This window comes from Chlorocebus sabaeus, chromosome 14 (genome assembly GCF_047675955.1).
Source record: "Chlorocebus sabaeus isolate Y175 chromosome 14, mChlSab1.0.hap1, whole genome shotgun sequence".
Taxonomy (NCBI): domain Eukaryota; kingdom Metazoa; phylum Chordata; class Mammalia; order Primates; family Cercopithecidae; genus Chlorocebus; species Chlorocebus sabaeus.
Genome location: NC_132917.1, coordinates 19,204,630 through 19,492,987, shown reverse-complemented (window position 1 = coordinate 19,492,987; position 288,358 = coordinate 19,204,630). Strand labels below are relative to the sequence as shown.

The window sequence follows — 288,358 nt, the reverse complement described above, 5'->3', positions numbered from 1 at the left end:
GTGTTTGTCTCTTCCACATCACTTTATCAGGTTTCAAGGTCTGGAAAGAGCAACACAGTGAGTAAGTTGTCTGGCAGTGCTGTGGGACTTGTGTGACCCAATCCAGATGCCCTCCTCCCGGCTTGAGTCCCCATCCCCACCTGCCCACATTCTGAGTGCTTGAAATCAGTGTGGGTTCCGGCGGCATCGCCTGTGACCTCTTTTGCTTTGCAGGAGGCTTGGGGAGACCACGTCATAGGGGCTGGGGCAGAGAGCTTGTGGCCTCCCCAGCATCCTCTGTCTTAGGTCAGTCTGTCCTCCCTAAGCCCCTTTTTTTCAGGAAGCTCCTGTTAATATGTTCCATTTCTTATATCAAGCAACTGTCCTGCAGTGTTGTTGGTAATTCATGGGAATGGCTGTTATTTTTGGAGGCTGGAACTTACGAAGACTAGCCTAACACCAGCTGCTTTCTTTTTTTTTTTTTTTCTTTTTTTCTTTTTCAGCTTTCCTCATATTATTGTAAAAATTACAGAAAAATATTTGGCTCGTCATGTTCAACAGTATATATGGCTGATTCCCTGTCATTGTGTTAATCCTAGAAAAATAAACGTTTTGGCATCTTGCAGATTTTCCCTGGGTGGAGGGGGATGTGGGCTTCTCTGTGTCTTGAAGGCCGTTAAATGTCTTTCTCCATAGCACTGTGCCTAGGAAGATGCAGGGGGATTAATTGGACTGGGTCAGCATTAAACATTGCAGTGTCTTGGTTATGACTGAGGGTTGGGGTAGTTAGAAGCTGTACACAATCCTTGGGGATCTGCGCACTGGGAAATGATGGCCTTGAAGACCTAGGTTCAAGGCTGGAATGGGGAACTCAGTTGAGGTGGGGAATGCAGCCAGACTTATTTGAACAGGAGGAGAGGAGTCTGGCTGCACTTCTGAAGGTGCAAGGAATGTCAGTGAAAACAAGATCCCCAAGGGGCAGTTCACCTGATACAGGCCATGCTATGGTGATTTTTGCTGAAACTTTGAAGCAGTCTCACATTCTTTCTTTGATCAGGGCTGTGAGATAGGCAGAGCAGGTGTGACCATGTCCATTTTATGGATGAGAAATGGAGGCTCAGGAAGGAAGAATCACTGGCCTAAAGCCACAAAGGGACTTGGAAGTCAAGTAAGGAAGGAAATGAGGCCTCATAATTTTGAGGCCAGCCTTCTTCCCTCCTCACATCCTCTACCATTTATCTGTATGTCTGGCCATTCGTACCCCATTAAGGGAGTGTGTTACCCCATTTTCTCTACTCTTGGAGGCACAAGCAGATAGCTGTGTCTTGGTGAGGTTAATTGTCCCAGCAGGTACTGGTCTCCTTTTAGCATCTGCCTTGCCCACTCATGAACTAGCACCTTCTTTAAATGACAGGTGCCCCTAACTGCCAAAGCCTGGGCCGCCCCCAGCTACCCCTGGACTTGGTGGGAGCTTGGCCCTTTGAAGCCTACAGCCCAGCCTTCTTTCAGCACAGCCCGGAAACATAATTCTTATTTCCTGGCTCCTTGGTCTGTCCCTTTGAAGGCAAAATTGCTGTTTTCCTCCTCGAGGATCATCTGAACCAAAGCTGTATTTCAGTTTATTGACTTGGCTTGAACAGAAAACCACAGGTGGGGAAAACACAACCTTCCCGGCTCAGGGCCCATTCCTTTGGGAAAATGGGGAAGGAAAAACTGGCCTTTTCATGGCCACCATCCTTCTGCCATGAAGGAAGTTATTGCCAGGTCTGAAAACTGACCCAGACTTTCCTTGGAGCCATTTGTGGCTCACAAAATTGCAAGAGTTTCCTTCAATTGCTTGTAATGTTCCCTGGAATTTACAGTCTGGGATGTTCCCCAGGGCACTGTTCTCTTGCAGGATCCCCACATGTGATCCTCACATTGTCCAGGGGAGCAGGGCCAGGGAGAGGCAAGAATGGGCATATCAGGCCTCTCTCCAGTTATCTGTGGGATTGTGCAGGGGTCTTCACTGTGTGTTCTCAGTGTTCTGGGAGTTTTGAACTTGGCTTCTAATTCAATTGGCCATTTCCAAATTATTTTGTTTCTGTGGCAATAGGCAGAGCTCATTCACTGGGTTAGGAGGAGGCTTAATGGCGGGGAGTGATGAATGCTTTGGGAACATCCATTTGTTTTCATCCATCTCTCAGTCATTTACCTCTGAATTCGTTCACTGTGTTCTTTCATTCCTTTTCCTTCCTTTCTTCCTTCCCTCTCTAATCATCCATCTACCCATCCATCCATGCATGCATAAATTCATCTCCTACCCATCCATCCATCCCACCATGCATCCAATCTCCATTTTTAAGAGCCATTTCCAACCAGTTGGCACAGATACACACTAGTTTACAGAATATGTGTACTCAACCATATCTATTACTTAAATCACTTCAAAATATGTAACCTTAATTTTCTTACTCTTTAGGTTACATTTTTCTGGAGCATAAATTTTAACCCAGAAACGAATTGATCAGGTTTTCCTTTGTCATTAGGAAGACCATGTTGAAATGTCATTTTATAAAAAGGCCATTTTGAAATGTTGCTAAGAAAGCCTTACCCACGGTTCTTGGCTGATAATTGTTTATACTTTAGTTTACAAGTATTTCGTTCTTCCTTCTGGATTCTAAGAATGGCTGCAGGGCCTTGTCCTGACTCTCCAGTTTGATGACTATCAGCCCCCAAAACATACTTCAACTTCTTGTCATAATGTTTTACTTCTGGCCCCCAGAACAACATATACCCTTTCATGCCTTCATACCTTTACATATGCTGTGCCCACCACCTGGAATGCCCTCATTCATCTTATTCACATGCTGAGCTCCTTGCCACCCTTCAAACATCATCTTGGATGCCACCTCCTCTGTGAAGCCTTCCTTGGGACCTCCAGGCAGTGTGAGAGTCGCTTTTGTGTTCTTATTGCTCCTGTTACACTGCATTCATTTATCTGTGAGCTTCTTGAGGGTAGGAATTGGGTCTTTGTCTTTTTCTTATCTCTTCCATTAAGAATAAATCTGTACAGACTAAAAGCAAGTCAATTTTAATGGAGACTGGGAAGATAATGGATCTCAATAAAAATTTTATTCTTAAATCCAACAAACATGCTCTTTGCAGAATGTTGCTTTGAGTCTGATGTTACCTGGCAAGTATTCCAAGTGTGAGTGGGCACCTTGTGGATCCTGGGAAGGCTGTGAGGCCAAGGCCTCTCTCTTTACTGAAGGAATTTACTGCCGGGGAACTGAAGCTGTGGCTGACAGAAGTGCCAGTACTTCTGAATTGTAGCCGACAATTTAATGCACAGCAAATGCACTAAGAACAGTATCTAAAATTTCCTGATTTTGATGATGATAAAAGTCAAAGAAAAGCCATCAAAATAGCCTTGGCTTACCCCACACTTCCTTTACTCAAGGCGGCGCCTTTGCACTAAACCACTCTGAATCAGCTGGGGACCTGGCAGGAACAGATGGAAGTAACTGTGGAGAGTTTAATGGGGTGCCTATTTTCAAAGTGTAAGAAGAGCAAGGGCCATTAGAAAGGGATGATGAAGCTCTCGGGGGGCGATGGGTGGCAGGGGTGGAGAGTTGCAGCCGTACCTATACTTGCAGCTGTGTGGCTCAGGAGAGGCTGCCTGAGAGGAGCTGGGCAAGTGGCCTGGTCTTACTCACCTCCTGCCCTCTGCTATAGTGCCAGCGCCTTCCACTGGCCAGACCTAGCTGGAGGACAAAGGGCAAGGGAGCCCATTCATCCAGCCCCAGGTTGGCCTCCAGGCCAGAGAACAGTGGAGGGTGGGTTCAAGGGGTAAACAAAGCATCCAGGATGAGCTCTCTGCACATATGCAGTGCCCACCTGGCCATCTGCCCATCAGCATGCCATCTGCAATGAGCAGACTTACTCCTAAGCACCATCTGTGCCCTACAGGGGCCCTAGGTACAAGGTTTGCTTTTGTGGGTCCATGTAGGGCTTTGAGGATGGGCTCTTATATAGGCTGGTAGAGGTTAGTAACTTCCCAGAAGGACACATTGCTTGACTGGCTGGGCAGTGGCTGTAGGAACTGTTATTTTTTACTCGTTGCCTTTTCCAGGAGATGCAGCCAGGGGGCGTTAGCCTCAGGAATCAGGAGGGGTAGGATGGTAGGAACAGACAGCTTGGCCAAAGAGATGGAGGTCAAGGGATTCTCTTCATAGAAACTCTTTGGCATGCTCAGTAACCTCCAGGCATGTACGAATTGAAGGAGAATGACCTGCTCTCAGCCTGGATATATGGGGGCTGAGAGGAAAGAAGCTGTGTGGTTTAATTAAGGTATAGAAGCTTTGGGGTTAGATAGACCTGAGCTTAAATCTTGGCTCCAATGCTTAACTTTGAACAAGTTGCTTAACCTTTCTGAGCCTCAGTTTCCACAGCTTTAAAACAGAGATGACAATTCTGACTCTGCAGGCCTATGGTAGGGCCTAGAGAAATACATGCACAATGACTACTCAGTGACTGACATGTGGATTTCTATTAAATATTAAACACTCATTCAAGCAAAACTGACTACCTAATCTTATGCCTACCTTGATCCATGATCTCTCTGAAACATCCTTGCTTTTGGCCTCCCCTAGGTGAATGACCTCGGGAGAAACTAAGGCAGCTCAGGAGTTATGTCAATGTTTAGGCCCAAAAATGAACTTGTTTTTAACTTTCCCACAAGGCACACTTACTAGAAAAAGTTGCGGAAAATTCGATGCTTGGTTTACAGTCCCAAGAACATGAAAAAGCTCTTCTGCCAGTTAAAAAAAAAAGATGGATGTTGTTTCTTGGAGAAGGAATGTCGTACAGTGGCTCAGGAGGAGACAGTGAGTCAGACGTGCTGAGAGCCGGGCCAGGCTGTCCCCTCCGTCTGGCCTCTGTGAGTCAGCACTGCCCACGAGACCTGGCAGGCAGAGTGCCCAGAGGGCTGCAGAGCCAGGTGTGGTCCCTGGCGCGTGCAACAGCAGCTGGATGGTCCTATCACCCTCTCCGAGGACATCAGAGAATGTGTTCCTATGTCAGTATTGTCAGCTGTGTCCAACTTGGCCAGTTGCTGATAGGATCACGATCCTCATCTCTTTTTTTCTATATAGGGTCCTATTTCTAGATTAAACTCTCAACTTTCCTGTCCTACTTTAACTACACATTCCTACAGCTGACCCAGAAGTTTTTCTCCCACTTTTTGTCTTTGGGGACCTGTTGGTGGTGGCATTTGGTCTAGCAGAGGTTGAGTGGAAGAGAATGTTCTATTTTGGGGGCTTGAATGGTGAACAGTGAATGTACCTGCAGGAGACCCTTCCAGCTGTCCCAAGGGTTCCAGATTATAGAAAATCAGGATGCAGAAAGCCAGACATTGAAGTGATGAGAGGGAGAATGCCTTGATGGTTGACAAGATGTCTGGGCAGCCTTGACAAGGGAGGGTCTTCCCAAGTAGGCTGTGGGAGGTGGATGCAGCAGGGAGGGCAGGCTATTGGGGATCTGGTTCCAGGCCAGACTTACTGGCTGTGTGGCTTCAATATGGAGGTTGACCTCTCTGACCCTGGTGCTCCTCATCTGCAAAATGGGGTAAATAGTTCTTATCTCGCAAGGTTTTGTAAGGATTACCTGCAATAAAATAGTTTATGTAAAAGTACATTGTGATCTACAAATTTAAAAAATAAATGTTGGATATTACTACCATTAGATAGGAAAGATCAGAGAATAAGTGGCTTGCCGGAGGTCACACGGCTGGTATAGCGAGAGCCAGGACCCAAACAGAAATCTCTCCTTTCCTTTGTTCTGTGTTGTTTCAGTTTTTTTTTCATCTGCGTGGAAGTCACTCGCAGAGTGTTTTAATTAGCTGGTGGCTTGGCTCACGGTGTGGGTCTTTGTGGGTTAACTGGGGGCGTTAGCCTCTCTGGCATGCAGCTTCTAGAAGTGGGCAGGTGTTAGCGTGGCCTTCGAGAGGCCTGCCATGGGCAGGGGGTGCTGTGGCTCTGGGAAGAACTGTACTCCAGAGGTGGATTTCAGCTGTGAGTGCTGACTTGCCCCTTCCCAGTGCCCTGCAGCTGGGATCTGCTGGTGGAGCTGGGATCTGGCGGGGGTGGCCATGTCTGCCTAAAGGCAGGTTTGGAAACTGTTTCATGAAAACTCCCAGCATGGAGTGGTGGCCCTTATGGTGGTGGCAGGCTCAGCCATTTGCATAGCATCAGATGGAAATGTCTGGATGAGCTGTCCGGAACCCTGGGGGCTGGCTGTCCCCTGGAGGCATGGTGCTGTGTGGGCAGAAGGTTCACAGAGTGTGCTCCTGCCTGGTTCCTTGCACTCCCCCGAGTCAGGTGAGAGCACTTATATTTCCATAAGCACTGGAGGTAAACAACCTGGAACAGGGACTGGGGTTGTGGGGAGGAGCAAGCCACCAGGCTTTCTCTAGGGCTGAGTGAGGCAGTGTGCCTTTTTCCCAGGGTAGAGACGAGTTTCTGTCCTCGGTCCACGCACAACCTCCTTTATACCAATGGCTATTCTCTGGTCTTGCCTCCAGGCTTTTGCTCTGCAGGGAGCCCGCCTTTGGGTTGCCCTGTGCACTCCTTCCCTATCCAGGTCCTGTGCAGCGAAGGAGCATGGGCTCTGGAATGAGATGCACTTGGGTTCAAATCCTATCTTTGACATTAACAGACCAGGCTACCAGAGAACTTATCTCGACCTCAATTTCCTTATCAGTAAAATGGAATTCATACTTCCTATCATCTAGGGTTTTAGTAAGGATGAGAGATAATGCATTTATATTGCCCAGTGCCCAGTAGATGCACAATAAACAGTAGCTGTCATCTTTGTCATCCAAGGCCCAACTCCAGTGTTGCCTCCCTATGAACTCGTCTGAGACTGGCTCTACCACCTCCCTTTCTCTGACCTGGATTCCCTGTCCCAGGACTGCAGGACCTCTACCCTTGTCACACCTTATTGTTCCTATTCCTAATTCCTCTCCCTTGTCCCTACCCCGGAACCTTGTTCCCTTCCATCATAGCACCCATTATGCTGTTTTGGACTCTTTAGTTTCTGTACAAGTGCTGGAGTTATTTTATTCATGCCAGTTGGGGAAACTCTGTGGGTCAGGAGGGGCCCAGTCAATGGCTCCCTGCTCTGCTGTAAAAACTGTGTTCTCTATGGAACTGAGCTTCTGACCAGCAGCCAGGTCATTTAGGATCACGGAACCCAGGTGGTCAGAGCAGGGTCACTTCAGAATCTGGCTGATCCTTTTCCTTGGGACCTTCAGAGGAAGAGAGGGGACTGAGTGAGGTCCCCATACCCATTTCAAACAGGACACTTGGTGTGACTGAAGAAAGGTACCCACTAAACCAGAGCTTAGAGCATGTAACAACTCATGGTGGGTTAGCATAGAGCCAGGGCTAGAACCTAGCTCAAATAGTATCAACCCTTAATTTCCCTAGTCCTTTCATTCTCATGACATTCCCTTTCCAGTAAATGTGAGTTGAATGCACAGATGTACAGATGAACAGTTGCATGGATGGAGCTTCCAGGGAGACATAGATTGGGGAGTCAAGTAGGCCTGTGTGCATAGAGACAGAGTGATTCCACCTGGTCATACACGGAAATCCCATATTCTATCCTCACAGTGTTTCAACTCAGTTCCGTGAGCAATCCAGTGGGATGGGGTGGAGCAGGGGTTTGCAGCCAGAGAAGTAAGGTGGTTGGATCCACGTTTCAGAAGCATCCCTTTGGCCAGGCTGGAACAGGCTGGAGCAGCAAGGACGAAGGGACTCTTGAAGGAACATGGAGGAGGGAGGAGCCTGGGTTGTTCCATGCACTTCTGGATGCTGCTGGCCGACCCCCAAGGGTGGGAGCCTTAGTTAGGCCTGCCTGTGCTGCCTTCAGGTGAGATGTTATCAGGGTTGCAGTGAAGGCTGGGTCTTGTTTCCAGAGGCAGGAGCACAGTCAAGGCCAATACTCTGTTACCAACTGGGAGCTTGGCATTGCTGCTCCCATACCACAGTGGTGCCTTCAGCCTTTCCCACTGCCTCTGCTCCTTCCCAGGACTAGAGCTTGGTCTGCAGGACTGCTCCATTCCATGATCAAATGAAATGTCTGATGGTTCTGAAACAGAGCTTAGGCATGGGAGCATCAGACCAAAGGCCTCTATTCTACCCCGATGGGCTGGAAGATCTTGAGTCCAGTTTCCTCACCTGCAAAACTGTTGGAGATCTGGACTCAATCACATAGACATGCATCAAAGCTGGCTATGTGTGAGTCACAGTGGGGGCTATGAAGGTGTAAAGGGTGGTAGCTCTCAAAGAAGTTTTGGTCTGATGGAGCAGATTTAAAGAGAACATAGATTTCTATGGTACAAGGCAGAATTGCATCGCAGAGATGTAGAAATGTAGCATTATGGGTTCTCAGATAGGGGAGATCACACCCTGCTGAGCTAACCAAGGAAGGCTTCCCAGAGCAGATAGCATCAGGAGGTGAACTAATTACAGCAGACAAGGGGGCCTGAAATTCAGGCAGAGTGTCTACCTGAACTGAAGTAGGAATTGAGTGATGTGTGTGTGGCAGGGAGATGAGAACAGGGTATGTAGGTACTTTCAGCTACCTGATACCAAGCTGCCATTTGTAAACTAGCTACAGTTTATTTGAAGCTTACTAGGGACAGGTAATGACTCTACAAGGCATTCATAGCATTGCCTCTGTTTTACAGACAAGGAAACTGAGATTGAATGAGTTTAACTTGTTCAACATCCCATTACTGCTAATCTGCAAAACTTGGATTCTAACCCAAGTCAATTTGATCGAAAGTCTGTCTCCTTAACCGCTTTGCCCAAAGTTCCTTATAACTTTAAATTTTTGCTTCTTTCTTCTTTCTGCATCCAAGGTCCTTTGTGACTTGGTCCTTGCCAACTTTCCAAGATGCGTTCATTTGCTTTGTTACACACACATTCTGTTCCTGTGCAACATCTGTGATTTCCCTTCAGATTTTTGCACATCCCTGGGGCAAAACACATGGACCTGAGGAACAGCAGAAGTCAAAGGGACACATTTGCCCATATTGTACATTGGCTGGACATCCAGCTCCTATGAGATGACTGGGACCTGCACTTCTCTATGGGCACCCCACACCCTTACCCCCCATCTAGGCTGGACAGGCATTCAGAGCCCGTCATGGATGGGTTGGATTGATGGGTTAAAGATGCTATTTCTGACAGTGGTGTTCTGGCCATTTCTATAGTTCTATAGTTCTGACCTGGAGCTGGGAGCACAGTAAGAACTCGGTTGTTGAGTGTTGAGTGAATGAATGAGGGGTAACTCAACTGCCCACCATTGCTCTTTCAGCAGGGTTACTGTACTGGAAACAGGTAAGTCTTCCCTCTGCTGGCTTTCTTTACAGCAAGTTCCATGTGTTTAGTTGGTGTCATATTTCCTAGGACAGCTGGGGACCCCCTGAAATGATATTCTCCTTCAGTAATACAGTTTAATTAATTAATGAATCAACCACCCAATTCATCCAATAGGTAAGTATCAACACCTACCATGTGCCCATCACTCTTTTATCCACTCCATGATGGATACATCCTTGCCCTCATAGGGCTTACATTCCAGTAAAGTTAAGACCCATTTATTATAGATGCTCCTTGGATTCATAAATGTCTGTTGACTGATTTATCCTTATGTAATATGTTAAGCTAGAAAATATTTAAAGTTCTATTGCACTCATAACCTTTGAACCACCTGATTATTGGTCCATTTTAGAGAGAACATTTACCCAAGTACTAAATCATCAAAACTCTGCAGGGACACAGTTTTCTTGTTCAGAAATCCTGGACCCTCCCCTAACATCTGTGATTCATACCGCTTGTTTCATGTACAGCAGAGATTCCTGCTGAAGATTGCAGGATGGTTAAACTTGGTACCAATTGACGTACATGTTAGGGCTTAAACCTCAATACCGCAAGGCCATAGCAGGGAAAATCCATTAGCATATTCATGATTTCTGTGCCTTCTATTTATAGATCTGTTGTCAAAGCTAATGATTTTTCAGCTTTCACAGAACTTCCTCACTTATCAAGAATTTCTGCTGTAAAATAAGAATGTGTGAAATCCAAACATATTCTCTTTATACTTAGACACTCATATCTTCAGAAACCGTAGGTATTTCTGAAGTCTGAAAAAGATTGCTGGGAAACAGAAACCCACATTCACGACTTGCTCATCATTCTTCTCTACATTTCACAATTGTTTGGTCTTTAACCAAGCAGTACAGAGGTGTGACTATGAAATCAGAAATCTGCTTTTCATGTGTGGTTTGGATAAACTTCCTTCTGCTGTAAAGTCATTATATTTTTAATTTAATTGTCCCCCTAGGCAGCTAAGAGGTGGCGAAGGCATCCGGGTTTCACATGGTCTAGTTGGCTTTGTCCTCTGGCAAGTGTGAAGTTGAGGCAGAGGGGCTGCTTTGGACCCTGGCAGCAGTCAAGGGTCTGAATATCAAGGTGCTTTCCGCTTCTTGATGTGAGCTGTGAAATATTTCATGGGGCTTTATATGTAACATTGGGGGCCCTTTTTTAAAAGAACAAAAACATCCTGTCTTCACTCCCTCATTTTACTAGTTTGGGTCTGCCTGTGTTGGATTGCACATGCCCACCCAGGTGCTGGGTGACTTGCTCAAAGTGAGGTCTCAGCTCCCACCCTGGCTGTTGGCTAGAAGCATATCTGGATTTCTTGTTCTTTCTCTGAGTGGGGCTCCAACATTTGCAGCTGACGTGTTTGGAGTAAAAATGTTTACAGGCCCAGAGGAACATTAGCAACATTGCAAATGCTTTTTATTAAGACAAAAAAATGAAGCTGAATTATAATTGTGTGAATAGAAGAGAGTGTGAAAGTCTTTTATCCCTAGGGTCTTGAGGACTCAGATCTTTCTGTTTTGCTTTCTATATATATGACTGGAAGCAGGAGCTTAGTTCCTATTTAGGGAAATTGCTGATGCTAATACAATTTGATGTTTATGAGCATCAGAACCATAAAATAGATACAAAAGAAATTCTTTGGGTGTTTTGCAGAGAATATGGTCCAGAGATGATGAAAAAGACTTCTTGGAGGAAGTTTTTGATGGGTTTGGAAGATGAATAAGAGCTCAGCCATCAGCAAAGGGAGATGGCTTTGATGGCGGAAGAGAATTCCTGGTAAAAGGACTAGGAAGGAAGTCTGATGGGGCTGTAGTACAGGGTATATGCTGGGGGCAAGTGGGTCTCCAGCATATGAAAAAGTGGGTTGAGCTGAGACTATATACTAACGAGTATATATGAAATTTGTAATGGCAATGGAGAGCCTTTGGGCTTTTGTTTGAGAGCCTAGGGTTTTTTGTTTTCTCTGTGTGTGTGTGTGTGTGTGTGATGGAGTCTCACTCTGTCATCCATTCAGGCTGCAGTATAATGGCACAGTGTTGACTCACTGCAACCTCTGCCTCCTGGGTTCAAACGATTCTCCTGACTCTGCCTCCTGAGTACCTAGGATTATAGGCACCCACCACCATGCCTGGCTAATTTTTATATTTGTAGTAGAGACGGGGTTTCACCATGTTGGCCAGGCTGGTCTCGAATTCCTCACCTCATGATCCGCCCACCTCTGCCTTCCAAAGTGCTGGGATTACAGGCATTAGCCATCATGCCTGGCTGCCTAGGTTTTAAAATAACAATTTGTTTGATATCCCTTAGATGCTGTTGCCATCTAAGGTGACTTTGCTATCTGTTGGGACCTAGAGTACAAATTGCACAGGGGGCCTACCAGACTCAACATCAAGGAATCCTTGCTTGGACACCGAGGTTGGGCTCATATGGTCAGCTAGGTCTACCTGCATTGGAGTTTCTACCATGGCAATACCTGACTGGCATCTTTAGTGAGTGACTCTGGGCAATCTCTCAAGAGGATAAGCCAGCCAAACCCAACTGGTGATGTGGGTGGAATGTATTCAGAGTTATTGACAATGACATTGGCATCTTTGTCATTTCTAATGCTGTGTAGTGACAGCATATAACTCAGTGGTGGCCACGGACGCCACCTAGCATAGGGTGTCTGGAGCAGAGCCTTAGCCCTTGTCCTGCATGTTCTTCTCCAGGCTTGCCACATGCTGGAGTGTAACTGTCCACACAGCTGGCCGGAGCCATTCTCAGGCTTTATTACTTTTCTAAATTCCTGCTCTTCTATCATATTTGGGTGAGTATAGGAAATAGAAGAAAAGCTGATAGGACAGACAGATGTGCTGGATATCTGGAGACTGGCAGGAGAACCCCTTAGCTTCAGTTTCCTGAAGGACTTCCAGAACCTGTATAATGTCCCTGAGAGGCCACCTTCACTGCCGACCCTGCTCCTAGTTCCAACACCTTGGTGGGCTGCTTGATGTGGAGCTAAGTCAGTGGCTGCCAGCCCCTTCATTCCCAGGCCTATAAAATCTCTGCAGCCAAGTCATTTGCATTCCCACATCAAGAACAGTCACATTACTGAGCAATAACCCCAAAGTGTAAGGTTTATCTTACGGAGTCCAGGCTCATGTCTGAGCGCCTTAACCTGGGCTTGGGCAACATGAGGAGTAGGTGGAGCCAGGGTCTGGGTATGATGTTCAAAGTGGTGCTAATTCCAACCTGGGTTTTGTTTAGTTTGGTTAGACTCTGAGATGCATTTTGATTAAATTGGAAAGTGTTTGTAGCACTGTTGGTATAGGAAAAGGGCCTGTGTGGGATTTTTTAATGCCCTAACTTACTTATAAACAGCTGTGTGGGGAAAGGTAGTTGTTTTATTCATGAAATAATCAACCCTGGTATAGTAGAAAGATCACTAGAGTGGGAATGCAAACTGCTGGGCTCTTGTTCCACAGCCACTCACTTGCTAAGTGACCTTGTACAAGCCGGTTTTAGATTTCCCGTCTGTAGAGCTAGGTAGTTGGACTGGATGAGATCTGAGGTCATCTCCAATTTTAAGCAACAACACTTGAAATTTCCTCCCAAGATAAACTCAGAAGCAGCAGGAAGGTATTTTTAATGTCCCCTTCCCTACTGGAGTCGGGTTTGGATGTGGTGACCAAACAACCCTGGCGTCAAATACTCTGTCACTCACCAGATCACATATTAGAAAGTGTGTTCCCACTGCCAGTTCCAGAAAACAAACACCAATAATCACACATGCGTAGAGCAATCCAGCCATTTCTTTTGGAGATGGAAGTGAAACTCTCCCAACTTTCTCTCTTGTAAACGAAGGATAGCGGAGAGATAACTCTTTTTAAGAAGCATAATAATTAAATATTAAACTGTATTCTGTAATAACCACTTAAGGGACCAAGACAGGGAACAAAAAGCAAAAGAGAGGGAAATAAAGAGGAGAGAGGCACAGCAAGAGAGTAGAAGGAACTGGATACACCTAGTTCAATTCAACCGACATTTACTGAGGCTAGAGAAGATTCATGTTCTCAGAGCAACATAATAGTTGTTGATACGGTTTGGCTCTGCGTCCCCACCTAAATCTTATCTTGAATTATAATTTCCATGTGTCAAAGAAGGGACCTGTAATCCCCATGTGTCAAGGGAGGAAGGTGACTGGATCATGGGGGTGGGTCCTCCATGCTGTTCTTATGCTAGTGAGTGAGTTCTCATGAGATCTGATGGTTTTATAAGTGTTTGGAAGTTCCTCCTTTGTTCTCTCTCTCCTACCACATTGTGAAGAGGTGACTGCTTCCCCTTTTGCCATGATCATAAGTTTCCTGAGGCCTCCCCAGGCTTGTGGAACTGTGTCAATTAAACCTCTTTCCTTTATAAATTACCTAGTCTCAGGGAAGTTCTTTATAGCAGTGTGAAAATGGACTAATACAAATGTAAATATACTTATTTTTTTCTTGCAACTACAGTTGTCCCTTGGTATACTCAAGGACTGATTCCAGGACCCTGGAGTATACCCAAATCCACATATACTCAAGTCCCTCCATTGGTCTTATGGAACCTCCATATACAAAAACGTTGGCCCTTTGTATATGCAGGTTTCACATCCTGTGAATACTCTTATTTTCAGTCTGTGTTTGGTTGAAGAAAAATCCACATATAAGTGGAACCACACGGTTCAAACCCATGTTGTTAGAGGGTCAACGGTATGGGCTTTCTTTCAGGACATCAGTCCAAGGACTGCAGTTTTCTCTTGGACCAGGGCTACTTTGTTGTTATATCATTCCTGATGGAGTGGGACCACTTTAGGTTCTGTGTGAGGTTGATCAGATTTCTAGCCTGGTCATGGGGGAACTTTGACAAATGCTTGTCACCCCTGGACAAGTAGTCACGGCCAAGGGAGTTGGATGAACACAGAATCCATTGTTGCTGCTTTCCCCCAAGAAGGTTTGGAAAGGGAGATATTTGAAAAATCCTGCTCTGTTCCATGGTGGAGAAACTGGCAGATACTACCTTGGCTAGGGGACCAAGTTCAAATCATGAGAGGTAAGTCATGTTGACAGCATGTAGCCTCACTGGCTATGGAGAGGAAGACACTTCACTTCCGTGGTATTTTTCCTCCAAAACCCATAGCCTCAGTCTAATCATGAGATAAACATCAGACAAGCCCAAATTGAGGGGTACTTTACAAAATACCTGACCAGGGTGTCCCAAAACTGTCAAGGACATAAACAGCAAGGAAAGTCTGAGAAACTGTTACAGACCAGAGGAACCTAAGAAGACACAAGGTTTTTTTTTTGCAAAGTGAACCCTGAGTTGGATCCTGGAACAGAAAAGGGGCATTGGAAAAACTGGTGAAATTTGAAGGAAAAAAAGCTTATTTTAGCCAATCAATGCTAGTTTCTTAGTTTTGATGAATATATTGTGGAAATGTAAGAATATTAACAACAGGGAACATTGGCAAATTCCATGTACTACCTTTGCACTTTTTCTGTAAGTTTAAAATTATTTCAAAATAAAAACATTTATTAAAAACGCAAAGCACCTGCTTTGTGGTGAGTTTGTGTGTCCCCGTGGTGCAGCATCCAGCCCTTTGCATGCCTCTCACTTTTCCACTCCTTACAGAATGAAGAGGACTCTCCTTTCCCTGGAAGTCCCCTTAGCAGGACTCCATTATTGAGGGTACCAAGTCAGTTTGCTCTTGGAAACACATGGCTTCTTTTCTTAGAAAACAGATGTAAAGACGGTGCAGTGGCTCACGCCTGTAATCCTAGGACTTTGGGAGCCTGAGGTGGGCAGATCATGAGGTCAGAAGATCCCCTGATCACGAGGTCAGGAGATTGAGACCATCCCAGCTAACATGCTGAGACCCCATCTCTACTAAAAATACAAAAAATTAACTGGGCTTGGTGGCGGATTCCTGTAATCCCAGTTACTTGGGAGGCTGAGGCGGGAGAATCACTTGAACCCAGGAGGCAGAGGTTGCAGTGAGCCAAGATCACACCACTGCACACTAGCCGGGGAGACAGAACGAGACTCCATCTCGGGGGAAAAAAAACAAAAGGTATAAAGTGTCTCATTAGGAAACTCTCATATACCAACCTCATGATTAAATGGTTTACCAAAGAAACTGGGTTTGGATGGACTGAGTGTCAATGAATCGGCAACAGAAACCTGAATTTGTCCTGGGAATTAATTCTTGGTTGTGGCATTCCAGTAGAACCAAGTGCCTTTCTCTGAGAGGAGAAAAGCAAAGATCGGAGGGGCGGAGGGATAGACTTCCTAAGACAATTGACCATTCCTTACAGAGCACATACTGTGTGCCCAGCCTTCTGGTGCACCTCTGAGGAAGGGCTTAATCTCATAGGGGGTGGAAGCAAAGGACAAGGCATTGTAGCCCTCGAAGAGGCTACAGAGGGCCCGAGTCTGTGGTGGGGAGACTCAGTAGCCCAGGGCAGTGCCTCTGCTGGCTGTCTGCTTGTGTTCCCACAGCAGCTGGGAACACAAACTAAGAAACCCCTCAGGGTTGCTCCTGTCTGAACATGAGAGAGCTCTTCTGCAGCTAAGGTGACCAACTGTTCACTTTCGCTTGGGACCAAGGACTTCCCTGCAGTGGGTGACTTTTGGTGCTGAAACTGGGGACTCCCAGGCAAATTGGAATGATTTGTCACCCTACCTGCTGCTGATTGGGCTTAGGAGGAGCTACAATGAATGGGTCTGTGGTAGCATTGGTTTTTATTGTGACACCCTCTGCAGCTTGTTAATCAATGGAAAAGAAGCTGGAAATCATCATGGTATGGGACTCTGGTTCTTGGCCAAAAGGGAATCCCCATGGCCAATGCCTATAAAGAAACAGATGCTCAGATCCGGCCCTCCTCCACCCAGCAGTGACATTGAAGCAAGAAGAGGTTGATTCCATGGAGCTAAGTGGCCCCTGCTATCAAGGGAGGGTCCCATTTTTTCCCATCAAGACAGTGCTGGGCTCCAGTCACCAGAGGCAGGAACACATTTGTGTTGCCCATTAAAGTGACTTCATGGATCTCAACCCACGAATGACCAAACATCCCTGAATCAACTGCCTGTCAAAGGCTGTAACAGGCATTGGACCAGAGTTGAGGGATGGGGGAAACTCTGCGTGACACCTGGAGGGGGGACGGATGTGGTCTCAAATAGCTCCAACATGGAGGAGAGTGTGGTCTGTACCCTTGGGAAAGTGTGGTGCTGCAGGAGGGGCTGCTCCCTCTGCACAGCTCACCATCTTCTCCCTAACTTGCTATTTTCTTTAGTTCCTGAGGGTTTTCGTTGAACCACTATGCGCCTAGGCACCCAAACCAAATGCTGGGTATTCTCTTTGACTATTTTCTTTGCGCCACTCCCCATTTTCAGAGTGCAGCTCTGGCAGATCAATTCTCCCGCCATAAGACCTCTCTCCCATCTGTTTCTGCTGTCAGCATCCTAGCTCAGAGCCCAGCAGGATGACCCCAAAGCTCTCCCTGACCCCTGCTTCCACCCTCCCTTTCTATCCTCTACCAGATCCATCTTGTCAAGGACCTTCTTTGGCATGTCCCCCTGCATCAATGTCATCTCCTGACATAGGCCAACTTCTGGCCCTCCATGGGCTCCAGTGTGCCTTCCTCACCCACTCTCCTTGCTCCCCATCAGCACTAGGGGTTCTGGGACTGAGCCCTCCATTCCTTGCTGATGCTGCTTGTTTTCCTGCTTCCCACCCTTGCTCATGCTGTTGCCTCCTTCAGAATGACCCGTGCTGTGGAAATCTTCATGATGGTCTTCCTGATTTCCTGGAAAAAGTGCTTTCTCCCTGCTCTGGGCCTTTCCCTCAGCATGGGTGGGCCTGACTTTCAGGCTCTTTCTGTGCCCAGTTATTTGTATACTGACCCACCCACTGAGCAGGCCTCCTTGGGGGAAGGACAGCCCAACTCTAGGCACCAGTATAGACACTGGACACTGTACTTAGGGTCAGTGGGTCACTGAGAGAATCAGATGTGATCAGTCCCCAGTGGTATTTCTTGGAGTCCTTAGGCTTTCTGGGTACAGCCATGTCCAACATGGGCTTTTGAAAATGGCCAGTGACATCTGCGTGGCTTGTGATGTGTCTTGTACCCTGTGTAGGATTAGGCGTTTTCATTTTGAGGCCTGTCAAGGGGAGACCTTGGAGGGCTGGGGCACTGGTCAGTGAGACCTGCAAGAAGGCTCAGGCTCCTATCCTCACCCCCAGCTAACCCTCAGATCCTGTATTTGGGTTAGGAAGGCACAGGTCTGATTACCATCTGGATGGGGTTGGGCTGTGTGTTGGTAGTGACTCAGGAGATACCGGACAAGTGATTGTCTGCTTTGGGGTACCTGTATCCCTAAGTGAAGCCACAAGCATCTTGGCAGAATAATTTTATGATCTGGGAGTATCCTTAATTTTCTTTTAAATTTATTTTTAGAGATAGGGTCTTACTCTGTCACCTAGGCTGGAGTGTAGCGGCAGGATCATAGCTCACCGTGACCTCAAACTCCTGGGCTCAAGTGATCCTCCTGCCTTAGTCTCCAGAGTAGCTAGGACTACAGGTGTGCACCCTCATATCAGCTAATTGTTTTATTCTTATTTTTGTAGAGAGGGGGGTCTTGCTGTGTTGCCCAGGCTGGTCTCAAATTCCTGGGCTCAAGTGATCCACCTGCCTTGGCCTCCCAAAGTGCTGGGATTATAGGCATGAGCCACCATGCCTAGCACCGGGAGTATCATTAAGAAGCAGCAGACCTTTCATTCAGCCAGAAACAAATGAGAAAATCCTAACCATGACAGAAATAAACTCTTATTTCCAAAAGGAGCATTTTTTTCCATCTGTAACTTGTGGAATAATTTTAACCCCATTTACCAGATGAGGAGACTGGGACAGGGAGGCACAAAAGGCCTGGCTCAGGGACTTATAGGTAAGTGAGAGCTCTTGCTTTGTCCCTCCTAGAACATCATTGAGAGATAATCCTAGGTTTAGGCAGTACCCTGATGAGTGACCTTGAGATTGGAAGGCAGATTCTGTTGCAGGAATGGTAGCCTCTTTACACTCAGAGGAGATGTGTGTGTGAAGGAGAAAGAGGAGGAGAAAGGGTGCCTGTGGGGCTGATTTGAGGTTCGAGCAGCATCACGCAGCTGGAAGCCAAGGCAATGCATTTCATCCACAAGGATCATCTGCATCTTCCCTGCTATCTGATGACTCGGGAGCATCCATGCGCATTTACCAAGTACCTGCCCAGTGTCAGGTGTATCAGGGAGTGAATTTGGCTGCATGAAAAAAAAAAAGTGGAATAGTTGGTTTAAACAAATATTTCTCAGTTAAGCAAGAGACTCAGGGGTAGAGGGTGGGGCTGCTGCAGTTGTCATGCAGCGTTCCTGGGTAGTTTTCCTCCTCAGGGTTTCTTCATGGGCGGAAAGTGGCAGCTCCCTGTCCATGTCACCTGCAGGAAGATGCCAAAGGAAATTCGTGGAGGAAGAGGTATTCCTGCGTTAGGGAAGGGAACTTTGTTCACAAAGTGCAAATTGACTCCCACTGTGATCCCAGGGTGCCTATAGCAGTCAGGGAGGCTGGGAAGGTGGTTCTTAGCAGGAGCCCACCATGCAGAGCCATGCTGAGTTGCTGATTCTGCCTCCGCAGTCGCCCTGCACACTTCCTAAGGTGCTCTTGCTCTGGGAAGCTGGGTTTGCCCGGTTGCGACCCACTCTCCTTCCTGGCTTCCAGATCCACGTGGTCCCTGAATCTCTCTCCACACATGGCCCTGACACAACTCACCTCTGCCTTTCGTTCCTGAGACTAATTGCCCATTTCCCCCATCTCTCCTGCTTGTGATTTGGCCCTTTAACCAGATCCCAAGGTTGAGACTTGAGTGCTCCCTTAACGATCCAGGCTTTGCCAGGCTATTGACTTGGGCTTCTTCACTCACCCACACACTTGATCCTGAGAGCTGGGTGTAATTAGGCGTCGGGGCAAAGGAAAAACAAAGACAAACCTGACTCAGGCCTTGCTCTGCAGGTCCCCAGTCAAGGCTGACTTTGCCCTCATCTATGCTTGAGTTCTAGAAGAATCTGGTCAGAGGCATGGGCTTCATCAGGATGGGATGAGATAGCTTCTGCAGTTTGTGCAAAGGACTTAGAGGAGAATCCAGACATTCCTCTTCACTGGGAGTAAACTAGTCACCTGGGGACAAAGAACAGATCATAACAGGAGTCCAGGGAAAGCCAAATATGCCTCAAAGGGGGCTGGAATGACAGTTTCTTCTCCCTGGAGGTCTGAGACAAACTGAAGACCAGCAGTTTTTGCTTATTGAAGAAGAGGAACATGACTCAGTCCTTGGGAGGCACTCCCAGCTCAGAAAGTGCCAACTCATCCGAACCAGGCATGGAAAATGCTCCTGTAAAATGGCCATTTCTCTCCTCTCTACCTGCCGTACTCTTAGCCTTGCATCGAGGCCTGCTCAAATATGTCCTTCTGTGGGAAGCTTATTCTCACCCCACAAGCAGAATCAAACTCTTCCTTTTCTGTGCTTTCTTGGCACTTTTGAAAATAGTATCTTGATTGTAATTTATCTTTTATCATAATTGGGCTTGCTGATATGCCCTCCCACTGGGCTTCTTGAGGTCAAGAGCTACGTCTTTTTCATCTCAGTGTCCCTGGGGCCTGACTTGAGCCTGACGCAGAGGAGGTGCTCAGTGAAAATGTGGCTTTTAACAAAATCTAATGTTACTGCCAGGAGTTGTCTGTTAGCTTTCCTTCATCTACAATCTCCAGGGTTGCATTCCAGCTGCTAGCTACCCTGACCCCCTCTCCACTTGCTCTGGACCTGCCATCACCACAGCCCAAAGCTCTGGGTTGCTAACAGCCTCTGTCCCCCACAGAGCCATTAGTAGGTGTCCTTTGGGGTAGAGGGCCCCGTGCCCAGCTCTGCAGGCCTAACGACACCATTCCTGAACAGCGATGTGGATGTGTTTACCCAGCCTCTGTAACCTGACATGCAGCAGTCCTAATTGTCCTCTGCGTGAACCTGGTGCAGTATTTTAGTGTGTCCTATAGAATAATATTGAGAGAATGAACAAATCAGTGGCAGAACCTTCTGAGATTTGTCTAATTGCAACTCAAATTGTTCCCATATTGGAAATTACATGGCTAAGATGCCTTTTGGGGAACTAAATATTAGGAGCCCAGGAAGGTCAGCCAACAATGAGTTGCCAGACTTTTTTTCTCCATGAACTCTTACCGAGACATTTTCCTGCAATGAGACATGTATAGGTTGACTCAAAACAGATTTCACAATCGCTTTATCCAATTTTGGACGGCTTAATTCGGCAGTTCACGCAACCCTCTTTAATCAGCCTCACCTTCAGGGGTTGCTGTTGTGGTCTCAAGCACTTTGACGGGTAGATGGCACTCAGGTCAGTACCCCTAAATGGGGAGGCTCTGGCCAGTCACTGCCTTGGCTCTGGGAGCCTGGACTGTATTTGGAACTCTTAAGGGCTCTGGGTCATTGTGAAGTCTCCAGTGAGGTAGGAAACCTGGATTCTTGTTCCCAGGCATGCTTTATGCCCTGAGTGGGATGCCCAGGGATGATGAAAGCGAAAGCGTTTTTTTTTTGTGTGTGTGTGTGTGTGTGTGTGTGTAAGATTGTTCGTTTTGACACTGTTAGGAGGGGTATCGAGGTCTCTCAGGATTTTTTATTCTGACATTGAATAACAATAGGTTGGCTATCTGCCTATTTCAGTGTCCTCAGGGAAAAAGTAATTTCCTGTTTTTCCCTTTATGGCATTGGGGGAACCATATGCCTGGACTTAGATTGGGAGGTAAGTCCGATTGCTGGTATCTACCTTGTCACCTCTCAGGGGTTGAGGAAGTTGTAGCCTCTATCAGGAAGATTTTTGTTTGGCACTTTAACTTTGCAAGCCTTTAGTTGTTGCTTGTTCCATGGGTAATCACAGCCATCCTGTGAGAGGGCCCAGGGAAAAACTCTTCCTCTTTTACATATAGTGCAAACTGAGGTCCGGGCAGCTCAAGTGATTTGTCCAAGGTCATTCAGGGAGTTCATGGCAGAGTCAGGTCAGAACCAGCATCCTACTCCCAGTGCATGGGTCTCTTTTGTTTTGTTTCTTTATTAAGGAATCTGCCTCTCATTTGCCTGGATGAAATACTGTTGATAAGTTGGGGCTGTGCTGGTTCTGAAGAGTGAAGCAGCATTGCAGGGGTGAGTGGCGTCATCTGCATATCATCCTCAAACCATCCCCGAGTGTGGCCAGCCCACTCTTGGGTATTTTCCTGGTTATCTTAATGTGGTTGTCAACTCACTCTCCACCTAAGCCCCTCAGGTTCTTGCTCTGTGGAGAGGTAGGGCAACCCCGGCTACAGACCAGGTGTGTTCAGGCCCCAGGTGGGGAAAGAGAAGGCCACGTTTGCCAGGTACTATTCCGGGTGCTTTCCATGGAGAGCTGCAGTCAGTGCGGTCAGATTTTGGGAAAAAGGGAAGCCATCGTTGCCTGGATGGTGGGAGGGATGTGTGTGTGTGTGTGTGTGTGTGTGTGTGTGTGGTAGCATGTGTGTGGCATGTAATGTGTGTATGGTGCTTACAATGTGTGTAGTATGTATATGTAACGTGTGTGGTATGTGACTGTGGGGTGTATTTGTGTATAGTGTGTGTGTCATGTGTATACGTTTTCGTGGTGTTTGTACTGTGTGTATTGCATGTGCTTTGTGTGTTAGGTGTGTGGTGTGTATACTGCATGTATGTGATTTGTGTATAATAGGTATATGGTATGTATTTGTGTGCAGTGTGTACATGGTATACTTGGTATGTTTGTATGCAGTATGGTGTGTGTGTAGTGTGGATATGGTATGTGTGGGGTGTATTTATCTGTTGTGGTTGTGCAGTGTATGCGTGTATAGTGTGTGTGTTGTGTGTGGTATGTGTAGTGTGCATATGGTGTGTGTGTGCGGTATGTGTTTGTAGTTTGCATGTGGGGTGTGTGTGTGGTATGTGTTTGTAGTGTTTGGGGTGTGTGTGTGTGGTGTGTGTAGTGTGGGGTGTGTGTGTGGTGTGTGTAGTGTGGGGGGTGTGTGTGGTATGTGTTTGTAGTGTGTGTATGAGGTGTGTGGGGTATGTATTTGTAGTGTGGGGTGTGTGTGGTGTGTGTAGTGTGCATATGGTGTGTGTGTGGTATGTGCTTGCAGTGTGCATATGGGGTGTGTGTGTGGTGTGTGTTTGTAGTGTGCATATGGGGTGTGTGTGTGGTGTGTATTTGTAGTGTGCATATGGGGTGTGTGTGTGGTGTGTGTTTGTAGTGTGCATATGGGGTGTGTGTGTGGTGTGTGTTTGTAGTGTGCATATGGGGTGCGTGTGTGGTGTGTGTTTGTAGTGTGCATATGTGGTGTGTGTGTGGTGTGTGTTTGTAGTGTGTGTATGGGGTGTGTGTGGGGTATGTGTTTGTAGTGTACATATGGGGTGTGTGTGTGGTGTGTGTTTGTAGTGTGTATATGGGGAGTGTGTGTGGTGTGTGTTTGTAGTGTGTGTATGGGGTGTGTGTGGGGTATGTGTTTGTAGTGTGGGGGGTGTGTGTGATGTGTGTAGTGTGGGGTGTATGTGTGGTATGTGTTTGTAGTGTGGGGTGTGTGTGTGTGGTATGTGTTTGTAGTTCGTAGTGTGTGTATGGAGTGTGTGTGTGTGTGGTATGTGTTTGTAGTGTGTATATGGGGTGTGTGTGTGATATGTGTTTGTAGTGCCCCCATGACTCAAATTATCTCCCACCAGGTCCCTCCCACAACACGTGGGAATTATGGGAGTACAATTCAAGATGAGATTTGGGTGGGGACACAGAGCTGAACCATGTCATTCTGCCCCTGGCCCCACATACCATATGTGTGTGGTATGTGTTTGTAGTGTGCATATGGTGTGTATGTGTGGTATGTGTTTGTAGTGTGGGTTGTGTGTGTGGTATGTGTTTACAGTGTGTGTATGGTGTGTGTCTGGTATGTGTTAGTCTGCAGTGTGCATATGGGGTGTGTGTGTGTGTGTGTGTATGTGTGTGTGTGTTTGAAGGATAGTGATCAGGGAAGGCTTCCTGCAGTGGGGGTGGATTTTGCATGAGCATTCTCAGCAGGCAGGGTAGTAGATGGGGACAAGGGAAGGTGTGGGGGCAGTGGGGGCAGGAAAGGCAAATGGCTGGGGCTGCATCTGGCTGACACTGAGGGGCCTGTTAGGAGTCCATGCCAGGGAGGTGAGCTGCTGTTGTCCTGACCAAGCCCTCTGCAGGTGCCTGGCTGCCCATTGTAGCAGTAGAGCCAGGTCTTTTGGCGAATACTCTTCCTCCAAACACTGCCTTCCAAAGACAGTGATCTGACCCCAAACATCTGCTGCAGCATGGAAATAAGAGAACAGAGGCAAATGGGATTGGCATGAGGCTTGGAGAATCAGAGAAATAGGAACTCGTGGGGGCAGGAAAAGAGGAGGTGATATTTATAGCAATTATAATGGAATGATACTAAAGTTATATATTTCATATATGAGATATACATTGGATATATGTGTGTATATATATGTATATGTTTGTGAATATTCTCACTGATGGGAATTGTGGGTTCAGAAAAAGTTTCAAATGACCCCCAAGAGAAGTCTGCCTGTGACAGTCCCACATGAGCCTCATGCTTTCATGGCATTTGCCAAGCTTCGCAGTGCTGTGTGCTTCCTTGTATTAGTCTGTTTTCTCACTGCTGATAAAGACATACCCGAGCATGGGAAGAAAAAGAGTTTTAATTGGACTTACAGTTCCACATGGCTGGAGAGGCCTCAGAATCACGGCAGGAGGTGAAAGGCACTTCTTACATGGCAGCAGCAAGAGAAAATGAGGCAGATGATAAAACCATCAGATCTTGTGAGACTTATTCATTACCACGAGAACAGTATGGGGGAAACTGCCCCCATGACTCAAATTATCTCCCACCAGATCCCTCCCACAACATGTGGGAATTATGGAAATACAATTCAAGATGAGATTTGGGTGGGGACACAGAGCCGAACCATATTCCACCCCTGGCCCCTCCAAATCTCATGTCCTCACATTTCAAAACCAATCATGCCTTCCCAACAGTCCCCCAAAGTCTTAACTCATTTCAGCATTAACCCAAAAGTCCACAGTCCAAAGTTTCATCTGAGACAAGGCAAGTCCCTTCTGCTTATAAGCCTTTAAAATCAAAAACAAGCTAGTTACTTCCTAGATACAATGAAGGTACAGGTACTGGGTGAATACAGCTGTTTCAGATGGGAGAAATTGGCCAAAACAAAAGGGGCTACAGGGCCCACGCAAGCCCAAAATCCAGCAGGGCAGTCGTATCTCAGAGCTCCAAAATGATCTCCTGTGACTCCATGTCTCACATCCAGGTCACGCTGATGCAATATGTGGTTTCCCATGGTCTTGGGCAGCTTGGCCCCCCTGGTGCAACCTCCCTCCCAGCTTCTTTTATGAGCTGGTGTTGAGTGTCTGTGGCTTTTCTGGGCACGTGGTGCAAGCTGTAGGTGCATCTACCATTCCGGGTTTGGAGGATGGTGGTCCTCTTCTCAGAGTTCCACTAGGTGGTGCCCCAGTAAGGACTCTGTGTGGGGGCTCCAACCTCACATTTCCCCTCTGCACTGACCTAGCAGAGGTACTCCATGAGAGCCCCGCCCCTGCAACAGACTTCTTCCTGACATCCAGGCATTTTCATACAGCCTGTGAAATCTTGGCAGAGGTTCCCTCACCCCAATTCTTTACTTTGGTGCACTGGCAGGCTTGACATCACGTGGAAGCTGCCAAGGCTTGGGGCTTGCACCCTCTGAAGTCATGGCCCGAGCCCCATGTTGGCCCCTTTCAATCATGGCTGGAGCAGCTGTGACACAGGGAACCAAGTCCCTAAGCTGCACACGCAAAGGGACCCTGGGCCTGGCCCAGGAAACCATTTTCTTCTAGGCCTCTTTGCCCATGATGGGAGGGGCTTCCTTGAAGACCTCTGACATACCCCGGAGACAGTTTCCCTATTGTTTCAGGGATTAACATTGGGCTCTTCGTTACTTATGCAAATTTCTGCAGCAGGCTTGAATCTCTCCTCAGAAAATGGGGTTTTCTTTTCTGTTGCATTGTCAGGATACAAATTTTCCAAACTTTGATGCTCTGCTTCCCTTTTAAAATCGAACGCTTTTAACAGCACCCAAGTCATCTCTTGAATGCTTTACCGCTTAGAGATTTCTTCTTCCAGGTACCCTAAATTATCTCTCTCAAGTTCAAAGTTCCACAAATCTCTAGGGCAGGGGCAAAATGCCACCAGTCTCTTTGCTAAAAGAGCATAGGTGACTCTTGTCAACTATGTTAACACTTGTCATCAGTCTCTTTGCTAAAAGAGCATAGGTGACTCTTCCCAACAAGTTCCTCATCTCCATCTGAGAACACCTCAGTCTGGACCTTATTGTTCATATCACTATCAGCATTTTTGTCAGAGCCATTCAACAAGTCTCTAGGAAGTTCCAAACTTTCCCACATTTTCATGTCTTCTTCTGAGCCCTCCAAATTGTTCCAATCTCTGCCTGTTACCCAGTTCCAAAGTTGCTTCCACATTTTCAGGTATCTTTTCAGCAACACCCCACTCTACTGGTACCAATTTACTGTATTAGTCTGTTTATGTCTTCTGATAAAGACATACTAGAGACTGGGAAGAAAAAGAGGTTTAATTGGACTTACAGTTCCACATGGCTAGGGAGGCCGTAGAATCATGGAGGGGGTCAGGGGCAAAAGGCACTTCTTACATGGCAGCAGCAAGAGAAAACGAGGAGGATGCAAAAGCAGAAACCCCTGATACATCCATCAGATCTCGTGAGACTTATTCACTACCATGAGAACAGTATGGGGAAATTGCCCCCCTGATTCAAATTATCTCTCATTGGTTCCCTCCCACAACATGTGGGAATTATGGGAATACAATTCAATATGAGGCTTGGGTGGGGACACAGCCAAACCATGTTATTACCATATCCTGGGAGAGGTACAAGCAGGAAGAGACAGCCCACCACAAAGACACCCCCATCCTGATGGGAAGACTGAATCTGCTAGTACAAAAAGTTTGCAAAGTTTCGCGACTAACTTCCATGACTCTCATTTCTCATGTGATAATCCTCCACTTCTAGATCTTGACATATCCAATGACTTCTGAGGCTCACCCGGTTAATCTCAGAGCCTTGGCCTTTTCCTGTGGCTCTTTAGAATGAGAGAAGAGCTGAGTGCAGTTTGCACTCTCCTTCACATCTTTATCAGTAAATATGCAGGAAGTATCACCATGTCTAGGCACCACGGAGGCCACTGTGCCCCAGGCAGACACAGGCCTTCCCTCTATAAGCCTGAGGTGTGGCAAGGTCAGCAGCCTGGAGGAGTGAGAAGCAGGGTGCGAGAGTGTAGGGTGAGGCCAGAGACCTGAAGAGGACCCCTAACCTAATCCAGGAGGTCATGAAAGGATAGCATGTCACCAGGGAGCCCAGAAAAGGGGCAGAATGTTTTACAGCAATGGGAACAGCAGAGCAAAAGTGCCTGGACAAGAACAGGCATGGTGGGTTCAAGAAACTGAGAGGTTTACACAGCTGGAGCTCTGGGGGCTAGGGAGAGAGTGGTCTATGTGAAGCTGGAGATATAGGCAGAGAATACTTTATCCTATGGGAAACCCTCTGCTCCATTCCAGTCCCCATCAGAAAGTAGAGCCCATGAAGGTAATGCCAGCTGGCAGTGAGCACCAAAGACAAAGACAAAAAGCTACTGCCTAAATGCACAGGTGATCTGTTGGCATGGGCATTGTCTTGGGCTCCCCAGCTACTGGGCCTGAAGTCATGAAGCAGAATCTGTCTACAGGGCCAGCCTGTCATGGAAAGTACCAGATTTATCTCCAACCCTATCTCTTGGCATCTCAAGCACCCTAATGGGAAGAATTTTTTTTTTAAAAATAAGGCCAAAAGCCAGCTTTCAATTTATCAATAGAATCCTTTCAATCTATGGGTACAACCAGCTTATCCATACCCTTTTGCCCACCACCCCCATTTTTTGTTTTCCCCTTAATTATATCTTAAGTTATGTAAGAGTTTCTCCCAAATGCAATTTATGGAGAGTTGATTTTGGAAATGAATTTTATTTGCTCAGATAAGGGTAACCTGGCAAAGAGACATCAAGAATAATCTTAAAATTGGACATTTTGTGACTTGTTTTTTGCCTAGAAAAACTAGCCTGATTCAGCTCCATTTTATGGATGGGTAAAGAGAGTCATGTTGCCTTGAATCCTTTCTGTGCTCACAGAAGTGGACCAGGGGTCGGATGCCCTGTCCTTTGCTGCAGCCTCCTCTAGACTGAAGCTCATCCCATATCTTGTGTTTCTACCTCAGTAGTATTTGACTGTAGCATAGGGAGGAGGGAAGCCCAGGTAAGGGCCCCTGTGAGCAAAGGCATGCAGGCTGGAAGGGATTGGTGTGTCAGGAACAGTCAAGAGGCCAGTTTGCTGGTGTAGAGACACATGTAAGGCAATAGGGAGATAAGGAAGGTGGAGGCCAGATCCCAGAGGGCCTTGAATTGCAGGCTAAGATATTTGAACTTTATCTTCTGGGTGACAAGGAATCATGGAGGCCTTTAAGGAGAGGTTGATAAAAGTGAAAAGGTGTGGGCTGAGGGCAGTGGCGCTGTGCCTTCTTACCTGCAGGCGTCGCTGTGAGGTTGGGTAATTGTGAACTGGGAAAATACCTTGAAAGTTTGAACAGGCCTCATGCCCCAGGGTCCAACTATGTGCCAGCAACTCCTAAATTCTTCCAGTTTCTGAACTTGAAAGTCGCACGACAATTGCCTTCTTAGCCCCTCCACTTGGAAGTCTCACAGGCTCAAACTGAAGAGGCCCCAAAGGAAGAACCTGATATTCTTTCTCAAACCTGCTCCACCTCAGTCTCAGTCTCAATACATGACATCTCTAATTGACCAGATAGTCCACTGGGAAACTGAGGCATCATCCTTCCTGCTTCCCCCTTGGTTGTCCCCATGCCAATTCACCACTAATTCTGTTGATGCTATCTTCAAATATTTTCAAACTTATCCATTTCTTTACTATGGTCTCTACCTTGGCCTGGCTGCCATCATCTCTCTCTTGAACTTCTTTGCAACTTACTGATCTCCTTGGTTCTATTTTAGAGCCCCATCCAACCTACCATCCCCAAGCAGCCAGACTGATGCTTATATGAATAAATTGTCATGTAACTTCTCTGTGTTGACTTCCCTTTGCATAAGGACAAAATGCGCAGCTCTTGCTATGGCCTCCAAGGCCTCATTCCGGTGGTCCAGACTCCCCTTTGACCCCCTCTCTTGCTGCTCTTCTCTTTGCAAATGATGCTTTGTTCCATCTCTCCTTTCAGGGGCAGGATCCTCCTTTTGGCTTCAAGCGCTTTTTGCCTTGAGGCACGCTTTCCCCTACACCGACCCTACTTATCTTCACATCTCAGGATAAGTAGCATTTCTGCAAGGGACTTCCATGACACCCTAAACATCCTGAGCAGTTTTTCTGTTGCTGTCCTCTCCTATAGAGACCTGTTCTTTTCCTTTGAAATCCTCATCACACTTTGTGGTTCTTTTGTGTCTTCTTGTTTAATGCCTGTCTGCCCCACTAGACTGTAAGCTCCCTGAGGGCAGGGAGTACAACTGTATCGTTTGTGTGTGAGTTGGAGCCTGGTTAGTGCCTGACATGTGGGACATATTTACTAAATAGTGAGTGATTGAATGAATGAATGGTGCTCTGCTACCATTCTGTGATCAACATGATCCTTCTCTCATATCCCAAGATTGTGTGGGCAGGGGAAGGAGGAGCTGAAGGTTGAGGATAATGGCTCAGGAGACAGTGATCACAAATAACTTTCCATTGCTCAGCAGGAAGGCACTAGGGCTCTAGCCCACACAGACCCCTAAAGACCGCTTTAGTACCCTGTGATGGAAATGGCATCTAGGTACTCTCACCGAAGTCCCTCTTCACCTGCAGCCCAGATGCTGAATTACCCAAATGATTCAGGGGTCAAGGGCTCACTACAAGTGGCTTATGGAGAAGTGGCTGAGCCTGTATTCACCTGTTTTCAAACAGTGATTCCCACCTTTGTATTAGGAAAGTAAGGCCACAGAAGGCCCATGTAGGCTGTCAAAAGAGTAAGTCCATCAACCGTGGTTTTTCTATTATGACTTGAGATTCTATCAATTTTCTAACCTGTGCATACAGAAAAATTCATATTAATAACAATAATTGGAATTTTACTACCCTTCCTGTCTGTTTATAGGTTCTTGACTCTCTTGCAAAGTTTCCAGTGAATATTTCTGGATTCCCCTGGATGTCTCTTGTGTGCTCCTGAGCATGTCTAGTAGCCACTTTGTGCTTCTGTTTCTTCCAGGAACTGCCTCCCCTCACTGAGTTTCCCTCTCACCATGGGGTCCTGGCATGCCACCCAAACATGGCTTTGGACTCTGTTGTCATCTTATGTGGGCTCCACAGCTTCCTGTGGTCACTCCTGCTACCTGGCTCCTCTCATCAGGAACTATGGTCCTTGCTGGCTGCAGCACTGATGTGCAGGGGCCCTCCTAGCCTGAAACTGAAGGCTGGTCTGTGCCCTTTCCAGTTACCAGCTTGTCTTAAAAAGTTTAAAGACAACAGATATAAATCTATAGGACTAGATGGGGAAGAGATCTGAGGATCAGAGCCAGAGTACATTCAGAATCACTCCTTTGCTAAGATGTGGAAATTTCATATCTGAGTCTCCATTGCTGAGTCTTGCCTTAGGATGAATTCTCTCCCTGAAGGAAATTCGGCTCTTTAGGCAGTTAGAGTTCTGGGAATTCTGCCCTGAACATGTCTGGATTCCCACATAGGCTTCAGCTGGGACCCTTGCTATTCACCATTGCAGTCCAGAAGAAGCTAAGTTCAGGGATCCTGGGCATTGAAGGTAATAGCCATGCTATGCGCTGAGCAATTGGCCTTGACCGCCTGTTGTCTGGGGGAAGACACCATGTAGATGAGGCAAACTTTGGTTCCTCTGTAAATCTCTTTGTACTTGGCTTGCAGTGATGGAATCAACCTGAGGAATTAGGATTCCATGACTCTTGTTTCCCCCTTAGCAAATACATGTTTTGCATTCTTATCATGTCCAGCCATCTTCTGTTCTACCTTTATGATTTCTTACCTGGAAGTATAACATGCAGGAAAATCAAATATTCCTAAGTACAGTTGGAATGTCCCTTGGGAAGCTGCAGGATTCCAAGGAGATGTCATGGATTTTTGTCTTAAGTAGATTACAGCCTGAGAGCCCTCCAAGTTGTCTCTGGAACTTGAGCTATAAACATCTCTGAACAAGACGCATACAGCTTGGCGTCTGTAGGGGAGCACAAGACTGGAGTAATGATTGGCAGATAGCTTTGGGGCTGGTGGGGAGTTTTGGATCTGACCCACTGATCCAACAGGAGCCCTGGGATTCTGTAGCTTGTTGAATGGGCAGGTGGTTTGGCACTGCTATGGTGCTCAGTCATGTCTGAGAGTGGATCACCTGCTGCAGCTGGCACGGTGTCCTCAAGGCTCTTCTACGGGCTGGAGACACCTTTGCTTGGCTCACTTTTGTTGGCAAAGCTGATGCACATGGAATGTTTCCTTCAGAGTTAAAGTCTGTTATCTTGCTAGGAGAGGGCCAAGAGTTTTCTGTGTGTTTCCAGCCCACGAGGGAGAGTTCTTTAAGGCATTACTCCCATGTTGCTGAAATCATGCTGGGCTGTGGCTAGTAATTCAATTCAATACCCCTGGAACTTCCTCCTTGGTGCCAGACACTGTGCCAGACCACAGGGAAACAGAGATGGTGAAGATGTGGTTCCTGCCCTCAAGACCTCCTTGGTCAGAACACAGAGTGGGGTGCAGCCTGGTAGATACTTTCATCTGTTTTTGTTAGGCCAGAAACTCTTTTGAGAGTCTGATGAAAGCAGTGGATCATCTGTAAAAATGTACAAATATACTCCCCGCCACGGTGTTTTACATGCCAGAGCAGGGATCCCTGAAGTCAGAACCCCAGTTTGAAAAGTTCATCCCAGAGGACAGATTGGAGGAGTGGCTGGAAGGACATCTATCTGTGAGTTTTGTTTTGTTCCTGGCAAGGGAGAAGTTGACCCAGAAATACAGTGGCATTGGGATGGAGAGGCTTGAAATAGAATTCACGGAGGGCGAAGGCCAAGGAGACTTCGAGGTTTCAAACCTGGATAACTGGATAGCAAGTTGTGCCACTATAGTGGAAGAAACACAGCCTCTCCTTCCCCATTGAGTGATGGGAAGAGAGGACTGCACCAGGTTGGGGAAGGGATGAGAGCAGGGATCTTGGGAGTCATGGAAGGAGAGACAGGTAAGGGATACTTTTGTTTTGAACCTAGCTGTGCTGGCCTGTGCGGAGATGGCTGTGGCCTCATCAATGTCCTGTGATCTTCAAGCTCAGCCTTGGGGATGTGGTTTTGTCTCTAATGGGCAGCTTTTACTTGGGCATAGCCAAAGTACCTTAACTAGGCTGATGTCAGGAAATTGACCTAACTACAATATCATGCCATGGCCACATTTGCTTGAGTAGAATGTTAAGTTCTGTTCATGGAACTACAGGTTGTTGGGGACACGTCAGAGTCAGCTGCAGAAATTTTTTAACTTCCCATGCCTAGGCCACCTAAGATATGCTGGAGGTGGGGGCCTGGCTTAGGCATTTAAAAAGCTCCCAAGTAGATTCTAATGCATGCTGTTTGTGAACTGCCAATTTGGATCATCCTCTCCTTTTTTAACTGAAGGGATGACATCTTAGGAAGGAAAAGGTCATGACTCACATTCTCTGCAAGTGGCAAGACTTGTCCTAGCATTCCTGAATGTGGAAACAGTGCTTTCCTCAAATCCCAAGTGCTTCTTCCTAGGGACAGGCCATAGTCTCAGGCTCTACCCACTAGACTTAAACATCAGACATTTTTGCAGACAGTCTTCCAAACAGCTTTTAATTCTTTGCTGGAAGGCCTAGGGGATATGCATCTTCCATCCCAGGTGCTTGTGATGGGAAGACAGCACATAGAAGTTTTCCCCGAGCTCCATACTAGAAAACAGGGGCTGAGCTGGCTCTTTTCATGGCCTCTAGAGGACACTTGGGTCCCATCACAGCATGTAGAAGGCAGGTCTTGGCATGCTCAAGGCCCTCAAATTCTTCTCTGAAGACATCACAGAGCCAGTCTGCTCTGCTTTGGATCCAAACAGCCTGAGTTCCCAGAGGGACCACTCTCCAGAGGGACTCTGTCTTTGCTGCTCATGGTTTAGCCTGGCCACAACACTGGGGCTGCCAGTGCCCAGGTGGGCTTCTTTAGGGCCAGGAGAGCAGGGCTGCTGGAGACAGGGCTGTTGGGCCTCAGCAGAGGCTATTTAATACAGGTGACACTTAGAGAGCACAACTCATACTTGGGTGATTCTCCCAGGAGGATTTCTAAGCTGCCCCGGAGCACATGGCTTGGGCCCTTTACCTGGCCCTGAAAGGCAGCCTCCAGCCCACCCCGTTAGCCGGCCCTGAAATGGGAGCTCAGTGGCGGACAATCGGTGACATTTACAGTTGATGTTTGCATCTTCTTTAACTTTCCTCCCCTTTAAGGGATGGGAGAAGTTCATAATGTAATTGCGTAAGTGACATGATCCTACAGAAAAACCCTGAATGAGGCAGCACCTGGCTCCAAGTGCGCATCCTTCAGTGGCAGAAGGGGTGTCTGGATGTGTGAAGGGGAGTGCAACTCTGGAGGAATGGGAGCCTGGAGAGAGGTTTCAGGCAAGATGAATCCCAGAAGCTTTTCTTGCAGGGGCATGGGTACAATAAGTTTGCACTGGGCCACACCTATAGAATTCCTTGCTCTATGTGAATTTGGACAGCAGGGATTAGTATCTGGTTACAGACAACTGTAACAGTAGAAATGCAATGTAGCAGGCTGGGTTGGGAAAACAAAGGCTTTGTGCTTTCAAAACTGAACTCAGAGAAATAACAGACTGAGAATTTAGTCCAATAATTCTATCAGTCCTGATACAATGAAGTGACACAGTCAGGGACATGGACCAGCATGAGACAGAGTAAAATGGGACAAGGTCCTGCATGGATACAGAGGGGATAAAGGAGATCACAGATGGCAGAGGAGCCACAGAATGAATGAGGAGGAGCAGGCCTGGGCAGAGAGAGAGAGAGAGCACCTTCACCCTGCCTGACCTATGACTTTCACTTGTGCCCTAGGGAGGGGGAATTGGTGATTAACCTCCTGGGGATTACAGCATGCTCTTGTAAATTTAACAGTTACAGTTTTGACTAGAGGCCCAAAGCATGTGGTTATTTACAATCCTGTTGAGAGAAGAGTTTGAATGGGACTCACTGCAATGCTGGAATGGACCATGAATGATTTGGTCAGACGAAGCTGAACTGGCCTCCTGCCCTCATATCTCCGTGTACACTGTTGTACTCCACTTCTCACAACACTGTAACTGTGTGTGTGTGTGTGTGTGTGTGTGTATGAGAGAGAGAGAGAGAGAGTTGAAGGGGAAGGAGGCACACCATTCATAGTATTCTAAATGAATGGCCCCTCCTAGAATTGTGTAGTACACAACCTGCACAGCTGCACATAGCAGCTCTGACAGCCAAAAAAATCAAAGTTTTGAAAAATTTGAAGATTAGACTGTTGAGCTTAGCACTGACTTGGCTCTGTGATGTGGAAGAGTTCATTACATATTTTATCTGGGGAATAGAAAAGGAATTTGGGAGGCTCTTGCTGAGAATGCTCCAACTAGTGAGAAAACTTGTCTCTCATCAACAGAGAGATAAAACTCCAGTGAAAGTCAAAAAGACTGTTAACTGTGGTGTCAAGCTAGGGCATAGAAAATATGAGCTCTCTTCCAAAATATAATACAGGAGAAAGCCAGGAGCCTGTTCCAAAATGTCTGCATTTGTATGTTAGTGGATTGCTGAAGGTTTCTGGGAATACTGAAATGTTATTTACAAAGTCCTACTGTTACGATATGTACAGATGTGTGCATGTGTATGGACAAATTCACTTGGCTTCAGAGTGTATATAGTGGACTTTCATTTTATGTGCATTTATGTTACATGCTGACTTTAGAAATTAATCACAACTTAAGATACAACTTCACCATTGCCTTCAGACCTCAACCCAACAAACAGCACTATTGACATGCATCATGGTTATAGTTGGAAGCTTAGAGACAGAGTGGCAGGGACTTTCCAGAAAAGCAGGTGCTCTCTATGCAAGTTCCAATTACTGGTAGGAATGTGAGGGTTATCTTAAAGACAGGATGTTTTAACAACTTTTTATTGAAGTGTAACATACATACAGAAGAGTGAACATCACAAGTGCATGGTGTGATGGATTTTTACAAAGGGAATTCTCCTAACTCCACTCAGGTTAAGAAAAAGAACATTAAAATCCTTAGATTCCTCCCAGTCACTCTCTCCCCAAGTGGAACCAGTATCGCTACCCTTAATATCATAGATCTGTTCGACTGATTTTGAACTTTATGTAAATAAAGTATGGGCTCTTTTGTGCCATCTTTCTTCTGCTTAGCATTCCATTTGTGAGATTCATCCATGTTGTATGATGCGAATAGTAGCTCATTAATTTTATCATTGTTCTATGCATATGTCAGAATTTATTTATTCTACTGTTGATGGCATTTGAGTGGCTTCCAGTTTATAGTTCTCACAGATGGGCAGGAAGTTCCAAATGCCCTGTAACTTTGGATAGTCACTTTCCTTTTGTTCTTTTTTCTTTTTTTGCTATAGATCTTTAGATCAATCTTTCTCAAAGAAACATTTCAGTTCATATATACACAAAATGTTCATATATACACAAAATCATGAATAGTGTACTTTATGGACTCTTTAAGGGTAATTTAGGTCAGTACCACTTTCGGTGTAATTTGCAGACCACTGCTGGTGTGGGAACCGGCTGTTACTTGTCTCCAAGGGGATAAGGACCTTGTATCAGGATGTAAATCAGCTGTCTTTAGTAAATGCAAATGTAAAATGTAAATGTAAATCAATTATACCTAACATTTTAATTTTTCATAGCAAGACTTTCTCAATGAACAAAGCATTATATTGATTTAGCTACTGGCACAAGTTTCTTACATCATTATAAACCAGTAGTAGCAAGCAGTTCATGGGCTGGCTACTTTGAGCAAAATTGAGATAAACTGTTTATTTATTTGTTTTTGAGACAGAGTCTCACTCTGTCTTCCAGGCTGGAGTACAGTGGCGCAATCTCGGCTCACTGCAACCCACAATTGAACCCGGGTTCAATTGATTCTCATGCCTCAACCTCCTAAGTAGCTGGGATTACAGGTGTATGCCATCATGTGCAGCTAAGTTTTGCATTTTTAGTAGAGATGGGGTTTTGCCATGTTGCCCAGGCTGGTCTTGAACTCCTGGCCTCAAGTGGTCTGCCTGCCGTGGCCTCCCAAAGTGCTGGGATTACAGGCATGAGCCACTGTAACCGGTTGAGATAAACTATTTAAACTTTTAAATTTTCACATTATATGATGACTATAGACCCTCCTATCCTCCGCTGCCACCCTCATAAGATGCGTCATTATGTGTTTTACATATTACATGGATTTGCATTTTCCTTTGGGGATTTGTCAAATTCAAAGAGAAACGTAGCTCCTTCAGTTATGCCCAGGAGAGAGATGTACAAGAGCCAAAGATGCCAACAGGCCCATATATTTGTAGTCATGATTTTCCTGGATGACTAGACAAGTAGCCAGCCCCTTGAGAATGTGTCTCGGTCAGGGCAGTGGCTTCTCAGGTGAAGATGATGTCTCTCGACTTTCTCAGGTAATGTGATCCATTTGGGATGTTAATATGGTGATGAACAATGCCAAGCCCACCCTCCAGCTGTTCTGCACTCTGACTATGACTACGTCTTGCAGTGTCCTTTCTTCATATATGTGCTTATTCCATATTTTCCACCTGTAACACCTGGGTCTCTGTGATGTCACCCATCATTCAAGCTCCATTGAAAGCACCACTTCCTTTTCTGAAATAATTGAGAGATAAAATTCACTCAATATAAAATTCATCATTTTCATTTGAGCAATTTTATGGCATTGAGGACATTTATAACTTTGTCCACCTCTTTCTGGTCCCAGAACCTTTCTATCGCTCCAAAGCAAATCCCCTTATTCATTGTTATGGGTTGAATTGCGTTCCCCCAGAATTCGGATGTTGAAGTGTCAACCCCCTGTAAATCAGAAAGTGTCCTTTCTTGGAAATTGGGTCCTTTCAGATGCACTGAGTGAAGAAGATTTCTTTGGGATGGGCCTTAATCTAATATGACTGATGTCTTTATTAAAAGAGGAAATATGGATGCAGAGCCATGCACATAGGGAGAAAAGCATGTGACAATGAAGGCAGAGATTGAGGTGATACAACTGAAGACAGGGACACCAAAGATTGTCAGCAAACCACCAGAAGCTGGGGGAGAGCCATGGGACAGTTTCACCCTCACATCCCTCAGAAGGAACCAATCTTGCCAAGACCTCCATCTCAGACTTCTAGCTCCCAGAATTATAAGCCAATCCATTTCTGCTACTTAAGCTGCCCAGTTTGCAGAATTTTGTTATGGTAACCCTAGGAAAGGAAATGACCATTAAACAGTTTTTTCCCATTTCTTCTGTGATGGTTACTTTTATGTGTCAATTTGGCTAAGCTATGGTACCTAGTCTTTGGTCAAACACCAGTTTAGATGTTGTGAAGGTATTAGTTTAAGATCTGATGAACATTTAAATCAGTAGATTTCGAGTCAAGCAAATGGCCCTTTATAATGTGGGTGTGCACCATCCAATCAATCCAAGTTGAAGACCTTAACAGGAAAAAGACTGATGTACCCTGAGTGATATATTTTGGTTCCTTGTCCCCATCCAAATCTTATTTCAAACTGTAATCCCCATAATCCCTGCATGTCAAGGGAGGGACCTGGTAAGAGGTGATAGGATCATGAGAGTGGTTTCCCCCATGCTGTTCTTTTGATAGTGAGTGAGTTCTCACAAGACATGATGGTTTTGTAAGTGTTTGACAGTTCCTCCTTCTCACTCTCTCTCTTTCCTGCCACCTTGTGAAGAAGGTACTTGCTTTTCCTTTGCCTTCCACCATGATTGTGAGTTTCCTGAGGCCTTTCCAGCTATGTGGAACTGTGAGTCAATAAAACCTTTTTTCTTTATAAATTACCCAGTCTCAGGAAAGTTCTTTATAGCAGTGTGAAAATGGACTAATACATTGTGGAAGAGGAAATTCTGCCTCTGGACTGTCTTCAGATTGCAATATCAACTTTTCACTGAATCTCCAGCCTATCCTGCCCTGCAGATTCAGACTTGGGAGCGTCAACAATCATGTGAGCCAATTTCTTAAAATGACTCTTTCTTCTCCCATATATATATATATATATATGTATAAAATCATTGGATATATATACACACACATACTGTTTCTCTGCAGAATCCAACTAATATTGTACTCAATACCTCCAGCTCCTGGAAACCACCAATCCACTAATCTGTGTTGTGTCCTTAAGGATTTATCTATTCTGGATATTTCACATTAATAGAGTCACACAATATGTGACTTTTCATATCTGGTTTCTTTCACTTACCATAATGTTTTCTAGATTTATCAGCATTATAGCATGCATCAGTACTTCATTTCTTTTTATGGCTGAATAATTCATATATTCCATTGTAGGTTTATGTCATAATTTGTTTATTCATTCCTCCATTGATGGACATTTAGGCTGTTTCCACTTTTTGGCCGTGTGAATATGCTGCCATGAACATGTGTGTATGTGTACTTATTTGAGCCCCTGTTTGTTATTCTTTTGGGTATACACCTAGGAGTGGAATTGCAGTCATATGGCAATTCTATTTAACTTTTTGAGGAACTGTCAAACTGTTTTTTACAGCAGTTAAACTATTTTACATTCTCATCAGCAACATATGAGGGTTCCAATTTATCTATATCCTTGCAAATATGTTATTTTTCATCTTTTGATTATTGCCACCCAGTGGTTGGGAAGTGGTACTTCATCATGATTTTGATTTGCATTTATCTAATGACTAAGATGTTGAACATCTTTTCATGTGTGTTTGGCCATTCGTATATCTTCTTTAGAGGAATGTTTATTCAAGTCCATTGCCCATTTTTATTTGAATTGTTTGTCTTTTTGAGCCTTATCAGGTACGTGATTTGCAAACATATCCTCTTATTCTGTAGGTTTTTCTTTTACTTTCTTGATAATGTTCTTTGTTTGATCCACAACTTTTTTTTTTTTATTTTGACAAGGTCTAATGTATTTATTTTTTCTTTTGTTGCTTATTCTTAGATATCTAAGCATAACTAAGAATCCGTTGCCAAATCAACAGTCACGAAGATTTACCCTTAGGTTTTCTTCAAAGAATTTTGTAGGTTTAGATCTTGTATGTAAGTCATTGATCTATTTTGAGTTAATTTTTGTTCATGGTATAAGGTAGGGTCTAATGAGACTCATTTGCATGTAGATATTCAGTTGTTTCAGAACCATTAGTTGGAGTGAATATTCTTTCCCCATTGAATGATATTGAAACTGTTGTTAAAAATAAAAGTTAGTGATAGAATTATAGGATTATTTCTGGATTCTCTATTCTATAAGTCTATGTGTCTATCCTTATGCCGGTACCACCCTGACTTGATTACTATAGTTTTATAGTAAGTTTTGAAACAGGCAAGAGTCAGTCCTCCAACTTTCTTCTTTTTCAAGATGGTTTTGACTATTTGGAGCCCCTTGAAATTTCATATGAATTTAAGGATTGAATTTCCCATTATGCAAAAAAGGCCATTGGAATTTTGATGGGGATTGTATTGAATATGTAGATTTCTTTGAGTAGTATTGACACTTTAACAATATTACATCTTCTGAACCATGAGCACAGAACGTCTTTCCATTTACTTAGGTCTCCTTTAATTTCAGCAATGCTTTGTAGTTTTCTGTGTAAAAGTCTTTTACCTCCTTTGTCAAGTTTGTTCCTAGGTATTCTATTCTTTTGGATACTATTGTAAATGGAATTATTTCCTTAATTTCCATTTCAGGTTGTTCATTGCTGGTGTACAGAAACACAGTCAATTTTTTGTAGGTTGATTTCATCCCCTGCAACTTTATTGAATTTATATACTAGCTCTAGTAGCTTCTTGTGAAATCTTTGGGATTTTTCTTTACATGAGATCATATAATCTATGGAAAAAGAGAGTTTTACTTCTTTTATTCCAATTTGGATGCCTTTTATTCATTTTTTTTCTTGCCTATTTTCTCTAGGTAGAAATTCCAGTGTGATGTTGACTAGCAGTGCTGAAAGTGGGCATTCTTGTCTCATTTCTAAGACTGAAATTTTTCAGTCTTTCACCACTAAACATAATGTTAACAATGAGTTTTCAGTAAATGATATTTATTATGTTAGAGAAGTTCCCCTCTATTCTTAGCTTTCTGCATTTTTTTTTAAAATAAGAAAAGGGTGTTGGATTTTGTCAAATGCCTTTTGTGCATCAATGGAGGCAACTGTGGTTTTATTCTTCCTTCTAATAATGTGGTACATTACATTTTCTTATTTTCTTATGTTGAGCCATTCCTTGCATTCCTGGGATAAATCCCACTTAGTCATGGTATTTACTCCTTTTTAATGTGCTGCTGCGTTCAATTTACTAGTGTTTTGTTGAATATTTTTGCATCTGTATTCATAAGAGATATTGGTATGTGATTTTCTTTTCATGTGATGTCTATATCTGGCTTTAGTACCAGGGAAATGCTGGCCTCATAGAATTAGTTAGGTAGCATTCCTTCCTCTTCTACTTTTTGGAAGACTTCGAGAAGAATTGGTGTTAATTTCACTTTAAATATTTGGTAAAATTCACCAGTGAGGTTATGTGGCCCAGGGATTTCCTTTGTTGGAAGGTTTTTGGTTACTGATTCAATCTCTCTCTCTCTCTTTTTTGAGATTTGTGTTTCTCTTCTTGATGTCTTGCCAACTTTATTGGTCAAAAGTAGATTGAGAAAGTGATAGTGGCTGGGCTTGGAGGCTTATGCCTGTAATCCCAGCACTTTGGGAGGCCAAGGCGGGTGGCCACCCTTTGCAGGGCAGCAGGTAGGATTGTTGCCCATGGCTCTCACCTCAGCACACGCTGCAGTCAAGGATGCAGTCTGGTGTGGGCTGGACACTCAAAATGGTACCATGCTACTACTGCTTAAGATTTAGGGGTTTGTGGCCGGGCGCGGTGGCTCAAGCCTGTAATCCCAGCACTTTGGGAGGCCGAGACAGGTGGATCACGAGGTCAGGAGATCGAGACCATCCTGGCTAACATGGTGAAACCCTGTCTCTACTAAAAAATACAAAAAACTAGCCGGGCCTGGTGGCGGGCGCCTGTACTCCCAGCTACTCGGGAGGCTGAGGCAGGAGAATGGCGTGAACCCGGGAGGCGGAGCTTGCAGTGAGCTGAGATCCGGCCACTGCACTCCAGCCTGGGCGACAGAGCGAGACTCCGTCTCAAAAAAAAAAAAAAAAAAAAAAAAGATTTAGGGGTTTGTGTGATCCAATGTAAGCTCTCTTTCTGGAGCAATACCTCCATGTGGTTTCCTGGGAGCTCCCTATGTTGCTGTCAGGTTCTGCTAGGGTCAAAGAGCTCTCCCCTGGCTATGGACACCTGGCTGCGGGTTGAGGTGAGTGTCTCTCATTTACCCTTTTCCTACATTCAGGAGTCTCTCCCGGCTCCCAGCTGATCCTGGCCAAGCAGGTTGCCTCACTTTCCTCTCCTTCCTTGCTTTACATGTTTCCTATCACTTCCCTGTTGTATTCCAGTGCCCTCTCTTGGGTGATCTATTCCAAGTGTAAGTATCTACTCACTATTTCGGTTCTTCCTAGTGAAGGAAGTGAGTAAGAGATGCCTCTAATCAACTATCTTAAAAGCCTGCTCAATCTCTTGTTGTAGGTCTGTTCAGATTTTCTGCTTTTTCTTGAGTGAGTTTTGGTAATTTGTGTGTTTCTAGGAATTTGTCCATTTCATCCAGGTTATCTAATTTGTTGGCATACAATTGCTCATAGTATTCTTAAGTCTTTTCTATTGCTCATAGTATTCTTACAATCTTTTCTATTTTGTTAGGGTTGATGATCATGTTCTTACTTTCATTTCTGACTTTATTTGCATCTTCTCTCTTTTTTTTTCATTAGTCTACCTAAAGGTTTGCCAATTTTGTTGATCTTTTCAAAGAACCAGCTTTTGCTTTTATTGATTCTCTCTATTGTTTTTCTATTTATTTCTGCTCTGCTAATCCTTTGGCTAACTATAGATTTGATTTGCTCATCTTCTTCTAGTTCCTTAAGGTGTAAAGTTAGCTTACTCATTTAAGATTTTTTTTATTTTCTAATATAGGTGTTATCAATTTTCTTCTGAGCACTGCCCCATTGTATCCCATGTTTTGATATGTTGTGCTTTTTCCCCGTTCATCTCTATGCCTACTCTAATTTCCATTGTGATTTCTTCTTTGACCCATTGCTTGTTTAAGGATATATTGTTTCCATATTTTGGCTATTGTCATTTGCCACAACATGGATGGTTCTGGAGCACATTATGCTCAGTGAAATAAGCTACACACAGAAAGAAAAATATTCCATGATCCCACTTATATGTGGACCCTAAAAAGTTAAGTATATACATAGAATAAAACAGTGGTTATCAGGGTTGAGCAGGGACTGGTGGGGGAAAGAAATGGGGAGATATAGGTCAAAGGATGTAGGATGAAGAAACTGAAAAATTGAATGTGCAACATGAGGACTATGGTTGATAATAATGTATTGTATTTAGGGTTTTTGCTAAATGAGTAGATTACAGATGCTCTTGCCATAGGGAGGAAAATGGGTGATTATAGGAGATGTGGACATATTAGTATGTTTCACTATAGTATCCATTTTACTATTTATATATACATCTTATAACATCATGTTGTATTATATATGCATAATACAATTCATTTTAAAAGAAGTATATTCTTTAATCTCCACATATTTGTGAACTTTCTAGATTTTCTTCTGTTATTTATTTCTAGATTTATTCCTTTGTGGTAAGAAGAATCATCATTTGTATGATTTCAATATTTTAAAATTTATTGAGACTCATTTTGTGGCCTAACCTGTGGTCTCTCCTTGAGAACGTTCCATGTGCATTTGAGAAGACTGTGCATTCATTTTGCTAATTTTGGGTGGAATGTTCTGTATCAATGGTATATCTACCCAGCATCTTCATTAATCAATAGGATTGACTTCTAATGCCAAAATGGAAACTCTAAGCTGGTCTTTCCTACCTTAGAGTAAGAGCTCACCCTTTCTCACTACCATGCCCATTTGAGGCTCCAGTCTCAGCTTGGATTCCCATTCCTGAGCAACTGTGCTTTGAGAAACAGATCTTAGTGCTCTTACATATTGTTAAAGTTTCCTATTTCTGCATTGATCCTCTGTCTAGGTATTCTATCCATTATTGAAAATAAGGTATTTAAAGTTATCTAACTATTTTTATGGAACTGTTTATTTCGCCTTTCAAATATGGGAGCTCTGATGTTTGGTGCATACATGTTTATAAGTGTTACTTTTTTTGTTGTTTTTGAGACAACTTCAACTGTTGCCCAGGCTGGAGTGCAGTGGTATGATCTTGGCTCACCACAACCTCTGCCTCCCAGGTTCAAGCAATCCTGCCTCAGCCTCCCAAGTAACCGGGACTACAGGTGCATGCCACCATGCCTGGCTTGTTTTTTTTTTTTTTTTTTTTTTTTTTTTTGTATTTTTTAGTAGAGACGGGGTTTTACTATGTTGGCCAGGCTGGACTTGAACTTCTGACCTCACGATCTGACCACCTTGGCCTCCCAAAGTGCTGGAATTACAGGCGTGAGCCACCGCATTTTTTGAATTGACACTTTAATATATAATGTCCTTTTTGGTTTCTTGTTCACAATTGGCCTTATAACTAGATTACCTTCCTGTTACCCTTAGTAGAGTGCCAGTGACTTTAGAGATAGAGCTAATTTTCCCGCTCCACCCCCAGGCTCTCCATTGGACACTGTTCATGGGATGCGTCTAGAAATGTTGGTCAGTTAAATGGACTCTTATGCTTAGTCCTATCCCGTGGATCAGCCCCCACATGGCTTTGAGTTGCTGAGAGAGAGCACAGCTGCCTATTTCTTTGACCAACCACAAAGCAGGTTTCCATTTACTTTGTGTTCATCTTGATATGGATCCAGTTCCCTTGAAATGAAATGGGACTTGGAAAGGAATTCTTTGTTCTTGCTTTGTAGAAAGAGGCAGAATAGAGGAGACAGGTACTTCAGGGGAGTTTTGTGATACTTTTCTTGTCCCAGCTTCTTGTCCTATTCTGTTTCTCTGCAGTCTTTCTTTCCAGGGAAAGTTTGACTCAAAAGATGGTTGGATGTTGGGCTCTGGCTGAACCTGAGGCTCTCAGCTTGGTGTCTTGGTGTCTGTAATTGTAAGTTTGTTTAATGAACAAAAAACATAATGACTTTAATTAGGTTTTAGTGTAAATAATGAACAAGATTACAGAGCAGGCTCTTTTGTCACCCTTATGGAATTTATGGTTGTTTAAAAAGTCAACACTGACTTCTAGCCACTTCTGTCCTCACTTCTTCGTCAACCCAGCATCTTCATTAATCAATAGGGTTGACTTTTGATGACTGAGTGGAAACTCTGAGCTGGACTTTCCCACTTTGGAGTAAGCCCACCCTTCCTCACCCCCATGTCCATCTGGGGCTCCAGTCTTAGCCTAAATGCCCACTCCTGAGGGGCTGTGCTTTGAGAAGACACTGGGCAGGGGTAAGTAGAGGGTCAGCAATGTTGGAGGTGGTGGTCCATTCAATGAAAGACAGGCTGGGGAGTTCAGGCCTTCTACCCAGAGCCCGATTCCATCATGTGCTGAGTATCTACTATATTTCAGGTACTGTGCTAGTCACAAAATCCCCAAAGGCTAGAGGAGCTCATAGCAGGCCAGATCAAACCCGCTTCAGAGAAACTGAGAAGGACAAAAGCCAAAAACAAGAACTCCTATAAGGTCTGGCATATGCCAGCAGCCTAAGGCCTCCCATAGACCAAGACAGAGTCCATAGCCATTTAGGCAAAGGGTGCAAAGTGGGCTTTGTGGGATGAGCTGGGGAGGAGCTGAAGCTGCTCTTTGGGTTATCAAGCCTTCTCTATACCCTAAAGGCTCAGATGCCAGTTTCTATGGTTTGTAAAGTTATCTTTTTTTTTCTAATCTGGTTCTCATCCCCTGTTGTCAGCATTTTATTTGCTAGCCTTGCATCTCCAACTTCAAGGATACTAAGTGAGTACCAGTTTCTCTCCTATTCCAGGGACCAGCCCCCACATGGCTTAGATGCTGGGAAAGAGCACAACTGCCCTATTTCTTTGACCAACCACAAAGCCAGTTTTCATTTACTGCCCTGAGAGAAACTTCCTGAAGACAGGGTCCTCTGTCTCTACCTGAACTTCTTGGGCAGTGAGTCTCCTTTTCCTTGGCCACACCCTCCACTGTCCCTCATGAGAGACCTACCCACTTCTCTGAGCCCCTCCTGATGGTGCCTAGTGCAGCTAGAGCTGGCCCAGCTTTCCCTCCCTTGGTCTCTACCAGGAGGTTGATGAGAGCCTTTCTGCCCATGGAACTGAGGGCCTGGTTTCCAGCTTCCAACACATGCTCTCTTTCCATTGGAGGAGAGGGCGTGTTCTGATAATCTTGTCCTCTCTTCCCCGGTAACTCAAGATTGGCCTCATGAGTAGGGCTCACTAGCCTCAGCTGTCTGGCACAGCCCCATGCTCACTGGAGCTGTGCTTTGGAGGGGCTTGAGTGTGCCTGATGGAGGGGCAGGCAGCACCGTAGTGTGTTCAGAGAGTAGCAGAAGCCTAGGCTGCTCTGGGCCCCACTGTGTGCTGCAGTCTGGTGGTCATAATGATTTCCCAGTTATTTATTGTCATAACATTAATCACTCTGAACTCACTTGGCATTAATGAGGACATAATGTGTACTTGGACAGGAATTTTTATTGTAGTGCAGCATTAACTAACTGGCCTATTATTTAAAGTGTTACCAGACCTGGTATGTACAAATGGTTTACTTTGCAGTCTCCAAGTGTTGAAACTTTGTATGGTTTGTGTCAAGAAAATATGAATATGGAACACAAAGAAGGCAGGGGCTGAAGTAATGTGGGGCTGTCCTCTGGCTGGCAGGGATACAGAGTACACTCAAGAAGGGGGTACCCACTGGTTAGCCTGGGCACCCACCTCTGCCCTGGGCCTCTGCTGGTCTAATTCCTATGTCTGGGCTGGATGCCGGATGTGAGAAGCTTGGGGTGGTATTGAGGGGCTTTCTGAGTTACCACCATAGGGACAAAGAGGAGAAGAATAACAGGATTCAGAACGTAAAAAGGCTGTAGCCTATGCTGAAGATCACGATTTTCCAGATTCTTCCTCCATTCTTGGTCAGTGGCAGCTGTAGCCCTTGGCCTCCTGCACCTGCCCATCTGTAGGTCTCTACTCTTCTCCACCATCAGCCTACTCTGTTGAGGCTTGGCCCTCACTGCCCACCCTTACTGAGCATCAGCTCTTGAGTTGCTCTGAGCTTCCTGGTCTTTTCATATGCTGTTCCTTGTTTGGCCAATGTCTTTTCATCTTTTGAGATTTAACTCAGGCAGCATACACTTTATGAAGTTTCCTAGTTTCCCTCACTCCAAAGGTTTATTTAGATGCCCTTTCTATGTGGACCCCAGTTAAGGGCCACACATGCACACATACTGGGGAAACGACTCAGATGAGTATGAGATAGTCCTTGCCAGTTTAGTGTGGAAGGCCAGTCGGCCACACACATACACATCCACACACACACCCACACACACCCCAATTAGCCAACAGGAATTTAGTGCATAAAATGCTTTAGAGATAAAGTGCTAAACTGTGCAGTCCTTACAGCTAGAGAAGAGTAAACAAATGGACCACTAGGTTAATATTTAGAAAAGGGGAAAATTAGTCTGTACTGGGCTTTGCACAAGAGATAGGAACTACGAGCATCTGTGAGAATGTATTGAGGGGCATATTTGGCTTAGGGAGCAACTGAATGATAGCCCCATCCTGTCCCATTTTATCTTCTTTGATCATCAAAACAACATGAGTAGATATGCAAAGAATATACTCATCCCCATTTTTCAAATGAAAACACAACACAACATGAAACAAAAAAGGAAGCTCAGATAGGTTAACTAACTTAACCATGAGCCCCCAACAGCTGACAATCTGAAGCAGAGTGAGACTTCCTGCCATCATACAGGGATTGTTGGTGAATTGCCAAGTTAAAGTTGAGTTTGCTTTTTTTTTTTTTTTGTTCTGCCACCTAGGCTGGAGTGTGGTGGTGCAATCTCAGCTCACTGCAACCTCCACCTCCTGCGTTCAAGCATTTCTCCTGCCTCAGCCTCCCCAGTAGCTGGGATTACAGGTGCCTGCCATCATGCCTAGCTACTTTTTGTATTTTTAGTAGAGACAGGGTTTCACCATGTTGGCCAGGCTGGTCTTGAACTCCTGATCTCAGGTGATCTGCCCACCCCAGCCTCTCAAAATGTGTGAGCCATCGCGCCTGGCCAAAGTTGATTTTCGAATGCAAGAGTTATGCTTGTAGCTGTTACTCCACATTGTCCTAAGTTGTGTTATGAATGAAAATAACATTGCATTGAGCTCAATGGTTCCATCAGAAGGTGAGAGATAAGAAGGAGTCAAATAACGTTAGTCAAAGTTGTCATTTGTGCCCGTAGATGCTGACTGGTGAAATCCAAGAGGTGCTGAGGAATATAGTGGCATTCGTGTGCAGTAAATAAACAGAGCCTCCTTTAGAAAAAAACAAGTTGCAGGTGACACATTTTTTCCTAAAAAGGCACACGGCAGCCATTCAAATGCCAGCATTAAGGGGGTCAGGGAAAATTCACAGAAGTAGAAGATTGAGTCATTGAATGTACATAGTGTGTGGTATAAAAGAAAACGAGGATTTTAAAGAAGAATTCACATGTAATAAGGTTTTCCATTTGCTGCATTGCATTCTCCAGTTCAAATTAATCCATAGACTAACCATGTATGGATAACCAAGGCCAATTAGAAGTATAGACATGCGATCCGAGAACAACTGTACTGGGAAGAGAAGGAAAGGAAGTACAAATGGGCAGAGCTACAATGGCAAATACATCTTTGACTCAATGAACAACACTCATTGGTGATTTGTACCTACCCCACAGCAGTTGCTGTATACATTTTTGAATGAATAAACATGTAATGAATGTGTCTACAGCTCTGCTCTTGGACTATGACCTATGCTTCCACATTATAACATTATAACACATGGCTTGGCATTTTTCCTTTTGATTTTGACTGGCACTGTACCTAGTGGTCTCTTTATTACTTCTTGCCACCCCTTAAGAGTCAAGGCATAAACCTTGTTCTTACCCCTAACTCAGCTGTGAGGCATTTCTAGAAGCCAGCTAAGCCTGGCAGGTGTAGAGCAGGGTGAGCTGAGGATGTGCCAGCCTGTCTTTGGGCAGATAGCTCTTGGATTGGCAGGAGGTACAGAAGTAGTGTCAGACAGGTCTGTCTCAGTGGAAAAAGGACTTCTGGCAGTAATCAGGTCTCACAGAGAAGCTTCCAGGGGCCTGACAGAAGGCCAGAGCTTCATCAGAATTGTCACTCAGAAAGAGTAGGGCTTTAATCCTTGTGGAGTCTTTTCCGGAAACCAAGCTTAAGGTCTATGTTAGGGTAAGTAATGTTAGTGTTTGCATGGTTATAACAAACAAATCCCCGAATCTCAGTGGCTTAGTATAGCAGAAAGCTTATTTCCCACTCACACAGAGTCCAATATGATGTTCCTGGTGTCTCTCCAGGTGGCATTAGATATGTTCATTTAGGGACATTGACTCCTTCCGTCTGTGGCTTTGCCTTACCCTGGGGCTGTGGATTGCTGTGCCGGGTTTCTGTGTCTGGCTGACAGATGCAGGAAAAGGAGAATGACACATGGAAGGTTTTAATGGACTAGACTTAGAAGTGGAGTGCAGCACTTCTGCCCACAATCCATGGGCCAGCACTCAAACACATGGGCATGCCTCACTGCAGAGGAGGCTGGTGTATGGTCTGTGTGCCCAAGAGGAAAAGAAAATATATTTAGTACATTAGTCTCTGCCATGCCTGCCATGACTGTAAATAGTCATAACTACTATTACAAGTTCCTACTATGTGCCAGGCATTATGCTCTTCTCTGTATACACTTTATTTTTATCCTGATGGATATTTGAAATCATGGGCACACCCAGACCCACAGGATACTGGGCTTAGGTTAGAATGACCTCCCCTTTTGATGGAGTATATGGGGTTTCATACACAGCCTAATGTACTTCTTCTTTTTTTTCTTTTTTTTGAGACAGTGTCTTACTCTGTTGCCAGGGTAGAGTGCCATGGCACCATCTCGGCTCACTGCAACCTCCGCCTCCCAGGTTCAAGCGATGGTCCTGCCTTAGCCTCCTGAGTAGCTGAGACTACAGGCACACGCTGCCACACCCAGCTAATTTTTGTATTTTTAGTAGAGGCGGGGTTTCACCATGTTGGCCAGACTGGTCTTAATCTCCTGACTTCATGATCTGCCCGCCTCAGCCTCCCAAAGTGCTGGGATTACAGGCATGAGCTACTGCTCCCAGCCCTAATCTGCTTCTTATTGGTTAGGGCCTAGGCTTGTCAACCTTAAGTTGGATGGTTTTTAGGGCTTTGAGTGCCTGTAGACTGATAGGAGCTGGATGGAGAATTGGGGGATCAGAGGGTCTAACATCATTGGCCTTGAAACATTGCTGCTGGTTCAGCTTCTCATCAAGCCCTCTCTCCAGGTTTAATGGTTCACCTGAGATGGGGTATGTTTGGGATTTCATCATAAAGAGCCATTGACCAGACTTTGGGTACCAGGTTATCACTGAGTGACACCCTCTGAGGTCTTTTTTTAATTCACTGTCCTTTCTCTGCTCCTCTGTTCCTTTTTTCTCATTGTTTCTCCTAATTTCCTTTTATTTTCCTCCTAATTGACATTGTGGACAAGGTCTGCTGGTAAGTTGAAAGAGTTTATCCAAGCTGACATTCTGTTTATAATTCCTAATTTACATTCCAGTTTTAGCAAAGTCCTTTCGTTTCTTGACCGTGGCCAGTGTGTTCTCTGCATGCTTGGCATTGGGTTGTGCAGAGTGAAGAAAGCAAAGGTTGGGCCTTCAATGGGTGACATGTTGATGAAACCCAGGTCTCAACATGACAGATATGTGGACACCACACAAGAGTTTACTCATTACCTGCAAGTAGCAGCATCCTTTTCATGTTCATGGAAACCACCCAGGAGTTTGAGGCATGCAGGAGTAGGGAGCTGGGGGCTTTTTCCCCAGTTAGCCATGTACATCACTGTTAGGAATAGCCCCTTCTTTATTGCTAATCTTGCCTTTGTTTAAAATGCCTCCAAATTATGATGGGCTGGAGCCCAGAATGCACACAATAGCATTCTTTCCTAGTTCTGTGCAACTTTGGGCAAGTCAGTTTTTCTCTTTTGACTTCAAGTTCACCAACTGTATAGTAAATAAATTGGAAAATATGTTATTTGAAGTTTCTTTCTGCTCTGAAATCCATGAATCTTAATTTTCTTAAATAATTTATGTAGCTCTCTTTTCACACAGGGAGGCAGCTGTGGTAAGATGGAAATGGTGTGTTTTTTAAGCCTCAGTTTTTTCACCCTTAAAATGGGGATAAGATCTATTACTTTGTAGGAATTTGTGAAGATCAAATGAGACAATATATATGAAGTGTTTAACATGGTCCCTGACTTGTGGGGGCTTATTCAAGGCATGTCTGCTGCGCCTTTCACCACAAAGTATGGCCCAGGCTCTCTGGGACAGCCCAGCCAATCCTCTGAATAGACAGAGAAACCACATGTCAGAGATGGTGAATCAGGCACATGAGGCAGTGGCCCAAACTCAGGCACCTGGAGCTGCCCACATTAAACCAAGGGTCTTGGGAAGAGAAGAGGTGTTGTTTTGGGGGCTGGCACCTGGCTTTGCCCTTTGGAGCACAGGAAAAAAAAAAACCAACTTTATTAGGCCACAGAGAGGGCAGGCTCTCCCTGTAGCAACACATGCAAATGTGTTTGTCATTAGGCCGTTCATGCCAATAATCCATATCTTTTCCTCTTTCCTTTGTTGTGTTTTTTTTCTGATGGCCAGAAGCCAGAAAAAACACACTGTCTCATAAGCTTCAATAGCCCATTCTGCCTCCCCAAGCCAGAGTGGGGGCTACTCCCTAGGGTTCTGGCAGTTCCCGAGGCTTTGTGAAATTGAGCTGAGACTTGTGTGCTGGTCTCTTGGCCAGCAGTGTCATCTATTTATCCCTTCACCAAACACATAATGGCCTATGCACACTCCCAAATACCATCACTAGACCCATGCAAGGAGGGCACCCAGAGTGCCGGCTGGGGAGGCCCTCAGATACGGGATGGCCAGGCAGGCCATTGGTTTTCTGAGGACAAGTGAGTGGGATCCCTTCCACTTAGCCTGGCACTGACAGTCCTCCATGAGAGGCCCCATCTTCCTTCTCCTGCTTCTTGCCTGTAGTTCCCCTATCCAAAATATCTGATCCTCTGACCCCAAGCTTGCAGCACCAATCCCCATTCCCATACTGTAGATTCATTGGTACTTCACAAGTACCAACCAGTGCCTTTGCTGGTCATGCCACTAAGAAAGATGTCAATCATCTTCCTTCTTCCTTCTGCACTTCCTCAAGGCTAGTCCTTGTGTCTGAGGCTCAGTTTGGCTGCACCTAAGCATTATTTTCCTGACTGTTCCTGTCCATGGTGACTTTCAGCCCTCTTCTGACCCCTGGTTACATTGCCTGCTCCGTCGCTTCCTCACAAGCCCTCCTGAAAGTGTTATTCATTCCTTCATGTACAAGCAACTGGTTTATTAAAGAATCTCTGCTTGATGAGGTTTACCATCATAATGATTTTAAATTTTTTTCCAATCATCATTTCCAGTGAAACCATCCCAGATCTCCAATTCATACTACATAGTAGCTCCTTTAACAATATCTAGGCCAGATTCCATAACTTTTTAGTTATATTTGGTTCCTAGAATCATCTTATTTGGTGATTTGACTTATTCCTAATAACTAATTAAAAACCCATTTATTCTCCAATTTGATTCACAGCCCTTTTCTGTCCACCCACCAATGTCTAGCTTTGCTCTCTACTCTAGTGGCATCGAAATCAAACGTGCTTTGTGTGTGTGCATGTGTGAGCGTGCATGGTGGCATTTAGTTCTTCAGGTATGGTAGGGTGGAGTGAAGAGACCCTAAAGAGGGCAAGCATCCTCCTTCCCTGGATGAGGTTGTGGCCTTCTTCATTTTTTTGGTCAAAAAAAAATTTATTTTATTTGAATATTATTATGAAAAGGGAAAGAAAGGAAGAGAGAAATAAAGGAAATAAAGAGATAGAGAATAAGATGCAAAAGTTAAATGTCAAAATTAGAAAGTAGAAATATAATGTTCTTTAGACAAAAAATATTTTACCCATAATTTTTACCCCTGGAAATGCCTTGTCAATCTGATAATGCAACATTTGTTGTTCTAGAAAATTGAAGTTTTTTTTTCCACTCGTAGGAAAATTATTTGCAGAACTTTCTTCTTTTTTTAAAAAATTATTATTATACTTTAAGTTCTAGGGTACATGTGCATAACGTGCAGGTTTGTTACATATGTATACTTGTGCCATGTTGGTGTGCTGCACGCATCAACTCGTCAGCACCCATTGACTCGTCATTTACATCAGGTAAAACTCAGGATGCTATCCTTCCCCCCTCCCCCCTACCCATAATAGGCCCCCGTGTGTGATGTTCCCCTTCCGGAGTCCAAGTGATCTCATTGTTCAGTTCCCACCTATGAGTGAGAACATGCGGTATATGGTTTTCTGTTCTTGTGATAGTTTGCTGAGAATGATGGTTTCCAGCTGCATCCATGTCCCTACAAAGGACACAAACTCATCCTTTTTTATGGCTGCATAGTATTCCATGGTGTATATGTGCCACATTTTCTTAATCCAGTCTGTCACTGATGGACATTTGGGTTGATTCCAAGTCTTTGCTATTGTGAATAGTGGGTTGTGGCCTTCTTCTGGGATGACTATAACTGCCCTTCTGGCTCATGAACTACAGTTTCCACGAGGAAGTGTGGTAGCTCCAGTGTGTCCTACTGACAAGGGCTCCTTCCCTTGAGGCCCCACTGGCACTGGAGATTCCTTGGAGATTTGGCCAGCCCTTCTGCCTGTTCCCATGTGGTGGTATCAGGCTGCATCCCCTTGATTGTACGTCTTTCTGTTACCTGCACCGAGCAAGCAGTTCTCAAACTCATCTGCTCTCTATAGCCAACTGGCAAGCATCTTTTGTACCTCTTGGAACCTGAAAAGTCAGGAAGATAGTTCTGGTCCCTCTTTTCTCACATTTTCCCAACACAGCAGTTCTCCCCAGGTTCCTTTCTCCTTGCTTAGGTAACAATGGGGCAGGTCAACAAACCTGATACTAAAGTAGATATCAAACAAGTGAACGAAACACAAGTCTCTTATTCTTGGACATACCACTGTATTAGGTTCTTGGGGCTTCCCTAAGATGGTACCTCAAACTGGGGGCCTTGGAATAACCAAAATTCATTATCTCACAGTTCTGGGGCTCCAATCTGCTCAGAACAGTGTTAAAACAACCATATCCCTAATGATATTAGCTCTCCTTTATAGAGTTCCTACAGGCAAAGCCTTCCATTTCTTATTGATTTGGATTCTTATGACATTTGTGTCAGGGATGATTATGTCTCACATTGTGGCTGTCCCACTGTCACCCTTAGTCTACTTTGTGTGCCTATGGAGCCTGCTTGTGTTCTCCAGATCCTGTATAGATCCACATCCTAGAGGCAGTGAATTGGCTTGATAGGATTGATGGCTTAGCTGAATTGTTCCAGCATCACTGGAGCCAGTATTAAGGAGCAGGTCAGTTTCGAATGATTAAGGAATTATATGTGATTAAAAAAGGTTCCGAAATGAGAAGCTCCCAGATGACACTGTCTGAGAAACAGGAGCCAGTGGCCAGTTTCTATTCATTTTTCAAACTGAGATGAAGACAAGCATTTTACTGGCTTTTAATTTAATACCATTGAGGCCTCCCACATCAATCAAGGCTTCCTCTGTGTATGACCTGGGAGTGCTTCTGATTTGAGAGGCAATTCTGAGAGGTGCTCAGGGATTTGGTCAGACACATGGGGATACAGCCTCAGTTCCTTACTCGAGTGCTAGTTCTGGCTTTACTGTGGTCCCCTAATGTGATGTGTAAGCTCTATGTGTGTGATTGTGTACTACCAGATGAATACACTTATGGGTATGCCCTTTTAGTCTAAACTAAAATTGCCTTTCTTGGATGGTGAAAATAATACCTGATCATAAAAAGGATAATCTTGAGGCTATTTCTTCCCAGCAGAAATTCTCCCCTAAGGCTTCTCACATCTGTCTGCCCCACTGAGCCTGTGTGTGACCCCAGAGTCTGGTTGTTTTGCCTCGTTCGGGTTTCTCCAGGTCCCTGGAATGATTCAGGATCCATACTCTCCGTCAGCTCTGAAACGGGGCCAAGCTCATGCCTTCCTTTCTGCTGTCTTCATTAATACTGGGCTCGTGTCCCGGCATTCCTGAGAAATTGATAGAGACAGAACATCAATTTTAGTTTAGCTCTACAATGGGGAAACTCATGGTGACAGGCTGGGGGATTTTTTTGCCAGGGAAGTCGATGGGCCCTTTCCTGGAGCAGCTCAGTGTTGAGGCTCTCTGGGCTTTTGTGAGGTCATTGAGTGGGACATAAGACAAGAGCAACAAGCCGCTAATCTGCTAATTGCAGCCTGGCTAAGTGATATTACCTTTGTGTTTGGCTTTCCTGGACTTGAAGAATGGCTATGTATGTGCAAGAGAACAAAACCAAGATGCCTTCTCCCAGACTGGGAGGAAGCTGTGGTGTCAGATTTAGAACTCAGCAGACCCAGACTGAGGCTGGCCTGGGCAGCTGTGGTCTGACCTGGAACTCCCATCTGGGGAAGGGCACAGAATGGGGGCAGGAGAAGGTAGCCTGGGCAGTGTGGGTATGGGGTGGGCCCACTGAATGTCTGTTAGATTCCTCTATTGGTTTCCCATGGTGTTTGAGGACATCATGTAGCTGTGGCCTCTTTGGGTCCCCATTGGTCAGGTGATTTTTGAGGGGGTGGCTGCAATGAGCAGGACACACCGGAGTGGGCAGTTCCTGGGTGGAGAAAACATTTGTCTTTTCACTCTGGCAGGGAGAGAGGTGGCAGAGCTTTCCCAAAGGCACCCACTTCTCCTCTTGCGTTCTTCATCTTAGTAAAACAACACCATCTGCCACCTTATTGGTTAAGTCAGAGATCTTGGAGTTGCTTAAGACTCTTTCCCCATTTCCACTCCAGCACCATGGAATGGCAATTCTTTCCTCTTTAATCTCTCTTCAAGCTGTGCCCATTTCTTCCTCCCCTCTGGAACCTCCCTCGTCAAGGCATCTGCTTATGCTGGGCCACAGCGGTAGCCTCCTACCAGTCTCTACTTCTAGTCTTGCCTCTTAATGATTGACTTTCCATCCTTCACACAGAGTCATCTTTCTAAAGTGCAAATCTGGCCATGTCATTCTCCTGCTTAAACCTTTGGAAGGTTCCCCATTGCCTTCTGGAACAAGTTCAAACCTGATCTATGAGATGTGGCCTGGCCCCACCCCCTCACCAGCTGTATCTGTCATCATGCCCTCACCCAGCTTGCCGTGCCCCTCTCAGTCACTGTGAACCTCTTGTAATTCTCGGTGCTACCAGGCTCTGTCTTGCTTCTAGCCATTGTGTGTGCTTTCCTCTGGATTCTCTTTCTCTCTTCTCTTGGCTAACTCTACCCTTTTTTCAGGTGCTAGCTTAGGAATTGCTTCCTCTGGGATATCTTTTCTGACTCCCTCAGTCCAGGCCTGGATTTCTCTATGCTTCCATAGTATTCAATAAATTCCCACAGCAGGTAATGATCATACCAATCATAGTACATAGAAAAGGCCTATTTGTGCAGTGGAAGATTTTTCTTTTCTTTGTAGAGGGTTCAGAATTTCTCTTGAGAAGGAATTGAATTTGTTTAGGAAAACATCTTGATAAGTCACTTGGTTTAGAAGGTGAGACTCTGGGGGCCTGGTTTCCTAGGAGATGAGGAAACAAAAGAGATGACTAAGCTGTTACATATAAGGACCAGGTGGGAATATAGGTGTTAGTGAGAACAGATCAGGGGAGTTGGACATGGAGAGGATGGTTGAGCCCGATGGTGGGCTAGCCAAAGAATTTTCAAGACTAGAATAACTCATGTTTAATTAAAGTCATAGGCATTTTTGAGGCATAAACATCTGTCACCTCCCCAAATCTCTAGTAAAATTTATTCTGCACTTTAAGGACTTGTGTGGGTGTGTGGTATAAATTCAGAAAGTGAGGTGGGTTCATGTCTGGGTTTCTTCCATGTGGAAGTAAATAGCCATAACACATTGCAGAAAGGGGAAATCTAGAAGGGAAAGATGTTGCAGGTGAATACACTAAACCAGGATGGGAGCTCTCCTTGGAATACACAGGAACTTTGCATGTAGGAGCAGAGGCTATTGCATGCTCTGCAAATTGTGGATCAAGGATTTAGACCAACTTTACTTAGATTTATAAGCGAGGAGACTCCACTTGAGACAGGGGTTCCAATTTCTTATCTACTTCCTTACTGAGCTAAACCTAGGAAGGAGGCATGTTTCCTTTATACGAATCCCACAGTAAGCTTAAAAATGGGTGTGTGAGGAACGAAAGAAGAAAAATGATGAAAGGTAGACCTGGCACTGGGAAAGGCTTCCTGCAGCCCTCTTTGCTCCCCCATCTGTCCTTCCAGCATTGTATTTCTGCTATTTTGCAGGGTGGCCCCAGCCTTAGCATCACTCCAGTGGCTCTGAGTGTTTGTAGATCCTGCCACGGCGAGTATGTTCCCTAGTCACCTCGCCTTTGCTCATGCTGTTCCCTTGGCCTGGAATGTCCTTTTCCCCCTTCCCTCTGTGGCTGACTCCCACCACAAGAAGTAGTAGGTCTCATTTGTGACAGCTATTTAAGCTTTCAGAAATATCCTGGACAAAACTGAGGTCTCAGATCATAGGATTCATGGGGGAAGTGAGAGAGAGGAGGCTTACAGATTCCCAGCTTATACCAACCCCTTCTACGTGCAGGGACTGCTGCTTGATCCCCTTCCAAGAACATCTTATCTGAAAAGGTGACTGGGCTTAACAGGGACCAGGACGCTGGCACAGGGAAGGAGCCTATGCACCGGACTGAAGGCCAGATAGAAGAATCAGGGCTCATCAGCGCATCTGTAGGATGCATACTTCTGTGTTTCCAGCTCAGGACTAGATGGCTGGAAACTGCATATTGACTCATTATCTTCAGAGCCGTGAATGAGATGTGGTCCCTGCTCTCAGAGTATTTACTGCCCCTCTGGAAAGCAGGACATGGGGGTGGGAAAAGAGAAGGTGCACAGGATAAGGTGTCATATGAGTTGGACTTCTGGAGCCTGGATAAGGGATGATCTCTTTGATCCCTGTGAATATCATCAGGTCTGCTTAGCTGTGGCACCTGCTGGAGTCAGAGTATGAAGTCCAGGGCTTGCCATGGCAAGCCTTTGAGCCATCTGCTTTCCCTGATGAGCTGTTATTAATAGTTTTGTTTTTGTGTGTGCTGTTCTTGTTTTATTTTTCATAATTATTCATGTTTTGTCCATATTTTATGCCATTATCAAAAAAATAGGATCCTCTCCAACATAATAGATTTAGCGATAACTTAGACATCAAAGGTACAGATAAATTGGTTTTTGCTGTGTGAAATTGACGGGCTTTTCTAAACCCCAAATCAAATAAATGTTTTGTGGTGGTCTTTAATTAATCATGTTTTACCATACTACAGAGATTATTTTTTCCCTATTTAAAAAAAGGTGTCTGTCAGTGGAACAACCTGAACAAACTGGAATGTTCTTGCTAAATTTAATTGCCTGGAAGAAAACCTCATAGTTGATGGACTTTAATCAGATTCTCTTCTCTGTTCCCTGGAAATCTTCCTGCAGTACTGCTCCTAACTCTGGTCCCTGGGGTTTCTCCCCCTCTGAGGTCAGTGTGGGAGTAGTTCTTTGGAAAGCTGGCGGGGGAATAGCAATAGTGAAGAGTATGCGTCTTTTCCTCTCCGAGAAAGGTCACAGGAAAGCCTTTGCTAAGAATAAGTTTTTTTTGGAAGATATTCAGCACACTTTGGAGTGGGCCCTTCAGTGAGGGCTGCACCCTCTGGAGTTTCTGGGGGTGTCAGCAGCAAGAGAAGCAGCCTCAGTCTTGGGGAAAGAAAATGCCACTCCCCCCATCAAGGGATGCCCACCTTCCCTTGGGCCCAGGTGTGTTTATCTCCTTCTGAGGAATAGACCTGGCACTGGGAAAGGCTTCCTACAGCCCCCTTTGCTCCCCCATCTGCCCTTCCAGCACTGTATTTCTGCTATTTCGCAGGGTGGCCCCAGCCTTAGCATCACTCCAGTGGCTCTGAGTGTTTGTAAATCCTGCCACGGCTAGGGTATATATGGTCCCTAGTCACCTTGCCTTTGCTCATGCTGTTCCCTTGGCCTGGAATGTCCTTTTCCCCCCTTCCTTCTGTGGCTGACTCCCACCCTCCCTTGAAGATTCAGCTCAAGTGTCAGCTTTTCTGGGAAATCTTCTTTGGGTCCCAGGTTAGATGTTTCCTTTGAGCTCCTAGCATGCCCTATGCAGACTTTAGTCCTAGCACCAGGTGCATGCTATTGAATGAAGTTTTTGCTTGCTTGTCTTCTTTACTAGACACTGTGACCCTTGAGTATAGGGATATTGTCTGCTTCATTGTGGAATTCCCACCATTCAGCACAATACCCAGCGGGGTGGGTACCCAGGAAATATTGTTGTATATGAGAGGGAAGGAGGGGAGAGAGGGGCATAAAGGAGAGAGGAGGGTAAAAGAGAGAGACTGATTTTAGGATCAGCCTTCAGGAATGGTGCATGATCTCAATGTTGTGCTCTAATTCATGGCTTGCTGACCCTCTCCATGTCACTTGAGTACTGACCCAGGACTCAGCTGCCACAGGTGCCTCAGGCCAAGGGTTAGAGGATCTGTGTCTTGGCGCACTTGTATCCTTCTGCGACTGGTTGAAAGCTCTGCTCTAAATGTCCTTCCCCCTGTGAAAAGGCTCTGCTCTAGCTTGTTAATAGACACACTTTCCCCCAGTGTACCCTGTAATTTTTCATCTCCCTCCTCTTTACTCCTGCCATCCTCCATGCCTGGGATACCTGTCTTTGCCCTTGTCTTCTGTTGAGCTCTTTATCTACTATTTTCTAAGCTCTTGTTCCAGCCCTGTTTCTGGGACTCTTCTACCACCACAGCCTGCTGGCCCACAGGCCTCCTTCTCCTCTGCATCCCGGTGGTCCTGACTCGGACCTTCTACATTGTCACTTAGCATTCACAACTTGCCATTGATCAATGTCCCACTTGGGATCCTGTCGCCCCAAGAGAACAGTAAGTCAACTGCTGACCAAAGACCCAACTGTGTCTCTCTGACTCCTCAGCCTGGTCCCTAGCCAGTGCTTGGTGGGTGTCTGGAATGCTTCCTTCCTTGGACTGGTAGCCCTGGGAGACTGCTCCAGGAAAGGTGGGACCAGAGCTGCACAGAGGACAGGGATGGGGGTACCCAGAAGTGGAGTAGGTTTGCATGGGGTGGTTTCAAGGACCTTCCATCCAATGACATCTCCACCTAGAATGCCACCGTTAGAGACTGCAGTCTGTCACAGAGAGCGTTTTTGACAAGGCAGAAGCAGCCCAGAAGATAAGTTTACACTTTTGCTTTGGGCCTATCTGTGGCCAGGAGAGTGTCAGCGGGCAAGGGACAGGACAGAAGCAGCATGGCAAGGAAAAGATGAGGAGAAGGCCCACTATCCTGACTTCTCCATGTCTGTGTGGGCTGGCCCAGCTGCAGGAGGCTGGTACAGAACATTCAGACAGACCCAGGCCTCCCTCTACTTCTGCCAGTAAAACTGGGATCACCCTTTCCAATCGGGAGAGGCCACTGCAAATGAATTGCTTCTTTGAAATGTCCCCTGGAGCCATCCTTACGGGATCAAGATGCAGAAAATAGTTTAATGAGGACACCAACCTGCAGGTGTACCTGTGCTAATTCTGTAGACAAAGGCACTAACCTGACAGCTCAGGGAGGAAGGAGTCATTAAACCTCTTTTGGGAAACATCCGTCCTGCAGGGCCGACAGAAGCACCTTGCTAACACAGGAGATAGGAGGCAAAGACATTCTTAGGACTCTGGCCCATGAGCCTGGCCTGCTGGCCTGCCCCCCACCGGCAGGCTCAACAATGTCCATGGGGCCCAAGGGCTACTCCTCAGCAAACCAGGGCACCAGGGAACCCTGTGGGTTCTGAGGGGACCCTATAGCATGGAAGGTGGGGAAACGAAAACAGGATAGAAATTCCCACAGGAAGACAGAGACAGTGGACAGAGGGTTCAACATAATAGTGTTTGGAGATTGTTAACTGTGACTCATAGTAAGATATATATTTATAATCATGCTCTATTGCATCCTGTGTGTAATGAATGTACACACACATTCATATAACTGAAACAAAAGTTTCACGAAACGATACCTACCTTTACTATGAGTGATGCACTCTGAATATTATATTCCATTCTTCCATTTAAAAGAAGAATGTTGTGTAAAGCTTGTTGTGTCCTATTACATTGACTTCATAAACCCGCTGATGTGCTTCCCACAGTTCCAAAAAGTGCAGATCAGGTAGAGGCAGGAGTTGGATTGGAGAGCAGGCAAGGCTCAGAGGCCCCGGGGGAGATGGCACAGCCTTGACCTCTGTATTTGTTCAGTGGGAAAACAACTGCGTGCCCCTGGGAAGGTTTGTTGTAAAAGTTCGATGAAGTAATCTGTGTAAAGTACTTAGTACGGGGCTTGACATTGCCAGCATTTCATATCCATTAGAGATGCTGTGCCGCCGATGACAATAATGATGGTGATACTGATTTCCGTCTTCTTGGTTTGTGAATGTACGTTGCTGTCCTCTGTGACACTACCTCCTTGTCTAAAGCCACCACTGCTGGCATGAGGTTGCCAGCCACATGGGTAGCTGTTTGCAAGCTCCTCAGAGAAGTGAGATGCATGTTGAGAAGATGCTGGAGAGGAATCAGAGCTTTGCTTAGCATCTGCAGTTAAGGCTGGGACCTGGATTTATAACATCTGCAATGTGTTTGCAGCGTGAAAGATTCTCTTGCACTTCCTAGACTTGATAAATGATGGAGACAAGGGACAGCAATATAGAGAAGCAGAAAAGATGTCAGCCAAAAATGGCAAAGGAAAAGGTCATAGACTGGGCAGAGGCTGCCTGGAAAATAGTGATAGACCGGGAGTCAGAGCAGGCAGTAGCCACCAAGTTGCTCCACGTTTTGGGCGTCTTTCTTCATGCTTATTCTTGATGGTGAGAAGCTCTGTGTCTCCCTCTCTCTCACCTGTACCTCTCTTCCTGCTCTGACATGGCAGCGGGCAAGAAGACAGGAGGGAGAGGTGTGGTATAGGAATACTTGGCCCTGAGCTGCTGGGGACTGAGGCGGACAGGCCCAGCACCTGGAAAGAGACCTCTCAGGCCTGCCTGGGAGAGGCAGGTCACCTGGCTTAAGGCTGAGCAGCCACATCCATTTTGGACACAGCCTACAAGAAGTCCTCTTTGGAGTCCTCTGACTTGCACCCTCTGGTGTGGATTTGGCACATTGCAAAAACAATGGGCTCCTTGTCCCTTGCACATTGCTTATATGTTTTCGATTCTCTCTCTTCTCTAAAGTGAGCCTGGGATGTTGGTGTCGCAGCAGAGCAATGCCGTGAAGCCTGGAAGAAGGGGGCAGGGCAGGGAGAAGCCTGGGCCTCTGGGTGGGCTGGCCTTTGCAGAGCAGGTTGTTAAGGTGGTCAGCTCCAGGCAGTCATCTTTGCAGGCCTGACCTGGCCCGTTAAACCCCTGGGAGTGAGACCAGAGAGCCCGGAGCTCATTGCTGGTGCAAATGTAGCCTGCAATTCTAAAGGCAAAGGTGGGCCATGGCTGGCCTTCCTAGAATCCTCTGGCTCCCAGTGGTTGGATGCCCCTGCTTTCCTCTGCAATGCCCCATCCCTCAGGGCATTGGCCAGTGGCAGTTACTGCTGGCCTTGGGAGCCCAGGCTGAGGCCAGGCCAGTGCCCACGCAGCTTTGTGCTGCTTCTTCATCTGCGGGCAGACAGCCTGGTGGGTGCTTGTTGGTGCCACGAATAACATTTTGCTAAAGTGGAAGCCCAGAAAATTCTTCTTTTGTTAGGTTTAAGTTTCTCCCTAAGATATCCCTTTTTCCACTCTAAAAATAGCTGCCTAGCACAGTTGCCGTATTTGAGTCACCCCCTCCCTCCTTAAGTACAGTGCTCTGCCTCTGTAGGCTGGGGTCCAGAGCCGGACTCTGCTAGGTCGTTTGCCCCTTCTCCCTCCTCTGTCTCTGTCTCTAAAGACCCCACAGTTAGTTACATGAAACAGTAAATGAACATTTGCTGTTTTGTAGAGCGTCTTCTCTTTGTCTTGCTCTGTATTCTGCTCAGTGCAGGTAGCAGGTGCCATGCCAGGCCCAGGCCTTGTTTTCTGAGGCTCCCAGAGGGACTCGAGGGGCACTGTAGTCCCTGGGAGAGCGAGGTATGCCCTGAGGGAAGGGAGTTCCTCTTGCCTGGGGACTCAGGAAACTTCCTGGAAGAGGCTGACCCGTGGCCATCCTTGGAGGTGGGGGCATTGCTATGGCGTGCTTGGCCCAGCTGGGGTAAAGGCTGGAGGGCGCCAGGTGGGGAATTTGAGCCCTGACCCAAGCTCCCCTAAGTCTTTGCCTTTGTGAGCTGGGGGAGCTTCAGGGCAGGCTCTTCGGCACCACTCAGGTAGGTGAGTGATGAGGATGTGGGCCCGGGGTCAGGCACACGCTCTCAATCCACTCGTGAGTCTGGCTGGGGTTGGGGTGGGGGCACTGTCCACTGGAGGGCACTGCAGCACCACCTTGCGCCACCCTGGCAGCCCCTCTACCTTAAGAACAGAGCTTGTCTGCTTCCTGCAGCAACCTGATGGTCAGCCCAAGAGACAGACAGGCCAGGTTCTGCCTGTCTAGCGATGATCTCCTGTGGGGCTGGGGCCTCCAGCGGGGTGCTCTGACACATGGTCTCTGGCACACTAGGCACGATGTCTCCACATACCCCATGCCTCACCCCTTCATTCACATGGATCTGTACAGACATACATGTTCACCATCACACACAAACATGGGTCCACACATACACATTCCCAACCACACACATCTAGACACTGACTCTCACACCATGTCACTCAGTGACACATACGCGTGCACACACAGACACACATGCTCTCCCGCTGCACTTCTGCGTGCATGCTGTCACGTGACTGGCCCAGCCATGTGCCCCACACATGCAGGCGGCCTGGTGCAGCTGTTTGTGTGGTGGGGCTGATGTCATGTCAAGAAATTTTGTGTTATATTTAAAATGACACCTGTAAAAATAATCTTCAATTTGCAATTTAAATACTGTAATACTCAATTATGTGAACTGACAGGAAGTGCCCCGGTGGCTTTGGAGAACAACACGCTTGTGTGCCGCTACCCTCCAGTGTGCTGGGAGCTGCGAGGTGGGGACAAAGCCCAGCCTCCTTCCTGAGCCGCCTGCAAGGTTGCCGGCGTCCAGGGCTTGGTGGCTTCTACACCCTGAGCGATGCCCAGCACTGCCGGCTCGCTGTCTGCACATCCCTCTGTCCTCTTCCTCTCCCAGCTGCTTCCCGAGAGAGCATCTCCTGGGGGTTTAGGCAGGCAGCTGGAAACACAGTTTCCACCCTGGGAAGAAAGGAGGCTCTGGTGTGACTTTCAGCAGTCTTCTGGCCTTGGGTCGCAGCCTGAACTCTCAGAATAACAGGCCAAAGCCACAATCCCTTGGCCTCACGAGACGATTTTGCCATTTTGCAGCCCCTTTCTCCCTGCCCCATAGTCTTGCATGCGCAGCATAAAGTCTGTGGTTTGCAGTTCCTCAGCTTGGAACCCGCAGCCCCAAGAACCCAGCACCACTTCCCAAACACCACACCTGTGTCTCCTTCCAGCAGCTCAGCCACCCCTGGTCCCCACAGAGCACAAGTGGCAAGTGGCACACTAATGGTGGTGCTAGCCCCTGCATTCACACCACTCCTGAGAGTCCTTCAGCTCAGCCTCACAGCCCCCAGCCACTGGCCATCCCAGAGCTTGCAGGTTGAGTTGCACCCACACGACATCAGCCTGTGGGCATTCTGCAGGCATCCCATGCTGAGCACACCCACACTGAGCACACCCTTCTCTCCCAGACTCACTCTTTCTTCCCTTTGTGAGTGACTGCCCACCACTCCCAGCTGACCATGCCAGAAAACAGCCCTTTGTTTTTGTCTTCCCTAGCTTCTTTGCCCACCCTGGCACCCCAGCCAATTGGTTACTGAGTCTTGTTTCTTCTACCGTTATGTATCTCTCCTATCCGATTCCACCCAGTTCTCTACATTGGTCCCAGTCTAGAAGCATTTGCTTCTCTGCACCAGCCTCCTTGCCTCCAACTCTGTTTCTTTTCCGTGGAGGTAGAAGAGCTGTTCCAGAGCAGCGCTGTTCAGTAGAACTTTCTGGGATGACGGAAATGTTCCACACTTCCACCATCCAGTATGGCAGCTACCAGCCACATGTGGCTGTTAAGCACTTGAGATATGGCTAGTACAACTGTGGAGCTGCATTTCAGTTTTACTGAATTTTAAGTAATTTAAATAGTCACATATGCCTAATGGGTGTCACTTGGGACAGGGTGGCTCTAACTTATGACTCAGACCAGGCCATGCTGCTACCTCCATGCCCTCAGATTTAGAAGAAAGGTTGACCTCTGTAGTCTACCTATGGCCCTACCCCTGACTCTGGTCTCACATCTCCTGGCTTGCTCTTCCCTTTCTGGGAACCGCCAACCTACTGGACTCCCCCAGGTTCCCCGAACTGAGCACTCCTCTTTTGCCCACTGTTGGGATTCTCACTGTTTCCTCTGCCTGGAAACGCTCACTCCCTTCCATGAGACACGTTCCTTCCTGACCCTCAGGACTCAGTGAAGGCCGCCCCGCCCCCATCCTGGGACCCTCCCTGTTTTCCCCAGGGAGCTGGGCCCCACAGTACCTGCTGGAGCTGTTAGCACCATGTGGGACAGTCATCTGTATCTGTAACTCTCCTTTCCTGGACAATGACCTCCTTGTGTTGAGAATTGTGTTCTGCCCTTGGGAGTCCCCCCCACATCTGCCTCAGTATCTTGCACACATTAGGTGCACAGCCAGTGTTTGCTGAATTATTAAATGGAAAGACTGGGTGGCCCAGACACCAGCTGTGGCTTCCTCTGCAGTGTGTGTCCTGGAAAGCGCAGTAGAGATGGATGCAGAGTAGAGAAGTTTTTGGATTCTGTGGTCTGTTTCCTGATGGCCTCAGTTTTCAAGGTAAGGATGTGGTCATGCCCTTTGATTGACAACTCACTACTTGCTCTTCTCTTTCCTCTCCTTTCCCATCCTCATCTTGATGCTGGAGACAGAATCGCACCAGCCTGTGCCCTTGGATGCCATTCCAGGCAGCAATTCCAAAGACAACTCTGGGGCTCCTCAGGTCTCTATGCAGTGCTCCTCCTTCCCCTCTACCTCCACTGCCCCATCTCACCAGCCCTCCCCACCAACATTTCCTCCAAGGCTCAACAAGTAGCCCAAGAGTATTCTAAGGCCCCTGCTGGTCAGTCTGACAATATGCAGATGGGCCCTGGTTGCCTTGATTGGCTGTGGCCTTGCTGACACCTGTAGACAGAGAGGTGGGAATGAAAGACACATTACTCCTGGATGCTGGTGGAGAAGGTGGCGGTTACAGTTGCCAAGCAAGAGTCACCAGGCTGCAGACTCTTTCCAGCTTCTGAGAGTGCAATGTCCCCTGTGATTGGCTGGGATTTCTGAGCTTTTCAGCGTGCATATGGTGAGAATGTTGGCACACCGCAGCCCTGAGGGTCTGGGCTTTGGACTTCAGCAGTGCCACATGTGTGTGCTACCTCTGCCGCTCTCTGGTTGTGTGAAATCAAGCAAAGTCTGTAACCTCACTGAGTCACAGGGCTCTGCTCTGTGGAATGGAGATGGGATCCTCTCTTCCTCCTGCAGTGTCTGTGAATGCCATAACACAAGCCAGAGTGCTGAGCACCGTGCCCGCCCTAGAAGAGGGCTCGGTGTATAGTAGCAGCTCTTTTTTTTTTTTTTTGAGACAGAGTCTCGCTCTGTTGCCCAGGCTAGAGTGCAGTGGCGCGATCTCGGTCCACTGCAAGCTCCGCCTCCTAGGTTCACGCCATTCTCCTGCCTCAGCATCCCGAGTAGCTGGGACCACAGGCTCCCGCCACCACACCCAGCTAATTTTTTGTATTTTTTTAGTAGAGACGGGGTTTCACTGTGTTAGCCAGGATGGTCTCGATCTCCGGACCTCGTGATCTGCCTGTCTCGGCCTCCCAAAGTGCTGGGATTACAGGCTTGAGCCACCATGCCCGGCCTAGTAGCAGCTCTTAATGCTCCCAGGATGCCTAACAAATTCTTTCAGAAAAGTATGTGCCCATCTGTGTGTGGTTTTTGTCTGGCCAACCCAAGAGCTCTACTACTTCCCTTTTCTAAAGGCTGAAGGCAGGAGTGTGTAGAATCTATTTTTCATGGTTAGGAATTACAACAGCTCCTATTTACTGAATGCTGTCTATAAGCTAGATATTCTCCTAAAGGCTGTATAGACATTTTTCTAATCTTTGCTGCAAACTTCAAGAGAGCTCTCAACTTTCTCATTCTACAGATGGGGAAGTTGGCTCAGAGAAATAGTTGTTTTTCCAAATTCACACAGTGTGTGTGAAGCCAGAATTGTAACCCATGCTCCTCTCTTTATAAAATACAAATACCCTAAGAGGCAGTGAGACACGCTCCACATTGGCCAAGGGCAAGGCCTATGGTATCTCAGAGCTTGTTTCCTCCTTATGGGGTGCCACTTCACTCCTGTGAAGTGGGCAGGGTGGGGGTTGTTATTCTTTTTTGACAAATGAGTAATCAAAGCTCAGAAATAAGAGGTTCCTTTTTGTAGGATTTAACATTTTGAAAGTCATGGGGTATTTCCTTGGTCACTGAAAATCAGATTCTGTTCAGGAAAATTAATGGTAGCTAGAGGTCAACCCCCATACTGGCTGTGGGTACCCTGGAGTTCCTTCCCGTCCACCTCCTTGTGCCCTTTCTTTTCATAGCACACTCAGTGGGAGAAATGTTTTTTGGACCTTGCCTTTTGGATTTTTGCATTTTTCCCTTATTCACACCAGACCCGGCATCTCTAGAACTTGGTTTTTCTTGGAAAGGCTGCCTGTGAGAATGGGCTTTTGTTTGGATTTCTCCTCTCCCTGGGGGGGTAGGTGGGGAGCTGGAGGCCAGCAGGTCAAGGGCCCTCCCTCCCCTCTTCCTGTGGCCTCTCTAGCACTGCAGACAAGGCTCAACCCCCAAGGAGAAGAACTTGTGCCTTCCCTGGGAAGAAAGGCAGGGGTCTTTCTTGAGGACTCTGGGCGTGATGCTAGAGTTTGGTTGCTTCTGACCTTGAAGACTAATTCTAGAAGCTTCTTTGTCCAGGATATTTTGGGCAGGTAGTAGTTCTGGGGGGTTCCTTTTGACCCAAATGTTTATGCATTACCACACATCAGAGACCCAGAGTAGCAAGGGAGAAGCCCCCACTGCTTCTGGTATGTGTGTGTGCGTGCGTGCGTGTGTGTGTGCGCATGCGCGTGCACAAAGCCTCAGTCACTAGGATGCTGAAATATCACAGGGTTGCTTTCCCATTCATTCTTCTTGAGAGAGGGGATGCATCTTATTCAGGGCCATGTCCCAGCCCTTAACCCAAGGTTTGGTACAGAGAAGGCATTTATAAATAATAATTGAGTGAATTATTTTATTTTTAATTATTCCTTTATGTTTAATTGAAGTATAATTACATACTATAAAATGCCCAGAACTTGGTGCACATTCAATGAGCTTTACCAAATATATATCCCAATGTAACCAACAGTCCAATTAAGATAGAAAGCATTTTCATTACTTGAGAAAATTCCCCATGTCATTTTCCTCTAATTTCTCTTTCTCTACAGGAAAAAAAAAAAACCCCACTATTTTGAATACCATCTTTATAGATTCATTTTGCCTGGTCTTGAATTTATAAAACAAGTTGGATTAAACAATATGAACTCTTTTTTCTCCTTGATTCCTTTTGCTGAGCATAATATTTTTGGGATTTATCATGTTGTTTTTGTGTATCTGTCATCATTCCTTTTTATTGTTGCCTGCTATATTATTATATGGGTCTTACCCTTGCTTTCTTTATCCATTTTTCCTTTGATGAACTTTTGGGTTATTTCAAATTTGGAGCTTTTATGAATAATGATGCTGGGAGGATTAATATATAAGTCTTTTGTGGACACATGTTTTTATTTCTTTTGGGTAATTGTGTGGGAGTGAAATTTCTGGATCATGAAGTAAGTGTATGTTTTACTTTATAAGAAGTTGCCAAACAACTTTCCAAAGTAGTTGTACCATCTTATACTTCTACCAACCAAATATGGAAGTTCCTTTCCAACATTTGATACTGATAATCCTCTCAATGTGAACCATTCTAGTGGGTGTGTAGTTGTAACTCATTATGGTTCTAATTTGTATTTACCTGATTACTAGTGATGTCAAATCTCTTTTTATGTGTTTGTCGGCCATTGGGATTTCTTCTTTGTAAAGTGTTCATCTAAGCCTTTTTTCATTTTTAGGCTCTTTTAAAAATTGATTTATGGGAATTAAAAATATAATTTGGATTCTAATTCTTAGCTGGATATATGTATTGCAAATATTTTCTTGTGGCTTATTTTTTTCATTTTGACGTGCCTTTTAGTGAGCAGAAGTCCAGTTTATCAATTTTTTTTCTTTTTGAGATGGGGTCTCACTTATGTTGCCCAGGCTGTAGTGCAGTGGCGTGATCAGTGCCATAGTTCATTGCGGCCTCTACCTCCCCAGGCTTAGGTGATCCTCCCACCTCAGCCTCCTGAGTAGCAGGGAGCACAGGTACATACCACAGTGGCTATTATTTTTGGTATTTTTTTTGTAGGGATAGGGTTTCACCATATTCCCCAGGCTGTAGTTTATCAGTTTTTTCTGTGGTGACCACTTTTTTTGCTCTATGTAAGAAATCTTTGCCTACCCTCCAGTCCTAAATATATTATCCTGTATTTTCTTTTTTTTCTTGAGGGTCTTAGCTTTTTCATTTAGGTTTGTAAAAAAAATCATGAGTTATTTTTTGTGTATGGTATGAGGCGTGGGCCAAAGTTCAGTTTTTGATGGGCATATCCTGTAGACAAGCATTTGCTGAGTGCCTTTTCTGCTACAAGAAGCAGGCTGATCCACCTGCATTTTCACGAGGGCAGTCTGAAGCATAGGTGTCCTTGGCAACCTCTGTATAAATTGAAAAACAATTTATCTGCCCTGTGGGAGTGCTTTCCTAGGCAATAATCAATTAAGTAGTTGTTATAATCGGGTTGACTATGGCCCAAAAGGTAACTTTCAGTAATTTAAAGGGGAGCGATAATCTATTTGAGACCAAGGAAGGCTCCTTGGAGGAGGAGGTTTTTGAGATGGGCTTTGAGGAATGGGGAGGGCTTTAGTGCACTAAATGTAGGACATGAACTCAAATAAAATCAGTGGCTCCATGTCTATGTCCCTCGCGAAAGGAAAGGTGCTTAGTGGGGAGAATCACACACACACACACACACACACACACACACACACACGTATGTATCTATATATGTAGATCTGTACACATACACCTATATCTCCAGTCTGTGTCTATATCTCATCTGTATCTAAATCTGTTTCTAAGTCTAACTCTAGTTTATATCTATGTCTTCAGAAATCTCTAGGCTTAGGAGTAACTAACAGACGCACACTTTCATGAAACTTGATGGCATGAGTTAGACAGGGCTGAGCATAGGACAGTTCTTCCAATCTGCATGAGTTAGACAGGGCTGAGCATAGGACAGTTCTTCCAATCTGCATGAGTTAGACAGGGCTGAGCATAGGACAGTTCTTCCAATCTGCTAGCAGAGTTGTTGACACTGTTCTGGTCTAAGCTGCAGACTCATAGATTGGCACTGAGCAGGCCCTCAGTAATCATCCAAGCCAAGCCTATCATTACACAGATGTAGAAACCGGGACCATAGAAGGGAAGGGACTTATCCCATGTTCTATAGTAGGTCATTGGCAGAGCTAGGGACACAACTCACATTCCCTGGTTGTGAGACCTAGGCTCTCACCATTTACAACTTCCCACTCTCTTAGAACCAGGGAGCCTTTCATCCCTCTGCATTTCTGAGTTCCCTTGTTGCTCTTTGATGTTGTTACTATTTGTGAGTCCTCTGTGGATTAGAGAGGTTAACAGGGTATCAGCCTTGCTACTAGATTTGAACTTGTTAAGCCATCTGAGCTTCTTTTCTCCTTCTAATAACTCATGAGCCATTTAAGGACAGAGGCTGTGTTTTAGTGACCATGGCATCCCCACATTTAATGAACTGACAGCTTGAACCATACTCTACATGCTGTTCAAGTTCTGCCTCAACAGGGAAACTCTGAGGCCAACACGTCATTCCCAGGCCAGCTGGTAGCTCTGCCAAACTCATTCTTAGGTTCAGCAACTCCTGCTTTTCTAGCGGCTTTGATGGGTTTTGTGTTTTTCCTGTTTTCTTTTTAAGAACCCATCCAGCCTCCCAAACAGCCCTAAGTCTGTGCTTTGTCACCGACGCAGATGCTGTACAACCTTGTATCAGAATAGCCCCTTTGAGGCTTAAGAACACTGGGGGTTCTTACCTACAGTGTAGATTCCACCAAAAAATAGTAAAGGGAAGCTTGTTGTCCATGTACAGCAGCGACATTTCATGAGCAGGGCAGTTGGTATTCAGGTACCAGTTGACTCTGATGAGATCTATAGAGGGGGGCCCCAGGTTGAGGAGAGACAGGAGACAATGTTTGTTGGCTCAAGTCCTTGGGTCATGGCAAGGCTGGAGTCCTCTGGCTTCTCTTTTTGGTTTCCAGTGAAACATGTCTTCGCTCCCCATGCTGGAGTGTCCCCAGGGAACTCCGAGCAATGATACTATTGCTCCATCATTGGCAGCAACTGCTCCTAATTCTACTGGAACCGGAGCTGTGAGATTCCCCACAACTAGCATGCCCTGGAGGGGAAGGACGCGTCTGATCGTGCTGTTCTTCTTTTTGGAGGCTGAGTGTCCCTTGAAATCGGATTCCCTTTGTTTATTTTCTCATAGCCTTAGTGATGGGTTCCTGCTGACTTAGAGGGAAGCTATGTATCCTGTGGAGGAGGCCATGAGTAGCTGTTTTTTTAATCCAAATTTGGGGAAGCCTCCACAGCCCCTGAGCTCCCCTTGAGGCATGGGCAGAGCTCAGCTCCAGTCTATCACTGAAGGCTGCTTGCCACTGGGGAGGGCTCAGGACAGGAGGGCAAACCCTGAGCTTCGCCAGGCAACCTGAGCCTGGAAGCTGAGAACAGACCTGGGGCCTATACCATGGTTCCATGACTGGCCCTCCGGAAGCCAGTTTACGCTGTTCACATGTCAATGTCCAATTTAATCTTTCTTTGTGTGCCCTGCCTTCTCAGTTCTTATCGTTCAGACCTCATGGACACCTAACCCATGTCACTTCTAGAAAGTTTCTCCTACCTTTTCAGCAATAATACTGTGACCTTACTATTGTCAGTCTTTGATCTCTCCCTACTTTGGCCTCCAGCAGTATCTTCCATTGGTTTTCCCTAGCGGACCTCTTACTTTTCTGGGATGAGTTAGTGTTGTCTCTCTGGTGAGAGTGGAGCCTGGGGACAAGGACCATGCCTTATTCCATCCTGACTCCCACAGGCATTTAGCACCCAAGGGAGCTTAAAGACAATTCAAGGGCCACCATAAAAATTTCTGCTGCCTCCAGGTAGAACTAGTCACCCTCTCCTTTGTATCCCTAGAATTCTCTACACAAATGTCTCTTAGCATCTGCACAAGGAACTCTTGTTTGTTTGCAGGTTTCTCTCCTAATAACTTATGAGCCATTTGAAGATAGGGGCTATGTTTTAGTCACCTTAGTGTCCCCATATTTAATGAACCAACAGCTTGGATTGTACTCCACAGCAAATAAACCACCCTGCTGCTGAAGGTCCATTTTAGTAGGGAATCTTTGAGGCTACTAGATCATTTGTGTTACCAGACAAACTCTACTGGGTGGAATAGTAGGTAGTACAGAGCTTGCTCTCCTGTCTATTAGGGCCTCATTAAGCTCTGCTCACCTTGGGAGGCATAAGGGAGTTTTGCAGGTGGAGCAGAAACAAATGTACCTACTACAAGCTGCCTCATGAGCCTGCCAAGACTTCCATGTTTCACCTCACTGTCTGATTGCCTAGGCAGGAGCACTGAAGCAAGACAAGGATGTGAAGGTGCCCAGCCTGGTATGTGACACATAGTAGGTGCTTAAAGAATGCTGGTTCTCTTTGTCTCCATCTTGATAAGAAATCAAATGAGTGTATATGGCCATTGCCCACCAGGGGTTATGACTTAGAATTGAGGAAAGAATAAAGCATTGTTCAGCTTAATAAATTACTCCAGGCTGGGCACGGTGGCTCATGCCTATAATCCCAGCACTTTGGGAGGTCGATGGGGGTGGATTACCTGAGGTCAGAAGCTCGAGACCAGCCTGGCCAACATGGTGAAACCCCATCTCTACTCAACTAAAAATACAAAAATTAGCCAGGCATGGTGGCACACACCTGTAATCCCAGCTACTCAGGAGGCTGAGGCATGAGAATCGCTTGAAACTGGAAGGCACAGGTTGCAGTGAGATCATGCCATTTCACTCCAGCCTGGGTGACAGAGAAAAAAAAAAAAAAATCCAATAATAGCGTTCTTAGGGTCTGAAATTCAAAAATTTTCTCTCCACTTGTAGTGCTCCACACTGCCTCTTCTGGTTTCTACGGCATCTCACTTGAGCCCCAGACACCCATGCTTTGAGTCTTTGAGTGAGTCTTGCTTCCCTATCTAGGCTGTGAGCTCCTGAGGGCTGAGAGGTCGACTCGTTCTGGGGCCATTGCTTGCTGATGACAAGTGTGGGACCTTACAGGATGGAGATCACTGGAGATAGTCTAATGAGCTATCTGGGATCCCCTAAGCTTCCCTTCCTGAGTTTCCATCACAGCCAGGAACCCCTGATGCAGCCCAGATGAGAGAGTGAGGGGGTGCAGGTGAAGGAAGGCAGAGGTGTGTGGGGATAGAGGTGGCATTCCTGGACTTCCACAGGGCAGTCAGCCTCTCGGGTTAGCCTGAAGAGTGTTCTGCTTGGCGTCCACACACAGCAGAGTAATGGCCTGGAGGACCTCACGCACGTGGCTAATGAGGAGTCGCTTAACTTCTAAAGGCCTGTTGACCTCTGGCCAGCTCCAGGCTGCTCCCCAGATCCCTGAGTTTGTTCTGGGCTTCCCAGAATGTGCTCGCATCAACCTTCCTGCAGCTCACCCGAGTGTTTGAAGTGGAGAGTGAGGTAAGTTGATACTCAGTGTAGCTCTGGGCCTAGTCCAGCCTAGCAGCCCCGTCCTGATTACACAGGCGGGCAGGCTCCCTGCACTGTGTGACCAGCCGCATGGCTGACATGCCGGGCGACCAGAGCCGCTTATGATTCCCAGGAGGGGAGAGCTCAGGTCTAGGGCATGGGCTCTGATGGACGATTGTTATTGCAATGTGTGTGCAGTTGAATGACATCATGCTATAGAGTGCATGAATTTTTTTTGTCAGTCTTTTAACACAAGTTTATGTTTTTCAGACCTTAAAACTGCAGGTCATTTTTTACATTTGCTATTGAGAGCAGATGTGACTGATCCCTATCGGGTTCTACTGAAAAACGGCAGGGTTGCAGAAGGTCAAATGCAGAATGCCTTTCAATCTCCATTATTATTTCCTCCACTCAGTGGCCTCAGCAGGAAGCCCATGCTTGGTAATGGTAGCCTTCTGGAGACTCTCCAGCCTCCTAGCCCCAGCCCCTGACCGTTGGTGATTCCCACAAGGAAAGCCACATGTAGGTTCAGTGGGCTGCCAGGGGAAGAGAGCCTGGGCTAAGAAGCAGGAGACTTGGCACTCCCTGGTCTCGGCTTCCCTATCTGTACAATGGGCATGTGGACTGGGAGGTCTGTAAGAGACTCATGACACTACTCTTGGATTTGGAGATGATCAGATTGGGAACTGTGTCTTTGGCATTGCTAGGTGGCCCCTCCGGTGATTTGGGGAAGTTCTAGGAGATGCCTCTAGTGAATGAAAATGTCCACCCTTTCCCTGTGCTGATACTTGGCAGGTTGAGCCAGAGTGAGAAATAGGTTTGGTATTCCCTGTATGAGCAGTATCTTCTATGTCAGTATCCATCATTGGGGTCTTGTGGTTACTCTTGAGGGCAGCTCTATTTTTACTGGTCACTTTTACAGGAAAATTTTCCAGCTCAGACTTGGGAAAAGATGTGCTCCCTCCAAAATCAGATTCCTTTATTCTTGAAAGATTGGGGGAGAGGAAGGAGTTGTAGGGGGTGGGCCCAGTTTCATATCCACAATTGTGGTGAGCACTGACCTGAGTCTAGGATCCTGATGCAAAGTGGGTGGGAGAGGGCCTGGAGGATGACTCTGGAGGAGACTCAACTCCCAAACAGAAAGACTGCACTTGCTTCTGAGAGCACAACTGGACCTGTTCTGGGCTGTTTTCACAGAGATAGCACTAGATGTTCCCCTCGCTAAGCTGCTACCATGGCAAAGTTACAGGGTATTTGTGACCTTCTGGGGATGGCCTTTTGATTCAGAGAGGACATATACCTCTGAATAGAATCCAGGGGAGTCAACTTTCTGGCCATAAGGGCCTAAGTATTGCCATGGGAATTCAGTCATACATTCACTCATCTGCCCATCAATTGCTTCATCCATGTAAACACATATCTATCCATCCATCCATCTATCCATCCATCCATCTGTTCATCCTTTATGGAGCATCTTCTTGTGTCTTCCTCTCATTAGGATGTAAAGATGGACAAGGCAGTCCCTGCCCTTGAGCTCAGAGCAGGCCCAGTAAAGAATTCAACTGGATATGATGCAGGCTGTAAGGGAGATGGGATAGAGTGAAGCTCCATGCTTACCTCCAGAGGGAAAATTGAATGCCATAGGAATGCAAGGAGAGAAAGAATGGGGAAAGGAGTGGGGTTGAGAAGATTCACTCAGAAGAGGGTGCCAGCAGGAGGCTGCGAGGTTCAAGGACACTATTGACCTTGGGTGTCCTGGGCCTTCCTGCTTCACTTCCAGTGGCATCCACAGTATAACAGCTGGGCCATCATTGTGTCCCACTGAAAGGGGCAGGGTTGAGGTGTGTATATGTGTGCATAGCAGGTGGGAAGGCTTGGGGTCCCAAGGTAGCACTTCAGAATTTGGGCGACTAGAAAAATGGGGTTCACATTAAAGGTAACTCTGTGTTATTTGGTCCACTTACTTTTTTAAAAGTATATTTTCTTTTAAATAAACTTGCTCTTCTTTTTGACTTGGGAACATCTGTTTGCCCACAATACGTGTTCTTGGAAACTTGGTGCATGGTAGCTATTCAGAAAGATTTGCTGACTAGGTGAGGCCAGTTGTGTCATCCAAGGCTGCAGGACTCAGCATGGGAGTCCCATGGGAGTGAGTGGAAGTCCTGGACCTCAACAGAGCTTTGCCAGCAGCAGTAGGAATGGCAGAGTGTTCAGCTTTACTCTGACTCTTTGGTATCCATCTCTAAAAATGGGATGGTTGGAGCTATCTTCCAGCTGAAGCCAGAGATGCATGGCCTCCCTCAAGCTCATGCCAAAGGATATTATTCTTCTTGATGTTTCTATAAACATCTCCACGGCAGTGATTCCATGACTCAGATGCTTCAACTGTAAAATAATCTCTGTCATATCTTTTCTTCCCTCTGCCCTGTGGGGACAGCATGGGGGCAGGATCAACTCATGGGCAGGGAAGCTCTCTGGGAAGTTCTGAGGCCCCGCCCATTGTGCTTAGCCTGGTGAGCAGCATGGAAGTAACAAGGAGTTAAATGGTTTGGCTGAAGGTAGCCTTTTCATTTTCCAGGGGAAGCCTTCTTCAGACACCTCAGGTTGGCTTTACTTTAAACAGGAGAGAGCAGTTTTTAGCATGAGACTCTGAGAAGAGGAAGGCCAAAGTGAGTCCGTCCTCAGGCCTCATGGGAAATTTGGCAAGCAGCATTAATAAAGGCATCTTTTTCTTTTTTTAATGTAAAATGCCAGGTTACAGTTGGCTAAAGTCCTGTAGCATTGGAGCCAGTTAATCTTCTGAGTCCATATTTTTTATTGGCACTGTGGGAGCTGTCTTGGGTTTTTGTTTCCAGCAGTGGGATATCAGGATTTGTATCCTATGGTATATCCAAATAATAATTCTCCTTTTCTTTGATGTTCCTCAGACATCTTGAGACACTTAGGGGTGTACTCTCAGGGAATGTCGGAGGGCTGGGTTGCACAACCCTCATTATGCTATTAAAATAGATCCAGTGAAGGAAGACTATGAATTTCTTGAGCAGAAAACTGCATTGCTCAGTAGAAGCCTGGTTCAGAAGTCACTCCTTGCCCTGACTTCTTGAACCAAGAACTATATTTTATTGCAGTTTGGGCAAGAGTAAGATGCTTTGCTGCTTCTATAATTGTTTCACAGTTGGAAGTTAATGTGGATTGTTTTTCCTGACATTTGGAAAATCATACTTTAAAAAAATATAGTTTCGACTAAAAAACAAACAAACAAACAAACAAAAGCATTGAAAACACTGTCAGTTCATAACCTTGAAAAAAGTTTTAAAAATCTGCTGTTACTTTGGGATGATTGTAACAGTCTCTTTGAAGTGGCATTTCTTCCCCTAGCCTTTGCTCACCAACCCGACACAGCCCAGCCAAGGTGATTTTCCCAAGGGGCTATTTCCATCACGTTGTTCTTCTGGTCACAAGACTTCAGTGGCTCCCTACTGCATCCAGAAGAAAGTACTGTACAATTAGCCAAATTGGTCAGACCCTCCCGATCAGGCCCCCTGAGCCCTTTCAACCCTATCTACCAGGTGGGAAGCCTCCTTCCACCCAGTGGGCTTCACATGGCCACTGTTAGATGCCCAGTGCTTCTCAGTCCCTTGTCTCTGTTTCTGTTCTTCCCATTTCCTGGCACTTCTCCTCCGTCACCCCCGGTCTTCACCCATCGTCATTCAGTTTACCTCCTCCATCCAGAACAAGTCTCAGCTCCCTTAAAAAGCTTTCCCTGATCGTTGCAGCCCTGGGTGCTTCTCCTTTCTCCTTCCCAATTTTACATGCACATTATGGAGAGGCAACCAGTTTATTAGGAAGAGTCACACAGACCTGGGTTTAAAGCTCAGCTGTCATATGCTGTGTGACTTCAGGTAACTTGCTTAACTCCTCTGATTTTCAGTTTCCTCATTCAGACAATGGCGATATATGAATACATACCTACCTTACAAGTTTGATGTGCAGGGTCATGAGATAAATTAGGTGAGAACTCTCAGCCCAACATCTGGCACTTGGCAAGTGCGCTGAGAATGTTAGTTTCTTTCCCAACCTATGACACTTCCTACATTCAAATAGTTATACTTACTGGAGGATTTGCCACAGCTCTGGCCATAGGACTCAAGCTCTTGGAGAGTGGGGACTCATTTCCTATCACTCATAGAGCCTTGCATAGGACGAGATCAAGAGACACTGAGATGAACAATCAGGTGGAAGGGAAGTTGATGGGCTTTAAAAGAAGTGCCCAGGAGACTGTCACATCAGAGCCATGCCCATGAAGGCTAAGCCAGTGGTACTTAGGTGATTCATCAGTAAAGCTGAATTATTGCACCTTTCTTTTCTGGATGGCAGTAAGGGACCTCAGAGTCTCCACAGAACTGAGAGTAGGGAAGAGGTTTGCTCCAAAGCATATTCTATCCCTGGGGGCTCAGGAAACATGTTAATGATGAGCTTAACTGGAAATCCCTTAACCAGCTGATCTAACAGCCTCTCCCCTATGACCTGACAAAACCATCAATGATCACTAGGGAATTTCAAGAGGGTCTTTAGTTATTTTGCAAATGAAGGAGCTCGGAGGAGCATTCTTGGAGATGAGGGAGAATGAACTTGGTGAGGAGGGCCCAGGGCCATTGCAGCACCTGGGGAGGTGGCTGGACTGTGGCACTGGGTGCAGACAGTGGGGAGAAGGGCTGGTGCATGGGCTGGCTCTGTGGAAAAGCTGCAGAAGTGGCAGGCCCATGCTGGTGACATTCTCCTTGTTTGCCACGCCTTGACAATCTGGGTGGCCCCTCGTCAGGGTGACACAATCTACTGTAAGGTCCCGTTCCAATCCGACCTGCTCCCTGAAGCCTTCCCAGAACCTTCACACAGAGGAACCTTGCCCTGTGTTGTCCTCTGAACCTCTGAGCAACAACTGAACATGATGCCTTCTCTTATCTAACACCCTCACCAGAATGCAAGGCCTCAGAAGCAGATGCTCCGTTGAAGGGATTTTCTTCTTTCACCCTCTCACTTAATGGCATTTATGGGGAGTTGACTATATCCCTGGTGCTATCCTAAGTATTTTATATGGATTTCCTCATTTCATCTTCATGAGAAAGGCATGAGGTAGGCAGTATGCTTAGCCCTTCCTAAACCCAAGAAAGCTGAGCTTGAGGGCCTGAGTGATTTGCCTCAGGTCATACAACTTATTTTGTAAAGGAGCTGGGATCTGAGCCCAGTCCAGCTCTGGAGTTTGCATTGCTAAGCATCATGCTACTCTGTCTCCCACCAGGCACAGAGGCAGTCCACAAAAGACAATCATTTTACTGTCATTGTAATGATTTCAATACTGCTGCTGCTGATATGCTGCTAGCTTTGATTACAGTAACTACAACTACTGCTGCAACTAGTACTCCAACAACTATCGTAATTACTACAACTACTGCAACAACCACTACTGCAACTACAACATGAACTACATCATCAACTACTACTACCAAGTACCACTATAACAACAACTGCTAGCACAGCTACAGCTACTACTGCAGCTACTATAACTATTACCACAGTAATTACCACAGCAATGACTACAGCTGCTGATTACTACTGCAACTACAACTATAGCAATGCCTCTACTACTAACACATCTACTACAACTGCTACTACCACTACAATCACTGTAGCTATAACAACAACTACTATAACTATGATGGCAACAACTACTAATACAAAACTACCACAACTACCACAACTATTACTACTACAACAATGCAACAACTACTACTACTACTACAGCTTCTCCCGGGTTGGGCTAGGACTCTTTGTGGGGCAACGATCAGGGCATGAATTCTCCTTTCTTTCTACCAATATAGCACAGTTGCAAGTATGGGCTCTGGAGCCAGATTGCTTCAATTCAGAGCCTGGCTCTGTCAGTTATGAGCTGTGCCACACTGGACAGGCCACTTAATCTTTCTGTACCTCAGTTTCCTCACTTGTAAGTGGTGATGATAATGGTCTGCCTACATCAGAGGATTACAAGGGCTCCTATACATAAAGCACTTAGAACAATGACTGGCACCCAGCAGGAGCTCCATGTGAGAGCCATTTTCACTTTTCTTCCTTCTCCTGAGTCTTAGTTTCTTGTTCTCAGCTGGTTTTCCTGAGTTCTTATTATGGGGAGAAGGCTCAAAAGTGGTTTGTCGATATGCTGGAGGGGCTGGTCTGGGGCCCTGGGAACACAGAGGTGTGAGGATAGGAACTCTTTCAGAAACCACCCCCAAGAGGCAAGCGTGTGCTTCAGGCAGGCAGTCCTGAGCTTTCGCATATTGAAGGACCGAAAGTAATTTCTTGGAGACTCTGAGGTGAGAGTGCTAAACAGATTCTTGGGGACTATCATGGAGGAGCCACTTTTTGAACTGGATGGGGAAGAGTGGTAGCACTGGAAGGAGTTGGAAGATGATGGTGAGAGAAGACAGGGAGGGCAAGGCCTGTGTCTGGGCAGGGGCTGCATCCGAGGAAATACCCAGAGGTGTTTCCTAAAGCACTCAGAGCTGTGTCCCTCCACATGTGGATGGGAGGACAGGCCAGGCACCAATCTGGGCAAAAGGCCCCAGATGTAGGCTGCATGGTGAGGTGTGCAAGGATCGTATTCTTCCTGGTGCCCTGGAGAGATGAACTCACCCTCTCTGAACCCTTACCTCACAGTAGTTTGCTTCTCCTGTGGCATGGCGGGATCAAGGGTTTTGACATCAGACTGATCTGGGTTTAAAACCATAGCTCCTTCCCCGCAGTGGTGTGATCACAGGGTCTTAGGCAAGTGCTGGCTTTTCTCTGATCCTCAGTTTCATCTTTAAAATGAGGACAACACTTGTGCTAGAGGGTTTTCCTGAGGATTAAATCACATGATATTTGTAAAGGGTGTTCAACATAGCAGACAATAAATAGGGGTCTTTTTATCCTCCAACACTGGTTCTCAGGATGTGGTCCCCATGCTGGCAAGATTGGCATCACGTGGGAACTTATTAGACATGCAAATACTTGGGCTCCATCTACCGAATCTACTGATTTAGATTTTACTGAATCTCTAATCTGGGGTGAGGCCCAGCAATCTGTGCCCTCCCTGGCTTTCCGGGTGCTTCTGCTGCAGGCCTAGGCTGAGAAGTGCGGACCTAGTACAGATCAGGATTAAATGCAGGAACACTCGTGAGGCTGCTGAGCACAGAGCCTGGTACACAGTAGGTGCTGAATATCTGATCGCTCCCCTTCATCCCTCCTACCTAGGCAAGGCCAAGCCCGATGGCTTACCCGAAGAGGTTAATGCTACCGCAGACCTCCCGGAGGTGAAAGGGCCTTGTTCTCCCGGAGGATAGACACATTATGACGGCTTCATTTGATTAAAAGGGGATGTTGATCATTAGTTATGACCCAAATTTCTTCTCTCCCCAGCAATCACTCAAAGTGTTCCCAGATGCGCAGGGGGCTGTTGGGTACCTGTGAATACAACATCCCTTTATAATGAGGACGCCCATACTAATAGAGACTTTCAGAGAAGGGTAGCGGGCCTCCCCACCCACTCAGGCCTGCCTTAGGTTTGATGGAGTGAATGACTGAAGGGAAACATATGCATTCCAGATTGGACCCGAAGAACTGAGCTTTCAGCGGTGGCCTGCTTCCAGCGGCTGCCAAGGGGTGGTGGGGGAGCTCAGCAAGAATTTGTTGTTCCTGTGGGGCTAATTATTGACTTTTAGAGGCAAGTAGCCGCCCCAATTTTGGTTAGCACAGTTGTTCGTTACTGCATAATTAATAGGAAGGGGGAGCAAGGCAAAGGGAAGGCCAAATGCAAATGCCAGAATATTTTTGTTTAAGGAACATGGGGCAACAGTGGCCAAAGGTCAAATATTCAGCTCTTTTAGACAGAGTGGGCAGTCACTCAGGCTGGCAGGGCTGGCTGGAAGGGGGAAGGCGGGCATAAAGGTGAAGGAATCAGAGTTCTGGCCTTAGGCAAATTTGAGTGGTTTAAAGGATCACTGCCCCAGTAGCCCCAAGGTGGGTTTAGTTTTAGAAAGAATGAGCTTTGCTCCCAAGCTCAGGCAGCAGATGAGGAATCCTCCATCTGCAGCCGATGGAATGGGTCTCCCGAGACCTCTGATGATGTGATGATGTTTGAAGGAAATTCGCTGATGCTGGGGTATGGACAGAGCTCTACCAGCCCGGGAAATGAGGCAGGGTTCGCTCAGCATTGAATGGAGACCTAAAGGTGGTCAGGGCATGGGCGTGGCTGAGGATTTAAGGCTTGGGTCTGATGAACCTTCTTGTAAGGCTGAAGACAAGAGGCAGGATGCGGGAACCTGAGTTGTCTCTCAAGCCTGTGGTTACGGCAGCTTTTTCTTGCTAGGAACTGATGTGTCCTAAGCCTTTTGTGCTGCCTTAGGTCTAAGCTAAAACAGCTTCAGGTCCCTGAACTATGGGGTGAGGGCCTGAGTGCCTGATAGACCTCAGTGGAGGGAGCCCTTTGGGAAGGGTGGGCAGGTGCAGGAGGCAGGGAGGAGAGTCAACGGGCAGTGCAAGGGAAACGTGAACCTCTGGAGTGGCCTTGATCTGAGTTTCTCTATGCTGTGGGGCTGGGAAAGTTCCAGAATGGGAGTTTGAATATGAAGCCCTGGCTGGAGAGTCAGGAGCCTTGGGTTCTACCCGGTTCTGTCACTCACTGGCTGTGTGCTCTGAAGAAGTCCTGCCCTACTGGGCCCTGCAACTTCATCTGCAGAGCCATGAGAGGAATGAATGTTCTTAAGGACCCTTTTGAAAAATCTGTCTCTTGGCCTATGACACTGCAGTAGAGAAAAATAGAATTGGTATGATGTTTCTCTTCGATTGTCATGCTTTCCTCTCCCTTGTTGTCACAGGTGGGAGATACAGTGGAATGAAAGACACAGGGGAATGCTGTACGTGGAAAGCAAGGCTATGAACCCGTGGACCGTGGCTGCTGGGTTATGGCTTCCTGGGAACAGGACTCTAAAGTGAGGGGGGAAGCATCTTAGAAACAGATGCATTAAACTTTGGGGCAAACCTCTAAACAGGCTTTACTTCACTCATGTAGAGACCCTTCCTCATCTTTCATAATCTGTCCAAATTACAGGTAAATCAAGTTCATCATGGAGGAAGGAGGGCATTGGAGGCAGTGGAGGAAGGAATGACCACGGTGGTTGAAAACAACACACATTTATTATCTTATAGTTCTGGAGGTTGGAAGTGCAAAATGGGGCTAATGGGGCTAAAATAAAGGTGTCGCCAGGCCTGCATTCCTTCTGGAGGTTCTAGGAGGGGATCCATTTCCTTGCCCTTTCCAGCATCTAGAGGTTGGACAGGTTCCTTGGCTCGTGACCCTTTCCTGCATCTTCAAAGTCAGCAATGCCTGGACAAGTCTTTCTCATGTCACATCACTCTGGCACTGACAGTTCTGCTTCCCTCTTCCACATTTAAGGGCCCTTGTGATTACAATTAGGCACACCTAGAAAATCCAGGATGCTGTCTCTATTTTAAGGTCAGTTAGAAACTTTAATCCCATGTGTAATCTTAATTTCTCTTTGCCATATAATGTCACATAGGCACAGGTTCCTGGCATGATGACACGGACACCTTTGGGAAGCCCTTATTCTGCCTACTACAGGTGTGAGTTTACAAAGAGCAGTACGAACCCCAGGTGCCACAAGCCCCAGTGACAGTGGCCTCATTCCCAAAGATTGGCTCCTGGGCAGCCTTTTGAGATACCAGGTTTCAGAGTTGGGGACATTCTTCTCTCCCTGACTCGGGCCAGGTGTCTTTTCCCAGGATGTCCCTTCCCCACAGGAAGGGCTGTCCCTACACTGTTGAACACCCCAGGGTCTTTGTGGGCATTCAGGGATATTAACTCTGGGAAAGCAAACTTCCCTGCGCTGAAGGAGATCTTTCATTCAGCCATTGCTTTTTGGAGGGCTGCGGAATGAGGCTGTCCAAACTGCAGGTGAATCAAGTTCATTCATTCCACAAAGAGAGGCTCTTAGAATAGAATAATTGAATCAGTTAATTCTTTCCCTACTGCACGAAGGCTTAACTCCCTTTAAAATGTCAACAACTCTTAGACAAGGAGCTATGATGTGGTTATCAGGGGCCTTTTCTCAGAAAAATTTATTGTCCGAGAGACGCCATAAAAGATTTCTCAGACTCTGGATCCCTCTTGCCTCCCAAGCCTCTTTTCTAAGAAATTACCTTTCAGGTTTTGTCTACTTTTTCTTTTGTGTGGCTTTTTTTTTTTTTTTTTTTGGAGCTTCATTGTATAACAAGAACTTCGCATAAATTGGAGCGTCAAAAGTTTATACAGTGATTTGTCTTTCTCTTGCCTAATAAAAGCATCAGATATTCCTAAGAGGTTGGTGGTTGCTTTCACTGGATCAACCTGGAGGCCTTGAGCTGCCTGAGTGTGGGAGGAAGGTTGCCCATTAGCTGCTGCTTGGGAGGGGCTTGTTACCCAGCTTCCTGACTAAGGGCTTGGGCTCTAGCTCCTGGTCAGTGGCCAGAGGGACAAGGACAGGGATTGTAGAGTCTCTGGCAACAACGAAAGGCTGAAACACTTTTATGCTGCTTTTAGGTGGTGCTTTTGGGGTGTGAACAAAAATTCTCTGAAAAAGCAATTTGGATGAAAGGGACTTTATTTAAGTGAAGTTTACAAACTGAGGAGAAGCAGCCTACCATCAAAATGAAGGTGTGTTCCACAGAACAAAGAGAAGGCTCAGGTTTTATAGCAAAAGTTCTCACCAGGTTCCCAATCAGGTTCATTTATGCAAATGAAGAATTGACACTCAGTTCTGCTTGGTTGGTGTAGCTGAAATCTGATTGGCCAATACAGCTGAGACCTCATTGGCCAAGGCAGGTGAACTCTGATTGGTTGGTTCAGGTATTTTTTCTTTTTTTTTTTTTTAATTTTTATTTTCAATAGTGAAGCTTGCAAGGTGATTTTTGAAAGTTCGAAAGTGAAACAGAGGTGTGAGATTTCCAGGGACTTGGAGTACACGTGTGACCCCTAGACAGCAAATGACCACTTGGCTCTATTTTAAATTTAGGCCCTATGGGATCCACCTTGAGGGACTGACCCTTTCACCTTCACATTTGTTCCCACGGGAAACTGTTTAGTTTCCCCATAGGCTTCCCGTCTCTGAGAGGAAGCCCATTTGTATACAGCTAGATTAATTTCAGAATTTCTTATAAATAAAAAACAGAGCATACAACATTGTAGTGGGGAAGAATATTTCTTTGTAGGAGAAGAAATGAAATAGTCAGCTTTTGAGAGATGGTAAGGTTCTTGCCCTGATCCTGAGGGACTTTGAATTTTAATCTTCAGGTCAGTTTGCTGGGCTGTGTTGTGTTTATGATGTAGTGTTTGGAGCAAGGATGTCTCGCTGCCCTGAGAACCCCTAGCTTTCTCTTGAGTATTCTAGGGACAAACTGATACAGGAGGGGAACTTCTCTCTAAAGATTCAGTTTTATTCCTACTAAAACTCTAATTGGGCCTATTTTTAACTCAGAAGTTCAGTTCTATTGGCCAGAAGCCCTAATAGAAATATAATGTGAGCCATGTAAGTCATTTAAAATTTTTCTAGTAGCTACATTAAAAAGTAGAAAGAAACCGGTGAAATTAATTTTAGTAATAGATTTTGTTTAACCCAAATATGTCCGAAATTTATGTGGACATGCAATCCATACAAAAATATTAACGAGATATTTTACATTTCTTTTTTGCATTCAGTCTTCAAAATCCAGTGCGTATTTTACACTTAGAGCACATTTCTATTCAGATGCTAAATTTTCATTGGCAATACTTGATCTGTATTTAGAGTTCATAAAATTGAGTGATGAAAAAGCAGATTCGCACACCCAAAGTGTTTCAATCATACTTAAAAGTTTTCCACTAACAGACTCAGCTATTAGTCTTTAATTTTAAATTCATTAAAATGAAATAAAAATCAACATTCATCTTCTCAGTTGTGGTAACCAGGGTGTGAAGGCTCCCTGGCCACATGCGGCTGGTGACCTCTGGATGGAATAAGGTGGATGGAGGGCATCATTCCACAAACCACATGGAGGAAACGCATGACTTGAGTGAGGAGGTCAGGCTATGGGCTGTGGTATCCAGACCTTCCCCGCCTCTGGGTCTGGCTGCGATTCTGAGCTCACGCCTCGCTGCCCGCTACTCCATGCGTGTTTAGGATGCCAGACTTCTGCTCTTGAGGCTTTCATTCTACTTCTCTCAATCATTAATTCACGCATTTAATAAAATCAGTTGAGGGCTTAACTATGAACCAGGTAGATATTGTGGTGAGTTGAGCAGAAGAATCTAGGCCCCTGCCCTTTGAGGAACTTACTTCATTTGAAACATTGGAGGGAGCTAGACAATAGGTAAACGAGCAGGATCATTTCAGATAATGGTGACTGCAATGAAAAGAACAGGGATAATACCTAGAGACAATCCAGTGGGTGAAACTTTTAGAGTAGGGGCAGAGAGGCCTCTCTCAGGATATGCCAGTGGAGCTGAGACCGGGAGACTGTGGGCCAAGTGGAGATTCAGAAGAACAAGCATGCCAGTCAGTGAGGGCTCAGTGCACAGGCCCTAGGGTGTTTGAAATCCAGGAGGCCCATGTGGCAGGAGCTTGGCAGAAGATGTCTGTGCAGGAAGCGATGTCTTTAGCGTCTTTAGCCCTCCGACCATGGGAAGCAGAATGGAGTGGTGCTTACACCCTCTGGCTCCAGATGTGGTTGCCTTTGCTCAAAACCCAGCCGCACCCACTAGCCTTGGGCTATTACTTATCATCTCTGGGCCTCTGTTTTCACATCTGTAAAATGAGGGTAATAACCCTGTCTATAGATTTGTTGTGAAGATTAAACATGTTATTACTTGCAAAACACCTGGCAAATTGGAGGTGCATGGAGATGTTAGTTACCGTTATGGTTCACTCATCAACTATGCCCAGCTCAGCACTGGGCTCTCCTAATTCTGGGATGGAGATGGATACATGAAGGAGAATGAGTGGTGGTCAAGTTTTTGGTTCCTGTGCTGACCACGCATGTTTGCAGCACCCTCTCCCCCATGACAGCTACCCCACAGGAAGTACTGCAGGAGAGGCACTGAGGGAGCGCAGGGCATGCGGGTAGGACACTGCCACCTGAGTTCTCCTGAGTTCCTGACTCAGCGTTCCCGTGCACCAGGTGTGGGGGATAATGGAGCGCCCAGTTGGGCAGGTGGACCAGCTCTGCTCAGCCCCAGCTCATTCAGTTCCTCTCCGTCACTTGTTTGTTGACAGGTTATCATGGCAACAGAGGAGGCACAGAAATGAAACAGAACAATCTGGACTTTGATTTAACATTGATTATAATTCTGCTGTCTGTCTCTCGTGTCTCTCCCAAGTCCTGGCTCTTTTCTTCAGTCTTGGGATATCTTCTTGTCTCTTGCCTCAGAGAATCAGATGACTTAAAAATAAACTCACCCCTGAACTTCAGAAAAACAGTGATTTATTTTTCCCACATAGAATGCATGTTGAGGGAAGACCTGCTCTCCTGGGAATTGGGGAATTAGAGGGCCTTGCAATTCAACAGCCTCTCCTGCAGGGCTGGTGGGGGAGGGCTGTGAAGATCACATATTGTCATCATCACTTTGTTTTTAAAACCCCCACCCAGGCTCTGCAGTGTTCAACATTTCCAGTCAAGCGTTCAGAATGTCTCAGAGATGAGGAAGGAGGCCTAGTGAAGAGCTTTTTCCAGGACTTTAATTACCAGTGCGTGTAACATGTAGAACTTTTATTGGGCACCCAGCCAATCATGGGGCTGGAGAAGGGTAGGCTCACTTCCAGCCTGGAGCTCTCCAGCCCCCATGGCTCAGGTGGGTGTTGGCCCACACAGACTCAAAAACTGATGCTGGTCTGAGGAACAGAAGCAAAGAGACCCCACCTTATGCCAAGATATAACTGGTGTACCCGTTCACCTATTCATTTGTTAAACACATATTTATGGGATGCTGCTGTGGTCTGAATGTTTATGTTGTCCCCAAATTCATATATGGAACTCCACCCCAGCATGATTATTAGGAGGTAGAGCCTTTGATTAGCCCATGGGGGTGGAGCCCTCATGAATGAAATTAGTGCCCTTATAAAACTAGGCTCCCGAGAGACTCCTCACCCCTTCCACCATGCAAGGCCACATTGTGAAGAGGGCTGTCTATGAGGAAGCAGACCCTCACAAGACCTGGGTTCTGCCAATAACTTGCTCATGGGCTTCCCAGCCTTCAAAACAGTGAGAAATAAATGCGTGTTGTTAATAAGTCACTTCCTCTGTGGTATTTGGTGATAGCAGCCTGAACGGACATGCCTACTACTGCTGGGCACTGGTTAGACCCTGAAGAGAGAGTAAGAGACACAGTTTCCTATTCTGCATGGGTTCTGCACTTGAGTTGGGAAAATAAATAGGATAATAATAAACGTGTACAGGTTATTAAATATTGGTATGAGCTATGGTGAAAAATAAAACAAGGTGGTAATGGGGAGTGTTGGGTGCGTGTATGAGGTTTTATTTTATTTTATTTTATTTTTTTTTTTGAGACAGGGTCTTGCTCTGTCATCCAGGCTGGAGTGCAGTGGCATGATCATGGTTTACTGCAGCCAGCCTTGACCTGCTGGGCTCAAGCAATCCTCCTACCTCAGTCTCCCGAGTAGCAGAGAATACAGGCATGCACCACCACACCTAGCTGGCTGGTGGGTAGTTAGCAGTGGTAGTGGTGCATGAGATTTTGGATGTAATTTGAAGGTTGAACTGGTACCATTTGTGGCAGGATTTGATGTGGGGTATAGGAAAGAGAGGAGTCAAGGATGATTCCAGGACTTTTGGCTTTGATATTAGTTAGTCAGGGTTCTCCAGAGAAACAGAACCAATAATATATGTGTGTGTATGTGTACATACATGTAGAGAGAGAGAGAGAGAGAGAGGGAGACAGATTATTTTAAGGAATTGGGTCACAGGATTGGAGAGGCTGCTGACAGGTCCAAAATCTATAGGGTGGCCCATCAGGCTAAAGACCCAGGGAAGAGTCAGTATGTAGTCCAAGGCCATCTGTTGGAGAATTCCCTCTTGCTTGGGGAACTCAGTCTTTTGTTCTATTCAGGCCTTCAACTGATTGGATGAGACCCACACTTATGGAGGCCAATCTGCTTTACTGGAAGTCTACTGATTTAAATATTCATCTCATCCAATAAAAGGAAAAGAAAACTTCCTCATAGGAACATCCAGAGTAATGTTTGATGAAATAACTAGGCACTGTGGCCCAGCCAAGTTGACACATCAAATTCACTATCATAGCTTGGCAACTAGAAGAATGGATTTGCTGTTGATTGAGGAGGGGAGGGCTTTAGTGACTCAGGTTTGGCTGGGTGGTCAGGCGTTTGGTTTGGGGCATGTTAAGTTTGAGACGCTGTTAGACACCTGGATGGAGATGCCAAGTAGGCAGCTATGTAATGGGTCTGGATTTCAGTGATGAGGACCAGGCAGGGGATAGATGGTTGGAAGTCATCAGCTCTCAGAGATAGCATTTAAAGCTCCACGAAGAGGGAATGAGAACCCAGAGGAAGGAAGCACAGAGGGAACCATTCTTATGGGCTCTTTTCTTATCAGGAGATCTGTGCCCAAGGTGGCTGTCCACCTGCCTGGTCAGAGGACAATTGTGCGGCTTTGGCCTCTGGGCTTCTTGCATTGAGCTCTGCCAGAAAAACAAAAACAAACAAACAAAAAAACCCAACCGAAAGGGCCAAGTTAGTTCTGGAATCACTCGTGGGGCTGGAGTGGGTGGAGCTCTAAGAACATGCACTGCAGTCTGATGTGTTTCAGCCTTCCCCTCTGATGTTCTGGTGGTTCTCAGTGTCATGTATACATTCTCTCAACACCCTCTTACTGAATACCAGCTCTGCTTCATGTTTGGTATCTCCCAGAAACACACACACACACACCAGGCACTGTCTGATGGGGCAGACACAGACATGCGAGTGAAGCTGTGTGGCAAGTGCCCTGGGAGTGGGAAGGCCAGGGGTGGGGTTGAGAGGAAGGACAGGTCGCTTGCAGTCTTCTGGCTTGGAATCCAGCCCCGTCTTTGCAGCTAGTATCTTTTGCAAGATGTTGTGAACCTCCATCCACCCACTGTCATTGCCTCTTTCCCTGAGTGTTTGTCTACCTTCTGGCCGGGCACCTGTACTCTCCTGCACACCTACCTTCTTGGCCCTTGGCTCATCTGCTATTATTTGGCCTGCTTGGATTGTCATGCCCCAGGCCCAGGGCCATTCTCATGGGACCATGCCCTATTTCTTTCTTTGCATTTAGCGAGTTGTCATTTTTCCCTCCCTTTGCATAGGGATTCAACTCCGGAAATCAACTCCAGGGTTGTTAGCTTAGCTAGGACACAGCCCTGGCCTGGAATAATATCATTGAGGGCAACTGGAAGTTTCCATCATGTTTCAAAAACCTCATGAACTGTTTTATAGGCAGAGCTTTTGTGTGATGGGGAGGCAGAGGCCTGGATGGCAGAGACTTTGAGATGCTCCGGCCCTTATCTCAGGTCCACCCCTTCTTACTCCTCAGTGCCTCTGCCTGTCCGGCCCAAAGCTTTGAGCTAACCCTCCAAACCTGGCAAAGCTGAAAGCTTTGTCACCACTTTCAAATGTTCTTTTCCATGGCTGGGTGCCAGCACCACACAACCCAGGGTTTTTTACCCCTGAATGCCCGTGTCCTCCCTCCTGGTCTGGATTGTAATCTTGCCTACATTTCAAGGGTAATTTCATCCATCTGGCCCTGATTCGGGCATCCCAAGTGTGCCTGATGAAGACTCAGGTGCCAAGATTTCTCAAATTGGTTCCAAGCAGACCCCAAGCAGGCCCCAAGCCAGAGGCTCCTCTGTATTTTCTGGGTAAGATACTCTGTGCCCACCAGAGCATGCAGTGTTCTCTTATGGAGAAGTCAAGGGAGACATAATTGCTGGAAACGCTGTCTCTGGGAAGAGGTTCCCAGGCAGAGAGAGCTGGGCTCACAGGCCGAGTATGGGACCTTGAATCACAGGGGCTTGGCGGGAAAGGCACTGAGACAGAGGGGACTGGGGGGAGCATGCTGGGCTGGCTGGTGCCTGGCCTCCACCTTACTAAGCCTCGTTCTTGGTGTGGTGTCCCTTCTTCTGGCCTTGCTGCTCTTCAGCAGCAAGGTCTCTCATGCTGGTCCCCTAGGGCAGGGGATCTGCATCGAGATAGAAACTGGAGAAGGGGAACCAGGAAGGGCAAGAAATGAGAGCCCGACACGGAGGAGGGCCCAAACCAGACTCCAGGAGTTTGCCTGTTGCCAGAGAAGCTGCTGCAGGCCTTTGCTGGTGGGACAGGCACTTGCTGTGTCCAGCTTCCAGGTACTCCTGGACAAGCCTTTCTCCCTGCCACCCTTTGCACCTGAATTCAGCAGTCAGCTCCGGGAAGCTCACTGGCGACCTTGAGCTCAGGTGGAGCTTTCCCTGGCCAAACCCTGGGGATTGTGGAAAGCATCCTTGTTAGGCTGGACTCACAATCGCTTCCTCCTTGAGTAACCTAGGCCACCAGGGAATCCGAGTTCTGGGTGGTCCTGAGTTCTCAAGTGAAATGCTATTCTAATGATGCCAAGCCAAGTGGCAGAGACATGAGGCCAAGCTGGGGCTCACAGGATGGCATATCTAGATAACAGGATGGGACCCTCAGGTACTGAAAGAGTGAAATGCACTGGGATTGGCGGGAAGCATAGCCCATCAGAATCGTTGATGAGCTTCCTTTTTAAAAGCTGCAATTTGGATATAAATTTGGATGGATCTGCGAATTGCTTCCTAAACATGGAAGGACAGTGATGGAGGAGGAATAATTGTTTTCGTGAAGTGGAAATAATTTAAATTATTATACTTTGTACAGGCCTTGAAAGTGTTTGACAATGTTGGTTTTCTCCTGTTAGTGAATATTATTTGCTGGCTTGTTTGCACATTTAAAAAAAATAGCACATTAAGTAATTTTAGTGTTCACTGTTTGAATTCTGACCTAACTTTGGAGGAATAACTTATATCCTTTGGAATAATCTGTCTATACAAACAGATAATGGCTATGCTCATTGGCATGATTCATATCTCCAGTACACCCTCCACTTTCAATTCCATCCCCCACCCCTCCACATTACCCACCCATAATGATAAAGCTTTGTCCACTCAACTTGCCCAAGTGTGGTTTAGTTTTGAAATGTAAAAGGGCTGTTTTTCTTAACATGGCAAATTTAGATTAAAATTTAGACATGTTAGTAGTCCTGAAGTGTTTTCTGCCAGCCGGCCTGTACAATTTCTTATGGACTGGGATAGAAATGCATTGGGAGAGTCAAGAATATGGGCTCCACGGGCAGGCACCACATCTGTCCCATTCTCCACTGTACCCGAACGCCCAGCATTCCCTGGGACTCACATCCTGTTGAGCCAATGTGCCAGAGCAGAGCCACTTCTCTCCCAGGGTACAGCATCAACTGATCCCAAGGCTTGGCCTGAGATGAGCCCCTTCTCCTTGGGGCCTGGGGCCCAGTCTGCTACCCAGCCCCTTGGGGGAAGGCTTTGGACTTCTTATGTTCGAGATGCCTGTTAAGTATTCACTGGGAGATGCCAAGTAGGCCATTAGATCTATGGGTCTGGGAGAGGTAATTTTAAATTGGCACATATGTGGTTTCTAAAGCCCCATGGGACAATTGGAAATTACCCAGGGACAGAATGTTGGGAAAGAAAAGAAGAGGTGGGAGTTGCTTGGCTCAGGAGACTCCTATATAAACTCTGGAGAAATGAAAGGAACCAGCTGAGGAGTGCTTCCGAGGCAGGAGGAGAACCAGGAGAGTGTTGAGGACATCCAGAGAAAGTGCTGAGAATTAGCCTCTCAGGGCTGCCACAACCAAGTAAGACAACTGAGTGGCTTAAATAACAGAAATTTATTTCTCATAGTTCTGGGGCTAGGAGTTCAAGGTCAAGGTATCAGCAGGGTTGGCTCCTTCTGAAGTCTGGCAGGGCCTCTCCCCCAGCTTCTGGGGGTTTGCAGGAAGTCTTCAGCGTCCTTGGTTTCAGCTGCATCACCTTGCTCTCTGCCTTCATCCCCACATGGTGTTCTTCTTGAGTGTGTGGCCCTGCAACCAGATACCTCATTTTTATAAGGGCACCCACTATATTGAATGAAAGACCCACCCTACTCCAGCTTTACCCCATCCTTCTAATTATACCTGCAGAAGAGCAGAATCAGTGGAAAGGAAAAGACCAGAAGGCACGGGCCACTATGGCATAGTGGGGCGAGAGTCTAGTTCTCCTCTCTGAGTCTTTCCTTGCAGCCACTGCCTCTCTGAAGCTCTGATAGAAGGTTATAAGTCACTTTTAAACCAAAAACAATTTGCTAGAGAAATGAAGCACAGGGGCTAGGCATGGTGGCTCACATCTCTAATACTAGCACTTTGGGAGGCCAGGGCAGGAGGATCGCTTGAGCCCAGGAGTTTGAGACCAGCCTGGGCAACATGGTGAAAGCCTGTCTCTACAAAAGAATACAAAAATTAGCCAGGTGTGGTGGTGCATGCCTGTAGTCCCAGCTACTCGGGAGGCTAAAGTGGGAGGATCACTTGAGCTGGGGAGGTTGAGGTTGCAGTGAGCCATGATTGCTGTGCCCCAGCCTGGGTGACAGAGCCAGACCCTGTCTCAAAATACAAACAAACAAACAAACAAAAAACCAAAACCAAAAATCAAACAAAAATGCAGGGACACAATGTGTAATGGTATATTGGTATTATTGGTGGTTTTTATCTTAATGGCAAGGTTCTGGGGGTTGGAAATTTGGAAATAATGTCACTGAGTGCCAACTTGGGGTAGAGTTACTGGGGTTTGGGTCCAGGCTTATTACCTCTCAAAGAACTGTACTGCTAATGTTGCATTTTATGTGGAAGTAAGGGACAATCGAAGGAGGCATTAGGATCTCTGAAAAACCCTTAAAATTCTGCCATTCTGTCTTTTCTCAGTTAAAGCCAGCCTTCCTTGGCCTCTGTGCATTGTCCCCAAAACACCAGAGATTGTTTCTGAGACAGTGGGCCCCAGAGCACCCTCTGCCCCACTTCCTTCTTTGCTGTCCCAGCCCCCATGCCCACGCTGCCTTACCCAGCTGGTCACTCTGGACAGGCTGCCCATGGGCCAAGGATGACACTCATCCTTGGCTCTCTTAATGGAGGCTCCAGATAAGTGAGCCAGGGCAGCATTCTGAGGCCAACAAAACTTTTACCCTTCCTTTGATATGTCAGGCCCCAGCTGTCCTTTTATAAACCTGTGGGTAATCTACAAGCCATGGAAATGCCTACCTGTGGAAATGGGTGATTATCGGTTTTCAGATGAGTACTTTCTCTATGTAAGGGTGTTTTTTTTTGTTTTTTGTTTTTGTTTGTTTTTGTTATTGTTGTTGTTTCTTTGTTTGTTTGTTTTGAACACTGAGCTCCACAAGGCTGGAGAGCTTGAAGAGCAGTTGGATCCATTATCCCCTTAGGTTCTAGCTTCTTGGGGGAGGGGGAAATCATTACTCCTTCATCTCCAGCAGCTGGAGAAACTGGAAAGGGATTAGGGCAGGACCAGAAGAGCAGAAGAACATTCCTCAGACCCCAGGCACAGGAGAATTTAAGAGTCTTTATGAAAGATCTAGTTCCTATATCTGGGATGCCCTGAGGGAGGGCAGCTATGGGGAGCTCTGGGGAAGAAACGAAGCCTGGGGAGCTCCTCGAATCCAGAGATGACCAAACTCTTCTTCTGCTTGAGCAGAGAGTTCCCCTGCAATAAGGTAGACTTGCATTTCTTTGAGCCAAAGAAGCTGAGTGGAACAAGAGGGTTGCTCAGTGCTATTTTCATGGGAAGTTGAACTCTGAGACCAGATTGGAGGGTAGGTTTCCATCAAACGAGAGGACCCTGCACCCACCATAGATTGGCTGCTCCCAGGCTGGTCGCAGTCATTAACTGCAATCCTAGTGGTTGGCTTAGGGGGGTTGCTAAGGAAGCCTTTAAGTGTGGGGTGAAAAGTTGGCAGAGTCTGGCAATAGGGAGTTTGGTCCCCCACAAGTAGTCAAAAGTTTTTGTAGAAATTCCCTTGCTCTGCCTTCTCAGTAGATGACCCTGTTTATAGGCCCATCTGCTTTAGACTCTTACAGGAGCTGAAAGGTCAAATGTAGTTTTAAAAGGTTTTAGAAACCGGTGGAATTTCAGGGAGAAGAAGTTCTTCCAAATGTGGTGAGAGGCTGTCTGCTTTGCTGAATGGATGTTTATATCTTGTGGTGTGAATAAGAAATGTGATCACCAATGCCCAAACCACTTCCTTGGCTAGTGGGTACCTACATTTTCTGCCAACTAGGGCACTGGATATAATCCTTTGACCCTATTTGTGTTTGACCCCAGAATCTCCCCTTTTCCCCTCGGGTTCTCCCTGAACTTTCCCACATTTTCCTCCTGGGAAGTTCCAGCCCTGCCCACTGGTTTGCTGGGACCCAAATGGCACATGGGCATGGATTGGCCATGGTCTAGGGGTGAGGGTGGGGTCACTTCCCTTGATCCCTGGCTCCAGGTCTGGCACACAGTGGGGGTTCAGAGCACTCAGTCACGTTGGTGGAATGAACTGCAGAAGCCAAGGTGGGAGGTACACAGTCTCCCCCTGACCTCAATTTGATCTCCTAAGGGGACTCTGCAGTAAATTTGGTCATGCTCACTTGTCACAAAGATATCTCTTGGATGTTTTGGCAGGGTAGGAGCTAAAGGAGACAAGGGTGGAGCAGTGAGTACAGCCCAGAAGGATTAGAAGGATTCAATGAGGGCATATGAGAACCATATCTGGCACTCCTAAGTGTCACAAGAGGGCTTCTTAAAGAAATGCAATCTGGGGTAAGAACTGGGTTTAAATTTGGGCTCCATTTTTTACCAGCTGTGGACTTGGTAAGTTGCTTAACCTTTCTGCACCTCGGATTTGCCATCTACACAGTCAGACTAATCATCATTGACCTTCCTACCTCAAAAATCAGGTGCAGTGCTCCACAGGAGCTAATAAACATTTGTGAGAGTGCTTTGTGAACCCTTACGTGCTGTGCATATGGAGGGATCATATAAATAGCCTAGATTATTGTTAATACAAATATCTGGTTGGCCCACTAAGCTGTGGCCCCACTCTTGAGTTTTTTTGGGCATCAATTTCCTGTTCTCTCATCATCGCTTCTCTTCTCATCCCTGACCTTTTTTCATCTGTATTTCTCCCAACAGCTAAAATTAATTATTTGCGAAGGCTTCCCTAAGCCCCTCCAGAGTGTCAGTGGTGGGGAGAAGTAGGGGGTCAGGACACATTGCTTTCATCATGGAGCGAAGCAGGAGGGAAAAGACGGTGGCTGGATCAAATATCTGCCCCTCACATGCTGCCGGTGGGTAGTGATGCTGGTGTTTTGACACGTGTCAGGTGGTTTTGATTCTAACAATTTCTCGCCAGAGCAGTGGGACTTGTTTGGATAAATCAGAACCAGCCTGAATCTGAACTCTTTCTTTCACTCAACAATGGAATTTGCTCTCCTTTTGTCTCTTCCTAAGTTTCATGTTGCCTGTTCATGGGGCAGCGCACCTGAGCTCCAGGAGAGCGACCCTCATTCTCTTTCTCTCTGGATGATTAACGGGTCTTCCCCCTTCTCAGAGGGCATGTAGGGGTAGAACAGTTTTGTGTAGGTGCAGGCTGAAGATGCTGTTTCCACCTGTGGCCTCTGTGTGCCAGCACCATTTCTGCATCAGAGCAGAAGCCATTTGGAAAGTGATGCATTTTCCATATCTCCTTCCCTCCCTCCTCCTCCTTCCTGGAACAGCTTTGTAAATGGATCCCACAAGATAACATTACCAGAGACTTTTAAGGAGGGCATTGGAGATATCAGTGGGCTTAAAAACTAGCAACAGAGGAGTTTGGGTCAGATATAGACCTTGTGGGGCCCATGGGTTCCAAGCAGAGCAATTGCTTGGGTCATGCTTGCTGATTGTGAGGCTCCAGAGAGGACCTACTTCTGAATTTTGAGACTGCAAAGTTATTTCTAGAAACCACTTTCTCAGGAGATATGGCCACCAGGGTACCCACAGAGCAGTTCTTATCACATTTGCCCATTCAATGAACAATCAGTAATTGAGGTCCTACTTTTTGTCAAGCCCTGGGGTAACAGAGATGAATGGGTCTTGCTTCCAAGATGCAGGAAAGTTCATCCTCTAGCAAAAGAGATTAAGAAGTAAACAGGTCTTTTTGATATAAGGTGATTTGTTGGGATGGAGGCAGGCCCAGGAATGTGGCAGGACAGAGGAAATATACTTCTCTGGTGTGGGGTAGTCTTGGAAGGCTTCCTGGAGGAGGCAGAGAGAGAGAGACAGAGAGAGAGAGCGTGTGTGAAAGATGAATTGGCATTAACAGGAAAGGCCACAGCAAGGGGTTGCTGAAGGGTACCCAACTTATATGGTTTGAATGTGTGTCCTCACCAACTCTCATGTGGAATTGTAATCCCTAATGTTGGAGATGGGGCCTGGTAGGTGGTGTCTGGGTCACGGGGGCAGATCTCTCATGGCTTGCGGCTAAAGGAGAGAAGGGCTGTCTTCTCAATAAGTGAATTCTTACCATGTAATATGCAAGCACCTGCTTCGCGTTTTGCCATTTAGTAAAAGCTCCTTGAGGCCTCCCCAGAAGCCAAGCAGATGCCAACGCCATGCTTCCTATATGGCCTGCAGAACTGTGAGCCAATGAAACCTCATTTCTTTATAAATTGCCCAATCTCAGGTATTTCTTTATAGCAATGCAATAACGGCCTAACAAACCAACTATCCAGATTTGCTGGGGCTTAGAGGCTTCTCAGGATGTAGGACTCTCAGTGCTAAAACTGAGACAATTTTGGGTGAATTAGGATGGTAGGTCACCCTAGGTAGTAGAAGGGTCACAACTTTCAGAGTTGGAAAGACCTGGATTCAAATCTCTGCTCTGCTACTTAAAAGTTGTATGACCCTAGGTAAATTGTTGAACCACTTTGAACCCTAATTTCCTTACTAGAGGATATACAGATCACCTTCTTAGGACTCTGCCTAGGTCAGTGTTATCAGTAAGAGGAAGTTATTATTTTAGTTGGAGAAAGCAGTATTTTCAAATGCTAGACAGAATATGGTTGGAGTAGAGCACAAAGAAGTGGGCAGTAAGCAGTTGACTGGAAATAGAAGCAGGGGCCAGATCATGAGGAATTTAGAATGTTTTCCCTTAGGACAATGGTTAATCACTGACTTGACTTTACAGTATGAGTAAGGCAGTCAGATTCTTGTCTTAGAGAGATTGTCCTGAAGTAGAGGGGAGCACAGATTTGAATCTGGAGGGAGGAGAGAGGGTAAGAATGATGCAGTAAAGTGATTACAAACAGGGAATTATATTCTGAGAGAAAACAGGAGGCCACCAGCCAGCCCAGGATCAGATTAGGAGCCCCAGAGGTTAAAGGGGAAAGGAGCCTCATCTTCTGAGGTCAGAGGCTGCTTGTTGGGTACAGCCACATGCTAAGCTGGGTTGGAAGGTTACGTGCTTACCAAACAGATCTGACACCTGGGAAACTGTGTGCATGAGGGTGACTTCATGAGCTCCTTGAGATATGTTTTGGGTCCTCTGGTTAATGGGCGTGTCCTTCCTCTCTTCTCTCTGTCTTCTTCTTTGGCTTCATCCTGCATGGGAGGCCTCTTGCCAGTGCTTTGCGGCTCATCATCTCCATGGCGATGGAACAATGGTATGGTAAACACATGACCTCACTGTGTAATTATGCAAAAGAGTAAGCAGGGAAAGGAAGCTTGGGGTTTGATGAGTCTAGTTGGGGAGGGAAATCTTCTGAATCAGATGCCTGTGAAGTGGGCCCTGGCCTTGGAAGAAGAAGAGGATGGGCTAGCCCCCCAGTTGAAATAACTTGGATCAGACTGCTCTTTGGAATCAGGAAGGACTTTCTGTAGATAATGATAATCAGAGGAAGTTATGAAAGATAATTGACTGAATTGGCTAACCTCGTACAAATAAGTTGTTTTTTGCATGTAAATCAAATAAATGAAAAGACAACAAATTTGAGAGATTCTTTGCAATAAGTCTAATGTACACAGAATGATCTTTAACATATAAGAAGATTTTTTTAAAAAAGCAAATTGTAGTAATTAAAGAAAAAAAAAAAAACCCTAGTAGAAAATGTGACAAAGGACATAATCAGGAAATTTATAATGGAAAAAAATTTAATTAATTCATTCATCTTTTCAATAATGTATTGAGCGCTTCCTATGCAACAAGTGTTACTCTATGTGCTGGAGATACAGCGATAAACAAAACAGTCAAAAATCCCTGCCCTCATGAAGCTTCCATGCTTTCTGCTATTTTTCTTTATGTTTTTCTAATTAGTTTTTTTAACATTAATTCTAGGTACACTCTTTATTCATCTGGAATTATGCTCACATAAAATTGAGTTCAGAATTTATTTGCCCCCTCAAAAGTAAACCGTTTACTTTAGTTAATGCTTTAACCATTAATTCTTCCTCTACTCCCTGATGAATGATGCTACTTTTATAAAATAATAAATCTCTCTATTTATATGTTTGGAGCTGTGTAGCCTGTCGTGTGATTTAATTCGCAACTCTGATTGCAGCTCCCTACTGTTTTGATTATTGTGGCTTTGTATCATATCAGATGCCGTAAGTTTACATGATTGGGAAGAACCGTGACAAAAGTGACTTGGACACCGTATTGGTGTCTTTCTCCATGAGATGGCACTCACAGTCTTACTTAATTTCCTACCTCTATGAATAATTAGTGATTTCTGAACAGTCCCAGAACAAAGAAAACTTAAGTTTCACAATTTCCAAAGCTGACATCAGGTATTGTCATGCCTCATATTCTGTCGTGTTTCGAAAGCTTGCATATTTTCCTGTCTCTGGGACATTAGATCTTTACACGTGGATGTGGCTGGGTGGGGTTGTGCTTCTCTGTGTTCTTGAATGCTTCTAGCATGAGGGTGTACAGTACCTGTTAGGGCAGTCCTGCAGGTCTTGCTCTTCCCTTCCTGTCTTATACAATTCTTCTTTTCAAAAAATATTTGGGAAATAATTTGAAAAAAAAATTAATGTTTCCACCAGGAACATGATGTTTCTTCAAGTCTGCTTTTACGTCTCACAATAGATTTTAAATAATGTTTTTAATAGAACTTGTGTGTTTATTCATGAAGATTATTTTTAGGTTTATTATTATTAATATTGTTATTTCACTTTAAATATAATCTTCCCCCCACTGTATTTTTAAACTAGCTACTTCTGGTATATAATCATCTATAGATTTGTATATTTTTAACTTATTGCCCACCCTACTAAAATCCTATTAGTTCTGGTAGTTTTCTCTTGAATTTTTTTTTGGCAGACTAGGATATATTGTCTACAAATAATGATATTTTGATTTCCTAACTTTTAAAAAATGTTATGTTTCTGTTTCAGGTTATTGACCAGAAATAGAAAATATATAATCATGATAGTACTAGAAGTCTTACTTGCCTTGTTTCTAATTTTGGTAGACAGGTACCTGTTATTTCACCATGAACAGGATGTCGATTACAAGTGTAAAATCCTGTCTACAGTTTGCTAAGTTTTTTTTTTTCTAATCCACAAAACGTATTACATTAAAAAATCTGTATCTTTGAATCTATTAGGATGATCTTATGGTTTTTCTTCCGTGACAGACTGATGTAGACTATTGCATCCTTCCATATCAAAGTCATCATTGAATTCCGGGGATAAATACAATATTAGTCATATTAAATTATTATTTGAATATCTCCTGAATTTATTAGTTTTTCATTTGGGATTTTGCTATACTATATACTTGAGCATATATTTTTGCTATACTATATATTTGAGTATATGGTATTATATACTATAGTATATAACATATAGCATATATATAGTATTAGTATACTCCCAAGTATTAGCATAGTTTTTCATTTGGGATTTTTGCTATACTATATACTCAAGTATGCAGTATATGTTAATACTTGAGGAATACATTTTTTCTATATTATATACTTGAGTGTAAGTATATAGCATACTCAAGTACATAGTATAGCAAAAATTCCAAATGAAAAATGAATACGTAATTAACATTGGTCTGTGTATGTATTACTGATATATATTATATAATGTTACATGTGTATTCATTTGTATATTATCTTTGCCAGGTTTTGTCATGAAATTATCCCTTATAAAAGATTGGAAAGCTTTCCATATTTTTTCTCTGCTCTATAATAATCTGAAAGCACTCATTCGTAAAACTGTCTGAGCTCAGAGCCTTTTGTAGAGATAATTCGTCCACAGTTTTTCTCAGCATGGTTAATAGTTCTCGAGTCAATCTTTTATCTTCCTAGAAATTGTCTATTTCATCAAGATGTTCATAGTAATAAACATAGCTGCTCCTACAGAGCACTCTGGCCATGGACTTTAATTAAGTTTATCCTGATTTTCTTTGGAGCAGCTGAGGCAGGCTAGACATTTCTAAAGATAGTAATGGATTACTAAAGGAGAACAGGGAAAAATAGCATAGAAAATTCAAGAAACCATGGCTCCCGCAGCACATTCTCCAGGTTCATAGTCTCTGATCCGTAACATCTACCTTCTAATCCTGAAGGGCTATTAGTTTTTCAGACATCTTGCCAGAAGTTTTTAGTTTCTAGTTCTGGGCAAACTCCAACCAGAAGATTCCTTTTTAATATTGAAATTCCCTCTTAGATATCTCAAAGTTCTTGTGGCCAAGGCCACATGTGTGAAAGGCACTCTGAGCCCACCCTTGGCCCTCTTTCCTTCCTTCCTGGTATCCAGTGAGAGGGAGCCCCTCTCTCCATAGGCAAGAACAGATCCCTCACACCTAGGGGTGGTGTTGTCCCAGCCTAGACTCAATCCTATTACTTCTCATTTAGCCACATAATAAACATAGTAATGGGAATACTGTTTACTTCACAACAAGGGAAAATGAAAATATATTTATAAAATCAACTGTTGCCCACCCCTAAAAAAATACATCTTGATTGAGAACTCTAAGAATATTTCAATCCAGTTTATGCACAAAGCAGACAAGTGTTTCAGATTATCAGGATGAACCCATAGAGTTTGGAAGACAAACAATTCTAGTTTATGGTCAACATTCAGCCTCTCCAACCTCCAAAAAAGATCTTTATCATTCAGGTACCAGTTCATACCTCCTCAACTTGGACAGATGGATAATGAAGGTGTTCAGAGCTAGACAGGCTGTAAAACCCTGGTTGAAACGCGAGGTTTGCTCAGGAACTGGCAGAGGGAGAGCTAAGCTGTGGACCTGACCCTCATATGGTCAGCCCCTGTTGATAGGAACTCACAGAAAACACAAGAAGGCCAGGTTCAGGCAGCTGACTAGTGTCACTGCAGTGCTGTGGATGTCTCTTCAGGAGGAGTCCACTTTCAGTGCCTGGTCTTCAGTCTGAAGGTGAGCCCGGAGGTGTTTCTTCCCTTATTCCTTAATAAATGCTGCCCCTAAATGTTCAGGAACCCTGGAAGGTGGTGAAGAGTTTCAAATAGTCCAGTGATTGTTTTCAGACCCCCAAGCCACTGCTGAAAAGAGCTGGCCATGACCCAGGAGCTTGACTTCAAAAGGGAAGCTTGGGCCAGGCACAGTGGTTCATGCCTGTAATCCTTTGGGAGGCCGAGGAGGGCAGATCACTTGAGGCCAGGAGTTCAAGACAAGCCTGGCCAGCATAGTGAAACCCTGTCTCTGATAAAAATACAAAAAATTAGTTGGGTGTGGTGGCATGTGCCTGGAATCCCAGCTCCTCAGGAGGCTGAGGCATATGAATCACTTGAACCCAGGAGGCAAAGGTTGCAGTGAGCCGAGATGGTTCACTGGTTCAATGGCTGCTGCACTCCAACCTAAGCCACAGAGCTAGACTGTCTCAAAAATGAAATAAAAAAATAAAGCTTGATCTTCTCATTCCGATTGTACACTCCTTGTTGCAAGGACTGTGCCTTCTCTTTCTACTCTGCTCCCTTAAACTACATTTGTCAATGTTCATTACTGTGGATAAAATTCCAAACCAGCACAGATTTGTTTCAGGGAACAAATTCAGTGATGCAGTAGAAACCTGAAATGAAATCTGACCCTGGGGCTGCTGCCTCTCTGGAATGACTATTTTTCTCCATGCTCCACCTATCCTTCAATGACTGGCTCAAGTTTTAGCCTCCCCAGAAACTTGCATCTGATTACCTGGTCTAAAGGGATATCCTCTTTCCTTAACCTTCTGGAGCACTGACTTCATGCAGTATCTCTGAATCTCACTCACTCAACAAATACTACACATACAACAATACAATACTAGTAAATGTTGAGATAGTGATGAAAAATGGAATTAAGATTTACCACTTATGAAGGCAGCCTGGCTTTCAGCAGGAGATTTTAGGGTTCAGGGGCAGGTCTGGACCACAGTAGCTCTCCTCCTTCCCCCTTCATGTTCCTTTCATACCATCTCAAATGGTACTAGATTATATTAAGCTGATTTCTGGTGCCAGCCAAGGAAGACCCACTCTGCACTCTCAGGTCACTGTGGGCTTATGCAGGGTTTGTGGAGATAGCCATCTCTGGACAGAGCTGGGAAGTCAGGGCCTGTGTGTCCGGCACTTATATTCAACCTTGATATGTGTAGGGCAGAGTTCCATGGGGAATTACCTGTGTGTTTGCTCAGCTCAGGCAGTTCAGTGCATCCCAACCTGTTTCCCCAGGGCTCAGTGTTTCAGGACCAAACCAGCCCTGGGTGGAGGCTCAGCCACCACCTTCTGTGTGACCTTGATCAATTTCTTCCTTTATTGGGCCTCCCTGTGCCTGTCTGAAAAACAGGATGTTGGACTCAACAATCTGAGGCTCTTTCCACTCTGATGTTCTGTGACTCGTATTTGGGCTGGCTGGGTGGAAGGATGCACCTCACTAGGTGCATTAGCTTTCTAGGGCTGCTGTAACAAAGTACCACAGGCTGGATGGCTTCAAGAATAGAAATGTATTTTTTAATGATTCTGGAAGCTAGAATTCCAAGATCAAGGGTTCAGCAGGTTTAATTTCATTCTGAGCCTTCTTCTTCTTCTTCTTTTTTTTTTTTTTTGAGACAGAGTCTCGCTCTGTCACCCAGGCTGGAGCGCAGTGGCACAATCTCAGCTCACTGCAAGCTCTGCTCCGCCAGGTTCAAGCCATTCTCCTGCCTCTGCCTCCCGAGTAGCTGGGACTACAGGTGCCTGCCACCACACCTGGCTATTTTTTTGGTATTTTTAGTAGAGACGGAGTTTCACCATGTTAGACAGGATGGTCTTGATCTCCTGACTTCATGATCTGCCAGCCTTGGCCTCCCAGAGTGCTGGGATTACAGGTGTGAGCCACTGCGCCCAGCCCTGAGCCTTCTCTCTTTGGCTTGCAGGTAGCTGTCTTCTTTCTATGTCTTTACATGGTCTTTTCCTTGTACATGTGCATGTCTGTGTCCAAATTTTCTCTTATAAGGACACCAGTCATATTGGACTAAGTCCCACTCTAAGGACCTCATTTTAACTTAACTGCCTCTTTTGAGACCTTCTCTCCTAAATTCTGTCACATTCTGAGGTGCTGGGTGTTAGGACTTCAATGTATGAATTGAGGTAGGGGGTAAGAAGTCAGCCCATAGCACTAGGGCAGGGAGGGCCAGCAGTAAGCAGTGAAAACTTGGGTTTGAAGAAATATGTATTTATTCATTTTAAGAATTATTAACAAGTAGCAGATTGAGCTAGGCTTTGAAGTGCTTTGTGAAAGTCTGTAGGGACCTTCTTTATTGAATGGGTAGATTGATCTGTAGTTGGCATTACTGACATTCTCTCTACAAAAGATTAGATGGCAAGTTAAATTCAGGAAAGAGTGAGTCCTTCGCTGTGTCTGGGGCTAAAGCTGCAACCAAGACAGGATGAGACATAAAGATAAAAGAGTAGATTGAGGCCAGATTCTGGAAGACTTTAAATTGTAGATGAAGGAGTTTAGCCTTATCCAGTAAGAGACAGAGATGGTAAATAAAAGTCACCCAGATATTTCCCTTTCTGGTGGAGGTGCCGTTTGAAGGCAGGGTCTGGGTGAGGAGGAAGCACCCTGCTTTGAGACTTGAGTCTCTTACAGTGGAATTTCTAGGACTCTGGTGGGGAGCCAGGGCAATGACAAAGGCAGGACCTTCTGTACTCCTGCAGTTCCCCTGCTTTTGCAATGTTCTCTCTATGCCTATAAAATTTGGCCCTTGGAATAAGTTTATACAGGGAAGTGTCTGGTAGAGGACTCAGGACTCCAGACCACAACAGTAGAGCAGGGAGGGCCAGCAGTCAGTAGTGCTCATCTCATCTTAGAGAGTGGAAAACTAATATTCAGAGGAGTCAAATAAATTGTCCAAGGTTGTGCAGATGTGAAAGAACTAAGACAAGAACCTAGGCTTCCCGAGCATGAGCCTGGGGCTTCTGTACAGTGGTAAGAAGATATAAGTGACATGCAGCAGAAGGGTATGGCCAAGGCAGAATGCTGTGAGATGCAGCAGGACACTGTCGAATTCATGATGCATTGCTCAATTCAGACTGTGAATGTTCTCATACTGTTTAATGGGAACAATTAGCAGCAAACTCACAGAGTGTGGTCTGCAGAGGCCCCTGTGTCCCATCATCCCCTGCACCTCCTCAGATAATTGTGGGTGGAACGATGTGGTCCCAGAATTCTGGAGGAGCTGGTGGAGAGCACACCTCTTAGGACTGGCAGAGCTGCCTCCTAGATCTGATGACTTTTTAAGGACCCCTTCCTGTCCCCAGGCCTTGCTCCTTCCACTCAAGGATTAAGTGAGGCCCACCACAACATCACTGGGGTTGCATGGCTGTCAACTGCAGGGCAGGAGGGGAAAGGTGTCAGGTAGGTTTGCAGGTGGGGCGGGCTTGGCGTGGCATTTTACTTTTCGTGGAAGACCATAACCAACTCAAGCTGGATGTGAAAATGAGAGTCCCAGACCCAGTTACTTGAAACAGACATGCTCTTCCTTTGCCGGGCTGCAAAGCCATGCTGGACCAGAGAGGCAGGAGGGCCTGAATGCTGCTTTCAGTGGAACTTGATTCCACTATCCTGTGCATGGGCTAATTTATGACCAAGTCTTTAAGCTTGTCTAGTCCCATTTAGACCATGGAAAGAAGAGGGATTAATCACACCCAGCCCAGGGGATCAGCTCTAAGAACTGTGGCCAATACCTCCTGGTCATTGCTGGTGCGTGTGTGTGTGTGTGTGTGTGTGTGAGAGAGAGAGAGAGAGAGAGAGATTGATTGGTTCACACACATATGGGAGAATCTGGGGGGGGGGGTTTCTTGGGTATCAGCCTCCCTAGGATATCTCAGGTTTGACTTTCTACTGAGGGTATTGATGGGCAGGACTGAAGCAGGTCAGAGCTTAGACTTTCTCTTCATGGAGCTTAGCACTTGTCTTTGGTGGCAGTGATGAAGTCAGGGTGAGCACAGGCTCAAGTGTTGATTTTATGTGTTTTGCTTCAGTAACACACCCATCATGGGGTGGGCTACGATATGTGGGCAGACTGAGGATGTGTGCCCTTTCAAGGCAACTGACAGCTGGAGCCCTATGCCTGGTGGAGGCAGACACGGGACAGGGGCTCTCAGCTGGCCAGGAAGAGGGCACGTTGTTGCTGGCCAGCTCAGCTGGAGCCTTCGTTGGCAGTAAAAGGGTTTTAATGTGGCCAAAGTATGTGTGTAACTGATCTGAGGACTGAGTCAAAGGAATTAAAGAACCAAAATATCATTTGACAGTTATTCTTTTGTGTCTGTGTGTGTGTGTGTGTGTGTGTGTGTCTGTTCATCTAATTAATGCTATAGTAACTGTTTCAAGTTTAATTAACTACAACTAGTTTTATTTGTATGAGAAGTATAGACTAGCTGGGGATCTAATTGAATCCCTGCATCTTAAAATGTCAGAGCTGGGAGGCCTCTTAGAGATTGTTTGTCCTGTTTCTCCCATTTGGTGCCTCTACCACTGGGGCCTAGAAAGGAGGGGTGACTAACCCAGGATCACTCAGTGAGATCCAGGTCTCTCATCTTGGTTTACACTAGAGTGTGCAAGAACTGTGTGTGCTGGTGTGAACCTGAGGTTGTTCCATCAGCAAGCCATGGTGCCTGATTTGGGAGTGCAGCCTTATTGGTAGCAACCAGGCGCAATGGACTCTCTGTGTAAAGACACCCCCAACAGTGATGATCAGCCAATATCCCATCACATGTCCTTGGAGCTTTGAAGTTTGTAATGCATTGCTATGTATGCATCACCCTCTTTGATCTTCTCCATGACTCTGTGCCCTAAGAGTTATCCCCATTCAATGAATATAGAAACCTACCTCATGGAGGTCAATCCCTAGGGGCTCCTGAACTTCCCTATTTCCTGTAGACTGATAATTTTTCCACTGATTTTTCTCTGTCTCCCCACCATTCCCCCACTACTACTTCTTCCCAAGAGCCTCCCTCTTATTTTCCCAACTCCTGCCAGTGTCAGCTGTGTCCACTGACCCTTGGTCAATTCCTAGAGTGATGTGGAACAAGGAAAGGGAAACTTGCAGAGTGGGAGAACTAGTTTCTCGCTTCTCTTGCTTCCCAACTGGACAGAGAAGTCATGAGCTTGGGCAAATCAGGTCACCATTGATATCATCCCCTTTTTCTTCACTGACTTAGGAATAAAAGCTGAAGCTTTTCTCCCCTCCCTGCTGGCCCTCATGTTAACCCCCTTCTTTTCTGACATTCCCCAAGATATTTAAAAGAGACATCTTCATTTTCTGTCTTCAGTACTTCATTCCTTCATGCCTTGCAGTCTGGCTCTTGCTTCTAACCTCCAAGTTTGAAGGTCACTAAGATCCAACTTGTTTGCCAAACTCAACACCTACCTTTTTCCCAGGCCTCATTCTCCCTGTGGGTCACTTTCTTCCTTCTAGAAACCTGCCATTGGTTAATGAGTCAGAAAAGGCTAGGTTGTGCTGCAGATACAAACAATTACCCTAGTGTCTTCATTCAACAGAGGTTGGTTTCTCACTCCTGAGTGGCCTGGACCCATAGTGCAGTCACTGCTGGAACATTCATGGTCATTGTAGTGGAGGGAAAGAAGAAGGAGACTCTCAAATGTGCCACATAGAAGTGAGATATCATAGAAGTGAGATATCACTTCTATGATACCGTTGCAGGGAGTCAGGAATTCCAGTTCTGCTGTGCTTCTGGTGGGGGAGACAGGACTGTTTGATCAACAGCACTCATGATGATCCTACTTCCATGCAACCCTGATGCTTCCTACCTCTCTCGACACCCCTTCTTTGCCTCCCTTTCTGGCTACTCTGCCTTCTCTCAACTCCTAAATGCAGACATTCTCTAAGATGCTCCAATATGCCCTTTCAATTTTTTCTCTGTCATCTGCTCCAATCCTTTCTCTACATCTTTCTTTGCAAACATCTCCCAAACATGTGTCTCCCCTCTGCCTGACCTTTTTCCTGATTTCTGGTCTAAACTCAGACATGTACAAAACCAGACTCTGAATCCATGTCATCAAAGGTCAATCTCTTCCAGCATTTTCCTTTCAGTTAACAGAGAAGCTGGAGGTACAGACTCCTGTTTCTGTGCTCAGCTGCCTTCCTGTTGACACTCTTCCACCTGGAGGGACTCCTTGGTTTAACACTTTCTCTGGCAGCTGTGCTCCTGATGATCTGCTGAAACAGACCCCCAGGCGTGGGGGCTCCAGATCTGCAGAAGGAAGAGACGTACCCTGGAGCTCCACTGTCTTGGCCTCTTGCCCCATCTGTTACTTCATTATTTGGCATGGAAGTACCCATGTCTTTATTTCTAACTCCAGTCTCAGATCTGTGTAGTGGAGGGAAAGAAGAAGGATATTCTGCGTCTACTGGAAGTCTAAGCCAGGCAATCTAAGGAAGTCTAAGAGGGCAATCCTGGGGAGGTCCCTTATCTTTCTCAGCCCCTCTCATTTCTTGCAGCAACATCTGCATAGCAATTCAGATTTAGGTCTCTGAATTTCATCAGTTCTTCTTTGTGATTCAAAGTCCTTCCTTGCCCTCAAAATGGAATACTCAGTTGTCTCTAAGAGTTGTATGATCATTGCTTTTCAGGTCTATCATTTTATAAGAAGGGGAACTGAGGTCCAGAGAAAATGAGCGATTTTGCCGTCATCCCTATGATTCATCTAAGCACCATCCACCAGCCCTCTTGCCTCTGAGTTGTTCAGGGGTCTGGTCCGCCCACAGCTCTGCAGACGATTGTGTGTGAGAAAGGGGAAAGTGGGGATGCTGAAAGATGGCAGCAAGGTTGGTGTCTGCTGACTGAGTATGGCCACTTGTCACTGCTGGCTGAGGTCAGCCACACTGGGCCCCACCAAACAAAAACTTGGATGGCAATAAATAGAGCCATTTAACTCTAACATGCTGAGCCCAGGAGAGGGTGAGGCGTGGGAAGCGGAGTGGATCCAAGGAGCTCTTGGCACGTCAGGCTTGGTAATGCACTCTTCCCTCTCCTTGCAAAGGCCTGATTTGGTTATGTCTGAGCAGCTGGGGAGCTTTGCCTCAGATGCCTCCTGCGGCCCCAGTGCCCTGGCAGTCCCAGTATCAGCTGCCTGCTGTCTGATTGGCCATGGAAAACCCAGTCAGATGGCTGCTGGGCCCTGGCAGTACAGGATGTGAAACTGCCACGTCCTGGGCCTGGCTTGCCCCTGCCTCGTGCATGCCAGCTTTTGATTGGGAGATCCCAGGACCATAGATCTACAATTGGAGGTTTCTGGGCCCAGGATAAGGAAAGGAGGGGCCCTCTGATTACTGGGGGGTTCTTTAATTTGGTTCTTCCCGGTTGTCAGCCCTCTTGCTAGTGGGGCACAGGCAGGTGCAGGGGTGAGGCAGGATGGCTTCCTCAGGTGACCAAGGGGAGTAAATAGCCTCTGGGGGCTGCCCTTCACGAGGGTGTCTTGCACCTCTGGCCTTAGGTGGCAAGTCCTCCCTCTGGTTGGCTTTGTCTGTTCCTCTCCAGCCTCCTGTCCACTGGCCTCCCCCGGCTCACTCTCTCCGTGTCACTGTGGCCTCCTTGCTGTTCCTCATAGCTGCCCAGCATGGTCTACTGCAGGGCCTGTGCTCTGGCGGCCCCCTGTGCCTGGAATACTGTCTTCTCATGCCCCTTGGTTTGCTCACCCACTTCCTTCTAGTGTTTGTGCAAATCTTAATGTTTTCAATGAGGCAGACCCTGACCACTCTGTTTAATCTTGGAAACTTCCCCGTCCTCCATGCACATCATTTCCCTTTTGCCTTGCCCTGTTCTCTCATATTTCTGTAGTACTCATTACCTTCTTATATAAGTAATACTACATATTTATTATGCTTTTATTTTAATGTCTTTATTCCTCCACTAGAATTTAAGCTCCCTGAGGACAAAGGTCTTTGTTCTATTCACTATTAGAACCATGTCTGGTACATAACAAGTCCTCAACAAATAAATGAATCTGCAGGGAATCATGATGATAGCCAACCCCACCTCCCAGGAGTGTCGAGGGAGTCCCCTGGGTGCTGTCTGGAAACAGGCTTTTAAATGTATAGGGGTCCACTGTCAACTTAAGCCTGGAGATGTACCACAGTGGAATGATGTTAGAGCACTTAAAGGCCATACCAGAAGGGAGGTGTTACTGGAATAAACGTGTAGCAGGCCTTGAGTCTGATAGTGGACCATACTCTCAGCTGGTTGAGTTCACAGCTCAAGGGGTGATGCCTTCCATGTTCACCATCTGGAGCTGTTGGGGGCTGAGCCACAGGTGGATTGTTACTAATGGTGGTTAGTGAAGTGAAGTATATAATAACTTTCCTGGGTAGAATGGGAAGGGATGGAGTTACACTACAGGCTAGAAGGAGGGGTGGCCACAGTGAATTTTAGCTGTGCTTCAGCCTGTGGCTCAGCGGAGTGTCCATGCAAACAAATGACATATGTTTAGGGGCTGGAAGAAGGTTGAAAATTATTATCCTCACCTGGGTCATGCCTCATAGGTAGGTTGCTGTGGGTTCAAAGTGTGGAATGGGAGAGCTGTGGAGCTTGGTGGGTATCAGACGACATGTCTCAGCCTTTTCTGCTGCATCTTGCACCTTTGACCTTCCTTTTCTCCCCACTCTCTTGTGCTTGAAGTCTTCCCCCTCAGACCCTTGCATCTGAGGCCCCTGGCTCCATACAGGTCTAGCATGCATGAAATCTGACCACGCTGGGAGTGTGGGCTGGTGCTCAACGTTGCTAATTGCTCCCCAGTGCAGTCTCAGTTATTTATATCTTGGAAGAGGGGACTCTGCAGACCACAGTTGATCTAATCTTCACAATCAGCAGGGACTTTACAGTGATCAAAGAGCCATTTCCTGCTGAACATATTGATACCAGAAGGTTCTAAGTCATATAAGAGAAAAGTTGACAGTAGGGCCCTTGGAGAGTGGTCGGTTCTGGCCAGGGAAGTGTCCAGGGTGGTCTGCACTGAGTGTTGTGCAGCTCTCTTGTGAGACCATCCTGGCACTTCCCTCTGCAGCATGTGTACACTTTGGAGATTGTTCACTGTTATGGTCAACTGGGAGTGGGAGTGAAGGGAGACAGCGACAGGTTTGAGTCTAAGTGGAGGCAGTTGTTGTGTGCGAGCTGTTTTTACTTTCTAATTGTCTCCAGTGTTTGGAAAGACGGGAGGACTGAGGAAGACAACACAGCCTTCCCTCTCCACTTGGGAATGCCCTAGGACAAGAAGATGAACTTAAGTGCTTCAGGGGGGTCTTTCTTCCTGAAGGAGGGTTTAGAGGGCCATGGGAGGCTAGACTTTAGGTCAGGGCAAAGAGCTTAGGGAGAAAAATGGGAGTGTATTAGGATACTCTCCAATGCAAGTGACAAAAATCCAACCTAACCTATCTTAAAGCAAGTAGGAGGATTTATTATTGAATTAAAGTCTTGGCTCAAATGACATCATTAGGCTCTGCTCACTCGAATCCTTGGCTCTGCTCCCTTCTGCTGCTGGCTCTGTTCTGCAGATGGCTCTGTCCTTGGGTTGGAGAAATGGCTGCTGACGGTCTCAGACTCATGTGCTTGCCGCTTGACACCAACACTGAACCAAAAGAGAGGTCTATGTCCCGGCTTATGTAGAGAAAACATAAGACTGGCTCTGTGGGTCATTTGCCATTGAAAAACTAATCCCAGCCACCTGTAGCCTGGGCCAGGGAGAGTGTGGTGGTGAGAACACCCCAACTGACAGAGCTCCATGATTGTGTGGAGCAGATTGCCCACAATGGAACCACAGCAATGCTTCGTTTCCCGCCTTGCCATGGGTTAATCTTTCTTTCTACTTACCATTCCCTAGGGCCAAGGGTTACCAACTCTGAGTTAGAATGAGGTGAAAATATACAAGAGTAAATGCAACTATTTGCCTTTCAGAGCAATTGCACATGTAGGGAGGAAACTGCTGAGAGATTACTATGATCCCATTACTGCTGGGGGCCTAGTTTTCCCTCTTTTTAAACAGGAGTATATATAGTAGTCATGTTCATCCCACCATTGAATATTGGGTGTATAGGGGGTGGATAACATGTCACTCTCATTCAAAGGTCTTTATATCGATCAAGGCCCTGTGGAAGAAGAACCACACTTGTGGGGTCTCCTTGGCATTTGGACCTGATTTAAATGAAAAGATCCTGGATGTCAAGCTAGTGCCAGTTACGGTGGGACTTGGGGATCTCAGGGCCAGCACAGGGGCATGTTGCACATGGAAAAGATGTTAATGGTTTGAAGTGTGGTTGTGGCAGTGATGTTGTGACCTTGGCAGACTGTATTTTCAACAGATGCCACAACAATATCTTCCATCCCACGTGCTCTTTTTGTAATGTGACCTTACCAGTCCACTGTTGAGAGGCAGAATCTGTGTCCCTTCACCTTGAACCTGGGTGGGTCTTTGCCACTGCTTCAACTCATAGAATGTGGTGAAGCAATGCTATGGACATCCAGGGTTAGGCCCTAAAGGTTGATGCAGTTTTGGACTGGCTCTCCCTCTTTTAGGGACACTTGCTCTGGGGAAGTCTGGGCCATGGGGAGAGGCCACATATAGGAGTTTGAGCTGCAGCATCAATTGCCAGACATGTGAGTGAGCAAGCCTTTGATCTCCAGTTCTGTTTGACCACAACTGCATGGCAGATCTTGACAGAAAACCAACTAGATGAGCATAGTCAACCCTCAAAACTGCAAGAGATATATTAATAATAATATTAATAGAGGACTTTTGTATGCCACAAAGTTTGGGATGGTTTTTTACATAACAATAAGTAATGATAACTGTTGAAATGGAGATCCCAGGGGAATCTTATCTGTCCACAACTTTGAGATGAGCTGAGGCTGTGGCTACTTAAATTCTAAAATACATTTTAAGGCCAACAATATGGATTAGAGGGAGGCTGCCCTGTGAGTAGGGTTAATCAGAGAAGTCAAAGCAGGCGTCAAACAGGTAGTTGAATTTTTGAGGGGGAACTTTTTGGCTAAAAGTGTTATTAAAAACATGGTCAGAAAGATCCAATATCCCTCATAAACTTCCCTCTGGAGGGTGAAGATGTAGGAATAGAATCAAGTAATAATTCTATTTTTAGTTCTCATTTTCCCATATCACCTGATTAAATTCAGGTTTAGTTCTGGAGGATTATAACTATGGGAACCTTAATGAGGACTCCATCAGCTCTCATGATGGGAAACATTTTTGCTGATAATCTTTCAAGCCCTCCCAATACCTCAAAGCCCTCCCTGATTGGCCTGCCCTCAGTGGTCTCTCCCTGGAATGAGCTTCTACCCTACATGGCTAAGTGCTTAATTACAGCATTTCCCTCTACTGCCCTAGGGACAAATGCCTTAGTGGGACAGGCAGGGCTACTTACCAACCAGGCTGTCTTCTCATCCTCAGCCTTCCAGAACAGTTGGTGGCTCCATGAACAATGCACTGCACCTTCTCTTGCCTTGTGGGCCTTTGCTGAGGCTGTTCCTTCTGTCAGAAATACTATTCCCTTTTCTCTCTTTTCTTTCCTTCCCTGCCCACTGCCACCACTTCCCACTGGGAAACATATACGTGCTCCTATCCTCATCTACCCCTCTTCATCTAGCTAATGGCTACTCACCTTCCAGGAGTCTGTTAAGAAGCCCCTTCCTCCAGGAAGCCTTCCATAACTGCCAGAGGTGGGCTAGGGCTCATCCTTCCTTGCACTTTCCCTTACATACATTTCTCTCACTCTTTTGTAATTGTCTGGTTCCCGGATCCATCTAGAAGGTGACCTCTGTGAAGGCAGAGACTGATCAGTTCATCTTGGTGCCTTTTTTCTTCAGTCTTGTCTTCCTCAGCTGGAACCTCCTATAGGGAATAATCTGGCTTTCTCTTTACACCCCATGGAGAGAAGCATACGTGAGGGCTCCGGCTCCATACAGCTAGGTGACTGACTAATAAGTTTTGGAGAGAGCAGTCAGAGACATAATCACCCGTGAATTCGTCTGTTTAGCATAACAAATGAGAGTATGGGTTCTGAAGTCAGCACAAGACCTGGTTTGAGCCACAGCTCCTTGTGGCACTTTCCCTGGAGAGGGGCTCAGACCTCCAAGCAAGACAGATGTTGTCAAGCAGCTTGCAGTGGGGCAGTTGGCTGATGGTTTCCAGCTATAGCATCTTTGGGATCCTCTGCAGTGCTTGAGCCAAGCCTGCTCTCATCCTGGGCTTCTCCCAGCCAACAGCTGAGCACATCTGCGCTCCAGGGGCCTGGCTATTTCAGCTCTGTGTGGGACCCTCTGCAGGCAATCTTTGCACTGGAGCTATCTGTTGGGCCGTGAGATTTTTTTCAGATATGCATCAAAGTCAGGCCCTTCTGCCAAATCTTTCTTCCTCTTGCCAATCCTTTTGCAGATGCCTGAAAGTCCTCCTGCTTCTCCTGCTCCCTCTCCCTGTTATCTTTCACAGTTGTTTTCCCAATACATCTCTAGCACTTCTAATTTTGCTTGATATCTGCTTTCCAGAGCAGCAACTGACACACTCTGTCACCTTAGAGAGACTTCTTCACTTGTCTCTGCCTCAGTTTTCTCATCTATACAATGGGTATAGAAACAGTAACAGTTTCACAGTTCGATAGTGAGGATTCAATGAGACCATACATGTTAAGTGCTTACTGTGGTTTCTGGCACATAATAAGTACTCAAAAAAACCCAGCCAGGTACAGCCACATATAAAACCTAACACCTGTAATCCACCAGACCTGGTGCTTCCCAAAGTGTCTTCCTTGTCGTCTGCCCTGAACCCCCAAGCCCCAGCCCCAGGTCTAGCATGCAGTGGGTACTCATTGAAAGCTAAGTGGGAGTGGAGGTCAGGGAAGCACCTCCTGCTTTCATAGCTGGAACAGCAAATGCAGTCCCTGAGCTGGCCCCTGTGAATGGACCTGCCTCTGGAGCCACCCCTTAAAGACTAGCACGAGCTGGGCCAGGATTAAGACGCACCCAGGTGCCACCAGCAGGGCTCCTTTGCTGGGCAGTCCTGCCAGCGGGTGGCTTTCCTGACCCTAGGGCTATCTCGTCATGTGGCAGAAAGAAGGGGAGAGTGAGGGAATCCTTTTCCCTCTCTGTGAAAAGAGGTCCCACATGTCCCCTCTGGAAAAGGCCAGGCTCCTGGGCCCCTCCTAGACAGTGCCTGTCTAAGCCAGTTGCTCAGTCTCAGAGGGTGTGGGCAGGTGCACAGACCTGAAGGTGACACCTGACCCCAATTTGGAGCCCCTCCGTGGCCAGGAAGTAACCATTCTTAGGGCCTGGCTTTTCAGGAGGCTACTAATGGAAGCAATAGAGGGAGGTGAGGCCTTGAAATGAATGCCCTCTTATTTGTAGGGTAACAGGTGGTGCACTGTACAAATGCGTTCACAGTCCAGGATCGCTCACTACAGATGGGCCTGGTGGTGGCCTGTGAGCCCCCAGGAGGTCAATGTGCATCTGCCTGCCCTGGGCCTGTGGACAGAAAAAGCTGCAGATCATAGAGGCTTCAATTAGATGTCCTTGGACTGTTCATTTATGAGGTGACTATTTGGAAAAAGCCATTGTTTCATATAGATGTCGCAAAAACTGTTTTCGCCTGGGAATCTTTTCTGGAACAAGGGACCCAGGGCTTGCCTAAGCTGATCTCCATGGCTTAGCGAGAGAGCCATTTTTTCTGTCTGATTTCCTTGGAAATTGGGGCTGGGTCTCAGGGGTCAAGCACTCAGCAACATGCCACCACCCTTGACTGAGCACTTCCATGGATAGAGTACTGTGTTAGCCTTCATAGATGTCATTTCCAATGCATACTCATAGAAACTCTGCGAGGGTGATCATCAGGGACCACCCCCTGCCCATTTTATAGATGAGGAATCAACTAAGGCTCAGAGACTAAATGACTTATGGAGGCCACATGGTGAGAGAGGTCAGGGTTTCATTTCCTGCATCCAGATGTCAGTGTCTAGTGTCCTATCTGAGTACATTGTCTCTCAATGTACTCAGAGGGTCAGGAAGCTGGGAGGCTAGAGGGTATCTTGCAGATCCCCAAAATAAAGGGCTCCTTGGAAAATCTGTGAGTTCTTCCTTTAATCCTTCCTAAAATACTTTACCCAGATAAAATTCCAGGGACCCCAGCCACCCACATCACTGGCTCCAGCCATGAGAAAACTCTATGTCCAAGCACGTTAAGGCTGATATCTTTTCCAGTTTACAAAAATTTCTTTAAGTTTCATTGAAAGATGTTCTCTCTTGTGGGTATTTATATATATATGTCCAAATAAAATGAATTTTAGAGGCTAGGGTTACTGCCTGGTGATACTGCTGTGGAAGAAGACCAGGATGTGGCCCATAGTAGGCTGGATTGACTGAACTTTGGGAGGGCAATATGCAAATAGATGACAGGGGCCTCTCTAGGGTACGTGAGTGCCAGACAGGGCTGGCTTCATGAGTGTGGGACCAGTGTAGTCAACCAGGAGCTCCATGCTTAGATGGGCCCCATGCTTGGGATTTATATGCCGCACTCACTGACTTGAAATTTGTAATAATTTGATCTTTGCATTTGTGTTTAATAAGTCAAGTCTGATAGGACAATGTAGCATGTGCTTGGAGCCCTGGCTTATGTGAGCTTCTCACTTACCCTGATCCTGGTTTGCTCTAATGCAGAGGTTGCAATACCCCTGAGGGTTGCCAGTTTGCTGTGAGTGGGGGCAGTGGGCTCATGGGAAGGGAAGATGCCTGGCTTGACTTCGTTGCTTCTCACTAGTGCATGGCATGAGAGTACAGTGGTGGCTATTAGGAGGAGGCCCTAGCAGTTGGAGAGCTGATTGCTCAATGAATCAGGGGTTGGGACTTCTGGGCACCTGTGAAGGTCTGCATTTGCCTTGCAAGGATCCCTGTGCTTGAGGAATCATGGCATTAAATAGCATAGAAAAACCACCATCACCATCATAGGGGTGCTGGGTAGCCTGATACTGCCATACATGTAACCTGGAATTGAACAATTTAGTAAATGGATGGCAGATGGCAGGAACCTGGTTCTTACTGTTAGAGAAGGAGGTTACAGACAAGCAAGGAGAGGGGGCCAGAATGATTGATGTTTTAACAGATTAGAGTTGGAGACATTGGCATAAACTCATGTTTAGTTTAATATAGACACAGCTATGTATTTAAATGTACAGGTGTGTGTAGATACACACATTAGTATACTCATATGTATTTACTTTCTCTGTCAGCTGAGAGAGCCTAGAGGCAAGAACACCTCAGTAGCAATGAGCACATATAGCGTCTAGATATTGGTTTCTAATACCATTCTATAGTAAGAGGAACTATGGGCTGATTCTGGGACTGGAGTAAGAAATATGTATGGTGAGCCTGGAGAATCTTGTAGTGCCGTAAAATAAGAAAGTGCTCAAAACCACCCAACCACCCTCAGCAAAAGGGGTACTATAGGAGTGCAGCAGTAGCTAAAAGAGTTCCCAGTGGCCAAAGTTGAAACAATTTGAGCAAGAAAATAAAAAGTAGTAATTTATATAAACAAATGATTGAATACAAAAACAGAGGAAGAATAGACAAATCTCCTGGGTGGAAGAATTCCAAATCATTTATGTAGGTACTCTGTCCTCAGAGAGGTGGAACGTAGCTCCATATCTCTCAAGAGTGGGCTGCACACAGTGACTTACTGCCAAAGAATGATGGGGGAAAAATAGAGTAATTTTTCAGTGGAGAAACCTGGCAAGTATGACTTCAGCCAGGTGATCAAGGTTAGCATCAACAGCAATAAGTCATATTGACTGTACATCTCCATGCCTTTCCCTACCACCCACTCTTGTTGCCCAATTTCCACATTTGTCAGGTTTCCAACCCCACCTAGCATCCTCCCCACAAATCCTGTCCGTTGACCAAGGTCCACACCCAGGCCCTTCTTCCAGGAGCCTCCCCTGCGCCCCAGGTTGCAGGGCTCTCTATGTGTCTGTCTCATCAGGTGCCCCTCGTGGAGTTTAGGCTCTTGCAGAGCTGAGATTGGGAGCTCCCAGAGGGAGACAGGGCAGGACAAGTTCCCACCTCTTATTTCCTCATCTCTGGAGCTGTGGGTCCTGATTGGTAGGCTGCAGCAGCTCACAAGTTTTTTTTTTTTTTTTTTTTTTTCTGAGATGGAGTCTCTGTCTGTCACCCAGGCTGGAATGCAGTGGTGCAATCTCGGCTCACTGCAACCTCCATCTCCCAGGCTCAAGTAATTCTCCTGCTTCAGCCTCCTGAGTAGCTGGGATTACAGGCATGTGCCACCATGCCTGACTAATTTCTGTATTTTTAGTAAAGATGGGTTTTCACAATGTTGGCCTGACCGATCTCAAACTCCTGACCTCAAGTGATCTGCTCACCTCAACCTACCAAAGTGCTGAGATGACAGGCATGAGCCACTGTGCCAGGCCCACAAGTATTCTTGATGAGGATCTGTTTGTGCTCTGGGGAACTTCTTGTGGAGGATAAGTGGAGCTTGGAGGTAAGGGGTCCTGAAGGATTTGGCTGCTGGAGAGTTTTGGATTTGTGGCTTCTCTCTACCTCCTGGGATTACCTGACTGCTCTCTCCTTCCCTCTCCCTGCTGTCTTCCTTTACTTCTCCTTCTCTCTCATGAGGTGCCTGCTAACTGCCAACTTATCCCTGCCAGGCAGGAGACACCGATGGTGCCCAGTTCTCTCTCTCCTCTCCACAGGCCAGGACATCTTTTGGACCCGTGATAAATCCCTTCCTGTCACTCTCTTGCATGAGATCTTCCTGAGCTTCTCCAGAAGCCTCTGGAAGGAGTGCAACTTAACGAGGATATGATTTTAGCTCTAGTGGCAAGACCTTGGTGTCCCTTAAAATGTTCTTCTCTGCCTTCATTCATTTATTTAGTAAATACAATTTGAGTTCCTATCCCATGCCAGCCATTAGGAATAAGGTGGTGAAGACAGAGTTTCTACCCTCAAGGTACTTACATTCTAATAGGGCAGAGGGCCAGTAGACAGACAATTTAAAACAATGCCATATGCATTATCTTAGGGGTTTTAGGAACTCAGCAAACTAGCCTCTAACTAGCATTGGCTGGGATCAGAAAATGCTTCCCTGAGGAAGTCACAGGTGAGATCGCTAGTGAAGGTCCTCTAAGTAAGGGATGGCACTCAGACCCAGGCCTCTTCTTCCTAGAGAGAGCATTAGAGAGGGGCAGAGAGGACAACTGGCTTCAGGCTTGGAAGGGACAGAGATAACCAGGGGGTTTTCGATCAAGGGCTAAGTACAGGTACCAGCACCAGGGCACAAGTCAGAATGGGACAAGTGGCCCACATGACTGAGAACTTAGCACCTGTGTGCAGCTAGCTGTAATCACACTCTCCCTCCCTCCCCCTTCTCTCTCCTTCTCTCCCTCCCTCTCTCTCCCTCTCTCCCTTCCTCCTTCCTTTCCCTCCCCTCCCCTCCCTTCCTTCTTTTCCCTCCCCTCTGTTTCCTTCTCTCCCATCCCCTCCCTTTCCTTCTCTCCCTTCCCCTCTCTTCCTCTCCTCCTCTCTTCTCTCTCCCCTCCTCTCCCTTCCTTCTTTCCCTCCCTTTGCTTCTTTCCCCTCTTTTCCTCTCCTTTTCCCTCCTCTTTCCTCTCCACCTCTCCTCTCCCTTTTCTTCCCCTCCCTTCCCCTCTCCCTCCCCTCCATTCCTCAACCCCTCCCCTTCCCTCCTCTCCCCTCTCTCCTTCTCCCTCCTCCTCCTCCTGTCCTCTCCTCTCCTCTCTCCCCTCCCCTCCCCTCCCCTCCTCTTCTCTCCTCTCCTCTCCCCTTCCTTCCCTTCCCTTCCTTTCCCCTCTTCCTTCCTTCCTTCCTTCCTTCCTTCCTTCCTTCCTTCCTTCCTTCCGGGCTGAGCTTATGTGGGGGCCTGAGTGACCCCAGCTGTGACTGGAGTGCTACAGGGCCCTGAGTCATCAGCCTGACATTGTCATTAACTCATTGGCAGGGTCACGATGGCAGAACTGCTTGTTCTGCCTCAGCTGGGACAGATTGGGGTGGTAGTGATGACTTGCCAGCCAAGTGAGAATAAACACGGCATACTTCTAGTCCAGCCCTGAGGGGCCTTGTCTTGACCTGCCAAGGCCATTCCTGGGCACTCTGCTTCTCTCTCCAGCCAGACCGCTGTGTTTGTACAAAAAGAGATTGAGCTAATTGAATATCCAGCATGGATCCCCTGCTCTTGGCTCTGGGGAATGATCTGGAGGCACTGTGCCAGAGTGCTGTGTGTACTGGTGATGCTCCATAAATGTTCAAGAGCTGTAGACTTCAGGGCTAGAGGGATCTTTAGAATCAGCCCAACCCAACCCCCTTTCACAAGGATTCTCAACAGGGATACCCCCAAGTATCAGGGACTAGAATCACTTGGGAGGGCACTTTCAAATTAAATGGACCCCCTCAGCAATTCAGATCATTCCCTCCCAGGCGTGTGTGTGGGGGGGGATGAGTGGAAGGTAAATAATGTATCCTAACCATGTTGAGTTGGAGCAGATGTGTGATTGCAAACCATAACCCACCAAATTCCATCTTCCAGACCCTGCCTGAATGTCTCTAGCTATGGAACTCTCTGCATGCACAGTGTCCATTTTTGTTATTAGACAGCTTGACCATTAGAGAGAAGAGCTGCTTCCCCGGACTGATACCATTGGTTCTAGTTGAAGAGAGAGACACAGCTTGGAGCCAGACAAACCTGGATTTTAATCTCACTTCTGCCATTTGTTTAGACATACACCCTTGTCAAGAGACTACCACCTCTAAGTCCCTTTTTTCTCTTCTTCAAAATAGGGATAATCGTGGCTACTTTTTGGAGTTGTTGTAGGGATTGCAGGAAATGATGAGAGTAGACAGCCCATCCTAATGCCTGGCACTCACTCAGTATCTTGTATTCCAGGGAGCCTGTTGGCTTCCTCTTCTGTGAGGTTGTGCTTCAGGTAAGTGAAGATGGCGCTTATGCTCCCTTTCTACTACTTATTACAAATGGGAGCATCAGTCTGTTTTTATTAAACACAGAGCAAGCAGAGCAGGAGTGTAATAGTCCACTAGATCTGCCATTATCAAGTACACAGAATGGGTGGCGTAAACAGCAAAAATCGATTGTTTTACAATTCCAGAGTCTAGAATTCTAAGATCAAGGTGTTGGCAGGATTGGTTTCTTTGGAGGCCTCTCTTTTTGGCTCATGGATGGCTGTCTTCTCTCTATGTCCTCACATGGTCTTTCCTGTGTTTCTGTGTCCCAGTCTTCTCTTCGTACAAGGATACTGGTCTTATTAGATTAAGGCTTCCCTAATAATCTCATTTTAGCTTAATTACCTCTGTCTTCAACTACAGTCCCATTCTGAGGTCCTGGGGGTTAGAATTTCTACGTATAAATTTCAAGGAACACAATTCAGTCCCTAACAAGGTTTCAGAGGAAAGCACAGATGTTTAAGGTAGTTTAGTTGAGCGATAAGCTGAATGCCATTCGTGTTTGCTCACCATTGGTTGACCTGCCTGGTGGTCCTATCCTGAGACCCAGCTGGACGGAAGCCGCCTGCCTGGGCCTGGGCCACAGCTGGCACTGCACAGCGTGGGGGAGTTCTGCCCTCTCTACTGAGTGGCTGTGGAGTGCATTTCCATCGCTGACACCTTGAAATGTTTTATAGGGCAATTCCTGCTTGTCAGCAGCCGCATTTCTTAATCAGCTCCTCGTTCATTTCTCTAAAGGCGCCTGACACTTTTGACTAGCTCCAGAGGGTTTGGTGTGGGCATGAACATCCATGTGCTCTTGGATCCAAGTGCACTCATACCCTGGGACCATGCCAGAATTCCCAACTTATTCCATTATTCTTAGCCTTGAAATGGTGAGAGCAGGCATTTCAAAACCAGACTTGGGTTTTTGCAAACATAGTTTGGCCTTCCTGCCTACCTATTTTTATTTCCTTCATATTTGGAAAGAGAAAATTCCCAGACATGGGCCTGGGAATCAGGCCATTCTCAGGTCAGCCTGTAGCTCCAGTTTCTTATTTCTTGCCTCTGCCTTTGTAGAGAAAGCGTTGTTTCAGCTAACTGCATTGTAGACTCCCATGAATGGATCAGATGGTCACCTCTACCCAGTGAAGGGCATTGGAGTGGTAGTTCTGGCCTTACCAGCTGGTCTTGTGTTCTTGCAACTGTGCCCCCTTTCAGCTATGTAGAGGGGCAGAGCTGTTGATATAGCTGCCCAGGTGGAGTAAATGTTATGTCCATTATTTTGGTTGGAATTACACTCCCCAGATACCTGTCCATCCTACCAGGCCCTGCACACTGGCAATCTGGCGGTCACCAACTTCATCTAGGATCTGCTTCAGGAAAGTGATTAATATTCAGGCCCATCCCCAGCTCCTGCCCTTCCTTTTGCCATATTGTGTGTCCTGTGGCCTGGGCCACCAGAGCACAGATATGGCTCCTTCCTTCTCAGCCACGTACCACTGGGGACATAAACCCAGAGGAAGAGTCCTTGCTGTGGTCTATCTTTCCTGGATGTAACGCTTGTGCCCCCTGCCTGCCTTTGGTGGTACCTAGGTGATGTCATCTATGGGTGGGGACAGAGAGTCTTTTTCACTGTAAGGAGATAGCTTTGGCAGCAGTGGCTGTTTGAAAGAAGGTTGGCCCCAGCCAGGGGAGTTCCTGCAACCCTCATCCATCAGCAACACTGCTTGGGTGTGAGTGAGAATGAAACAGCCGAAAACATTTGTTTGGCTTTTACACACATTTGTTTGAACACTCTTTATTTTTCCTCTCCTGCTGTGCCTTCTCTAGGAACAGGCAGGGAAGCTAGCTTTTTAAATCTCTTCTAGCACTTTGCAATGGTGTGTGTTTGAGAGTAAGTGTGCATTTATTTAATGAGCCCTAAGTTTCTTTTCAGGAAAAAATTCACGAAAATGCACCCCCTGCCAACCACATTCAGTGGACCAAGCACTTTGTCTATTTTGATGGGAGTAGAGGCTGATAGCAAGCTTTGTGCTTGGCAGAGGATCAGGACTGGCGAGAGGGACTCTGACCATGTAGGAATCTCCAGATATGGCCAGTAGGATTGTGAATTCCCCTGAAACCATGCCAGACAAGGACCAGGTGAAAGATTTCAGGGGTGGATAGTATGGAGAAAGTTGAGGTGGCAGAAAAAGTGTCATCAATATCCAAAAGGCCCTCTTGTGACCTTCTGTGTGTGGCTGTCTAGGGGACAGAACTAGGACCAATAGATAGATTTTATGATGTGGCCAGTTTCAGCTTACCATAAGGACCTACTTCCTCACGGAGAGCTATCCAGTGTGGGTGGGGAGCGGAACCGTCAGACACCAGCTGAAACTACTGAGCTGGGATGTATGCAGGTGCCATGAGTGCTGGTCATCCTCTTGCCCCTTAGCTTCCTCCTGAGACTTTGCATTCAGCCTGGAGTACAATAGCTGTGTATACTTACTTTACTTCCTAGCTTTGTCCTAGGTCTCTCTTTCCCTCCTTGTTGTCCGCACTGGAGAAGAGACCCTTTGTGATAGAGCTGCAGCAAGGCAGTTTCAAGGTTGTACTACTTTGTGTTTAGTATTCTGTGCTGCCTTCAGCCTCCTACCCCGTGCCTCCCTCCCTCCCTCCCCTTCCAGCTCCCTTCATATCTGGCCATCATCCCCACCTGCAGTGTGGGGATCTGTCCTCCCAGCAGCAGTGCTCTGGGCTGTGCCCTTCTCAGGCCCTCACTTTACAGAGTGCACGGTGCAGCAATGTTGTTAGAGCCAGGAGAAATTATGGCCTAAGGAAGAGAGCAGCATGTGGGGACCATGGTGCACCAGAAGGAAATCCAGAACTCTCTTTGGTGGGAAAGAGCCTGGATTAATAGGATCTGCCCTTTCTCCCAAGTTCTGGTTGCAGCATCCCACACCCTGCAGATCAGAAGGACACCGTGAGCCTTCGGAAAGCCAGCAGGCCCCAGCTCCAGGCAGAATCAGCTTAGCTATGCATGGGTATAACTGAGACGATTCAGTGGCCAGGAAGAGTTCATGCCTTCACTCTTGGGTGGCTTTGTTTCCATGAAAGCTTTGGTCTGGTCAGTTACTGCACTGAGAAGAAGGCTCTGGGAGAACTTATATAACCTGAAAAAAAGCAAGGGTGGCACAGGAGCCAGGGTTGGCCTAGGGATGGCAGGATCCAAGTTTACTAGGTCCCCTCACACCTCATGAAGTTCTTTCCCTGAGATGAATATCCCAGGTTAGTGGGGTTGGGGATGTGATTGGCACAAAAGTACAAGCAGAGAAGGATTAAAATGTTCGTGTGGTCCTAATTATATGTGCATGGTGACCATGTTGTTCATTGTTAGTGGCCCGAATGAAGAATTTAGCATTTCCGTGTTCGTTTTAATGAAAATTGTGTGATTTTTACACTGTCACCAACAAAACATAAAGCCTCAGGCTATGTTTCACAATTTATGTAGCTGACCTTGTGTGCTTTTGATACTTCTATTCCTAACACTTATACCTATTTTTAGGGGGACATGTAGGGAACATATGATATTTTGTTCTGATGCAGCATTTATAGACAGAAGGAAAGTCACTGAGGTGGCACTTAGCTGATGGGTGAAGAGTGACTTTCTCTGATGAACTTAGGACTGACCTAGAGTTCAGACCTTGACCCTGGCACCCATAGGACTGGAAAACCTGTGAAATAGAATTGATATAGGCCAGGTGCTATAGCTCATGCTTGTAATCCCAGCACTTTGGGAGGCCAAGGTGGGTGGATCATGAGGTCAGGAGATTGAGACCGTCCTGGCTAACACAGTGAAACCATCTCTACTAAAAATGCAAAAAAATTAGCCGGCCATGGTGGCACGTGCCTGTAGTCCCAGCTACTCAGGAGGCTGAGGCAGGAGAATCACTTGAACCTGGGAGGCAGAGGTTGTAGTGAGCCGAGATCGCGCCACTGCACTCCAGCCTGGGTGACAGAGCGAGACTCTGTCTCAAAAAAAAAGAATTACATGATCAGAAAATAGGTAATGAGATAAGGAAAGAGAGGATCACTGAGCTGTAGGCAGCCAAGGCCTGCAAACCAAGAGGGGAAGTTTCTGAGATGGGGAAGAGACCCACAGTTGTGGCCACTGGGAATCCTGCTGATTGGCACTTGTGGGAAATTTTGGGCAGTGGGTGCTCGTGCACAGACATGGATAAGACAGAGAGAGAGAGGGCCAGGTGGGTGGCGCATGCCTGTAATCCCAGCAATTTGGGAGGTCAAGGCAGGTGGATTGCTTGAGCTCAGGAGTTTGAGACCATCCTGGGCAACATGGCAAAACCTGGTTTCTACAAAAATTACAAAAATTAGCTGGATGTGGTGGTGCACACCTGTAGTTCATGCTACTTGGGAGACTGAAGTGGGAGAATTGCTCGAGCCCGGACATGGAGGTTGCAGTGACCTGAGATTGAGCCATTGCACTCCAGCCTGGGTAACAGTGAGACCCTGTCTCTAATAATAATAATAATAATAATAATAAATAAAGACAAAGAGAGGCAGAGCAGGACATGTAAAAGCCATCTTTTGTAGAGTTCCTGTCTATGCCAGGAGCTTTACAAGACCATCTCTAATCCTGACCCTGCTCTGTGGGAGACATACCCTAATTCCCAATTCCTGATCAAGGAAACTAGCAGTGGTACTCACTGGTAAGTAACAGTGCTGGGATCTGAAGTCAGGAGGATTTGATGCTGAAGTGCCTGATCATTTTATGCAGCCTCTTATAGATGCAGAATGCACAATTTTCACAGAGGGCTCCTCAGAAGCGAATGAACCAAAGCTTGTCATTTTATAGATAAGGAATCTGAGGCCAGAAAAAGGAGGGGGAATTATTTAAGACCATCAGGCCAGAGAGTGAAAGAGAAGAAATTAGCCTAGTTCTTCTGACTTTTAGTCTAGTGGAATGTCAGGATCTCAGCCTTAAAACAGATTCTTCCAAATTGCCACACCTGTTGTATACTATTTTTGATGGTTATTATCTTTGTCAGTGCTACTTTGACATGAATGAATTCTATATGAATTTTGAAGTTGTTTTAGAATATATTTTATACATTATTCATAACATATTTATGTAGCTTGTTTTAAAGTCAAGAGAAACCTAGAGCAATAGCTTCTGCTTTTTTGGCTGTGACCCTACATTTTATATCTCATTATACACACATATGTGTAAAAATGTACATTATATGAATAATTGAAACATGTTTTCTGAAATAGTGCTTGTCCTCACTCTGTGTGATACACTTTGGTATTTTCTATTCTCATGTCCTCTGTTCTATTTTGTTAAAAATATGCTGGTTGTGAACCATCTATATTGATTTCATGACAAACTAATGAATGGTTCATGACCTACAGTTTGAGATATTATGACCTAAAACAATGTCAACATCAACATGATTTAAGAAAAAAGTCATTACAGAGGAGATGTGAAGTTGTCAGTTATCTTTGGTCGTAAATGTAAAAATCATAAGCTTTGAGTTTCATAACATCAAAAAAGAGATTGTATACATGTAAAAAATAAAGTGGCACAGGCTTGGATTCTCTGCAGACCATGGCAGATCTGTGATGCTCCTGGTGTTATGTGATGTTGAATTTCATTTTCTGCCTGGATTTCTGAACTAACTGGGTATAGCTACAGATGTAGACTACAGTGGTTGCTAGAACTGCAATGCAGTAGGCCCAGAGCCTGCCTCTCCCTGACTCAGGCAGACGGCCTCTAGTCTCAGGCCCTAGGAAGTGCCCAAGGTGTGTAGAGTGTACATTCATTCCATGTAGTGGTGTGTAATTAAGGTCTGATACTTTATACATTAGCATGATGGTAGGCAAGTGACCCTCCAGATCCTCTGCAGAAGCTCGTGCTAATTTCACTTGATGTGTAATTAAGGTCTGATACTTTATATATTAGCATGATGGTAGGCAAGTGACCCTCCAGATCCCCTGCAGAAGCTCGTGCTAATTTCACTTGAATGAAACCAGATAGCTGGTTTTATTCACATTTAGGTCTTTCTGGGCTAGTGTGATATATGGAGAAAATGGGGTAAAGGAGGTAAACATGTGTTAGGGGGTAGATATAGTGCTGACCAAGGCACCTGAGCTGGATGGGGAAGAGAATGAGATCATGTGTGTGTGAGAAGTGGGGGGTGAGTAGGTGATGGTGGTGAGAAAGGGAAAGGGACCACGGATTGAGCATCTCAGTGAGGTCAGCATTGCTGGAGTGGGTACTCTTGAATAAGAGAAGAGGTGGTCACAGAGTGGAGCTGCTTGACATTGCAGAGGGGATGTAGTTATTGGTCGGAGTAACCGGTTGAAAAGATATAAAGTAACCATGGGAGTTGGTGGCTGTGGTGGGATGGAGGAAAAGATCATTGAATCAGATGGAATCAAGAAATGGAGGTACTGGTGTGCTGGTCATGGGTAGTCTATCCATGTGGATGGTAATGTGTTAACAACAAGAGCCATGATGACTTTTGATGTTATGAAACTCTCTTCTTTAGCCTCCTTTCTCTGAAGGGATATGGAATGGCTGCTCCCACTGACTCCTGGCTCCTCCTCCTTATGGCTCCTTCCATTGGTCCATTGGCTTACTACACAGCAACCAAGTTTTATCTTACTTCTTTTAGGATCTATATTTTTCCATCTATGCAATCATCCACATTCATCAGTGCTTCATGATAGGAAAGTTTTGTCATAGGGTTATATTTAATTCAAGACCTGACTCATGAGAATGACACCCAAGTGAAGACCTGGCAGAACAACATCATAAGGAAAAAAAAAAAAAGGCAAGTGCAGAGCCCTAAGGCAGAAACAAGTCTGGCATGTTTAAAAAGTGAAAGAGCCAAATTGGTAGAGCAAAGGGACCATGGGGAGAGTGGTACCCGATGAGACTGGAGAAGGTATTGACCAATCAGAGCAGTCATGAGCAGGTAGAGAGACCAAGTCATGAGGGGCCTTGTGGTATTTGAAATTTGTTTTTGTTGTAGTGGGAAATCATTGAAAAGCTTTAAAAAAAGGAGCAACACAATTGGATTTAACACTTAGAAAGACTGCTCTATAAAACTACAATGAGATACCACCACACACAGGTCAGAGTGGTCAAAATCCAAAACACTGACGGCATTGAATGCTGGTGAGGACGTGGAGCAACAGGAAGTCTCTCATTGCTGATTACTGTGCAAAGTGGTACAGCCACTTTGAAAGACAGTTTGGCAGTTTCTTACAAAAGTAAGCATACTCTTATCATATGATCCAGCAATTGCGCTTGGTATTTAATGAGTTGAAAACTTATGTCCACACAAAAACCTGCACAGAGGTGTTTATAGCAGTTTTATTCTTAATTGCCAAAAGTTAGAAGCAACCATAATGTCCATCAGTAGGTGAATAGGTAAATAAACTGTGGTGGATCCAGACAAGGGAATATTATTCAGCACTGAAAAAAAATGAGGTGTCAAGTCATGTAAAGATATGGAGGAAACTTACATACATATTACTAAGTGAAAGGAGGCAATCTGAAAAGGCTACATACTGTGTGTGTGTGTGTATATATGTATATATACATATATACATGTATACATATGTATGTATTATACATATATATACATATACATATACCATTCTAGCTGGTATGTGAAGAGTAGATTGTATAGGGTCAAGAATCAAGAAAGGAGGCAGGAAGTCCAGTTAGAAGGACCCTACAGTAGACCAGTTGAGAGATGTCAGGGACTTAGATTAAGATTTTGATGATTAATAGTGTGAGAAGTAGTCAGATTTGGGATATATTTGGAAACATTGTTGCCAGGACCTGCCAGTGAATTAAACATGGAGTATGAGGGGAAGAGAGCAATCAAGGGTGATTTCAAGATTGCCGGCTTCGACAATTTTGCAAGTAATAATGTCATTGACAAAGATGAGGACTGGGAAGAAGAGATTTGATGTGTGTGTGTGTGTGCGCGCGCGCGCGCAAGACAGGATAGTGGGGTAGAGAGAGAGAGAGCAGTAGGAAGAAAGCTATCAGTAGATCTTTTGGGACCATGTAAGAATTGAAATGCCGATAACCATGTGGAGACAGTTTCAAATATCTGTCTGGAATCTAGGGGACATGTATGAATTAGTGTATAGGTTTGGGACTATCAAAGCAATGATGCTGGTTATAATAATGAGACTGAAATCATTCAGAGGGAGAAAGTAGTTGGGAAGAGATGAAAACTACATTCAAAGCCCTAGGTTGAGCACAATAGGAGATTGCAGCAAAGGAGAAGAAACAGTCATTAAGGTAGATGAAAGACCAGACAAGAATAACATCTTAAGAACTTAGAAAAGAATGCATTTCAATTTCCTCCTCCTAAGAGGTTAAATATGATGAGGACAGAAAACTTATCAGTGGTCTTGGCAAAATGTAAGTCTTTGGCAACCATGATAAGAGCCATTTTTAGTGGGTAGTGATGATGTAAGCACAGCTGGGGTGAGTTGAAGAGTCAATGGGAGATAAGGGGGTAATTGCAGAAACAAGGTCCTGAGAAGCTGAGAGGAGATGAATTATGGAGCAGAGAGAATGGTTTGTTTTGCTTGGAGGAGAAACAACATATTTTCACCATATCCCTATGGCAAGAGAGTGAGGGATTGCGGGAGGCATTTGCTGAGAGTGAGGCTTTAGATGTTTAGGGGAGTAGAGAAGATCTATTCTAGAAGAGAGACAATATAGAGAAGACAACATAGTTGTCTTGGAGACTTGGAAAGTGAATCCACCAGGCAAGAAAGTAGGATTACTGGAAGTATAGACACTTGTCTTTACATATGTAAAGTAAGTCCAATCATCATGATCATGATGTCATTTCCCCAGCAGTGTTGGTGCATTGGGTACAGACTCAGAGTAAGCAGATAGCTGGTTTTATTCACATTTAGGTCTTTCTGGGCTAGTGTGATATATGGAGAAAACGGGGTAAAGGAGGTAAACATGTGTTAGGGGGTAGATACAGTGCTGACCAAGGCACCTGAGCTGGATGGGGAAGAGAATGAGATCATGTGTGTGTGAGAAGTGGGGGGTGAGTAGGTGATGGTGGTGAGAAAGGGAAAGGGACCACGGATTGAGCATCTCAGTGAGGTCAACATTGCTGGAGTGGGTACTCTTGAATAAGAGAAGAGGTGGTCACAGAGTGGAGCTGCTTGACATTGCAGAGGGGATGTAGTTATTGGTCGGAGTAACCGGTTGAAAAGATATAAAGTAACCATGGGAGTTGGTGGCTGTGGTGGGATGGAGGAAAAGATCATTGAATCAGATGGAATCAAGAAATGGAGGCACTGGTGTGCTGGTCATGGGTAGTCTATCCATGTGGGTGGTAATGTGTTAACAACAAGAGCCATGTGCTAAAGTCGTCAATGAATGAGGAGGAAGAATGGGGAGAACTGTAAATGACAACAAGGTGAACAGTGGGTGGTCAAGTCTGATGACTTGCACTTCAAAGAAGCAAGGGCTTTGAAGGAGGAAGAGGCAATGGGAAGCAAAGAGGACACCTACCTCCCTTCAGACCCTTTAGGTGTAACAGCGAAAATACAGCATCTAGTTGACAGGATTCTTGGTCAAACAGTGTTTTGGGGGATGGTTAGAACAAGATGGAGAGGGAATGTCCCCAAAGGAGGTGATGACAGAGCAGGCTCTGGAAAGAGGGGACATGCTAGTTAACTAAATGATCAAGGCAGGGAAGGGCTTTCTTTGCAGAAGGAAACTTATGTGAAAATTATTCCAAAACAAGAGAAAGCACGACATAATTGAGAGGCATAAGAGCCCTTTACAGATGGCTTTGGGGTGGCTATAAAGAGTGGGAAGGGCAAGCTAAGACAGGGAGAGCCTGGGGTGCCATGTGAAAGAACTGGGACTTCAGGAGCTATTGGAGAGTTTTAAAGAGGGGAACAACACTGGGTTTCAGAAAGATCACTGGGGCATCAGCGTGGAGCATGAAGAGGCTGGGGACCACATTCGAGGAGTGGAGACTGTCTGGGGGCTGTTGCTACAGTCCCTAAAGACAGCTGGGAGGGCTCATCTCTCTGGATGGTGATATTTTGACTCCCTCTGCCTGTCTCTTAGAATCTGTGTAGATGTTAAGGCTGATTATTCCCACACATACTTAAAGGATGGATTAACTCTAATTACCTGCTAAGAAATGGACTAACTGGTTGTGTTCTGGAAAGCAGCCGGGCGTTCATTTTCAGAGAAAGAAAAGGGGAGGACAGAAGTGGATATTTTCCTTCTCATTCTGTTTCGTGGATGGGATTTAGTACCACTAGGAGACAAACAAGCATAAAAGATGATGTATCTGAGGTGAGGGAGATGAGGAGAAGGCCATAGCGGGGTGGCACCTTTCTGGGCATAGATGTGAGCAGGCCTCAGCTCTGTCATTAAGGACTTTTCCTGTGTGTATTAAAATCGCTCCATGCAGAACTGTGCCCTGCCATTTACCCCTTTACCCCTCACTGGCTACCACCTCTCTTCTAGCCCCCACAGTACCTGTCCTGTGGCTGTGGTAAGTGTCCTGTGTTATTTGCCCTTGGCGGTAACTTTTCAGAGGCCTTTTCCTCCACATAATTCCCATCTGGAGCCATCTTGGTTAGTAAGTTGTTTGAAGCAATTTGTCATGTTGGAGTTTTAAATGAGAAAAGGAAGGCACAGGGATGCCTCTTTCCTCAAAGCCAATCACAAACAGCCTTTCCGACCATTTAAAAATATTAGATCTGGAGTTCAGAACTGAGTGTCACTTCAGCAGTCATTTATGATACTCCATATCCTGCCCATCTGAGTTCAACTTCAACTACAGACTCTGGGCTTAGTTTCCAGAGGCCCCCGCAGGCTGCACCACGGGTGAGGACTGTCTGAACTACATCTTGAGCCCTGAACATTGAGTGTGTTCTCTGGCCTTAGGTTGGCTGGAGTGGGGGAACATGGAGGGAACACAGGTTAGCTGGGAGAGTGGGACAAGGTACATGAGGGCCGTGGAGGCCGGGCATGACGTTTAAATCTTACAGACCATGGGAATGACTAAAAGAGTCGTCTGTGTGTGAAGGAACTGAAATGATTGGAGTTGGCCCTGCCCTACTGTCACCTCTTCTGGGACAGCTCTTGACAGAAGCACTGACCTTGGCATGGGCTCCTGGGCAGCCGGCCACAGAGCCGTCATCTCTGGGCAGCAGCAAAGGACTGTCCATTGTTTGGGAAGGTGGACTATGTCTCCCTTGGGCTGAGGTCATTATGAGAGAGGATGTGACCCTAAACACTGAAGCTACACATGATCCAGCCACAAACCTCACTTGGGCCAAGGACTCCAGCTTCTTACCTCGGCCCTTGGTCCAGAATTGTTTGCTGCCTAAAAGCAACAAGAACATTTTGTCCCATTGTTTTGCTTCAGTCTCCCTGGGCACAGGCATCTGGCAACAGACCTTGAGCTTCCTTAACCACAGGGCACAGTTCTGTAGACTTGAGGCTGGGGTTGAGGCTGCTCCACCAATGGCAGGGGTCCTGGCCTTCCCCAGAGTAAGCAGCTCTCCTGCTCCTGGAGATGGCCTCAGAGCCGAGACCTGGCCACCCTGGAGCTGCTTTCTGATGCACACATTCCCTTCCCTGTGCCCTCCTTACTCGCCCCCACACCCCCACCACGCAAGCCTCAGTTACTCGCTACACCATTCATATACAAACACATCTGGCCTGATGCATATGCATGGTCACACACATACACCACAGCACACACCACACACTTAACCACACATCCCTCCATAGCACGGGTCCTCCCACACGCCATACCCACCACACCATACCCGTGTTCCCACTTACACAGGGTCACTGCCTCTCAACTTCCAGCCAGCATGCACCTCACAGGTAGGCTCCTCCAATGCCATACTGTCCACACGACTGCACACACCACTCCCTCAGGGCACCAGGCAGTGACACACCTGTCATCAAGCTTTTAATGGGGGTCTCCACCCAAAGCCACACGCCCCCAGCACTGCTTGCTCAGCCTTCTGCTGTAACCAGGGCAGTTGGGGATGGCCCTGCCAAAATTGTCAGGGGGTTGATGATGTGTCTACATGAGAGAGAGAGAGAGGGAGGAGAAGGGCATGATTTGGAAAATACTTCCAGGATTTGAGAGCAAACTTTTAATATTTCATCAATTTGTGATCCATTTGTGGGACTCATGTTGCTAAATATTGCATGAAAGAGTAAACACGTGGCAAGACCTGCAGGTTTTATTTAGAAGATTGGGGAGAAAAAAGCTACTCAACAAGGAGTGAGCTGGTGTGTCCAGGAGAGATAAAAGGTATTGTGCATGGAAGATTCAGTGGAAATGGGAAACCAGGGCCATGAGCAGATCTGTCAGCCAAAACTTAAAGGAAAGACTAAACCTTTTAGCTGGCTTGGGAGACCAGCTCTGTGTCCTGGTGCTTCTCCCAACTCACCTGCAGGTGGCGTCTTCCTGCTGACTATCGCCAGGCAACCATTAGAGCATCGTCATCAGGGAGGCATTGGGGGGCACGCCATAGAGTACCTGAAGCTCTCCTCTGCCCCTCCAAGTGTGGCAGGTTTTTAAAATCCAACTACAGGCTACCTCCCAGGATGGCTTCCTTGACCTCTATTCTCACTCCTCAGAGCTCCATTAGCACCCACAGCCTGGAGCCTGGAACCTGACAATTCATCTGCAGTGCTTCCTAAGCACCGTGATGAACCCAGAGCTGTGCTAGAGATAGAGGAGAGAGTAGTAATCAAGGCAGACTTGCTTCCTGCTACTGTGGGGGCAGATATAGTAAATAACAACAACAACAACAACACCACCACCACATTATGGTTGAGAAACACCAGAGGAGTGATTTGTGTCATAACTCTCAGAGAATAGAACTGTTATAGGAAAGACAAGTATTGTTTTCTAGAAAAAAGAAGAAAGGGGAGGAGTAGAAAATCCTGAATTGTATATCTGGGAAAGAAGTGCCATTTTTTTCGTGAGCCAGTTCAGCATATTCAAACTTGCATTTGGCGGCTCCTACTGGAAGTGCAGTCCTTCCTCTGAATTCGTGGCAGCTTCTGGAGCAAATGGCCAGGCCTGGGCCTTCTTTGGGGTAAGGGCAGTCGTAAAGTGGCACAAACACTAGCTGGCTGGTGCTGGGCACCAGGGCGCCATGCCAATGCTAACCTGCCAGTGTGCTAACCTGAAGCAAGGTAGCAAGACTTGCTGCATCTTCTAGACCCTGTAAGACATGCTGCTCATAATGGGAACTGGAACTTCACCACTGAGGGTAGAGATGACCAGATAGAAGGGTTCCAGGTGCTTTCTCCAAAGAACAGACATTCTTGGAGAATGATCTTTGCGTGGGCTGAGAAGTGGTGGGGAGCCCTAGGCTGTTCTGCACAGATGGACTCTCTGCTCCATGCCAAGGAAGGCTCACGATGAGGAAGAATGACTCACGATGATGCTAAATGCAGTGAGGATAAAAGCAGGGTCACTTGGTCAGGGATTGTTTCTTGGATCCTCTAATTCATCCACTCTCTAATGGTCATCCCTTATCACTGACTTCTGTGTCCCATTGATTTTGGAGTGTGTATGTATTAGGGTAAATGTTTGCTACTTTTTAGACTCTTGGAATCATAGACTTTTGGGGCTGGAAGTATCCTTAGAGATCGTGAATCCCATGCATTTATTTTTGATAGATGGTGAATGGAAGCCCAGAGAAGGGAAGGAACTTGCCCCGGTTCGTACAACAAGCTAGTGGCAGAGGTGGGTCCCAGGCTTCTTGCCTCCTGGGACAGGGCTCGCTGTGACTTTGCCTAATTACCCAAATCTGTCCCATTCTGAAATCAGAGTCTCTGGCTAGGGCTCTAACAGCATTCCGGAACCCAGTCATAAATCCCGGAGCCCACAGCCACTCTGCTCTGACATTTGTTGTGTTTTACTGCCAAATGCTGCTGCTCAGAGATGCCATCTCCGGAGGGAGAAATTCTTGAAACAGACACACCCCTTTTTTCCCTTTCCCAAATTAGGAGTTAATTAGTACCAAAATGTGCAGTGCATTGACCGGCCTTCCACTGGGTTCCCAAAGCAGAGAGCTGTCTCATTTTGAAAGTGCCTAATTGTGCCTGCATCTCTGTTTGGAGAAGGGAGACTCTAGGTCTGGGCCAGGCACCCTCAGGGACAGATCTGTTAACTGGCTGTCACCTTCTTTTGAGATACCATCATCTTGTAACTCTGAGCAATAAAACGAGTAATTGTAGGCCTTTTGAAGCAAGGCTGTATGCCCTGGCCAGTTTGTTTGCCCTGAAAAGCCTCCAGTCTGGGTGGCTGGCCCCATCGCCTGCTCATCCATCTGCCCAGAGACTTCTTCCAAACCCCTACCCTCTCACTCCTCACTTCAGGCTCACAGGGAGCCCCCTCCTTTTCCTCCACGTTTCTGTTGTTGTTGTTGTTGTTCCCAGGGCTCCACATTTCAGAAATAATTTTTTTTACCCAAATGTCTAGCTGTTGGCCTCGGGAGGCTCTCCTCCCTCGCAGTTGGAAGGAAGCTGTCTCTGTCTGCTGGAATGCAAGCTTCCCAGAAAAGCTGTGGGTGCCCCAGTTCCATGTTTGGTGCCTGCCCCCCTACCCCACGCCCCCTGAGTTATCCTCTATGCCAGCTCCTCTGTTCAGGAACTCTTGAGTGTCATGGGGCTGGGGGTGTCAGCCCAGGGTGGGTAGGAGGGTTGCTCAGTTCAGGAACATTTGTATGACTTTGAATTTAAATGAAGGTCTCAAAAGACAAAACTAATTAAGATTTACTCAGGCCGCCATTGTCTGATAATGCAATACCAGCTCATTATTGGAACCACATTTGTGGAGGTTTAATCACTATGAGGCAGACTGCTCTGGCATAGCTGTCAAACCACACAAAATGTGTTTTTAATAATTAATCAGTACAGTATCTTGTCATTGTAGCATTCATCTCAGGCTTGGGTGTGTTTTTAAAGGGACACTATCAATGTACTTTTGAAATTCTGTCGTCTTTTGTTTTTAATAACTCTTCAGATCCTTTAAGCAAGGGGAAAGGAAAAAACATTCCTCCACAAATTCCATCCCTGAACCACTCATGATGAACAAATTCTGGAATGTGATTGAAGCGTTCCTGGGATCCGGAGCTGAGCTGCTGACATTTTGTTTTTTAAAGGAAGAAAAAAAGTTGTGCATTCAATATTTGTTTTCCCTTCATGGAATCTGCAGGCATTGAAGGATGATGAGTTAGGCTTCGGGTAGAGGCTCTTTCTGTCTTTAAGGCTGTTAGCCTGGGATCTCACGGATAGGCACTCAGGCAAAGGTGTTTTGAGCAGGCTGTGGTTTTTAGATAAAGCTGTGGCTTTGGAAGAGAACTACTGAGTGAAACTTGGATTTTGACTATTTTCCCTACTTGGGCTGGGGAAGGCCAAGAAGAGCTGTGCTTTCTCTCCCTCGGAGACCTCCCTCTCACCTTGCTACCATATAGAGGGTTTGTGAGGATCAGATGGAATCACCTACATGGAGTTACTTTTCATTCTGTCCCATGTCTCTGCTAAGCTCGCAGCTGGGAGATTGTCACTGTCTTTAATACTAAGGTTGTCATTGGATTGATGTAAACAGTGCAGGTCCAGACTGAATTGGCTTGAGTTCAGATCTTGGCTCAGTGCCAGCGAGCTGTTTGATCTTAAGTAAGTTATTGTCCTTTATTACATCGAAGGTTCCCTACCTACAAGCTAAGGATGACATTTGTGCCTGCTTCACTGGTTCCCGTGGAGTCAGTGAGATGATTCATGTAAGAAGCTCAGCATACTGCTGGGAGCACGCGGCCCTCATGGAGCATTAGTGTAGGTCGTTGTCAGTGCATGAGCCCCTGTGGCCTTTGCCCTCCTTTCCCTTGGCCTTAGAGCTCACTGGTGTGAGAATCTGCCTGAGCAATCTTGCATCAGTCAGAGGGGCCCTGAGGCCAGCAGTCCGCTTTTGCTCTGTCATCTCAGTTTCTATCTGTATTTGTCTAAGGCAGTGGCTCTCATCCAGGGGCCCTTTTGTTCCCCAGGGGACATTTGGCAATGTCTGGAGACACTTTTAGTTGTCAAAATGTTACGGGTAAAGGGGCGACGTGTTGTGGGCTTCTAGTTGGCAGAGGCCAGAGATGCTGCTAAACATTCTACCATGCACAAGACAGCCTCTACAATGGCATTATCTGGCGCCAAATATAGTGCTAAAGTTAAGAAACCCTGTTCCAAAGCCACCTCTCCTTACCATAACGTTCTGAATGAAAAGGCCCATACCTACACTCAGATGGTGACGTTCTTAGGAGGATCACAGAAGGTTAAATAATTCACAAACCAGAGGCCCTGGTGCAGTAAAACAAGACAAAAAGCATCGTTCTGTGTCTGCTAATTCCATGGCCATGTATTACCTCTGAGGGATTCATCAAAAGGAGAAAGGGGACCCTCCCTTCCACTCCCAGCTCTATATTCAGTGCCCCAGGATGGAGTTGCTGGTCAGATATCAGGGCTGTACTGTGCCTTGTTGTTGCTCAGTTTCCTCATAAGACTATCTAGACAGACAGAAACTGCCCTTGGCTCTACACCATGCCCAAAACAGCTTCCTGGAATTCCTGACCTCTCTCACCTCTCCATGCCTATCGTGGGTACCCACATTCTTGGTCTGGGTTCTGACCCTGATAAGTGACTCTGTGTCCACTGAGTGCCCTCAACAGTCCATTGAGAACCATGTTTGATGACATGGGTGTGTAGTTAGCCATTCTTGGTGCTTCCACTCCTGTGTGGGCTGATGGTCTCCAGATCTGTACCGCAGGGCTTATTTCTCCCCCCAGGACCACTGTCCGTTGCCCCAGCCAGATTATCTGGGGAGATTGTCTCCTGTAGCAGAGAATTCACTTGGGGTGACAATCAGGGTTTAAAAAAGGATGGCCAGTCTTGCTGCCTTAGAGAGGTTTGCAGATGGATTGATTACACCTGAGTACCTCTCAGCTTCCGAAGTGTGTCTAGTGAGTGCCCAGCTGGAAAATACAAAGGGCAGGCTCTGGAGTCCTGCATTCATTGCCCTGCAGCTCTTATGGAGGCCAGCCCAGAGACAGAGAGAAGCTCTGCCGGGGGTTAGGTTGATGGGATGACATGTAATAGGAAAACAGGCAGAGGAGATTCAAAATGTTTCTCTGGGACTTTTGCAGCTGTGGCTCCAGTTGTGACAATACTAAGATTGCTTCCTCCCTCCTCATCCCACTGTGGCCTGGGTGTAGGTGAGAAAGGGACAGTTGTATGACCCATTCTCAATCTATCCCAAGAACCTACCTTCTTCCAACTAGGACAGGGAGCATCGCATGGTTCATCCCATTTATAAAGCCCTTTATGACCACGTCCTTCCACTCCTGTGAGCTTCCTGAGATCCACCATGATGGGCAGTTAAATACTCTCTGCATTTAAGGAGGTAGGCTCAGAGAGGTTAAATGCCTTCCCCAAGGCTACAAGCTAGAGAGGAACAGAGCTAAGACTCAAAGCCAAGATGTCAAATTTCCCTTGAAGAGGGGACCTGGGAGAAGCCCTGAGTGATCTAAAGCAAGGCAGCTCCAGCCAGTACCACACTGTCCAAGGCAATGCATTTTAGAGGACTCCACTCGGACCCTTGTCTGATCATTCACTCCTGGGACAAAGAGTCTTTCAGGTTGATGGGATGTATTTATCCTAAACCTGGTCCCACTCCACCCTCCCATGCTCTGGGTTCCTAAGACATTGGAATTCTCTGCCCCGGTGGCCTTGAGTCTACCTCCAGAGCCTGTGTGGTCCTCTCCTTGGGAGGGCAGACCTGGCTGCTGAGATGTGAAACCCTAGGCCCCAGGCAGGCTCAATGGGTGGCTGTTTGTGGGGATGCACATGGAGCTTGAACATGTGGCCTGCTGACTATGATGGCAAATGGGCCTCCTCATATATTCTAGCTTTGGGCTAGAAGTCCTGGTTCAGGCTTGGAGCCTCTGCGGTCCCAGAGCTGTACACAGCCTAAGCCTACATCATCAATGCAGCTGCCCACCTTCCCCCAGCCTCACCTTCTACCATCTGGGCTGTTCCCGAAGCAGCAGCCTCTGACCACAGTCTCCCTCCCACCCATCACACACTGCCATATTGTTGGAGTCGAAAGAATAGGAAAGCACTTGGAACCTAACTGAAACCGTATGTAGCTGTATATTGTTTTTCCCAGAAAAGAATCCTAATTAGGTCAATTCCATATTGTTCTTATGGTCTCAGATGCACAGTAAAGCAGGCCTTCACAGTATACAAACAGCCTCTGTCTCTGAGGATGGAGGGAAGGGGAGAGACTGCTTGGAAAAGACCCCACATGCTAATACAGAATGGATTCATCACAATCACTGAGACCTGATGAGCCACTCGGTGTGGACTAACTTATTGTAAGCCCTCAACAAACACAAATGCCTTAACCCAGCAGTGACTTGCCAGAGACCATATCCAATAGGACCTGTGTCTTTTTCTTTGCATGTAATGTGTTCTGAGGTTCGGGGGGCTATTTTCCCAATTGTTACACATCTCTTTCTTCAGCTTTGATCTGAGTGCCTCATACACATCCCAGCACCAGGACTTTCAGCAGCAGGCGTCCTAGAAGCCTAGTTTGGTTACAGGACCTAGGCAAGCCGTGCTATTCTGCAAAGGGAACAATTATGTTCCCCCAAACACACAGAAGCATCAGAATTCACAGCATGCACTTTACAAGGGCAATAAAGTTTTATATGCAGCTCAGTGAAATACCGAATACAGCCAATTATCCACCAAAATAAACTGATGAGAGAGAGAATGGCTATATTTGGCTCAGACTTAATTATTTTGCATTTGAACTTCTCAATTCTATGTAATAAAATTCCATTCTGCCCTTATTTCCTGGTTAGGTTACTTAATCTCAACTCCGGTAACTGAGCCCTTGAGTGGAGTAGACTGTCCAATGTCAGTGGTAAGAAAATGTGAAAGGTTTGACATCAATTACAACATTACACACAACATAAAATTTAACAGCTTGAATCAGGCTTTCATTGCTCTTTAAAGAGACCGTATGGCTTTTTAAGATCTAAAAATTAATCAGTTTCTAAGAGTCATACCTTTCTGAAAGTCCCAGATTTTACTTTTAGCTTGAGAGGTAAGAGGGATCCCGTCTCTGTCTCTGTCATCTCTCTTTCATTTAAAAAAAAATTGCCTCCTTTTCATTTTAAAAAAAGTTCCCCTTTTCATTTAAAAAATGCAATCTAAGTTCTTTTGTTTTTATTTTTCTAGGGAAGTGATTTTCCTTTAATGAAAGAAAAAGTGAAGGATATAGAAATTGAATTGTTCTCCTAAGGCTTTTTTTTTGGGGAACATGGTAAAAACACAATGATCTCACATTTGGTCAAAAATGAGGGCACCCCGGGCAGCAGCCAGTGGCGTCACTAGGACCAGGAAGGCTCTGAGGACCCCTCCTTTGTGGCCTGTGTTAGAATCCGCATGGCAGCTTTCACTCCATTGCTACTTGACACTTGATTGTCTCATAAAACACCACATGTAATTCAGCAGTGTCGGCCCATAGCAGGCCAACATGCAGCAAGAACAGGGGTAAATGACCCGGCTCCTTTAATAAGTGTGGTCTCTGCAGGTCAACCCTGAGGTCAAAGGCAGAGCAACAGGGCAGATAGGGCGGCAGCTGTGCGTTCTGGCAGAACACGAGGACTGAGCCTGGTGAAGACATGTCTGCTTTCTTTCTGCTTCTCTCAAGGTGGGTGATGTATAAAGTGAGATTGTAAACTGACCAGATGTGGTTGCATGTCCTATTTGCATTTGTATTCCCAGCATAACTTGGGGCATGGCACACTGAATGAACAAAGACACGAATGACCGTACTAATAGACCCATGTGATGCCCCATCATCACACAGTGTTGCCATCACCCTGATATCGCCTGATCTTGTCACGGAAAGGCACACATCAGGAAGTTTCTGTTAACCATGGGCCAAACACTGAGTGCTCTTTGAGGAAGGAAGATGCATGCCAGTGTGTGTTGAGGACTTGAGTGACCACAGCAGGGTCCCTCTCTGTGTTCCATCCTGCTGCATCTTTTTTTTTTTTTTTTTTTTTTTTTTTGGAGACGGAATCTCGCTGTGTCCCCCAGGCTGGAGTGCAGTGGCGCGACCTCGGCTCACTGCAAGCTTCGCCTCCCAGGTTCACGCCATTCTCCTGCCTCAGCCTCCTGAGTAGCTGGGACTACAGGCGCCCACTACCGCGCCTGGCTAATTTTTTGTATTTTTAGTAGAGACGGGGTTTCACCGTGGTCTCGATCTCCTGACCTTGTGATCCGCCCGCCTCGGCCTCCCAAAGTGCTGGGATTACAGCCTGCTGCATCTTATTCCTGGAGATTTCCCATCTGCTCTGCCTACTTTGGACAAAATAGGCATCTTCTTTGTATAAGAATCCTCTCTGCAGGGCGCCATTCACCTGGCTCATCCTTTCCTTTGCCAATCAGTGCTGCCCAAAGTACAGCAGACAATCACATTCTGCCCTAACATGCTCAAGAGCCTCAGATAAAAAGTGTTCTGAAAATCCCAGTAATTGCTTTGACCTTTGAAATATTGTTTTCTTGTATGAAAACCTGAGGATAAAGCTGGTCAGTTTGATAATGGTCACATGTTACCATATGGAGCTAAACCCTTGGTGAGGTCAGGACTTAATTACTAGAGATGCAAGAACCAGCAGCCCTCAGAAAAGGTCAACTGGGGTTTCTCCTTTTTTCTCCAACCACAGCGTTTACAAGAAAAATGCAAAAAAAAAAAAAAAAAAAAAAAAAAAAGGCAACATAGTACACCTGTGCCAGAGGATTAGTCTGGAAAGCAATATCCAAGGTATGCCTTGGGGGCATCGTCATCAGGACAATCTCCCTCTTTGTGCCTAGTCCTATTTGTGGGACTCCGGGAAAATGAGTCTCCTGTACCTGAAGAAGTGTGGGAGTCACCATGCCTAGCACCAGGGTTAATGCATTTTAGGAGAACTTGAAACATATCACAAAGGTATGAAACAGAAAGAAGTTTAGCTTCAACCACAGATAGCCAGAAAATGAAATTAACCATCAGTACTAACACACATACACACACACGACATGCTGTGACGAATGTTTCAAATAGACTTACATTTTTTGGAGCAGTTTTGGGTTTGCAGCAAAATTGAGCAGAAAATACAGAAAGCTCCCATAACCTCCTGTCCTGCACATATATCCTTCCCCCAGTCAATTTGGGTCACCATAATGGTACATTTGTTACAATTGATGAGCCTTCATTGACAAATTATTGTCATCTAAAATCAGTAGTTTATGTGAAAGTTCACTTTTGATGTTGTTTATTTCATGGGTTTTGATAAATGTATGAAGACATGTATCTGACATTTGAATTTGGTTTTTACTTAGGTTGTCTTTTACAAAAGGTAATTTTGGTAACACCCTAGTTAAAAAATCCCTATTTAAAAAACTCACAAAATAAAATAAATCTTGCTATTTAAAATATTTTAATTAATATAATCTGAATTTATTGTTATTCCTTCTGGAAATATATTAAATTAGTGATGGAATAAATAATGAATAAAGACAGCAGTGGTACTATCCATTAGAAAACATTTAATCCACAGCTGGGAGAATTAGAGGCAACAAAACCATTTTTATTACCATGCTTATCACAAATCCCCCACATAATTTTATGAGAAAGGTCATTAAACTTGTAGCTACTGCATTATCTTTTTCCTTGGACCATTTCTGAAACAACATTAGTTTTTCACACTTCTTTACATTTCAAACATTAAAAAAGCCTTAATTGATGCTTTTACATAAAAAGCAAAGGGCTAGGTTTCCCATCATAAAACGTTATGTTGTTTACACAAAAACTGCAGCTAACCTCGTAAAACTCAAGTGATTTCCCAGTGGGGTCCTACAGGGACACTTGGCTATAGCAGGCGCCACACTGATTTCCAACGCTGAGGCAAAGCGGACTTCCTGTAAAAAGCTGTTCTCAGCTCCGGCCATTACTAATCAGGCTTTTCGAGTGGGGCACCCCAAACAGCATCTTCTCTCCATTCAAGGCCTACAAAAGCCACCTCTAAGCAGCTAGGAAAACAATGTAAGGTAGAAAAATTCCACACAAATATTAATTCTTGCAGTTCCATTCATCGTTATCTTCAGACTCCTGAGACCAGAGTTCCCACGGCCTCAAGCTTTCTGGAACCCCTGCTGCATCCTTGGGGTCAGCTTCTGGGGTTACTCTGTTGGATAGAAATGGTAGGTCTTTGGGGAGAAGAACTGCCTACTGTTATCACACTTTCCTAGAAACCACATGTTCTTTCAAAACCTTCCATTAGGTGTCAGCGGCTCTTAAAATATATGAATGGCAAGATTTTTAAAATCTTTGCTTCCTAAAGTTGAGTAATCAAGCCAAAATGCTTTGGAAAGCTAAAGGTCATTGACTGTTTTCAAATGTTTGGTTTTCAGATAAAAACCAGGATAAGTATTTAAAAGTTAATTGCTGCTTCTCTTATGAGAGTGAATGTATGAACCACTTTTCCAGTTTCAAGTTTGAAGATTGGGTGTTTGCTTTCAATCATGCATAAAAGTTTCTTTGCAACTTCAGGGAATTGTTTTCATGTAGAATAATTTTGTAAATAAGGGATATTTTAAGAATCTACCTCCATGACCAACTTCTTTGTGGATACTTACTCAGGAATCTCATTAGACCATCCCTTATTATACTGAGCAGATACAGGGAGAATAACAGAACACAAGTGCCTTTTTTTTGAGACAGAGTCTCACTTTGTTGCCCAGGCTGGAGTGCAGTGGTGTGACCTCGACTCCCTGCAACCTCCACCTCCTGGGTTCAAGCGGTACTCCTGACTCAGCCTCCCAAGAAGCTGGGGACTACAGGTGCCCGCCACTACACCCAGGTAATTTTTGTATTTTCAGTAGAAATGGGGTTTCACCATGTTGGGCAGGCTGGTCTTGAACTCCTGACCTCAGGTGATCTGCCCACCTTGGCCTCCCAAAGTGTTGAGATTTTGGGCGTGAGCCACTGCGCCTGGCCTTGCTGGTTTTGCGGCTCAGGGGCATCACGGAACCTGCCGACATGTGATGTCATCCCGGAGACCCAGCTGTAAAATTTTTCTCTTTTGTACTCTTTCTCTTTATTTCTCAGACTGGCTGACACTTAGGGAAAATAGAAAAGAATCTATGTTGAAATATTGGGGGCTGGTTCTCCCAATAGCCAGGCCTAGTCTTCCTCAAGATAAGTTTAAAATCTAGTTGGGATTATAAAACAGAAATGCATGCATGATGACTAATAATACAAGGTAGTTGTTGATGGGATGATAGGTTAATAAATACTGATGACAAACAAAGAAGTTAAGTTGTCAGGGATGGTTTGCTATTAATAGATGACCTGGGACTTTATCTAGGCCTTAAAAGGTCAGTAAGATTCATCTCGGAAGAAGAAAGAGGAAAGGCCGGTGATGACCAGACAGATCAGATAGGATAGAGTAGAGCTTAAGTATGGAAAGATAGGCTGGGGCCAAATTATGAAGGATCTTGAAAGGCAATCTATGGATTTTGGAGAGGCTGGAGTAGATACTTGCTAAACTTTAGTTTTCTCTCTCTCGCTGGCTTTCTATGCTAGGTGCTCTAGTTTCCTGAAAGGGTGATAATACTTATTTTTAAAGTGATCTAATAATATACTGACTTGTTTTCCTGCTTTTCCTGGATCTTTTGGAATAATGATACATTAATTTCATAATAGTCCAAATAATCTTTATGGACATAATACACAAGTAGTTCTTTTTCCTGGGGGCATAAGTACATTCTCCTAGTCAATCTCACGTAGACTATATGGTCTCATTGTCCACCATTTTTCCTCCTCAGTTCTTTTAAAAGTATCATAAAGATTATTTTTGTGCAACTATAAAGGGTGCATACAGGGGTTTACTTTTTATGTTTTAAAGGATTTTTACTGTGTCCAAGAACAGTTTGAGATTTTTCTTCATCTAAAGTCCATAGCTTTGGGGTCCTTGAACATAAATGTAGTCCTTCTCTAATCAGATTTTCACCTTAAACAAAAAAGTTCTGTGATTCCTCCAAGGCATGGAAAGATGAGAGTTTCTAATCATTGAGCTCCCATTTGTCTTTCAAATTTCACAATCCTACAAGGAAGCTTTTCTCACAATTTTGTGAAGGTGATTCTGAAAGCTGAAGGGAGTTAGACATGGGAAGATAATTCCCAAAATAGTGAAAAGGAAGATTGTATTATTTTGTTGCTTTTTTTCCTTTTTGGTAAGAAAGAATTTGGTGGAGGTAGTTATTTGGCAGTGCATACTTGGGCTGAAAACGTCAATTTCCTTTGCCAAACTTCCTAAAAATAGTCTTTCTTCAGGCGAGGGCCCTCTCAACATGAGCAGTGTTCATTTGAAATAGGACATGTTGCGTTAATGTAATTACCTATTGACCTGAAGATTTCAATTGCAATGAGACAAAAAATGTGGAATTATACTTCTTGCACAGTTATGAGCTTGCCTTGTTCTGTGTGTTTAACAATAAGTTCTTTCATGACGTGACACCATGGTAGTGGGTGGTGAAATCCGATACCTGGCAAAAATACAACGGAATTATATAATACCAAAAAAGTCAATTGTTTTCCCTTTGGCTAATTAGCTCCTCTGACCAGGGAAGTACTGAGGATGAGGTCAGCTGGTGGCTTTTGTTCTCCAACTATTTTCCATGCCCTTTTAGGCACTGTCTGAATAGTGTGTGATTATAAAAGGAAGGAGTCCAGGTACTGTTGGAGCAGAACCTAGAATGGGTGCTGCTATGGCTTGGTGGCAGCTTTACCAACTTCATGGAATTTGTCTTGCTGGGATCCTGCCCATCACTCAGGCTTGAGCCAATAAGCATGTCAATAGCTCTGCTCCTTCATTTCCCCAGGAACTTTTGCACACTGATATATAATAGTGCAGGGGCACACAGGACTATTTAAGAAAAAAAAAATATATATATATATATATATTTTTTTTTTGCCAGCTAGAGGCCTGACATGAGAATTTTGATATAATTGGGATGCAAACAACCCAAATGCAGTAATTGTTGTTGTTCTTATCTTACAGATGAGAAAACCGAAGTTTAGAGGAAATAAATGTTATATTCAAGGTAAGTCAGCTAGAAGGTAGCAGAGATAAGACTCAAATCCAGATTTGTCTTTCTATAAAGCTCACCCCTGCCCACTATGTAACATATTACTTTCAGTGACATAGGAGGGACTGTAAATAGGGTTTCCCTGGGTTGATTTGCCTGAAAGGATAATGATAATTATTTTAAAAGTGGCTAATAATGTACTGATTTGTTTTTTCTGCTTCTCCAAGGTCTTCTGGAATAATCATACATTAATTTTATAATAGTCCAAATAATCTTTGTGATTTTTTAAAAGAACTGAAGAGGAAAGATGGTGGACACTGAGACCAGATAGTCTATGTGAGATTGGCTAGGAGAATGTACTTATGACCCCAGGAAAGGGAAGGAATACTTGAACAAAACACAGAGAAAGCAAATCATAAAGCAATTAATTGATACCTTTGCCCGTATTAAAATTACAAACTTCTGCATGATAAAAGAAACCACAGACAAAGTGAAAGACAAGCTATAGGATGGGAGATGTTTCACCACATATATTAACAAAGGACTAGTATCTGAAACATATTAGAAAGTTCCTACAAATCAGTAAGGGCAAGAACAGTAGCTCAAGTGTGAGAAAAGTAGCTTAATACACAAAATAATCAACTAATTTTGTTCGGCAACTCACAGAAAAGAAAACATTACTGTCCAGTAAAAATACAAGAAGATGCTCAAACTCATGGGAATGAGGGAAAACAATAAATGCCATTTTACCCTAATCCATTTGGCAAAAATGGAAAAGTCTGACACAACCAAGTGTTAAAAATAAAGATGTAGAAAGTGAGGAAATTGGCAGGGTGCAGTGGCTCACACCTATAATCCCAACACTTTGGGAGGCTGAGATGGGTGGATCACGTGAGGTCAGGAGTTTGAGACCAGCCTGGCCAACATGGTGAAACCCCATCTCTACTAAAAATACAAAAATTAGCTGGGCATGGTGGCACATGCCTATAATCCCAGTTACTTGGGAGGCTGAAGCAAGAGAATTGCTTAAACCCAGGAGGCAGAAGTTGCAGTGACCCCAGGTCACTCCACTGCACTCCAGCTTGGGCAACAAGAGTGAAACTGTGTCTCAAAAAAAAAAAAAAAAAAAAAAAAAAGAAAATGAGGAAATTATACAGTGCTGGTAAAAGTGTACCTTGGTGCAAGTACTTCTAGGTGTATGTCTTAGAGAAATGTCCTATATTTGTAAAAGTGTACATTAACAAATGTGTTCATAGTCTATAATAACATTGTCTATAATAGCAAAAACCTTGGGATCAACTTAATTAATTATACTGATGAGTCTTAAAAAAACATTCATTGAGAAAAACACAATTTTTAAAATTATATATTCAATATGGTATCATTTCTATCCATTTAAACTTCCTAAACAGTGCTTTATATTACTATGTGTGTATACATAGGCGGTAAAAGTATAAAAATCTGCCTGAGAGGCGCACAGAACAATTTCTAATAGTGGTTGCCTTTGCAGATGAAGAAAGGGAGTGGATTAGGAGTCAGGAGGTTGCTAACTATATTTGTAGCGTTTTATATCTTTTAAAAACAATTGCTCCTTTAAATTTACCAAAAAGTGCAAAATATGAATATGTATTAAATCTGGGAAGTGGGTATACAGGTCTCTGCTATACACGTTTTGCTATAGTCTGAATGTTAGTGTCACCCCAAGATTCATGTATTGAAACCTAATCACCAATGGGTTGGAATTAGGAGGTGGGGCTTTTGGGAGGTGATTAGGTCATAAAGTCAGAGCCCTTGTGAATGGAATTAGTGTCCTTATAAAAGGGGCCCCAGAGAGTTGCCTTGCCGCTTCCATCATGTGGGGACATAGCTAGAAGCCACCATATGTGAACCAGAAAGAGACCTCTCACCAGACACCAAATGTGCTGGTGCCTTGATCTTGGATTTCCCAGCCTGAAGAACTGTGAGAAATAAATTTGCTTATAAGCTACTCAGTTTATGGTATGGTATTCCGTTATTTATAAGCTACTCTGTTTATAGTATTTTGTTATAGCAGCCTGGGTGGACTAAGACACTTTTGTACATGTTTAAAATAATTAATATTTTTAAAATTAATAATAAAAATGAAATAAGACAGTAACAGATTAGAAAGCAATTTGTTTACTATAACCAAATGACCCAGAATATAATGGAAAGCTGGTCTTAATTTTTTGCCTTAGTAGAAAAAATTTAGACCATAGACAAGGAGGAACTTGCAGATCTTGAATGCTATTTAGACACTAAGACTGTTGTATGTTGTTTGGGATACCTTTTTAAAAGAACTTGAAAAGGAGGCTGGAATCCCATCTGTCTGAAATGGTTTAGGTTAAAGCTTCTCGTTTTATGATTCTTCTGATCAAAACTGTGACACTGCCCTGGGGTGAAGCAGGGGTATCTGTGTTACCTAGAATTCTGCACTGAGGCTGGTGTACAAATGTCATCATATGGTCCACTAACCATGGAATCCATAAGCTGGAGGTCTGAGGTATTAGTACACAACCCCTCATTTTTTTTTTTTTTTTTTGAGATGGAGTTTCGCTCTTGTTGCCCAGGCTGGAGGGCAGTGGCACGATCTCGGCACACTGCAACCTCTGCCTCCCGGGTTCAAGTGATTCTCGTGCCTCAGCCTCTTGAGGAGCTGGGATTACAGGCATGTTCCACCATGCCTAGCTAATTTTTGTATTATTAGTAGAGATGGGATTTCTCCGTGTTGGTCAGGCTGGTCTCAAACTCCCAACCTCAGGTGATCCGCCTGCCTTGGCCTCCCAAAGTACTGGGATTACAGGCATGAACCACCGCACCCGGCCACAACCCCTCATTTAATAGGTGAGAAAGTGGGGAGTTATTAGGGGAGATGTTGCCATCTTGTTAGTAGCAGAGCCAGGGCAGGAAAGCTTGTTGCCTGCTCACAGATGCTTTTCTTTTCCTTTTTTCTTTTTCTTTCTTTCTTCTTTTAAATACTCTCTTGCATCTGAAATATTCTGACTTCAGGGTTCTGTTTTTTTTTCTTTTTTATTCTTTCTTCTTCCACTAGAAATGAAGGTGGCTTATGGAAGAGCGATTCTTATACTCAGAAGGAAAAGTTCCTGTGGAAGCCATGGATTCATTCCTGACAAAGCCGGCTGGCCTGTTTGCTTGAGGCAAGTCTTTGGAAGTTTTTCTTTTTCTTTTTCTTTTTTTTTTTCACAGAGGAAAACGCTTTAGTCGTTTTCTTGCAAAATACCAGGTTTATTGACTGAGAGTGACAAACTCTTTTCCAGTTTGAAATTGGTAAATATAAAAATAGCGCCTTGCCAGATGGATGTGTGAGGCACAGGAGTTACTCATTTAACCCAACTAATAGCTAATTACAGAGGTAAAGGGGTGGAGATTAATGTCAGCAAACTGACACAAGCTCTATGACGAGTGTTCCTGAATTTCCTGGTCTTTACATTCACCATATGGTGAGTTTGATGAAACCACCATATGAAAATATGATGACAAGATGAGGGTGATAAACCTAAAACACAAAACCAAGGAGCAGTGAACCCTGCACATCAGCTGGGGCTTTGATCTACATGTGTCCTGTCCAGAGCCACCAGAAATGACTCCCTGCCCTAAAGGTGACCCTACAAGCTAAGCAACTATGTTTCCTGGGGCATAATATTTCCTGTGTGCCAAGGACTAAGGAATTTTTATGGCATTTTAACAGGCGTATGAAGTCAGATCTAGTTTAGAATTCAGCTTTACCACTAACTAGTACCACTAACTAGCTGTAAGACTTAAGGCAACTTATTTGACTTCTTAAAGCCTTAGTTTCATTATCTGTAAACGAGGATGAGAATTGTAGTAGCTCCCTTAACCAGTAGTTCAGAGGATTCAGTGAGACCATGTGCATAATAAAACCCAACTCCTGATGTGCCTCCTAGCTCACAGTGAGTGTTCATTACCTGAGGCTGGAAAACTTCTAGACACTGGCTTCTGAGCTGTCAGAGCATTATTTACCCTTCTTTCTTGGTATGACCTCTGACCAAGATGATGTGTATGCCTATCACCACCTCTAGCTGACTGCAACCCCTAGAGGATAAAATTCTATTATGTCTATCTCCCCACTCCTAACAACTCTTGACTGTGGGACTGACTATGGGATTATTGACTAAATGACTGGGTATCTGAGGGTACTCACCTATTGTCAGTGAAGGATGACACCTTCTGTGGTTCCTATCTTTGTAAGGGCTCCTCATTGCTTATAGCAGGGGTCCTTAATCTTTGGGGAAATGAAGGATTTTACTGAGTGTTCATTACATGTTGATGGTGGTTATTATCATAGCAGACCCCTTGATGCATTTGGCATTGTCTTAGCCTGTTTGATGTTGCTATAATGGAATACTTGAGGCTGGATAATTTATAAAGAAAAGAGGTTTATTTGACTCACATTTCTGTTGGCTGGAAGGTTTGAGACTGGGCATCTGGTGAGGGACTTAAGCTGCTTCCATTCATGGTGGAGGGTGAAGGGGAGCCAGGATGTGCTGAAATCACATTTTCTAGAGAGGAGGCAAGAGAGAGACAGGGGAGATGCCAGGCTTTCTGAAATGATCAGCTCTTTTGGAAGCTAATAGAGTGAAAACTTGCTCATCCTTCCTCCAGGGAGGGAATTAATCTATTCATTATGGCTCCATCCCCATGACCCAAGCACTTCCCATTAGTCCCATTTTTAACATTGGGGATCAAATTTTAACTTGAGATTTGGAGGGGGACAAACCTTCAAACCACAGCAGGCATGTCTGATGGAAACATCTGTATGCTTTGATTGCTTGATTACCCGAAACAAAAAAGCTCATAGAACTCCTGCTATAGACATTCATGGGCCATCTTCCCTACCTGAAGGGATCTCTCTTGCCTCCATCTTTGCTAGTGCTTCCCAGAGTCTGCTCTGAGGACTTTCTATCTAAAGTAGGATAAGAAGAGTTCTGTGATCAAAACTGCTCAGAAAATATAGCCTACATATGTTCCTTTTGAAGATTCATGATGTACACTTGCATTGGTCTCCTGTAAAGAAACAAGTTTAACATTGTTCAATGTGGTTTTTCTAAAGCTAAGTGAACCAGGGGGATCCTTTTGGCCTAAATGCTGTTGCCACCCCACAGATCCTGATTTCTATGGTGCCTCCCCTGGACCTTGCTGCCCTAGACTCTCAACTCTGTTGTCTATTTGTTGGCTATGGTCACTCAGAGGCCAGTGATGGGGCTGCTGACAGTCAGGAACCGCCCCACCCCACTGGCACTTTGGTGGGTTGGGCTTGTACACAGGCACTCTGAGAACCCCCTTGTGCTCCTTGCTCCTAAAACTAGCAAAATACAGGAGGCTGTGCTCTCCAGATGTTCGCTAATCCCCTCTGAGTGTGCTGATATATGCAAGTGTGCTGGTGTCACTCTGACCTGAGAAACAAGGAGACCATATGTCTATGGTGCAGCAGCGGCAGCATCCAGCAGGACCAAGGTTTCTGTGCACCAAAGGCTGGTTCTAGATTTGGCTCCCAGACTGCGGCTCCTGCATCTTGTGCTCCAGGCAGCTAATGTCCCTGTGCACATCCTCTGTTCTGAGGAGGCCCAGCTTGATTTGAATGGCAGCAAGCCCAAACATACCTGGGCAACTCTGGTCCCTGCTTTTGTTCCCTTATTATCAGCTATGCCCTAAAGTGTATTTTCTTCTCTGTCAGATTATAATAACATTATGCTAAGAATAGCCCAGATGAGTGCTGTCAAACTTTAACTTGCATACAGATACAAACTTCAATTTGTATACCTGGAGGATCTTGCAAATTGGGATTTCCAACTTTTGAGATAGGGTATGAGATTTGTAAATCAGCATAGACTATGCTGGTTTACAACTTACACTTTAAGTGGCAGGAATCTAGTTTTAAAGACTGGATTCTCCTAAAGAGAAAGTGTAGTGTATTTTGCCTAAGGATTTTCAGGTTCCAGGTATTTTCTATCTTGTTAGAATCTTGCAACAATCCCGTGAAGTAGCCTAGCGGGATTCTTATATCCATTTAAAAAATGAAGACATTGAGATTCTGAGAAATGGAGTAGCTTATCTTAGGTCAACTCATAAGGGAAACATCTGTCCAGTGCTCTATTTACTGCAGCACAACTGCTGATTAAGGAGGAAGGAAAACTTCTAGGCGCTGGCTTCTGAGCTGCCAAAGCATTATTTACCCTTCTTTCTTGGTATGACCTCTGACCAAGGTTATGTGTATGCCTATCACCACCTCTAGCTGACTGCAACCCCTAGAGGATAAAATTCTATTATGTCTATCTTCCCACTCTTGACAATTCTTGACTGTGGGGTTGACTATGGGATTATTGACTAAATGACTGGGTATGTGAGGGTGTTCACTTATTGTCAGTGAAGGATGACACCTTCTGTGGTTCTTATCTTTGTAAGGGCTCCTCATTGCTTATAGCAGGGGCCCTTAATCTTTGGGGAAATGAAGGATTTTACTGAGAATAATAGCATCTGTGCTGCTGCTTCTCAGAAAGTTGTTGCTGTGGTTTTAATGTCCCCTCCAAAAACAATTTTTAAATTTAATGGCCATTATAACAGTATTACAATATAAGACCTTTAAGAGATGATTAGGGGAGCGTGCCCAAGATGGCCGAATAGGAAGAGCTTCAGCCTCCAACGCCCAGCGAGAGCGACACAGAAGACGGGTGATTTCTGCATTTTCAACTGAGGTACCAGATTCATCTCACTGGGGCGTGTTGGACAGTCTGTGCTGGTCAGTGGGTACAGCCCAGCCAGCAAGAGCTGAAGCAGGGTGAGGCATCACATCACCTGGGAAGCGCAAGGAGGAAGGGAATTCCTTTTCCTAGCCAAGGGAAATTGAGACACACAACACCTGGAAAATCAGGTAACTCCTACCCTAATACTGCACTTTGCCAATGGTCTTAGCAAATGACACACCAGGAGATTATATCCCATGCCTGGCCCAGAGGGTCCCACACCCACGGAGCCTCCCTCATGCTAGCACAGCAGTCTGAGATCTAACTGCAAGGTGGCAGTGAGGCTGGGGAAGGGGTGCCGCTATTGCTGAGGCTTAAGTAGGTAAACAAAGCCACTGGGAAGCTCAAACTGGGTGGAGCCCACCGCAGCTCAAGGAGGCCTGCCTCCCTCTGTAGACTCCACCTCCGGGGACAGGACATAGCTAAAAAAAAGCAGCAGAAACCTCTGCAGATGTAAATGTCCCTGTCTGACAGCTTTGAAGAGAGCAGTGGTTCTCCCAGCACGGAGGTTTAGATCTGAGAATGAACAGACTGCCTGCTGAAGTGGTCCCTGATCCCTGAGTAGCCTAACTGGGAGACATCCCCCACTAGATGCAGACTGACACCTCACACCTCACACAGCTGGGTACATCTCTGAGACAAAGCTTCCAGAGCAAGAATCAGACAGCAACACTTGCTGTTCAGCAATATTCTATCTTCTGCAGCCTCTGCTGCTGATACCCAGGCAGACAGGGTCTGGAGTGGATATCAAGCAAACTCCAACAGACCTGCAGCTGAGGGTCCGGACTGTTAGAAGGAAAACTAACAAACAGAAAGGACACCCACACCAAAACCCCATCAGTATGTCACCATCATCAAAGACCAAAGGCAGATAAAAACCACAAAGATGGGGAAAAAGCAGTGCAGAAAAGCTGGAAATTCAAAAAATCAGAGCGCATCTCCCCCTCCAAAGGAACGCAGTTCATCGCCAGCAACAGAACAAAGCTGGATGGAGAATGACTTTGATGAGTTGAGAGAAGAAGGCTTCCGTCGATCAAACTTCTCAGAGCTAAAGGAGGAACTATGTACCCAGTGCAAAGAAACTAAAAACCTTGAAAAAATAATGGAAGAATGGATAACTAGAATAATCAATGCAGAGAAGTCCATAAATTGAACTGATAGAGATGAAAACCATGACATGAGAACTACATGACAAATGCACAAGCTTCAGTAACTGACTCGATCAACTGGAAGAAAGAGTATCAGTGATTGAAGATCAAATGAATAAAATGAAGCAAGAAGAGAAGTTTAGAGAAAAAAGAGTGAAAAGAAATGAACAAACCTCCAAGAAATATGGGATTATGTGAAAAGACCAAATCTACATCTGATTGGTGTGCCTGAAAGTGAAGGGGAGAATGGAACCAAGTTGGAAAACACTCTGCAGGATATTTTCCAGGAGAACTTGCCCAACCTAGCAAGGCAGGCCAACTTTCAAATTCAGGAAATACAGAGAATGCCACAAAGATACTCCTCGAGAAGAGCAACTCCAAGACACATAATTGTCAGATCACCAAAGTTGAAATGAAGGAAAAAATGTTAAGGGCAGCCAGAGAGAAAGGTTGTGTTACCCACAAAGGGAAGCCCATCAGACTAACAGCAGATCGCTCAGCAGAAACTCTACAAGCCAGAAGAGAGTGGAGGCCAATATTCAACATTCTTAAAGAAAAGAATTTTCAACCCAGAATTTCATATCCAGCCAAACTAAGTTTTATAAGTGAAGGAGAAATAAAATCCTTTACAGACAAGCAAATACTGAGAGATTTTGTCACCACCAGGCCTGCCCTACAAGAGATCCTGAAGGAAGCACTAAATGTGGAAAGGAACAACCGGTATCAGCCATTGCAAAAATGTGCCAAAATGTAAAGACCATCAATGCTAGGAAGAAACTGCAACTAACAAGCAAATTAACCAGCTAATATCATAATGACAGGATCAAGTTCACACATAACAATATTAACCCTAAATGTAAATGGACTAAATGGTCGAATTAAAAGACACAGACTGGCAAATTGGATAAAGAGTCAAGACCCATCAGTTTGCTGTATTCAGGAGACCCATCTCACATGCAGAGACACACATAGGCTCAAAATAAAGGGATAGAGGAAGATCTACCAAGCAAATGAAAAACAAAAAAAGGCAGGGGTTGCAATCCTAGTCTCTGATAAAACAGACTTTAAACCAACAAAGATCAGAAGAGACAAAGAAGGCCTTTATATAATGGTAAAGGGATCAGTTCAACAAAAAGAGCTAACTATCCTAAATATATATGCACCCAATACAGGAGCACCCAGATTCATAAAGCAAGTCCTTAGAGACTTACAAAGAGACTTAGACTCTCATACAATAATAATGGTAGACTTTAACAACCCACTGTCAACATTAGACAGATCAATGAGACAGAAAGTTAAAAAGGATATCCAGAAATTGAACTCAACTCTGCACCAAGCGGACCTAATAGACATCTACAGAACTCTCCACCCCAAATCAACAGAATATACATTCTTCTCAGCAGCACATCGCTCTTATTCCAAAATTGACCACATAGTTGGAAGTAAAGCACTCCTCAGCAAATGTAAAAGAACAGAAATTTTAACAAACTGTCTCTCAGACCACAGTACCATCAAACTAGAACTCAGGACTAAGAAACTAAATCAAAACCACTCGACTACATGGAAACTGAACAACCTGTTCCTGAATGACTACTGGGTACATAATGAAATGAAGGCAGAAATAAAGATGTTCTTTGAAGCCAATGAGAACAAAGATACAACATACCAGAATCTCTGAGACACATTTAAAGCAATGTGTAGAGGGAAATTTATAGCACTAAATGCCCACAAGAGAAAGCAGGAAACATCTAAAATTGACACCCTAACATCACAATTAAAAGAATTAGAGAAGCAAGAGCAAACACATTCAAAAGCTAGCAGAAGGCAAGAAATAACTAAGATCAGAGCAGAACTGAAGGAGATAGAGACACAAAAAACCCTTCAAAAATCAATGAATCCAGGAGGTGGTTTTTTGAGAAGATCAATAAAATCGATAGACTGCTAGCAAGACTAATAAAGAAGAAAAGAGAGAAGAATCAAATAGATGCAATAAAAAATGATAAAGGGGATATCACCACGACCCCACAGAAATACAAACTACCATCAGAAAATACTATAAACACCTCTACGCAAATAAACTAGAAAATCTAGAAGAAATGGATAAATTCCTGGACACATACACTCTCCCAAGACTAAACCAGGAAGAAGTTGAATCCCTGAATAGACCAATAGCAGGCTCTGAAATCAAGGCAATAATTAATAGGCTACCAACCAAAAAATGTCCAGGACCAGAGAGATTCACAGTCGAATTCTACCAGAGGTACAAGGAGGAGCTGGTACCATTCCTTCTGAAACTATTCCAATCAATAGAAAAAGATGGAATCCTCCCTAACTCATTTTGTGAGGCCAACATCATCCTGATACCAAAGCCTGGCAGAGACACAACAAAAAACGAGATGAACATCCCTGATGAACATCGATGCAAAAATCCTCAATAAAATACTGGCAAACCGAATCCAGCAGCACATCAAAAAGCTTATCCACCATGATCAAGTGGACTTCATCCCTGGGATGCAAGGCTGTTTGACATACACAAATCAATAAATGTAATCCAGCATATAAACAGAACCAAAGACAAAAATCACATAATTATCTCAATAGATACAGAAAAGGCCTTTGACAAAATTCAGCAGCCCTTCATGCTAAAAACTCTCAATAAATTTGGTATTGATGGAACGTATCTCAAAATAATAAGAGCTATTTATGACAAACCCACAGCCAATATCATACTGAATGGGCAAAAACTGGAAGCATTCCCTTTGAAAACTGGCACAAGACAGGGATGCCCTCTCTCACCACTCTTATTCAACATAGTATTGGAAGTTCTGGCTAGGGCAATCAGGCAAGAGAAAGAATTCATGGGTATTCAATTAGGAAAAGAAGAAGTCAAATTGTCCCTTTTTGCAGATGACATGATTGTATATTTAGCAAACCCCATTGTCTCAGCCCAAAATCTCCTTAAGCTGATAAGCAACTTCAGCAAAGTCTCAGGATACAAAATCAATGTGCAAAAATCACAAGCACTCTTATACACCAGTAACAGACAAACAGAGAGCCAAATCGTGAATGAACTCCCATTCACAATTGCTTCAAAGAGAATAAAATACCTAGAAATCCAACTTACAAGGGATGTGAAGGACCTCTTCAAGGAGAACTACAAACCACTGCTCAGTGAAATAAAAGAGGACCCAAACAAATGGAAGAACATACCATGCTCATGGATAGGAAGAGTCAATATCATGAAAATGGCCATACTGCCCAAGGTAATTTATAGATTCAATGCCATGCCCATTAAGCTCCCAATGACTTTCTTCACAGAATTGGAAAAAAACTGCTTTAAAGTTCATATGGAACCAAAAAAGAGCCCACATTGCCAAGACAATCCTAAGCCAAAAGAACACAGCTGGAGGCATCAGGCTACCTGACTTCAAACTATAGTACAAGGCTACAGTAACCAAAACAGCATGGTACTGGTACCAAAACAGAGATATAGACCAATGGAACAGAACAGAGCCCTCAGAAGTAATACCACACATCTACAGCCATCTGATCTTTGACAAATCTGACAAAAACAAGAAATGGGGAAAGGATTCCCTATTTAATAAATGGTTCTGGGAAAATTGGCTAGCCATAAGTAGAAAGCTCAAACTGGATCCTTTCCTTACTCCTTATACAAAAATTAATTCAAGATGGATTAGAGACTTAAATGTTAGACCAAAAACCATGAAAACCCTAGAAGAAAACCTAGTTAATACCATTCAGGACATAGGCATGGCAAGGACTTCATATCTAAAACACCAAAAGCAATGGCAACAAAAGCCAAAATTGACAAATGGGATCTAATTAATGTAAAGAGCTTCTGCACAGCAAAAGAAACTACCATCAGAGTGAACAGGCAACCTACAGAATGAGAGAAAATTTTTGCAATCTACTCATCTGGCAAAGGGCTAATATCCAGAACCTACAAAGAACTCAGACAAATTTACAAGAAAAACAAACAACCCCATCAAAAAGTGGGCAAAGGATATGAACAAACACTTCTCAAAAGAAGACATTTATACAGCCAACAGATACATGAAAAAATGCTCGTCATCACTGGCCATCAGAGAAATGCAAATCAAAACCACAGTGAGATACCATCTCACACTAGTTAGAATGGCAATCATTAAAAAGTCAGGAAACAACAGGTGCTGGAGATGATGTGGAGAAATAGGAACACTTTTACACTGTTGGTGGGACTGTAAACTAGTTCAACCATTGTGGAAAACCGTGTGGCGATTCCTCAAGGATCTAGAACTAGAAATAACATTTGACCCAGCCATCCCATTACTGGGTATATACCCAAAGGATTATAAATCATGCTGCTGTAAAGACACATGCACACATATGTTTATTGAAGCACTATTCACAATAGCAAAGACTTGGAATCAACCCGAATGTCCATCCATGATAGACTGGATTAAGAAAATGTGGCACATATACACCATGGAATACTATGCAGCCATAAAAAGGATGAGTAGGGACATGGATGCAGCTGGAAACCATCATGTTCTCACTCATAGGTAGAAATTGAACAATGAGATCACCTGGACACAGGAAGGGGAACATCACACACCGGGGCCTATTGTGGGGAGGGGTGAGGGGGGAGGGATAGCATTAGGAGATATACCTAATGTAAATGACGAGTTAATGAGTGCAGCACACCAACATGACACATGTATACATATGTAACAAACCTGCACGTTGTGCACATGTACCCTAGAACTTAAAGTATAATAAAAAAAAAATGTTAATCTCATGGAGGTAGAAAGTAGAACAAAAGATACCAGAGGCTGGGTAGGGTGTTGGATGGAGGGGGAGGTAATGAGGAGAGATTGATTAATGGGTAAAAGCATTAGATAGAAGAAATACGTTCTAATGTTGGATAGAGGAGGGTGAGCATAGTTAACAACAATGTATTATATATTACAAAATAGCTAGAAGAAAGAACTTCAAATGTTCCTCACTCACAGAAATGATATATGCTCAAAGTGATGAATATTAAATATCCAGACTTCATCACCACACATTCTATGCATGTAACATCATAAATATGTATAAATATGATGTATCATAAATATGTGTAAATATTATGTATCAATAATAAACATTAAGAATGCAAAAAAAAAGAGATGATTAGGCCATGAGAGTTCGACCCTCATGAATGGATTAATGCTGTTATTGTGGGAATAGGTTAGTTATTGTGGGAGTGGGTTCCTGATAAAAGGATGAAGTTCAGTTCCCATTTCTCTCTCTGTCTTTTGTTCTTGCTTCTGCCCTGTGCTTCTGCCTTGGGATGACCAGGCAGAAGCATAGCACCATGATGTTGGAATTCCTTGTCTCCATAACCCTGAGCCAAATAAGTTTCCATTTTTATTAAATTATCTAGTCATCTGTTGGATCACCAGATGCCAGCACCATGCTCTTGGAATTCCTAGTCTCCATACCCCTGAGCCAAATAAGTTTCCATTTTTATTAAATTATCTAGTCTGTAGTATTCTGTTATTGCAACAGAAAATAGACTAAGACAAGAAGTGGAGCTGTTACTACTCAAAAATACCTGAAAATGTGGAGGCCACTTTGGAACTGAGTAATAAGTACAGGCTGGAAGAGTTTGAGGAAGAATGCTAAGAAAAGCTTGTATTGCCGTCAACAGAGCATTAAGGGTGTTTTTGGTGAAGGGTCAGAAGAGGAGAACTGCATGGATAGTCTGAACCTTCTTAGAGATTACTTAAGTGTTCATGACCAGACTGTTAGTAGAAGTATAGATAGTAAAGGCCATTCTGATGAAGTCTTACATGGAAATGAGGAACAAAGTATTGGAAATGAAAGTAAAATTTATCCTTTTTATGTAGTTGCAAAAACTTGGTGGAATTGTGTTGTGTCCTAGGGCTTTATGGGAAGTAGAACTAGGATATCTGGCAGAAGAAATATTTAAGCAACAAAGAATTGAGGCTGCTGTGTGGTTACTTGTAACTGCATACAGTAAGGTACAAGAGCAAAGAGATGACTTAAACATAAAATTTATAGTGAAAAGTAAAGCATAATGGAAGTATTTGGAAAGTTTATAGTCTGTCCATGTAAAGAGTTAAAAAAACATGTTTGGGAGAGAATACTAAGGATGTGGCCAAGCCATTTTTGATAAAGAGATTATCATGGATAGAAATGAGCCAGGTAGTATTAATCAAGATAGTGGAAGAAAGACTCTGAAGGCCATCAGAAATCTTTGAGGCTGCCCACTTCCATCACAGACTCAGAGATCTAGGAGGGCGGAATGATTTCGGGGCATAGGCCCAGGGTACCTCTTATGGGCTCACTGCTCAGAGCCATCTCAGGTTTCTGTGCCCTGCATTCTGGCACATCACTCCTCTCTTCCCCAGCCATAACTCAAGTGGGTTCTTGTGTGGCTTGACCTGCCACTCTGAAATGTACATGCTATAAGCCTTAGCAGCGTCCATTTGATGCTAATTCTGTAGTTATGCAAAATGCCAGAGCTGTGCAGAATGGCATCTTTCAGATTTTGTGGAGAGATATTGCAGAGGGCCTGGGGGCCCAGGTAGAAACCTACTGCAGGGGTAGAGCTACTACAGAGCATCCCCCTCAGGGCAACACCAAGTGGAGCCCAGAGAGCAAGGCCACCTTCAGAGACCCCAGGACTTTATAGTCACTAGTATGCAACTCCAGCCTGGGAAATCTACAGGTATAAGACTCCAACCCTTGAGAGCTTCTGGGAAGGCTGAGCCCAGCAGAGCCATAGGAGTGGGGCTGTCTGAGACCTTTGGGGCCCAATTCCCACAGTAGTGTGGCCAGGAAGCAGAACGTAGAATCCAAAGAGATTATTCTCTAGCTTTAAGACTTAATGTTGCATGGGGTGTGGTGGCTTACGCCTGTAATCCCAACATTTTGGGAGGCTGGGCGGGTGGATCATCTGAGGTCAGGAATTTGAGATCAGCCTGGCTAACATGATGAAACCCTGTCTCTACTAAAAAAAAATCCAAAAATTAGCTGGACATAGTGGCACACACCTTTAGTCGCAGCTGAGGCAGGAGAATCGCTTGAATCTGAGAGGCGGAGGTTGAGTGAGCCGAATTGTGCCACTGCACTCCAGCTTGGGCGACAGAGCGAGACTCCATCTCAAAAAAAAAAAGACAACGTTGTTTTGCCTATTGAGTTTTGGACTTCCTTGAGGCCTCTTACTGCCTTCCTCTTTCTTGCTGCTCCTTTTTGCTGTAGAAATGTCTATTCCATGCCTGTCTCACCACTGCATTTTGGAAGTAGATAACTTGTTTTGATTTCACAGGCTTACAGATGGAGGGAATTTGCCTCAGGATGAATTGTGCTTTGGGGCTCAGCCATCCATATCTGATTTAGATGAGACTTTTGAGTTTATGCTGGAATAAGTTAAGACTTTTGGGGCTATTGAGATGGAATGAATGTGTTTTGTGTGTGAGAAGAACATGAGTTTTAGGGGCCAAGGGGCAGAATGCGATGGTTTGAATATCCCCTCCAAAACTCATGTTGAAATTTAATTGCTATTATAGTTAGTAGATGGGGCCTTTAAGAGGTAATTAGGTCATGTGTGCTCCTCTCTTGTGAATGGATTAATGAAATGATCACAGGAGTGGGTGCCTGATAAAAGGATGAAGTGCGGCCCCCATTTCTCTGTTGTCTCGTGTGCTTGTAGGCTCTCTCTGTGCTGCCTGGCGTCTGAAGCTCCTTGGGATGTAGGCAATGTGCTTTCTTCCATGATGTCCTGGTTGAGGCTCCTTTGATAGCAAGTAGCCAAAATCTATTTGAGTTAGTTTAAACAAAATTATATTTATTTTTGTTTTTGTGTGAGGGGGAAGGCTACTGGGAGAGTTTCTAGAATCAGTGGAAGAATTGGAAAGGAGCAAGGCAGAAATTTAGGTAGCATTTCCAGGAACCTCAGTGACCAGAACCAGGGGCTTGAATGATACAAGGTCATTCTATCTCCTCTTTTAAATTCACGTTAAGGGGACTTGGCTGTGGGCAGCTTCCAGTTCATGTTTCACAGGCCTGAGACCAGGGAGAAAAAAGTTCTTTTTTACCAGTTCTAATAATAATCAAAATAAGAAGTCTTGAATGGGGTTCCCTGGGGGCAGTGTCCATCATGGACCAGTTGCTGTGGCCAAGAAGGTAGAGTAGGGTGGCCGTGCTGCTTGGGTTACATGCCCACTCCTTACCCATCCCTGCATCAGGGAGAGGTGATGAAGCCAGAGGAGAGGTGATGAAGCCTCATGCCTGGTTCCTTTTCCCACCATGTGGGTGGAGGGGTGGGATGACTCCCTAAAGACAAGGAGGCACCTATAGGAACTCTGGAGAAAGGAGGTCTGGTTTGTTTTCTCTAATTCCTCTTGTGAAATATTTTGTTGTAGTTGGTTGGGTTCTTGCTGTGCAACACTCAAATACTCATTGCTACCTCTGGGCTCCTGGGACTCCCTCTCGTCCTGCTTCTTGTTTTGGATTTAACCCTGTATTTGTTTCCAAAGGTTGCAGTAACAAAGTACCACACACTGGACTTAAAGCAACAGAAATTTATTCTCTCATAGTTTGGAGTCTAAAAGTTTGAAACCAGGGTGTAGGCAGTAGGTGGGGTTGATTCATTCTGGGCACTCTGAGGGAAAAAGTGCCCCATGCCTCTCGCCTGGGCACGCCTGGGCTTGTGGACGCCTCACTCCAGTCTCCACTGCCATTTTACATGGCCACTGTCTTCACATGGCCGTCATCTCTCTGTGTATCTTCTCTTCCTATGAGGACAGCAGTGCTATTGGATGGAGGACCTCCTCCTGCAGCTTGGCCTCATCCGAGCTAGTTATACCTGCAACCACCTTCTTTCCAAATGTGGTCCCACCCTGAGGTACTAGGGGCCAGGACTCCAGCATATCTTTCGAGGGGACAGAATTCAACCCACCACCAGGCTCCCAGATGAAGACCAGCTCCTTCAGGAGGCCTTTGCTGACTCTCCCAGGTTGGGTCCATTTCTCCTTAGAGCTCCCATTGTTTTGACTGTGTGGCTGCTGTATGGCGTTGGAGCCTTGGGCTCTCTATGGACACCTCACCTTTTTGCAAGACCGAAGTTCCTTGAGGGCAAAAATTCAGATCTTTTTAATATCCCTGGGGTGTCTAGAATGGTGCTTAACACTATGTGAGCACTCAGTGAATGCCAGGGAATGAATGTGGGGGTGACTGAGTGGTAATGAGGCTACTTGAAATAACCCCAAACTTTCTTCTTCAGACTGCCAGCCTGAAAGGGAACTGGGCAAAGGTGATACCTATCATTCTTTTGACCTCAGTTGCCCATGCAGAATCACTGGAGGGGCCAGGGAAAGAGCCCTCCTAGCTTCAGGTTTCCTCTGAGGCGTCAGGCTGTGGGAGACCTCCATGCTCATGCTCTGGGCTTGGCCTCAGTGAGGCCCAGCCACGCTGCCTCAGCCTGTGGACTTCTCTTGGGGTCAGGAAGGCAAGATGATGGGACAAATCACTTTCAAGACATGTGTATACTTGTTCTTGATCTACAAGGCCAGGTATGTCCTGGGACTGAGGCAACACAGTGTTTGAAACTTGCTTTGTGATAATGTCCTGCCCGTACCAAGCTCAGATTCTTCCAGTAGGGTCTTCAAGAAGGAGCATTTTCATGCGAAGGGATGGGCAGGCTCTGAGTCAGCTGTCAGCACTCAGAAAAGCAAAGGACCCAGAATGCTTTGTATTTAGCTGGTGACAGTGAGATGTCACAAAGAGTTACTTGGGGAAGACAACAGTCAGCACAAACAATGCCGTGGTCAGAAATCACTCACCATCTATGATGACGTGGGGCTGACCAGCAGGAGATCAAAGCTGGCAGGCACCTTGGCTGGGGTGGTAGCCAGCCACTGTGCTCCATCCTCTCTGCCCTGCTCCATAAACCATCTGTGACAGGGTGGCATCTCCAGCAGGCCGGTGGTGCAGAAGGGAACACGTGCAGCCATATTTCAGCCTGGACACCAGAACTTTAATGTGAACGCCTGCGTGTCTGGTGCTGAAGTTGCGCTGAAGCTGATTTGTGGCGGTCTGAATTTACAGCCTCGGAGAACAACAGCATCCACCAACTAGACCCATATGTGTTCAGTCCCCAAGCCTGTGTCTCAGAGAATAGCACAGGGGAAGGATGCGGAGGGGAGCAAGGAAGGAGATTTTATTATGGTTCCCAGCAATCGGTGGTGAAATAGACCCTTACATAACAGTTTGTTAGTGGCATTTTAAGGGTGTCTACCCTCTCCTGCAACTCATCCTCCTCACTCTCACCCAAGGTTTTCTGCACAGCCTTGAGCTAGAAGAGATTTATCGAGGTAACTCAAAATCACAAACATCCTACTCTCGGAAGCTAGCACCCCAAAGTCACCTTCTTAGTCTGGAATTCCCACGAACTCTTAATCTCGTGACACCAGCTCTGAGCTTCAAAGAGAGCAGGGTTCAGTTTTCCTTGTGGGTGGGACTGGATGGCTCTGCTCTCAGGCAAGCACAGAAAGACCCTATAGAAGGAAACAGGGCCTGACTCACATAATGGGAGGGGTGTGGCTCCAGCAGGGCTCAGCCTCCCACAGTCTCTCCTGTTGCTGCTGCCTTGTGACAGGTCTGACCTCTCCTAAGGCAAGGAGATGAGTTAGCCCTCCACCAAGCCCTCTGGCTCCAAAATCCAGAAACCCAACAGTTAGTGAACATTCTAGCAGCTCTGCACTAGGCCTAATCCTATCAGGTTATGAATTACCCTTTCTTTCCCCAATAAAGGAAGAGTCTAAAATGCTTTCCCCCAGGGGCAGGTGACACAGACTTGTTCAGACTATGGAAGAGCCTGACATCAGCACCTGTCCTGAGAGCAGATATGCAGAGTCTCTGGGCTGAGTCCGTGAGGGCACAGCAGGATGGAAGGGGAAATGGGAAGAAAAGTCTGCGAGTGGGTCATAGTTGCCAGGCTTGCGTTCTGTCTTCCATCCGGGAAACAGAAGGTATGGATGTTCCTGGGCATCTAACATCCTTTCTTGATCAATCCTTGTCAGGTGGCATTGTTTATGGAGAACATAGCCTCTCTGTGAGTTAGAGGTGTGTACGTGTGTGTGCATTTGTGCGCATGTGCATGAAGAGAGACAGTGGTAGCAAGGTGACAGCAGAGATGAGGCATGACAGATAGAACAGGTTCTTAAATCAGAGTAAGAGGACCGTGTTCAAAGCAATGGCTCTGCCATGTCCTGGCAGTGTGTACTCGGGGCCAGTCACTGTGCTCTCTGAATGTGAGATTTCTTTGCTAGAAAAATGGATAATAATCCCTGCCCTGCTTACTGTCTTCCCAGGGTTGTTAGGATGACAAAGGAGAGGATGTATATGCAACATCATTCCATAGCCTATAAATCAATAAACAAAATGGTGTGTGTGTGTTGGAGGGAGTGGGATATTATAAACTCGTAGGAAATCAGTAACAACTTTAGAGCTCACCAGTCCCAATCCTCTGATTTTAGTTAAGTTCGGAAAAGTTGAGAGGCTTGCTAAGGACATACAACATTAGGCTGATGACATAAGTGGTTAAATACAAAATAAGATGGAACTCATATGTATTTGGAAATTTAAAGAAATATTCAGAAAAATAACTCATCTCTGCTATCTACTCTTAAAACAAGACACCACCACCACCATGGAGCTGCTTTTTAGCTTTGTTTTGTTTTCATCACAGCTGCGAATGTTTCTGTCAACATTTTTCCAAACTAATGTTCGGTTTGGATTTCTAACTGCCATAAAATCTCTCAACAAAGACACCACGTTCCTCTGTGTGGATTCCTTGGTTTCTTCCCTGACCACGGTGCTACTCTGTGGCCTAGGAAAATGAGCCAGGGCAGGAGAACAAGGGACTCATCAAGAAATGCTCACATTGGAGAATGATCCTGACCTCTGGATCATAAATTGTGGATCATTGGCAAATTGCTTAAGATAACACTGTGGCAGGGAAAGTAATGTTCAGTTAAAAACAAAACAAAACAAAACAAAACTGGTATCGGTTCTCTGAGGGAGAAAATTGTCTTTTGTTCTGCTAAATACTTTGATGACTTTTTGGAGTATGGAAGGTGAGCTTTAACCCAGGACATGACTTAACTGAGATAGACTAGATGTGGCTTCCAACATTGACTGCATTAGAATCATCTGAGCAGCTTTGAAAAAAATATGCATGCATGTACCCCACCTTTAGAGCCTCTGATGTGATTGGTCTATGCATGGGTATCTAAAAAAATATTCCCCAGGAGATGTGATTCCCCTGGGCCAGAACCAAACAAGAGGGGCAGGGAGAAGAGTGACAGAAGTGAAGGGGTCGATGCTTGATGGGATACAAGCGAAGAAAAATGAATTCAATCTGGGTGACAGCGGGTTGGGGCTCTTTGCAAAGAGATAACAGTGAGGCGTTTTTAACAAGCAAGGGGTGTTAAAAAAGGAATCACTGGCATTTAATTTTAGGTTGGTTGTTGTGCTGCAGTGTAACCCCACCCTATATCTTCAAATCCCCATGGAAAGTCTCTACATGCTAAGGCTAGTGTCTGTAGTACTGCGGGGGACATGCAAAAACTAAGGTAGGCTCCAGTGATGGGCCGAGAAATTCCGACACCTGCAGAAGATGAAACTGGAGCAGGGTTAAGAATTCAGGAAGAATGGGAAATTGGAGCTAGAAGGAACTGGGACAAATAGAACCACCCTAAGAATCCTCTGAGATATTGCCAGAGATGCTGGGGCTCCTACAGTTGGTGGGCAAGGCATTCAAGGTGATTTTATTTCAGTCTCAATAGATAGCTACCAAGGACATGAAGACTTACAAAGAGCTGAGACTTAAACCAAGGAATAATAAATAATTCACCATCTTCCACTCCGTCCACCTTTCACACTCCGCATGTGGAATATTTTATAGCTATCACAGTTCATTTGCATTCATCTTGTTTTGAACCTTCCAACAGGCCTCAGAGATGGGTGAGGAGGGAACTTGTCATATTTAATTGGTGAGAAAAGGTGGTCCTCAGTAGCCGGAAGCTTGTGTACAGTGAGTTACAGCGGTGGTGGAGCCGTAGCTCCTGGTCTGAGCTTAGTGATCGCCCCGCCATTCCAGGCTCATGTTGGTTTTTCTGACCACCTCAGCACCGGAGGGAGATCTTCTAACACTTTCTTTTAAACGATGTGAGTTCCAGATTCAACCGTTATTTAATCTCTTCTTGTTCTTCCATTTTTCATCTCCCCTGTCTTTCTTTTCTCTCCTTTTTCCCTTCTCCATCACTCCTCCCCACTTCCCCAGTTCCCCATCTCCTTATCCTGGTCAGCCACCACTTCTCTAACATTTACAGGGCCATGCTTTCATTGGATGGATTTCCCCCCAGAGTAGTAGCTTCACATATGAAGTACGTACAAAAATGTTTTCTAGCCCTTCTTCATTATTTGGTCTTCTGTGTTTCTTTATCCCATTCCAGGATGAGTCACATGTTCTTACCAGCACGTATTGCAGAATCACCCGGCCTGGAATTGGAAAACAGTTGCCCTCCCTATCTGTAAGGAACTTCCTGGGTTTGCTCACGATCACCACAAATTGTTGATGTAACACTCATTCTCGGCAGATACTGAGTACTAAATATGCTAACTGGTTTCAGCTGACCTTTACTCTAGATTTAAAAGAAAGGAATGGTGACCCATTTTTCCCACATGGAAGTAAATAGCTGAGTGTATTTTATGCCCAGGTGTTTGCCATATAGCTTGATAGAAAACCATGTCCTGGAAAACTATAAGCCAATCTAACTTATAGAAATAAACGGAGTGAGAATCATTATTTTTTATTGGTACCACTTAATGTAAAGAAAATGCACATTTTCCAAAAATATGGAAAAAATGTTGCGTTTGCCTTATTGGGTCCAAATGTTAGGTTTAAATTATTTTACTATGCAAACTTTCTTTCATATCTTGGCGGTAGTGATTTCCATTTTTATTCCTTTGGTATCCATAATCTTATGAGAATCAAAAACATATGCTTTGAGATCACTGGACAGCTCCTCCTCCAACATGTAAAAAATGCATGGGGAAGGTTATTGCTCTGGTAGCAAAAATACCAGGAACTCTATGGAAGAAAATTATGAGGACATCTAGGCTGGATGGGAAGGAGGTTCAAAGGTGCATTCTGGTTTTCATGCTTTTGATTTGCAAGTCATTAAGCTGGAAGAGCCTCTGCCTCCTGCTGACTGCCACTAGGAATGAAATTCTTTCTTCCCTATTAGGGGGTGCTTATTCAATGACTCCAGGTTTGTAGTATGTGAGGAGAATGAGAGGATTGGATTCTCTAGTGCTTCTTGATATGGGGCACTTGTTGCCTGGAGGACTGGGCTAAGAGTAGAAGGACTTCTGGCATTCCTTTGTCTGCAGGAGGAGGGGCATTTGGCCGAGTAGGAGATGTGTCATGGGGGTTTCAATCTCAGGAATTTTAGGCTCACAGAGATCAGGATAAGTCAATAAAAAGATTGAGTGCTTTGTGTTCTTGCCTGAAAAAATAATTATTAGAGAACAAATTTTGAGAACAGTCAGATATTAAGGGAAGGAAAGGTGAGAAGGTATGTGGAGAAGAAGAGAAAGGGCAGATGGAGGCTCAGCCTCCCCCAGAGGTAGGATGTCAAAGGTTCATGTCGGCCCTGCCTGTACACTGGGCTGTAGTCCAGCTGTTATGTCAGCAGGTTACACAGTGCTTCAGGGATCCTCACTCAGCCAGTCTAATTTTGCAATGTTTTAAATCCTTTTACTGGGAAGAGCTGATTCAGTGCAATGTCATAGGGTTCCCAGTATAGGGTGGGAGCAAACTGACATGGTGCTACATTGCAGACCCTAGATGTACCCAGAGAGATAAAAGATATGATTCTAATGCTGTCAGTTTGAGATTTGTCTACCTCCAGAACAGAATGTACCATCTGTAGAGGTGACTGGACTTAGACTCAGAGCTGGGCAAACCTTAAGGCCTCTATACAACAAGCATGGTGGTCGAACACCTGTAAAGAAGTGGCTTCAGTTGGAAGTGGTGGCTCACGCCCGTAATCCGACCACTTTGGGAGGCCGAGGCAGGCGGATCACGAGGTCAGGAGATGGACACCATCCGGGCTAACATGGTGAAACTTCGTCTCTACTAAAAATATAAAAAATTAGCCGGGCATGGTGGCAGGTGCCTGTAATCCCAGCTACTTGGGAGGCTGAGGCAGGGGAATCACTTGAACCAGGGAGGTGGAGGTTGCAGTGAGCCGAGATCATGCCACTGCACTCCACCCTGGGTGACAGAATGAGACTCAGTCTCAAAAAAAAAAAAAGTGGCTTCATAGGCCTCCCCTGTGTGTCAGGGCTGTAACTCAGAGAACTGGGCTGGCTCACAATTTTGCTTATTCCGTGTTCCAGGAGTAGCTCACGAGAGCCCTAAAAGCATTGGATTCAGAGCAAGGGGCTCAACTGGAGTTTTTGGATCCCATTGATTTTAGTGGGTTCATAAACTCTGTTTGTGGAGTATTACACATAGATCTGTGTATTCTGGAGACACAGAACTATCATAAAATGCCATACACGTTTCTGACTGCAAAAAAAAAAAAAGGCTAAAAATCTCTAAAATGGGGAATTCTCTACTTTTGGTGAAAATGGAGTAGTGCTTAACATTAGGGGGAATCTTGTTTTTCTCAGAAGCCAGGGCTGGAGATGTTCCTCTGACTGTGCCTGCTTTTCCCATTCTTTCTCTCATCCCCCACTGCAGAGTTGGTGGCACTGGGACCTGAAGTCTTCTACCTCTTTTCCTTCATATGCTACTTTCACTTCCCTAGCCAGGATGTGGGGTTGGTAAAAACAGTCCCCTTCTACCTGACACTTGTAACTCAAGGCCCAGCCCTGAAGATCTGAATTCTGGAGACCAAAGTTTCATGGTGATTGTTAAGGTGATTGTTGTGGGATTTTCAATGCCCTGCAAATCTGCTGCTGCTTCTCTTTCTAGTTCAAACCCAGGGACTGTCCAGTGCCATGGCTCCAGACAATAGGAACCTGTGATTTTGTTTCTTCAGTGATATTTGCTAATGGTTTCTGTGGTCTACAGGTCTCTTTTGATGGGTAAGTGAGCTTATTTTTCAGCACCTGTGGAGCCCAATCAGGCATTAAGACTACACCTGACGTATGACTGACCTGTCCAGCCTAAGGTCTTTCCTTTCCTGTCTCAATTTTCCTCCAGGCCAAGCCTCTAATGTTTTCCAAAACACTCAGGATCACACCATTCCCCTGCCTCCTTTGTACCTGCTGTGTTTGTCTTGTCTGGGCTGTGGCCTTGCTCTGTGTACACAGCCATTTGCCCCACATTTTCTCTGTCCTTGAGTTTGTGATTAGTGAACGAGTATCTTAATCCACAGGCCATTCTTGCCCGTATTTCTGCCATTTTACCATAAAGGCAAAAATCGCAATTACTTTTGCACCAACCTAATAAAAGTGAAAAGAAAGTTTACAACTGTGTGGTTAATAACCAAGTGGAATAACAAAGACTCCCTTATACCAGGACTCCATGACCTCCCTTACCTTGACTTTCTGACATTGGCTAAGAATGCCAATCAGAAATGCTGAGTGCCTCCTGCATGACCATCAGCTCATTGATCTCTAGAAACCAGCACAGTCTCTTTGCCAAACAAGACCTTAAAATACTCAGGGGAAGCACCCACAGCATTTGGGAGGTAAAGTGTTACATTCTTCGGGTGGAGAAGGCTTTTGTTGAACATGATTCAGGAAGCAGGCTTGTGTACATCTGTGTAGACTGGACAGATGTAAGAGTTCCACCAGGAACTCACCTCATCAGGACCCCAATCTTCTCCCAGGAGGGCCCACATTGCATATCTCAATGGCTCAGCCTCCTTGGTCTCCAGGTTTCCTCTGCAAACCAGATTTTCACTCATTCAGAGTGGATCCTTCTGCAGATCCAAGTTCTGCTCAAAATTCTCTTCATTGGGGCATATCAGTGAAGTTTAAAGGCATGGATGGAGCAAAGTAGTAATCAACCAGATTGGAGGATTATCACACGCAGAAAGCTAGGAGCTCAGGGAATTCAGTGGTAGACTTTTTTGCCCAACCCCTCACCCTATTTCCCCGTCATTAGCTTCTGCCGAGTTACTTGACATCCTGGGTCTCACTTTTCTTAACTACAACATGGGAATAAAAATAGCATTTCCATTTGCCTCTCAAAATTATTATGAAGAGCAAATGAAATAAAGACTGAAAACATATATCTAGCATACCATATTTGTTTGGCTTTTCACTGTATACTTAGGGCCTAGCTGGGAGCCAGAACATAGAGGTGGCTCAGATCCTGGGGAAGTGGATGACTTTTTGAGAAACAGAAGAGTATCATGGTGTATGTGACTCAGGTACCAGCCATCTTTGTTCAAGGCCCAACTCATTTTTCCTAGCTGTGTAGACCTGGAGTAAATAGAGTACTTAAACTCACTCTGTGTAACCAATGTCCTATTCTGTCTGGAGAGACAATAATAGCATTTATCTTGTAAGGTGGTTGTGAGGTTTAAAAGAGATCATGCCTTTAAAGTTCTGGACATTTATAGTTCTTTAAACAGAGTATTTCAATAAATATGAGCTGCTGTTATCCTTCCTCCTAAGAGCCTCCATTCACCCATAGGTAGAGGATAATACTCAAGTGCAAGATACTTTGGGAAACTTTTATTTAATCTATACAAATCTCTTTGCCAGTACATAGGTTTATGTAACTTTGTCCATGAACTCCAAAGCATATACTGCTGGTCCCTTATTAAGTAAGTCTTATACAGCTCTCTTTCTCTCCAAGGAAGTCAAATAATGTATTTTAAGGCTTATGTTGCTTTTCCTTTGATTCTCTTAAGTTTTGTAAATAACTTAAATTTCGGAATAGTTTTAGATTTACAGAAAAGTTGCCAGTATAGCACAGAATTCTTGTATACCCTTCATCCAGTTTCCTCTAATGTTAACATCTTATATAACCATGGTACATTTGTCAAGACTAAGAATTCAACATTATGCATTACTGTAAACCAAACTACAGGCGTTATTTGGATTCTACCACTTTCCTACGAGCATCCTTTTCTTTTCCAGGATCCCAGCCATGTTGCCCTCAGTAGCCCTCCCTCCTTGGACTGTGACAGTTTCTCCATCTTCTCTTGTTTACATGACTTTGATCATTTTGAGTACAGGGTGAGTATTTTGTAGACTGTTCCTCAATTTGGGTTTGTCATATCTTTTTTTTTTTCATGATTAGACTGGCACTGTGGGCTTTGGGAAGAACACCCTGCAGATAAAGTGCTGAGCCCCCCACTTGAGTGAGAAATCTCTATGTCTTTGCTGCCTTTTCTTCTCTTCATTTTCTCTTCCTCTCTTTTCTGATTTTTCTTCCCCAAGTGGACTCACACTCTAAGTAAGCTGAAGGGAAATATGATTGTTCTCTGGAGGGAAATTAGAATTTGGAACTGAAGAAAGCATTTTGCTTGTGCCAACCTCTGTTATACTTGACATGCCAAAGACCACCACAGGGATATAACCTTGTTTATTTCTCCCAGCTTCCCATTTTCAGGCTCTATACTGACACATGACATGAAATTGAGGGTTCCTTAAGTTCTAAGTTCCTTACGTTCTATTTCCTATTAAGTTCTATGTTCCTTAAGTTCTATTCCCAGAGCCTCCCATTTGCAGGCTCTATACTGATACATGACATGAAATTGAGGGTTCCTTAAGCTCTCTGTTCATTTCAAGTTGCAGTTGCTAACATTTCAACCACATGCCCTGGGGGTCTTCTGCTTCTCTCCTCAGCATGCCCGTGCCTCCATCTCTGCACACTCATATTGTGCCCTTTCTTTACAGCCCAGGTCACATGCCACTGCTGTCCCTCCACAGCCAGGCTGGAGTTCAAGGCGGGAGTCAGGATAGATACACAGCTACGAAGGAAAGCACATGTTGTGAGGGACTCTGAAACAGGGCTCAGCACCTGAGCTAGTGGTGTGGCCTCTAGGTGGGAGCCCTCATACTTCATTTCTATCTCCAGGCCACAGGCTCCAGCAGTTCTCATGACCCAGGTTACCACACATTGCTAGACAGGTAGGAGGCTCTGACTTGACTATCCTGAATCCCCAGCCACAGGCTGTCTGACCCACCCAGGCAGTGTTTCCTAGCTGGTAAGGAGAAACCTTTGAAATAGGTGATCCCTGAGTGTGTTATATAGGAATCGATAAGTAATTTCACCTTAAAACTAAATGCTTTTGGAGGAAGACAATATTATTGAAATAATTTAAGCTTAATCTTTAAAATTCTAAATAAAAATATTTTAGCTAATGGTTATTAACATTCTGAAATCACATTTCTTAATTTTGAAGATAGGTTCAAGAAGAGGGAAAAACCCAGAAAGATGGTTGGCAAATTTCAAACTGAATATTTAATTTTCACATGATTTAGGCTGAAATGCTCTGCAATCTGTCGGTTTGTGAGGGTTAAAATTCATCAGAACACATGGTTTATTCAAGCGAAATCACAACTGGGAGCTTATGAAGGACGTTTTTAGCAGCACATGCTTGTTGGGGGAAAAGCCTTGTTTTAAACATAAGACAGAAAGTGAAACTGATACTCTTCATGCATTTCTTTGAGCTGCAGCCTGGTCTAGCATTCGCTGAAACCAAATATTGCTGTTGCTCTGCCTCTGCTATAGCAGGACAAATCAGAAAGTGCCCAAGAGCAATATGTGAATTTCAGGCCTTCAAAGACACTTGATGTGGATTCAGGCTGAGCCTTCTGGAGAACATCCCCAAACTACGTGTTCTGTGTTTCACTGAAACCACGGTTTCTCTTCCCCTTCCCCCAACTCCAATTTCACCAAAGACAGACGGTATGATGATAGAAGAATTATGGACTTTGGGGGCTCACTGGCTGAGGTTCAAGTCTGAGTAACTTTGCTTGCTAACTACGGTATCCTGAACAAGCTATTTGGTTTCTGAGTCTCAATTTCATCTGGTGTAAATAGGGCCAGTTATTCCCAAGCATTTCAGAGTCATTATGAACATTAACAGTGGTTATCACTGGGAATGCCTCTAGTATAGCTGCTAGGATATCAAAGATATTAAGTAAGCATCCTTTGACTTCTCTGCACTATAGATTTTTATTATTATTTATGTAGTTAGACTATAAAGAAACAGAAAAATCTCCTAGAGCTTATCATGGAAATAAGCCCTTGTCCATTCCACTGGCTTACTCCACTGACTATGTAGGATGGGCACTGAGATGTCACATGGCACCAGGGGCATGCTGCTTTTGGTCCTGTCAGTCAGAACATGGGGAGGTGAAAACTCCTGCATAGAGGAGGTAGGGGACTTGAGGGTAGGAGAAGCTACCCCACCACCCGTTTTTCTCACCGTAAGGACATTTGAGCACTCTTCCCCCCACTATTCTGCTCCACGTGAACATGTATGTCCCACATACATGTTTTGCTTGTTCATGCCAAGTGAGCCACAGCAAAGCATGAGTTTGCAATTTAGTGTCATCGTCAGGGCCTAATACATGGAATGAGTTTGACATTCACTTGTAGAAGGAGAGGAGAGAGCTGGGAATGGATTTGGAGAAGGACTGACCAGAGGATGGAAGAATAGTCAGAGCTTGGTTATGGAAATGCCTCCATTGGCAGAGAAGGGGAGCCACGGGATGGGCTTCTTATGGTCACTGAGGTTTTAGGGATGGTCTGAGGATACTCCAGGCTTTTAGCACAGACCTGCAAGGCAGACTGCAGGGAGAACAGTACTTTAGGTCCACTGAAAAGATTTCACCTTTATAGAATCTTCTTTGAGTGCTTCACCTTTACCTCTAAATGCACGAGAGGGGTTTCTGCCTTCTATGGACCACAGTTCAAAGACCACACTACTTACTCATAAGTCTGGCTCCCAATAAGGGGCTCAATTATCAGGCTTCCACTTCATTTACTCCGTGCTCTACTGACCTCACAACTCTCTGACCTAATTAGGATGCCCGATCCATTGATCCTGACACTTTCTCACTCTCTTTCTCTCTCTCTCACCTTCCTTGTGGCTTCAGTCTTCTCCCGATCAAGCTGTGGCTCCTTCATCAGTGCCATATTCACTACTTTGAAAAGTTACTACCTCCCTTATTTCCTTTCCCTCATACTACCCTTGTCTCTAAACTCTCAACCTGGTTGAACTCAGCCATTCCCTTACACTGAGTTGTACCTGAGCATCTCTATACTACCAGATGGGGAAAAAAAAAATCATGTCATAAATGGGCTGGTTGAACTCTCTTTAAACTAATGACCACAAATCTCAAATGTCATATCTTCTCTTATTTCCAGAAACCTCCAAAAAGCCACACGTTAGACTGATTAATCTGCCTCATATGATACCAAGAAATAGATGTATTACAGCTCCCATGTAAACAAAACCCATCAGTGTGCCCTGGAGAAACCACAGTCTATCTGTATAAATGGCATGTTATCTTTGCTAATGTACAGATTAAAATAGAATCCCATTCTACATTTAAGCCCAGACTGAAATAGCTCTCATCTCCACCACTAAGCTTTGTCAATCAGGGATGAAGTCCTCCTCCGATCATATTAACTTTTCTCAGCCACAGTCTTCGATTGACATCTGTGAAATTATTTTCTTTCATCTCTTTTCTGATGTCTTCAGAATCACTTGATGGTAGCTCAGCACTAATAGTGACCACTGTGAGGACATCAATGTCTATTCCAGGGATGAGCTTGCCACAGTCTCTTAAACTCATTAATCTCTGGAGGTTAAAACACTCTGATTCTCTGCGGGAGTTCAGGAGGGAAAGACGACCTCTGTGTCTCTGCAGTATGATGGTGTAAATTGTTTTCCATTTCGTCTCCTCCTAGGTCATTCCTAGTTACTAAATACTCACAGTTACTCTCCTACATAAAGTTTTCAGAGCTTTTATTTTTCCTTCTAGAAAAGAGATTGAGTATGGGATTAGTTTTTTTTTTTTTGGAGACAGAGTCTTGCTCTGTCACCCAGGCTGGAGCACAGTGGCAAGATCTTGGCTTACTGCAACCTCTGCCTCCTGGGTTCAAGCGATTCTCCTGCCTCAGCCTCCTGAGTAACTGAGATTACAGGCCTGCACCACCACACCTGGCTAATTGTTGTATTTTTAGTAGAGACAGAGTTTCACCATGTTGGCCAGGCTGATCTTGAAATTCTGACCGGTGATCCGCCCACCTTGGTCTCCCAAAGTGCTGGGATTATAGGCTTGAGCCACCGTGCCCAGCTGGGATTAATTAGTTTTTTTTGGTACTGTTTTGCACAAACAGAGAATCAGAGGGCATTTTGCCAGATATAATGTCTACTCCCCCAGTGATGGATGACAAAAGCCTGGTGGAGCCGGGTAAAAATTAGGTTGTTTCTCTGAGTCTCATCTTTAAAGGGTATCATGCAGTAGAAGTAAAGCCACTGACACTCCCCGTGAGAGGACTGGGGCTTGGCTTTTCATTTGTTAAATGAAAGGGTTTGATTAGATGATTTGTAAGGGTACTTTTAGCCCAGGAATTTTAATTCTAATCAACATCTTGAATGATACTGCAAATGGCAACCTTTTAACAAGGTTTTAGGCTTCCTGAGTGGAAAGTCCTAAGGAAGCAGACCAGAGGCCCCATCAATTTCCTGGTAAGAAAGCCAATCAATAGAATAACCATACAACTAGTCTGTGATGCATCACAGCTGTTTAAGTCATAACTGAGTCGGTAGGCAATAATTTTGTATGTCTTGTCTAATAGGGGAAAACCGAACAATTCAAGGCTGGGGTGGTGGGAGTAGGTATTATACCTCCTTCAAAGAATGATTTAAAAAACAAGCAAAATACTGATATTAATTGCAGACATCAAGTGTAAGACCTTGGGCATATCTCTCTGAGCATTGGTTTATTCCTTTATAAGGTAAGCATAAACATAATTCATATGTCTTTAATTGTTTTGAGGATTGAATGAGGATTGAATATTTGAAGTTATTAGCACAAGTACTTAACAAATGCTGTCAACAATATTGATTATATTATTTATTATAATTATTACTTCTAAATATTGAAATGAGAGTTTAAAGGAGGTTTTTTAAAGGTGAAGACAGATTTGGGGGTACAAAGTCTTTTCTGGTACCCCTGATGTCAGGTTATATAGTTACTTCACTGCTAACCATTAGCTCTAGTTATTAAACTCACATCCCACCTCTGCTCAACGCTCAAGGAGATTTCTTTTTTGTGACTCAAAATCATGGAAGACCTCATCTCCACTTCTGGTGCTGGGTCAAGGGGATATGACAGATGTTGGCGTAGGCTCCCTGGGAGATGAAGTGTAGAATGAACGCTTCCCCTCACACCACAGCCACTGAGCCTCTCTCCTCACCTCAAGATGACAGAAGGGGCTTCACTTACAAACGTAAATGCAAGCTTGGCTTGGAAAGGTCTCCACTTCCTCTATCCAGGTCCTAATTCCTCATGTCTCTTGGCAGCTTGAGCAACTGAAGAACTTACCCAGTATTCTAGAAACCTGTCAAACAATCACACTTTCTTTTAAACTTTTGTGTTCTGACAGAATCATGTAAATCCCGAAGATCCCAAGCCACAGATGCCCTTTCCTTTGACATTCTTGGCCTTGTGACTGATAATTAACCTAGTGACTTTGCAGAAGCAGAGAGTATTGGACTTGACACTGGGAGAGCTGGATTCAAATCCTAGCTCTGCCATCAGTCACCGTGTGATTTGGGTAGAGAGATGTGCTTTCCTGAGCCTTGGTTTCTGATGAGTGAGATAAGTATCAAGGGTGATGTAGAACTCCATTTGTTGGTAAAAATACTTATGATATACCTTTAAATAAGAAGGAAATTATACAGTGTTACAGATGGGATGATCACATTTTTTGAAAAGGTCAATTATACCTGCACACAAAAAAGACTGAAAAAGATATTCACCAAAATGTTTATGGTGTTCTCTCTAGGCATTAGACGGGCAAGCAATTTGTAATGATTTTCTGTGGAGATTATTATTTCTGTAATTAGAAAAACACACACACACACACAAGAGTCAAATGAAAGGTATTTCCTTTTTTTTTTTCCTTACAGGTGTCTTCCTGACACTTTCTCTCTCACCTTCCTTGTGGCTTTGATCTTCTCCCGATCAAGCTGTGGCTCCTTCATCAGTGCCATATTCACTACTTTGAAAAGTTATTACCTCCCTTATTTCCTTTCCCTCATATTAACCTTGTCTCTAAACTCCCAACCTGGTTAAACTCAGTCATTTCCTTATACTGAGTTGTACCTGAGCGTCTCTATACTACTAGAGGAAAAAAAACCCATTATATCATAACTGGGCTGATTGAACTCTCTTTAAGCTAATGACCACAAATCTCACATTTCATGTCTTATCTCCAGAAACCTCCAAAAAGCCACACTTTAGACTGATTAATTTTTCTCATATGATACCATATGGAAGAGATTGGTATCCATCACTTCAATAGGAAGACATGCTCATTCTCTGTGAGGGCTGAGTCTGCCAGGCACTCTGGGAAGGTCCTGCTGGGCCGCCCAAGCTGGCTCCTTAGTCAGATCCACATAAATCCCTGCAGACTGAGTGATAAGGAAGCCTCCAGCAAGGCTGTGAAACTTTAACTGGGTCTAGAGATGACAGCAACAACCCAGTTACAGTCTTCTGTTTCAGGCAGGTGTTGAGGTAACCCACTAGCAACAATTACTTTGGTATTCCAAAATGGTGGTGGCCCAAATCAGTAAATTAACTTTAAGCATCTTTAATGTGCTGGGTCTTGTAACCAGCACTATGAAAATTTTGTTCTATTGCCTATTATTTTATGGTTTTAAAATAAATGATAGGAATATTTTTAACATTAGAATTAGGAATTTCAGAAATGTTAAATGCATCCAGAAAAGAGCAGGATTTATATACATGCTGTCCAGATACACAGACTTACACATATATTTATATATTCATAGACATCCATATAGTTAATTTTATTTCTTGTCTCTTACTACGAATACTAAAAGTGCGGGCTAAGGGGGAAAAATCTAGATTCATTTGAATCAGCAATTGTGAGATTGGACTCAGCTCAAGAAGACAAGAACATGACTTCCAGAAAGCAATTCCTCTGCAGCTTGGGAACAACCACTGCAGATGACCCCCTTGATATCTGACATAGGGAGTTTCCCAGTGTGAAAGGAGGGGCTGGCCAGAGGGGTCACAACTGGGCAGCTTGGTTTGGCCAGAAGGTGATGGTGCCAACCCACCCCACGAACGCTGGCAACCAAAGTCTTGGCTTCTGTTTGTCTCATTACTTTTAGGTATAGATAGTTACAAAATGTTCTGGAGGATGGGACATCCCAGAGAGCTCACAGAAGATCAAAGTAGCCTCCACTTGAGGGAAGTGTGGCATGGTTGGAAGTCACTGAGCAGATCTAGGGTCTCCAGTGAAGCGTTGCCATCTAACCATTCAGGTTTATCTCTGGTCCCTTCTCCCTGCACTCAACACTCAGGCAGACTGAACTATTGAATATACATATGCTTCCTGAAGTCATTGTGCCTTTGCGCATGTTACAACTTTTCCATAGAATGTGCTGCTTTGCCGCCTTCTGGCAAACTCACCTTAATCATTGACAGCTCAGTTCAAGCTCCTTTTCCTTATTCTTGTTTTTACTTTGGCTTTTTTTCCCCATAATTTCTTGCATGTTTAAAACTGATATTTATCATTAGGTCTTTGAATATTCTAAACCCAATTATTATTATTATTACCTTTTTTTTTTTTTTTTGTACAGAGTTTTGCTCTTGTTGCCCAGGCTGGATGGAGTGCAATGGCATGCGGCTCACTGCAACCTCCGCCTCCCGTAAACCCAATTAAATCAAAGTCTCCTAAAAGACTGTTTATAACATTAATTTCATCTGGTGTGTGAATTCATGCTCTGAATTGGCTATCTTCTGAGCTTTAGATTTCTTCCTATGTTTTATAATTGGGCTTTGCAGTCTCACTTTATGTTATGTTCAATTTTTTTTGTGTATTGTTTTCTCTCTTCTTCTGTGCTCACCCATTTGTATCCAGCAGTTTCCCCCAGCCTAGAGCCAGGTTTAATGGAGGTTCAGGGTTTATGCTCCACTGGCCCAGGAACATTCCAGATTCAGTCACCAGGCCAGTGGGCAACTTGATTCTGTTCCTCATCTTGAGTCTCTGCATTTCTTCTTTGGTGTTCCTAGCTCATGGCTCTTGTGAAATGGTAGACTCAGGTAACTGAGGGCAACAGGTGTTTTTTTTTTTTTTGGTGAGAGGGTGGTGTGGAATCTTGCCCCTGCCTGACTCGAAGCAGAGACGCTGCCTATACCCCCCGCCCCGAGACCTCTGCTTCCACACCCCCCCCATAGCCACAGGCCTGTAGCTCTATTAGCTTGTTACTGAGTGTTTCTGTCCCACTTTTAGTCTGCCAAAATGGATCTTGGTTTTCACAGGGACTCTGCCTTTTCATTCTCATTTTTGCATTTTCTCTGCCACTGCTCAGTACTTTGAGCAGAGGAAACATGGATTTTGGAGTGACTGCCACCTGGACCAGAGGCTCTTCCCTTTTGAAATGCTGAATGTTTTCATAAGTCTGGAAATGGTTCTCTGATAGAGGCCGTGTTCCATTCAGGCCCCGATAGAGAGACTTCAGTGAATTTTTTCCTTGTCTGCTTAATAGTCCCAGTAGTTAGTGTGAGAGAGGACTGAACAGAAGGTACAGGGAAGTGGCTGCAAGTGTGGGAATTTCGCTTCTGTTTAGGAGTAGCCTTAGCCGTCTGCTGCCTGGATGTCTGCAGAGAATCAGAGGGCATTTTGAATTAGAGGTTGCCTTAGCAAATCCCTTTCCCACTAGTTAGTGTGTTCTATGTCCAGCCCCCGCTCTGCATATAGCAGACTGTGCAGGGAGCCTGAGCGGCCAGAGCTGGAGGAGTGTCCACATCCCCACCAGCTGCTCAGAGACCTCTTTGCATCTCTAGTCCTTGTTCTGATCCAAGGGATATTAGGGAGCCAAGGGGTTGTGAGGGAGTAGAGGCAGTGTGGCATCCCACCTGCTCCATCGTAGATCTCTGTACCTGGGGGGGTGGGTGGGCGTCAACAGCAGGCACTTCTCTAGTGCCCTTGCTCTCCTCTCGCCTGCACAGCTCCCTGTGTAAATGTCTCAGGCTTCAGGTAGGTGGTGGCTCCCATCCCTAACACAGACTCGTTCTCATCACACTGGTTTTGTCCTTTCAGAAGAAAATTGGCTGAGGAGGAGATTCAAGCAACCTTGTATCATGAATGTTTTAAGTATCTCTGCGTGCCTTACAGAACTTAGAACTTACAGAACTTAGAATAGGCAAGATACACAACAGCTATTTAATCCTCATTTGATTGATTGACAATCCAAGTGACTTTTCAATTTGAAAGCAGAAGGCTTAATTTCTCTTTGCAACATGTAAATGCAAACACACGATGTACAACCAGTTCTCTGGTGCTTCATTTTAGAGTAGTTCCTGGACCACAGGACCACTTCTGTGACTAGGAAATCCAGAGGTGAAATAAGCCACAGACACAACTGGATCTGGCTATCAAGTCAGCCTCCAGGCCCCTCTCTTGTGTTTCGTGGCTCTGCTCTCCTCCTGTGTTGGTCTTTCTTCTCTGCTGATGGGAGGTGCTGGAACACAGTGCATAGCTCTGTAGCCAGACTGCTGAGTGGCCATAAACAAGTTAACTAGCCTCCCTGGGCCTTAGTTTTATCATCTAAAGAACCACCATAATAGTAGGAATCCTCCCATGGGTTGTTGTGAGGCTTACATTAGTGAATATGCTTAAGCCTTTAGAGTAGTTCATGGACCACAGTAAACACTAGAGAGGTTTGCCATTGCTGATATTGTTGTCTCTGCAGACTGGGGAGAAGGACATGGCCTTAGATTAAAACTAATATCTCAGCCCAGAGGAAATACATTTCTTTTTGTCCCTGTCCACGTACATAGCTCTCCAGGGGGACTGTCACTGCCTTGCTTGATTCACGTGCCAAGATCTTAACCCCATTGCCATGGACAGGGTTGGTCGTTACTGTGATTGACAGTTCCACCATAATTACAAGGACTTGGGGACCAACAGTTCCCCAAAGGAACAGGAGACATTTTACTGTTCGCTCATCTGTTTACTCAATGAATGTTTATTAATTGTCTCTTATGGACCAGACACTGTTCTGAGCATTGGGCTAATAGCAGTGCCAAAGAACATGAAGAACTAACTCTCTGCCCTCATAGAACTTATGTCTCACTGATAGCAAGAGGAGACACACAGTGCACAAACAAAAGACAGAAAATTAAGTGCTATGTTTAACATAAAATAAGATGATGTCGGGAGAGTGCAGAGTGGCCAGAGACAGCATCTCTGAGTAGGCCAACTTGAAACCTAGACCTAAATGCCAAGAAGGAGTCAGTCATGCATAGATTTGTGGTAAGAGTGTGCCAAGCAGAGGGAAAATTAGTATAGTGGCCCTGGAGCAGGAACGAGCTCTGTGTGTTTGAGAAAGAGAGGCAGACTGTGTGGCTGCAGCCTACTTGGTGTAATGGAGAGGGGGATGGAGCGAGGCTGGATGGGGGGAGTATGGCCGGAGAGAACTCACTGGTACTCTTAGGACATTGATGTTTTTCCAAAGTCATTTTGGCTGCCATGAAGGGAATAGATGTTAGAGAGGCAAGAGTGAATGCAGGAGAGGAGTTACTGTCCCAGTGAAAGATGATGGCAGCTGAGCTAGCAGGCAAGGTGCAACTGGAAATGGGTTCAGGACCTGATTGGAAGCAAGGCTGGCAGGATTTGGCAATGGATTAGACATAGGAAAGGACATCAATGATGACAACTGGGCTTATGATTTGAACAACTAGGTGGATAGTGCTGTCCTTTAACAAGAAGGGGAAGATTGAGGGGAGTAAAGGGAAAGCAAATCCAGAGCTCTTTGTTAGATTTGCTGAGTCTAGATTTCTGTTAGATTAGTAGGTACTTAGATAGATGCAACTGGAATTCTGGGGAGACAGAAGGGCTGGGAATGCTATCATCAGCCTGTAGATGGTATTAAAATAATGTGGCAGGATGAGCTCACCTAAGGAGTGGAGAAGAGGGACAAGGAAGAGCTCGGGAGGAGGGAAGAATTATGGGTAGAATTAAAAAGTACTGCCTACTCCCTTTCCCCGCTTTTTTTTTTTTTTCTGAGAAAGGAGAGGCATCTGTACTGTGAAATTCTTCTTGAAATCCTTGACCAAAAAGAGGAAGAAGAATTCCTTTGGTCCTTCTGGTGGCTGGACCAGGAGAAGGAGAGCTTCATCAGGCTACCTGAATGTTCCCAAAGCTGAACAAATCAGCTTTCAGCAATCTTGCTTAAGTTTCTCAGGCATTCATTTTATTAGTTAATTGGTTTTTGCTCCAACTCTTTTGGGGTATTTTATTGTTTTCAAGCTCATCATGGTTTTGTGTCTTTTAGGAGTTATTTAACATTTATGAGCTCTGGATTTGCACATTTTTTTTCATGGAGGGGTCTTTTGGAGGTCCTGCATCCATGGGGGAACTTGGGGGGTATCAGGGAAGAGATGACTGAAACTCTGTCTCCCTAATTTTAACAGTACAGTTGTACATTTTGCTGTTTTATATAGCACTCTGCATGTAATTATGCTAAGTCATTTGAAGATAGATTCCCCAGCCACAGTGGTAGAGCATCAGCTTGTTGAGGACAAGGACCATATTTCACTGTAGATTCTGTTTCCTCTACAGACACTCTTGGCAGCTGTTGGAATCAGTAAACTTTTGTTGAATGAAATCATAGTAAAGTACAAAGGCTTGAGGGGTAGCGGCCCTAATTTTGAGGCTATGTTCAACAGGGATGCAGGTTCTCAACCATCTAATTGTACATCAGAGGCGACTGCTGTTTCTGCCAAAATGTCCTATGCAACATGGAAATGATTACATTAAAATGCAGTTGGAGATGCCAGTAATCTCCTTGGAGCAGACAAGTAAACTTTGAAATCGTTTACAAATGATGCACCAAATCTGTGTGGCATCTGTGCACTCAACGGGGAAAATGTGTTTCTCCCAAGAGGCTTTTCATGTGATGAGATTGTGGCTTTCACGTGACAAGGAGGGAAAACAGGAGGATCTCGCCAGGCAGGCTTTGCCTCAGACTTTGACTTGGGGCATCCTCAGTGGGATATGAGGATGCTGGAGCTGGTTGTGCTGTCCAGCACCAGCCTGTCACTCCTTGGAGACTGTTCTGGTGTGATCTGGGGATATGCATGTTGGCCACCACTCAGCTGCTGGGAGGATGTTTTCTCAGCTTTGCCTTTGTGAGGCTGGTGATGGGGAGCTGCCCTTCGACAGGCTTTGATGACAAGCCAAGAAGCTAGGAGAGCCTGTCCCAGACACACTCTCCTGGCATGGCTTATGCTTGGGCTCCCAAGCCAAGAAGGAGGCGGTTCCAAGTGGTCACATTGCGTGTGAGGGCACATTCCCGAAGGCCTTGCTTAATTCAGATCTTACATAATTCAAGACTAATTTTCCTATAAATTACTCTTTGATAAACAAAATTATTAAAGTGTATCAAGTGGAGAGAATGCATTCTTGAAGTGTGTAAATTTCAACTCTTGGAACTCAGGGCATATTACATGCCATTTTTGGGCAGCCATGTCAGCAGCAGAATTTCCATTATCCTTGGATTGATACAACTCTTTTTTTTTTTTTTTTTTTAATTTAGAGGTACAATTGCTTTAATGCTGCTTTTATTTTTGTAGAATTCTCTCTAGTCATTCTCACAGTGCTGGCTGCTACATTGAAATTTCAGTGTAAAGTGGTAGTTGTCTGGTTTTCTTCATAGGATGTTATTGCATCTTGTTTCTGTTCCAAAATGTTATTGCTGCTAGCATTATTATCACTTTAATGAATGCTGGGATAATGTTGGTGTAAGATATTAAAGAGATTTTAAGTTATAACAATAGGAAATGTTAAGTAACCCACACAAGTTTTAAGAGCCAAAACAATAGCATGATTTGCCAGATATTGTTAAAAGATGGCGGGTTTTTCTACTTAATAGATAAAATGTTTTAATGTGTTGTATTAATGTAAAATGTAGTTCATAATTCATTCAAGCTTAGAAATGATGTGATCCCAGAGGAATTTACTTGGCGGATTTCCATTATTTCAAAATTTGTGTTCAAAGTTAAATTTTATTAATTTAAAAAATTTGATGCAATTTCAAATTTGGAGAATTCAAATTTATATAAATGCAGCTATGCTATTATTAGCTACAATTTTTATGGTTGTAGGTTATGGAACAACTAACTCAAAATTTCTTAAACACATGATGGAATGTATTATAAGGATACTGGCATGTCTTACGGAAGCCACAGCTCCTGTACCTGAACTTCAGGAACAGCCGGAACCAGGGACTTTGAAGCTGTCAGTGCTGCTTTTCTCCATTTTTTTTTTTTTTTGCTTTTGTTTCTCTAAGTTTATTGAAACTTCATTATTTTCTCCCACAATGAAGGCTACATAATTTGTGTTGCCCTGTGCAAAACGAAAATGCAGGCCCTTTGTTCAAGAAGCAGAAAAAAGCTTCTACTCTGCTTTCACTGTCTTTCTTTAAACCTGTCATGACGCTTCTAATTTGCTATTTAATTCTTCTCTCCCTGGGGCATTAGGCCTCTTGCAGGGCAAGTGGAGACCCTCACAGGCCTCCTGCATGGGCACTGTGACTCACCAAGTGATATGTATGTGTCCTCTGAGCCTTCTCATTTCTCTACATGGGGAGGAGGGTAATAGCCAAGAAGCCATCTGGTAGAGCAGGGAGGGAAAACTTGTAAGCTGGGGCTCCAAGCCCCAGGTGCATGACCCTTGTCCCACTGTACTTCATTTAGTGTTAGTTTCCTGGGGCTGTCTTAAAGGAACGCCATGAACTTGGTGGCTTAAACAACAGAAATTGGTTGTTTCACAGTTATGGAGGCCAGAGCCTGAGATCAAGATGTCAACAGAGTTGATTCCTTTGGAGGGCTGTGAGAGAGAATCTGTTCTGGGCTTTCCTCCTAGCTTCTGGTGGTCTCAGACATTCCTTGGCATGTAGATGGCATTCTCCCTTTGTCTTCTCATCATCTTCATGTGTCTGTTCCAAATTTCCCTTTTTTTGTAAGAATACGAGTCATAGGGGATTAGGCCCCACCCCATTCCAATGTGACCTCATTTGAGTTTAACTAATTGTATCTGCAATGACTCCATTTCCAAAGAAGCTCACATTCTGAGATAGTGGGAGTGAACACTTCAACATATGAATTTTGGAAGGAACACAATTTGACTGATAACATTTACAAAACAAAAATCCAAAGATAAAACTATCAAGAATTTTAAAATGGTAGCTACAGCACACTAAACCCCGAGCAGGAGGCTCCCTCTGGAGCACAAGGCCCTGTGAGGCTGAAGAGATTATATGCCCATTCTGCACTGGGTAGAAAATGTGCCTCTAGATTTAGCTCCTTGGAGAAAGATGTCTCTACCCCTCTGACTCTTGGGTACACATGTGATCAGATTTTATCTATGGCTCTGGAACTGACACTAGAGCCCACAGCAGAAACCAGCAGGCATTACAGACCCCATGTTCTAGAGACAGATGTCAGCAGATGGAGTCAGATTCCCGCCCACCCATTATTTCTTCCCTGGGCAGAGCTCACTAAGAGCTGGCAAAAACCACTCTCTATTTCCATCACCAACACCCTTAACTCTTCCAGCCTGCAACTTCATAAGCACAGTCCTGGAGAGGGTAAGGGAGATAGGCCTGGGAGTCAGGGTCTTTATCTTTGTGGGAATTGCAGTGGTATCCTGCCTCACTACCAGCAACACGGAGGGTGTCAACTAGTTAGGGTTAGCAACAGAAGCAGCCAGAACCAGTAGAGATGAGACTACAACAATGAGCAGTTAATTCTTTCCTACTCTCCCTCCCAACCCAGGCCATAGAAAGCAAGGGAGGTGTTATCCCAGAGTCAGAATACAACTCCTCTTTAGTGTGCAGGAGTAGGAGGAAGGGTGAAAAGGGAAACCAACCCGACATTTGCCATTCCAAGCCTCTCAAGCACAAGCCTGACCTGCATCGAAGGGAGAGAAGGAACAAAATGTTTGTTGAATATCAGAGTGCAGTCTTACACTGCACTGAATGAGACTGGCCTAATAATAAATGAGAATGATGGTAAAGCTATGGGATCTGCTCAAGATGGGGTTAAGGACAAGAAGACAAAGCTCACACAGCTGAGATTAGTAATAGGAAGAAAATATAACTATGTGGCATTTACACACCCACTGAATTGAGATGATAAACAAAATTGGTTACACAATACTTGGATAAAGTTTTGATTTAATTGCCTCTATGATATTTCCATTGGACTTTAAAGAGGACTGCAGTGCTCACTCAGTTTTCCACTGACCTGCAATATATCCCTCTTTCCTTCCATATGAGGCCATATGACTGGTTCTGGTCAATAAAATGTAATCAGAAGTGTAGATGTGGCACCTCCAGGCAGAGGCAATGAAAAGCCCATGCGTGAATATCCAGTCTCTCTTGACATGCTGTGTGTAGCTGTTGAGAAGTCTGCATAATGCAGTAAAGCCATCCAGTCCTGGGATTTTCTTTGATGGGAGACTTTATTACAGATTCAATTTTGTTACTCATTATTGGTCTGTTCAGGTTTTCTATTTCTTTCTGGTTCAATCTTGAGAGGTTGTATGTGTCTAGAAATTTATCCATTTTCCTCTAGGTTTCCTAGTTAATTAGTGTATAACTTATTCATAATATTCTCTAATGATCCTTTGTATTTTGTGCTATCAGTTGTAATGTTTCCTTTTTCATTTCTGATTTTATTTGTATTTCTCTCTTTGTCTAGTTAGTAATCTATCCCTTTTATTTATATTTTCAAAAAACCAACTTTTTGTTTTGTTGATCCTTTGTATTTTTCTTTATTTTGTTTAGCTCTGTTCTGCTCTTTATTGTTTCTTTTCTTTTACTAATTTTTGGGTTTGGCTTATTCTTGCTTTTCTAGTTCTTGAAGTGTATCATTAGGTTGTTTAAAATCTTCCTACTTTTTTTGATGTAGGCGTTTATTTCTATAAACTTTCCTCTTTTCTTCTTAGTGCTCCTTTTGCTGTATCCCATAGGTTTTAGTAGGCTGTGTTTCCATTTTAATTTGTTTCAAGAAGTTTATTAATTTCTTCCTTAATTTCTTTATTGCTCCAGTGGTCATTCAGGAGCTTGTTTTTAATTTTCATGTATTTTTAAAGTTTCCAAAGTTCCTTTTGTTATTGACTTCTAGTTTTAGAAATCAGTCTAAAAGACTGATCTGAGAAGATACTTGATATAATTTCAATTTTTAAGAATTTGTTGAGAATTGTTTTGTGGCATAATATATGGTCTATCCTGGAGAATGTTTCATATGCTGATGAGAAAAATGTGTATTCTGTAGCTGTTGGATGAAATGTTCCGAAAATACCTATTAAGTCCATTTGTTCTATAGTGCACATTAAGTCCAATGTTTCTTTGTTGATTTTCTGTCTAGATAATCTGTGCAGTGCTAAAAATGGGGTGTTATAGTCCCCAGCTCTTACTGTACTGGGGCCTATCTCTTTAGCTCTAATCTCTCTACCTTTTTAACTCTAATATTTGCTTTATATAGCTTGATGCATATATATTTACAGTTGTTATATCCTGTTGCTGAATTTATTCCTGTATCATTATAGGAATCATATCATGATTTGTCTCTTTTAAATGTTTTTTAACCTAAAATCTATTTTGTCTGATATAAGTAAGTATAGGTACTTCTGTGTGCCTTTAGTTTCTGTTTGTGTGGATTTTTTTTCCATTCCTTCACTTTCAGTCTATATGTGACTTTACATGTAAAGTAAGTTTCTTGTAGGCAGCATATAGTTTTGTCTTGTTTTTCTTTTTTAAAACCCCTTTAGCCAGTCTTTATTTTTTGATTTGGTAAATTAAACCATTTACATTCAAAGTTGTTAATGGTAGGTAAGAACTTACTCAAGTATTTTGTTACTTGTTAATTGTCAAGTAATTTGTTAATTTTACATTTCATTTGTCATTTTCTCCCCCTTTTATTGTTTACCTTTACAATCTGGTGCTTTTTGTAGTGGTAATGTTTGATTCATTTATCTTTTTCCTTTGTGAATCAGTTCTACCAGTGAGTTTTACACTTCTGTGGGCTTTCATGATGGTAGACATTGTCCATTCACTTTAAAATGTAGGATTCTCTCAAGCATTTCTTAATGAATTCCTTTAGTTTTTGCTTGTCTGGGAAAGACTTCATTTTTCCTTCATTTTTGAATGATAGCTTTCCTGGGAATAGTATTCTTGGCTGACAGTTTATTTTTTTTCTGTCAGCACTTTGAATATGTCATCTCATACTTTCCTGGCCCGTAAGGATTCTACTGAGAAATCTACTGCTAATCTGATGAGGATTACCTTATATGTGACTTGATGCTTTTCTCTTGTTGTTTTTAGAATTCTTATTTCATGTAACTTTTGACAGTTTGACTATAATGTACCTTGGGAAAGACATTTTGGGTTGAATCTATTTGGTAATCTTTGAGCTTTTTGTGTCTGAATGTCTATATATCTTGCAAGAATTGGGAAGTTTTCAGTTAGTATTTTGTTAAATTGGTTTTCTGTACCTTTGCCCATCTCTTCTCCTTCCAGAACCCCCCAACAGTTGAATATTTGGTCATTTTGTGGTGTTTCAAATGTCACTTTCTTCATTTTTATATTCTTCTATCTTTGTGTGTGTCTTTTTAAAAATTATACTTTATGTTCTAGGGTACATGTGCACAATGTGCAGGTTTGTTACATATGTATACATGTGCCATGTTGGTATGCTGCACTCATTTACTCATCATTTAGTGTGTTTGTGTCTTACTGGGTTATTTCAAAAGGCCTGTCTTCAAGTTCAGAAATTCTTTCTTCTAATTGATCTAGTGTATTGTTGAAGCTCTCTTAACTGTATTTTTTTATTTCATTCATTGAATTCTTTAGTTCCAGGATTTAAAAAAAAAGATATCTATCTCTCTTGAATTTCTAATTCAGACCATGAATTATTTTCCTGATTTCTTTGTACTGTTTATCTGTGTTCCCTTGTATCTTTCTGAATGTCTTTAATATCATTATTTTAAATTATGTTTGAGGCATTTCATAGATTTTCTTTTTTTGTCAGAATATGGTATGGAGAATTGTTGTTTCTTTTGAGGCATCATGTTTCATTGCTTTTTCATATTTCTTGTGTATTTGTATGGACATCTGCATCTAGTGGAAAAGTCACATCTTCCAATGTTATGAATTGGCTTTCAGAGGGAATTTTTTTTTTTCATATAGATGTATGTAAAGTGCTTGTTGGGTAGGGCACTTTGGCTTTGATTCTCAATGGGCACGGTAAAGTGGTCTCTGTATGATTTCTTTGACTGTAATCAGTGTCAGTGGTGACTGTGAGTACCTCAGTGGCTTACTCTGTGGTTGTTAGCAGAAGCTATGGTAAGGCTGGGGCAAGGATGCAATGCAGGCCAGTCCTCAGGAACCATTGGTGACTACAGCAAGCTGAGTTTACTGATCCTTGGGCACCTGAGCAGCATACACAGGCTCCAGTTGTAGAAGGTTTAGGGCAATTGATCCTTGGATGCCAGCAGTGATCGAGGTGGGTTAGGTGGTCAGGTTGGTCCTCAGGCTCCTGAGTGGCATGCATGACATCAGCAGTGACAGTAGTACTGTCACTAGGGTCAATCCTTAGGTCCCTGAGCAGCATGCATGCGTGTTGTTGGTCATAAGGGTAGGTGGGAAGACCATGCAGGTGGGTTTTCATGTCAGTGGTGTTGGTAGGACCCATGTCCATGCACCCCAGGGAGGTGCATGTGGGTAGTAGTGGCCAGTGGGGTGGACCTAACATCAGGCCCTGTTGTAGTGGTGGGAAGGACGGATCAATCCCCAGGCACCTGGATAACATGCATGAGTATTGACAGTGGCAGACAAGGCAGGGCTGTCATTAAGTTCTCCAACTGTATGTGCAGGTGCTGGCTGTAGTGAGAGAGGAGGATTGATCCCCATGCTCCTGGATGGCATGGTGGAGCACTGGCAGTGGTGACATTGGGTGGGACAGATCTATCCTCAAGTCCCCAGATGGCAAGCATGGGCACTGGTAGGGGCAGGCAGGGCAGCCTGATCCCCAGACCCACAGATGGCATGCTGCAGCACCAGCATGCACTGGTATTGGATGTGACTGGGGATGCTCTGTTCTCCTATTTGAATATTATTTTCCTGAATATTTTTCATATCTATTTTTAATCATCTTGTATCACTACATCTCGTTTCTGTCTCTTGTAAATAATACATTGCTGGTCTGGCAATCTTTAGTTTTTAAATGGATCACTTGATACATTTATAATATTTTTTCATTTATAATTATTGTAGGTTACTAATATTTTTGGATACTGCTTTGTTATATTAGTTCTGAGTTTTTCAATGTTTCTCTGATATTCTATATTTCTCTTTATTGTCTTTTTTTGGACTTAGTACTATATTTAACTGAGTCGAAGATGACATTGATTGTAAGCACATAATTTTATCACTAAGAAAACATTCCCTCATTCTATAAGAGAATGCTTTGTTAATACTTTGAATAATTATTTCATATTTACAGAAATAATGCTATTAGAAGTATTCAGAGATAGTTTTTTAAAAATCCCAAATCACACATGTTCATACACAAAAAGGAAAATGTAAGTGAAATAAATTGATAGGGTATTCTTTAAACTTCTTCACAATGAAAGTCTATGTTGGTAATAAACTTTTTTAAGCAGTGCAATTCTATTGGATTTATTATCTAATAATTCAATTTAGGATTTTATTCCAAGTTGCTGACAGGAATTTTACAAGTTTTTATGCCGGTTTTTTCTTGATCTTACCAGACGGCGTCAATGGAAGGTTTTTGGAAAACAACTGGGTCTCATAATCCCAGTTTTAATGTTTTGTACGTGTCATGCTGTGTGACACATTGGAGACTTGTAGTAGTCCAGTAACGCTATCGTGAGTAATTACAAGGCCTTTACATATGCAAACAAAGCCTATTTCATAAGACTACTGCCTAGCTGACTCCAATTATCAGACACTTTCAATCACAAGATTCGTCCTGATTTTAGAGATGTTAAAATATGAAAAAAAAGAAAAATGTGGTGTGTATGTGTTTATATATATATATATATATATATATATATATATATATATATGCATGCACAATGGAATACTGTTTATTCAGCCTTAGAAAGAAATCTTGCCATTTGTAACAACATGTATAAACGTGGAGGGTATTATGTTAAGTGAAATTAGCCAGGCACAGAAAGATAATGCCATATGAACTCACATATGTGGAGCTCTTATATGAAAACAGAGAGTAGAATGGTGGTTACCAGAGGCTGAGTACTGGGGAGATGTTGGTCAAAGGACACAAATGTTCAGCTAGACCGGAGGAATAAGTTCAGGAGATCCACTGTACAACATAATAACTATAGTTAATAACAATGTTTTGCATATTTGAAAATTGCTAGACAGTAGATTTTTAAGTGTTTTCATCACACAAAAATGGTGGGTAATACATATGATAATTAGCTTAATAAAAGAAAAAATATAGCAAAGTCTAAGATTATTCGATATCTTTAGCTCCTCTAAATAAATAAAACAAGTATAAAATGAAAAAATAATAAATAAACCCTTGAATTTTGATAAGAAACCATGAGAGAATTCCATTATGACTAAGGAGAGATGACTTTTCTGATATGACCCAAAATCTAGAAGCTATAGAAAAAGTTGATAAATTTAATTTGTTATTAAAAAGAAAACTGTCAGTACAAATAAATGCATTAATTAATAAAAATTAGTCTATCAAAGTCAAAAGACTGATGACAAAGTATAAAAATGCAATTAAAATCGTAAACAAAATTATTCTCTTCTTATTGCATAAAGTTCTTTAAGTAATTGAGAAAAAAACTATTAATCGAATATGTAAACCAGCAAAAACTAAAAGGAAACTAAACTCACACAAAAAATATATAAATTGCCCTTAAATAAATAAAAAGATGCTCAGCCTCACTTATAGCAAGACAAATGAAAATGGAAACTATGCTAAGATACCTTTTTTTTTACTTCAGGTTGGCAAAAATCCAAAATGTCTTGCACACTGCTAGTGAGGCTATGGTAAAACAATTACATATTTCTGGGTGGTGTGTCCTTATGAAGTGAAATTTGGCAGTAGGTAACAAAATTATTAAAGCATTTCTCACCTGTCAGCATCTCCACTTGACATAAAATAAAAGCTAGAGATACACATCTACAAGTGTAAACTACAAGTTCTGTAGTATACAAGGATACAGTTAATTTAGCCTGTTATCTATGATGGCATAAACAACTTAAGTGCCTATCAATAGCGGACTGCTTGTATAAAGTAGATTTCAGATTTATAATGGGCTACTATATAGCTAAAAAAAAAAAAAAAGAATAAGTAGAAGAATCCCAATTAATAAATGTAGGAGGAATGAGGCAACTAGAACATCTTCATTAGAACATTATAGTAATAGTTGCTGCAAGCAAGATCTGCAGATTAATGCTAAAATTAGTGAGTGAAACATTAAGGAGAAACAGGATAATTGCATAGCCTTGAGGTATCTCAATACATTAATCATTTATTAATGCTTGTGGTGCTCACAAATTGAGAAATGTGCATAACCTAGATGAAGAAAACCTTGTGACATCACAAAAGGACACAAAAGGACACTTGAACAAATTAAAATGTATGTGATACAAAATTACGAAGGTGCCAATTAATCATAAATATGATTGCTATGTCTTCTTGGTGGATTGACCCTTTTATCATTACATAATGTACTGGGTAATTTTCTTTGCTCTGATGCCTACTTCACCTGATACTAATATAGCAATTCCTGCTTTTCTTTTGGATTAAGATTTGCATGGTATATATATTTCCATCCTTTTACTTCCAACCTACCTGTATCATTATATTTGAAGTGAGTTTATTGTAAACAGCATTTAATTGGGTCATGTTTTTTAAACTACTCTGTTGATGTATATTAATTGGTATATTTAGATAACTTACATTTGATGTAATTATTTATATGTTAGTACTTAAGTCTGACATTTAAAATTTTTGCTATTTGTTCCCTCTATATTTAATTGCTATTTCTCTGTTTTCTTTTCTATGTCTTCTTGTGGGTTAAACATTTTTGGAATTCCATTTTTATTTTATTTATTTTTCTTCATTTTAAAAATCAGCTTTATTGAGGTATAATTGCATATTTTAAAGCTGCATATGTTTAAGGCACACCATTTGATAAATTTGGACATATACATGCACTCATGATAGCATTACCATGATCAAGGTAATAAACATATCCATCACCTCCAAAAGCTACCTGCATTGTTTTTACAATAATAAGTAATTCTCTTTTTAAAATTGCATACACGTTGAACTAGCAATACTACTTAGCATATCCCCAAAAATATAATTGTACATGTTTACAGAGATGCTCATAACTGTGTTGTTTTATTTTTTAATTTTGATTTTTTTATTTCAAAAGGTTTCTGGGGAACAGATGGTGTTTGGTTACATGGATAAGTTCTTTTAGTCGTGATTTCTGAGATTTTGGTGCACCCTACAGCCAAGCAGTGTATACTGTACCCAATGTGTAGTCTTTTATCCCTCACCTGCTTCCCACCCTTTCCCCTGAGTCCCCAAAGTCTACTGTATCATTCTTATGCCTTTGCATCCTCATAGCTTAGATCCCACTTATGAGTGAGAATGCATGATGTTTGGTTTTCTGTTCCATCGAGGTTGCTGCTAATGCCATTATTTCATTCCTTTTTATGGCTGAGTAGTATTCTATGGGGTGTGTGTGTGTGTTTGTGTGTGTGTGTGTATAATTTTCTTTATCCACACATTGGTATCCTTTCCACAGCTTGGCGTTTGTGTTTGCTTTGTCCAAGATCAGTTGGCTGTAAGTATTTGACTTTATTTCTGAGTTATCTATTCTTTTCCATTTGTCTATGTGCCTATTTTTATACCAGTGCCATTCTGTTTTGGTGACTATGGCCTTATAGTATAGGTTGAAGTCGGGTAATGTGAGGCCTCCCTCCAGATTTGTTATTTTTGCTCAGTCTTGCTTTGGCTATATAGGCTCTTTGTTGCTTTTATATGAATTTTAGGATTGTTTTTTCTAGTTCCGTGAAGAATGATAGTGGTATTTTGATGGGAATTGTATTCAATTTGTAGATGGCTTGTGGCAGTATGGTCATTTTTACCATATTGATTCTATCTGTCCATAAGTATGGGATGTGTTTCATTTGTTTGTGTCATCTATGATTTATTTCAGCAGTGTTTTGTAGTTTTCCTTGTAGAGGTCTTTCACCTCCCTGGTTAGGTATATTCCTTAATTAATTAATTAATTTGCAACTATTGTAAAAGAAGTTGAATTATTGATTTGATTCTCAGCTTGGTTGCTGTTGGTATATAGCAGTGCTAGTGATTTGTGTACATTAATTTCGTATCCTGAAACTTTACTGAATTCATTTATCAGTTCTAGGAGCTTTTTGGATGAGTCTTTAGGGTTTTCTGTGTATACGATCATATCATCAGCAAACAGCAACATTTTGACTTCCTCTTTAACAATGTGGGTGCCCTTTATTTCCTTCTATTGTCTGATTGCTTTGGCTTAGATTTCCAATACTATGTTGAATAGAAGTGGTGAAAGTGGGTATCCTTGTCTTGTTCCAGTTTTCAGGGGGAATGATTTCAATTTTTCCATCTTCAGCATAATGTTGGCTGTAAGTTTGTCATACATGGCTTTTATTGTCTTAAGGTATGTCCTTTCTATGCTGATTTTGTCGAGGGTTTTTATCATAAAGCTGAATTTTGTCAAGTGTGTTTCTCTGTGTTAATTAAGATGATTATGTGATTTTTGTTTTTAATTTTGTTTATGTGATATGTCACATTTATTAACTTGTGTATAGGAAACCATCACTGCATCCCCTGTGTGAAACCCACTTAATTATGGTGGATTATCTTTTTGATATGCTGTTGGATTCAGTTAGCTAGTATGTTGTTGAGGCTTTTTGCATCTATATTCATCAGGGATATTGGTCTGTAGTTTTCCTTTTTTTTTTTTTTTTTATGTCCTTCCCTGGTTTTGGTATTAGGGTGATACTGGCTTCATAGAATGATTTAGGAAGGACTCTCTCTCTCTCTCTCTCTCTTTTGGAATAGTGTCAATAGGATTAGCACCAATTCTCCTTTGAATGTCTGATAGAATTTAGCTGTGAATCCATCTGGTCCTGGACTTTCATTTGTTGGTAATTTTAAATTACCATTTCAATCTCATTGCTTGTTATTGGTCTGTCCAGAGTTTCTATTTCTTCCTGGTTTAATCTAAGAGGGTTGTATGTTTCCAGGAATTTACCCATCTCCTCTAGGTTTTCTTGTTTATGCACATAAAGCTATTCACAGTAACTTTGAATGACCTTTTTTATTTCTGTGGTGTTGGTTGTAATATCTTCCATTTCATTTCTAATTGAGCTTATTTGGATCTTCTCTCTTCGTTTCTTGGTTAATTATGCTAATGGTCTATCAATTTTGTTTATCTTTTCAAAGAACCAGATTTTTGTTTCATTTATCTTTTATATTGTTTTTTGTTTGTTTTATTCTTGTTTCTCTAGTTCTTTGTGGTGTGATCTTAGATTATCTATTTGTGCTCCTTCAGACTTTTTGATGTAGACATTCAGTCCTATGAACTTTCCTCTTAGCACTGCTTTTGTTGTATCTCAGAAGTTTTGATAGATTGTGTCACTATTATTGCTCAGTTCAAAGAATTTTTAAAATTTCCATCGTGATTTCATTATTGACCCAATGATCACTCAGGAGCAGGTTATATAATTTCCATGCCTTTGCAGGGTTTTGAGGGTTCCTTTTGAAGTTGATTTCCAATTGTATTCCACTGTGGTCAGAAAGTACTTGATATAATTTCGAGTTTCTTAAATTAATTGAGACTTCTTTTGTGGCCTATCATATGGTCTATCTTGGAGAATGTTCCATTTGCTGATGAATAGATGAATAAAATGTATATTCTGTAGTTGTTGGGTAGAATGTTCTGTAAATATCTGTCAAGTCCATTTGTTCTAGGGTATAGTTTAAGTCCATGGTTTCTTTGTTGACTTTCTGTCTTGATGACCTGTCTAGTGCTGTCAGTGGAATATTGAAGTCCCCCACTATTATTGTGTTGCTGTCTATCTAATTTCTTAGGTTTAGTAGTAATTGCTTTATGAATTTAGGGGCTCCATTGTTAGGTGCATATATATTTAGGATTGTGATATTTTCCTTTTGGACTAGTCCTTTTATCATTATATAATGTCCCTCTTTGTCTTTTTTAACTCTTGTTGCTTTAAAGTCTGTGTTGTCAAATATAGAAATAGCTACTCCTGCTTGTTTTTAGTGTCCATTTGTATGGAATATCTTTTTGCACACCTTTACCTTAAGATTATGTGAATCCTTATGTATTAGGTGAGTCTATTGAAGACAGCAGATACTTGGTGGGCGAATTCTTATGCATTCTGCCATTCTGTATCTTTTAAGTGGAACATTTAGGACATTTACATTCAACATTAGTATTGAGAAGCAGGTAGTATTCTATTCATTGTGCTAGTTGTTGCCTGAATACATTGTTGTTGTTGTTGTTTTCATTGTTATTGTTTTATAGGTCCTGTGAGATTTATCCCTTAAGGAAGTTCAATTTTGGTGTAGTTCAATAATTTGTTTCAAGATTTAGAGCCTTTTTAGTGGTTCTTGTAGTGCTGGCGTAGTAGTGGTGAATTCTGTCAACATTTGTTTGTCTGGAAAGACTGTATCTTTCCTTCACTTATGAAGCTTAGTTTTGCTGGATATAAAATTCTTGGCTGATAATTGCTTCCTTTAAGGATGCCAAAGATAGGAACTCAATGCCTTCTAGCTTGTAGGGTTTCTGCTGAGAAATCTGTTAATCTGATAGGTTTTCCTTTATAGGTTACCCAGTGCTTTTTCCTCACAGCTCTTAAAATTCTTTTCTTTGTCTTAACTTTAGATTACTTGGACTATGTGCCTAGGCAATGATCTTTTTGCAGTGAATTTCCTGGGTGTTCTTTGAGCTTCTTGTATTTGGATGTCTTGATCTGTAGCATGTCCAGGGAAGTTTTCCTTGATTATTCCCTCAAATATGTTTTCCAAGCCTTTAGATCGCTCTTCTTCCTCAGAAGCACCAATTATTCTTAGGTTTGGTTGTTTAACATAATCCCAAACTTCTTGGAGACTTTGCTCAGTTTTTGAAATTCTTTTTTCTTTGTCTTTGTTGAATTGGGTTAATTTGAAAGCCTTGTCTTTGAGCTCTGAAGTTCTTTCTTCTACTTGTTCTATTCAGTTGCTGGGACATTCCAGGGTATTTTGCATTTCTCTAAGTGTGCCCTTGATTTCCAGAAGTTGTGATTGTTTTTTATGTATGCTATCTATTTCTGTGGAGATTTTTCCATCCCTATCCTGTAACATATTTTGATTTCTTTATGTTTGTATTCACCTTTCTCTGGTACCTCCTTGAGTAGTTTAGTAATTGACCTTCTAATTTTATTTTTTCTGGCAATTCAGAGATTTCCTCTTGGTTTGGATCCATTGCTGGTGAGCTAGTACCATCTTTTGTGGGTGTTATAGACCCTTGTTTTGTCGTATTGTCAGAATTGTTTTTCTGGCTCCTTGTAATTTGGAGAGATTTGGGTATATTATGTCAGAGGGAAGATCTGGGGCTCAAGGGCTATTGTTCAGATTCTTTTGTCCCATGGGGTGCTCTCATGATGTGATGTTCTTCCCCTTCCCCCAGGGATGGGGTTTCTCAAGAGCCAAACTGTAGTGATATTTCTCTTCTGGATCTAGCCACCCTGTGGGGCTACCAGGCTCTAGGCTGGTAGTGGGGAGTGTTCGCAAAGAGTCGTGTAATGTGATCTGTCTTCAGGTCTCTCTGCTGTGGATACCAGCACCTGCTTTGGTGGAGGTAGCAGTGCAGTGACGTAGACTGTGAGAGTCCTTGGTTATAGTTTTATTTAGTGTGCCAGTTTTGTGTTATTGGTCCCCAGCCAGGAGGTGGTGCTTTCAAGACAGCATCAATTGCATTAGCATAGGGAGGATACAGGGTTGCCCTAGGGTTGCCTGGATACATTTCTCTGGTGGTGGGCAGGGCCATAAGTCTCCCAAGAGATTATGTTCTTTGTCTTCAGCTGACAGGGTCATGGAGAAAGACCATGAGATGTGGGAAGGGTTAGAAGTGTCTGAGTTCAGCCTCTTCTTAAGTGGGGCTTGCTGCAGCTACTGTGGGGGATAGGGGTGTGGTTCTCAGATAGATCGAGTTATGTTCCAAGGGGGATTATGGCTGCCTTTGCTGAGTCATACAGGCCATCAGGGAAGTGGGGGAAAGCTGGCAATGACAGGCCTTACCCAGCTCCCATGCAACCCAAAAGGCCAGTGTCACTCCCATGGTGCTCCCCACATAGCACCAGGCTTATTTCCAGGCAGCAGGTGAGGTGAGCAGGGCTGAGAACTTGCTCCAGGCTAAAAGCCTCCCTGCTGAGAATGCAAGCAGGGCTTTCAGGTTTTAGGTCTCCCCTGATGCAGTTTCTGTGCTTATATCTGCACTCTCTGTTCACTTCCTCCCCTGGATTCTGTCCAGGACTCTTCACATTTGGTCAAAATTGTTTCAAAGCTCATCCGGAAGTTTCCTTCTCCCCATGGCCTTTCCCCATGGAATTCCATTTTGATTTGCTTATAGTGTATTTGAGTGAATCTTTTTGAATAAAATTTTAGGAGTTGCTATAGGCATTTATATATGTATATATGTATATGTATATGTGAATGTGTATATATATATATACTTATGTGTGTGTATATATATGTGTGTGTATATATAACTTATGACTATTTACCAGTTTGAATCGAGTGTAGACACCATGTCATGCCTCCTTTTAAGTTTCTTTCTTCCCTTTTTTTTTTTTTTTGACAGTCTCACTCTGTAACCCATGCTAGAGTACAGTGACACAATCTTGGCTCACTGCAACCCCCACCTCCTGGACTCAAGCAGTCTTTCCATTTCAGCTTCCTGAGTAGTCGAGACTACAGGCATATGCCACCAGGTCTGGCTAATTTTTGTATTTTTGGTAGAGACAGGGTTTCACTTGCGCTCAAGCAATCTGCCTGCCTTGGCCACCCAAAGTGCTGGGATTACAGGTGTAAGCCACTATGCCCGGCCTCTTTAAGTTTCTTCACACTCCTACACATAAAATTGTCTCAACAGGAAAAGAAAAAGTGAAGTCTATGATGTCTATAATATTTACCCATATTTTTTCTCTTTCCATTGTCCTTCCTTCCTTTCTGATGTTCCAAAGTTCCTTCTTTTATCATTTCCTTTCTGTTTAGGGAAGATCTCTGATATAATTTGTCCTCTTCAAATCTCATGTTGAAATATCATCCCCAATGTTGGAGGTGGGTCTATTGGGAATGTTTGGATCATGGGGGTGGATCTCTCCATGAGTGGCTTGACACCCTCCCTGTGGTAATGAGTGAGTTCCCACTCTATTAGTTCACACAAGAGCTGATGTTGTGGGAAGTCAGGAACTCTGAATGGAGGGACTGGCTGGAGCCACAGCAGAGGAACATAAATTGTGAAGATTTCATTTTAATATGGACATATATCAGTTCCCCAAATTAATACTTTTATAATTTCTTACGCCTGTCTTTACTGCAGTCTCTGAACATAATTTGTGAAGATTTCATGGACATTTATCAGTTCCCAAATAATACTCTTATAATTTTTTATGCTTGTCTTTAATCTCTTAATCCTGTTATCTTCGTAAGCTGAGAATGTACATCACCTTAGGACCACTATTGTACAAATTGATTGTGGAACATGTCTGTTTGAAAAATATGAAATCTGATTGTAAAACATGGGTGTTTGAACAATATGAAATCAGTGCACCTTTAAAACAAACAGAATAACAGCGATTTTAGGGAACAAGGGAAGACAACCAAAGGTCTGACTGCCTGCAGGATCGGGCAGAACAGAGCCATATTTTTCTTCTTGCAGAGAGCCTATAAACAGACGTTCAGGTAGGAGAGATATCACTAAATTCTTTTCCTAGTGAGGAATGTAATATTAAGACCCTAGGAAAAGAATTGCATTCCTCAGGGGAGTTCTATAAATGGCCACTCTGGGAGTGTCTGTCTTATGTGGTTGAGATAAGGACTGAAATATGCCCTGGTCTCTTGTAGTACCCTCAGGCTCACTAGGGTAGGGAAAACCCCACCCTGGTGAATTTGAGGTCAGATCGGTTCTCTTTTCTTGAACCCTGTTTTCTGTTGTTTAAGATGTTTATCAAGACAGTATGTGCACAGCTGAATATAGACCCTCACCAGTAATTCTAATTTCACCCTTTGCCTTGTGATCTTTGCTTTGCCCTTTGCCTTGTGATCTTTGTTGGCCTCAGAAGCATGTGATCTTTGTGACTTACTCTCTGTTTGTACACCCCCTCCCCTTTTGAAGTCCTTAATAAAAACCTGCTGGTTTTGTGGCTCAGGTGGGCATCATGGACCTACCAATATGTAATGTTACGCCTGGTGGCCCAGCCATAAAATTCCTCTCTTTGTACTCTTTCTCTTTATTTCTCAGACCAGCCGACACTTAGGAAAAATAAAAAGAACCTACATTGAAATATTGGGGGCTGGTTCCCCTGATAATCTGATTGTTAAAAGAGCTTGGCATTTTCCCCCTCTCTGTCTTGCTTCCTCTCTTGCTGTGTGATGCACTTGCTCCACCTTCATTGTCCACTATGAGTAAAAGCTTCCTGGGGTTCTCACTAGAAGCAGATGCTGGCACCATACTTCTTGTACAGCCTGTATAACCATAAACCAAATAAACCTATTCTCTTTATTAACTACCCAGTCTCAGGTATTTCTTTATAGCAATGCAAAACAGACTAACACATTCTCTTGATTTTATCTTGATTGTTGATTTTCTCCCAATGCTTTCAAGACATCTTCTTGGTCTTTAATTTTCAGAAGTTTAATTATGTGTCTTGGTGTGGATTTATTTTGGTTTATCTTGTTTGAAGTTCTCCCAGAATCTTGAATCTGGAGATTTATGGTTTTGGATAAATTTTTTAAAAAATCAGAATTATTTATTTGGGGGTATTTTTACCCCACTATCTTTTCCCTTTTTTTCTGTCAGTCTAATAATGCAAAGTTCTATCTTTTGATATTGTCCACAGAACTCTGAGTTTGTATTAAGTTTTTAAGTCTATTTCTCTCTGTTCAGAGTGAGTAATTTCTGTTGTTATAAGTTCACTGATTCTTCCTTCTGTTCTTACCATTCTGCTGCCGAGTAAATCCATTAAGTTTTTATTTTGTCTATTGTATTCATCAGTTCCAAAATATATTTTTCATTTATTACAAGCATGTTCATAATTGCTCACTGAGGTAATTTTATGATAGCTACTTAAAATTCTTTTCAGATAATTCTAACATCTGTGTCATCCTGGGTTTGGCATCTGTTGATTCTCTTTTCTTACTCAAGTTGAAATTTTTCTGGGTTTTGGTATGAGTGATTTTTTTTTTTTTTTTTTTTTTTTGTGGTATCCTGAACATTTTTGGTATTATGTTATAAGGCCCTGGGTCTTATTTAAGTCTGCTTTAACGAGCCTCATCTGATATCACTCTGGAAGGGAAATGAGTGTCCTGCCTCATTATTGCCAGGTGGGTCCCAGTTCCCCACTTGACCTAAGTAGCAGGGAGGTGGGTGGGGAGGATGAGGCGAGGGCATCTACTCCTTAGGTAGGAGTGGAAATTTAGGTTTCCCCTAGGTTTTCATTTATACTACCCTTGTTGGTATAGGAGGTGTGCCTTCTTACTGCTCTCTATGTGGCTTCTACTGAAATCACATACATTGGGCATCCTTTTTACCACTGGATGGTGGGAAGGTCCTGACTCTCCATTAGGCCTCCTGATATAGGCATGATGGAGAAAGTGCAGCTCGTTACCATTTGTTGGGGGTAGAAGTTCAGAATTCCCACCTAGTTTCTACTGACTCCATGGGGAGAGGGCTCATTGCAGCCAGGCATGACCTGTGGAAAACCACTGGACTTTGAGAGACCAAGAGAAACCAGTAGAATGCTTATTCCATTAAATAAGATCTTCTAAAGAGAAAGTCCCAAGTTTATTTTTCACCTTGAAAATCCTGGCTTCTCACTTGTTGTCTGACACCACACCAGTGGTAGAGAGGGTACGTGGTGGGTGGGTCAGGTTCCATGTTACAGCCAGGTGAAGAAGGTAAAAGTCCAGGCTTCCCACTCAGTCTTTGCTGATGAGGTTGGAGGTATGGCAGTTTTTATCCCACAGTGTTTCTCTAGGGCAGAGAGGTCATTGTCTAAACTTCTCTGTCTTGCCAGGTTGTCCCTTCCTATTCCTTTGTCTAGCGAGAACTGGCATTAGTTGGAATTTTATTTTGTTGGTTTGTTTGTTTTGATTGGTGTTTTTGGATTGCTGGCTTGTCCAGCACCCAATCTGGGATAGATTAGGCAAGAAAAAAACCCATGGAACTCTCTATTATGTTGTTCCCTGGATCCTGAGGCTCCTAGTCAGTCTGAATCTTTCTCTCTACATTTCAGGCTTCTTATGTTTTTGCTATGTATACAGCCCAGGACTTTTAGCAGGAGGCACAGTGAAAACATTCCAGCAGGAGTAAGAATAATTTTACAAGAAAAGCACCTCTATTCCATGCTCATCTGAAAGTGGAACTGTTCCCCTTCAATTTATAGACCTTTATTATTATTTTTTTTCTGCTAATACTTTTGATATTGTGTGAAACTCTGGTTGGTGATGGGGGGATATCCCTGTTTTTCTCTTGGCTTCTGAGGGACAGCCTCTCATGTATATCCATTGAACTTCTATTAAATAAGTAGCATATTTTTCTTTTGTCTTGGTGATTTCCTAAAGTCAAGAATCATTGCTGAGGCCAGGCGTGGTGACTCATGCCTATAATCCCAGCACTTTGGGAGGCCGAGGTGGGCAGATCACCTGAGGTCAGGAGTTCGAGATCAGGCTGGCCAACATGGCAAAAACTAAAAATACAAAATTTCCAACCTGGCCACCCCATCTCTACTAAAAATACAAAAATTAGCCAGATGTGGTGGCAGGTGCCTGTAATCCCAGCTACTTGGGAGGCTGAGGCAGGGAGAATTGCTTGAACCAGGGAGATGGAGGCTGCAGTGAGCCAAAAGCATGCCACTGCAGTTCAGCCTGGGTGACAGAGTGAGACTATGTCAGTAAAAAAAAAATAATTGCTGAATTTCTGTCAAGTTTTTTTTTGGCATTTATGGGGAAAATTATGAGGACACATTTATCCCCATTTTAAAGAGAACACAGCTGACACCCAAAGAAGTTGAGTAACGTGGCCAACATTATATAGCTCAGATGTATTCGAGCCAGGATTCTACCTCAGGCCTGCCTGACTTCTGAGTCCACGGAGTTTACAACTTAGTATGCTTGTGACACACAGAAAGGACAGTGACCAGGTGACTTTGTTGACACAGCTCAGCAGTTTATAGGTGTACAAGAGGTGATGCTGTGTGACATGATAGGCTATGTGGGTTTTCTGTCCTGCATCTGCTGAAGTTCAACATATGGCTTTTGTCATGCTGCTCGTTTACAGCTTGCTTTTAATTTATCTGCTCAGGAAGTCTTAACTTTCACATAGTGTTTGGTTGCCAGTAGAAACCTATTGTGATATTATTTTCCAGCTCATCTCATCAGGGCCTGTCCAAAGTCCAGTGGTTTTCTCCACAGGTCACCTAATGTAAGTGAGTCAGAAGTCATGGCTGCTGAATCATAAATTTAGAATCCACATGGCTCCTGATTCTTTACTGTGGCCACCAGGTCATCCTCCTTGCTGAGCATGACAAAGCACTAACTAGTGAATGGGAAACATATTTCAGGGAAGCTAACACGGAGGTGAAAAATAGACTTGGGACTTTCTGAAGAGAAGATCTTATTTAATGGAATATGCATTCTATTGGTCTCTCAGGTAATACGACAACCTTTTAGGTAGAGTTTCTCAACGGGGTGCCAGGGCATGCCGAGTTGCTACAAATGGATTACAGGTGTGTCTGAGATACTGATCCTCTTATTTCTTGGGGCAGCCAGGCAGGTTCTGGGGCTCTCCAGAGTTGTGGCCTCATTACCTCCAGTTGTGAGCAGCTTCTTCTATTTACCCTGGAAAGCCATGAAAAAGGTATCATTTTCTATGTGTACCAAGAGGAGAAAAAGGCTGGGAGCACTGTTTGTGGAGATGTCTTCAGAGTCAGGTACCATATTATGGAATGGATGAGCTCCAGTTTTCTGATGCTGTGCTAAGCTCCATTTACATTAGAACTATAGTGCTTTCTGGGGGGGAGGGGCTCTTCTGACAGAAAAAAAACAGAGTAACAGAGAGTGTCACTGGTCTCTGTGAAGGTGGGAAGGGGGTAGATGCTATTAACATGTCTTGTTCACCAAATCATGGAATTCTGGAATGAAGGTGGACATTACCTGAAGCTGAGAAAGATAGTTTGATAAAAAGTTAAGAAAACTATAGTTATTTTATTCAATAAGTTTGAAAATTAAGAAATGAAAATACCTTCAAACTGAGAACATAGAAACCCAAAATCTCAAGGTCTCTATTGGTTTTTCTTTTTCTTTTTCTTTTTTTTTTAAGACAGAATCTCGCTCTGTTGTCCAGGCTGGAGTACTGTGGCGTGATCTTGGCTCACTGCAACCTCCACTTCCCAGGTTCAAGTGATTGTCCTGCCTCAGTCTCCTGAGTAGCTGGGATTACTGATGCATGCCACATCCTGGCTAATTTTATATTTTTAATAGAGATGAGGTTTTGCCATGTTGGCCAGCCTGGTCTCGAACTCCTGACCTCAGGTGATCCACCCTCCTTGGCCTCCCAAAGTGTTGAGATTTTGGGCGTGAGCCACTGTGCCTGGCCTATCTCTATTGTGTTTCTAAGGGAATGAGGGACTCGAAGGACATCCTTACCCTCTGAAGTTGCTATCAGGTGGATAACCAAATTCATTTCAGAGCTCCTGGCTCCACAGTCAATGACACAATGTCTAGCTTACTGGAGCATCTCTACTGTTTTCAGTTCTGCTGTGTCTTGCTTTCCCTTTTGAGCCCCACTGTAGCTCCTTCCTTTACCAGCCATCTCAGAGCCCTTGGGCCAGGGTAGCTGTTGTCATCTACCCAAGCAGCTGAGAGTGGAGGTAGTTTCAGAAGTGAGTGTTTAGAGAAGTCAGTGGAAAAATAGGTTTGTTGCCTATTAAGCATCTAATGTTTTTGACTATTAATGGAATGTCCTGTGTCATTGGGGTTCTTTGAGGGTATATAAAAAGATTCACTCTACTTAGAGCACAGATGAGGTAAGGAGGGACCAGGGTGGGATAAGAACAGGAGGAAGCAGTGGTCACAGGTGGGGCTGGCAGTTTGTGTCCCACTGGAGCTGGGGAAGCAGAGGACGCTATCAGACAGGCAGGCAATCTTCAGTTATTACCTGTTCTCACCATTGCTGCTGCTGCTGCTGCTGCTTCTGCTGCTAGGTTATTAATACCATTATGTCAGCACCACATATTTAGGGCTGATTATGAGCGAAGCTCTGTGCAGAACCTTGCTTAATCCTCCTGACAGCCCTGCAGCTTTAGTTTCATTGTCCAGATAAAGAAACTGAGGTAGAGATCGGTGATCCAGACACACAGACCTGTAGGTGATCCAGATACACAGAGTGAGAATTTGAACGCTACAGGGCTTCAAGTTCCATGTGCTTTCACCTCATCCTGTTGTCTTCCTAATCAGGCAAAGTTTCAGGGCCAGAGATTGAAGAAGTAGTGGGGTATTCCAACAGAAGGGGCAAAGCAAAAGGAAATCAGGATGTGTGGGGTAGAATGGGTCCTAGAACACTGAAGAAGTAAGCAGAGAGAGCTCTCACCTGGGGCTGTGGATTTGGGAGCCCTCAGTATAGGGGATAAAGCCAAGAGAAGGAGTAAGCATGTCTAGCAAAGGGTAGAATGAGTGAGGAAAGCAGTGGGCCAAAGAGAAAGTTGGAAAACACAAACAGGTAAAGGCTGGGCAGAAGAGGATAAGTCCAGGGATGGGCCTGGGAATGAGTAACCCGAGACGTGGGAGGAGGAAGAGGAAAGAATAAGTGGAATAAAAATGGGAAGAGCTTGGTGCATCTTGGCTGCCAAAGAGCTCTCGTCTTCCATTCAGGTGACTGAGCTGGCACTCAAGGCTGGAGTGGCTTCCAATGCTAGGGGAGCAAAGGCCTCGTGCAAGCGTGCTGCCAGGGCGCCAGGAGCAGAGAGCAGGTCTGGTCCTAAAGCCAACATTCCCTGCTCCCCATGGGAAGGCGAACTCTGTTTGGCTTGTTCCAATGTTCCAAGCATAGTCTCTCCTGTTTGTTCACACTCAGAATACTTTTGCTAAAGCTCTGAGAAGCTCTTGGATGATGCAAATCACCACTCTTTGCAAAGCACTACACCAAGGCTGGCTAATTTTACTTCGAGCTGCCTGAACATAATTGTGTCTGGGAAGTGCTCCTATTTCCTGCCTGTCATCAGCACCTTTGGATTCAAAGTTGATCAAACTGTTCACCTCAATCCTTGCAATTTATGTATTTTTAAAGCCCTGGAGGTTGTGGGTATGGTTAACTGAACACTTCAATGAGTGTCAGATCCTTGCCATTTTTGACACCTTCTGAACATCCTGAAGCTGTTGTACAGACAAATCCTCAGTGTATTTTGGACCACACTCTGGGGTGGTATTGTTATGAGAGGTGTATTGGGAATATTTTTGTTGAATATTTTTAGAAATCTTGCATTCTTTAAAGGCATTCTTACGGTCATGAGATTCTACTAAAAAACCTGTTTGTAGGAGACACACAGTGGAATTTAAGAAAGAAAAGTGAAGGGTTCCTTCGGGGAAGGGGACAGTCATGTTGGCTTAGAAAGCAATCACACTGCTGGCAAATGTATGGGATTCTGAAAGCTTACAGAAAGGGAATCTCCTAATAGGCTAAGCTAGGCTCAGCAGGTTATCTGTGAACATTACACAATATTTTCATGGGGTGAATTGGAGGAGAGGGAAGTAGGAAGAAGAGAAGGAGGAGAAAGTGGGAGGCAGAACAAAGAGGCAGACATTTCATTCCAACAGCCAAGGACTTGCACACTGGAAACAGTGACCCCGAAGTGCACATCAGACTGTTGGCTCACAGGAGAGGCATGGCAGGACCCTTTGTTCTCTTTCCCAGTCACCCCCAACATTATTTGACTCATCCTTCTGGACATATTTCTAGCTGTACCTCTGAACTCTGAATGTTCCCCAAGTTCATTGAAATGCATAAGTGAAAATTATTCATATGTTTGGAGGTTACACAAAGCTGAAAATGCTGTCAGAAGTAAAGGGATACAGTTTCACAATCAGACAGATCCATTATGAGAAAAGGACAGCTTTGCTGGTAACAGCCTAAGGGTCAAGTGTTGAAGACATGTAAAGGAAGATGAGGCGTCCCTTCTGGTCATCTTCAGGGTAGAGACAGGTGTCGTGAGCAGATTCTAAAGAGGACGCACATCAATCAAGGCAAGTGACACAGAGCTGGATGCCAGCCACCCAGCTGGTTGCGTGGAATCTTCAGAGATGACTCAGGGTATGCAAAATCAAAAGCAATGGAAGGAGAACAGACAGAAAAGTGCCAACACGCTTTAAGACCAGGATGAAGCTGGGTTGCTCAGGGTCAGGGTAATGGATGGTGAGTCAGAATCTTGGGACCTCTCGCCCTGTTTCTGCAAGGATCAAAGCAAGTGATGCTCTGTCTCACTCAAGTCACTTAGCAGACTTCTCTTTACAAAAGAGGACTTGTAAATCTTCCTCCAAAGCATAAGTCAATGAATCTGTGGATGTTCCAGGAAACTTGACTGCTGAAAGGTGCTTTTATCGATATAACTTAAGAGCAGGACTGGCTTTGCCACAGGGAGGCTCAGTGGTGCCCTCTGCAGTATGGCTGGGGGTGGTTAGACGGTCTCCTATATGCAAGAATCTTTTTCACTGTACCAGACATTCCACCACTGCAGTTCATTCCTTTGGACAAAATGTTACTGCCTATAGCTACTTCTCTTAAAGTACAATATCCTGGGAAAGAGGTAAAGCCAGAATGTCTGCAGCATACCAATGAGATCCTTTCTCTCCATGTCATCGTGAGACTTCTGGATAGTTGGAGAGGGGAAGGAGGAAAGTTATGGAAGGGAAGCACATGGTAGGAAGAGGGGAGGCTCTTGCACCTTCTGGAAGTCTTCAGAGAATTAAGAGTCTCAAACTCCAAAAGACACCTAATGAAATAAAAATTTTTGATCTTGGAACTTTTTTTTTTTAGGTTTCTGGTCATATTTCAGGGTTTTGAGTACACAGAGTGATGGACTTTCAGAGTTGCTGACAGTATTATGTTCTGTTAGAGCATGGTATCAGCCAGCCCGGGGGCGAAACCCCATACCCACCACTTCTGTCTGTCTGTGACCATTTTTAACCACTCCAAGCTTCTGATTTCTCATTTCTAAAGTAAAGAGAGTGATACCTACCTCCCAGATTTTCTATGAGTTTAAAATAAAAATACTAGATAGTGAAAGGCCTAGTACACGCCCTTGAAAAATTTGTAAGAATGCTATAAAATGCAGAGTCTTCCACTTTGTGCAGGAATCCTTTTTTCAGCTCCCAAACTCCCTCAGTCTTTTAGTGAACTAGAAGAACAGTGAGCTCGCTACCACATGAGGCAGCTCTCTTCATTTCTCAAAAGTTGGAATTGTCAAGAGATTCTTTGTTGAATCAATATCTGCCTTTCTGCACCTTCCATCCATTAGTCATAGCTTTACTTCTTGGATTTTCTCAGCATACTTCTTACAGTTCCCTTAACCTCTGCCATAATACCCTTAAGATCTTTTGAAGACAGCAAGGAAGTATTCTTGATGTCTTCACTTTTCAAGGCTAGGAAGCTCTATTTCCATCAAGCTGTACTTCTCATCTAACATGGGTTAAGCCTCCAACCATTTGTCTTGCCTCCTTTGGACTATGTAGAGATTTAAAAAAATCAATTTGCAAGTTATACCATTTATAGGTTTGGTATTTGCAATTGTGTATAACTTATACAATGTTTATATATTTATTTTATGCAATTAAGAGCCTGCTGTGTCGACACTACACTGGGGGACGATACAATTCAGTGTCAACCACCTTCGAAGCAGCTTTTCCCATTTCAGCCTCCACAGCAGCAGGTCCTCTAGCTCTGCGTGGGCATCTACACCAGTCAGTGCTTCTCTTTCTGTGGTTAAGAATCAGTTTTTAAAATTTCTAATCTAAAACAAACCAGTACTTTTGTAATATACAATAAAGATAAATCACTAGAAGAACTAAATTAATAAGTACATAAAATACAAGCACAATATATATTTTTATCATTAGATATACAGACATGAAATTATGTTTCAATAAATGTCAGCAAAACAAACAGCATTGGAAAACAACAAATTACACAAATTGAACGTGTTTATTACAGGCATGAATGTAGGCAATTAATATAAATAATTATTACATTAGTAAGTTTTTATCATTCTGCAATGGCGCAGTGAGTTATGAGTGAAATAGGGAGTTCTGTATTAAATATCTGTACAGGTTGTCTGAATGAATACTAGGATAAATATTTTAGTGCAACTAATGAGTTAGCTTTTTGTTTGCTAATTAATCTGATTAAGGTTGGATTGATAACCTGTGTCTTGTATTTCTCACTCATTGGTTCTAATTCTTTCAGACCACAACATTCAAACTGCAACTAATCCATCTACTTCTCCCTATATGTGACAAGCTGCTAGACATTTAATAGCAGGAGTCAAGTATCCTTTAAGTTTTCTCTTCCCAGGTAAACCATGCTTTTCCTCCACCTACCCCTCATATGACATGGATTATAGGATCTTCACCTAGTCACTCTCTGGCTCCCTTGTTATTCAGTGTTCCTAACACATATTGAGTGTTTATTTACATTCAGTACTCTTAATAGACATAGTGTTTGTGTTTTCAATTGAATGAGAAGACTTTGACAGATGGTATAGATTTAAGTTCTAGCAGAAAAAAACACACCCCTCCCATGTTTCTCTGTATGTTCTCTCTCTCTCTCTCTCTCTCTCTCTCTCTCTCTCTCTCTCTCTCTCTCTCTTTCTGCTTCTAAAGCTTAAAAGATTTTCTGCTTAGGTAATACCATTCAGGACATAAGCACGGGTAAAGATTTCATGACGAAGGTGGTAAAAGCAATTGTAACAAAAGCAAAAATTGACAAATAGGATCTAATTTAAGGAGCTTCTGCACAGCAAAAGAAACCATCATTAAAGTAAACAGACAACCTACAGAATGGGATAAAATTTGTGGAATCTATTTGTCTGACAAAGGTATAATATCCAGGATCTCTAAGGAACTTAAACAAATTTACATGAAAAAAAAAAACTCCATTAAAAAGTGGGCAAAGGACACAAACAGACACTACTCAAAAGCAGACATACATGTGACCAACAAACATGAAAAAAAGCTCAACATCACTGATCATTAGAGAAATGCAATTCAAAACCTCTATGAGATACCATCTCAGACCAGTAAGCATGACTATTATTAAACAGTCAAAAAACAACAGATACTGGCAAGATGGTGGAGAAAAAGGAACGCTTTTACACTGTTGGAGGGAGTGTTAATTAGTTCAACCATTTTGGAAGACAGTGTAGTGATTCTTCAAAGACATAGAGGCAGAACTGCCGTTTGACCCAGCAATCCTATTATGTGGTCTATACCTAAAAGAATATAAATCATTCTACCATAAAGACACATGCACGTGTATGTTCACTGCAGCACTATTCACAATAGCAAAGACATGGAATCAACCTAAATGTCCATCAATGATAGACTGCATAAAGAAAATGTGGTTCATATACACCATGGAATACTATGCAGCCATAAAAAGGAAAGAGATCATGTCCTTTGCAGGGACATGGATGCAGCTGGAAGCCGTTATCCTCAGCAAACTAACATAGGAACAGAAAATCAAATACAGCACGTTTTCTCTTATAAGTGGGAGATGAATGATAAGAATGCATGGACACATGGAGGGAACAACACACACTGGGGCCTGTCAAAGGGCGGGGGATGGAAAGAGGGAGAGTATTAGAAAGAATAGCTAATGGATGCTGGGTTTAATACCTAGGTGATCTGTGCAGCTAATCACCATGGCACACATTTAACTATGTAACAAAACTGCACATTCTGCACATGTATCCCTGAACTTAAAGTAAAAGTTGGAAGTAAAAAAAAGTTTTTGCTGTTTTAAAAGGGAAAGACTATAACCATTATGGAAAACAGTATGAAGATTTCTTTAAAAATTAGCAATAGAACTACCTTATGATTTGGCAATCTTACTTCTGGCTGTATATCCAAAGGAAATGAGATCAGTATCTCAAAGAGCTATCTGCACTCCCATGTTTAATTGCAGCATTAACAAGTCCCAAAATATGGAAATGACATAAGTGTTTGTCAACAGATGAATGGATAAAGAAAATGTGGTATATATGCAACGGTATATTATGCAGCCATAAAAAAGAAAAAATATCCCACCTTTAGTAACAATGTGGATGAACCTGGAGGACATTATGTTAAGTGAAATAAGCCAAACACAGGAAGACAAATACTGCATAATTTCACTTATATGAGGAATCTACAAAAGCCAAACTCTTAGAAGCAGACAGTAGAATGGTGGTTACCAGGGGTGGGGGAGCAGGATGAGATGTTGGTCAAAGGGTACAAACTTTCAGTTCTAAGCGAAATGAGTTCTGGGGATTTAATGTACATCATGCTGTCTACAATTAGTAATACTCTATTTTTTTACTTGAAATTTGTGAAAAGAACAAATCTGTTTTATAAATTTTTATTTTAGGTTCGGGGTACATGTGCAGGTGTGTTATACAGGTAAATTGCTTGTCACAGGGGTTTGTTGTACAGATTATTTTATCCCACAGGTAATAAACATAGTACCCAATAGGTAGTTTCTTTATCCTCTCACTCCTCCCAGCTTCCACCCTCAAGTAGGCCCTGGTGTCTCTTGTTTCTTTCTTTCTTTCTTTTTTTTTTTTGTTTTTTTTTTTTTGTTTTTGTTTTGAGATGGAGTCTTGCTCTGTCACCCAGGCTGGAGTGCAGTGGCGCAATCTCGACTCACTGTAAGCTCTGCTTCCCAGGTTCACGCCATTCTCCTGCCTCAGCCTCCCAACTAGCTGGGACTGCAGGCACCTGCCACCACACCAGGCTAATTTTTTGTATTTTTAGTAGAGATGGGGTTTCACTATGTTGGCCAGACTGGTCTTGAACTCCTGACCTTGTGATCCACCTGCCTCAGCTTCCCAAAATGCTGGGATTACAGGCATGAGCCACTGTACTTGGCTTTCTTTTTCCTTTCTTTGGGTTCATGTGTTCTCAATGTTTGGTTCTCACTTATAAATGAGAACATGTGGTATTTGGTTCTCTGTCCTGTGTTAATTCACTTAAGATAATGGCCTCTAGCTCCATCCATGTCCCTGCAAAGGATATGATCTCATTCCTTTTTATGGCTATATAGTATTCTATGGTGTATATATACTATGTTTTCTTTATCCAATCTATTACTGATGGGCATTTAGGTTGATTCCATGTCTTTGCTATTGTGGACAGTACTGCAATGAACATATGTGTGCATGTGTCTTTATGGTAGAATAGTTTTTTTTTTGAGACAGAGTCTTAATCTGTTGCCCAGGCTGGAGTGCAGTGGTACAACCTTGGCTCACTGCAACCTCCACCTCCTGGGTTTAACTGCCTCCTGCCTCAGCCTCCCAAGTAGCTGGCACTATAGGCACATGCCACTGTGCCCAGCTATTTTTTTTTTTTTTTTGTATTTTTAGTAGAGATGGGGTTTCACCATGTTAGCCAGGCTATCTCGAACTCCTGACCTCAGGTGGTCCACCGGCTTCGGCCTCCCAAAGTGCTGGGATTACAGGCATGAGCCACCGCGCCCATCCCTCTGGTAAAATAATTTATATTCATTTTGGTGTGTACCCAGTAATGAGATTGCTGGATTGAATGGTAATTCTGTTTTAAGTCCTTTGAGAAATCACCACACTGCTTTCCACAGTCGCTGAACTAATTTACATTCCCACCAGCAGTGTATAAATGTTCCCTTTCCTCTGAAACCTTTGCATTTTTAATCATAGCCATTCTTACTAGTATGCGATGATATCTCATTGTGGCTTTGATGCGCAGTTTAGAAGAGCAGATCTTAAGTGTTCTTACCACACATGCACACAAAATGCTAACTCTGTGAGGTGATATGTTAATTAGCTTGATTAGGGAAGTTATTTTACAATATATGTGTGTATCACATCGTGTTTTACATCTTAAATATATACAATTTTTGTCAATTATACCTCAATAAACCTGGAAAAAAGTAAAAGGGACAATTGGCCATACCGGCTTCAGCTGTGAACGGAAGTGCAGTGTTGACAGTGAGAAAATTGTCCTGTCTTTTATGGGGCTTTTTCCTCTACTCCATTCACAGGGGCTTTCTGACAGTTACTTCATATTTCACACACTTTTCTGCCTTCAGACCAGAAGATATACTCTTATCTCTCAATTGATTCATTTATAGATATGTGTTGATATGTTTTCAATACTCTTCTAGGCCCTGATTATATAATGGTAAACACAACCAATGTTGTTCCTGCTTTCATAGAGTTTTCATTTAAGTGGGTAAGACAGACAAACAGATCAAAGGATGAAGAGAGGTTTCCAGGAGTGTGTGTGTGCGCGCGTGTGCATATGTGTGAGTATGTGTGTATGTGTGCACGCACGCAGGTACAGAACAAAATGATTCCCAGTACATGCAATGGAATGGGAGTAGGCTCCAACGCATAGATTGGATTAGGAGAGTAGTCTTCTGGTGCCTGCTGCATTACTGATTTCTAGCTCATGAACAAACGCTGGGATGTGAGTTCCACAGAGGCAGAGCACATGCTTGCCTCATTCATCCACCTTCTCAAGGTCTTTCACCAAGGAAGACACTGGTCACTGGGAGAAGAAACGAGGGCTGGTAGGTCCTCAAGGGGGCATCACACATCCACATTCATCATGAGAAAGATCAAGGCTGGAGATGGGTTGGGCAGATGCAAAGCCAAAGCTTCTGTGCTTTCCAGCAGCAGTGTCTGCTGGAAACCTGGGAGGAGACAACAATGCTGGATGAGACCCATGGTAAGGCCTTTATGGGAGTTTGATCCGTGTGGCATTTTTACTTTATATATGAGAATCATCTCTTTGCCAAGGCCACGGACCATGCTGTCTACTTCTTTGAATCTTTTGATCAGCACAGGGCTGGGCATGCCAAGTGTACTCAGATAATTTTTGCCACATTATTTACCTTGCAAATTTGTACCTACTTCTTTGCCCTCTGATGGGAGGAAGGCACAGTGCGTTGTCCCTTGATTTTACTGTAGGTCCACACTGGAAGAGTCTCCTTTCTCTTCTGATACAATCATATTCCACGGCCGTATTCCAGTTTTATCTTATCCATGAAGCTTCCTCTGATTAGAACAGCCCATAGATTCCTCTCCTCTCTATAGGCTTTTGTTGTATTTAAAGCCCTCACACCTAACACCAGAATTCATCTCAGGTCAGGACGTGGATGAGTTCTGAATGTGCAGGCTTTCTTGGAGGTTAACTGGGCTTCTCTCTTCTCTGTGGGCATAGCCTACAGGAGACTGGGCTAGCTGGCCAGCACCATTGAGATAGACTCTTTGGGAAGGTATATTCAGGAATAGTGACTGACTTGGGGACCAAGATTGCATGTGCACCCCCCTGCTGCATAGCTCATTTCTACTGTCTGAATCACATCACATGAGCCTAATGTTTGTTTTGGAGAAGGTTGCAAAATTAATGGATGAAATAAATGCAGCAGATGCTACCTATTAGAGAAGAATTTTATGTAGCAGGCCATGAAAATTTTGTTTGCAAAATAAGGTCTAATTAGCTTAGCTTGTGCTAGAATATAATGAATTAAAGTGACAGAGTAATAATGATAGTCTGGGTCTCTTCCCCAGTTTTGCTTCCATTTGTGTTATTTGCTGAAATCGTTTTTGCCAAGGTCTCCTATTTGAAACCAACCCTGAGAGTTTTTCCTCAATATTCACATGCCCCCATATGGGAGATGATTCTATCAAAGCAATTTTTTTCCCTATAGGCTCCATGATCTTTATTATTTTGGCTGCTGGAAAATCTTGGCTTTGATCCTCTCCACATTGGTCTGACGAGTGTTTTGAGGAGTCTCTTCTCCTGTTTTGCCATCCATCCATCATTCTGTTCACCTAGCAAACATCTATGAGCATTAGAGAATTCAAGTAAAAGGCAGTGTTGTTCTTAAGGAGCTGATAACTTAGTGAGGGGGACAGAGAATAGTGTCTCAAGAGGTATGATACAGCTATGTGCTGGGTCTTGTCAAGAACAGAGTGTGTGAATCAGCCTGGGGGCAGTGAAAACAGTTTCACTAAGTTTTTTTCAGCTTTACTGAGGTATAATTGACAAATAAAAATTTTACACTGCATATTCAGGGTGTACAGCATAATGCTTTGAGATACACACACACACACACACACACATATTGTGAAATGATCTCCATAATCAAGCTAATTAACATATCTCTCATCTCACATAGCTACCATTTGTGTGTGTGTGTCTGTATGGTGAGAATACTTAAGATCTAGTTTCTTAGCAAATTTTAAGTAAATAATACATTATTAACTATAGTCACCATGTTGTACATGAGGCATCCAGAACTTATTCATCTTATAACTAAAAGTTTGTAACCTTTAACCAACATGCCCCCATTTTGCCCACCCTTTAACCCTCCATAACCACTGTTCAACTCTCCGTTTCTATGAGTTTGACTTTTTTAAGATGTTGCATAGATAGTGCAGTATTTGTCTTTCTGTGTCTTATTTCACTTAGTATATCTTTTGTTTTATCCCTGTGGTCACAAATGACAGGATTTCCTTCTTTTTTAAGTTGGAATATTATCCCATTTTGTGCGCGCGTGCGCACGCACACACTCACCCACACACACCCACCCCCACCCCACATCTCCTTATCCATTTATCCATCAGTGGATACTTAGCTTATTTCCACAGTTTGGCTATTGAGTTTCACTGACTTTTGAGGGAAAAACAGAAGTTATGTTGAGTGGAATCTGCTGATGGATTTAAGAAGAGAATGACATGATTGAATCCTTAGCTTAGAAAGATTACTCTAGAAGCACTGTGGAAGACGGGTTGAAGGAGGACAGGGAGGAACGCAGAGGATAATATTATATCACATAATCCAGCAAGAAAAGCTTGGAGCCTTAGCTAAGACAGAGCCAGTGAATAAAGGATGGCAAGAGATATTAATACACAGACTTTAGAAGACTGGAGACCGATTGGGGCCCGAGGGTTGGTAACAGAGAGTGAGCTGGACAAGGCTATTAATAGAATGAGACTGGGTTTTCTGGCTTTGTATTTGGGTAGATGGTGACATGGGGAACACAGGAAAGCGGCAGGTTTGGGAACAGGAGAAAGGGGAAATACGAGAGCCATCACTTATTTAGCACTTACTGTTAAACAGGCATGTGTCTAAGCACTTAATCTCATAATGACTCTCTGTAAGGTAAATACAATTATCCCCATTTTACCGACGGAGAAACTAAGGCACAAATGAACAGGGTTTTAAAGTTAGTAAGTGGCAGAGCAGTTTGTCTCCTGAGCTAATCCCACCTTGCCTTAGAGATGATGGGTTCACATTGATCTTTGCAACATCCACATGCCAGGCAGGCAGCTGCATGTAGGTATCTTCCTCAAACTGATAAACAAGGATGCCTTTCAGTAGGGCCATTTGGGGGCAATTAAAATGAGAAGTTGACAAAGTTCTCCTTAAAAGCTTCAGCCATACATGTTGGCTCGTTGCTTTCTATAACTTGATTTGTGAAGTGCTTCCTGCTGCTTTAGATGTCTGATGCCACTCAACTGCACACATACTTATTAAAGATCTACTATGTGATTTTTGCTCTGCAATGGGCTATATCACAGTAATCAGAACAGATGTCATCTCTTCATCTGAGTTCACAGAGAGCATTTCTATCAAGGACTGGGTTTGGAAAAATGCTGATATTGGCTGTTCCTCTTTTGGCAACAATACTAATCACCCTTTTAAAGCTTTGGCTCTCACTGTGAGATAAACATCTTTAGTTCCTGGAGGTAAATTAGGAGAGAGAGAAGAGGAGGTGATAGGCAGAGGAGCTTTCCAAAGACCTCTAAAATTTCATCAGCCTAAAATTTCATCAGATTCCTGATGATTTCCCATTTTCTCCGCCTATGATCTCACTGCTTCCCAAGCATTCACTGCTGTCAGTAGTTGTTGAAAATGTGCACAGCTTTCTGACTGTTCCTGATCCTCTCTTCCTTGGTTCAATCCCAAATCTTCCATGAAACACTTGGCCTCATCAAACAAGACCTGTAGTGTTGAAACTCAAAGGAAAAGAAAATAGGATAGAAATCATGAAATCCTTCTTGACAGCATGTGTCTCCAGGGGACTGTGTCTCCATGGGACTGGGGACTCTTAGCCAGGAGGGAGATCAAACACTGGAGGGAGGACTGGACAGAACAACCCAACTGTCAGGAGATAAATAAGGTGATCTCTTGGGTGCTTCCCGTCTTTTAGTTCTTACATTTCCTGAACTCTCTGGCCCTTCAGAGTTTGTTCAAGATGAGTAGCTGCTTCCGAGTAGGACAGATCGCTCATTCCAACTTTGGTTAGTTATACTGAAGGTCTGAATTTTCTCAGCAAGTGGGCTCAGGTCTATCTTCTGGTCCCCTTCTGTGGTATAAACCCGTAAGGGGTTTTCCCTTAAGGGAAGCCCCTGAGATTTTATCCCCTAGAGCTCAGAGCTCCTTCTCATTTTCCTTGAAACTTCTCCTTTTCAACACATACAGAGGTTCTTTATCTCCTCTCCCCTGCTACAGTTGTGTGGGTGAAATTCTTCACAATTTAAGTCTTGCCTCTCATCCAGGTTGGTGTGGTCTGTAATTGCCTTTGGCTCTTCCTACTGAAGCCATAGTCTCTTCAGGATCAAAATTTGGAAATTTCATTACCCCTTGCTTTGGTGTCCTGAGCAAGTCCACATTTTGGGACATGGCATGCCTTCCTAACCTTTCAACCAACAAGAGCATCAGTGTCGTTACACGATACCTCCGGGTTACAGTTTCTAATTTAGCACACTTCCTCTGTAGGGACTATCCAAGAGAAATATTTCTCGCGTGAAATTATTTTTGGATACTTTCCAAATCAACAAGTTACTTCTCTACCCTCAAGGGGTTGGAGGGCTGTGGATTTGCCAAAGTTAATAATATTAATCTGTCCATCATATTAGAAATTCATTGTGTTTGAGAATAAAGGGAGCTATTCTCTCTGGGTCTGACCCTGAGTGGAACTGCTTTCTTCTCTGTGGCATCCAGCCTGTGGAATGCTTTGGGGTGCACCCCTGAATCCAAGCTCACCCTTTTCTTAGGATTTTAAATCATAGGGTGCCACGTAATCATAGACAGCCAAGAGATTGCTGTGCTTCTCAGTGCTTCTAGCCTTAAGACTTTCTTGGCTGGAGTCCTGAGTCCTTCCAGGGTTGTACTGTTACATAAAAGACTAACTATGTAGCCTTTGGGGTATGGTTATTAGGAGACCAGTCCCTGCAAGTAGGTGGTTGGGATCTTTGCCTTTTGTTAATATATGATCCAAGAATTCAAAGTGAAATGGTTAGCCCAGGAGAAAAAAGGCAATAAAAATATTTCTGAGCATTTACAAGCACTTGTTTACAAGTATTACCTTATTTAACTCTCCCAACAACTCTATGAGGTAGGAATAATTTCTATTCACTTTTTACAGATGAAGAAACTGAGGCATGGTTAAGTAACTTGTTTAAGATCACATAGCTCATGTGTGTGTGGTGGAGCCAAGAGCCAAGATTTGAACCCACCCCTTCTACCTTCCTAAACATCAGGTGTTCATTCAAGCTTGGGCTTTACTAGCATTTAGTACAGATATCAGCACATCACACAGTGCCACATAGTAGGAATTCAGAAGATACTGAACTGAGAAAAGGTTGGAAAGAGATGCCAAATTTAAGATCCCTTTCATACACATGCATACTAGTTTATTAAACATGAGGACATCTTGGTTCAAAATCAGGCAGTACATTTGCAAGGAATTATTTTAGAATTGACACTGAATTAGTTAAAGAAGTTTGGAATTATGAAGTCTTCATATTAGCTTTCTTTTGCTTGTAAAATAAATATGTTTGCAATGAACTTTAAAAATTAAGATAGTGCAGTATGTGCTTTGTTTGGAGTCAGTCATACCTGGCTTGTTCTCAAGGCTACTATTTTCTAGCTGTGTGACCTCCATCTAGGCCACAGAGTTCTTATCACAGAATGAACAGTAGTGGGTACATGAATCTTCTCAGATTTTGCAGCCCCAACTGTCTACAGATCTAGGATTCTAGGAGACAATGGAAGGTATTTGAAGTCTGTGGTCAATTAACAAATTATTTGATGAGCACCGCATTAGGGTTTTCTAGAATGACAGAACTAATGGGATTGATGTATGTATGAAGGGGATTTTGTTAAGGAGAATTGACTCACACGATCACAAGGTGAAGTCCCACAATAGGCCTTCTGCAAGCTGAGGAGCAAGGAAGCCAGTCTGAGTCCCAAAACCTCAGAAGTAGGGAAGCCGGCAGTGTAGCATTCAGTCTGTGGCTGAAGGCCCAAGATCTCCTGGCAAATCACTGGTGTAAGTCCAAAAGTCCGAAAGTCCAAAATCTGAAGAACTTGGAGTCTGATGTTTGAGGGCAGGAAGCATCCAGTGTGGAAAAAAGACAAGGTCTGGAAGACTCAGCAAGTCAGGTCCTTCCATCTTCTCCTGCCTGCTTTTTTCTAGCCGTACTGGCAGCTGATTAGATGGTGCCCACCCAGATTGAGGGTGGGTCTGCCTCTGCCAGTCTGCTGACTCAAATGTTAATTTCCTTTGGCAACACCCTCAGAGACACACGCAGGAACATTACTTTGCATCTTTCAATCCAATCAAGTTGACACTCAATATTAAACATCACAAGCACCTATGAGGCATTTTCTAGAGGAACTAAGGATTTGCAGAAAGTTTAGAAGCAATCCCTGACTCAGCCTAGTTACAGGGATGGAATAGATGGGTGAATGGAACCAGCCGTTGTGTTCTGAGGAAATGCCGTATGGGTGACTGGGATAGTGGACACCAGCAATGTTCGGACGGACAGAGCCATGTGGCTCAGCATGGTCAGGTAAGTGGCATTTAGGGTTGAGAAACTAGCAATGGACAGGAGAGAGAGAGGATTCCAGCTGGGGAGATTGGCATGACCAGAGACGTGGAGGTGGAAGATGTAGGGCTGATTTTGGCAGGATGGACAGGAGGGCTCATGTTTGTTTAGGATAAAGTACACTTTAGTATAAAACGTTCCCAATCAGAGCAATGCTGGCTGGGTAAAAGTAGGGCATTCTGGATTCTGATCTTGGCTTTTATCCCTATTAGTTGTTGACACGAAACCTCTCTGGATGTTTCTTTTTTCCCCTGTAAAACAAGAATTTTAGAATAAATCAATGCTTCACATATACTTTCAAAATATGGAACACTCAGGTAATAAAAATATGTGTACAGACTAACTTGGACAGGATTAGGAGGCATCTATGTGGGGCTTGGAGAGAACATTTATCACATTATATTTTATCATTGTGATAAAAATTAATACATTATTAGAGAAAATATAACAAATTCTAGTATTTTAAAACTTATTTCTTTGGTCATAACTTTTTAAACAGAGTTTTTATTCTTGAAATGGCTGCACACAAGTCCTCATCAATACTTTTTAATGATGATGCCTTCAAATTCTTAAGTCGTCATTTAAGATAAATGATGTTTACACAAATTCTCAAGGAAATAATGCTTGCTCAGTGGTATGGAAAATGGTAGAAGAGTTTTCATATCAATTTATTGTCTTCTAGTGAACAGAAACCTTTTCTTTCCCTTAGCCAGACTATAGGTGATTTAGTCTCTTTAAAGTTTAAAATTACAACATCAAAGACATGATCCTTTATTTAAATTTAACAGGATTCTATTTTCTTTTTTCATTGGTAGATGTAATGCTGACATTTCTTATGAGAATATAATTGGATTTTAAATCCAATTGAATATATAACTCTAAAATGATAATTTTTACATATGTTGGTCTACTGCTCTTAGTAATTCTTAGTTATTAAGTATTCAAACAAACAATTAGTATTCAAAGTATTACTTAAATATTAATGAACCATTTTGTTAACTTCGTTTTTCAAAGATGAGTTTTTGCTTTGAATCCATAAGCCTTATAAATGTATTTTAGTATGTTTTTATGGGGACTTTGCAATTTCCGATTAAGTTAATTCAGGTGTCAAACTACTTCTGGAAGCTAATAATTATCCTTAAGCAAATCTGCAAAGTGGAGCTTTTTTCTCTCCCTTACCCCATGAAAATTTTTTTTCTTTACTAGCTCATAACCTCTTTAAAATTTTTCTTTTGGACAGCTAAGATAATTTTATTTAAAACAACGTAGAATTATATTGTGATCAAATTTCTTTGTATAAACTTTAGTGCATGGATTTTATTAGGATCACCATGATGATAACGTGATTTAATATAGAATTCAGATGTTTGTACAGGAGACCCTGTGAATAAAGCTCTTATCTGAATCCCATGATGTCAGATGTTGAGGGAGATGTAAAACCTGTTGTCCTATTGTCCTATCATTGCAGCAAGACCACTTCAGGTCACAAACCAACATCACTTTTCCTTCATATCAGATTTGTTGCAGACTTACAAAGTATTGATTTTAACACCTTAAATATTTATTTTACTTCCAATAGTTTGTATTGATGTTCTTCTATAGAACAAATAGTATTTTTCCAACCATTTCTTCCTCATTAGTATTAACTAGTGTTATTAATCGAACAGTTACTATTGTCTGTACATTCATAAATACAAGGTAAAACATGTTTTAGGCTGGGTGCAGTGGCTCACACCTGTAATCCAAGTACTTTGGGAGGCTAAGGCAGGTGGATCACAAGCTCAGGAGATTGAGACCATCCTGGCTAACACAGTGAAACCCTGTCTCTACTAAAAATACAAAAAGTTAGCTGGGCGTGGTGGCATGTGCCTGTAGTCCCAGCTACTTGGGAAGGTGAGGCAGGAGAATCGCTTCAACCCATGAGGTGGAGGTTGCAGTGAACCAAGATTGTGTCACTGCACTCCAGCCTGGGCGACAGAGCGAGACTCCATCTCAACAAACAAACAAACAAACAAACAAACAAACATAACATGTTTTAATTTAATAATCTCTTAGATTAATGTCTAGGTCATTTGATATGTTGTCTACTAACAGTATTATTCAAAAGCATTATTCAGAAGTTTATTCAAAAGAATTACTCTTCTTTCTTTTGGCCCCAAACACAGTGCTGATAATCTTTCAGGTTGATAAAATGGCCAGTTCTACAATTTCTTGAGGTATTTTGTTCATAGCTTTAATCGACCTTGAAAGAAGATTCTTAAACTGATCTTATATTGCTGTAACCAAATTCACGAAAGAACTTTGGTTCTTAAAAATGTCATGTGTACGCTATAAATATGTATAATTTTTATTTGTCAAATTAAAAAATACCTTTGGTCTTTGTTTTGAACTTGCAGGTACATAAGCATGTTCAAATCTTTTTCTTCATAAGAGGGAGGTTTTAGAGTGATGTCTGGCATAAATTTTTTGTTGGCACCATTGTTCCATTTAATATATTTGCCAAGGGAAAAAACGTTTAGGCTGAGGAAGATAAGAATTTGGGAGATAGACAAATGTAACTTGAGACATTCTTCATTATATTGCCAAATTAGTGACATATTTTGACTACTCTGCTTATTGTATGAGTCTTCTGAATTTTTTAGGTTAAATCAGAATGACCTTTATAGTGGAGAAATAAATATCTATAAAAATTAAAGGTATTTAAATATGAAGTACAGTCATGCATCATTTATCTACAGGGAAACCTTCTGAGATATGTGTCACTTGGTGATTTTGTCATTGTGCAAACATCATAGAGTGTACTTACCAAACCTAGATGGTGTGGCCATCTACACACCTAGGCTACGTGCTATAGCCTATTTGATCCCAGGATACCCACCTGTATAGCACGTTACTATACTGAATACTGTAGGCAATTGTAACACAGTGGTATTTGTGTACCTAAATATACCTAAAAATAGAAAACATACAGTAAAAATAAGGTATTATAATCTTATGGGACCACTGTCATATATGTGGTTGCTGAGTGAAACACTGTTATATGGTACATGGCAAGTATTTAAGGGAACTATAGGATTTACAGTTTCAGAAAATCATCTACATTGTTAAGTTGCACAGAAGCGTTGAAAATTTAAGAATATAGTAGCAAAATAGAAACATTCAAATGCTAATGTAACAACTAAAACTCTAAAATAATTTCAAAATGTGCCTATTACACACATTTATAAGAAAAATCTTGAAAATCTGGTATCTTGGAAGTGTAAATGTTAATAGTATCCCTTAATGAATTAGTTTAATTATAATATGTTCAATATTATCTGGTTTAAGAAATATTTAAAAATTTTAACACAGTAATTTATTATGAAGTTTTACTAGGAATCAGAGAATTTTTAACATACATATATATGTATGTACACACACACACATATATGTATATACATATATGCCCACACATATACACACACACATATATTAAATGTCCACATGCAAATGGGTGTTTTTTATGGACTACAAAGGTATCATTAGAGAGTCTGCTAACAACTAAACTGCAGATTTCTGAGCACCCCATTTTGTAGGTTTGCATGTGTGAAGGTAGATAAATGTAGCAATTAAGAGGTTTGGCTTTGGAGTCAGACTAATGGAAGTTCAAATTCAAATGCTGTTACTTGTTAACCCTGTGACTTTGACTTTGGGCAAGCTACTGAAGCTACACCTAATGTTTAAAAGGTGAACAGTGGTGCCTACCACATAGAGTTGTGAGGATTGAATGAGATAGTTTATAAAACATGCTTAGCGTAGTACCTGTAACTAGTAGGTATTCACTTAATCAACGGCAGCTGCTCTTTCTGTTGCTACTACTAGTACTGCTACTAGTATCATTAATGAATTTTTCAGCTGGGAGGTTAAGATGCCTTACTGCTTAGTGGGCAGTGCTTCCTTTTCCTGTTTTTGGAGCCTGGGAACATTTCCTGGAAATATAGCATGTCAGTGTGGGGGGGATGGACCTGAGAGAACGTGCACCCAATTGCCCTATTGGGAGAGTTTGCCATTACCTCAGGCAGCTCTTGGAGTTGTCAAGGTGGATGGCTATTGGGTACTATATCCAGAACTAAAGGCCAGGCCTTCTGATTCCTAGAGTAGAATTCTTTCCACTATGCATCGATGAGTTTAAATGCAATCTTGTTCTTTATGACGATGTGCTGCTCATTTCACCCCTTCTTATTTGGTTCTCATCTATGCCTGGTTAGTTAGGATTTCCTCTGGGACAAAGCACATTATTTATGTTTTCCCTGACCTGAAAGAGCACATGGATTTGGTTTATTCTTTCTTCTCCCACTGCCCTTCGATAATTCTTTAGAGATAGGAGTTTGTGGCTGTCATTTTAAAATTATAAAACTTAAAGAGTTTGAACGACGATAGGGACCTAAAAAATGCACATGGTTACTTATTGCCAACGGCAGTTTGCCAGAGGTCAATGGGTAGGGAGTGACTGTGAGGCAGTACCAAAAATTTCATGTAATCAATGGCTCTGGCGTTCAAGCCTTGAGGACTGCTCATTCTGGATCCTTTTACGGCTCCTTATAATAACCAGTTGATGACTGACCACACATATGAAGAGAAAGATGAAAGATTTCTTAACAAAACCATTTGGCCTCAACTTCTGGCGTATGTATCCACAATAGTCAATTATTTGAATAAATGTTAAATGTTAAGAAATGGGTTTTGGTAACATGTCATACTCCATCTTGGTCAGGCAACTAAAAGTGCAATTTTGAATCATTACGGCTTTGGCATTTTTCATTCCTCCATTGGATATGAGTGCTGCATTTTAATGGTGGAGGGAACTCCAGGAGAGGAGCCATTGTTATGAAATCAAACCGAGACAGACATCCGTTTGGAAGACTCAGGCTCATCTCTCATTTCCCTAAAGCACTTCATCAAGGTTAAATAAGAAAACATTTGGCTTCCACTTTTATGTCTTGAACTCCTAAAACTATGTAATCATGTTTTTTTGATAACTCGGGGCCAAGTATGGATCAGGTGTGTCTGTGTTACCTGGCCTGGCTGACGGGAATGATCAAGTTCAACACTTAATTGTCAAGTTTCCCTTTGCCTTTGTGCTGTTTAGATAGAACTTCAGAGAGCTTGTAAAGGCGCAGCCATAAATAAAACAAGATTGCATGCGGGGGCTTGGAAAATGTAACATTTATAAAGCCCCAGATGCAGACCAGAGGGAATGCAGAGTGAAATATTTAATTACTTCATCATTGAAACTAATTACCAATTGGGGAGTGTTTTCATTTGTGGAACATAGATTGATTAGCAGGATCACCAGAGTTCCAGTCTCCTTACTACTGATTGCATCTTTCATAGAAGAAAAATGAGTTAGTTTTAACAAGCTGGAGTCAAACTAGAGACAAGCGGGGTTACCAAAGAGTGATTGCACGGGATTAGTGTTATTCAATAGGCAAAGGGGTATTGAGTTTGGATTTTTTTCCTGATAGACTATTAGAGATAAATTTTACATTTGGGATTTACTTTTCCGTAATAGGTAAGGTTGTATTTTTCATTCAGGAAGTTAATTTGTTTGTTCCACAAAAAGTTTCAATCAATGTTATATAATGTTCAGTGACCTGGAACCCTGAGGCTAAGTTTTGTCCCAGATACTGGACATAGATATATTGTTTAAAGACCAAGTTTGGAAAATTAGGACCTCTGTAGCGACTTTTTTTTTTTTTTTTTTTTTAAACACAGAAATGTTAAAGTTGTGGTCCCATGATGGAGCTCCCTGATCAAAGGAGTCAGGCTCTGATGGGGCAGAACTTTGTGGGGAGACTTTTCTTGGAGGAGTGGAGGTGCTTTGTTTGGCTTCCATATTCCAGGCTTGCTTCTCCTTCTTGGGATAAATCTGTGTCACACAGGTGTCCAGTTACATCATTCTTTCTTGCCCTTGCCCTTGTCAAGTTGATGTGTCCCTGGTCTGTTTTCAGATAGAAAATAGTTTCAGGACCCAACTTGCAAGTGGGCTATGGCTCCTGAAATGATTCTGTGTGGGCAGACACATTCTCCTCGTTGGTGTGGAGGTTCTTGCTGTGGGTGACATTAAGAGGTGGCCTGGTACTGGCACAGTAGGAAGAATGCTGGGGGAAGGCAGGGACCTGGGTTCTGGTTCCGGCTCTGCCGCCTACTCTTTGTCCTCAGGTACATTCGTTGATCATTTATTTCTAATGGCTTACATATGAAGATCATATGAGATAGGGAATGGGGAGGATATGGAAAGACCTAAGTATTGTTCAGATTAAAATGATTATTTTCATTTCATTGGCTATGAAGTTCGATTATTTGGATGCTACAATAATAACTTAGAATATGGCATATCCTGTTCTAATTTTACTCCATACTGGAATTCTGATTGCTACTTTGAGATGGATACAAATTCTGAACCCTAGGCTGTGAGCCAGGATGACCTTCCTCCAGACCAGTGTACTCTCTTGATGGTTGAGTCTATGGCAAGACTTTTCCAGAGCAGCCAGCACCCTCTGATTTGAATGATTGGGCTGGTGTCAAGGACAAGACAGTTTTGAAGCCATGTGCCTCTCACCCCTCTTGTCTGTGGTGCAGCTCCCTGCTTTCCTGGCAGAGTACTCTGGCAGAGTAGGCAATGGATGACCCCAGGCTGGGCCATGGCCACCTCATAAAAGGGATGAACTGTGTGTAATGTATGTAATAGAAACCCTATTGTCTCAAGGAAGGAATTTAAACCTGAGGGCTTCACACATTACTTAGGTTAAGACTTTCAGGATTGACTTAGAAATTGATGGGAATTGATGCCCAGAGGCACAGTTTAGAGGAACAGACAGGGTGAGGGGATAGACTCCCTCCCTAATCCTTCACTTCACAACTTTTGCACCACAGCAAGGCAAAGATTTCTGCCTGACGTTATAGACCAATGCTAAAATCAAAATGTTTAAAGGAGATGAAGCCACAAGACAAATGATAAAAATAAAACATTTAGAAATTAAAGGCCTAAAGAATCAAGTGAATAAGAGGAGGAAAGTCTTACACTTAGAAAGACAAGAAACAAAATGATGGAATGCTTCGATGTAACCTATATATATATATATATATATGAAAAAAGATAAAGTGATTAAAATACCTGAAGATAACTGAAAAGTTAAAAAGAAATTTTGGCCAAACAAAAAGGGAAGTAAACATATACCAAAAGACTTAGAGAAATAAAAAAGTAAAACTGTGGAATAAGGAGAAATAAGAGAAAATGGAAATCAGAAAGTAAAAGTTTAGATAGATAGCAGGTTAAATGTGTAAAGAATACTCAAAAGCCAAATAGCACTCTAATGATTGAAAATAAAGTTACCTAGAAATAATGAAAAAGAGGCAAAATATAAACTTTTTTTAAAAAGTGCCAAAAAAAAAGTGCAAACAACCCTCCCAAATTTCTACAACTCTACAACAGAGGCAATCAAAAAGATTCCTTTGTAATGGTGAAGTGCCCACAAATTCCAGCTGAGTCTGGTGTATTTATCCCCTGGATATTTGTGATACTTCATAAAGAAGATTCTTAAGTGAGATTCCTAGGGCAAGGGGGTATCGACCCCTACTCCAATCTTTGAGAGAGGAATTTCAGATTTTCTTAGGCATTTGTAGTGTGTTATACAAACATAGGTGTGAATTTCAGTGTGAATTTCATAGCACAGTGCCCTTTGAAGCCCTTTGGTTGGAAATTCTGAACCAATCTGAGAGTGGGGGTTGAGAGACATTGTTTTTAGCCCTTAATTCTAGAAAGGCAAAGACATCTTAATAATTCTATCAGCTCCTGGAACCTTATCATTTGCCTGTCAGTTGAGCTAGACAGTTTACATCTCATTTATTCCTTACAGCATTTTGAGATAGGTTCTATTAATATTCCAGTGTTACAAGTGAGGAGATTTATCTAGCCCAGTTAAATCATTTATCTGGGGTTCATCAGCTTGTTAGTGTTGGCACTGAAATCCAACCATTGAAATCCAAAGGCCATGGTCTTTTGTTTATTTCTTTTTATTTTATTTTATTTTTTAATGATTTTTCTTTTTTTTTTTTTTAAATTATACTTTACCTTCTGGGATACACATGCAGAACGTGCAGGTTTGTTACATAAGTATACACATGCCATGGTGGTTTGCTGAACCCATCAACCCGTCATCTACATTATGTATTCATCCTAATGCTATCCCTCCCCTAGCTCCCCAACCCAATAGGCCCTAGTGTTTGATATTCCCCTCCCTGTCTCCATGTGTTCTCATTGTTCAACTTCCTCTTATGAGTGAGAACATGCAGTGTTTGGTTTTCTGTTCCTATGTTAGTTTGCGAGAATGATGGTTTCCAGCTTCATCCATATCCCTGCAAAGGACACAAACTCATCCTTTTTTATGGCTGCATAGTGTTCCATGGTATATATGTGCCACATTTTCTTTATCCAGTCTATCATTGATGGGCATTTGGGTTGGTTTTAAGTCTTTGGTATTGTGAATAGTGCTGCAATAAACATACGTATACATGGGTCTTTGTAGTTGAATGACTTATATAATCCTTTGGGTATAAGTAGAAGGACTTATAGTCCGAGTAATGGGATTGCTGGGTCAAATGGTATTTCTGGTTCTAGATCCTTGAGGAATTCCCCACACTGTCTTCCACAATAGTTGAACTAATTTACACTCCCACCAACAGTGTAAAAGTGTTCCTATTTTTCCATATCCTCTCCAGCATCTGTTGTTTCTGACTTTTTAATGATTGCCATTCTAACTGGCGTGAGATGGTATCTCATTGTGGTTTTGATTTGCATTTTGCTAATGACCAGTGATGATGAGCTTTTTTTCCATATGTTTGTTGGCTGCATAAATGTCTTCTTTTGAAAAGTGTCTGTTCATATCCTTTGCCCACTTTTTAATGGGGTTGGTTTGTTGTTGTAAATTTGTTTAAGTTCCTTGTAGATTCTGGATATTAGCCCTTTGTCACGTGGATAGATTGCAAAAATGTTCTCCCATTCAGTAGGCTGCCTGTTCACTCTGATGATGATTTCTTTTGTTGTGCAGAAGCTCTTTAGTTTAGTTAGATCCCATTTGTCAGTTTTGGCTTTTGTTGCCATTGCTTTTGGTGTTTTAGTCATGAAGTCTTTGCCCATGCCTATGTCCTGAATAGTACTGCCTAGGTTTTCTTCTAAGGTTTTTATGGTTTTAGGTCATATGTTTAAGTCTTTAATCCATCTTGAGTTAACTTTTGTATAAGGTGTAAGGAAGTGGTCCAGTTTCAGTTTTCTGCATATTTATTCCCTATTTATTAATAAATAAATTTATTAAATAGGGAATAATTTCTTCATTGCTTGTTTTTATCAGATTTGTCAAAGATCAGATGGTTGTAGATGTGTGGCGTTATTTCTGAGGCCTCTGTTGCGTTCCATTGGTCTATATATCTCTTTTGGTATCAATACCATGCTATTTGGTTACTGTAGCCTTGTAGTATAGTTTGAAGTCAGGTAGCGTGATGCCTTCAGCTTTGTTCTTTTTGCTTAGGATTGTCTTGGCTATACGTGCTCTTTTTTGGTTCCATATGAAATTTAAAGTAGTTTTTCTAATTCTGTGAAGAAAGTCAATGGTAGCTTGATAGGGATAGCATTGAATCTATAAATTACTTCGGGCAGTATGGCCATTTTCATGATATTGATTCTTCCTATCCATGGGCATGGAATGTTTTTCCATTTGTTTGTGTCCTCTTATTTCCTTGAGCAGTGGTTTGTAGTTCTCCTTGAAGAGGTCTTTCACATCCCTTGTGTATTCCTAGGTATTTTATTCTCTTTGAAGCAATTGTGAATGGGAGTTCACTCATGATTTGGCTTTCTGTTTGTCTGTTATTGGTGTATAGGAATGGTTGTGATTTTTGCACATTGATTTTTTTTGTATCTTGAGACATTGCTGAAGTTGCTTATCAGCTTAAGGAGATTTTGGGCTGAGACTATGGGATTTTCTAAATATACAATCATGTCATCTGCAAACAGAGAGAATTTGACTTCTTCTCTTCCTACCTGAATACACTTTATTTCTTTCTCTTGCTTGATTGCCCTGACTAGAACTTCCAATACTATGGTGAATAGGAGTGGTGAGAGTCTTGTGCCAGTTTTCAAAGGTAATGCTTCCAGCTTTTGCCCATTCAGTATGATATTGGCTGTGGGTTTGTCATAAATAACTCTTATTATTTTGATATATGTTCCATCAATACCTAGTTTATTGAGAGTTTTTAGCATGAAGGGCTGTTGGATTTTATCAAAGGCCTTTTCTGCATCTATTGAAATAATCATGTGGTTTTTGTCATTGGTTCTGTTTATGTGATGGATTTTGTTTATGGATTTGCATATGTTGAACCAGCCTTGCATCCCAGGGATGAAGCCGATTTGATCATGGTGGATAAGCTTTTTGATGTGCTGTTGGATTTGGTTTGCCAGTATTTTATTGAGGATTTTCACATTGATGTTCGTCACGGATATTGGTCTGAAATTTTCTTTTTTTGTTGTGTCTTTGCCAGGTTTTGGTATCAGGATGATGCTGGCCTCATAAAATGAGTTAGGGAGGAGTCCCTCTTTTTCTATTGATTGGAATAGTTTCAGAAGGAATGGTACCAGCTCCTCTTTGTACCTCTGGTAGAATTCGGCTGTGAATCCGTCTGGTTCAGGGCTTTTGTTTTGGTTGCTAGGCTATTAATTACTGGCTGAATTTCAGAACTTGTTATTGGTCTATTCAGGCCTGGCTTCAACTTTTTCTTGGTTAATCTTGGGAGGGTGTCTGTGTCCAGGAATTTATCCATTTCTTGTAGAATTTCTAGTTTATTTGTGTAGAGATGTTTATAGTATTCTCTGACGGTAGTTTGTATTTCTGCGGGATCAATGGTGATATCCCCTTTATCATTTTTTGTTGTATCTATTTGATTCTTCTCCCTTTTTTTTATTAGTTTCGCTAGTGATCTATCTATTTTGTTAATCTTTTCATAAAACCAGCTCCTGGATTCATTGATTTTTGAAGGGTTTTTCACGTCTCTATCTTTCTCAGTTCTGCTTTGATCTTAGTTATTTCTTTTCTTCTGCTAGCTTTTGAATTTGTTTTCTCTTACTTCTGTAGTTCTTTTAATTGTGATGTTAGGTGTCGATTTTAGATCTTTCCTACTTTCTCCTGTGGGCATTTGGTTCTATAAATTTCCCTCCAAACACTGCTTTAGCTGTGTCCCAGAGATTCTGGTACATTGTGTCTTTGTTCTCATTGGTTTCAAAGAACTTATTTATTTCTGCCTTAATTTTGTTATTTACCCAGTACTCATTCAGGAGTAGGTTGTTCAGTTTCCATGTAGTTGTACAATTTTGAGTGCATTTCTTAATCCCGAGTTCTACTTTGATTGCACTGTGGTCTGAGAGACTGTTTTGATTTCCATTCTTTTGTATTTGCTGAGGAATGTTTTACTTCCAATTATGTGATCAATTTTAGAATAAGTGTGATGTGGTGCTGAGAAGAATGTGTATTCTGTTGATTTGGGGTAGAGAGTTCTGTAAATTTCTATTTGGTCTGCTTGGTCCAGAGCTGAGTTCAAGGCCTGAATAACCTTCTTAAATTTTTTGTCTTGTTGATCTGTCTAATATTGACAGTAGGGTGTTAAAGTCTCCCACTATTATTGTGTCGGAGTCTAAGTCTCTTTGTAGGTCTCTAAGAACTTGCTTTATGAATCTGGGTTCTCCTGTATTGGGTGCATATATATTTAGGATAGTTAGCTCTTCTTGTTGCGTTGATCCCTTTACCATTATGTAATGCCCCTCTTTGTCTTTTTTGGTCTTTGTTGGTTTAAAGTCTGTTTTATCAGAGACTAGGATCACAACCCCTGCTTTGTTTTGCTTTCCATTTGCTTGGTAAATATTCCTCCATCCCTTTATTTTGAGCCTATGTGTGTCTTTGCACGTGAGATGGGTCTCCTGAATATAGCACAAATAGAGTCTCGACTCTATCCAATTTGCCAGTATGTGTCTTTTAATTGGGGGCATTTAGCCCATTTACGTTTAAGGTTAATATTGTTGTGTGTGAATTTGATCCAGTCATTATGATGCTAGCTGGTTAGTCTGCCCATTAGTTGATGCAGTTTCTTCATAGTGTCGATGGTCTTTGGAATTTGGTATGTTTTTGCAGTGACTGGTACCGGTTGTTCCTTTCCATATTTAGTGCTTCCTTCAGGAGCTCTTGTAAGGCAGGCATAGTGGTGACAAAATCTCTCAGCATTTCCTTGCCTGTAAAGGATTTTATTTCTCCTTTGCTTATAAAGCTTAGTTTGGCTGGATATGAAATTTTGGGTTGAAATTTCCTTTCTTTAAGAATGTTGAATATTGACCCCCACTCTCTTCTGGCTTGTAGGGATTCTGCAGAGAGATCTGCTGTTAGTCTGATGGGGTTCCTTTTGTGGGTAATCTGACATTTCTCTCTGGCTGCCCTTAACATTTTTTCCTTCATTTCAACCTTGGTGAATCTGACAATTATGTGTCTTGGGGTTGCTCTTCTCGAGGAATACCTTTGTGGTGTTCTCCGTATTTCCTGAATTTGAATGTTGGCCTTTCTTGCTAGGCTGGGGAAGTTCCCCTGGATAATATACTGAAGAGTGCTTTCCAGCTTGGTTCCATTCTGCCCATCACTTTCACGTACACCAATCACACGTAGGTTTGATCTTTTCACATAGTCCTATATTTCTTGGATGTTTTGTTTGTTCCTTTTCATTCTTTTTTCTCTAATCTTGTCTTCATGCTTCATTTCGTTAAGTTGATCTTCAGTCTCTGATATCCTTTCTTCTGCTTGATCAATTCAGCTACTGATACTTGTGTATGCTTCACGAAGTTCTCATTCTGTGCTTTTTAGCTCCATCAGATGTTCTGTCTCCATCAGTCTGTTCTTCTCTACACTGGTTATTCTAGTTAGCCATTCATTTAACCTTTTCTCAAGGTTTTAAGCTTCTTTGTGATGGATTAGAACATGCTCCTTTAGCTGGGAGGAGTTTGTTATTACCCACCTTCTGAAGCCTACTTCTGTCAGTTCGTCAAACTAATTCTCTGTCCAGTTTTGTTCCTTTGCTGGCGAGGAGTTGTGCTCCTTCGGAGGAGAAGAGACAGTCTGGTTTTTGGAATTTTCAGTCTTTTTGTGCTGGTTTTTCCTCATCTTTGCAGATTTATCTACCTTTGGTGTTTGAAGTTGGTGACCTTCAGATGGGGTCTCTGAGTGGATGTCCTTTTTATTGTTGATGCTATTCCTTTCTGTTTGTTATTTTTCCTTCTAACAGTCAGGCCCCTCTTCTGCAGGTCTGCTGGGGTTTGCTGGAGGTCCACTGCAGACCCTGTTTGGCCTGACCTGGGTATCACCAGCAGAGGCTGCCATGTTGTTTTTTTTTTTTTTTTTTTTGAGATGAAGTCTCGCTCTATCGCCCAGGCTGGAGTGCAGTGGCCGGATCTCGGCTCTCTGCAAGCTCTGCCTCCCAGGTTCCTGCCATTCTCCTGCCTCAGCCTCCTGAGTAACTGGGACTACAGGTACCCGCCACCATGCCCGGCTCATTTTTTGTATTTTTAGTAGAGACAAGGTTTCACCCTGTTAGCCAGGATGGTCTTGATCTACTGACCTCGTGATCCTGTCTCGGCATCCCAAAGTGCTGGGATTACAGGCGTGAACCACTGCTCCTGGCCGGCTGCCATGTTCTTAACCCCTCCTGCTCCTACACAGGAGTACTGTCTGTACTGCCGTAGTGGCCCTGCATCTGCCCTGGTCCTAGACAGCAGAGTGAGACTGCTTTCTTTGAAAGCAGTAGTTTGTGTTGACTTTTCACCTGAATTACTGGCTATGACTCGACAGTAACACGTGCACTTGTCAAAGGCTATTGTACCACATCAGCAGGTGATGACATGTTGACAAGCTTGCCAAACACCCATTGCATCTGCTGGTGGTAGGGGCGTGAGGGGCTAAACTACAAACTCCAGGAGGGCAGGGGCATGTTTTTCCTGATTTCTCTCTGGCTCACCTGAAACTTGTCCCCTCATAGAGCCAGGCTTTCAATAAATAAAAAGGCAACTTGATCCTGCATTTACTAATTAGATCAAAGGCAGAAACTATACATTTTTAGTGACATAAAGATGGTGTCAATCACATTTCTTTCTTTTCTTCACTAACCTGCTTCTTGGAGAGTTCTGGTGTGCAGTCCACCCTGGGACTTTTGCGTGTCCTGGGTGAGGGGGACAGTGAGACCAGTTCTTAATAGAGGTCACATCCACAGAGCAAAGGGGCAGGGGATACCACTCTGCTGTGCAGTGTGGAAGAATCTGAATGGCACTGCTGCTTAGAAACCGCCCTGCCTCCTGAACATCCTACCACTAGGATCACTCCTTTAGTTAACTTCCTGTTTCTAGGAAACTGCTACTAGTAAGCAAATATGTTATCAGGAAGGAAACACATGATCTTACCAGAAACCTCTGACAGTCTGACACTTAACTACTGGGTAATTGGTGAGACAGAAGACAGGATCCTGACTGTTGAGAAGTAAAGTAGGAAAATGGAGGTGGAAATGGGAGAGAAAAGGTCTTGAGGCGGAAATCCTGGGATGGTGGAGGAAGGATGAGTTCACCATTCTCTCTCTGCTATAGGGGCTGGCTTAGGTGACACCATCTCCTGGAGGACAGTGGGGCTATGTTTTATTTACCTCTGTATTCTTCCAGTAACTGGTTCAGAGCCTGACAAGGAGCTCTGTAAATTGAGTAGGCATCCTGGTTGCAGAATGAATGAACAGATAGGCTTTTGCCTTGATTCTGTCATTATAAGGAATAAACATGAAAGAATCACCAGGAGAGATGGATCAAAAAGGAAAAAGCAAAGCAAGAGTTTACTGAGCCCAGAGCCAATGTGCAGTGCTGTATCAGGCTGGCAGAGGATGTAGACATGAAGGGAGCCCCACTCCACCCTTAGGGAGCTTCCTGGGCAGTGGAGAGACATGTTACCTTGTAAACAAGGTACACAGTTTAAAAATGTGTGTTTTTTTTAACCTCACCAGTAATGTGACAAATAGATATCACATGCTTCCTGATAAAATGCACAGGGAAGGATGCGTCATCACTTCTGTGGTATGCTGGCTAAAAATGCACAACCTGGACCTAATCAGGACACATCAGAGAAGCCCAAACCCAGTTGTCTTCAAAAATGTCAAGGTCATGCAATGTGTGATCCTGGATAAGATCCAGGAAAAAAAAGTTCTGGAAAAAAAAAACAAACAAAAAACCAAACCCACAAAACTTTTGCTATCCAGGATGCTAGTGAGATATTTTGCAAAATGTGGATATGATCTGTAGACTAGACAATACTACTGTATCAAGGTTAATTTCTGATTTTAATAATTATACTGTGGTTGTACAAGAGAATGTCCTTATTTTAGGAAATATACAGATATATTTAAACATAAAGGGGCATCACGTCTGCAACTTACTCTCAAAGGATTCAGAAAAATGTAAATATGCATGTTGGTCTAGAGAAAGAGAGAATGATAAAGTAAATGTGCTAAAGTGTTAACATTTGGAAAATGTAGGAAAAAATTATATAAAATTCTTTATATTATTTTTGTAATTTTTCTGTAAGCATGATAAAGATATTAAAATATATGTGTGTATATATATATTCTTGCATGGATGAGAAGCAATATAGCATAGTGGTGAGGCACACGGGCCTTGGAGCCAGATTTCCTAGGTTCAAATCCTGGCTGAACCACTTGTGAGCTGTGTTACTTTTTACTTAAGCTCTCTGAGCCTGAATGATGTTGGATGATACTGGTGCATACATTGGCTGCTTGTGAGAATTAAATGAGTTAAAGCCTGTGACCAGCTTAAAAAAGTGCAAACACGTGGCAAGTATGCAATACATGCCAGCTCTTATTACACAATACAGAACCTTTTAGAATTATTAACAATCATTTAGTTATAAATATATGGTATATACACATTTGTTGACCTACTGTGCTATCTTTTCAAATAACTTACATATTTAATTATTAAAACCTTCACTTAAAGTATAATAGCAAGAAATATTTCCTCCATTGTATAGATGTGTAAACTAAGGCCAAGAAAAGTTATGAAACTTACCTAAGGACCCCCATGGCTGATAACTGGCACAACTTGGAGCTGATTCCAGGTGTCCTGACAATTAATCTGAGATGACATTCTTCTCTGCAGGTGTGGCCAGTATCACTGTTCTCATTTGCCATCTTTTAAACTCTGTGAGTGAGAAATGTCCTGGGAGAAAGTGGCATCAAGGGGCCTTCCATCATCCATGTTGTTATCTGCTTATCCGTTGTCAAATGCTGCAGTTATGGGGAGGGAGGGGGGAGACAGCATGGATTCTCCCAGCGATTACTGACTGCTTGAATCAGATTCAAAAAGAAGTGCCTAGTCCCTGATCCTGAGGATGAAAAGCGTCCCTGGCAGGGAAACTCTATGGCAGCCTTCTGAGGAGCCTTAGAATACAATATCAGGGCATCTTTATATAAATATTGTGTGCTGTATGTCACAGTACATGATTGTACAAATTATAGCAAACACATAGGCATTCTGGAAACTGTGGATTCTGTTTGGAAGGAGCCTTAAAGTCCCCTTAGACTTAAATAACCATCTTTCAAAACAACAACAACAAAAGCAGAAAGCAACAAGAGTTTTCTGAGAAACAGCTTTCATCTGGACTTCAGAAGGCCTAGAAACTGGATTCCTTCCTCCCTGGGTCTCATGATCTTCAGTGGGGCCTCAACCAGACAGATGTTGTTACTATAAACCAATCTCTGGCAACCTCAGATGGAAAGGGAAGCACCTCTCAATTTGTCAGGGGTAATAATAACTTCCCTGCATTTACTTACTGCTTTATAATTTGCACAGCTTTCTATTAGACATTTCCATTGATTCGCTCAACAAGTATTTTTGCTGGGTGGGGGAGAGGCTGTGATTTCTCTTGAATAGATGACAAAACCACGGGCTAGTAGAGGCTAAACAAATAATTCATGAGCCAGTACTAGAAGGTGGGATCCCTGAGTCTGAAACCAATGCTACTTACTGACATGGTCTTTTTAGTCCTTACTTTCCTATTTGGGAGGTTATTTTATTTTATTTTGACATTGTTACTTATGAATTATCCATATGTTTATTTACTAGTACTTATTCATTCCAGCCTGCATCATCCTGCCATCCTTTCAGGCATTTTTGGGTTATCTCATCAGCTTTAAGTCTGGAAGTGCTCAGAGGATGTGGAAACCCTCAACTAGTTGCTTAAAAAGAAGGAAAATTGTGAGAATAAACCTGCTGTCAATATGATCACAAAATGCATGATAAACCAACAGAAATCATTCTGAAGGTTAACTCTTAGTTTAGGTTTTCTGGAGGAAAGTCGTCTCCATCTGCATGACTAATTGAGAACTGAAAATGTTTTCGTTTGTTCAATCATGGTTAGCATCAACCATGGGCCAGATGCTAAGCTCTCCCTTCTTTTCTCACCTAGGTGAGAGGCTGCATGTTTTTAAGCCCAGCAGTCTTAGTTATGGAGGTTATAGACTTGAATTCTAGCCCTTTCATCACCAAGACCTTTTAATATCTGAGTTGCAGTGAGACTAATCTGATACTTGCACTTCCTACCTTACTGTGACAAGAAAATAAATGTTGTTGAAAGCCTTTTGCAGATTTCAGAGTGTTCCTCAAATGTAAGATGGTATTTCAGTAATGATAATGCCAAAGATAATAAAAATTGCTTGTGGGAGTTGCTACTACTCTCATGCTTCCTAAGTTTTGCACAGGTGAGAAGAATGTATGCAATGAATAGAATAATAAATGTCCTTTATATAACTGTGCAAATGAATGAATTGAACAGAATTGTAAATTATCTTTTCATAGTATTTCTGTTGAATCAAAAAGTTTACTCCCATAAACATTTCCTTAGCAGGTACTAAAATTAAAGTCCTTTATATAGAAAGCCTTTCACTTCTATCCATCCTTTAAAACTTGGTTCAGCTATAACCTCCTCCAGGGAGTCTTCTGGGACTTACTACTTCTTAAGCTGGCTGGATAAAATGGCCTATCTCTGCTACTATAATATGTGGGCTTATTTCTACTTCTTGTATGATGTTGTAATTACCTGCGTATGTGCTCTTTCACCCTCTAGATTGTCTTATTCTTCACTGCATCCTGAATGTCCAGTGCAATTCCTGGCATGTTATTTTTGCCTTAGGAAATGTTTCCTGAATGCATGGCCAAACATTTACCAGTTCAAACAAGGCTTGGCTTGTAAACACAATGGAGAATGAGGTCAGGGAAATGTGGTTCACTTTTGCCATAAAGTGCTTACATGTTGCACACTCCACCACGGTGCTTCATGATTTTTTCAAATTCTTATGTGATTATCCCCCCCCAAAAACCCCATGGGCTAGAAAAAGCTATAATGACTTTAGTAGTTTGAATGGTTTAATATTTTCTCAATCAAGTGTGGCTTACTTTCTTCGTAAGAAAAAAAGACAGGAAGAATCAGAAGATGTAAGGCTGGAAGAATCAGAAGATGGCCCCTTCCCCAGAAAGTTTTCAAAAATCCTGCCTGGCCTTTGGGAGTTCCCATGAGAGTATGGAACATAAGGTATCAGTATGACATGGGCATATTTGTACATTTTTTAAAAGATTAAACATGATATAGTACTGGAATTGAGCATGGGAGATTGAAGTCCTGGGTTTTATGCTTTCCCTTGCTACAGGGGATGGAAAGAATATTGTTTCTCCTTAAAATGATTTATTTAAATGGGTAGGTTAGAATTCTACTTAAAACCTAGTGTCTGAGTGCACCTGTTTAAGTCAGCTTCTTGTTCTCCCAGGTATTTAGGCATTGAATTTTCCCCATTAGGAGAGTGATTGACACTGTGGTCCTTACAATAACACATGATTATAACTCTGCAAATGGCAATTACATTCAATGGAAACCAGATGTTGCATGGAATTTGACTCTCTTGGTTTCTTGGTGAAGTAGATGAATTTGTAAAGTAGAAAACCACAATCATTACTCAGATGGACTGTACATGAATTAATGACATAATATCTAAATCATATATGGCTGAAAATAATGATTAACTTAAACTATCAAGATAAGCTAATGAAAAACAGACTCTTCAAAAATTAAAGATGTGTTTTCTTCAATATATATTTTATCCATGTACTAATAACAAAACCAGAATGATTTTTATGTCTCTTCGGTCTCAAGAAAGAAAAAAATATTTAAAAAGAAGCTCTTTTCGACAGTTAACATTAGGGAGAAAGTGAACAACTATGACAGTTTTTCTTGGCTGGTGAATTTTTGGAGCGTCTGAAATCAATCTTTTGAAATTATATTGTTGTTAAGGACAATCAGCAGTGTTTTATGCTGAACGACACAGAGACAGTATATTTTTAAGGACACATTTGGCATGCAAAGTATCAGTTTGATATGCCTGCGCAATGCAAAACCTCTCAAACACAAGTTCTTTTCCTCTCCCCATGTCTCTCCAGAACCTGTGTGCAAATGTGTGTGCACACGCACACACACACACACACCCCGCACCACCGTGACTCCTCAGGTCAGGAAGGCAAATCAGTGTTCTATACAAACCCACACTGTCCCTTGAAAAGCTCAGGCTTCAGTTAGCAACCTCCTAAGTGGTTAACTTTGCAAACCTTGGCCCATCATTTCCACTGTCACTGAATTCTCAATGACATCATCACTGTAAAATTAGGAACTCTCTTTCTTTTCCTGCAGATGTGAAAGTTTGACATTGCATTCCATGGGCCCGTGCCACATTTCATCAGCGTTTTTCCTTTGCTTTCTCCAAAGCCTGTGGCCGCATGTGGCGCATAGATTGCCAGTGCTATTTGGGATCTCATATCAAATGCTGCTACCTAATCCCAGGCGGCCTTCCACAGCCCACACCTGCAGCTCATTGAATCCTCCTGGAGTACAAAGGGCTGATTTACAGCATGAAGGATCCAGGCACTGGTTGCAGCTGGGGCTCCAGCAGGAAAAGGAAGTTGTTCATCATCTTGTGTGCATTTCATTAACAATAGTGTACCCGATATGTGGCTTATAGAATAATTTCAAATCACTGACAGAGAGCATTATGGCATTTGGCACTACTAGGAAAAATACTTCAGGATGGGCAAATTAAACCTGAGCGTGAGGTTTCTATGCGACCCTCTGGAACTGTATGCACTGATTTACACGAGGTGGGTTGACCTTGTGATATTTTCTGATTTCTTGGGCATTTTCCCATTTCTCATTTCTTTCCTTTTGTCTTTGAAGCAGCCCTGGGGTAGTATTGGAATATCTTTAGCTTTCTGTTCTTTTCATGTATTAACAACCAAGAGCTCAGAGTAAGCTGTGCTAAGCATGGTGTTTAGAAACTGACCACTTGAGGAAATGGCCATGTAGCTGGTGAGATGGGAGCTCCACAGCTGAATGTGACAAAGAATGTGTCTCTTTCTCCTTTGAGTTTTCATGGCTATACTTGTGAGTGAGTCCTAGTCAGACACCGAGATCCCAGGGCTGGCTCACCAGGACTCTGGGAAATTAAAAAATGGGAAAGCCTCATACTTCATTCTATTGCCGTGCCTGGATTTGCAACTATTTCATTATTGAGTTGCTTTTATACAAGAAAATCCCTCATGGAAATGTCATGAGGGTGGTGATGATAAATGAAGATGAAGGAGGAGACAAGGAAGTGAGTGATGGGCCTGAGAAAGACTGTCTCATGGTTCCCAGGGCCGTTAGGCAGCCTCTGGGTCCCTCTCCTCTGTGGTCACAGTGTGAGCTACCAGATGGGGCATACCACCCATTTACAAAGAAGGCTCCAATTGCTCAGCCTTCCCAGATTCTTCCCAGGGGGACTGTGGGTCCCAAATGAAGAATCTTTTAGGGCAGTGGAAAGCCTTAGGTTGCCTCCAAACAAAAATGCTCCTGGAGCTATGGCTGTCTCTGGGTTTGGGGCCAAGTCCTACATAGGAAGAATGGGCAGCAAAGTGCAGAATTAAAAGGCAAATGGCTCTGATGAGTTTATCATGGCCATATTAACTTCAACTGTTTTCTAAAGGACAAAATCAATAAAAATCACCATTCTCAAGGGAGAGGGAGCAGGGGAGGAAAAGCAAATTTCTTTTCACTTTGTAATGATAAACAAACTCAGCTCGGAGCAGTATCTGATGTGGTTGTGCGGAGTCTGGTCTCCAGTTTCTATTGATGTGTCAAATGTATCCCTTATGTGAATCATGGTTTAAAAATACTTCTACTTAGTGGGTTTGGGAAATCAATAAGCTTTTATGATTCTTTCCTTGCTTCACATAATTTCTAATTTCAAAAGAAACTCTGGGTATTCCTTTAAGATGTTTATATATTATGCATTTTAAAAACTAACAGTTCTCTCAAGGGTTTCCCAAGCATTGTTGTTGGAGTGTTTTTTCTTCCCAAGCATTTTTTTCTTTCCTTTTTTTTTCTTTAACATAATGCTAATGATTACGAGGCTTACATATAAATTGAAGCCGGATTTATAAAATGCAATATAAAAATCCTGGGGAAGAAAGATAAATATAACAAGCTATGAAACTGTGCTAGCCTCTTTCAACATTGGAATGACTACAAACGAGGACATTAATGATCAGGATGTGTGACATTTCCCAGGTTAGGGGCTCTGGCTCCCAGGCAAACTGCCTTAAGACGAGCTGTCCTGCATTTCTTGATTTCTCTGAAATACAAATCTAATTGCAGGTTGCAACATATCCTTTTGCTTAGTCTGTAAAAATAATTTCCCTGAATATTTACCCAAAGCGCATTATTGCTTATACAGTTGTGAAAAGCATTTAGCACTTTATAATCCTATATTTGCTCCTATGTGGGCCTGGGAGTGTACTCTCCTTACAAAATTCACAAATGCCTAGAAGGCTAACAATTTTTACAAAGTGTTCCTCATGGAAAACATCTGGAAGTTTTCCAGAATGGCATTCCAGATGTTATAGTTTTAGCAGTCACGAAAGCACACTGCACACTGTGCGTGTGTGTGCGCGTGTGTGCTCATGCGTGTGTGTTTTTCCTGGTTCTACATAGTATGTTACTTACATATCCTCAGCTCCCTTTGCTCTACCTCTGGAACATTTTAAGTTTGAGTTGTTTAATATTTCACTCCTGGACAACTCTGCTTTCAGGGCAATTTCACATCTGTAAGGAGGGTAGTATGATGTAGACTACTGTAACCAAATATGCACTGTGAGAAGGGATTTTTAATTGCTATTTTTAAATTGATTTTTTTCACTGTTGGACCAGAAAGAATAAACATTGAGAGAGAGAGAGAGCCCTGGATACATCATCTGCATCAAGAGAAAATCGCCTGCCTTCCCTTTCCCAGATTATACTTAGAGAGGAGACAGTCCCCCCATGTGCCATAGCTACAGGGTGCTGGGTAGAGAGTGAGGGACAGAGGCACAGGACTTGAGTAGACAGGACATAGGATGTCCTTTCAAACTGCTAAATGCTGCTCCCCTGGCGAGAAACTCAGGAACGCACAAGATCCAAGTCACTGCTCCTGCATCTTTTCCCTCCCCATCCTCCTTCCCTCCCACCTTCTAGATAGGGGCTCCTTCTATAATAGCAGCCTTAGGAAGATATGACAGCACACAGAAAGAAGAGACTGGACTCTGTTTGCAGAACCAGCTCCTCATGGGTCCTGCCTAATGACAAGTCTCCTTCTTAGGACTAGGGCAGAAGTCAGGGATGAGGAGGAAGAGGAATAAAAGGGCAGATCTGCACATGGGCCAGAATTGAAAGGAGTCCCTGGGGCTCAGGGAGCCGTGGGGTTTTACCAGCAGTGAGCTGCTTTCATCACATGGTGGGGGGACAGATGAATGAGGACCTATTTCCTTAGCAAACTAACCAGACATAATGAGAAGCTCCCCTGAACTAAAGTATTTGTTGAGCATCACATTGAACCAAAACTTGTTTTGTATTACAGGTTCCTTTGTGGGGAGTGGGGAGAGCGTAGTGGCAAGGAAAACAGCCCAGCAAATGATGGGCAGGTGGTGAGCATGATGGGTTCAGGCAGTTGAAGCAGAAGAGACGAGGGCTTCCTGGGAGGTGGTGTAGGGAAGGTTTGTAGGAGGGGTGCACTTGTGGAGTGCCAGCCAGAGGAGATCAGGCCTGCTTTCATGGGCATCTGAAAAAGAGTGACATGAGGGACTTTGTCTTTGAGGGAAAGTTTTATAAAACAAGGGGTTGATGGGAGCTGGAGAGAGCAGTCCTCTTCTTTGAGTCTCACTCAGCTCAGCCTACATTCCCTGAGTAGGATGAAGGATCTGCAGTGTGCGGTGCCTTCTGTGCTCTCTGGGAACTCAGAAGCTTCCCTGAAAGCCTCCTCAACTCTTTGAAGGGCCCTGGTTTGGCCTTGGGAAAGTCAGAATCAGGGCCTTTTCAAAGGAAGAGGTTGTAGTGCCCTAAAATGCTGTCCTAGGAATTGCCCCAAACCTCAGCTTCCACTGCCTGGAATCAGCCAATGCTGGGACCGGATCTCCCACCAGCCCTCGGCCTCTGGTTCCTACAGTCACTTGGGCCCATTGCTAGAAAGAAGCTGCTCCCCTAGGCTGAGGCAGGAGAATTGTTTGAACTCCGGAGGCAGAGGTTACAGTGAGCTGAGATTGTACCACTGTACTCAAGCCTGGGCAACAAAGTGAGACTGTCTCCAAAAAAAAAAAAAAAAAAAAAAAGAAGAAGAAGCAACAGCTGCTCCCTTGACTGTCCTGCTTCCCTGGGAAACCCTTCAGTGTTGTGGGGCAAACCAGAACAGCTGGTCTCCCTAGTTGAATCTCTTCCCTGGCTTTATCTCCATCCACCTTAGAGAGGTGGTAGGAATCTTCCCACCCCTTACCAGGGCTGCTGTTGCCCAGAACCTGTTTAGAGCTGGCTTCTGGTTGGCCCTGACACCTTGAAGTCCTGAGACACTGCTGTGAGATTATAACAACAGTGGAGTCTTCTATGGGTGCTTGCTCCTGCAGGGGATACCAAGGAAGTGCCCCCAAGGCTGATACCTCTCTTGACCACCTCAGCCTTGTTTTCTAGCGTACAGATGGGGTGGTTACTGGCAACCTGCTCGGAGAAGCCAGGAGGGCAGTGCGGCACAATGGAAAGAACACAGCACCAGAACTGAGATGGCTTCTATCTGGATTCGTTACTATCTACAGTTTCCCTGTAGGAGTTATTTAACCTCTTCACATCTCAGTTTCCTCATCAGTGACATGAGGATAGTGATTCTTGCCTCTCAGACTTATTGTTTTGAAAAGTTTAGTGCCGCATTTGGCAATATTTTACTTGTTTAACAAAAGTTTGGACTGGGCACGGTGGCTCAAGCCTATAATCCCAGCACTTTAGGAGGCAGAGGTGGGCGAATCACGAGGTCAAATGATTGAGACCATCCTGGCCAACATGGTGAAACCCTGTCTCTACTGAAAATACAAAAGAAACACCTGTAGTCCCAGCTACTTGGGAGGCTAAGGCAGGAGGATTGCTTGAACCCGAGAGGCGGAGGTTGCAGTGAGCCGAGATTGTGCCACCGCACTCCAGCCTGGCGACAGAGCGAGACTCTGTCTCAAACAGCAAAAATATTTGTTTCTTCTCTGCCTCAGGGGACATGCAAAGTCCTCATTCCAGGTAAAATAAATGTCCATTATCCAGCATAAGGGAGGAAGTGGCCTATGACAGTGACTCCCAGTGGCTGTTTGTACTGTGGCTCGTCTTCCTCCCGGGGTTTCTGCTCTGCTGTGCCTCTAATCCTTTGTGATGCAGCCTGTTCAGTTTTAAATGGCTCCTCATTAACCATCCTTTAACACCCAGCCTGACTTTTACCATTTTTGCTCAGGCAAAATTAAAACTATAGTATGTCATATGTTCAACTGTTGTAGCACTTAACACCTTGTGTAATTGTTTTTGTTGTTGTTGCTGTTATCCCTGCAACTTCTGCAACTATGAACTGGCATGCTTGAAATGTCTTAAGGCAAGGGATGTCCAGTTGAGCAAACGAGCAGCACCCCAGTAACAGATGACTGAACACTTATGAAAAGGCTACCCTGGCTGGAGAGCCATGAATTGGGTCACTCTAAGGTCTCCCAGGAGAGAATCACAGGGACCCTGGAGTGGATACCGCAGTTCCTCAGTGAAGACCTTAGAGACAGACTGGCTATTGCCTCAAAAGAACCTATACAGCCATAAAAAAGGATGAGTTTGTGTCCTTTGTAGGGACATGGATGCAGCTGGAAACCATCATTCTCAGCAAACTATCACAAGAACAGAAAACCAAACACCGCATGTTCTCACTCATAGGTGGGAACTGAACAATGAGATCACTTGGACTCGGGAAGAGGAACATCACACACCGGGGCCTATCATGGGGTGGGGGGAGGGGGGAGGGATTGCATTGGGAGTTGTACCTGATGTAAATGACGAGTTGATGGGTGCAGTACACCAACATGGCACAAGTATACATATGTAACAAACCTGCACGTTATGCACATGTACCCTAGAACTTAAAGTATAATAATAATAAATAAATTAAAAAAAAAAAAAAAGAAGTCCTCTCTTGGATGAGCTCCAGAGTGAACGTTCCAGCTACAGAATCCTGTTTACCCAATGACTCAAAAGCTCTGTTTATAATAGGTGTTTGATTGACAATAAAGATAAACTGAGAAAGTTGAATTGTATGTAAACGTGGATATTACTTTAAAGCAACGTTTAAGGAACTGTGACTACCTCTTTTATGTCGATTCCATTTCATTTAGGCAGTTTTAAGAACTGTAATGACAAAATTCAGTCATCCTGCATTTTTTTTTCCTAAATCAAAAAGGCTGGAGTTCAATGTGACAGCCAAACAAATCTGTGACACAACAGATGAAGATGTGGCTGATAGACAAATAGCACCAGAGACTTCGGCCAGTGGTTTAGCAATATCCCTTCAGGTTGTAGGTGACAGAGGGTATGATCGAACTTCAAGGGTATTTTTACTTCAAATTTTGCTCATCTGGTTATGCCAGGAACCCTCTTGCACTATGCACTGAACAGCTAGAGTAGAACATGGAGTTTAAAAGCATCACTGCCCAGCACTGGCCAATGGAAAGCTCAACTCTCCAATATATCAACCCTCAATGGCCCTTGATCAAAAGATGGATCTTGATCAAGAAATTCCAGAATTGGCCAGGGCTGACATTCTGCTACATCTAGAATGTAGCCCTGACCTTATAACATCAGACTAGAGTTTGTTGTGATCTGAGAACATACATATATTGGATGGCAGTTTGAGACATTTGGTAAAGTCTAAGTATCCTATAATAAATTATTCACCTCTAAGTTTAAAGATGGGTAGGTATTTCCAAATTATACTGCTTACAAAAAGAGGGGAATTTATAAATTTATGGGAAATAATTTTTGAGATACTCTAGTAGGTCACTTTTATTTATATGTGAACTCCCCAGAGCTTATTGTGTGTGTGTGCGCATGTGTGTGTATATATGCATCTATAGTATACATATGTGCACATATACATAAGCCGATATTCAAGGGACAAATTTTAAGGTCGATATTCAATGGATAACTTTTTAATGCTAAGATATTAATTTCCAAGATTGAGTCAATAGCTTCGGAATAGTTTTATTTCTTTTCTTTTTCAAGAGCTTGATATTCTGCATGCCTTGTGTTTAAACCAAATTCTTCATTATTTTACACTCTCCTTGAGCAGTTTGTCGATTGCTATGGCTTTGACTTTCAGTTATATGTCTGGCATGCTGTAAGAGTAGGGCATAAAGCTCTGAGTTCATTGTGTGGTTTATAAAATTATAGACTCCTATAGGCTTCCCTTCCAGTGAGAGAAATGCAGTGTGCATCTAGAGGTCAGTTGGGACATTTGTGCTCCTTGAGATCTAGACTTGATATAAACCCCCACTCCCATTTTGGGAATTCTAGCTTGTGGAAGCCCAAATACTTCTCCTACTTTTCTATGAATTCCCATGGACATTACAAAAAATAAATTCATGGCCTGTTCTCTACTTTCTGGACCTCTGCTTCTTTGTACGAAGACAGTTCCATATTTCTGATAAGTGATTAAGGTGATTCTTATGCTGGTGTCTGTAGCCCACGCCTTTGTAAACACTAGTGTGGGGTAACTCAATTTGCTTTATGGCCTCCTCCCCAATATACGTATCCACCACTATTCATCAGAGCCGAAGAGACTTCAGTTCGACATAATTTGCATCCTATAAAACTCAGCTGTGGTGGATGACCCCCTTTTACTACATTTACAAGACAAAGAAGTGTAGGAATAGTATGAAAGACATCTTAGAGTCAAGTCAATGTAAGAGTTAAGAGGATAGAGAAACTTTGTGTGCCAAGAAGTGCATGGAAAGAGGCTGGAAAGACTTCCCAAGAGGTGGTGAAACTAAATTTTAAAGAGCACTCAGAAGCCAACTTAAAGGAAAAGAAAAAAAGGAAAAGGACTGCTTACCTGTAGGGTGAACAGTATGAACAAGAGCTTGGGAGGTGGGCTTGGGGACAGCAAGAGTGGGATGTAGCTGAGGACCCCAAGAAAATGAGCCCAGCCTGGGATCCAGCGGGGAGCCCTGGGTACCAGGAGGAGAAATAGTTACCTTGCCATCACCTCGGAAAAATTCATAAAACCTTCTCTTTTTGAATTAGTGCCCCTGCCTTTATGGACACATGACAAGCATTTATAAAATGATTCCTCAGGGAGGATGCTTTCCTGCTTAGTTGACCCACAGTACCATACCTGATGTTCTGCTAGGAAATCTGTGATACCTATTGGCGGACATGGTCTGCCTATTCCCTGGGGGTTTCCTTTCTTTTAAGGCTTCTGAAGAGACTGCCTGCCTTTCTTCTTTTTCTGACTTCAGCGCTCCCTCACCTCTACCTTCCAACTTCCAGGCTTTCCGAGGCTGCAATTCCCTGTCTCGCTTTCCTCTAGTTTTGTTCCTCATGAGCCTTGATTAGAGGTGAACCCACAGAGCAGGCCCCTCGGGCAGCTGTCTTTGCCTCCACTCTTCCCCGAACAGAGGCATCTGGTTCTCATTCTCTTTTCAATGCATTCGTCTCCACTTTCCCCTTGCTCTGTTTACGTATATATTATACTGCCTGTTTGAAACTAGGAGCTTCTAACCAGTTTTGTCCCCATTACCCCATAATGAAAGTAGCATCCAAAGGAAACCTGAAGAGAGTTGGAGAGGCTGAGGAGAGCTTGGGTATGAATCAAGCCTTAACAAGAGTAGCATTTCTGTAGCCAAGGTAATGTGAGCATGTCAGACCTTGTATTAGTCTGTTTTCATGCTGCTAATAAAGACATAAGAGATTAACTCGAATTTTTAAAACTAAAAATTTCCTAAGGCTAAGTCAATATTTCTTATTATTATTATTATTATACTTTAAATTCTGGGGTACATTTGCAGAATGTGCAGGTTTGTTACATAGGTATACATGTGCCATGGTGGTTTGCTGCACCAATCACCCTGTCATCTACATTAGATATTTCTCCTAATAGTATCCCTCCCCTAGCCCCCGACCTGCTGACAGGCCCCGGTGTGTGATGTTTCCTTCCTTGTGTCCATGTGTTCTCATTGTTCAACTCCCACTTAAAAGTGAGAACATGAGGTGTTTGGTTTTTTGTTCCTGTGTTAATTTGCTGAGAATGATGGTTTCCAGTTTCATCCATGTCCCTGCAAAGGACATGAACTCATCCTTTTTTATGGCTGCATAGTATCCTAAGAATAATTAAACAAAATATTTTGTATGTAAAGAAAATATTAAAAAATTGAAACAATGTTTATGTTCTTATTAAAAATGTATGTGAGAAAATATTAAAAGTACATGTAAAAATAAAACATCGTCTTTTTTAAAAAAAACATACCCAAGACTGGGTAATTTATAAAGGAAGGAGGTTTAATGGACTTACAGTTCCACATGGCTAGGGAGGCCTCACAATCACGGTGGGAGGCAAGGAGGAGCAAGTCACATCTTACATGGTTGGTGGAAGGCAAAGAGAGAGAACTTGTGCAGGGGAACTCTTCTTTATAAAACCATCAGATCTCATGAGACTTATGCACTATCATGAGAACAGCATGGGAAAAACCCAGCCCCATGATTCAATCATCACCCACTGGGTCCCTCCCATAACATGTGGGAACTGTGGGAGTTACGATTCAAGATGAAATTTGGGTGTGGATACAGCCAAACTATAACAGACTCTTTTGAAGGAAACATTCCTAACCCTGATCCACAGACAGTTTTTGCAGAAACCAGGTTCAAATTTATGTATGGGCATGTGCATTCTTCTGAGGAGAGGATCCATAGCTTTTATATTATCAAAGAGATATGTGACCCAGAAGACGTTAAAATCCACTGTCAAAGATCTTTCAATGTGGTGTCCGTAGCAATCCCATAATTACTGTGAGGAAGCTGAAACTTAGAGAGGTTATGTACTTGCTCAAGTCACTAAGTAGTGGTAAACAATAAAGGGTTAACGTACCAATTTGTGGGTAAGTTGGGGCCAGAACCTACATTTCCTTAATAGGACTCAGTCTCATTTCACCGTTCCTGATGTTGTTGGTTAATAATTTTCAAACTTGACTGCCCATTGGAATCATGTGAAGAATTTTAAAAGCATACTGGTGCCTTGGTCCCATCCCCAGAGACTCAACTGAGTTGGGTTGGGGGTGTGGCCCTGAGCATCAGGATATCCACTAGCTACCAAGGAACTCCTTATTTCAGCCAAAGATGAGACTTTGGCTGAAATCTCATCAAAGCCCCCCACCCGCTGACAGGCCCCAGTGTGTGATGTTTACTTCCCTGTGTCCGTGTGTTCTTATTGTTCAACTCCCACTTATGAGTGAGAACATGCGGTATTTGGTTTTTTGTTCCTGTGTTAGTTTGCTGAGAATGATGGTTTCCAGCTTCATCCATGTCCCTGCAAAGGACATGAACTCATCCTTTTTTATGGCCGCATGGTATCCTAAGAATAATTCATAGTATCCTAAGAATAATCCCACCCCAAGTATCTCCTAAGCCTGGATGCTCCATCATTATTAGCCTTTCCTTCTCTCTCCTCATCTAAGCCTTGTTTGTTTTTCAATGCCCAGCTCCTTACCCGTTCCCCCAAAGCACTGCTAGTTCCTCTCTCCTTTACCCAGCACAAACTTTACTGTTTGTTCTGTGTAAATCTCAGCCTCCCCTCCTAGAATCCATCTCAGAGTTCCTCCCTTGGGTCTTCTCCCCTCTGCGCCCCCAGTGTCTGACATACAGTAGTCACTCAGCAAATGTTCCTGGATAAATGGATACATGACAACCTGACCTTTAGGCTATTACATATCTCTTAGCCATCCTCACCACACTTTTCAAATCAGTGTCCCCACTGAAGTTACAACACTCTTTCAATGTCCAAAATTAATTTCTAGCACAGTTGCTGGGCCAGGATGTTTTGCTGGGATTCTTTCAGCTGTTCCAGTGAAGGAGAAATGAAAAGGAAAGTAACTGTATCTACTTCATTAAAATTTGTATACATTATTATTTATAGACTGCTGGCCAAAGGAACTAAAGTGGGCTAATTTGTTTTAGAGGGCTCAATTATTTGACACGTCAGCTGCTTTTCGAACTACTACTTTCCCAACTTGGGTGAGTCTGGTTGATTTTAGTTGTTTCTGAGAGCCCCTGTTCAAGGACATCTGCTCAGCCTCTGGCCAGGGTGGAAGGCAGAGCCTGCTTCTCCGCCTCAGTAGTTGCCTCTACTTTCCTCACAGTCATCTCTAATATCGTAATGCTCTTTCTGATGACTTTTCGGTGGCCAGTGCCATCCCTGCTTTTTAAAGCCCCAGATTTTCTTCCATGTTCCCAAAGGACTCTATTGAGATTCTCCAAATGAACTTCTAATTCACGGAATTAGTTAGAGGCGGACAGGGAGAGGCGATATTCTCATAGAAAGGAAAGGAAATGCTTAGGATCTTGGACCTAGAGGCCTGGCGAGTCCCAGAGATGTGACTGTTTACTGATATGGCTCTTCTGCCTCTGGAAATGTAGCTTTACAATATGCTGACAGTCACAACAGGCAAACATAATGGTGACGGAGGGCTCCAAGGAGGAGGGTATTAGATGATCCTCACCAGTCTCCTAAATTTAACCTTGGAAAGGAAGATGACAGGGTCACCCATGAGGTACAAGGCTTGTGCTGGGACTCTAAATCTGGGGAAGCATAGGACAGAGGCTCCTAATTCTGAGAGGCCAAAGAGGGGATACCATTAGCTCAATTTAACATTCATGAAGCTGCAATGATACAAAACTGATGTTGCTTTTCCAAGTCTATCATGTGCAAATCAATTTGAATTAGCCACGTTCTCTTTAGCATCAAATATTTGGATCTGGAATGTCTTCATTAACTATAAGCAGCTTTCTTCATGTCAGCCTTAGTGTCACTCAAAAATACCAATAGTAATGATAACAATATTAATATTCATAATTAATGTTTATTGAAAATCTGTGTGCCACTCTCATGCTATATCCTTTGCATACATTTTCTTAAAGTTTTATAAAAAACCCCATGAGATATATACTTCTCTTATTTTGCAGATGAGGACATTAAGGCTTAAAATAATTTGCTTAAGATCTGTGTAATTTTAGAGTATGTGTTTCTGATCATTATTTTGTAAAGCCTCCTTAAATCATCCATATTGCTCAGAGGCACCTACCTTCCTGGGGACTATGATTAGGTTCTGCCTTCATCTTTTCTTTGTCTGCAGCAAGCTGTCATTAGAGAATCTTTTTTACTTCACTTACAAATCCTTTTCTTCTGAGTTTTCTAGAGTACTGCAGATAAGTTCCTCCAGACAAGATGATAAGGTATTTGAGTCCTCCATTTCTATGGAATTGACTAATGAAATATGTACATTTAGAAAAGAACCTGTGTCAGCTCTGGAAACCAGGGATTTATGCCAATCACAGGTTGTGACATCAAAGAATTTTTGAAATCTATTCATAGGATTTGAAATCCTATTGATAGGATTTGGACTGAATAAAAGTCTACATGGAACATCCTATTTAACAAAAAGCAGAGTGTGTAGTGAATTATATGGAGGGACATGGGTTGGCTATTGACTTGGAGAAGTGGGTACTGGAAATGAAATCAGGCTGTAAGGACATTCAATGCTCATGATTCCAACTGCTCTTCTGTGAAAATGTAGAATTGGTCCCCAAATTGGGTCACCAAGTTGTGCTAGTGAGCTCTGGAGTTTACTCCTGAAACATGCAGCACCAAGCAAAGATCTGCATATTATGAAGAATTTGTCTTGATGTCAGAGAGTTAAATCCAGCAGAGATGGAGATATCATATGGTGAGTAAAGTTGGTTTTACTGATATCTCAACTAGAAAAACATCTATGGCTAAGAATTTGCCTTTGAATAATATGTTGGCTTTGTCCTTTACATTTCAACATTTATCCTCCTAATTTCGTTGCCTATGTGATGGTCACATCAATGTCTTCATTGGCCCTAAGGTTCTTTCAGGGACATTTTGTTTTTAACATCCTCTAGTTTTCCTTCCTAATGCTAACAACTTGGGAATACTATTGTAATTTCTATTTTTATTGAGTTGTGGTCAGATAATGTGGCTCTAGAATTTATGCATTTTGAATTTATTAAAGTTTTATTTGTTGCCTAATAGTAAATAAAAGTTTGAAATACTGCATAGGCATATATTCTCAGTGGAATGCTAAGTTTAGTTTCCCTCTCTGTCTTTCTCATTTACCTCTTAGAACCTTATTAATTACATGGGTCAAATCACATTGTTTGTGATTATCATAGGTTGTGAGTACCTTATTAAATTTTCTCACTCTATTTTCATTTATGTATTCTTTTACAATTAAAACAGCTTTCAAAAATATGACTTAAATATGAAATTATTGTGACTTGTGAAATTATTATGATTTACACTATTATTAATTCTTAATTATCAATATGAAAAGTATGGCTAACATTCAATGTTTTAGTCCTTTTCCTGCTCTGATTTTATTTACATTTACTTCATATGTCCTAAGTAAATCTTTTGACTTTTAATGTTTCTATGTCATTTGCTTTAAGTTTCACTTATAGGTAATATATCGTTGTTGTGTTTTTAAACTTTATCTGAGATGATTTTTGGTTTCTTTTTACTAAGAGGGTTTAACCCATTTATGTTGACTAATACAACATTTGATCCCCTTCAATTTATTTGTTTAATGCTTTCTCTTATTAGTTTTTTAGATCTTATTGTTTTGGCTTTATTTGATAAATTTGGTAATTTGTATGGGAATATTTATTTGTAGGTGTTTGAAAAGTAGGTATGTCATGATTAATTCTATAAGAGGTTACCTTAAGTGTTTTTAATGGCAATCTTAAAATATGTTAAATTATTTATGTTAATACAAAACACATTTTCCACTTTTCCTTGTGGTGGTAAAGTGTTGGTGCTTTGGCTATACTGCACCACCCACCCCTGAAAGGAAATAAGTTTTAAAACTTGTTAAAACATCACTTTCAAGAAGGTCTAGTTTTGCTAGTGAGTTCTTTTTAACTGGAAAATATAAACTAATTATAATGCTGCACAAATCGTTTCAGAATATGGAAACATGAGGAAACATATCCAATTTATTTTATGAATCTAGCATAACTGATAGTGAACATTTCTATTTTATAGAAGTCTTATGAAGACAAAGTGAGATAATAAATGTAATGTTCTTAGCACAATATCTAGTACATATTTAGTACTTATTATTATTATATCAATATAGGTTCAAACAACTATTCATTGAAAACTCATTCCTGATAAAACTCTTTAAAAATGAGGACAAGAAAGATACAAATTATAGTTCCTTTGGTTTATAAAAATTTTCAAATGTTCTTCAAAATTTAATTTATAAAACCACCAGAACACAGTTTTCCTTCTCTTGACTTGGGCACATATGTCTTCCTCCTTGAAATCACTTGGAAATTGTATTTAAAATACAGGTTCTTGGGCCTTACTCCAAGTTAATGAACCAGAATTCCCAAGAAAGAAGTGGGGTGTTTTTTTTTTTTCATAAGCATCCCAGGTGATTTTGCTGATTAAGGAAATTTGGGGAGCTGCTACAGATCTAGCACTGGGGCTTTTAGATCTTCTTGTTTGGGATTTATTTGATAAATTTGAAGTGATTATTAAAACACAGCATGGAATAATAGGTTCCTTCCAAGTCAAAGCAAATAACATTAAAATTAATTAGAAGGGCCCTTTAAACAATGTTTTAAAAGATCTATATATCACCAATATCTAACCTCTTTTTTAGCAGAAAACAGAGGAAGTATTCTTAATAAAATCAGGAACAAGACAAGGACAGCTGCAATCACATTGTAGTTTCACTCTGACAGCTTAGAGGCAAGCTCAGGTCCTGGAGTCCAGGGGTCCTGGGTGGTGACCCTATTTTCTTATCTAACTACTTGCTTAATCCTTGGCATGTTACTCTCTGTCCCTCAGTTTTCTCAACTCTAAAAATGAGGATAATGATAGTATCCCCCGATAGGATGTGAGGGTTGAGATGATTGCATGATGTGCTAAGTAGAGTGCCTGGCCCATTTCTTAGCACTCACAAAAGTTGGTTTTCTAAAATTTTTGGTCGTGTACATATGAGGAAGTGGGTCAGAGACAGGGTGGACTTGGTCCAGAGGACCTGAGTTAGTGGATGTGAACTCTGGCTTTGGGACTCAGCCTGGTATTTTTCTCACACAACTACCTGCAACTCAAAAATGGACTTGGAAGATCTGAAACATGAGAAGCAAACAGCAGAAATAGATTTGATGTCCAGCACAGGTGAACCTGCCTGCATGCCCAGAGTACAAGCACTTGTGCTTCCTGGCAGCAGCCTGTCTCTCAGAGTGACTTGGGCAAGGGCTTCTAGCGCCTTCCTCCTTAGTGAGGGCAGCTGCAGAACAGATGGGAGAAAGTGCCACAGGACTTCCATCCCAGCCTTCTCTTGTAACCTACCTCTAGAAGGAAGCAGTAGGCCTCATACCCCAAATCCAAAGCCACTTCCACACCGTGGCTTCCCTGAGGTGGGTGGTCCTGTAGGTTTACTCTCCCAGCCAGGACAGTTTGAAACTTTCAGCACCGAAACCTCGGTTCAAGCTTGAAAAATGTAGTGAACTTAATTCTGCGGATCTGGACTCAGAGCTTTGAGCATCTTTCCTTCACGTAAACAAATCATGTTAGTTTTTCACACTTTGGTGGCTGATGATCTTTGAAGGCAGGAAACGCTGCTGATGTGGGAACACAAACATCTCTGGATGGGTGGGGCCCATTGCAGACCAGCCAGGTGGCATCAGGAAATGTCTGTGAGGGGAATGCCTGGGAGGATGAATGAAATAGTGAACAGCTGCACATAAACCTTTTTTTGGTTTCCTTAACATGCTTGATTTTTTTATTCTCATTCATTCAGAAGAGAAGATTCACATCTGCTATAAGAGTAGATTTCCACTCCTGTGAAAACTAAAAATGCAGAGTGAAAGTCCAAAAGGAAAAGGCATCAGGAGGTCTGATTTGCCCCAGTAGTTGTGTGAATTTGGGCACATTAGCTCAAATTCTAGTTTTCTGTAGTTGTGTGAATTTGGGCACATTAGCTCAAATTCTAGTTTTCTGTAGAATGTGGTTGATGATATCCACTCTGCCAATCTCACTGGAGACTGTATAGCAATTCTCATAGAAGCTTCGTTGAGGACACGGTTCAATTCTTATGATTCCTCTCTCTGTGTCTGAATACAGAAAAACTGCTCAATACATTTTTGTTGAATGAATGGATATTGTTATGAAAGAACACTACAAAACCTAAGTAACTTTTAATTATCTTTTTATGTCTCTGTGTCTGCTACTATCCTGTGACTTTGCTGAGGGAAGGAAGGGCATCTTATTCACCATTGTACTCCTACAGTCTATGTCAGTGCCTGGCAGGTGGTTGACTTTCAGATCATGTTGTAAAATTAATGAACATAGGCTAGAGGTGATACAATGACAAAGAAGCCCCCAAATCCTTGGTCCTTCCCTTGTTCTAAGTTTATTTCTTCTGAAAATTCTGTCTGGTGTTAAATGTATCTCAGTTCATTTTATCTGTGTATCTTCTCACTTTTGTAAGCTGTGAGGTCCCCAGGGAAGGGACCTTACCTTCTATATTGGCAGTTTTCCTGGCCCCTGAAGAGATGTCTTCAGTTTGATGGATGAAGCAAATGGTACCTAGGTCTGGCTGAATGCTGGACCAATGTATACTTTAAAAATAACGTTCCTTTTTTATTATTATAAAAGTAATCAAAGTTTATGTTAGAATATTTGGAGACTACAAAATAGTATTAAAAAAGAAATAAAAAACCCTCACCCTGATACTACTATTTAACATTAGAGAATTTTAGTTTTATTTGAAGTTAGCAGGATAAAAAGAAATTGAAGAAATTACTCAGTTTCTGGCAAACGTTTCTTCACTGTTAAGAGATGTTAATTTCTAAATGAGTTCTCACTCTCACTCTTTCTTGTTGTAAGAAAACAAATATTATGGGTGTAGCACACCAACTTGGCACATGTATACATATGTAACAAACCTGCACGTTGTGCACATGTGCCCTAGAACATAAAGTATAAAAAAAAATAAATTTTGAAAAGCAAAAAGAAAAAAGAAAATAAATATTAAGAAGTTGGTGTCCATGTGTTTTCATACATATTTCATGGCCATGACTTTAAACTGTATGTAAAACTAATGTAAAGGTTAATGGACACTATTGATAAAAAAAAGATAACACATTTTTTCTTAATAAATTAAAATATTTACACTAATTTTTATGATAATTCTTTGATAAAGATTAATATGGAAAAGTTAATGTATAATAAAAATATCCTATCAATATAACAAAGTTCTTTGAAGAAAGAAGAAGAGACATATTATGCAGAAATTGGGAAAGTAAGGTAGGTTCCTATTACAACCTCAAATGCATCCATGACCTCAGAGGATTAGTTTGTTATTTCTTTTCTTCTGAGTTACTTGAACAATAGTTTTAACTTATTCATTTTTGCTAACATTATACTTTCTTTATACATGACAGATACTTTCTAAACTCTTAGCGTATTTTAATTCATTCTGTCCTCACAACTCTATGATTTTGCTGATAGGGAATTGAGGGCTTGGAATTAATCAACCTGGTTAAGATCCCACAGCTAATACATAGCAGGGCAAAGGAGGTTTGCAGTGGGTGTGGGAGGATTTTTCCAATTTCAATAGATCTGGAAGGGACTTTGGAGAGGTGATCTAGTTTAACCATCTTGTTTCAGGGACAAGAAACTGAGGCCGGAGTAGTTAAATGATGCTCATGGTTCCCCAGGCAGTTATTAGTGTAGCTGGGCTGATCTCCAAGTCTTATTCTTATTCTGGTGCCTTCCCCATAATTCTGACCTTGGTTATTGTCACATAATTTATCCTGGAACTAAATCTTCTTAGCTATGAAAGCTATATGCTTGGAGCCATTGAGGATGCTGATATTCACTCTCACCAGTTGTTTCAACTTTGGTGTGTGTAGGATCCCCTGGACCAGTAAATCTGTCTCCAGTGCTGGAAGTGGCAACAGAGTTGTATGTTAAGAGATGGGTTAGAAAAATCTAGAGGTTTAGATAATTGTGGGTTCCAGACATGCCAGCAAGGTCCAGGCCATCATTTCCCCTCCAACTTCACCCTTGTCTCTTGGAGTTAGAGCCATAGGTGAGTAGGGGCTAGAGGGAATATGTTTTCTTAGGCAAATCATCGATGCCAGTCAGCAAGTGTGGGCACAGACCAAGTGTTAAGTTTTAGAGACGCTTTTCTTTGTGTCTTCATTTTCAACACTAGCTTCTTGTTGTTTTTAGCAAAGGTATTCCTCAGGTTTCACCCTTTCAACATCTGAATGTCATTCCTTTGGCTAACTGATTTTTTTTCTCCACTTCTTCACTTGGTGATGACAGGAGAAACTGTTGGATTTTTAAAAGTTGATTTAATGGTCCACTTGCAAGAAGCCACATCGCAACCAATCTGTTCTTAAGATTTGGAATTGATTTGATTCATCTTCTCAGATGGCTTATTGAAATTGTCTTTAGAATGTGTGTGAAATGGGTGTTGTGTGCTCTGCTGATGGCACCAGGCTCAGAATTTCCATCCAGGTATTTATTTAATTGTCTTTTCTAATTCTCTCTACTGACACTCATCTTGAAGTTTACTTTTGCCATTTTGTTGGAACAGCACTCCACCCCTGCCCCAAACATTTAACTCCTTTCAGATAGATCCAAGCCCAACCCTGAAATTCCCAGGTTGGCCCTAAATCAATGCCAGACTGTGCCACATGTTAGTAATGGCTCACACTTCAGGGAGAAGAATTTTCATGAGCAGTTTCAGAAATGTAGATAAAAGCAGCAGAAAGCCCACACACAGGCTATAGTGATCATTTCTAAGACAGGTAAAAAAGATGTAGGGTGGAGAGAGGATAAACTCATTGTTAGAAATAAAATGAATATTGGGAATGTGTTAGAAAGCCTGAGGCTCTCCAAATTTAAGCTGAATTCTTTAATCACATTTGAAATTTGGTCCCAAGACAAGAGTAAAATGATGCAGGGTCTTCTGAAGGGAATGAAGGTCTCGTGGTGTGGGCTGTTTCCTGGGGCCTTCTCCATGACCGACTTGCTGTTCTTCAGAAAGGAGGGCTCATTACTCTGACACAGAGCAGAAGCACAACCTTAAATGTGTGTGGATCCTTCAAAGGTGTGGGCCATGGGCTGGGCTTTGCTTCAGCTTTGCTTTTCTTACTGTCAGAATCTTTGTTACACAAGCAAGCATTTTATGAGACAAACTTGGGAAGATCTCCTCTCCTCTGTGAATCAGTTTTTTTCCTCTGCAGAATCAGTGATGTAGAATGCAGATGCTTCCAGGGACCTTGTTCTGTGACCACTGTGATTTGTTCTCTACAAAGATTTTGGAATCATAAAGCTGAAGGTACCTGAGAAGTTATGTGGTCGAACATCCTGCCTCAGTTAGCCTTTGCCATTTATCAAACCACATAAAAACTTAGTGGTTTCAAGCAAAATAATGTATGCTTTCTCAGAATTCTGTGGGCTGTCTGAGCTGTCTCTCTTCTGCTTTCCCTGGGGTCACTCAGATCACTGCTGTCTGCTAGAGTTCAAGGTGGTCTCCAAGGTCCGATGTGGCCTCACTCACATGTCTGGAAGTTGGTGCTGGCTATCAGTGGGAGGTCCTTGTTCTTATCCATATGACCTCTCATCCTCTAGAAGATGAGGCCAGCTTCCTTATATGGCACCTTCAGGGCAGTGTTCTATGAGGGGGAAAGCTGCAAGGCCTCCTCCGGTCTGGTCTCAGAAGTCACAGAGGTCACCTTTGATGCATTCTATTGGAGAAAGCAAATTACAAGCCCCTCCCAGATTCAAGGGGATGGGAAGTAGACTCCACCTCTTAATAGTAAATTGGCAATGTCATACTGCAAAAAGGCATGCAGGATAAAAGGAACTGTTTTGGTCATCTTTGCAAGCAATCTACCACACTTCCTAGTCATACCAACAGGAAACCAAGGCACAGAGAGATCATCGAAATAGGCCAGTGGCATGATCATGATGAAAATCTAGCCATTCTTACTCCTCTAATCCAGTGCTATGTTCATTCCAGAAAACACACTCCCCAATGGCCACTTGCAAGTTCATTCATCAACCATAGTAAATATTGGCCGTGTACCGCATACCAGAAACTGCTGCACATTTTGATGGAGTCAATGATCAATAACAACTCACCTCTTTTCCTTCAAGTATAACCTACTATGCCAAGGATGATATTCAAAATGGGTTAACTGGCCAAGTTTTAAATAGAGCCATAACCTATTTCTTTAGTCTCTCTAAGAATGTGTTACAGGAGGAAATAAAATTCTCTCCTTATCTTGAGTTCAATAGGCGTTACCATATATTTTAACCAAGACAGTTGAGGTTCTTTTCCACTTTTTGCAATCTGCTCTGCAGTAAGTTTAATACACGAAGAAAGACAATACCCAAATTATCATAAATCTGTCGGCATTCTGTTTCAGACCAGAGGTAAATGGAGCTTCCATGTATCTGAAACGTTGTATATATCTGGATTACCGTTTTTATCCTTTAATGGGGTGGACCTCAGGGTCATGTTTTATTATATGGATCTTAAAAATGTAGAGCTGGAGTTTCAGAGAAAAGGGTTGAAAGGTGACCTGAGTCAGGGTGGGACATTAACCTCTGACCTCAGAGACTGATGGATCTCAGGCAGCATTGCACTCGAAAGGGTAGGCTGTTCTGGCACAGGGAGGGAGAGCAGACTCCCTGGTGTTTCATTTTCAGCTTTGAAAGGTTAAACTTAGGCTTGCCTTTGCCCTCTAACCTGCCAAGGCCACCCCATAGCAAAGCCCACCTTTAGACTATCTCAGTTCCTCTTCTTGGAACTTATTCTGCTCTTCCCCATCCTTCTGGTACTTGGTGCACATTTCTTCTCATCAGCTGCTCCATCCCATACCTGGCTTTCAGAAAAGAATCAGTTGCCAGTCATTCATACTTCAGTGTGAGTGTCAGGTATTGGGCAAACCTGACATTTTGCTGGGAAAAAAAACCCCGCCTCATTCATGGGGCAGGGAATTCTAGTCATCATGATATAGGCTCTAAGAACTTTGCTGAATGTGTGTGAGATTGCACCTGCCACCTTCTCTTCTTTTCACCCACTCAGAGAATCTAAGATTGTTGAGTAATAGAATTTCAGGATTGGAATGGTCAATAGAAATATTGTTTGATATTTCTTATTTTGTTAGTGAAAAAACTGAGACTCAGGAATAGTGGCTTGACATGTTAAACAACTAGTTAGTGGCAGAGTTGGGATTCAAATGAAAATCACTAGATCTTTAAACAAGCAAAGTTGGAGCCAGATACTATTTTTCCTTCCTGAGAAATCCATCTGCACAGAGCTGGATGGTTTTCAGTTGCATAATCTTCATAGTTTTTTGTAATGCAGCAAAGGTGAGGGGTATGGTTTTTGGTACAGAAAAAGGGAATAAGGAACTGAAAGGAAGGTTTCAGTTGCTGTATATTTTATTGTTGCTGATACAACACATGGAAGTGGCATCAGAAAAATAGCATTTGACAGATGGAGTCAGGTTTTAGCATTCAGACATAAATGTATTATGTGGTCTTGGCTGCTCTCATAGTTTCCTTGTTCATATGTTTAACAAAGAATAAGAATAGGTAATCTCTAAGCAAATCCAGAGGCTTTCTAGCTCTAGAACTGGGGGAGATAAGATCCTGATTCAGCAACGAGAATGTGCACAGACTTGTCATAATAAGGGGTGGTTATCAGCTGTTTTAGGTACAGCAAAAGTGCCAGTTTGTATAAGAGGAATGACTTTTGTTGGCAACTTTTAGTAAAATAGGGATGATAGTTACTTTCTTGACATGATAAAATATGCCTATCAGGAAGAAGAAAAGAATGTTCACTCATGTCACCATAATTAAATGTTCTCTAGAATTTGGGTATTGTCTGTCTTCATGTATTAAACTTACTGCAGAGGGGATTGCAAAAAGTGGAAAAGAACCTCAACTGTCTTGGTTAAAATATATGGTAACACCTATTGAACTTACTTTTGTGAAGGAAATGCCTCTGGTGACATAATTCCCTTGCTCTTGACAATGCCATTAGCACTTTAATGTCTCTTGCTTTGGAAACTCTTTAAACACAAGAAAATATGACTCCTAGTTCTTTACCGAAAAAAGTGACTTTTTAATGGTAGAATTTGAGGCATCATTGACAAGCAAGTAGGAGAAACATTTTAGACAGGAGCTTTCTAAATAGTCTCCAAATCATACTTTGACATCTTTCTATTGTGTTCTCATTGGCTCATCTTCAAGGGAAGCCACTTCATAACAACTCCTCACTTACATTCTTACTGATTTGATAGGGAGGATAGCTCGAGAAAGGAGCAGGAGTCACCAGTGGACTTCATTTCTCATCTACCTCTTACCAGCCAGGAGGCTGTGGCCAAGGCAGTTAATACAACCAAACCCCTGTATGTTTTTATGAAAATAGATGTCATGATTCCTATTCTGTCTGATTTAAAACATTATTTTAAGGAGCAAATGAAAAAATGTGCATGAAAGTCTTTTATTTTTTAAGGAAATTTATAGATATGAGGGATGGTTCCTATTTGAATCCCTCAAGTCCATGGGTCTTCCTGGCTCCCAAGAGCCTGCACAGCTACACATCTGCCCTCTCCCTATAAAATCACAGCCTTTTCCTTGGTGCGCACCCAAAGCCTGCACATTGACTCCCATACACCTAGCGTGTGTGGCTTTTTGCATAAGAGCCAGCTTGGAATTGTGTTAGCAGAGCAGGTACAGAGAAAAAGCCTGGGGCTTTGGAATTTTTAAAAGGGAACCAACACCAACATCTCTGAAATAAATTGATTTGGTTGAAACTCTTCCAAAGAAATTACCTTAATTCTGAGACTAAATATGCTGCATTCCAGCCCAAATGGACTTTTCTTGGCCAATCCCCTGAGAAGTAAACATTGAAGTTTAATAGGGAAAGGGCAGTGGAACTTGCAGTTTTAGCTTACTGATGTCACTCCTTGCTTTTTGAGCCAAAGAACAAGAAAATCCAACACTTCCTTCAAGTATGAAGGCATCAGATGAGAACGATACCAATATGTTTGTGGTTTCTATATATTTTATTTTAAAGAAAAACACAGAAATTGAAGAGGATACATTTTTCCGAATCTTGATAGACATATGTGCTTCTTCTGAGAGGGGCCCACCTGGGAATCTTGGCTGTCTTGTACAAAAGACTGTCTTTTTATTTCCTCTATTAAAAAAATAAGAGAAACACAGAGGAGCTAAACTGTGGAAGGACTTAGTGTTAAATCAGACTATAAAAATCAGACCCAGGAAGATTATCTGAGAATCAGGGCATAGTCGAGGTTTTGAGCTGAAAGGCAACTGTTCATTTAACTGGTGAGAAAGTGAGAAAATCAAGATCTAGAGACTGTAACTTACGCTAAATCAACATGGCTTCTTTCAGCAAGGCTAAACTGGAACCAGGGCTGTTTGGCACCAGGAATCTCTTTATCTTGTTTGAGAACAAATCATTCCTTGATAGCAGAGATATATTCTTGGGGCCACCCCCAAGTCGGAGTTCTCACACTGCCCTGCAGCATTACTTTAAGTGATTACACGATAAGGTAGTACCACCTAACTTCATGCATGAAGCGGTTTATAGCTGACTTCAAATGGCTGATGATTGGAGTCAGGTATTCCAGGGCCCTTTTCTGGGCAGGCAACTCAAGCATTTGATTTCAAACATACTAGAAGAGTTTGCTATTCGGAGCCATCTCTTGATGATTTCCATTGGAGAGTGCAGAATACTTTGGTGAATTCCATTTGATTACATCAACTTACAATGGACACTACTGAGCTCGGCAGATGCTCAAAAGTGGGGAGCAGGATCTCCACCAGGAGGTGGCTCACAGTCCAAAGAAGGAGAGAGGGAGCAGTGGATGGCAAGGATTGGAGTGTGTTTATCCACAGCTCCTTACATCTAGTAAGCATTTAAAAAACATTTGGCGATTGCACATAGATGGGTAAATATTATACTGGTGGTAGAATTGCTGTGAGTTAGAGAAGAAGGGACAATCCATCTTCCTGGGGTGTGGAAAAGAACAAGGTTAAAGAAAGCTTCAAAGCTGATATTTGATCTGAGCCTTAAAGGAAAACATGTTGCAGAGCAAATAATCATCCATTTGTCTATTTAAGTTTCAAGTTATTCAGTTCTGATACTTTAAAGGGGTGTCCCACTAGTATGTACACAAAGTACCCAAACCTCCCCAATGTAGAAATGACCCCTGGGACAGAGAGCAAGGCTCAGGGGTGCCCAGCTTGCTGTCATCAGAGCTGTGGTGTCTGCTTCTGGGCCGAGCTTTAAGTTTTGTCCTCAGTGGCTGGAGCCCTGACCTCACGGTGGCCTCACCTGACTTCCTGCAATGCCCTCACTCGGGTCCCTGGGACAGGCTGTTGTACTTGGCCTCCCTCCACCCCTAGGGTATGCAATTACTCAAACTCCCAGCTGCTCCCAAGCCCCACACTGAGTTTCCAAACAAAACCTGTGAAAACAGATCTCCGGTGGCAGCTTCGGCCACATTTGGCAAGTGTACACGTCCTCGGTCCACCAGCAGACTCTTGAGTCCCAGACGCTCTCCGCTCCAGATGCAACGTAGCCTGGATGGACACTGTCTTTGGGGTGTATCCAGGAAAGATCTGCCTGGGGAACTCATAGGTTCGGTGTTTTTCTTTTGGCTGCATCCAAGCCAAATGGAGCTGGATGTCTTTGCAGTGCGCTCTGCCTCTTGCAAGTGTAGGCTCCTATCTCTGCAATCCTGCATCAGGAGAAAGGCTCTCCTTGTATGTGCCTCACTTCATGGGGATTGGGAATCCCTATCCTCTTTTTGTATGGGGAACACAACACAGTATCTCTGTGGGACCTCCCTGCCAAGGTGCCTGTCTTACCTGTTGTCCTGCTCTCTCTGGGTTTGAATCTGCCATGTCTTTGCTTTCTTCCTTCTCATCATCCCACTTCAATGACCTCATTCAAGTCGCCATTTGCCTGCATTATTTTAGTAGTCTCCTAACTCTTCTCCCTCCCTACATTGCTTTCATTCTTTGAAAGCATTCTATTGCCCGACTTACTTTTCTGAAGGAAATGCCTCTGGTGACATAATTCCCTTGCTCAAAACCCTTCTAGGCCAGCTTGCCTACTTATCCTTGCCCAAGAAGATCAAAACTTTCTCTAATCAAGGCCCTGTGGCCACAGGGATCAACTATAACTTGTGCTCTTCCACCCACAGTACAGAGATGTTTCTTGGAAGTGGCTGCCCAGCCAGCCCACTGCCCTGCTCCCACCCAAACCTGAATCTAGAGTTGCAAATAAAATGTAAGCAGAGCCAGGTTGTTGAGAAAGGGTGCACTTCCTACCCTCTGCTTCTCATTCCACCCTTTGCAGACTGAGGAGTCATTCCCTTCTGGGTGGAGGAGGGACAAAGCGGAAGGAGTATGGGTGTCAGAACACTTCTTGGAGTCAAGCGTTTTGCTGACAAGGAAAAACTTTGCTGTTCTGTTTTGTGAGGGAGAACTAGTCATTTATTGTATTAAGCCATTGGAAAGTTGGTTTTTTTTGTTTGTTTGTTTCAACTATCGTTACATTGACTAATCCATGCTTCAGTTGCCTTTCTAACTATATTTTCCATTACTCTCATTTATAACCCTATCTTTAGGCCATACTTGCTGTTCTGCATAAACTCTTGTTCCCTACCTGTGTGCACCTCACCCTCTCTGTGTAAGCGCCTTTATCCTCATGTCTATGAATGCACATTGTTCTGAGTGTCACCCAAGATGCAGGTAATAGCTCTCCACTCCACCCAGCTTCCCTTGGCTGCTGCAGCTACGGTGCAGGTTCCTCTGATCACTTTCTCTGCTCCTTTCTTACTCTGCTTACCTCGGCCCACTGTGTATTATCAGCAGTGATTTGCTTCTCTTCTTTCTGTTGCCAACTTGTAAATTCCCAGAAGTAGAGAAGGTGATGTCTGTTTTACTTTTATTATCATCATAGATCTGAGGGGTCCTTTCCTCCTTATATTTAAAGTCACCTTGTTTTTATAGAATTAATGATTAGGAGAATAAATGAATAGTAAGTGTAGAATCTTCTTGTGGTAAAATGGTGAGATCAGCAGTGTTGTCTCCCCTTCCCACCATCTCTGCTTCTGCTTCCTCCCCTCATGTATGACATGGTGGTGACAGACAGTCCAGAGTCTCGGGGCTAGACTGCCTAGATTGGAATCCTAGCCCTGCCATTTCCCACCAGTTATGTGACTGTGGGCATGCCCCTAGCTTCCGTGCCTATGTCCTCATTGTGAAATAGATAATAACCAACACATTAGGGATATCTGAGGATTCAGTGGGGTAGTTAATATTTCCAAAGTTCTTAGAATGGCAGTGGGTCACCAAGGCACAATCTGAGTGCTCACATTGTTATGAGATCTTTGAGGTGTCAATTTTTCTGGCCAGAAATCTCTGTAGCCATTGCATCTTTGCCCGAGCTATTGTCCTGTGTTCAGGAAGAATGAGGTATGCAGACAAGTGAAGGGTGAAGAAGAGTTTTATTTAGTGTTAGAACAGCTCAGAGGTATGGGTAACTCCTTTCTGTGTAGGCAGGTCATCCCATTGTGTTCAGCTGTCAGCAGAGAGGAGGCCCTGGAGAGGGTGACTCCTCTCCGCAGGCAAGTCATTTGGATGTCTCTGCAGGTCTCTGAGGCTCTCAGCAGAGCACGTAGCTCCTCTCTGCCTGCAGGTTATCTCTGTAGCTCTCAGCAGAGAGGGTACTCCTTTCTGCATCTGGTCATCCCATCGCTTCCAGCTATCAGCAGAGAGGGTACTCTTCTTTGCAGCTGGTTGTCTGGTCCCATTGTCTCTCTGCCCTCTTCATCCTCTGGCAGTCCTCTGCCCTACTCTGACTGAGCCCAGGGCTTTTGTGGACCTCAGAGGGGAGGAAGTGCATGCTGATTGGCCCATGGGTGACCATAGGTGGTCTGGAAGAGGCACCACGAGTCCCCACTCCAGTGGTGGGACTGGTAGTCTGGCCCCCAGCCTTCAGGATCTCCCTGACCTGAAGGTGGGGCCTTTACTGGGGACCTGCCCCCTTCCTCCCAGGACTCTGTCTGCCTTCTGCTGCCATTCAAGGCCCAGGAGCTTGACCCCAACCCCATACAAAGATGGGAGCAGGCACCAGGAGTGGAGAGAGGCCAGGCAGTGAGAGCAGACACTCCTGAGCCTGCAGGGATGGGGGCAGGGAGGGGCCCTTCCTGGGGTTGAGGCTGCAGAGACACCCAGCTCCTGTGCCTGGGAGGGCAGCAGTAGTTGCACCTGGGGAAGGCAGATCCTGCCTGCTCCTGGCCCTCCACCAAGAGCATAGGGAGGCTCTGATCCACAGCTACAGTTTGGGTGGCTGTAGCCCCACCCAGGAGAGTGGGGCTACTTCCTGCTCCATAGAGCAGGAGGCCTGGATCTGCAGCTGTGGTTTGGGTGGCTGCAGTGGCACCCTGCTGCAGTGGCACCCAGGGGGCCCCTGTCCCAACTCAGAAGGGGCGAGGCTCCCACTGGCTCCATGGAGTGTGCAGCCCCAGCCATGCCTCATTGCTGCAGCCGGCATGATGGCAGCAGCCACTGCCGTCAACATCCCATGGCTCCTTGTTCCCTCCCACTCTTCTGTCTGTACATCTGGCCCTTCTTAGACTCTGAGGAATCAGGAACAAGATCAGTCCAGAGTCTGGATGATGGACGGGTTTCCCCTGGTGTGTCACTGACCATGAGCGAGGGGCTGCCTGGTCCTGTGTGAAAGGTGATTCTGAGCCAGAAAGTGAACCAAGACCAATGGGCCATCAGTACCACTGATTCAGGAGAGGAAGTAGCAGTACATGTGCTAGGCATTATCCATTCTCGAAAGAACTGGGATTTTGCTAGGGATTGTAATTTAGAGGAATGAACAATTCATTGTAGAATTTCAAGTACCTATAAGCAAATGTTCAGAATTCAGATGAATCATACAACCTCAGAGCTGGAAAACCATAATGATGATGTACTACAAGCCCTTATTTAGCTTAGTAAGAAATCAATGCCTGAAGAGAAGTGACTTGCCCACAGTCTGATTTTATTTTTCCACTCAATCCACCAGCATTTGGCACTCTCTTATATTGGAGATAATGTAAATTGACATAATCCTTTTGGAAAACATTTGGCAATATGCATTAGGAATCATAAGCATGCTCATATACTTTCATTCTATAATTCTACTTCTAGAGCACTGCCTAAAGAAATACTCTTTAAGACAGAGAAACTTATAGGCATAAAGATGTTAATTGTAGTAGTATTTATAGTAACACAAAACTGGAAAGAACCTACTGTTTACCATTAAAGGGTTTTAGAATAAATTATGACACGTATACCAGATGAACTATTATGTGATCATTATAAGTAATGGAGATAAAAACTATGAAATAATATGAAATATATTTAAAAGATATAATGTTAACTATAAAGCAAGATATAAAAATATATGTAGAGTATGATTACAGTGATATAAAATACATACAAGGGAAAAAAGACATGAAAGAAATTTAAATAACTGTAGTGTGGGTATTTTTTTATTATCCAAAATTTATGCAACACTCTTAACATTACTTTCAAAGTATCTAATAACTATTTTTTTGAGACAGAGGCTCACCCTGTTGCCCAGGCTGGCACAGTCTCAGCTCACTGCAACCTCTGCTTCCTGGGTTCAAGCAACTCTCGTGCCTCAGCCTCCTGAGTAGCTGGGACTACAGGTGCACACCACCATGCCTGACGAATTTTTATATTTTTATTAAAGACAGGGTTTTGCCACATTGGCCAGGCTGGTCTCGAATTCGTGGCCTCAGGTGATCTGTCCACCTCAGCCTCCCAAAGTGCTGGGATTACAGGCATGAGCCACCAAGCCTGGCCTTAATTTTTGTAATAACAAGTTTTATCATTATAAAACTTTTGAAGACTACTTGTTACCTGCTGTAGCATAAAAGGAAGGACCTCAATCCATCACTCAGGAACCCAACATCTTTCCCTTGTTCTTCCTTTCTGTCCACATTGCCCCAGACACTTTCAAAATAATCTCTACATTCCAGTCAGCCTGGGTCTCGGTTGTGCTCTGTGCAAGGAGGATACAAGGTCAGTGAGAAAAACGTGGAGGTTGGAGTTGGACCAACTTGTTACCCACTTTTGCTAATGTTTAGCTGGATGACTTTGGGCATGTTGCCTATCTTCCTGAAGTCTCTGTTTTCCCATCTGTAAAGTAAGAAATAATAATACTTACCTTTCAGGTTGGTGTAGGGATTAAGTGAAGTAAATACATAAAGTACCTGTCCTAGCTTGCTTTCTGTTGCTATAATAGAATACCACAGGCTAAGTAATTTATAAAGACATGTATTTTTACAGTTATGGAGGCTGATAAGTCTAATAGCAAGGTGCTGGCATCTGATGAGGGCCTTCTTGCTGTGTCATAACGTGGTGGAGGGCATCACATGGTGAGAGGGCAAGAGTGTGTCTGTTAGCTCACATCTGTCTTCCTCGTCTTATAAAACCACTAGACCCATCATTGAAGGTTCTACCCTGATTACCTTATTTAATCCTAATTACCTCTTGATATAGTTTGGTTGTGTCCCCACCCAAATCTCATCTTGGATTGTAGTTTCCATAATCCCCATGTGTCTTGGGAGGGAACTGTGGGAGGTTATTGAATCATGAAGGCGGTTATCTCCATGCTGTTCCTGTGATAGTGAGTGAGTTCTCATGAGATCTTATGGTTTCATAAGGGGCTTTCTCCCACCTTTGCTCTGCACTTCTCCTTGCTGCTGCCATGTGAAGAAGGACGTGTTTGCTTTCCCTTCTGCCATGGTTTTAAGTTTCATGAGGTCTCCCCAGCCTTGCTGAACTGTGAGTCAATTAGACCTCTTTCCTTTACAAATTATCCAGTCTTGGGTATGTCTTTAATAGCAGCATGAGAACGGACTAATACACCTCCCAAAGGTTCCACCTCCAAATACCATCAACATATGAATTTGGGAACTAAATTTCAACACAGGAAATTTTGGAAACACATTCAAACCATAGCAGTAACTGGCACAGTTTAAGTACCTTTAATAAAATTGGTTTCTCCCAATGGAATTTTTCAGTCCCATTTTCCCCATCCCTCTTGCCTGGAATCCTTGCAGTCTTCTGATTATTAAATTATGTGATATGATATGTGGGATGTGCTTTAAAGCAGTGCTACTCCAACTATGGTCTGTGGCCTGTCCTCAATAGGATAGGTGTAGAAATAGAGTAAATATACATGCGATTATGTCACAAATGAATAATAAACAAGCAGCACAGCACTTGTGTGTCCTGCTTTAAAATGCTCTGAGGGGGAAGAGGAGGGGTGGAGACATGGAGAGAAAGACAGGTGAAAAGTTTGGCCAAAATATTGAACATTAGTGGCTGGTACATAGGGTGGGGTTCTCTACACTATTTTACTTGTATAGATATTTGAACATTTCAATAACAGGTTCTTAAAATTCCTACACAAATTTCCTCTGAGATCCAGCTTTAACCCTGTTTTGTTAGGGATATTTTTTTCTATGCATTTTGTTTTTACTGATCTCTCACTTTTAATGACAAAGTTGCATGGTGACTTACGTTTTCATGTGTGTGTGTATACACCCACATAGATATATAAACACATTTATACATACATGCACACATATATAATCTCCAAATTGAATATAAAGTCCTTGAGGACATATATCCTGCTCGATATTTCTGCTTGCCCCATACAATTTTTTTAAAAACATGGAGATGCCCAATCATTGTTTTGTGATGGATTTAGATTAGGTTTTCCAACTTGCCTAATGTTTAACAAAGTACTTGTTAAAAGCACAGATTCCTGTGCCCCTCCCTGGAGATTCTGATTTGCTTGGCCTAGGGTAGAATATAGCCAATAGATCTGCCAAGAAACCCTTTTTCCTTAGAGTCGGAAGAGCAGTTTTGTTTTATAATGTCCTCTATTAAAATGAGCATGCATTTAGGAGGGGAAAGTCAATTTAAACATTGAAGGGGGCTAGCTGACCAGCACTCAGTCTCTACTCCTCCATCTTTAGCCCAGGACAAAGAGTAAGAATCTGGAGTTGAAATGGGAAAATGATCATGGTGAAGGTGGTCTCTGAGAGACAAGATCAAAGAGAAAAAGAGAACTGATTTTTAATCAACACTGAAGCTATTTGTTGTACTTATAAGTCAATGGGCTCTGAAAATCCCTTCAATAATATCCTTTCAATTATTTAAACAACTTTCACTATGACTCAGCAACATGGAACAAGTACCCACAGAAAGATCATGAGCCTAAGAAGCAAATACTCTATGAGGGTCTTGATTAAAGCTTATAAATAATAATAGACATAATGGGTTCCACGCACTGGGTGCCTATATGTCAATCACTATGTTAAGTGATAGACATGCTTTGGTTCTAGTACTGTTGAAGAAACCAACATTTCAAGAGGTTAAATGGCATGCCCAAGTCCACACAGCTTATACATGACAAAGCAGCTATTTGAACCTAGATCAGTTTGGTTTTAAAAGTCATCTTTCTAGTATGCCACATTAGTTTTTTGCATGCCCAGTACCTTGCCAGGGTGAGAAAATGGGGAATTCTCAGTAAACACTGGTTAAATGACTGAGTGAATATTGCACAATGTTAGGTTTTGGTTTGTTTTCAAGCCAGTGTTGGAGGCCAGAATGCTCAAAAGCAGGATATAGAAAATTTAGAGGAAAAGTCTAGAAAAAAAATATTTTTTAAAGAAAAGAGCATAAAAGCTTGAAAAAGTACCACAAACAAAATAAAGATTAGAGGAAGAGTGAAATGATTGGTGTTATTAAACATAGAGAGGAAAGAGCTAAGGCAGCCCTCTAAATGGTCCTTCTGGTTTATGAAGTGAGGAGGAACGTAGTGAGCAGAGGATGCACGACTGGAGGAGCAGGTGGAGTCTCAGGGAATCACTGTCATGCCTAGGACTTACCAGGCTACTGGGCTGAGCTTTGTGGAATGGTTGACCATGGCGTTTTGGATGGCAACCAATGCTGACTGCTGAGAAATGTGCAGGGAAGGAAAGAACTGCAAAACTCACTGACAGCTCAGCTCATGATGCCTCATTCTTCTGCCTGCCCTGTACATATATCATCCAGTATACCACCATTCACTTCTTCCCAGCATCAGTCTTGTCTGTCACAACAACTGGAAATACCATTATCGGAATATAATTGCATTTCTGCAAAAAGGCCTGAGTCTCAGTGGATAATCTGACATCATAGGCCATGATGGATCATCTCAGACCATATGCCCTGAAAGACACACATACCATCCTTAAGCCAAAGATGATGTCACATGCACTCGTCTCTCTACTGAAGCTGCTGCCGCCAGTAGGTTAGGCTCCAAATGAAAGCATGGACAGGAGCAGAAAACTAGTACATGCCCCCATAAACTGGAAGCAGTGGAGTTACCCCATTAGTCAGCGATGGCCAGGGAATGAGTTGGTAAAGAGAGACTCAGTTCTCACCTCTATGACCCCGCATGAACTGTAGGGCTGGCTCTTTTCCTCAGTCTTCCTGTTTATTTTATATTCTCTCTCTTCCTCCCCCTACCTCTTATTTCTTTTGGAATAAAGCAAAATTAAATCTCTTCAGTTTAACTGGCTAGTAAGTAAATAGGAATATTATTTTTATTACATGAAAAAACAAAATAAAACAAAGTGTTTCCACCTGAGGGTGAGCATAAATCTTTTGATGATGACAGTCATCAGGCCTTACCAGGGCTATCACAAAATTCCCTTGATGTCCCAGCTGCCTGGATATGCATTTGGATCTCTTCTTGTGCTGGAAAATGTAAGCTAATATTTCATAAGAAGATTAGTCGAGTTCCAAAGAGTACAACTATGTGAAGTTTCTGATTCTCTTTCTCCAAAAGATAGCCATTGGGTGGCAAGCTACAAACAGACAACCACTCAAGGGCAGGGCAAATATTTTTGTTTCAGGTGTCCTGTGTGTTGAAGTGGAAACAATCTTTCAAAGCCTCCTCCAGGAATCTCAAGTTCTCCAGCTGGAACTGTCTCTGCCTCTTCTCGTTTTAAATAGCACTCTGTACTTAGAGCACTGGCCAGAGGCTGCCTTGACTTAGCAAATGTAATGCCATGGCACATTCACATAATGCCTTTCCGTTCCCTTTGGGCTTAGAAGACAACCTCATACCCCAGCGGGCACTGCATAGGTGTTTCATGAAATCTAACATTTGTTTCAGAGAGTATTAGAGAGCCACAGAAACCCCTCTGAGTAATTACTATGGCACTAAATGGCACAACTCCATACTACCTGCAACCCAGAAGGATCTTGGTGGTATTGCAGCTTGAGTTTGAAGCCAGCTGTGACTGCACCTTTTTTTCTGATCAACTCACATTAGCCTCCAGAGGAACCTGAAACTCCTAGTGCAGAAATGCAGGTGATCACACACTGCCGCCATAGGGAAATGACTGTCACTGACACGTATTTCAACATTCGGAAGAGGTTCCAGGTAAGTGGAGATATAATAATGGTTTCCAGAGATGCAGAGAATGCTGCCGGCTCAATGATCGTCCGCATCTAGCTGGGGGATAATGAAAAGTGCCCTTTCTTTCATTCAAATCGCTTCCTCCTGTTGGTTTTTTTTTTTTTTTCCCCAAAGAAGAGCACATTACCTACTAAATAATGCAAAGTTACAGCTATACTGTGTTTGTTAAGGAAGAGGCTCATTGTTCTAAATTTATTGTTAATGCTTTTTCCTTAGGACAATTTTATTACATAAATTTATAAAATAAATTTTAAAACTCACAAGGACCTATGTGGAATTTTAAATATTTCCTATAATTATCTCAAAATAGCATATGGATTAGCAAACAGCCCAGAGTAGACGATACTAATGGAGATATTTACAGAAAAAAAAGTACACATGAAATATGGTTTGGCCAGGTTTAATACACACAGAATACACTTTAATACTTTCATATGGTCTGAATAATATCCCCATATTGATTTTTTCCTTGTTTCTACCAACTCCACAGCAAATGTACGACAATGGCTCATTGATTTATTGTGAGTGTAGCAATGGGTTTATAACGGCATGAATCATGCCAATTGCTCAATTCACCACATGCCTTAATAAAAGTTTTACTTTAATAAAACTGAGCTAAGGCAAATATGCCCAGAGGCTGGCCTGACATTCCTTATACATTACCCTGCCTCAGGAAATTATTGCCATATATTTTACAGCAGCTACAGTAGGCTGGGGGATCAGGATTAAAATGTACTAACTACTGTGATATTTAACAGAACTCCTGTGTTCCCAGTTAACCCTCACAGGTACAAAATGAACAGAGCAATTAGGAGACAGCACAGCACAGGGAGCAGAACTGGACTGGTAGTCAGGCAATTATGGATCAGCGCTGGCCCTTGTTACTCCACGTGCGTCCCCTAAGCTCTGTTCAGTGGAGGTGGAAATACCTCTTCTGCTTCCCTTCCAGAGTTTCTGTGTGTGTCAAATGAGAAAGAGAAAGCACAGTGTTTGATAAACCACAAATGCTCTGCAAGCATAAGGTCGCGGTGTCACCCTGAGGGACAGAGTCTGCAAGGTACACAAGCACCAACTCCCAGCCCTGTGAACTCTGTCTATGGCAAGTCCAAACTTCACAGTTAATAACAGTGCAAAAATAACAGATATTATTCTATTTACAGATGTTTAGGGGTCAAAAAGTGAAAAAAGCCAATATTCTAGTAGTGTGACATTATTCTTTTATAAACTAAGCATTGTTTTTTGTCTTCTCTAGTAAGAGCTGAAAACACCCCTACTGCACCTGCATTTTGTTAGAAAAACTTCACCTGGGGTGTGAGAATGCAGGCCAGATGCATTGCGGGTGCTGAGGTAGTGAATTATCACCTGCTCATTATTGCTCTGGAAGAAATTATAGTTAGACTGTCTGTCTACTATTCCATGCTGATCGGTGCAAGGTATATTAGTTCATAAGACCAAGGAAGCCTCTTTGGATTTGCTAATCAATACCAATCACTTAGGCCTTATTATAGAATATGTAGTAGCATAAGGAGGTGGTATGATCCTGTGGAAAGAGCTTGAGCTTTGGCAAAATTTTGACAGCTTTGGGCCTGCTGCATGATCTTGGGCCAGGTACAAAATCTCTCTGGGCCTTGGTTTTCGTATCTGGAAAATGAGGGTTTTGTTGTTGAATTGACAAATGTAAAATGGGCTCATAGTAGACACTCAAAAATGCAGTTCCCTGAACTCACTCTCATGTATTTTGAAGTAATCCATCTCTGTCTCCCTGAGTGGCCTGTCCCCCTCACACATAGCTCTTTTCTCTTTCCACACTGGGGCTCATTTCATGTGCACAGCAGCCCGCTAGGGAAGGCCTGCTATGCCTAGCATCTGCCTCAGGTTCAGATGGGCTTCCTCTCTGCTCCTGAAGCATTTTGATCACTTTCAGCTTGTGTTCACCACAATATTTGCCTTTCTCCCCAGTTAGAACCTTGAGGAAAGAAACTGTGTTTTGTTCTTCCCAACTTTGTTCCCTTAAGGTTTAACATTCTGTCAGGCACATAGATGACAGTCAATAGTAAGTAAATGACTGAATAAAGAAATGATGAATGAATGAATGATGTACAGCCAGTTCACATTCTCTAAGAGTATGTGCCTTCATAAAAGTGAACTTGATCATAAGTTTTGAAAATGAACTCAGGACATACTAGATCAGCCCAAACTCAATTTATGATTGAAAGTTGCTGCTTCTAAGGTAGGATAACAACAATTACACATGACTAGTATTTATTGAACACTTACTATGTGCTAGGCACTATGCTAATCACTCTGCATATCTCCTGTCGTTAGTCCTTGCAAGCACTTAATGACCCATGTTATTATTACCATGATACAGATTAATACACTGAAGCTTAGGGGGATTAAATAGCCTTACCAAAGTTGCACAGCTGCCAGTGGCTGAGTTAAAATTTGAACCTATGTCTTTCTGATTCACAAACCTGCGTTCTAGCTACTGTGTTGCCCTGAGCAAAGACCAAGGAGTATCCTGAGTCCTGATGGATACCAATGACGTTGACAGCCAGGAAGGAGTTAATGTTTGAATATACGGCTTGTACTGTAGTCTTATAGTGAACAAAATTCACTGTTACATGGTTGCCTGTGTGAGTTCCACTTCCCCTGATCCATGGTCTGAAGCTCTACCACTTTTTTCTCATTCTCACCCAAGAGGGCAGCTGAAATGAAACCCACTGTCATCAACCAGGAACTCAACTTTCAAAAGAAATGAAGAATCCAGGGGCAACTGCAGTCTCACTATTCATTAATGGGTTTATCGGGAACTCTCTTGACATTGAGCTGTAACTACAGCATTTAAGAAAATCTCAAACTTGAAAATAAATAAGTTGGCTGACATACAGACATTTTACATATGAATTTAATAAAATCGATTTTTCTTTTTGAAATATTTGGTAATCTCTAAAATATATCAACTGCAACCCAGGAACATTGTATCCCAAGTTGTGATTCATGAAATGAAACGGAAATGTATTATGTAATTCAATGGGGAGTGTCCAGCACAGAGCTCATTAGGGCTGTTGCTGGTGATGTGGACTGCAGTTTGGAAGCTCTGTGGTTTGGGCACGCTTCTCACAATCCTTACCTCCCCTTCCTCCGAGGACATTGTAACCAAATATCGTCACCCTTTTAAAAATAGCATTCTTGAGCATTTTGCCCACAGACGAAGATAATTCAGGGGAAGTCTTAGGAAAAACTCTGAATTATTTCCTCTCTCCTCCTGCTTTACCATTAACCTATCTTGTAATGAGTCAGGCTCAGAACTGACTCATGGCCTCTCTGTATAGTTCCTGGATCCAGACCAGGCCTAGCCCATATATTGCACAGGTGGACACCATGGTGTCATCTGAGGTGAATGGAGCCCAGAGGAGAAAAAGGGACTTTCCCAGAATCATATGGTCCTTTAATGTCAGAGCCAGAACAGGCTCTGAAATCTCTGGATTTCTTTTTTTTTTTTTTCAGTTCATCGCACAGCCTGAACTTGTAGTAAAAGCATAGTTTTGCCTACATGTGGTAATTTCCATGAAAACAAGTAAGAAAGTGAGGAAAAAAGCACTGATCTGTAAAATACTTTTCTTTCAGTCCTATCTGATATTTTATGGCACTTCTTTGTTTACAAATATTTTTATTGAGATAAAATTTACATTGCATAAAATTTGCCATTTTAGCTATTTTCGAATTTACAGTTCAGTGGATTTTAGAACATTTATAATGTTGTACAGCCATCACCACTACCTAATTCTAGAATTTGTTTTACCCCAGAAGAAACCCTGTACCTGTAAAGCCTTCACTCCTCCTCTCCCTCTCCCCTGAACCCCTGGCAACCATTGATCTACTTTCTGTCTCTATGGATTCACTTATTTTGGATATTTTATATAAATGGAATCATACACTATGTGGCCTTATGTGACTGGCTTCTTTCAGTCTGGTCCTGGCTTGGTAGTGGTGAATTCTTTCAGCATTTGTTTGCCTGGAAAAGACTGTATCTTTCCTTCACTTATGAAACTTAGTTTCAGTGGATACAAAGTTCTTGGCTGATAATTATTTTGTTTAAGGAGGCTAAAAATAGGACCCCGATCCCTTCTAGCTTGTAGGGTTTCTTCTGCGAAATCTGCTGTTAATCTGATAGGTTTTCCTTTATAGGTTACCTGATGATTTTGCCTCATAGCTCTTCTTTCCTTTGTCTTGACTTTATACAACCTGATGACTATGTGCCTAGTTGATGATCTTTTTGCAATGAATTTCCCATGTGTTCTTTGAGCTTCTTGTGCTTGGATATCTAGATCTCTAGCAAGGCTGAGGAAGCTTTTCTTGATTATTCCCTCAAAGACATTTTCCAAATTTTAGATTTCTCTTCTTTCTCGGGAAACCAATTATTCTTAGGTTTGGATGTTTAACATAGTCCCAAACTCCCTGGAGGCTTTGTTCATTTTTTAAAATCCTTTTTTTCTTTGTTTTTGATGGATTAGGTTAATTCAAAAGGCTTGTCTTTGAGCTCTGAAGTTCTTTCTTCTGCTTGTTCAATTCTATTGCTGAGACTTTCCAGTGCATTTTGCATTTCTCTAAGTGTGTTCTTGATTTTTCAGAAGTTGTGACTGTTTTTTATTTATGCTACCTACTTCACTGAAGAATTTTCTTTTCATATCCAGTATCATTGTTCTGATTTCTTTAAGTTAGACTTCATCTTTTTCTGGTGCCTCCTTGATTAACTTAATAATCAACCTTCTGAATTCTTTTTCTGGCAATTCAGAGATTTCATCTTGGTTTGGATCCATTGCTGGCGAGCTGGTATGGAATCTTGTTTTGTAGTATTGCCAGAATTGTTTTTCTGGTTCCTTCTCATTTGGGTAGACTATGTCAAAGGGAAGATCTGGGATTCAAGGGCTGTTGTTTAGATTCTTTTGTCCTACGGGGTGCTCCCTTGATGTGGTGTTCTTTGCCTTCCCCTAGGAATGGGGTTTCCTGAGATCTGAACGGCAGTGATCGTTTTTGCTCTGTTGGGTCTAGCTACCCAGCAGAGCTACCGAGCTCCGGGCTGGTCTGGAAAGAGTCCTGTGATGTGACCCATTTTCAGGTCTTGCGGCTGTGGATACCAGCACCTGGTCTTGTGGGGGTAGCAGGGGAGTGAAGTGGACTCTGTGAGGGTTCTTGGTTGTGTTTTTGTTTAGTGCGCTGGCTTCGTGCTGGTTGGCCTCCAGATAGGAGGTGGCAATTTCAAGAGTACATCAGCTGCAGTCCTATAGGGAGGATGCAAACTTGCCCTAGAGACACCTGGGTTAAGTATTCAGGTTTCTCAGGCAGTGGGCAGGGCCATAGAGCTCCTAAGAGATTATGATCTTTGTCTTTGGCTACCAGGGCGGGTGGAGAAAGACCACCAGGTCGGGGCAGGGATAGGCGTGTCTGAGCTCACCTTCTCCTTGGGTGGAACTTGCTGCATCTGCTTTGGGAAATGGGGGTGTGGTTCCCAGTTCAGTGGAGTTGCATTCCCAGGGGGATTATGGCTGCCTCTGCTGAGTCATACAAGTCATCAGGAAAGTGAAGAAAAGCCTGCAGTCACAGGCCTCACCCCACTCCTGCTCAGCCCACAGTCCTAAAGGCCAGTCTCATTCCCACCATGCACCCCAACAGCACCAGGGCTGAAAGTTTGAGTCTATTTCCAGGCAGCTGGTGACCAGGGCTGAGAACTTGCCCCAGACCACGAGCCTACCCATTGAGAAAGCAAGCAGACTCACAGTTTTTTGGCATCTCAGGGAGTCTGCAGTGGTGATCCAGTTCCCTCAAAGGTCTGTGGATTATCTTGGCTTTCTTGCTATGTTCCTGTGGTAGTTCTTGGAGCAAAAGTTTACGATATGAGTCTCCACATGCTGCTCTGCTCTGTCTGTTTGAGTGGGAGCTGCAAGTTAGTCCTACCTTCTGTCCACCATCTTAATCTCTTAATCCCGTTTTTTATTTAGAGGAAATTCTCTTCTATTCCTAGCTTGTAGATTGATTTTTTTAAATCCTGGAAGGGTGTTGGATTTTTTTTTTTAATGCTCTTTCTCCATCAATGAGATGATCATGTGGGGTTCCCCCACTTCTTTCTATTAATATAGTATACCTTGGTTTCTTTTCATATGTTGAACCACCCTTGCATTCTTTGAATAAATGCATTTTGGTCATGGTATAAAATCCTTTTAATGTGTTGTTGGATTCAGTTTCTAATACTTGTTGAGAAATTTTGCATCTATATTCATAAAGGATACTGGTTTGTAGTTTTCTTTGGCTTTAAAATCAGGGGAATAATGGCTTCATAGAATAAATCAGAAAGTATTTCATCCTTTTCTTCCAAGTTTTGGAAGAATTTGAGAAGAATTAGTGTTACTTTTACAAAAACCTTTAGTAGAGTCCACCAGTGAAACCTGGGATTTTTTTTATTGGAATTTTTTTGATTACTGATTCAATCTCTTATTATAGGTCTGTTCAGGTTTTCTGTTTCTTTTTGAGTCACTTTTGGTAATTTTTTCCTCTAAGAATTTGTTCATTTTATCTTGGTTATCTTACTTGATTGCATATAAATGCTCATAGTTTTTTCTCATAATCCTTTTTTATTTCTGTAAACTTATTAGCAATATACCCACTTTCATTTATGATTTTAGTAATTTGTGTCTTCTCTTTTTTTCTGGGTTTGTCAGGTCAATTTTGTTGATTTTTTTTTCAAAGAACCAACTTTTTTTTTCTTTTCTGTATTGCATATCTCTTCAGTCTTTATTAATTCTGCTAGCTTTCAGTTTAGTGTGCTCTTCTTTTTCTAGTTCTGTAGGGTGTAAATCTAAGTTATTGGTTTGAGACCTTTCTTTTAAGCAATATAGACACACATATAATCATATATTCTGTGTAAGCACTGCATTCACTATATCCTATCAGTTTTGGTATGCTGTGTTTTTAGTTAGATTTGTCTCAAAGTATTTTCTGATTTCTCTGTGATTCCTGTTTTGATCCATTAACTGTTTAAGAGTGTGTTGTTTAATTTTCATACATTTTTGGAATTTTCAGGTTTTCTTCTGTTATTGATTTCTAGTTTCATTCTGTTGTAATTAGAAAGGATACTTTTGTATGTTTTCCATCTTTTTAAGTTTATTGAGACTTATGACCTTACATATGATTATTCTGGAGAATGTTTTATGTGTTCTTAAGAAAATGTGTCTTTTGTTGTGTTGAGTGTTTTGTAAATGTCTGTTAGGTCTAGTTGGTTTATAGTATACTTTCAAGTCTTGTACTTTCTTACTGATCTTCTGTCGAGTTGTTCTACTCATTATTGAAAGCAGGGTGTTACAATCTCCAACTATTATTGTGGAATTTTCTCTTTTTCTCTTTAATTCTGTCATTGTTTCCTTCATATATTTTGGGGTTCTGAAGTTAGGTGTGTATATATTTTTAATTTATGTATCTTCTTAATAAATTGGCCTGTTTATTACTATATAATGTCCTTTTTTAGTCTCTTGTAGCAATTTTTGACCTTAAACCTGTTTTATATGATATTCATATAGACACTTAAGCTCTATTTTAGTTATTGTTGTATGGAATGTCTTTTTCTGTCCTTTCACTTTCAAAGTGTTTTGTATCTAATGTGAGTCTCTTGTAGACAGCATATAGTTGGATGACTTTTTAAAAATCCATTCTGCAATATCAGCCTTTTAATTAGAGAATTTGAGTCTTGCATTTAATATAATTACTGCTGAGGTAAAACTTACTTCTGCCATTTTGTTACCTTTTACTTCATATGTCATATATACTTTGTTGTTGCTGAATTCTTCCCTTACTGTCTTCTTTTGTGTTAAATTGATGTCTACTAGCATAACATTTTGATTACCTCTTTATTTATTTTACTATGTGTTCTGCGTTAGTTATTTTATTAGTGGTTGCCTTGGGGATTACAGTTAATGTCTTAATTTATAACAATCTAGTTCAAATTAGTACCAAAATAGTTTCAGTGGTATATAAAAGTTTCCCCCTATATAGCTTAGTTTTCCCTATTGAATTACATGTTTATATATTGTATCCCCACTGACATAGATTTATATTTATTGTTTTATGTAGTTGTGTTTTAAATCACATAGGAAAAAAGAGAAGTTACAAACCAAAAATACATTTGTTCTAACTTTTATATTTTCTATTTATTTATCCTTCCTAATATTCTTTATTTCTCCATTGAGACTCAAGTTACCGTCTCTTGTCCTTTCACTTCAGTCTGAAGGATTAACTTTAGCATTTCTTGTAGAGCATGTCTACTAGTATTAAACCCTCCCAACTTTTTACTTATCTGGGAATGTCTTAATTTATACTTTGTCTTAAAAATAATTTAATTGAGATATGGTTCATAGACCATACATTTTACCTGTTTAAATTGTACAATTCAATGGCCTTTACTATAGATATATGTGTAATCATTACCAGAGTTTATTTTAGAACATTTTCATCACCGCAAAAGATAGCCCATACCATTTAACTATCCCTTCTTTCTGGTTTCTTTTAAATAATTAATAACAACATTTATTTTGGCTTATGATATGAATTTTTTTATCATATAGTATTGGAAACTCAAGCTATAATTTCAGCTGTAAAAGATCTTACAGTGTATCTTAGGAGAAAAAAAAAAAAACTAACAAATATGCAACAGCCTGGTTCTGTCACTTTTAAACTTCAAGACTGTAGCAGGTTGCATTTTTTAAGATGGCCACAATAACATGTCTCATCCCACACGTTCTTGTGCAGTATGACCTCATCACTCCACCAGCAAGAAGTGGAGTCTAATTCCTTTCTTGAATCTGGGCTGATCTCTGTGACTCATTTGTCATCATAGACTGAGGCGGACATGACACTGCATGAATTCAGAGGGTATGTCAGAAGAAGGCTTGAATTCTTTGCTTTCATCTCTTCTGTCTGGTTGTTTTCTCCCAGAACATGTGCTGTAGGAACCCAGCCATCAGGCTGTGAGAAGCGCATGACACATGGGCAGGCCATGGGTAGGTGCTCCAGTTGATAGTCTCAGCAGAGCTCAGCTTTTGCATTATGCAGCTCTAAGGACCAGACATATTAATGAAGGAGACTCCAGATGATTCCAGCTACCTAGCATTCAAGTCACCGCCTAGTCAGTCCAGTTCTCCTAGCTGAGATGCAACTGTCATGGAGCAGAAAGAAGATACCTCTATGCTGCTTGACCCACAGAATTAATGAGCATAATAAAACAGTTGCTGTTTTATGTCACTAAATTTGAGGTGTTTATTAGGCAGTAACAGATAAATAGAGCACAGACCTTGGGCAATTTATTTAATTCTTCTGTGCCTTAGTTCCTTCTGTAAAATGGGGATGTAATTGTACTTACCTTAAAGGGTTGTCATTAAAATTAAATGAGCAGACTCATGTACAGCACTTAGAATAGTTCTTGAGACATAGCAAGGACTCAATAATTGCTGTTAAATAGAGAACAGTTAGGAGCTAAAGGAATGAAGAGGAAGGGGAGCTGGTATAGTTGAATCTGTCAGCAAGGAGATCTTACTTGCGCTGAGTCCCGAAGGGTGAGCGTTTTCAATATGCAGAGGTTATCAAGGACATTGGAAGACTATGTGGTTAAACACATGAACCCCAAAGTAGACTGGCATATTGGTGGGACAGAACAAGGACCAGCATGAGTGGTGCACGTGTTGGGGAGGTGTGAGGGAAACTGAAGTGGCCGGGACCCTACTGCGGAAGGCATCAAAAGCCGAACAAAAGCCTCTGAGTTTTCTGTAGCAGATAACATGGATCAAATTTCCCTTGTGAGATGTTATTCTTCCAAGTAAATTATCATTGTAATGATGGTTTCTACTTTTATTCATCAGGCTTTTCTCTAAATCTGTTAAAGCCCGTGGGTTCTAATTAAAATGGAAACAATGTGCAACACTGAGTACTTGGTTGAATTTTGTTATAAGTAGTTTATTCAAATTATAAATATGTGACTAGTGACTAATGAGATGCATTGAAAGATTTGATGAGGTAATCATTTCCGGACAAATTGAGTGTCAATACACAGGTAGTTCCATAGTGAGAAGAGTTCCCTGGCTTTCTCCCCATGGCAACAAGACACAACAAGACACCTGTCAGATCAGACACCTGTCAGATCAGATCCCTGCCAGTGTTCTGGTTTGTTATAACTACTATCATGGCCTTTGAAGAAGGCTTGAGTAATCACCCCAGTAGTTCTTAAGGTACAGCAGTCTGCTGGAAGTGTCCAGCATTCCTCCAATCTCTATCACTGCCCTGACATGACACACATACACATACACACACATGCACGCACACGCACACATACACGTGATTGCTCTCCACCTGGTGTCATGAGAGTATCAACTCTCACGCCCCTTTGGACTGAGGCTCTCTCTTTCCTGTGGACCTAGGAGTGACAGATGAAGACAATAGTTTCCTTTAGTTTTAGCCATATCTGGTGCTTTGTTCACTGCATAGTGCACATTTAATTGGAGGAAAAGAACCTGGTCTTAGTCTCATCTTCACAGACTAAAGCAAATGTAACCAAGGAGGCCTTGAAAAGGAAGGGTTGGATATCATGTGTGGTATTTGGGTAGCTAGGTCTGGTAGTATATGTCAGATGGGTCACAGGACCAAGACTGGAAGCAAGAAGAGAGCTTGCACAGTGCCTACCCAGCACACAGCAGCTGTTCAGTAAATATCTGTTGAAAGAAGGAATTAATTAATTGTGTATGTCCAGTTGTGAGCCTATGGAGAACCTATCCAGAATGGTGGCTTTAGAAAAAATGAAGGGAAGAGAGATTGCTAGAGATTGCCTTTCCTTTAAGAGGAAAAACATAGTTGAACCTGATGACAGAGCAAAGGCGAAGATGACACTCTGGTTTTGTCCTGGGAAACAGAAGTGGGGAAGAATGCAGTGGGGAAATGAAGTGCTTGGAAAGGTGAGTCTGTGCCTCCAGAGTTTGTCTTTATATTCGCCACTATGACATGCTATACGCATCAAATCCAAAGGTTTGAAAGTTAAAAATGAGAGAAAAGGAAGATTGTTGGCCTATTCCTGAAGGAAACATGCAGTGCTTAGGTAAGCACCTCTGATCTCAATCCTTCAATGACAGCGTGATCCCAGCAAGAGTTAAAATGTAGCAGAGACATTATAATAGAAGAATATGCCTAGGGCTCTCTGCTCAGGTTCTTGCAATAAAATCTCTTGATTAATTAATTGATCCAATTATTTCTTCATTCAATGACTATTTTACTGAATAGCTGCTACAAGTCAGGCAGGCACTATACAAGTAACTGCAGATATGATTATAGCAAGTATAGTTCCTTTCCTCAAGGAAAGACAGGGAAGTAAATACATTATCTCAATACAATGGGATAGGTGCTTCTCTAGGACTCAGTGCTAGGCGTGATAGGACCACAGAGGACAGGCCAACAGCTGAAGTTAAAGATCAGGGCTCTGTTCTTCCCACTGACAGCCATAGGGTAGTTAGGTGTGTGTGAGGCAGGTGAGAATTGGGGAAGAGGAGACATGCCAGACAGATAAACAGCATGTGAAGGCATCCAGATATTTGATTAATAGTTTTCAGAAATTGTTAATTGTTCAATGTAGTTGGAATTGACAAATCATAGCTGAGAAGGGAGAATGGGAATTTGAATCTGGTGGTAAACAGAGACTGGATCCTGAAGGACCTAGCAGCTCTGATAAAGATATCTGGACTTTATGATGGAGAAGACTGAGTCATTTAAGAGTCTCACCTTATAAATGACTGTGTGTGTGCAAGCACACACACACACATACACACACACACACCCCGAGAGAGATGTATAGATTCCGGGAAGTTATATTAGCCATTAAAGGCTACACTTTGATAATCCCTTGAGCACATACAAAATTCATTAAGCACATTACTTTTAAACTGTGTGTTTGACTCTGTCTGCCATCTGGGAGGAAAGGGTAATCAGAGGTTATTTACACATGTACTTCAGGAGCTGGTTGGGAAACATGGAATCAGGATCTCCTTTAAAGGGAGAGTTAGTATTCTAGAATGTGGAGGCGATTTCCTTAACACAGAGGGCAGTTCTTAGCAGAGAAAGTAGAGTGTGCTAGTTGGGTCCAACTCATCAGCTTAAAACGAGAAAAACCCAATTTGTGAAATTACCAATTCCCACAGCAAGTGCTTGCAGAGGGTTTGTGAGGTTTCCTTTGGAGGTAAGTGAAGTCTGCAACATCAAGGGTTTTAGAAAACAACAAAACAACAAAAAAGGGATGAGCAGTCACACTTTTCTGGAGGGCAAAGGAAAGCAAAACTCTTAGTGATTTTCCTTCAAATGCTTGAGTTGAACAGAAGACCCGATTATACTTTAGGGGCCTTCGTCAACTCCCGAGTGGGAGGCAGGGCGAGTGTTATCAGATAGCAGAGAGGATTTGATCTTTGCTGATTTGGAGGCTGAAGTCGTTGAGTAACCAGCTAAGAGCCTAAGTGGAGACAACCGTCTGGGGTATCAGGGACCAGTTACTGGAAAGCAAAACCTCTGGTAGGAGAAAAATGGATCCAGATTTATGGGCTTGATGGAAAGAAAGGGGATCCAGACAGGAAATCGTGCCCTCTCACCTTGGCTGCTCTTTAACCAGGGGTTGTTTCTTGGGGTGGAATTCCTGACGAGCCAAGTTGTTCAGTTTCCTTCC

At 43.2% G+C, this 288,358-nt stretch overlaps 1 long non-coding RNA gene across 1 annotated transcript; it reads left to right on the top strand.

The window, feature by feature from the left end:
- Positions 1 to 140,884: 140,884 nt before the first annotated feature.
- Positions 140,885 to 149,716, top strand: LOC140713416 (uncharacterized). The gene is made up of 3 exons (XR_012095494.1): positions 140,885 to 141,000; positions 146,399 to 146,441; positions 149,497 to 149,716. It is a non-coding gene; the product is annotated as an uncharacterized lncRNA (long non-coding RNA).
- The last annotated feature ends 138,642 nt before the right edge of the window (positions 149,717 to 288,358 follow it).